This window comes from Antechinus flavipes, chromosome 4 (genome assembly GCF_016432865.1).
Source record: "Antechinus flavipes isolate AdamAnt ecotype Samford, QLD, Australia chromosome 4, AdamAnt_v2, whole genome shotgun sequence".
Lineage (NCBI taxonomy): Eukaryota > Metazoa > Chordata > Mammalia > Dasyuromorphia > Dasyuridae > Antechinus > Antechinus flavipes.
Genome location: NC_067401.1, coordinates 130,905,048 through 131,193,405, shown reverse-complemented (window position 1 = coordinate 131,193,405; position 288,358 = coordinate 130,905,048). Strand labels below are relative to the sequence as shown.

General features: G+C 39.1%; 12 protein-coding genes and 1 long non-coding RNA gene across 27 annotated transcripts in view; 8 read left to right on the top strand and 5 right to left on the bottom strand.

Annotated features, from left to right (window-relative positions):
* The window catches only part of LOC127560121 (signal transducer and activator of transcription 5A), a 19,452-nt gene extending 8,818 nt beyond the window's left edge, over positions 1-10,634 (top strand). For both annotated transcript variants that reach the window (XM_051994431.1, XM_051994432.1), the window contains exons 10-19: positions 1-41; positions 148-270; positions 3,751-3,843; positions 4,040-4,246; positions 4,711-4,805; positions 4,967-5,097; positions 5,805-5,960; positions 7,084-7,135; positions 7,698-7,805; positions 8,475-10,634. The exon at positions 1-41 is cut by the window's left edge and continues 47 nt beyond it. In XM_051994431.1, coding sequence (XP_051850391.1) covers positions 1-41; positions 148-270; positions 3,751-3,843; positions 4,040-4,246; positions 4,711-4,805; positions 4,967-5,097; positions 5,805-5,960; positions 7,084-7,135; positions 7,698-7,805; positions 8,475-8,601 — 1,133 coding nt within the window. In that variant the 3' untranslated portion in view covers positions 8,602-10,634. The remainder of the gene's footprint in view (positions 42-147; positions 271-3,750; positions 3,844-4,039; positions 4,247-4,710; positions 4,806-4,966; positions 5,098-5,804; positions 5,961-7,083; positions 7,136-7,697; positions 7,806-8,474) is intronic.
* A 1,165-nt stretch (positions 10,635-11,799) lies between these two features.
* STAT3 (signal transducer and activator of transcription 3) lies at positions 11,800-70,828 on the bottom strand. Of its 3 annotated transcripts, none has more exons than XM_051994429.1 (24): positions 70,471-70,828; positions 37,354-37,505; positions 34,656-34,800; positions 33,838-33,936; positions 32,660-32,755; positions 32,388-32,469; positions 32,072-32,166; positions 31,753-31,904; positions 30,016-30,174; positions 29,799-29,891; positions 28,741-28,800; positions 26,937-26,966; positions 26,748-26,841; positions 26,612-26,659; positions 25,016-25,099; positions 24,166-24,264; positions 23,899-24,034; positions 23,108-23,160; positions 22,695-22,789; positions 22,402-22,541; positions 21,574-21,786; positions 16,194-16,236; positions 15,800-15,915; positions 11,800-14,062 (listed from the first exon to the last, which is right to left on the bottom strand). In XM_051994429.1, exons 2-24 carry the CDS (start codon positions 37,479-37,481, stop codon positions 14,007-14,009), a joined length of 2,316 nt encoding a protein of 771 aa, XP_051850389.1. In that variant the 5' UTR covers positions 37,482-37,505; positions 70,471-70,828; the 3' UTR covers positions 11,800-14,006. The 3 variants fall into 3 exon arrangements, with proteins under 3 accessions (XP_051850389.1, XP_051850388.1, XP_051850387.1); XM_051994428.1 differs by lacking the exon at positions 70,471-70,828 and adding an exon at positions 44,249-45,819 and having other exon boundaries at positions 21,577-21,786; XM_051994427.1 differs by lacking the exon at positions 70,471-70,828 and adding an exon at positions 44,249-45,807.
* Positions 70,829-74,729: 3,901 nt separating this feature from the next.
* On the bottom strand, positions 74,730-82,103 carry LOC127560122 (alpha-N-acetylglucosaminidase-like). Its single transcript, XM_051994433.1, has 6 exons — positions 81,712-82,103; positions 81,493-81,640; positions 80,584-80,730; positions 80,408-80,493; positions 78,319-78,575; positions 74,730-76,308 (listed from the first exon to the last, which is right to left on the bottom strand). Exons 1-6 carry the CDS (start codon positions 82,101-82,103, stop codon positions 75,098-75,100), a joined length of 2,241 nt encoding a protein of 746 aa, XP_051850393.1. The 3' UTR covers positions 74,730-75,097.
* A 222-nt stretch (positions 82,104-82,325) lies between these two features.
* LOC127560123 (uncharacterized) lies at positions 82,326-83,106 on the top strand. The gene is made up of 2 exons (XR_007953276.1): positions 82,326-82,419; positions 82,823-83,106. It is a non-coding gene; the product is annotated as an uncharacterized LOC127560123 (long non-coding RNA).
* A 5,219-nt stretch (positions 83,107-88,325) lies between these two features.
* On the bottom strand, positions 88,326-104,108 carry CAVIN1 (caveolae associated protein 1). Its single transcript, XM_051994426.1, has 2 exons — positions 103,436-104,108; positions 88,326-91,017 (listed from the first exon to the last, which is right to left on the bottom strand). Exons 1-2 carry the CDS (start codon positions 103,898-103,900, stop codon positions 90,319-90,321), a joined length of 1,164 nt encoding a protein of 387 aa, XP_051850386.1. The 5' UTR covers positions 103,901-104,108; the 3' UTR covers positions 88,326-90,318.
* Positions 104,109-146,628: 42,520 nt separating this feature from the next.
* ATP6V0A1 (ATPase H+ transporting V0 subunit a1) lies at positions 146,629-209,430 on the top strand. Of its 8 annotated transcripts, none has more exons than XM_051994402.1 (23): positions 146,629-146,741; positions 149,488-149,649; positions 157,495-157,573; positions 158,798-158,895; positions 159,664-159,792; positions 164,875-164,978; positions 165,346-165,472; positions 167,237-167,319; positions 168,308-168,401; positions 172,056-172,268; positions 179,922-180,072; positions 180,973-181,112; positions 181,468-181,622; positions 182,795-182,885; positions 189,572-189,690; positions 190,208-190,424; positions 191,563-191,670; positions 192,505-192,579; positions 195,438-195,545; positions 196,593-196,610; positions 199,953-200,070; positions 200,401-200,572; positions 207,569-209,430. In XM_051994402.1, exons 2-23 carry the CDS (start codon positions 149,533-149,535, stop codon positions 207,660-207,662), a joined length of 2,610 nt encoding a protein of 869 aa, XP_051850362.1. In that variant the 5' UTR covers positions 146,629-146,741; positions 149,488-149,532; the 3' UTR covers positions 207,663-209,430. The 8 variants fall into 8 exon arrangements, with proteins under 8 accessions (XP_051850362.1, XP_051850364.1, XP_051850361.1 ...); XM_051994404.1 differs by having other exon boundaries at positions 146,635-146,778; positions 164,896-164,978; XM_051994401.1 differs by having other exon boundaries at positions 146,635-146,778.
* An 87-nt stretch (positions 209,431-209,517) lies between these two features.
* LOC127560115 (alpha-N-acetylglucosaminidase-like) lies at positions 209,518-220,140 on the top strand. The gene is given in 5 exon segments (XM_051994423.1): positions 209,518-216,594; positions 216,666-216,813; positions 218,050-218,123; positions 218,125-218,188; positions 218,279-220,140. Coding segments are annotated over 5 exon segments (768 nt in total). The 5' UTR covers positions 209,518-216,202; the 3' UTR covers positions 218,369-220,140.
* A 10,106-nt stretch (positions 220,141-230,246) lies between these two features.
* Positions 230,247-234,119, top strand: HSD17B1 (hydroxysteroid 17-beta dehydrogenase 1). The gene is made up of 6 exons (XM_051994421.1): positions 230,247-231,928; positions 232,063-232,230; positions 232,630-232,809; positions 232,938-233,031; positions 233,463-233,640; positions 233,800-234,119. The coding sequence occupies exons 1-6, from the start codon at positions 231,832-231,834 to the stop codon at positions 233,992-233,994; spliced, it is 912 nt and encodes a 303-aa protein (XP_051850381.1). The 5' UTR covers positions 230,247-231,831; the 3' UTR covers positions 233,995-234,119.
* Positions 234,120-237,654: 3,535 nt separating this feature from the next.
* COASY (Coenzyme A synthase) lies at positions 237,655-242,085 on the top strand. 4 transcript variants are annotated; one of them, XM_051994414.1, is made up of 10 exons: positions 237,655-237,789; positions 238,270-239,014; positions 239,513-239,727; positions 240,028-240,159; positions 240,367-240,553; positions 240,665-240,729; positions 240,978-241,062; positions 241,256-241,353; positions 241,482-241,628; positions 241,713-242,085. In XM_051994414.1, the coding sequence occupies exons 2-10, from the start codon at positions 238,318-238,320 to the stop codon at positions 241,758-241,760; spliced, it is 1,674 nt and encodes a 557-aa protein (XP_051850374.1). In that variant the 5' UTR covers positions 237,655-237,789; positions 238,270-238,317; the 3' UTR covers positions 241,761-242,085. The 4 variants fall into 4 exon arrangements, with proteins under 4 accessions (XP_051850374.1, XP_051850375.1, XP_051850372.1 ...); XM_051994415.1 differs by having other exon boundaries at positions 237,656-237,789; positions 239,513-239,670; positions 240,364-240,553; XM_051994412.1 differs by having other exon boundaries at positions 237,657-237,789; positions 240,364-240,553.
* A 532-nt stretch (positions 242,086-242,617) lies between these two features.
* MLX (MAX dimerization protein MLX) lies at positions 242,618-247,177 on the top strand. Its single transcript, XM_051994422.1, has 8 exons — positions 242,618-242,719; positions 243,016-243,052; positions 243,393-243,482; positions 243,699-243,805; positions 244,042-244,141; positions 244,274-244,373; positions 245,303-245,504; positions 246,063-247,177. The coding sequence occupies exons 1-8, from the start codon at positions 242,678-242,680 to the stop codon at positions 246,117-246,119; spliced, it is 735 nt and encodes a 244-aa protein (XP_051850382.1). The 5' UTR covers positions 242,618-242,677; the 3' UTR covers positions 246,120-247,177.
* Positions 246,579-253,564, bottom strand: PSMC3IP (PSMC3 interacting protein). Of its 2 annotated transcripts, none has more exons than XM_051994424.1 (8): positions 252,808-253,564; positions 252,625-252,725; positions 252,309-252,398; positions 250,718-250,829; positions 247,584-247,729; positions 247,423-247,476; positions 247,258-247,317; positions 246,579-247,177 (listed from the first exon to the last, which is right to left on the bottom strand). In XM_051994424.1, exons 1-8 carry the CDS (start codon positions 252,836-252,838, stop codon positions 247,121-247,123), a joined length of 651 nt encoding a protein of 216 aa, XP_051850384.1. In that variant the 5' UTR covers positions 252,839-253,564; the 3' UTR covers positions 246,579-247,120. The 2 variants fall into 2 exon arrangements, with proteins under 2 accessions (XP_051850384.1, XP_051850385.1); XM_051994425.1 differs by having other exon boundaries at positions 247,275-247,317.
* Positions 253,565-253,661: 97 nt separating this feature from the next.
* RETREG3 (reticulophagy regulator family member 3) lies at positions 253,662-278,011 on the bottom strand. The gene is made up of 9 exons (XM_051994416.1): positions 277,704-278,011; positions 268,960-269,066; positions 261,727-261,757; positions 260,625-260,751; positions 259,906-259,990; positions 258,782-258,919; positions 258,128-258,213; positions 257,036-257,168; positions 253,662-255,933 (listed from the first exon to the last, which is right to left on the bottom strand). Exons 1-9 carry the CDS (start codon positions 277,961-277,963, stop codon positions 255,479-255,481), a joined length of 1,422 nt encoding a protein of 473 aa, XP_051850376.1. The 5' UTR covers positions 277,964-278,011; the 3' UTR covers positions 253,662-255,478.
* A 249-nt stretch (positions 278,012-278,260) lies between these two features.
* Positions 278,261-284,787, top strand: LOC127560110 (tubulin gamma-1 chain). Its single transcript, XM_051994417.1, has 11 exons — positions 278,261-278,434; positions 278,883-278,995; positions 279,219-279,386; positions 279,965-280,033; positions 280,312-280,391; positions 280,845-280,971; positions 282,723-282,809; positions 282,929-283,078; positions 283,725-283,877; positions 283,961-284,122; positions 284,334-284,787. The coding sequence occupies exons 1-11, from the start codon at positions 278,386-278,388 to the stop codon at positions 284,529-284,531; spliced, it is 1,356 nt and encodes a 451-aa protein (XP_051850377.1). The 5' UTR covers positions 278,261-278,385; the 3' UTR covers positions 284,532-284,787.
* The last annotated feature ends 3,571 nt before the right edge of the window (positions 284,788-288,358 follow it).

Here is a 288,358-nt window from a genome sequence, read left to right as displayed (position 1 = left end):
ACCAGGCAACGGGCACCCTCAGCGCCCACTTCCGGAATATGGTGAGGACGCGGCTGGGATCCGGCTGGGCTTCGGGCGCTGGGGCAAAGTGGCTGGAGGCTGGGCAGGGAAGGGCCCCTCTCTTCACTCGTCCTTCTGCCTCCGTAGTCCCTGAAGAGGATTAAGAGGGCGGACAGACGGGGTGCAGAGTCGGTGACAGAGGAGAAATTCACAGTCCTGTTCGAATCTCAGTTCAGCATTGGGGGCAATGAGCTCGTGTTTCAAGTTAAGGTAAAAAATGGGGCACTCCTCATATCAGAAGGGGAGGGACCCTTGTCCCTAGGCTGTTGGTGGAGATGAAATCCCTGTCCTGAGTGAAGGGCAGGGCAGAGTTGATGAGAGGCAGCAGAGCTTCAAGTCCCTTTGGGTGAGATCAAGGACTCCCTTTTTTCTGAGTTTTTTTCTTTTAATAGTATTTTATTTTTCCAAATATCTACAAAGATAGTTTTCAGCATTCACCTTTGCAAAACCTTGTGTTCCAAATTTTTCTGCCTCTCTCCCTCTCCCTGAAACAGTAAGTAATCCAATATAGGCTAAATATGTCCATATTTGTCATGCTGCACAAGAAAAATCAGATCAAAAAAGAAAAAACACAAAGAAAAAAATCAACAAAATAAAACAACAATAAAAAGGTGAAAATACTATGTTTTGATTCACACTCTAAAATCTCTCTGGATGTAGAAGTCCATCACAGTTGATCATCACATAATCTTGTTACTGTGTAAAGTGTTCTCTTGGTTCTGCTCATTTCACTTAGCATCAGTTCATGTAAATCTTCCTAGGCCTTTCTGCCACAAACATTTCTGTACATGTGGGTCCTTTTCCCTCCTTTAAGATCTCTTTGGGTTATAAGCCCAGTAGAAACATTATGTAGCAGCCCTTTTTGTGGTGACAAGGAACTGGAAATTGAATGGATGCCCATCAGTTGGAGAATGGCTGAATAAGTTATGGTATATGAATGCTATGGAATATCATTGTTCTGTAAGGAATGACCAGCAGGATGAATACAGAGAAAACTGGCGAGACTTACATGAACTGATGCTGAGTGAAATGAGCAGAACTAGGAGATCATTGTACACAGCAATGGCAAGATTACATGAAGATCAAGTCTGGGAGGTGGCTCTTTTCAACAATGAGATGACTAATTCCAGTTCCAATGATCTTGTGATGGAGAGAGTCATCTGCACCCAGAGAGAAGACTGTGGGAGCTGAGTGTGAATCACAACACAATATCCTCACTCTCTTCTTTGTTGTTGTTCACTTGCATTTTGTTTTCTTACTCACTTACTTTCCTTTTTAATCTGATCTTTCTTGTATAGCAAGATAATTGTACAAATATGTTTACATATATTGGATTTAACATATTTTAACATGTATAACATATATTGGATTACTTGCCATCTAGGAAAGGGGGTAGAGGGAAGGAGGGGAAAACTTGGAACCCAACGCTATGCAAGGATCAATGTTGAAAAATTATCCATGCATATGTTTTGAAAATAAAAAGCTTTAATAATTTTAAAAAGGGCTGTTACAAGCCCACGTGGGAAGGACTCTCTCTCTCTTGTTTGAACTGAATTATCTCACTCCCAGCAGGAGAACTCTTTCACTCTATATTATCTGGTATATAATCTCCTATATATACCACACTGCAAGGCATTACTCCTCACCAATAAGGGCCTTGGGACAGTAGTACATATGTAGAAAGATGATTTATCAGCCAGAAGTCACACAGGTAGCCAGAGCAATTTGTTTAGTCATTTTTCAGTAGGATCTTACTCTTTGTGACCCCATTTGGAGTTTTCTTGGCAAAGATATTAGAGTGGTTTGCTTTCTCATTTTACAGAGAAGGAAACTGAGGCAAACAGGATTACGTGACTTCCCCAGGGTCACACAGCTAAGTGTCTGAGGCCAGATTTGAACTCAAGTTGAGTCTTCCTACCTCTAGATCCAGTACTCTATACACTGTGTCACCTAGCTGCCCTTCCAGAGAAATGCTGTTATGAGTATGTCAGGAGACCATTATCATCATCATCATAACAACAATGCAACCTTGTCAAACTTTCAACCTTTAGTTTATATTATAAGGAGCAAGGAAACCAAGAAAGAAAAAGACAGCCAAAAGGGTGAATTCTTTTTTTTAAATTCTTTTTTTTGGTGACAGATTCTTAATAATCAATAAGCATTTTGGAAGGGCCTTCACACTGTGCGAAGTTATGCGAATACAAAGAAAAAAATTAAAATGTCTCTGCCCTCAAGGAGTACATATTTCACTTGAGAAATGAGTAAATATATACAAAGGCATTCGTGGCTATGGGGTGGAGGAAGACTTTGTGTAGAAAGTAGAACTTGAGCTGAGATTTTTAAAGGAATAAGGGATTCTAAGAAGCAGAAATAGGGTTGAAGAGAGTACATTTCAGGTGTAGGGTGCATGGCCAATGTAAAGTGCAGAGAGGAGAAATAGCGGGTTATGTGTAAGGAACAGTAAGAAGGTCATTTTGGCTGGATCAAAGTGTAGGAATAAATGAAAAAAAAATTTATTAAACCCTAGTTATATGATAAGCACTGAGGACACAGAAAAACAAAAAAATTACTTTCGATGGGCTTCTGTTCAAATCAGGGGAGAGTGCCATGGCAAGTTAGAGGGAAGGGAAATAGCATTTAAGTTTTTAATAAGTTGGGGTCAGCTTGTGAAAGCCTGTACAAGTTAAAAATAGAGTAATTTCTACTTCATGCTAGAAACAATAGGAAGCCAATCAAATTTTTTGAATAAAAGGGTGACACGGTTAGGCTTAGACTTCAGAAAAATTGCTTTGATGTTTATGTGAAGAGTGGATTGGAGAGAAGAGAAATTTGAGGTAAGGAGGTTAATTAGGAGGTTCTTGCAATAGTAATAGGAAGATAATGAGGATATGACCAAGGTGGTGGCTTGTGGGAATAGAGAGAAAAGGGAGAGATATGAGACACTGTAGAAATAGAAAAGACAAGATCTGGCAACTGGTTATAAAGGCTAAGGGGGACTGGGAATCAAGCCCAACATCAAGATTTCAAACCCGGGTAATTGGAAGAATGGTGGTACCTTCAACAGAAATAGTGACAATCAGAAGGCAGGTGAATTTTTTGGGGGAAGGTAATGAGTTTAATTTTGGGTATGTTATATTTGAGTTGCCTAAGTTTCATCCATTTTGAAATATACGATAGGCTCATTTAGATCTCAGGACAGAGGCTATGGTTTATACTAAGACTATATGGATATATAAATTTGGTAATCATCCTCAGATAGTTAGTCACTGAACCCAGAACATAGTTAAAAGTTAACATTTATATATTGTATTAAGGTTTGCAAAGTATCAAGTACAATATTTCATTTGATTGTTACAAAAACGCAACACAAAAATAGCACAGATGCTGTTATTAGCTCCATTTTGCAGATGAGAAAACAAAGACTTAGGGAGTGACTCATTCTGGGTAAGAGCCAGCAAGTATCAGTGGTAAAATCTGAACATTGTCCAGGCCTCTGGTCAATTGGTTGTGATGTACGAGAAAAACTTGGTTTCCACTTTGTGCTAGAAATCCATCAGATAGGAGCTTAGAAGAGACATTTCTGTGTGAGATTTGGGACCCTCTTTGTGATTTGGGGCCCCTTGAATTTGAGATGCAGAGTGGATCCTCTACTCCCTCCCCCCCCAACTTTTTCTTTTCTCACCCCTGTAGACCCTGTCTCTTCCAGTGGTGGTCATTGTTCATGGAAGCCAGGATCACAATGCAACAGCCACGGTGCTATGGGACAATGCATTTGCTGAGCCCGTGAGTGACTTGTTATTCTTCCTGGAAGACCAGGGCTCAGGACCCCTCAGAAGACTGTTCATTATTGCTTTCACCCAGGGCCAGTGCTAGGAAGTGGGGAGCTTGGGGAGCCAGCAATGGGAGCTCCCAAGTCTGTTTCCCCTTTGCGGGGCTGGTGACTCTCTCTGACTTGATCTCCCATCATCTCCCCCCTCAGGGCCGAGTGCCATTTGCTGTGCCTGATAAAGTGCTGTGGCCCCAACTGTGCGAGGCTCTTAACATGAAGTTCAAGGCAGAAGTCCAGAGCAACCGGGGCCTGACAAAGGAAAACCTAGTGTTCCTAGCTCAGAAGCTGTTCAACAGCAGCAGCAACAACATGGAGGATTACAACAGCATGGCCATCTCCTGGTCCCAGTTCAACAGGGTGAGGGGAATGGGATCAGCATTCCTGGGGGTTAGGGGTCCCACTCCACTGCCTTTGACCTCACAGGCAGCTTTCTTGTGCCCTCAGCCAACCCATTCTGTGACATGTGCCCCAGAACAAGTCTTCTAGGAGTGGGGATGGGGATATGAGCAGAGGGAAGGGAGCATGTAACAGCCACCTAAGGGGCCTAAATCTGGCATCTGAAAGAATGTAAAATGAAGGAAGGGAGCATGATCTTCAAAGAACCTGGGCAAAAGAAGGCTGAAAGAAATGTGCTTATCTGTACTCTCTCTCAATTGGAGAGAGAGAGAGACAGAGAGAGAGACAGAGAGAGAGAGAAAGAGAGAGAAGGAAACATTCACTGGGAAACTTGCTACCTTTTGCCTGATCTGAGGGAAAGTGTTCCAAGTAAAAATCTTAACTCAGGTCTTTTTGGTTTTTTTTTGGGGGGGGGATTGTTCTAGGAGAACCTCCCAGGCTGGAATTACACATTCTGGCAGTGGTTTGATGGCGTGATGGACGTGCTGAGGAAGCATCACAAGCCCCATTGGAATGATGGGTGAGGAGCAGTGACACAGGGCAGCCTGAGAGGAATGGGGGTGGTAGGGATGGGGCTGGGCTGGCGCCTCACTATGGAATTTGGGGATTAAGCAGAAAAGGTAAACATCACAGGCTCTGAGCAGGGATAAGAAGGCCCCCATCATGCTGCTCATCCCTTAGGGCCATCCTGGGTTTCGTGAACAAGCAGCAGGCTCATGACCTGCTTATCAACAAACCTGATGGAACTTTCCTACTGCGATTCAGTGACTCTGAAATTGGGGGAATCACCATTGCCTGGAAGTTTGACTCCCGTGAGTTGCCAGCTCCCAGCATGACGAGCTCTCCATTTCCTCCTCCTTTCTTTTACCAATGCCCTTACTCTCCTTCTTCCTCTTTCTTCCACTCTTCACCTTGCTTGCTCTTCAATATTCCTTTTCAAGATCTTGAATTGACAAAAGAATTGACCAAAAGGACTTCATACTTAGGGAAGGAAGTTCATCAAAAATAGATTTTCTTCTTACCATTTCACCAAGAACTGAGTTCAGCTAATTTCTGCAACCTAGTAGACACCTAGGTACCTGGGGAAATTAGACTATCCATTTTGGAACAGTACTCATATGGCTTCTTGAACTACACTGACAAGAGTGGATGGTGGTAAAAGTCTCAGTTTCTTGGAAAGGGTAATAAATATACTTTGGAAATACACCTTCCAAATACCTTGGGAAAGGTAATAATAATAGCATTTATGTAGTTCCTTAAGGTTTGCAGAGCACTTCACAGACACTGGCTCATTTGATCCTCTCAACAAGCCGGTGAAGTAGGTAGGTTAACCTCATTTTACAGATGAGGAAATTGAGGTTAGGTGACTTCTCTAGAATCACAGTATCAGAGGCAGGAATCAGCACAGGTCTTCCTCACTCCAGGTCCAGTGCTTTGCCTTCTGGGCCACCTAAATCTTTCCCTTTCCCTTCCCAGCCCTTACAGTATCCTGATAAACATGTTTGGTCTTTTCCCATAGCGGATCGGAACCTGTGGAACCTGAAGCCATTCACAACGAAGGATTTTTCCATCCGATCCCTGGCTGATCGCCTGGGAGACCTGAATTATCTCAACTATGTGTTCCCAGATCGACCCAAGGATGAAGTTTTCTCCAAGTATTACACTCCCGTGCTTGGTGAGTCCTATCTCAGATGTGGGGCTTTGTCTCTTAGCAGACAGAGGCTCTGAGTTGTCCAGGCATAGGAGGAAAATTGGTCTTGCAGGGAGATGGTAAGGTGTACATAATTCAATTACACGCATGTTAACTCACTACCCTCATTTGAATCGATTTTTCCTTCTTGAGAACTTTCCCTAAGACTGATGCTTGCAAGTAGCAGAATAAACTGATGAATGTCTGTCTCCAAATCAATCCGTGGGACAAGAGGGCAAATATGAAAGGAAAATGGTAGGGAGAAAATAGAATTATAAAAATAGGGCTCTCATTAACTTTGATTTATAAACAAGCAATAACAACTAAACTTTTGAAGTACCCAAGAAGACAGGGAGGAAAGATGCACAGAACCAAGGCTTCTGTGTTCACTTTATTAACAATTCTAATTTTGTTCTTATTAAAATGCAAGTAGCTTGTAACTTAAAAGTTTATTTGGAAGTTCTTATTTAGTTTGCAGATTCATATTTGTTGAGATCATCAAGTTTAGAATTCTTTAAAAATTCTTTTTTTCTTTTAAAAATAAAGAAGCGCAGAAAAGGAATTGACAAGAATCATAAATTTAGATTCAGAATGGACCTTAGAGATCATCTGGTATAACTGTCCTTAGTCTCAGCTTCCTGATTGATTAAAATGGTGGTAATAATAGCACATAATTGGCCAACTAGGTGGACCAGTGGTTAGAGTGCCAGGAAGACCTGAATTCAAATCCAGCCTCAGACACTTATTAGCTGCATGACCCTGGACAGATCACTTAACCCTCAGTCTCCTCATCTGTAAAATGAGTTAGAAAAGGAAATGACAAACAATCCCAGTATCTTTGCCAAGAAACCCCAAAGGGAGGCACAGAGTCAAGCATGACTGAAAATGGCTAAGCAGCAACACACAACAGTAGTACCTAGTGTTTACAAGGGTTGCTTTGCGATCAATTGAAATCATATATGTAAAGTGCTGTGCACATGCTAGCTATTATTCATATTCATATTATCTCCATTCCCCTTCTTCCCCCTGTCCTTTTCCCCCCTCTTCCCCCCCCTCTCCCGGGAGCTGCCAGTGATTTCAGTTTCTTTCTTCTTTCTCTACTTGGTAGGTAAAGCTGTGGATGGATATGTGAAACCACAGATCAAGCAAGTCGTTCCAGAGTAAGTGTCCAACTCCTATCACTATTCACATTTGGATTTTCTTTATTTCCATTTGTCTTCCCCTCCCTACAACCCCCTTTCCCCACCCCCATCCAAATCCATAATCCACGAATTCACCCATCCCTAGACTCAGACCCTGCGGAGTAATGTTGGGTAAGAGCTTGCATCTTGTCCTGCGCCAGTGTTCTTGGTTCATAGCATCCCTTTCCCGAGCCCCCAGAACAGAGGGATACCTCAAATTCCTCTCCACCCCCAAAACAGCTTTCTCAAAATGGCTCACTCATTAGCAGCCTGTTCAAGAACTCGGCTTCAGCACGCTGCAGTGCCGAGCCAGAGGAGCGTCCCAAAGGTGCCGGAGCCAGGGAAGAAGGGGCCGGCCAGCCTTCCTCCTGGGGAGCTCCCGCCCAGCAGCCTCCGTGGGCAGCTGGGCCAGTGCCACGGGCTTAGCAGAATTTCCTTCCAGGGCTGAGGCCCAGGACCGTAGAATAGGCAGGGACCCCAGTGGGCCCTGAGGCCCTCCTCCAGAGGATGGGCTCTACAAGTGTTTCCACTCCTTCCCCAGGTTTGCCAGTGCATCTGCAGACTCTTCGGGGGCCGGCGCCACCTTCATGGATCAGGCCCCATCCCCAGCCGTGTGCTCCCAGTCTCACTATAACGTGTACCCCCAGAAGTAGGTTGCACTTGCATAGAAAGGGGAGGAAGGAACCGGTCTCAGCTGGCTCCCCAGTTGGGTTGGGTTGGACTGGCTTTAAGCAAGGGTTGGTGGGTTGGGTCCAGAATCACTGTTATCAGATTTGACCAAGAGTCCCTGCTCTATCTGCCTGGTCCAGTGGCCACTCAGCTCTGTTGAAGGACGTCTCCCTAGCACAGGAGCACTCTCCAGCTCCAGATCGGGGATCGCTCCAATCGTTCGGCCTTGCCCGATTTTTAGGACCCCTAGACCAGGGCTCTTCACCCCTTTGGGGTGACAGACCACTTGGCAGTCTGGGGAAGCCTTGGGATCCCTCCTCAGAATGTTTGTGAATGCTTAAAATAAAATGCAGGGACACCATTGGTTAGTGAAAAAGGTGTAAACATTTGCCCCCTCCCGGTGTACAGACTGCCCAGATTTGTAGCTGCAGACTCCCAGGGGGCCAGGGGGAGGCCGTGGACTCCAGGTTTTACAGCCCAGTCCTGGGCTCCCACTTCTGTCTGCTAAGTGTGAGAGTGAGAGGAAGAGCTGGTGGTCACTGGGAGTGAGGCAGGAACGCCTGGCCATCCCCAGCCGCCCGGAGGGGGTCTGGACAGGGAAGCCATTTGTTCTCTCTGGACTCTCAAGGCTTCCCTTTTATTCCACCAGCCCTGACTCTGTCCTTGACCCTGATGCGGAGTTTGACCTGGATGAAACCATGGACGTAGCAAGACACGTTGAGGAGCTTTTAAGCCGACCAATCGACAGTCAGTGGATCCCCCACAACCAGTCGTGACTCCTCACCCCTCCATCACTGTCTTGTCGCCTTCTCCCCTCTCCTCATTGGTGGGCACTGAGTCCATGCATCCTAGAGACAATATTCATAATGCGGAGTGTGAATAGAGGCTGGGACCTTGGGTGTCTGTCCGTGGGTTGGTGTGGACCCAAGGGGCTTCTTCCCCCACTGCCTGGTGCTTGCCAGCACCTTCAGGGCCTTAGGCCTGGGGCTGTTTTCTCTTGTCCATAACTCAGTCTGTAAGCTCTGATTGTTAGAGGGGAGAAGGAAAGCGGAGAGGGAAGCATTCTCTTTTTCTCCTTTGCCTAGTTTGTTAGCAGCCATGGTGGGGCAAGATCACCTGAGGAGGGGGAGGCCGGGACATAATTTGCCCATGAGCTAGCCCTATGAGTGGCTTCCCAATACACCTGTATGTATGTGTGCACCCTTGTATGCTCTCATACACACAAATGTCTGTGTACCTGCAGAGATCAGTCAGTCTGTGTGTATTTGGAGCCTGAGGGCCTGGATCTTAATTATGGCTCCTTTTCTATGTTACAATCCACTTAATCTCTTCAATTTCCCCAAATCTGTAAGGGGTTGGACCAGAGGAGCTTCAGGACCTGTTCAGCTCAAAATCTACGACCCTACAATCCCAAGCACCAAGGGGTTTGGGCTAAAACTCATGGGAAATGCTGTCCAGACTGACCCAGAGTGTGAACTCCCAGACATTCTTGGATTTCTCAGGGAGGTTACTCTGTAGCAGCCCACTCCTAGGCTGGTCTGAGAGCTGCCTCATTCCTGTAAGTGGTCTGGAGACCCCTTCCTCTCTCTTGGGTCTGGGGTCCAACTGCCCTCTGGCAAGGCTCTTTTTTTCCGCTGACATCTCCTTTCCCAACACACACACACACACACACACACACACACACACACACTCACCCTGACCTTGGCAATGACCAGAAAACAGGATGGCTTGAGGGGGGGGGAGGGAGGGGGAGTGTCTGGAACACAGTGAGGAGGACTCCAGATCTTTAAAAAACAAAAACAAAAGCACAATCTCTCCGAGAGGGAGAAACTGTAACTATGTATGGGCCGGATGTCAGAGCCAGTCTTTCTTGGAGGCTTTGGGAATCTTGTGGCAGATGGCCTGGGTACGAGAGGAGCCTTGCTGACCTTGCCTTTGTCTGCTGCCCGCTCCCTCTCTCAGCTCGTCTAGCAGGCTGGGGGACTGGAGAGTTAGGTTTACAGAGTGGGAGCATGTCTTCTAAAGGCTCATGAAGGTTAGACTGAGAGGCTGGAAAGCTTTTAAGGTCAGGGTAAGCAGGGGCCAGACGATGACAACACATATTTTTTGTACTTTGTATGGAGTATTTGAATAAAGGGAAGAAATGCTGTTTTTGAATAAAATGCTTTTTAAAAAATGGTCCTGTTTCTTAGCTGGGAGGAGCTGGGACACAGAACTGGGAGGGGGGAGAATGATGAATGCAGTGTGACCTGAACGTTTCACAATTCTTTCGCTCCTTTATGTTCCAACACTGGAATTTTGCACCTTGTGCCCACAGACACATCACCTATCTTCAGACTTGTGATAGAGCTGAATGCCAAATCTTTCTAAACAGCATCTGGAAGGAGATCCATGACTTCCGGGAAACCAGTGGGTCAAGGAGACAGGGTGCGTGCAGAGGGCGGGAGAGGCCCGATGGACTATTCCAGTTTTGTAACTACAAGCAGAGGAGAGTTCTGCGCTTGGGTCTGTCTCGGGGAAGAACTCCACATCCTTTTCCGGGCTAGCCCCTGGCTGGGATCTTAGCTGCCTCCTTCTCCCCCTCCTCCAGATGACCAGTAGGTGGCAACGTTGTCCCATATCTGCTGGTCCCGGCGATGTTCGGGTGTAGGCCGGTGGCCCAGAAAAAGCACCTTCTTCCTCCATCTTACCTAACCTGGCTCACTCTGAACTGCAGGCTCTACCACACAGGGCCCTGGGAAGTCACCCCGCCAGACATTAAGCACCCCTTAGTGCGGCTGGGGAGAAGTCTGGGGCTGCAGTTGCCAAATGCTTGGCTTAGAGCCGCTCAGATCCCCTGGGGGTAGGGTCCTGAATGCAGCGGCAGGAAAGGGAGGAGGACAGGTGCTGGGGCTGTGGATGCCGTGACATGGGGAGGGAAGCTAGGATCCGAGTTGGGCTGCGTTTAGGAGTCATGGCAACGGCCCGCAGCCCTGCCCGTGGCTCTGGATGCGAGGGAGAAAGTGGTTTCAGTTCAGCAGAAGCCGCCGTGAGGCGTCTTCCCTTTTGTCTCAGCAGGGGAGGCAGCTAGTTATCAGTCTCTGTCTCCATGGAGCTTGGAGAAGGGAGGAGGGAAACAGGGCGGCTAAGTAGGCTCAGTGAGGAGGGAGCCAGGGCAAACAGCACCACTGAGCACCTCCCTGAATCACAGACCGGGCGGCCGAGCCCCTGCGCATGCAGCAGCTCTAGTTCATATGTTGCAATACCCAATAACAGACCTGGACCGAGCGCAGGAGATGCAGACAGGGAAGAGGGAGAAGAAATTTGGGGTTGGCCTTTTTCCTTAGTGGGAGGGGCGGGAAATCCTGGCTCTTTCAGAGTAGAAAAGCCTTTCTTTGGAGCCATCGCTTGTCTGCAGCTTACAGCAGAATGTGAGGTTTAGGGCTTCAAGAGAATGGAGAACTTCAGACAAAGCTGAAGCCATGTAAGGCGGCAGTGCGGACAACAGCCCGAGGGGGGTTTGCAAGAGGTATCATGGTTCCACCCACCGCTTTCCTCCTGGGGCTCAGGCTGCTCCCCAAGCCTGGAACGTTCTGTCCTTCCCATCCCTGTCACTTTGGAAACCATCGCTTCCTCTGAGGCTCGGTTCCCGCTGCACCCTAAGGGGCCTTTCCTCATCACTCCAGTAACAGTACTAGAATGCTATTCTGTGTATGCACTGGTTCCTCGTGATAGAATTTAAAGTGAGAGCAAGGATTTGATTTTATGTTGGTTTTCGCCTGGTAGGTTCATGATAAAAACTTCCTGAAGACAGCCGTTCTTAATACATAAGCCTGGCCCTGAGAGCAAGTCTTTCTGCAAGACTGGGGGGTGGGGAGGATGGAGGGGAGATCTCTCTAGCTCTAATTACAATAGAATGACAACAGCAGAGGGGTTAGGAAGAGGATTGGGCAGAAATTAAAAGAGGACAAGAAGAATGCAACATGGTCAGATAATTGCTTTAAAATGTTTATTTCTAGAAGTTAAAAGCAGATAGATACAGCAATAAAATATACAAAAACCAACTTTTTTTTTTTTTACAGTATGAAGTATACATTGGAGTCAGAATGCAAGGAGTAGGACAGCAGCTCATAAGTTGTTTTACAAATAGAACCAATGTACAAGTTGGTAACAGGTAACATGCCCTTTGGAGGCATGAGGAAGGAGAAGGGGAGTCTGAAAGGGTTTAGGCAGCAGACTTACCCAAGACACTGTTGTGGAAGGGAAAGAATTAAATGGAGGAAAAGGTAAATCAAGTTTCAATTCCTTTCACTGCTTTTGTCATCACAAAAATTAGAAACAGAAAAACACATGCCACCTAAAATCACCAATTCTAAATGCCCCCTCCCCAGGGCACCGTGTCAACAACCTCTGCTCTAGCCCCACCTGGCAAGACAGCAACAGTGAGTTCTCTGGAGTGCAGCTCTCAGTTTTCCAGCCTGCCCAGCAGAGGTGCCCCAAAGGGCCTGCACTGAGTGCCAACTCCATCCCATCGCGAAGATGAACCACCCCAAGGGGACATCTAGAGTGCCCTTGGGGAGATCATTCTCCCCATTCAGCTCAAAGACTGCTGTGGGGATGGATGGAGAGCAGCGAACAAGTCTTCTTCCAGGTCCTCCCATCCCAAGTGTTAGCTCTGGAGAAGAATGGACTTAAATCGTCTTTAGGAAAGCCCATGGAACAATACTACAAAGGTGCTCTATCATTTGGCTGGCTAATACTAGGAAGGCAAAAAGGGAAGCACCAGAAGAGGCCTGAGGACAATTCAAGGACGGGGAGGGGGGAAGTATCATCCTGCTCTCTCCCAAAGTGGGACCCCCCCCCCCCCCAGCACTTGGAGAAAGCCAAGGGACAGGCCCAGCCCAAGCATAAGCTCTTGGCAGAAAAGCTTCTTAGAATTCTTTTGCACTGGGACTTATGTTAAAGATGAAATAAGGACTGAAAACTTTGAGGACCTGAGAGAGCCGGGTCCTCTGAGACCAGGAGGGCACTTTGTGAGGCTCGAGGCCCAACACCACAGTACTATTATGGGTCTGTCTCAGAAGTAGGATCCCTAAAGTAATGGGACTTGGACACTGAGAAACCAGAAGGGATGAGAAGGGTCATATGGGCCCGTGGAGGGAAGACTCCCTCTGACCCAAATAAGGCACCCTAACAACCAAGCTCAGAACCAGAAACAAAGGCTTTGGGGCTAAGAAGCTAGCAAAGGGAATAAAAAGGTTTACCAAAGAAACTTTCAATATTTATTTATAGATATCTCATTTTAGGTTCTTCCTATGCATGTCTGTTTTAAAGGCCAAGGGATAGTTTCAGAGCTTCAGCTACCATTTGAGGCAATCAATAATAAGCTCCTTGAGGGCAGGGATCATGTCAGATTTTATCTTTGTGTCCCAATACCTTGAGCATGTTTATTGGATGGATGAATGGATGAATAAATTTGATAAAGTCATTCCAGGAGTCTAAGGAAAGATTGTCATCTGGGATTGCTGATTACCTGGAAGAAGTCTCTGAGGAATCTTAAATACATTTTTTAAAAGCTCTGATATAGGAGAGAATGGGGTTTCTTTTCTTTTTTGATTTTAACTTTTCCAAGTTTAAAAAGAAACTCAGGATTAAAAAATCCTTGCTTCTATTTGGATGTTAGCAAGATAATAGGTGCAGCAGGTGCTGGCAGCATTCAGTCAGATGCAGCCTGGAACATTAATTTACAGAACAGGCACTGGATGCAGCTGGCACCAGTAGGCACTTGTCAAGCAAAACAAAAAACCAAACAGAAAAATCCAGAACACACACACAAATCCCCAAATAATTACTGAGGAAGAATGCTGTGGGGAAGAACCAAAGAACATTTCTTTCTTCTCCCTCCTACCTCTCTTACCCCCACACTCCTAAACAATCACAGTTTCAAAGGATGAACCATTTTGACTTCCGTTTGGTCAATAGCATATAACCTAGAAGCATTCATTTCTCTAGGAGAAAGGTACCCTAATTACTTAAGGATAAATGAGAAGCAGGAGATCCAAGAAAATCATCTGGCGTCACAAAGATACAAGTTTCAGTTGATCTGGGGTTTGGTTGTTGGGTTTGGGAGTTTTTGTGGAAGGGGTGGGGTGGAGTTTAGGTGTCTCAGTTACATCATTCTGTAGCTTCCATACTTAGCCCATCACATGGGAGATGAAGCACATTCAGAAGTCAATTCCATGTCAAACGTGAGGGTCTCTGGAGGGAGAGAGGGAGGAGAGAGAGAGAGAGAGAGAGAGAAGGAAGGACAAAGAGAGAGATACAGCTCAGTGACCTGATTTCCTTAAAGTTAAAAAGGCAAAACCCACCCATCCAGCCTGTCTAGTATCTTAGGTACTTAGGCAGAGTAACTCAGGTCATCGCTATTTCTACCCATTTTTCTATATATCTCTCCTTCAAAAATGGCAACAATGTAGGCTAAATTCTAAGGAAATATGTCCCAATACCCTGTGGGAACCACACCTTGATCTCAAAAAAGGAATTCACACAAAAATCCTGCAAATAGAGATGAAAAGAAGTATTTTGAAACTCAAGAATTTTAAAGTCATCTTAGAAAATGACATTATACACTAGATGAGGTGATTAGTGGGAAAACAAGAAAAACAGTCTTGGAAGCTTGGATGACTACTTGCTCAGCAATATTGGAAAGCAGGTTCTTGTTCAGGTACAGGTTGTCCTCTGAGCTCCCTTCCATTTCTGAGATTCTGTAGCATGACACAATTTTACATCTGATTTTGAACTTTAGATGCAAAGGATAACCTCAAGGTTTAGCTGAAGTGAATATTATATGTAAACAGAGAAGTATCTGATATTTAAACTCTGCAGGCTTAGCAAAACCACAGTCCCACAACTCCCCATAATGCTTGTGACTTCCTGGTAGGTTTGAGGAGTGTTTGCTACTTGATAAGGGTTTCCAAGTCTTTTATTTTGTGTAAAAGTGAGTAGTATATGTAAATGAGATATTTAAAGGAGCCTAGAAAGCTGCCTTCCAAGCTGTTGTGGGGCAGGGTGTCTCTTAAATTGAACCACTGAATATGGCTGAGTGATTTAGGGGTCTGAGTATACAAACTCAAAGGCCATCTAGTTTGCTTCTTGTGTCATGAAGTAATTTTGGTCAAACAATAACGAGGTTAACAAACTGGACTGAAATGAAGTTTGAGAATGTGAAATCCAGTCCACACTCCAAGGGACACAGACTACTTGGAATTGACTCTTCTAAGTCATCTCTTCCCTTCATTCCCATCGATTCTCCTCTTTATTCAGAATCTTCAGCTCAGGCTTTAAGATTTTCCCCCTTTGCCCTTCTTCACTGTCTCTTCACACAGCTACAAAGCCTTAGCCAGACTAGTTTATAGATGCCAATGGTCATTATTTGTACCATTATTGCTTTCAATAACTCCATGGGCTCCCAACCTTTGTGTTCAGACACTCTTTTGCTTACAGAAACCTTCTGGACAATCAAAACTCTTCTTCAGTAAGTAAGCACACCTGGCTGCTCCATTCCTTTATTTCACATGCTTTCAGTACATAATCCAATCAATTCAACCTCTAGCAACCTATTTTCACTAGATGATTCTTCATTTACTTATATGCTATTTTATAAGCACTCTTTCTTATGTTTCCTATATGTCTCTGCCTCCTTGAAGGCCCAAAGCTAATTTTTTCCACTATACCAGAAGGCCCCAAACCAGTGATCAGAAATCAACTGAAAAATCAGATCTGGTTACTTGAGGCACTGAAGTCTTGGTGTCTACCTCTCTGTTTGCAGGTTGTTCAGAGAGTTCCTCAACAGAACTCCTTACTACATAATGGTCAGAGTTTTCCAGTTTTTACCCTCCTACTCCTCCAGTCTAGTGATCTCTGCATATGGTTACTAACTGACTGACTTCATCTGACAAGGAAGATGCCTGGGGGTCTTTATAACTATGCACTCACCAAACTGTCCCCCTCCTGTTGAGGGCTCAGCTCCTTCACCATTATTTCCAAACTGCATCAATGAATCTAAAGTGCGGGGGGACATCGGCAGGTCAATGGTATTGCTGCAGGTCGTTCTGTAGGAAATGGGGAATGGGGGGAATGGGCGGGGTTGACACGACATAATAGAGAAAAAAAGAAAAACAACACACACACAACAAGCCATCAAACTCTGGTTTCCAACATAAAAAAAACAAAAGCTCAGGCTTCTAACACAGAGCAGTCATTTTTGGAAATGACTTTGGTCTCTGGGGACCCCTCCCTAGCCCCTTAATGTTCTATTTTACCCAATTTTCTACTCTCAGGGATAACTTAGGATGCAAGGAATGGAAGCACACCAGAGGAAAACACTTACGGGGTCACACAGATAAACTTGGTCTTCAGGTATGGAGCAGCACCTGTGAAATGCAAGGAAACATAGTTCTGTTAAGTGCAACCTGAATTTACAAATACATAAGAGAATATCCATGACCCAGGGAGACTTCATCATGTCAACACATTCTAAGCAATAGTATGAGATGGAGGTGTTGAACTCTCTACCTTTCTTTTCCCCTTGACTAACCAATGCTGTCTCTGATAGAGTGGCATGAAGCAGTTATCTCTTTGCTCCAAATGGACTTAGAGAGCTCCACAATTCCTCCTCAATCTATCCCAACTGTTTTCTTATTTACCCAGGATCTTCAGGATTTCTGAGCTTACATTTAATTTACACAATGGCTTACCATTTTTGCTTCTGTTCTTTTACTTATCTGTCTTTGTTAGTGTCTACAATCTAAAAGGTCTCAGGGAATGAGGACCAAATCCACAGAATTCACTTTGTAAGATAGCCAGAACCACAAACAATTAGGAACTTATTAAAATCATACTATAGGTAATGGTCTGGGGATTTGTTAAAACAAATTTTCCTTGCATTGTTGTTTTTTGAAACTTGACAGGCTTATACTAATTTTCATGAATGAAAAGTATCAGTCCAATACAGCACTCAGCAAAAATCTCAACCCACAAACTAGATTTTAGAAAATGTACTTAATGGAATTCTAGTACTAGCTCTATCCTGGCTAGCTAGATGACCCTAAAGAAATTGTCTAATATCATAGAGAATCAGTTTCTTAATTTGTAAAATGAAAGTATTGAATTAAATTATATTTAAGTTCCCTTTCACTCCTAACATTTTAATTCATGATTGGGACAGTATGTTCAACTTAGGAAGAACTGATATAATTGAGTTTTAGATATATTTAGATAGTTATATTTCTATATTCATAGATAGACAGATAAATAAATACCTATGATGATGGTAATTTAAACCCTGGAATTCTGATGTGAGCTTTGTGTCCCTTAGGCAAATAACTTGAAGGTAGGAGGAATAACAAGACAGGCATGTAAAGATTGGGGCTAAAAAAGAAAATGGACAAGTCAGAAAAGAAAAAGAGGGAATGAATTAAGAGCCTTCAGAGGACTTCTCAAAGATATGAGGCCCAGGATGTCTAAGAAAGACTCATTCTAGGAGAAGAGTCCAGCAGGATCTGCTGAGCTAGGGTTCTAATGGCTGTATGAAGAATTTAAAAACTTAGATCAACTTTTACAGGTAAATCTGAGGTCTAGACAGAAAAGATATTTAGTGAGTAAGGGTGTAGAAAGAAAATTGGTTTCTGGGGAGTGGATAATGACATCAAGCCTGGTATAGCTATGAACCTGAATCTATAAGAAGTTTATATGCTGAAGTTTCCATTAACTGTGGCAAATAGTTTGTTATTTTTAAATAGATATGTTTGTTTGAATGGGGGAAGGGGCCAAGGAGGAAGATCTTTGGAGGAGACAATTCTGCCACTGTAGGACCCGGCAGTAGAAGCAAAGAGTAAGGATAGTTAGAGAGCTTTTTGTTGGGGGACTGCCCTCATGTCCCTTTTCTTCATGCCAGCAACCTGCACCCCCCTCTGTTTTTCTATCCCCTTCATGTTTTAACTGTCTCATCATGTTCAAAAGAGCCCCTAGGTATACGATCTGTGACTCACCCACCTTCCTCCTAACAAAAGCAAATCAAGTTATTGCATGCCACTTTCTTTCTTGTGACCCACATCCTTCCCCCAGGAGACACAGAAGGCCGATCCCTCCCACTCCCAAACATGATAGGAAGAGGAAAATGTTAATCAAGGATGTAGCCTCTGATTGAGATCTTGTGTCTTAAAGCATAAATAGCCAGACTACCAGCCCAGGCCTGAATGGTCTCCACAAAACAAGAAGGCAGAAGTGACAGTGGCTGATTAATAGATCTCCAACTGAAGGACAAGGTGGAGAGAGAGAGATAAGAAGCAATCAGGAAGTCACATCATAAACTGCATCATGAACAAACTGAATAGGCAGAACAAAGACAAAGAGAAACCTAATTAATTCAGGTAGGTATCTCCTTTTCCACTTCCCCACTCCATAGATACAATTGTTAGTTATCCTTTTAATTTATAAAAAGTTTATACTTTGAAATGCCCTTAAAATTATGGCAAAACAAAGAGAAAATGGGGCTAGGTCAGGGAAAAAGAGAGCCAAGTGAAGCAGACTTCAATTGAGAACATTCTGCTCTTCATCTTTAAAAACACAATGGCGGTATAATTTCCATTTTGTATTTTGTAAACTTTATTTAAATCATCATAGAATTTCTATCATGACTTTGATGAGTCCTCAAGGAAGTATGGGAAATTATAGCAGAAAAAAGATTCAGAAAGGTACAAATGAAATCCCTGGACTCTCTTTTAGCAGGGAACTGAATGATGTAGTCATTGCTTTCAAGTATAAAAATATACACACACATATAGAATATACATATTTACTAATGTATACATGATATGTTTATATACATTATGCTTTTGGCTGGGTGGGAAATCTCAGCAGAGAATGAAGTACAATCTGTCTATAATTTAGATTCTTACTAATGGATAAATAATCCAAGGATATGAACAAAAAATCCTCAAAAGATAAAATGAAAATTATTAACAACCATAGAAAAGACTGCTTCAAATTGCTAATGATAAAAAAATTACAAATCAAAACAATGAGGTTTCACCAAATACCAATAAATAAAGATAACAAAAGCTAGAAATATTCAAAGTTGATTAGGCTGTGAAGTCAGGTACACTAATACAATGATGGTAGAGCTATGAATTAGTTCAGTCATTTTGGAAAGCAATTTGGAATTATGTTGAAGAAGTATGAAAATATCCACACCCGAAGATCCCTCACCTAAATATTTCCCCTAAGGAGGTCAAATAGAAAGAAACAAAGAAAGTCCCATAAACACCAAAGTACTCATACTATTTTTTGTGGTAGCTTTAAAAACTGGAAACAAAGACATATTCTCCTTAGCAGGAGAATGGCTGAACTGTGTAACATATATATACATATACATATATATAGATATTTATATATAATTAAATAATGGGGTTTTTAAAGAGAAAAATATGAGGAAATCAGAGAAACATGGAAGGTTTACATAAACTGCTACAGAATGAAGTAAGCAGAACCAAGTAAACAATATACACAATAGCTTTAGCAGTTTTAACAAAAAAGAAAGGAAGAAAGAAAAGAAGAAGAAGCCGAATAATTTGAAATTATACTGACCAAACTTAGTTTCAGAGAACAAATGAGAAAATGTACCTCCCTCCCTTCCCTGAATACGTGGATGACCATGCAGATAGAGTACATAAATGCATAAACTTTCAAATGTGGTCAATATGTTGGACACATTGGTTTGGATCAGGTTGAATTTGCTAAACTTTTTTTTTCCACTTAAAAAAATCTTTGTTACATGGGCTTAGATCACAGAGAGGGAGGGGAAGATGTTTTAAAATTAAAGAGATACAAATGAGAGGCTCCAATTTAAAAAAAACTTTATGGTCTTAAAAGGCTGCCTGTAGAAGAGTGAGACACTAATAAATTTGGCTATCAAACTGTGTATACTTTTTGATCCAGGAGTGTCTCTATTGGGTCTATATTCCAAAGAGATCATGAAAAAGACTCACATGTGCAAAAATGTTTGTAGTAGCCCTTTTTGCAGTGGCAAAGAACTGGAAACTGAATGGATGCCCATCAGTTGAGGAATGGCTGAATAAGTTATGGTATATGAACATAACGGAATATTACTGTTCTAAAAGAAATAATCAGCAGGCTGATTTCAGAGAGGCCCAGAGAGACCTACATAAACTGATGCAAAGTGAAATGAGAAGAACCAAGAGAACCATTGTACATGGCAATAGCAAGATTATGTGATGATCAACTGTGATGGATTTGGCTCTTTTTAACAATGAAGTGATTCATCTGCATCCAGTAGGAGGACTATGGAGACTGAATATAGATCACAACATAGTATTTTCACCTTTTTTTGTGGTTGTTGTTTGCTTGTTTTTTTCTTTCTCCCTTTTGAACTGATTTTTCTTATGCACATGATAAATGTGGAAATATGTTTAGAAGAATTGCACAGGTTTAGCCTATATTGGATTACTTGCTATCTAGGGGAGGGTGGAGAATGGAAAGGAAGGAAAAAATATGGAACGCTTAAGTTTTGCAAGGGTAAATGTCGAAAACTATCTTTGCATGTATTTTAAATACTTTATGGTCTTAAAAGGCTGCCTGTAGAAGAGTGAGACACTAATAAATTTGGCTATCAAACTGTGTATACACAGTATAAACAGAACTACTTATTTTTTAAAAAAGGATCTTCCCATGGTACCAAGCAGTTAAGTGACTAGTCACTTCCCTCATAAGTGTCAAAAGTAGGGCTTGAACCCAGGTCTTTTGGACTTTAAGTAACTTTGCTTTGGCCTCTATTCTTTCCTATGTATGCATATATGAGAATCCAGGAATAATCTTTGATTTTGTCTGCATCATGGCGGAAAATTCTTGGCAAGAGGACTCTGTCCACCAAAGTAGATCAAAACCAGCAATGCCCTAGAATCTTTCCTGGAGCTGGAGAGGTTAAATGGCTTGCTAGTGATTGTCTAGCTTTTAAGTGCCAGGGCAGAACCTAAATTCAGGTCACCTCACCTCCCAATCTAGGACTATGTCCACTATTCTACATGCCTTCTGCAATTCACTGCCCTAACTTGCCAAGCAAGAGACCAGAAGAGTAAAGTTGATAGGAATGGAGTTTGGAAGAGCAGGGTTCAAATTAGACCAGAGATATCCACTATCTATGACAAGTAACTGACAATCTGGGTTTTAGTATCCTCCTTAGTAAAACGAAAGGGTCAAACTCATTGAGCTCTCTGCCTTTTTCTAGCTCTACGTCCATGATCCTATGATCTTAAACTTACTTCCTTCAGTAGTTACTGCTATGTTCCCCATGTCCAGGAAATCTGTGATTAACTTCAATGGACTATTATCCACCCTCTGCTTCAGCATCTTTCCCTCACCTAATATTGCCATCTACAACTCAAAAAACTTTAGGAAACACAAAGCACAGTTGTATATATCCAGTTGCTGCCACCAGCTCTATTCTCAATTATGTGTCCCTCATTAATCTAGGAATTCCTGGAATGAACGAACCATTTCCTCCTTTCTCTACATTCCTTCCAAGAGGCTCTAATCCATGATGGTGACTGCAGTGAACATCACCTTCTCACTGAACGTCTGCAGGAAGGCTGTATCATTTTCACATTACCTTTCTATCCTCCAGGGACCCAGTGACTTTCCACCTCTCCAAGGGGACTCAGAATTCAATGCCAGGTACAGGGAAAATCAACGACTACCTGGGTCAGCTTCTGGATGCTCCTGACTCTCTGGCCGGCAATACTTTCCAAATGCCTCTTCCTTAGGAATGTCAGGGTAGAGATAGACCAGAGGAGATACCAGGATGTTGGTGGCATCCATGATTTTATAGCCCATGATGATTTCAGCAAACGACATATTGTTTAGCTGCTGCTTTGTATATGGTTCTACGGACTGGATCTGCGTCTTGCCTGTGGTAGAATGATAGAATGTGAGAAAGAAGAGCACTGGCGACATGACCAGGGGTGTGAGGAAAATCCGCTCCCTCCATCCTGGGGAGAAATGACCCCACCAATAGTAACACCTCACATTTTTATAGAAAAGCACTTAATACCAGAGATGCGCCCGAGGCCCTGAGTCCAGTGCCCAGAGGCCCGGTGCTGAGAATCAGCAGCAGCCTTAGCAACAAAGAGGGTGGGTTCAGAAACCTGGAAGGTCAGTTATGGCTATGAAGGAATCATGGAGCCCCCTCTGGTGGAAAGATTTTACAAGAAAAACCTGAAGGACTGAGCAGCAGAGAAACTGGATCTCAAGGAAATTACAAAAGCATAAATGGACAAACAAGTAAATGAAGGAATGACTGAAGAGAATCTGTGGGCTGGAAGGGAGGCAAGCCCTTCTCTCTCAACTGACAGCGCCGGGGGGAGGAGATTTGCTTTATTTCAGCACTCCTGATATCCCGGTAAAAGAAAACAAAGCACTAAATGTCCCTTTGTAACTCTGAGGAAACACAGGAAGGTCACAAGGGGCGGCTGCGGACGGTCACGGCGGCCCACAGCAGGACGAGGGAGGGAAGGCCAGCTTACCACTGATATCCTTCTCCACCCAGGTGAAGGTGATGCCTCCCTCTTTGCTGCTCTCACTGAACCTCAGCAGAAAAGTCCCAGGGGGTTTCGTGCTCAGGATGGCTCTTTCTCGTTCCTTGCTAATGAATCCCATTATGTACCTGTGGTCAAATGGGGCAGAAGGAGGGTTAAGATTCAACGCCCCTCTGCTCCGGTGCCACCGAGCCACGGAGCCTCTTCAGAAACTAGAATGATCTAGCTGTTTCCCATTGGAGCGCTCTCTCTTCCTCCTCCAACCAGAAATGCTGGCTTACCCTTCATTCCACAGTGCCAAAATGTACTTCTTCACAAGGTCAATAATGTTGTCCAACCAAACCCAGAAGGAGAAACCTTTGCCAGCCATGTTTTCCTGGAGAGAAATATGTGTTACATCTAACATAGGCAGTGGCTATGACAGTTCCTCACTCCACAGAGTATCAAATTTTCCCAAAGAGAACATAGCACAGGTACTGGGAATCTATAGCTAACTTCCCTTTCTCTCTTAAGTCTAAGTTAAAATGTCCTCTCACCCCACAAAATCTCCACTCAAAAACATACCCCTCCCCCACTGTCCTAAGAGAGAACCCATTTCTACTCTCAGAAAAATGCCAAGTTCCCAAGGATAAACACTTCTCCCCATCCCCATCTGAAGACAGGCCAACAGGGATTCAGTAACTGGAATGCTTACTTTGCAAAATTTGGCCCATGTGATCTGGCATCCTGAATAATTCACCCCAGGTCCTAAAAGGAAAAAGAATTAGGTGATGAGATTTTCAACCTTGTATCAAGGTCTGATTTCCTAAGAAATTTTGTCCTATAAATAGGTGGCTTTGGAAAGACCCAGATTAATACTACTAGCGTTCTACAATTAGCAAGATCTATTTTTTGAGCTACCTTTCCAAAACTATGGACAAGCTTCACTGTGTGAGTTACGCTCTTTCACATGGTCTTCCTTATCAAAAGTGTATGCTGGAAAGATGGCAGACATGTTCAGTCTTTAGTTCTGGTATAGAATAAAGCTGTTGTATACATACAAATCCCATTTATGATCTATTTCTTTGTAAAGCTAGAAAAAAATGGGTTATAAATGGATACTGTAAAGCATCTCACTACTGAGATTCTTCTTACAAGAAGAAGCTATATATATAATTTACAGGAAGATTGGGTATGTGATCCTGCAACTTTTCGCTTCCTCACTTAATGTGGACACATAACATTCTAGAGAGAGGAGATTGGGGGAAGAAAGAAGGGCAATCCTGAGAAGAATTTTGGCCCCATAGCCCATAGAAAGGCCTCCCTCAAATGCAGCTGCTGCTCCTTCTACTCCCTAGTTCTATGAAGCATAAGTTTGCTAACCCCCATTTGTCTTATACATTTGCAGTCAGATTTTCTGAATGAATAACATATCATTAATTTTATGTTTTCTATGGGAACATCACTTTTCTAATGAGGCCGAGAGAAGAGAAGATAGCTACCTACCTAAAAGCTTCTCTGCTAGTGTGGTCAACTGCTCAATGCTCAAGCCCCTCTTCGTGGTGGAGGAAAACTGCCAGCTTAGCACCTCAGCAACTTGATCCCATGTTCCAATAGGAGGCTTGGTGAAGAAGTTAACATTCTGCTCAAGAAACATATCACATTCATCAGTGAATGGCAAGAAGGCTGGGGTTAAAGATATACAGAAAAGAACAGCAGGCTGCTCCTAACCACAGATAAAAGTCATATGGTTCCCCAGATGGATATACTAACCTTGGGGTTATTGGTCAACAGATTATACCAAAGGATTGAAGCCCAGGCATTTGGCATCTGACAAATATTAGAGATCACCACCACTGGTAAAGAATGTGTCTGCGGAATTAAGGGAAGCAGAATTGTTAGTGTATCCTCAAATTTCTCAAGTCTCCATTTTGCAACTATATAATACTAATTCTTAACCAAATGTTCTAGAACACAGATCTGTATCTTTGATAGGATAGCCTAAAATCCAAATATAGGACAGAAGATATCTAAAATCAGGAGAGCAAAGTGCTAGTCCCAGCTTTGCCATAACTCCTAAGGTGACTGACCAAGTCACTGAAAGGTGTTGGACTTCAATTTCCCATCTGTAAAACTGGGGGGTGGGGACAGCATGTACAAGCAAAGCTTCTCTCCTTCCACTAGACCCATGCTCCCAAAGAGAGTTTAATTTTATATCATGGAAGTTTTCCTAAAAGTTGTATGTATGAATAAAATTGCTTCAAAGTATATTTATAATATATAAAGAGTTTTTAAAAAGTGATTTAAGGAATCCTGTGGTGAAACCTTCTATAAAACAAACCAGTACCCTCTAGTTTATCCAATTTATAAATCCCAAATTTCATGTTTGAATTAAAGAAGCAAACTCTTCTATCTTCTTCAAAGTGCCTAATTCGGACCCCTACCTACAGAAGGTTCAAAGAAAGGGGATAAGGCCAGTTGAAGATGAGGGAACAGAGAGGTGAACAAGAAGCACCAAACAATTGATAGAATGTCCAAGTAACTTTCAAATTGTCTTGTCTCTAAACAAACTTGTCTACCCTAAACATGCCCCTCCCTGTCCAGATTCTCCTGCAGGACAAACCTCCAAGTCAATCTTTAGGCCTTGATGATAAACTTCTGTCTCAAAGGTGATGAGATGAAGTTCTTCAGTCACTATCAGAGAGGCCTATAAAAGGAAACAGAGAATTAGCTTTAGAGATCAGAGAAAACAGTATTATCCATCAACTCCAGAAGAGGAAAGGAAATTCATTCAATAACTTGGACTTCTCCATCCCCAATTCTCCATCTCTCCAGCTGAAATAACAACCAATCTTTATGAATGCACCCAAGTGCCACCTTTTCTAACAAGGTAGTCCTTGATTGCTTTCCTTCAATGATTGCTTCCCTCCCATTCTTAACCTTAACCTTTTTTAAAAATTGAATATTTTTCCCCCAGTTACATATAAAACATTTTTTACATTTGTTTTTACAATTTTTGAATTCCAGATTTTCCCTCTTTCTTTTAACCCTCCTCATTGAGAAGACCCATGTGAAGTTGTGTAAAACATTTCCATAAGAGTCATGTTACATAAAAAACCATAGATCTCCACCCCCTTGCTAAAAAAAAAAAATAAAAAACAAACCCTCAAGAAAAAAAAATGAAAGTTAAAAAGAAAGTATGCTTCAGTCCAGACAATCAGTTCTTTCTCTGGATATGGATAGCATTCAAGAAAATATTTTTTTCTCCTCATGATTTCACTTGACACTCAGATTGTTTCCCTTGTGTCCTAATGGTCTACTTTGTACTTCAGTCATTAATACATGTTTTGTGTACCTCCACTTAATTGTGAGCAGCATGACAGGGATCATGTCTTGTCTATTTCTCTACTACCTTCAGTAAATATACAGTACGGTATATATGGTCAGGTAATGTCTGTTAAGATGAACTAAATTAATGTCCTGAGATCAAACAGTCATACAAAGAGGCCAAAAACAGACCTGGATACATGATCAGAACTAAACAAATATGTAAAAGAAATGATGCCTGTCCTCAAAGAGCTTAAAAAGCATAATTCCAAAAGGATTCACTACAGTCCTTAACAAGTGGAGAACTTTTTCCCAGCAAAATGAGATGAACTAAGGAGCTAATCACTCAAAACTGAAGGATGACTGGGTGCATTAAGAAGACAGAGAGAATGAAAAAGATATCAGATTCTCATGAAAATCTCTATTATGGCACTTTCTCTCCCCCATCTTTACCATAATGATTCTAGGGAAAATAGGAGACAAAAAACCACCCTTAAATGCTATGCAATGGAAATTGTTGTTGTTGCTGTTTGTCGTGTCTGAAGATAACCATGCTTTCAGGGAGGTGATGCCATGACATGCAAGTGAACTGGATTTGAGGGAGGGAGGGCTGGTGGCAATAAAACTGTCAAGCTAATGAAATCTTTTAAATCTCAGGCAAGATGGGAAGTTTCTAGGGGTAGTGTATAATAGCTGAGGAAAAGTTGGAAAGTCCCCCGTCTGATAAAGAGTGACTTCCCAGAACAATCCAGGACTGACTATTAACCCATGAAATGGAACACCAGAGGGATTTCTGACAATGGCCCATGGCTTACAACTTTTCTTTTTTATTTTGCTGGCTAAAATTAAGCCCTCCTGGGTCAGTTCCCCCTGACCCATTCTACCAACTTACATCACAGTTGGCCCGACCACCATTGCCGCATCTCTGCTCCCTCAGGGTCTATGGGAAGAAACAGAACACGTTTCACCCAATTGTTCACTTCTTGCCTTATCTCTGACAGTAAGAAGGTAGGCTGTTTCCTGCATACCAAGTGTTTGAACTCTGCAGAGAGACTGCCGTTGTTGGACTCCTCCATGTTCATCACTTTCGTGTTTGTTCCCAGAATGTTGAATTTCCGGGACCTGAATCACAAAAGAAAAGCAACTGAGTGGTTAGAGAGTAGAGATGTGGAAAATGAAATCAAAAGAATTAAAGGAATCTTCAAGAAAAGACTCACCCTCTTAATGCCGCAACATCACCAGAGTCTCTGTTGAGAATATGAAAACATTTTCAATAAAACATTCCTGAAGAATTCCTTCAACAGCCCAATTTGATTCCTCCTTTGGGAAAACCACTATACAGCTCTTTTTGAAAGCTGTTCTATTAGAATGTTCTTTTAACTATAGAGGGAGGCCCCAAAAGTCTTTAAACTGCATTAAGACTTTAGGGACAACCTATATATGTAGTAAAGGGCTACTCTCTATATAGGAGAAATAAAGAGGGGAAAGGAGGCTCTGGTCCCTTAAAAACAAAATTGGAAACAGGCTTCTAAAGAGCTAGATGCCTATTTAGAATAGAGATAATTTCTATTGTTTTACTCAAATTAACTTCAGCATTAATTTGTCTTCAAAAGCAGTAGAAATGGATCAGATAGGGTGGGAGGATAAGGGAATTTTAGGTCAGGCTAGGGAGAAGTACTAAAAAAAAATTTCTAATGCTTTTTCTACAAGAGAAGAAAGCAAGAATTAAAAGAGCCAAAAAGAACTTTTTCCTTGAGGAGTAAAATTTGAGTAATAACTCCCAGAATAAGAGGAAACTCATTATAAAGGCTAAACTAAAGAAAACACAGTCAATAATTTGATGAAAGTAAAACTATTTTACCTAAATTCCAAGATAGGGTTGAAAATAAATTAAGCAGTAACTTAATAGTTGAAGATTGATGACAAATACTAGTTTATATCTAGAAACTGTCTAATTTTTTTCTAATTGCATAATGTGTATGGATATATGTGTGTATATAAATATATATGTGTACACATATACATTTTTGTATGTAATTACCTTGAATAATTATTATTAAAATTAACAAAGCACTATGAAGGCTGCAATTTTAACAGAAAAGGTTGCTAATAAGTTTGAGGAAGCACGTGCTATATATACTTTAAATCAGTGGTGTCACATTCAAATAGAAACAGATTCTTGTGGGTCACATATTGACTTAAAAAACCACACATTAACATTATTTATCTTGTATTTTCATATATTTTTGTTAAGCATTTCCCAATAACATTTTAATATGGTTCATCCTTTTGTGGGCAATGAGTTTGATATTTTTGCTCTAAATCATCCATGCTTATGGAAACAGAGCATGATATAATGGATGGAGGATTCCTTTGACAGGTCAAAGTTCTCTCTTGACACAAACTAGTTGCATAATCATGGCAAGTAATTTCTCTCAGTGCCATAGGCAACTCTCTGACAATAAATTAAAAAAGAATTGCCAGTTGGCATCAGTGGAAAGCATTTCTACACCTGGATTTTCCCACACTGATGAATCATGGAACTGGACAAAAATAGATGGAAAAAAAAAGAAACCTAGCCAGTTAGACAATGTAGCCATAATTAGAAAAATAGTGGCAGTTTTCCAAAGTACAGGCATAAAGCTTAGGAAATGTGGCAAAGTCCATTACAGCAAATCTCAACTCAAATCTTCAGAGACAGTAGGGGTTATATGGGCATATAGCATCATTATTTTATATAACCCAAGATGCAATGTCTGGGTCAGAAATTTTCTGGAAAGAGATTTTGGATTTTCCTTTTCTTTTTTGATTTCACTTCTCTGTCTCAGAATCTGTGTACAAGGGTAAACTCAACAATGAAAAGGATTATCAATTACAAACTTTCTAAATAAAAGTCTTTTCTTTACAAATGGTAAGAAATCTGAATGAAGACTGAATCTTCACCTTTAAGCCAAATTTTTTGAAAGTCCTTTCCTCTATCCCCTCATTCAAAAACAACAACAGGGTTAAAAGTTTACTTACTTGTCAATGCACACTTTAATTTTAAGTTGATAGTTTAATTCAGGAAATTTGACCAATAACCTATTAAAAAATCGATATAGTTTCTTAATACTCACATAAAAAACATTACATTAGAGGGCAACATAAGTCAAAGTCCCAAGATAAAGAAAAGTCTAATTATATCATAAAATCCTTATTTCAATGAATAAAATTTAACAAATTCTGTCCTCAAAAATCAAGATTTTTCCAGCATCTTAATGCTGGGTGTTTATGGTGTTTTTAGAGAAGTCAAGAACTAAGGATTAGGATAACCTTGTACAGGGGGCAATGAAAATGTTTGTAAAAAAAACTTTGTGAAAAGTTGCTATAGAAACATATGTACCACAGTTGAAATACTGCTTATTAAATCTGAAACCCAAAGCCACATTAGCTGCATTTCTGCAGAGGGAAATTTTGAGAGTAGCAAGGTAAAACCCTAGCCCACCTGCTGAGGACAAAAGTGTGAAATTAACACTCCCACTTATAAGCCCAAATGGTATCTGCTGCACGTCTGCAAGGTGATATTTTCTCCAACTTTCAATAGATTCTAAGGTCACGAGACTAACAATCAAAAGAAGGATAGGGGTTCCTTGGGTAGTTAAAAGAAGACAACTCCAGTGGCCTTCAGGTTTCTCAACAACTAAGCACACATCCTGAATCTAAAAGTCAAAAGAGATCACTGGCTACCTCTCTAGTAGAAAACCTCCTCACTCTCAAAGGAATAAATAATATGAACAGAAGGCTAGGAAATAATCTGCACCATTTACTGATCTTTTGGAAACGGTGAATCTGCACCATTTACTATTGTTTGGGAAGAGTGAAGATATTTCCGGAGACACTGGGAATCTTGTCAACTGGCCTAGAATCAGAAGTATATACCTGCATGGATTTGAGGGAGGCCCATCCTTGCTCTTGTCACTGATGTTAAATGGAAAGCCACATTCCAAAAGTTGTGGGTTGGACCTACTCATCTAGAAATATAGAATTCCTTCTAGATAACACTTCTGTCCCCACCCCAAGAGTAGAAAGACATGACCCACCTGACTTTGGTAGTGAATTGAACACCTGTCTTGATGACCAAGGGCCGATCAGGGTGCATAGGCATGCAGGGCTGCCGCTCTACAACAAAGGCACTGAAAGGAGAAAGGGCAAGAGGAGAAAGAAGCATCTTAGACAATGGCCAAATTTTAAGTCCTTCTTTACTTCAGGTTGAATGAACTGGAAATAACTATTCCCAGGAGATGAAGTCTACATTACCTTTTCATTAAATTTCTAAAAAGCTCCACAATTCTCTCTTCCAGCATAGGTCGGTGTTGGACGATAGGGTCACCTTTGTAGGAGACTTTCTGCTGTAATTCCTCCAGTTTCTTTATCTGCTGACGGGTCTGGAGCTGAGATTCAGCTAAGGAAGTTATCCTGCAGACAATACCAATGACTCTAAGTTACACTCTGTGTATATATGTGTGTGTCACTCATGTGTGTAGAAAATAAAGGAAGATGAATTTTCAGGGAGGGAGAAAGGAAATGGCTAAGGAGTAATCCCAGAATAAATACTATCAAAACACTCGCTGCACTGACTGCTAAGAACCCCCTACTATTGAAGGGACTCTACTAATTTTGCAATTTAAAAAATGTAAAAAGAAATCTTTGGAAATCTTTTATTTTGAAATCAAAGCTTGTATTAATAGGAAGCATTATGAAACTTAAAAATAATTTACAAAATTGAATAATAGGGTCCAGGGACAAAGGATTTGAGATTTCAGGCTGGATTTCTCCCTTATTAAATATATTCATGACAGACGAAATGGGACAGTGGCAGGGGACAAGACCTGGGTTCATACCCTGCCTCTGATCTATGCTAGTGAATGATCACAGGCAAGTGGTCTTAGTCTCCCAGTGTCCCCAAATTGTTAGAGGCAGCTGGATGGGACAGTGAGGAATATGCTGGGTTTCAAGTCAGGAAAGCCTAAGTACAAATGTGACCTCACACAATCACTAGGTGGGTGACCCTGGACAAGCCACGTCATCTATCTAACTCAGTTTCCTCATCTGTAAAATAGGAGTAATAACAGCACCCCCCTCCCAGGGTAGTTGTGAGGATCAAATGAGGTAATAATTATAAGTCACTGAAAATTTAAAATACTTTATCAACACAGGCTGTTATTATTATTATAAATGACAAGGAGGTTTCCACATCAGTAGTTCCTTAGAGATATGAAGCCATACATCCAAACAACAAATTCACTTTTCTGAGAAAGTGCAAATATATGCAAACACATGAGGGAAAAAGTCAGTACAGCTGAGTTCAATTTGATGTCAGCAAATTAGTGGATAAAACAAAGAACACAAGCTGCTAATAGCATTCATTTCAGTGTTTTCTTTCAAATAAAAAGGTCTTAAAACAACCAAAGACCCAGAGGAGGAAGGCAAGGCAACCCTAAGAATTACTGAGTTTCCCACAAGACACTTAGCTCTCCATCTCCAGTGTTTGTTCCTTCTATTCCTAATACTTTGCCTCTTTCTGATAAAAGAATTTTTAAAAACTTTAATTGATCACAAGGTTAAATCCTTGTGTGTATTTATTTTTCTGAAAATGGGCATGCTTGTCTAGCCCAGGCTGGAAGTGCAATAGCCATTCAAGGGTCTGACCCCTCTGATGACAGCACAAAGCTTGTTCCTGTTCCACTTCTAACCCTTTCCGATGGCCCTCCTGCTGCTGGAGGTTCACCACATTGATGACAGACTTAGTAAAGACTCCTGATGATTGCTGTTCAAAACTTCTGATCTTAATTAATCCATCAGCCTCAGCATTAGCCTCCTCAGTAGCAGGAACTATCTAGGCCCACCACTATACTCAGCATAAATTTGTGTATTTAAAAATTCTCAGGTTGAGTATCTAATGTTAATCCATGGCCTGGGCCTACAGCTCTGACTATGTTCACAGTCATACATGCTCTAGGGAAAAGAGCAAAAAAGTTCTTCTTTATCCTTTACCAGTTTTCTAGGCGATCCAGGCAGATGTTGGGAGGGCCTCCAATACAAGCAATTTGTTGTCTCCTCTTCCAGTCAGCCAGTTCTTCATCTGTAAGAGTCTTCTGCACATACTCCATGGCTGAAAGAAGGCCTGCTAATTCACTCACAATTCCCTGTTTGGAAACCAGAAGAAAAATGAGAGAAGTTCTAATGCAAATTTTAACTATCCTTTACAGTCAGGTCAAAATAAGGAAATTTTGAAAAATGGGAAGAGAGGCCATGCTGTAACAAAGGAGTGTAAATGTGACAAGGATTAGGGGAAAGTGTCTAGTTCTCCTACCCTTCGCATCTGGTCAAGGGCAGTCAGCATCTGTTCCAGTTGCTGCATCTTTTGCCTAGTCACTGATTGGTTGTTTCCATTTAGATCTTGCATGTCTGTTAAGGAAAGGTAAACCACTAATTTACCAGGAGACAGACTCTAAAGAGCCCTTAGTACTCAAGCACCAATATTTTCTGATAGACCCCAGAGCTTAGGAATAGTTTATCCTCTCCTCAGCACAGACTCCTCTTCTCTACTTCCCCTCACCTCTGTAAGTGAACTGTCACTTTTTACAGAGGATTTTCCCTTCTAATACATTACTCTAATATCTACGTGCCTCCTTGACTTTTCAGGGTCTTGTAGTTGAAATCAAAGTCATCCTGGAGATTCTCCACCACTTTCATCTTCTGTTCCAGATCCTGTAAAACATCCCATATGAGAATCCTTTTTTCTGAGGAGAAGGAAGGGAAGGATGGAGGAGAAAGAAAGAAATTTGTTCCTAGAGGAAACTAAAATGAACATATACCCTTCAGGTAAGGCATACAGAGACTGAAGTGTCATGCTCAAAATTCTGATGGAATAGCACCTTCGAAGGCCAGCCTCATTTACCTGTACTCGTTTCCTCACATCCTGCAAGTGTTGTTCTAGCATCTGTTGTTTTTCTGTCACCACAGCAGCTGTGGGGTGGTTGGCTTGCCCTCCTTGCTGCCATAAAAATAACAAACATGTGAGTATGGGCACAAAACAGAAAATCACACAATCCAATTTTGGCATCCCCCTGAAATGCTTCCACCAGCAGAAAATTGAAGCACAGAAGCCTGGAATTGCAGCCAGCAGCCAGGAAGTTCCCAATGCTCCTGGGTGCTATCAGACCGTGTGTCAGCAATGATGACATCCAACAAAATCAACAATAAACTTCAGGAAAACTTTGTCAAAAGCATCCTTTCTGAATAAGGGGATTTATTTCTTCATTTGTATCTTTGTAATTCCATACCCAGCAGGGTGCTTAGCCTATACAAGATACTTAATAAATATTTGTTGAAGGAATAAACAGATGTTTACACATGAAAAAGAAAGAAACAAAGGGAGCTTACCAGGAGAACTGAAGAATGCAGGAATTAAATATCTACTAAGTACAAGTTGCCAAAAGAAGATAAATATAAACTATCTTGTCATAATGGTAGAACCAACACCTAGGGGAGGTTGGCAAATTGAAAAGACTAAAGGCTAAATTAAATGTTGCCTTTTTTTTTTTTTAAATCAGGAAAAGAAACATGACACTTCTGGGAAATACAAATTAAGATAGTTATCCATAAAGCTGAAAATGAGCCACAGATTTTCTCTATTTCAATAAAGACACAACTGGATACACAAGGAACATTGCTATTTTCTTATACTTGATATTCCTATCATAAACTAAAAGTTTCAAAAAATATCTTTATATTATGGAATAATCCAATACCAGAACAGGGAGCACACTAGTGTCTTAGACAATTGGCACTATATTCCAACTAAACGGACTATGCAGGCTTAAAGTTTCATTCTTCATCTGGGCCAATTTAGATCACACTATTCCAAGATAAAATCGAGACTGCATCCTTAGCTCCATTTATCTATTTCACAAACTTATGAAGAGTGGCTACATGAGCGTTGATACCTCAGTGTAAACCATTTCAACTACCAGAAAATACCCAGAATACACAATCAACAATGTATAAGCATTATTAAATTAGTACAAGAAAGAGAGCACATGATCAAACATTTTTCTGCTCTTGTCCATGTCTCACCTGGGCAGCTGTGGCTGCTGTCTGAAGGAGTCGAGACTCCTCCCACAAGCACCGAGCCACAATCCTGGCAATTTCCATTGGCTTTTCAAGATATCTGCTCTATAATGAGGGATAGGGGAAACAGAAGAGAAGGAAAAAGATGCAATCAGATTAAAAAAAACCCAAACAGTATAGACTATTCACTTTTTTCTTTTTTAAATTCCACAGTAGGAATACTCCTACTATCTCATTTTCACAAATTACTTTCTATTTTTATCTTTGCATACTGAGTCTAGCATGGTGTTTTGCACATAATAAGTACATAATATTTGTGGAATTGAACGATGAAAGTCACAGATCCATAAGGTCATACAAACCCCTCAATCATGACAGGACACATGCCTCAGAATGGGGCTAGAGGGAAGGGAGAAAGATTGAGACATGAGTTGTGGTTGTGTTCTATTTTTTCAAAAGAAAAGGAGCACAGCTTAAGTTAATGGACATAATCTGCTAACTTGGCTTCATTAGGAGATTGTTCATGTTAACACCACACTTCTCAGTGGCACAGGAAAAACTATGCCCCTGTGACAGAGATTGCCATTCAAAGTGCAACATGAGGTGGCCTAAGAGTTCCAAGTAACATAACACTAATGCAGCAAGAACTCAGATTTCAAAGATCATATCTCCTCTTGTTATTTATATAGACAACCCTCCTTTCTAGTTGTATTCTGGTTATTTTGACAAAAAGCAAGTGGAGTAGTATTCTCAAAGATAAGGGGAAAGCTGTTGGCCCTCTCCTAAAGGTCAAATTTCTTTTCATCTTAGATTTCCTGCCCTACCTGCAGGAACTGCTTGATTCTTCGCAGGTTGTGCTGATAAAGCACGTTTGATTCCTGAAGGAAGCGACTGTACTGCTGATCAATCTCACCCAAGAGGTTGTGGAAGACCAAGGTGGCGTGTGATTCTTTACTGGCAGCATATGCCCTAGAAGGAAGAATGGAATAAGCGAATTATCCAAAAAAACACAGAACTTTCCAGGGATTTACTTTAAAAGAAAATCACCGCCAGGAAGAGAAAATAAACAAAGAGCTACTACTATAATCCCAAAGTGGTTTTTATAAATTCCATCTCATGTTCACACTGAAAACAAGTGTTTGCATGCCACTGACCACTTTCACCTACTAAGGGTCTCTTTAGTTTGTTTTAAACATATAATCAATTCTGCACAGAATTATCTATAACAAAGGTTTTATTTAGTTCTTGGCTGATTTTCTCTTCTTCCAATAAAGTCTTGAGTTATTTTTCTTTATTCCATCCTATCTTGTCAGTGAGAAAACAAGCTTATGGTAACATAAATTTAAGCCAAAAAATATGCTGTAAAAAATGTTCCTGTATAACATTTTACAGTTAATTAAAAAAGACTTATTTCTCTGCCATTGACCTTTCTATGAAGCCTATTGAACTCACCCCATAAACCCACTATATATCCCTTATCCACTTTTTTTTAATAAGGTATTTAAATTAAAGTTTTCTGTTTCTCAGTTGACATATGACAAATAATGGGATTTTTCTTTTCTTTTCTTTTTTTTTTAAAGAGTACAAACAACTGATATATTAACAAAGTCTAAGAACAGCAAGGTATAACCTGTGGATCTCCCACTTTCATGAAAGGGGAAGTTGGTGGTGTTTCCTCATGTCTTTTCACAAAAGTCCCAGTAGTTCTATATAATTTTGTTTCATTTATGTTGATTTTTTGGTGTGTCCCTGTTTTTTCCAATTACAATAACATTGTTGAAGCTACCGAGTATATATTTTCTTATTTCACTTTCATTGGTTCAAATAGATCTTTCTAGGCTTCTCTGTATTCATCACACATAACACTTTTTATAGCACAATAATATTGTATTACATTCATATACCACAATCTATTTAGTTATTCCCCAATCAATGTGCAGCTACTTTGTTTCTAATTCTCAGTCATAACAAAAAAATGGTGCTATAAATATTTTAAAGCATGTGAGGAATTATTTCTAATCGACAGTTTCATTGTAGTATAACCCCAGTAATGGAGTTTCTGGTTCAAAGGATTCGTGTATGAACTAAAATGTCCATTTGCATAACACCAAATTTGTTTTCTAAAATAACAGTACTATTTCACGGTGCCACCAACAATGGATTAATGTGCCTATCTTTTCACTTACCCACCAATATTAACTGTTGTCTTTCTTGCCAATGTGCAGAATTAAAAGTGAAATCTCAGAGTTATTTTGATTTACATGGCATTTTCTCATATGGTTGTCAGTACTTTGTAGTTCTTTTGGGAATTATATGTTCATATTCTTTGATCATTTATCTACTAAGGAATGGCTGAGTCTTATATATATTTATTGTTTCTATATCTTTATCAGAGAAATTCTACTCAGAGATTTTTTTTCCATTTGAACCCTTCTTATCTTAGATGCATTAACATTGTGCGTGCAGAAGTTTTTCAGTTTCAAGAAATCAAAATTATCTATTTTATCTTTTATGACTGTCTCTCTCATTTTGTTAAGAATACATCTCTTAGAGCACTATGGATTATAACATAGTATTTTCACTCTTTGTTGTTATTTGCTTGCATTTTGTTTTCTTTCTCATTTTTTTTCCTTTTTGATTTGATTTTTCTTGTGAAGCATGATATTTGTGGAAATTATAAAAAAATTGCACATGTTTAACATATATTGGATTACTTGCTGTTTAAGGGAAGGAAAAAATTTGGAACACAAGGTTTTGCAGGGGTGAATGCTGAAAATTATCCATGCATATATTTTGAAAATAAAAAACTTTAATTAAATTTTTTTTAAAAAAAGAATACATCTCTTACCCACAGCTGTGAGAGGTACATGATCTGTTTTCTCTTCTAATTTTTTAATAGTATAATTTTTAATATTATGGTCATATATTCACTGAAAAGATACAGTGGATTGTGGTGTAAAGTACTAGTCTAATCTTAATTTCTGTAAGACCTCTTTCCATTCAAATAGGGAGTTTTCCCCTAACTTCTCTGATCTGTTTTAAAGGAATCCTTTAAATAAAACAAAAAACAAAAAATTAATACCAGAGGGTTTTGATTGTTGTCATTTTATAATGTGATTTAAAGTCTGGAATTGCTATTCTCCCTTCATCCTTACTTATTTCCATCATTTCTTTTCATAGTCTAGATCTTTTGTTTTTTTAAATTAATTTTACTATTATTCTGTAAAGTATTTTCTTGGTAATTTAACTAGGATAGCATTAAAAATGTAAATTAATTTTGGTAATATTGTAATTTTTATTATATTAGTACAGCCAACTCATGATCACTGACTATCCCTCCAGTTATTTAGCTTATTGTTTAATTCTTTAAATGCTTTGTAATTGAATCTATAAAAGTCTTTAGTGTGCCCCTTTTTCTTTCAAACACTTTTTATTTAAAACATTCTCTCAATATTTCTTTCAATTCAATACAATACCCAACTTTTTAGGAGGGAGCCACCCAACTCTGTAAAAAAGACTTACCAATCCTGGCTCTCTATCCAGGGAGCCAGGAATTGCCGAAGTTCCATGGGAAAGCTGTCACTGTACAACTGGTGAAGCTGCTCCAAGTACCGTGTGTCAAGCTGCTGCAGCTGATTCCATTGTGCCATCTTGCTGGACTCTAGGGAAGTCAGCTACAAATCAAGAGGCACATATACTTGATATGAATACCGAGACAACTACTATACGGAACTACAGGACCATTTTTCAGAAGTAGCCAGCTTACCTATTCTGTACATAACTCAAGAACATAATAAGGAAAGAGAGCATACTTTTTTTTTTTTTTTTGCTGAGGCAATTGGGGTTAAGTGACTTGCCCAGGGTCACACAGCCAGGAAGCATTAAGAGTCTTAGGTCACATTTGAATTCAGGTCCTCCTGACTTCAGGGCTGGTGCTCTATCCACTACACCAACTAGCTGACCTTGATAAATATACTTTTGAAAGAGAAGTCCATTCATTACTTGGCTCCAACTAAGTGATACAGACAATAATCATGAGAGTCCTTGCTTTGTAAAATAATTGGGTTTCCACTTAATTGCAAGATAAGCAATGTACACATTATATAAATTTCTCTGATCATTTAGGATAAACAAAATCAAGATTGTGCAAATGTTGTGATGGAATAAATACAGAATAAAGATGGAAGTAGGAAGCTAATTCTTTTAAAAATTTAATTGTTCAAAAAAATTTTTTAATTTAAATTTTTTTCAATTATCAAGCATGTACTTTAATTTTCTCCCTCAAATCTCTCCTCCGGGGGAAAGAAAAGTCAAGAAAAAACTCTTTATAACAAATATGCATACTCAAGCAAAACAAATTCTCATATTGGCTACATCCATAAATCTATGTCTTGTTTTGCATATTTAGGTTGAATTCAATTTAAATCTTATCTATTGATGGAGTATTTAAATATATGGAATAAGATTTTCAGAAAACCAATCCTATCCCAGATTCCAGAAAACCCGAATGAAATCTTTAGGTCTGAGAGGCCAATTTGGCATATCATAACTTGTTTTAAACCTCTGTTAGACTAATTTGGATTATGAAAATGGAAATCCAGATGAAACCTTTTCAAGCAGCTGCATAAGAGTAATGACTAATAGTGCCTCCTAGTTATTCGTCAGTTTAACAATCTGTGATTGTGTTGGTGTGGGTGTTTCCCTACCAACGCAGTTCTCAACCTTGTTAATCTTCAACAGATGGTCTTCATGATTTGCTACAGCTACAATATGTATCACTCTAAGCCAAACTGGTAATGAACCTTCTGAAATTAGACAGGTTCAGACTAAAGAAATGTAATATGCTTGGATCACTTGCTGTCTAAGCGAGGGGGAGATAAGGAAGGAAGGAGAAAAATTTGGAACACAAGATTTTGCAAGGGTGGATGGTGAAAATTATCTTTACACATATTTTGAAAAATAAAAAGTTATTAATTTAAAAAAAAGAATTTAGATGCTCTCTCTATATGTTAAAAATAAATTTAAATTATGGATAAGGTGCTGTTTATCCTGCATAGAAAGAGCTGGCTCATTTTTGTGATCCACTTAATTTTTTTCCCCTACCAGTAGAAATAAACTTTTTATTTATAATGGAAAAAAAAAAAGCAATATGTAGTCTGTTACTAGGCTTGTTTTCAAAAACCCAAGCCCTAAAAGAAGCCTTTCATGGAGAGACATATAAAAAGGTCGCAGGGTCATCAGAGCACTGACAGACCAATGAATGCCAGAGGATATCTCAAGATGTTGAGGATCTTCAATAAATAATGCAACTCAAAAGGCATAAAGTTACTTTAAGTCCCAGATTATGACTTCTTTTTTTGATGGAATGATGGCACTATACATTTTATCTCTCTAAATATATGTAAAATCATTATATTCAAATAGTTCTAAGATTTTATTAATCTGAGAGTTCCTTCCAATGATAGAGATCACAATCCATCCTCACCTGCCCTTCCAGTGCAAAGTTTGTCCATGTTCTCTAAAATTCACAAGGGGTTCACCAAACATGCTGAACTTCTGCACTCTTTTCCAATATCTCAAAGTACTAAAGGAGCCCTCCAGTTATTTACTAATCTTTGCTCTTGAATCTTGAACAGTTCATTTTTTTTTTCCTGTTATTCAACTCCTTCTACCTACTTTTCAAAATTTCACACATCCACCTCCACTGCATTTTGTATCATTCAGTTAGCAAGCACTTATTAAGTGCCAGGTACTGTGTTAAGCAATGGGGATATAAAGAAAGATAAAAGCAAAGGGGATACAAAGTTTAAAAAAAAAAAAAAAAAAAAAGGAGGACACTATCACTGTCCTCCAGGAAGGAGATAACTTGCAATTGTGTCCATACAAGATATACATATACAGGGTAAATGAAAAGTAATTTAAGTGGGGAGGCACTAGCAATGCAAGGGAGAAAGGAAAGCCTCTTGCAAAAAGTAGAACTTCAAAAGAGTCTTAAAGGAAGCCTAGGAAGCCAAAAGGTAGAGCTAAAGAGTTAACACTAGGCATAAGGAACAGTCAGTAAAAAGGTAGGGAGCTAGTAGATGGAATGTTATGTGCCAGGAACAGCAAGTAAGGCAGTGGGGTGTAGAAAGGATTGAAGTCTAAGACTGGAAAGGGAGGAAGAGGATGAACTGTGAAGGATTTTAGCTGCCAAATAGGGCATTTTTCATTTGAATCTGGAGGGAACCACTAGAACTGGTAGGGGAATGGCTAGATATGTGCTCTGGGAAAATCACTCTGGCAGCTGAATTGAGGATTTCTTGAGTGACTAGTGGATAGAATGGAGTGAAGAGAGAGACAAGGGAGACCACAGAAGGCTTCTGCAATAATACAGGCATGCTGTGAGAAGGGCATATGCCACCTAAGTGAATGGAAAACAGGGCACACATATCAGATTGACAAAAATGACAGGACTTAAAAAGAGCCTAGATACTTGGATGAGTTCAAATGAGGAGTCATGAACACCATGAAGGTTTCAAGCCTGTGAGGCTGAGAGAATGTTGATGCCTTTGCTGGTAATAGGAAAGTTGAGAAGAGTTAAAGTTTTGGAAAGAAAAATCACAAGTTCTGGTCTGAAGATACTGAATTTGAGATACCTTTAGAACATCCAATTTGGGATGTCTAAAACACAAGTTAGTGAGTCCTGGAGTTTGGGAAAGAGAATAGGGCTGGACATATAGATCTTAAATCTCTGCATTGGGATGATAACCAAACCCATGGGATATGATAAGATCACAAGTATGACAATTTACAGCAGAAATTCTTAACTCTTTCTTTCTTTTTTGGTGTTATGGATCCTTCTGATCATCCAGTGAAGCCTTTGGATTTCAAAAATAAAGTACAAATTCCAAAGGAAACTAATTATATTGACACACTAAAAAACAAAACAAACAAAACTAGTCAGGTTAATAATCCTTGGTATACAGGAAGAAAAGAAAAGAACGTAGGGTATACTGTCATGAAAACATATAGAAAAGAAAATAAATCCAGGAGAAAGATTTACACTGTCAAAGGCTACAGAGAAGTCAAGAAAGATGAGGACTGAAAAAAAGGCCTTTAGATTTGTAAATTAAAAGATTATTAATAAGAGAGTAGTTTCAGTTAAACGATGAGATTGGAAGACAAATTGCACAGCATTTTGACTTAAGTGAAAAGAGACGAAATGGTGGCACTTAATGGGTGAGTAGCTAGTACAGTAAATGTAGATTTCTGGGTTTGCAGTAAAGAAGATCTGAGTTCAAATCCTGTCAAATCAGACACATGTTAGATAAGTGGTCAAACACTTGACTGCTGTCTGCTTTAGTTTTCTCAACTATAAAATAAGGATCATTTTAGCATTTACCTTACAAGGTTGTAGTGAGGATCAAATGAGAAAGAATTATTTAGCACAGTGCTAGCACACAGTTGGCACTATATGAAATGCTTATTTTCTTCCTTTCCCTTCCCACCTGAGGACAGCTTTCTCAAGGAGTTTGATCATAAAGAAGAGAGATGGGGCAGCTAGTTGGTGCAGTGGATAGAATACCAGCCCTAAAATCAGGAGGACCTGAGTTCAAATCTGAACTTAGACACTTAATGCTTCCTGGCTATGTGACCCTGGACAATCACTTAACACCAATTGCCTTAGCAATAAATAAATAAATAAAGGTAAAGAAGAGAGATATGAGAAAAGAGTTACAAGGATAGATGGATCAAGGGAAGTTTTGGGTTTTTTCCTTATTCCCTTATTGTTAATTTTGTTTTTTTTTATAGTATTTTATTTTTCCAAATTCATGTAAAAATAGTTTTCAACAATCATTTTTGCAAATATTTGTATTCCAAATTTTCTCCCTCCCCAAGAATGCAAGTAATTTGATAAATGTGTGCGATTCTTTTAAACATAGTTTCATATTTGTCACGTTGTGCAAGAAAAATCAGATCAAAAAAGGAAAAAGATCATAAGAAGGAAAGAAAAAACAAACAAACAAGACTTATCTATTCTCTACCACCCTGGCTGTGCGCACCCCACCCCACCCCCTTCCCCCAGTCCACTCTCTATAGTTCTCTCTCTAAATAAGGATGGTATTTTTCATCTCAAGCCTATTGGAATTGCCTTGAATCACTGCATTATTGAAAAAGAACTAAGTCCATCACAGTTGATCATCACATAATCCTGTTGTATAATGTTTTCTTGATTCTACTTCAAGTGAGGGTTTTTAAAGAATGGGGAAATCATGAGAATGTTTGAGGGCAGAGGTTAGGAGGCAATAAATAAGGAATGGCTGAAGATGAGAGAGGATGGGAATGCTGGAAAAGACAATCTGCTGAAGAAGACTGGAGAGAATGGGATCAAAGGTTCAAGTGATCTACCTTGGCAATAAAAAGGGGGAACTCTCCCTGTGAGACAAAGGTGAAGAAGGAGACAGAGGGGGTAAGATGTTTAAGAGATTGAGTTGTGGAGGATAGTAAAAAGGAGAATTTTAGAGGAATGGCCTCAATTTTTCCACTTAAATGAGGGAAGGTTCTTAGCTAGGTGGTTGTGGGGAGATATGTCTTGGATCTTGACTGGATGATATATTTGAACAGCATGAAACTCAAAAGAGAAATTTGTAGTGAAATGATTGGAGGAGTCTGGAAGTAACAATGAGAAAACCAAAACATATTCTGACTCCCTCATTATAACCCATAAGTATAACAAGTTTTGGAAAGGATAAATAGTGAGGCAGCTCCATGAAGAGGGAAGCCAACATATCCAGCAATGAGATGAACCAAATCAGTTCCAATAAAGCAGTAATGAATTGAACCAGCTACATCCAGAGAAAGAACTCTGGGAGATGACTATGAACCACTACATAGAATTCCCAATCTCTATATTTTTGTCCGCCTGCATTTTTGATTTCCTTCACAGGCTATTGTACACTATTTCAAAGTCTGATTCTTTTTGTACAACAAAATAACTGTTTGGACATGTATATTTATATTTATTTAATTTTTAATTAATTAATTCAATTAATTAATTTAATGTAGTATTTAATTTATACTTTAACATATTTAACATGTATTGGTCAACCTGCCATCTGGGGAAGGGGCTGAGGGGAAAAATTGGAACAAAAGGTTTGGCAATTGTCAATGCTGTAAAATTATCCTTGCATATAACTTGTAAATAAAAAGCTATTTTAAAAAGAGAGAGAGAGAGAGAGAGAGAGAGAAAGACAACACCAAAGAGAGAGAGAGAGAAAAAGAGAGAGAGAGAAAGAGAGAGAGAAGCCAAGACTCAGTGAGTATAAGAAGGGGGAAGAAGGGAGAAGAATCTAAACAACTGAAATGATATTTATGGTTCATGGGTAGGTAAAGTCAATGTAATTTTTTAAAGATAATTTTACCTAACTAGTCTATTTATCCAATGTCTTCCCCATCAAATTACTAAAAAATTATCTTATTGAGTTAGAAAAAATAATAACGTTTATCTGGAAGAACATAAGGTCAGTAACTTCAAAGAAACCAGAGGAACAAAGATGTAAAGAAAGGAGATTTAGCAGTATCAGACTTTATACCATATTATTAGATAAGAGCATTGCTGAAGAATAAAAAGGATTATTTTAAATTAAAATTTTCTTTTATAAATAAAACATACACAGCCAAGAACAGAGAAAATCCAGAATATTGGGGGGGGGGGGGGGAATCCACAATCTCTTAGAATGGTTGTGATTAGATTGAAACATTGTTGTGTAGGAAATAGTAAGCTGGTTGATTTAGAAAAACATGGGAAGAATTGGATTTATGAAGGAAGATGCTATTCACTTTTAGACAAACAGATGAGGAGGGAATAAGCATAGTACAGTCTTAACATATATTTGCACGAGGACATACATCTAAACACACACGCACACACATGCTTAATTGTAGCTTTCTTTAATATGGAAAAAGAGGAAGGGGAAAAATAAAGTAAAAAGTGCATAGCAGAGAACAAAAAAAAAACAGAAGAAAGCAAAGCTAAGCAGCTTTGAAAACAATATTATATAGGTCTTCTTGAAATGGAAATTTATTGTTTGTATTGATTCCTCTCATGATCCACTGTAATTTTTTTTTCTCATTTTGTTTTTAAGTTTAAAATTTTTTTAAATAAACAAAAAAAGAAGTGTTCCCTTTATTTTTAGCTCTTCTTTTTTTTAAAATAATTTTTAATAATTATAACTTTTTATTGACAGAACCCATGCCAGGGTAATTTTTTACAACATTATCCCTTGCACTCATTTCTGTTCCAATTTTTCCCCTCCTTCCCTCCACCCCTTCCCTAAGATGGTAAGCAGTCCTATACATGTTAAATATGCCACAGTATACCCTAGATACAGAAGGTAGAAATAACCCAGGAAGAAAAACAAAAATGCAAATGGTTTACATTCATTTCCCAGTGTTCTTTCTTTGGGTATAGCTGCTTCTGTCCATCATTTATCAACTGAAACTGAGTTAGATCTCTTTGTCGAAGAAATCCACTTCCAGCAGAATACATCCTCATACAGTATCGTTGTTGAAGTATACAATGATCTCCTGGTTCTGCTCATTTCACTTAGCATCAGTTCATGTAAGTCTCTCCAAGCCTCTCTGTATTCATCCTGGTCATCATTTCTTTTTTTTTTTTTCTTTTTTAAAAATTTATTTAATAATAACTTTATATTGACAGAATCCATGCCAGGATAATTTTTTTTACAACATTATCCCTTGCACTCGTTTCTGTTCCGATTTTTCCCTTCCCTCCCTCCACCACCTCCCCTAGATGGCAAGCAGTCCTATATATGTTAGATATGTTGCAGTATATCCTAAATACAATATATGTTTGCAGAACCAAACAGTTGTCTTGATGCACAGGGAGAATTGGATTCAGAAGGTAAAAATAACCTGGGGAAAAAAACAAAGATGCAAATATTTCACATTCGTTTCCCAGTGTTTTTTCTTTGGGTATAACTGCTTCTGTCCATCATTTATCAATTGAAACGCAGGTCTCTTTGTCAAAGAAGTCCACTTCCATCAGAATACATCCTCATACAATATCGTTGTCGAAGTGTATAATGATCTCCTGGTTCTGCTCATTTCACTTAGCATCAGTTCATGTAAGTCTCTCCAAGCCTCTCTGTATTCATCCTGATGGTCATTTCTTACAGAACAATAATATTCCATAACATTCATATACCACAATTTACCCAGCCATTCTCTAATTGATGGGCATCCATTCAATTTCCAGTTTCTAGCCACTACAAAAAGGGCTGCCACAAACATTTTGGAACATACAGGTCCCTTTCCCTTCTTTAGTATCTCTTTGGGGTATAAGCCTAACAGTAACACTGCTGGATCAAAGGTATGCACAGTTTGATAACTTTTTGGGCATAATTCCAGATTGTACTCCAGAACGGTTGGATTCGTTCACAACTCCACCAACAATGCATGAGTGTCCCAGTTTTCCCGCATCCCCTCCAACATTCATCATTACTTTTTCCTGTCATCTTAGCCAATCTGACAGGTGTGTAGTAGTATCTCAGAGTTGTCTTAATTTGCATTTCTCTGATCAATAATGATTTGGAACACTTTCATATGAGTGGAAATAGTTTCAATTTCATCATTCTGAAAATTGTCTGTTCATATCCTTTGACCATTTATCAACTGGAGAATGGCTTGATTTCTTATAAATTAGAATCAGTTCTCTATATATTTTGGAAATGAGGCCTTTATCAGGGTATTCTACATCTTCAATACCATATAACAACTATAGAGCCAGTGAAAGAGCTCTGCAATTCCCTGAAACCAATCTAAGCTCCTTTTCCAACTCACGGTTACTTTGAGATACAGCTCACTGTCTGTACTGTTGTACTGTCTGGCCCAGACATACAAATTTCTAGACAAGTTTTAGAGAGTGTTCATTCAATGTCAAAAGACATTAAATTTAGACAACAAATGTTCTTCATTCACTTGCTCTTTATTCCATTTTGTAATTGTTTATATTCTATACCATTACCGCCATTTTGTATAACACCTAAATTCAAATTCCTTTATGTTTAAATTCATAAAGTTAAAAAATTCAGCTTTCCTATAATGACTAGTTATTCATGCATTTTATAAAGCACTTTTAATGGAAAAAACTCATTATCTTTATATCATTAGCTGTCCTTGACCAGTTAAGAGGAAATTATTTTCCCCAACTACTGCTGCCTTCTAATGTGTATAAAAATGATCTGTCAGGCCTCATTGAAGGTTTTTTGGCTGAGAAGACTGAAAAGCTAAAAGACTCCTTTTGCTGATTATTGTTAGCTTTACCAGTAAACTAATTGTTTTGTGCCTCAATTTACCTTGTTGTCAATTGTGATAGGTCAAATAACTTTGAATGATTCTAGATCTTTTTCAGGAGGCTCTGCAATATTCTGGAGCTTAATGGGATCTACACAATGTCATTTGCAAACAAGTGTTTCTGGAGGACTTCATCATGTGTAGACTCAGCAGTGTTTCTATTAGGCTTATATTCCAAAGAGATCTTAAAGGAGAGAAAGGAACCCACATGTGCAAAAATGTTTGTGACAATCCTTTTTGCAGTGGCAAGAAACTGGAAACTGAGTGGATGCCCATCAGTTGGAGAATGGCTGAATAAATTATGGTATATGAATGTTATAGATTAGTAAGAAACGATCCGCAGGAAGATTTCAGAGAGGCTTGGAGAGACTTACATGAATTGATGGTAAGTGAAATGAGCAGAGCCAGGAGATCATCATACATGGCAAAGAAAAGATTATACAATGATCAATTCTGATGGACATGGCTCTTCTCAACAATGAGACAATTCAGACCAGTTCCAATGATCTTATGATGAAGAGAGCCATCTACACCCACAGAGAAAACTGTGGGGACTGAGTGTGGATCACAACATAATATTCTCACTCTTTTTCTTGTCTTCCTGTTTTATGTCTCACATAGTATTTATCATCAGATGATGAATGGAATTATTAAGTTGTTACACCTTCCAAAGAATCTCAAATGATTTAAGTGAATAGATGGAAGATACTTTGTTTTATGAAGACCTTAGTTAAGTATTTTATCAGATCAAATGATTTTCATAATTAACAAAAAATAGGCACCATTTTCTCTGTATGTTTTAATTAATTGTGAGATAGTTAAAAAAAAAGAGGCCTATTGTTGAATATTGCTTATGAAAGCCTGCTTTTTGCCTATTAACACCCTCTTCAGTGATATCCTTGATACCTGTATAGATGACTCTTCAGAAAGATTTTGTCCATATTTTCCATTTTTCTTCTGACTGTAGTCTGTTTTTATCCTTTGATATCCTTAAGATGATGATGCTTAACTGGATATCTTTCCAAGCTTTCTTTATATTGATTTTACATTCTACTGCTTCTCTCTGTAGCATGAGATATTACTATTCATAATCAGCTATCATTGATCTTCATAATATTTTGTAAATGAGATTATATCGTAATTCAGTGTTGCCTTTGGCAATCATCTCTTCTCTATTTGGCAAATCCAATATAAGACATTTTCTGGATTCTTTTGGTTAATAATATTTGTTATGTACAATAAGGAATGGAGCAGCTAGGTGGCATAGTGGGGGGGGGGGAAGAGGCCTATTATTGAATATTGCTTATGAAAGCCTGATTGCTGTTTATTAATATCCTCATCAATGATGCCTTTGATATCTGTATAGATTGACTGAAGTTAGACAGATATGAATTCAAATTCAGTCTCAGAAATTAACTAGCTGTGTGACCTTAAGGTCACTTAACAGTTTGTCTCAGTTTCCTCATCTGTAAAGTGATCTGGAGAAAGAAATGAGAAGCCATTCCAGTATCTTTGTCAAGAAAATCCCAAATGGGGTCACAAAGAGTCAGATATGATTGAAATGACTGATCAATAAAATATGGAGTATCCCAAAATTCTTAGTGCATTTTTAAGCTCTTAGATCATGTATGTATCCATCTATCTATCAGACTGGTACTCTTGTTTTTAAGAGCAGGAAGCTTATTCAGTATTAAGAGTAAGTGGTTTAATTTTTACAGTCAAAGGTTCTGATAAAGGCCTCATTTCCAAAATATATAAAGAATTGACTCTAATTTATAAGAAATCAAGCCATTTTCCAACTGATAAATGGTCAAAGGATATAAACAGACAATTCTCAGATGAAGAAATTGAAACGATTTGGAGTCATATGAAATGATACTCCAAGTCATTATTAATCAGAGAAATGCAAATTAAGACAACTCTGAGATACCACTACATACCTCTCAGATTGGCTAGAATTACAGGGAAAGATAATGCAGAATGTTGGAGGGAATGTGGGAAAACTGGGACACTGATACATTGTTGGTGGAATTGTGAATACATTCAGCCATTCTGGAGAACGATCTGGATCTATGCTCAAAAAGTTATCAAACTGTGCGTACTCTTCGATCCAGCAGTGCTACTACTGGGCTTATATACCAAAAAGATCTTAAAGAAGGGGCCTGTGTGTGCAAGAATGTTTGTGGCAGCCCTCTTTTTAGTGGCCAGAAACTGGAATCTGAGTGGATGCCCATCAACTGGAGAATGGTTGGGTAAATTGTGGTATATGAATGTTATGGAATATTATTGTTCTGTAAGAAATGACCAGCAGGACAATTTCAGAAAGACCTGGAGAGAGTTATATGAACTGATGTTGAGTGAAATGAGCAGGACCAGGAGATCATTATACACTTCAACAACAATATTATATGATGATCAATTCTGATGGATGTGGCTCTCTTCAACAATGAAATGAACTAATTCAATTCCAATAGAGCAGTAATGAATTGAACCAGCTACACCCAGCAAAAGAACTCTGGGAGATGACTATGAACCATTATATAGAATTCCCAATCCCTCTATTTTTGTTAGCCTGCATTTTTGATTTCCTTCACAGGCTAATTACATACTATTTCAAAATCCGATTCTTTTTGTGCAGCAAAATAACTGTATGGACATGTATACATATATTGTATTTAACATATACTTTAACATATTTAACATGTATTGGTCTACCTGCCATCTGGGGAAGGGGGTAGGGAGAAGGAGGGGAAAAGCTGGAACAAAAGGTTTTGCAATTGTCAATGCTGAAAAATTACCCATGCATATATCTTGTAAATAAAAAGCTATAATAATAATAAAAAAAGAGTAAGTAGTTTAAAGGATCATCTATCTGACAGGTTAGACTACTGGTAGTGCTCTGAACCTCCTTTTTCAAGGAAGCATATATGAAATATACTTAGAGGCAGCTATAAGCTTATCAAAGTCTAAATTGGATCTTATGGAGAAGTACAGTAAAAACACCATTAAAGTTGCAGCTGCACTGAACAGGGGTTATGGCGGGGGAGGAGGGGGAAGGTAGCTTTCTTAACTATTTGGCTATGAAGGACCCTAGTATAATCTTTTTTCTTGAAAGCTAGACGTTAAATTTAATACCAATGGTGAGAGGGCTCAGAGTAGGAAAGGCCTAAGGAATGAAATAAGTATTGTCAGTATGTATCCTGCTGCTGTGAGAGTTCCACAAATATAATTTTTGAAATTTTATTTTTTGAAATATAATGCCATGTAGTTTAAAGAGTAAAAATAGCACTGAGGTTGGTATCAAAAGACCCAAGTTCTGACTAAATTTCATCTCAGACTCTACCTCTATGACCTTTGGACAAGTCACCTACAAAATAAAAGGGTTGTTCCAGTCAAAAAGGTTGGTCTCTAGGATTCTTTCCAGCTCTAATCCTATGACAATGTAAGTTAGAATTCCAGATCCTCAAGTAAAATTTAGTAGTCACCTTTCCCCCATAACTTAGCACTTTCTCCATATAATACTTTGGGAAAGTTGTGCCCTTCCTCTTCTGTAAGGACCTTGAACCATATAAATTCTGCTTGCACAATAATTATACCTAGAATTTAAATGGACTGACATGTCTGCAGGAACAGTCAAAGAGAATGTCCTCAGCTTCAAGGCATTTATATTGAACTTAATTTAAAAAAAAGTCAAAATTCCATGGAGTCCTTGGTAATGGACAGGACTGTGTAGTGGATTAAACTGTATCTATATGTCAGTGTTTTGGGAGACAGTATCAACAAATTTGTGTAGCAAGCTATGAATCAATTCAGTAGTTATAATAATAATAATAAAAATATTTATTAAGTACTTACTACAAAGTACTAGGAATATAAAAAATTGAAAAGGCAACAATGTCTGACGTCAAATAACTTATAGTATACTGAAATCTTACTCTAGCTGTCAATTCAATTCACTGAAGATGCAAACTGAAAGCTGAGGTTTCCCATGAGTTCCCCCTTCTTTATAAAAGGCACAGCAATTATAACAACAACTCTTTTCAAAAGGAATTTCAGTTTCCAAAATTAAAGTAGGTTAATTATCTGACTGCTCCAATGAATCATAAAGCACTTTAAAAAAATAAGCCTAATGTTGTTCGATATGCAACATTAAAAATAATAACTTTAGAAGATTTTGCTAGACTGGATTCTGCCAAAATGGTGTTTAAATTGAAGACTTCTATTATTATAAAAATATTGAGAACCAGTGCTCTACAAAGTCCAAGTAGAGAACTTTTCAAATGTTCAGTTTGCTGTTGAATAAGACCTAACTAAAGCTTCCCTCTCTGATTGAAAGCTTGATAATCTCAGGTTGACCCACTGCCTTTTTCTAGGTAAGCACCCATTCTCCACATTCATCACAGCCACATACAAGCATCTTAGAACCATTTTGTTCTAAATTACAGCCTCTTCTACACTCTTCACATTAATGAATCAGGGTGGGAGAAATGGGAAACAAGGGTCTACAATAATCCAAAATACTAAATGACTCACAAAGATCATTTCTAATTGGCCTCAATTTATAGGGATTTCTCATCAGGAATCAGCCATACAGTGATTAGGAATACCTATATTTTAAAACAGAGCAGAGCAGTCAATTTTCCAGTATATATACTGAATTCCTTTCTATATATGAGGAAAGCCTAGTTGCAGAATACAGAGAAGTCAGATGCTAGTTCTAGAATACAATCTGGACTCCCACACATTCACAACTTTATCCTTTAGAGTAGTCATTTGTAATTAGACTTGAAGGTAACTGATAGGGCAAATAAAAGTGAAAAGACTAGATCTTTTAAAAAAAACCAAACCAACAACTGTTTTGTTTGTACTGATATTTAGAACTGCTGAGCTTTGTTAGACTGAAAGCCTCATTTAACAGCTAAAAATTTGAAAATAATGCTTAATAAAAAAAAAAAAAAAAGCCCTTTCCTAGGGTGATAAATGTGAGAAAAATGGACTGACAGGGGTGAGAAAGTAGGCCCAACTTTAATATATGCTGTTATAGCATCTGAAAACACAAACATCAAAACACCTTGGAAATCAACATTTCTAAAATATCCTGGATTTTTGGAAATAGAATATATAATACAAAATACAAGAACAATAATGATACCAGCAGTTAGATAACACAGTGGATAGAGAGCAGAAACTAGGAAGACTCCTTTTCCTGAATTCAAATCTGGCCTCAGACCTTACTAGCTGGGTGGTTCTGGGCAAGTCACTTTACCTCAATTTCCTCATTCTCATAACTCAATGTTCCTCTGGAGAAGAAAATGGCAAACCACTGTAAGTATCTTTGCCAAAACATTGCTAAATGAGACCACACAGAGTCAGACACAACTGAAATGTATCTGTATAAAGGATCAATAAGGTCAAAGGTTGTAAAGGCCATGCCATCACTCAGAATTTTTTCAATTTGTAGGAAAACAATTTTTTTATACAGCAATTCATAAAAATCTATTACCATTTACAAAAGTAAAGATTTTTGAGTCTAAATATTTAGGATAAAAATTAAAGATGTGTTGATGTAAATACAGTAATTGAAGTATATTAACACATACATATAAGATGAATAATATGATTTAAAGTCAGAAAACAATTCTGTTTGGTTAGAAAGATGGCTCAGATATCTAAGGGAACTTCCATTTCAGTTAACTGCTATTTTCCCAAGTTTTTATTACATCCTGATAAAGTGTGCTAACTTGTTAGAAGATTTGAATTCAGAGGAAGAGGGAAAGGAAGTATAGTTTTTGACAACACATTCAAGTTCTCTCTGAATCCAACTCTTAAAAACCCTTCCTCTCCCAGAACTGGGGGAAGAGGGTAGTACTTAAAGGGGTGGGTTGAAAAGGAGAGATAGTCTTGATGTGTGTGGTAGGCACAATCCTTCCCCGACTTTGTCTAATGACAAGGTTGTGAGGTCTTATCAAGACCCTACAGATTCTACCTTTATGTTGCTGTCTGGTTTCTATCCAGAAATAGAGAATGAATTACTCTCAACTTACAGTAATTACAGGAGGCGGAGACTACCAGGAATTTGAACAGCAAGGAGGAAGGAAAACCCACTGTTCTACTTTACAAGTGACAATCAGGATCAAAAACCTACCAGAAGAAACAATATCTAGCCCCTCCCTTGTATATCTGCTATGTTTGAGGGGCTTTAAGCTCATTTTCTTTGTAATACTTAAGTTGCCAAGCAAGGGAAAAGACTTCTAATCTGCCCTTTATTTTTACTTCAACAGCCCAGAAGATCCAAAGGCAACCTGTCTAATTCCCTTCAGGATGAGTTCCAAAGGTAACAATGCAAGACAATTTGAGCAAGAGAGAAAAGATGAGCCAATAGTTTTTACCCAATGCTATCAACTAAAAAAGCAGATGTACCACTTTCCACAGACATAGAACTTAGCAAAACTTTAAGGCAGAGATCCTTTGCTACTTATTAGAATAATTAGTACCACTGCTTAGAAGGGCAAAAGTGTCTTAATCATGGGATAGGTTCCAGGTAAATTTTCTCCAACTTTGACTACAAGTGTTTAGTTTTCTTCATGTTTTTCCATTGCTTCTTCTCTAGGCAAGGATTCACCCTCCACACCCCTTCCTATTTTCCATCTAAATTTGCTTGCCAAAAGTTCCACTCCTTCAACACCCTGAGTTTCTGAAACAGAAACTAGATGGTCAGAGTACTTGGATTAAAATTGTCCTGGCCAACTTTTTGACTCTGAACAAGTTACTTCACCTCAATAAACCCTAAGTTCCTCATCTGTCATATGAAGAGGTTGAACCAGGTATTTCTATAGTCCCTCTAAATCTATATTCCCTGTGATTAGCTAAGGTATTGAGTTATCTCGTGTGCTGCTCCTCTCACAACTACAATATAATGGAAAATTCTGAGAACTTCTACTACTAATGGAAGAGATATGAGGGTGAGGGTTTAATTGAGAAAGCCCTCCCTTAAAAAGTTGAAGAATATTCAAAGTGAGAAACCCAACTAGGTGAAATTTAATAGGATTAAGTGTAGTGTCTTATGTTTTTTCTCTATAAAAATTAGTTCTGCACCTACAGGTAGACTGACCTGAAAAGCAGTTTAGAGGCAGAAACCTGAGAGTTTTCACTGATCACAAGTTTAATACAAGTCAACTCCTTTTCTCTCTCTGGCTCCCCTCAATCTTTTACTATATTGAAATCAACACGTAGTTGCTGACTTCATTAAAAGAAATACAAGGTATCCCAGGTCTCAGTGTAATTTCAAGCTATTAAATGATGTTGTCCAAATTGATGGAGGTTTCATTTATTTTGCTATCAGACAGGATTTAGACTAATCTCTTTAGTTCTGTTTTGTCTTAATTAAGATGAACACTGACAAATTAATGTATGCCACAGAGGGAAACCAAAGCAGCAAGATCTCTAGAAATCATTTCATGTGGGACAGTTGAAGAAATTAGTGATGTTTAGCTTATAAGAAAAAAACTTAAATGGAAGGAGAAGAAGAGAATGTCAGAACTGAAGACTAGGAACTATTTTCATATAACTAAAGATTGACCATGGGAAACGAAAAGATTTTTTCCTAAGTTGCTTGAAGAGTAAAAGCAAGACAAATAAGTGGGCAAACATTACATAAAAGCAGACTCTAGCTTAATATAGCCCTCCTAAGTGGAATGGGTTATCTTCCAAAAAAGATCCAAACAAGCAAATTCTAGGGAGCCATTTCTCAGAGATACCATGGAGGTGGTTCCAGCACTATATAAGGATTTGTTTATAGGATCAAAGACAGATCCAGATCAAAGAGCTGGAAAAGCCTTTGAGTCACCTAGAGCCTAACTTAATTACTTTATAAATGAGGAATATGTGGCCAGGGAGATTTAGGAATTGCCCTAATTCATAGAGAACTAAAACTTGTAATCTATTTACAAAACTATGAGGTCTCAGATGCACCAAAATGACACTTTGTGGTCCCTTCTAATTCTAAGATCTCGAGTTATGGATGAAATTTAATTCCTTGAAAGAAAACCAGATTAAAAATTTGAGAACTATGATAAATCAAAATAAAACACAGCAAACAGTATATTCTTTGTCTGATGAGAGAAGAGCTATCTCATTCTGGATAATTTTAAAAATTACTATAAGGAAGTTAGGTAGGGAAACCAGGTCACTTCCCTAACACCAAGAAAATTGCTATTCTGATTTGAAAAGGAATGACATTTCATTCACATGACAGAATGTGGATTTGGAACTGAAAGAGATCTTAAAGATGAGGTCCAATTGTTACTAGAAGTATCTGGTTCCTGTGTTAATTGCTTTAAAGGACAGAGTTCACAGATTCATAAAATGTTCCAGATAGAAGGTACCTCTGAGATTACTTAATCCAGTCATATCATTTTAGAAGAAGGAAACCAAGATCCTGAGAGGGAGAGTCACTCAGTAAGATTACTCAAATCACCTGACTCCATTTATAGTCCCTGCTTTTTTTTTGACCACACCAAAACTATTCCAGGTTAAGAACTGATGTTGGAATGCGAAAGTAGTATTTGTCTAATTTCAAAGCCACACACAAATTCAAGTTCCCAGATTCTACAACTTATTTTCCCAGAAAGACTATTTGTCTGAGTCACTGTGTTAATGATAAACAATAAGTGTAAGACAATTGGTTAAGTTTTGCTATGCAACTCATCATTTGGTTTGAAACTAAGTAATACTCAAGCATCTTAAGTAGTCTGACATTAACAATGACAATAATACAAACATATGGCAAATTTTCATCCAAAAGTATTCCTACTCTTGTTATAGTGAGGAAAGAATCATTTCTTGAATTGCTAATGATCAAATATTAACTTAATTTGTAGTCTTTTAAAAAAATTCATTTTTGGAAACTTCCAGATATTGCATTAATTTCCTTCCACTGGATGATTTAGGAACCTAAAAATTAGTTCTGTGGTAAGTGATTACATGATGACATTGTGAAAATAAGACGTGAAAGAACTCAGAGGACTAAATTTTTTTTGGAAGGGTGGTAATGTATATGGTACTCAATGGCTAAGCTGCGTACTCAAAGTAAAGCTTTTATGTTTTCTGTGAGAGAATAAAGTCAACCCTATTGCATGTTCCTCAATGCCCAGACTAAGCATAACTAAGATTCCAACTAGACAACCAATCCTAGTGGAGCCCTGGAATTTTTAAGAGCTCAAACAACTAGCCCAACCTCTTTATTTAACAAATGAAGAAACTGAGGACCTGAGAAGTTAACATGTTCAATATCACATAAGTTAATATTGAAAAAATCAGAACTCATATGTCCTCAAATGTAATACCTTCAGGACAGCCATTTTTGCATATTTGTCTAATCCCTAGCTCCTAGCATAATGTCTGGCATATAGTAGGCACTAAATCAATGCTTATTGATTCACTGCCTCTTTTCACTGTGTCAAGCTTCCTTAGAGTGAAGAAAAAGATTTAGTTTTTAGGTTTAGATTTCGACTTGAAGACAAACAACATGTGATAATAAAAACCAAACAAAATTCTTTATCCCTTCCGAGTCCAAGCACAAAGGTAAAAATTACATATCTGGACAAGGGACAAGGACACTAGTTATAATGATTTTTCTCCCAAAGTGATCCCTACATGTTCAAAACTTGTCTCTGGTCTGACTATTAAAATGCAATGCATAAATATCACTGGGAATTTGTGGCATTTCAAAATAGAGAGTTAATTACACTAATTAAAGTACCACAAACATTTAATAAATGCCTACTGAATGCAGAACACTGTGCTAGACCCCAGAAGAGATACAAAGTTATGATATACCCCCAACCCCCAAGACAGGAGCTATCATTTTGCTCTTGGTACTTCTTAAAAGCTTTTAAAACCACTGACTGAGGCAATAATCAGATCACTTTTATTCAAGTAACAAAAAATTAGTAGACTAAAGAGCAAGTGTGTGTTTGTAAAAGTATATAATGGTTTACAGGAAACCAACAAGTATATTAACCACAACGTATTGTGAAGCAATCCATGTTAAAAGGTCTATAGTTTATAGCTTGTGAGCCCTGGCTCCCTTTCTCAACCTAATTCCTACTCACAACATCTTTCCTTTCATTACTACTGCCTTCCTAAAACAACCTTTTAGGAAGTCAGGTCATCTACTTTCCCCTTTTCATTATGCAGGAATTTTTAGGTAGCAAAAAAGTCTTGTAGTCCATAATCAAAACTCTGTAAAACATCAGAAGAGGAAAAAAACAAAAATTATGGGTAAAAGGAAATAGGTCAAAATCAAGGTGAGAGGAGCCAAAAAGATGTGGCAGAGACCAAAATGATGCCTATGTAGGTGGCATCAGTTCTCATACACATGGTGTGATTCAAGGGCACAAAGAAATAGAAGGATAGTCTCAGAAGACAAGAGTGTTCTGCCTCCCAAGAGATCTTGAAGCAAAGGTCATGTGATTTTGTGGGGAAATGTTTGTAGAAGTTATTTCTTATTCTGCTATGGATTGGACTTGAGAGCCTCAGAGGCCCCTTCCAGCTCTGAGATTCTGTGAAGGACCTATTTTGGCACAGTAAAAACAAATAAGGAAAAATCTCTCTCCATCCATCAATAATGACCAAAATTGCTTGTTTTGTTTTGTTTTTTTGACCATCCAGGTAAAGTGACAGGGAGGCCAATGTTAATGTTTAGGAATTTAGAGTCACTGGTCCCTTGCTGGCTCTAAGTCATGAATCATTTAAGGGAATAGAGAAAATGGAGTGGAGAAAGAAGAGAGATCCAGACAGAAATACAGCACTAGATAAATCAAGGATACATTTACTTTCCATTTCTCCAAAACTGAATTAAATAAGGCAGTGTGAACTATTAATTGCCCTCAAAGTCTAAGGGTTCTGGATAGAGTCAGTACAAGCCTACATAATTTACAAATGAAATAATGAAAACTTATTTGGAAACAAAAAAAATGAGAATATTTCATTTTTTGTATGCCTCCTAATACACTAATCACCACAAGTAATATTTCCCTACTCCAAAAGATGATTTATTTCTATATAATTGATATTACAATAGGAGAAAAAATTATGAAAGATTTCATTTCATCTTGATGTCAAATTATACACTTTTATTTAAAACCAAAAGCCAACAAGAGAAAGGTTACTTGTTTCTAAGACGTTGGGCATCTTGCCAATTAGTAAAGTGTTTCTTTAAAATATTACTGAGATCATGTTTAGCTAAAAGTGACCTCGGTATATATGTCTATATAGCTGATCTCATCTACTGCCTTCCATAAAAGATAAGACTAATTGATCAGAAAGTCAGAAGTCCAGGCAGTGTGAGTGGAGTGATTATTATGAGCAAATTCTTGGAAAGATAGGGTAATTAACTTATTGGAAAGAAGCATTAGATCATGAGCAATTCCAGCAGAGCAGAAGAAAGAGTTCTCAGATAAGCCTACTTATGAATCAAACTGGAACTGCAAAAAGTCACCTCACCAAATATTGAAACTCAAAATTGGTACAGGGTTTTATTATAGATCTTCCAATAAGTCCCTTGGACCAAATTGAGAACAGAGGCTCATGATAAATGAATATAGAAAAGCATGATTGCTATGGGCTCTTTGTTAATCCCATTTATTTGCGTGAGTTTACTATATCCTTCACATAGTGCTGGCCACCCAGAATTCCCAAGGCAATGTGATCACAGGAATTAACCACTAAGAAATCAAAAAGATTTATTATATTCTTGGGATTAGGGGACCCCACATACAACATACCTCAAAAGAGTTATTCCCAGAATACTACAGCCAAAGGCTTTTTTCTCTCTTTAGATGGTTACTATCCAACTCAACTTTTGAGTTTCCTATTAATATTTACCTCTTAGTAATAAAAGTTGGTTTCTTCCTTTTACATTTTGCATGTGTTACACAAATCATTGTAAGATTAAGAAAACAAAGAATATATAAATATACTGTCAAAAGGTGATATGGGAGGTGACCAAAACACATGTTTAAGTGATGAAGCAATACTTCATTTACGCAATTTGGGAAAGAATAGCTACAGAATCAACACAGGCACTGTATATAATCAATAAAATCAAACATCAATACTTCCTAAAACTTTATATATTACTGTCAGATTCTTTAGGAAACATTTATTCTCATAAAAAACAAGTAGGAAATAGGAGATGAACAACACAGAACAGATAGCATAAAAAATATTTTCCATAACTAAAAGGAAGAAGGGCATTTAGTGAAAAGTCATAGGTATATCATTGTCTATATATAGCCTAAATCAGATTGTTTGTGGTCTTGAAGAGGAGGAAGGTAAAGGAGGAAGAAAAAAATTGGAACTCAAAATTTCACAAAAATGAATGTTAAAAACTATATGTAATTGAAAAAAATACTATTAAGTGATTTTTAAAAAGTCATGGGTACAATAACACTAAGGGATGTCAGTCAACTGGAGAAAGGCTTAAAAAAGCCATATGAATGTAACAGAATATTATTATATCATAAGAAATGACCATAGGGATGGTTCAGAGAAATTTGGAAAGAGTTGTATGAATTAAATGGAACCAAGAGAACAATTTGTATAATTATAACAACAAAGTGAAGAACTCTGAATGATTTAATTCTGACTAATTTAGTGATTACAGAAGACTGATGATGATATGTTACCCACTTCTTGGGAGAAATGATGGATTTAGAATGCAGAATAATTGTTTTTGTTGTGGTGGTTCAACTGTTTCTAGTCGTGTCCAATTTTTTGTGATCCTTTTGGGGGTTTTCTTGGCAAAGATATAGGAATGGTTTGTGATTTCCTTCTCCAGCACATTTTACAAATGAGAAAACCGAGACAAATAAGGTTAAGTGATTTACCCACATTCATTCACCTAGTAAGTGTCTGAGGACAGATTTGAAATCAGAAAGTTGCATCTTCCTGACTTTAGGCCTGGCATTCCATCCATTTTGCCACGTACCCAATTTAGGAATTTGTTTAGTTTGACTATGCCAAGTTGTTACAAGTGTTTTATTTTCTTTAAAAAAAAAAATTTAACAGAAGTGAATGCAAGGGATAATGCTGTAAAAAGTAACCCTGGCATGCATTCTATCAATAAAGTTATTTTTAAAATTAAATTAAATTAATTAATTAATTAATGAAAATAAATAAATAAATGAATGAAAATTTACAGGTAGGAGGGAACAACAGAGAATCTATCTCTGTTGTCAATCTCTTGGCCCTGAAGGCTGTTTTTTCTATTCATCACACAATGCTTCCTCTTGTCCTATACATAGGAGGCGCTTAATAAATGCTTAAAGTTATCATCACTTAGAAAATACCATCTGCATCCAGAAAGAGAACTATGGATACTGAAAGTGGATCAAAGCATAGAGTTTTCACCTTTTTCGTTTGGTTTTTCTATATAGTTTTTTCCCCTTTTGGTCTGATTTTTCTCACACATGACAAATATGGAAATACATTTTAAAGGACTGCTCATATTTAACCTATATCAAATTGTCTGCTATGTTGAGGAAGGGGGGAGGTAAAGATAGGAGGGAGGAAAATTTGGAACAAAATTTTATAAAAATGAATGTTGAAAACCACCCTTTTGTGTATTTGGAAATATAAAATATTATTGAGAATAAAAAAGTTGTTCAAGTTGAATGGATGGACATCTACTTATTTTCTGATTCTTTGCCTCCACAAAAAGGGTTACCACAAACATTTTTGCACATGTGGGTCCTTTTCCCTCCTTTATGATTTCCTTGGGATATAGAACCAGTAATGGTACTGTTGGGTCAAAGGGTATGCATAGTTTTATAGTCTTTTAGGCATAGTTTCAGATTGCTCTCCAGAATGGTTGGATAAGTTCACAATTCCACCAATAATGCATTCATGTCCCAATTTTCCCACATCCCTTCCAAAATTTATCATTACCTTTTCCTGTCATCTTAGCCAATCTGAGAAGTATGAGATAGTATCTCAGAGTTGTTTTAATTTGTATTTCTCTAATCAATAGTGACTTAGAGCATTTTTTAATGCCTATAGAAGGCTTTAATTTCATCACCTGAAAATTATCTGTTCATATCCTTTTATCATTTATCAGTTGGGGAATGACTTATATTCTTATAAATTTGACACAGTTCTTCATATATTTTCGAAATGAGACATTTATCAGAAATACTGGCTGTAAAGATTTTTTCCTCAGCTTTGTACTTCTCTTTTAATCTTTGATTCTGTTGGTTTTGTTTGTGCAAAAACTTTTTAGTTTAATCAAAGTTGTCCATTTTATCTTTCATAATATTCTCTAGTTCTTTGGTCATAAATTCCTCCCTTCTAAAAAAAATCTGATAGACAAATTATCTCTTGTTATCCTAATTTGTTTATGGTATCATCCTTTATGCTCAAATCATGTATCCATTTTGACCTTATTTTGGTAAGAGATGTGAGATATAGGACTACGCCGAGTTTCTGACATTATTTTCTAGTTTTCCCAGCAATTTTTGTTAAATACTAAGTTCTTAGTCTGGAAGCTGGATAGGGTAACGACTTTTCCTGACCAGATCCCACAGGATACTTTCAACTCAACCTCTCTGTTTTAGCATATCTCATATATGAGAGTTTTGTATTATAGTTATGCCAGGCCTACCTCTCCCTCTACTAAATTGTAACCGGCAATCAACCAGCATTTATTAAATGGAAACTATGTGGCAGATACTGTGCTTGGGAACCATCTAGTAAAACTTTAAGCACTATGTATAAAAGTCATTATCCTTGCTATCTAAAATTGACTTTAATAAGCTAAATAAAGTTACTGACAAATTCACAAAGAATTCAGTTTTTAAAATTGTGTTAAGTACCTATGATTTGTAGAAATGCACACACATCCAACATTTTAGGAAGATTCTCTCCAGCAGTTGTGGTCTTAAATTCAGACTCTCACAACCTCACTCAGATTATTACAACACTGAGGGGAGGGGAGAGTATTCTATAAACAAGTGAAATTATCAACAGAGTAGGACATCAGGTGGTTAGCCTTAGATAAGGGCAGGATTTCCCCACCCTATTCCCCTTGCTGGCCTCCCCTTCACCAATCCAAGTCAATTTTCAGAAATTGCAATTTTTAAAACTACCCAAACCCCACTTCCCACCATTGCTTGAAGGGCCTCCTGTGAAAGGACATTGTTTATTTACTAGGTTTACTTTCTGTTTCACTGTTCAGCCACTGATTGCCACCCCAAAGAGAACTAAGAAGCCCAAAAAAAAAAAAAAAAAAAAAAAAAAAGCTTCTTGTTTTGGCAGTACCTAGTACACAGTAAGCACTCAATAGATATTTGTTCCTCACTCCCCACCTCCCTGTCTTTCAAGTAATATAATGGATAACGTACTTGTTATCAGAACACTTTGGTTCAAATCTTATTAACACTGGTTATGACCATGAGCAAGTCACTTAACTGCTCTGAGCCCACTTCCCTATCTGTAAAATCTAGGTAATATTACCTATAATTTCTACTTTTTAAGGTTGCAAAGCTGAAATATGAATATATGTAAAAGTGCTATAGCTGTGAATCATCACCATCATCATTATATTTATCATCTAAGACCTCAGAGCTAGAGAGAAACCAGTTCTGACTTCTTAACTATAAAACTCAGCATAAAGATTACCCAGCAAATTAAAATAATGGGTCAGTCTGTAAACAGCATTTGCCAGAACAATGGAGGCAAGGAAAGCTTAGCTAGACTTAACCTGAAGTTGTGAAGTAATAATGGCTTTACTGGAACAGCAAAAGACAAAGTGATACACTTTCTAAGATTCATGACAAGTTCCATCCACCTGAAGCACCCTCTTCTTCCTGTCTATATTCCTTTTCTGCACTAACTAGTGTTACTACTACTCCCTTTCTGGTTTATCTTGCCTCAGAACCAAATTTATAAGACTACAAGTGATCCCTCAACTGATAAATGGTCAAAATATATGAATAGACAATTTTCAGATGAGGAAATTAAAGCCATCTATAGTAATATGAAAAAAAAATACTCGAAATCACTATTGATCAGAGAACTGCAAATTAAAACAACTCTAAGATTGGCTAAGATGATAGGAAAAAATAATGATAAATGTTGGAAGGGATGTGGAAAAATTAGAACACTAATACATTGTTGGTGGAATTGTATACCAATTTAGCCATTTTGGAGAGCAATTTGTAACTCTGCCCAAAGAATTGTAAAAATATGCATACCTTTTGATCCAGCAAGGTCACTACTGGGACTATACCCCAAAGAGATCATAAAAAAGAGAAAAGAATTCACATGTGCAAAAATGTTTGTAGCAGCTCTTTTTGTAATGGTAAGAACTGGAAACTGAGTGGATATCCATCATCTGGGGAATGACTGAACAAATGATGGTATATGAATGTAAGGGAATATTCTTGTTCTATAAGAAATGATGAGCAGGCTCATTTCAAAAAACTCTGGAAAGACTTACCTGAACTTATGCTGAGTGAATAGAGCCAAGAAAACACTGTACACAGTAACAGCAAGATTATGTGGTAATCAACTATGATAGAATTAGCTATTCCTAGGAATACAATGATCAAGACAATTCCAATAAACTTAGTATGGAAACATCTACATCCAGAGAGAGCACTGTGGATATTTGAATGAGGATCAAAGCATACCATTTTCAAATTAAAAAAAAAATCTTTCTCATGGTTTTTCTATGGAAATATGTTTAAAAGGGCTGTACATGTATAACCTTTAAAAAAAAAAAAAAAGACCTTAAAGAGACCTCTAAGTTATATCTAACATTCAACTCATAACTGAAGAAGAACTGAGGCTCATTTGTATAATGCCATTAAGACATAATTTAGCAAATGGAGAAGATGTTTAAATTGTTTCATTGTTGTCTGGGCTACAACATGGAAGCAGTGTGGAATGGTAAAAAGAAGATGGGATTGTATTCAAGGAAGATTTGAGTTAAAAATCTCTCCGTGATTAATTGTCAAGTCAATCAATCAAACATTTATGAAAACCTAGTATATTCCAGGCAATGTGATAGGACTGAATTTCTGCCCCCAAATAGGTTACAATCTAGTGAGGAATAAAATACATTACTATGTGTAAGTAAACACAAAACAGGAGGGTAGAGACTCTAGCACCTGAAGGGAATCAGAAAGGACTTCATGTATAAATTAGGCCTCCAGCTGAATCTTGAAAGAAATCTAGGAGAGAAAAGAGTTGGAGGTAAGGAGAGGGGACACTCCATGCATAGGTCCAAGAGCTATGTGTGAAGGACAGGAAAGAAGAAAATTTGACTGGGCTGGTATGTGTATGAATGGGAAAGCCAAAAAAATAAGAGAAGCCTGGATTGTGATGGGCTTTAAGACCAGGCAAAGAGTTTAAATTTGAGTCACTGGAGTTTAATAGGGAATGAATAGGATGGTAATAAAGTAATCAGATCAGAGCTGGGACTTAAGATTGGGGTCGGGGGAGAAAAGAAACCAATAAGACAAATGATGATAAAGAGCTAGATTAAAGGGATGGTTCTGTGGACAGAGAGGGGAACAAAGCAAAGAAATGTTGTAGAGAAAGAAAAAATGTTTGGTAACTGCAAAAAAGGAATTAAATGAAAATAATGTCGCCAAATTGTATCATCCCTTATAAGGCTGTCTCTTCAACTGACAACTGAGTAAGCTCACTGAGGACAATTTTGCTAAAGAAACTAACACCCTTGGACAACTGATCAACTGGTTTGTCCTTGTATTTCACTTATTCAAAATTAATCACATTGTTCTTTTTCACTGAAAGTCTATAAAATAGGTGATATAAATTGATCTATGATATCCCAAATTCACACTATAATAAGATCTTGGATATCGTGACAATAGCTGGCTACTACAGGAAGTAATGTTAAAACTGAAAGGAACCTTAAGAGATCATGGAGCTCCGAAGTCAAGATTTTGAAGAGGCAACAACTGAGGCCAAGAAAGGTTAAGGGACTTGCTCAAATTTACTTAGGAACAGAGAAGAGACTAACTCTCAGTTCTCCTGACATCCAATCCAAAACATCATTCCATTAGCCCACACCAAAGACTTGAAACACAAGTTCTTTTGGCCAATTTATCCAAAAAAAAAACAAAAAAGATAGGGGATGAGGAAGGAGATAAGAGATACAAGCAGTCAATTCCACTGAGGAAAGGGAAGGGAATGACAGAGGAAGGCTAAGCTGTGATAAAAAGTTTGCTGTGTCTAGTTTATAAGCAAAATGAGAATTAATAAAAGTAAATTGATTCTTCCAAAAACTTTAGAATTATGCCATCAAAGCAATCACATTGGATGGCCCTATAGGCCAAAGTTCATGATATTAGGCTCTGGTTTCTACCAACAAGTACATAACCACAACATTTCTTGTTTTCACTATTACTTTAAAAAAAACTCAGAGAGCTGGGTGATTTTTGCACTCTAGTTCTCATGATTTCCAAGGGCTGCTGTCTGGGGACCCTGAAGGTCCTTCAGAATGTGCTAACTCTTTTTGGAGCTAAGAAATGGCGTAAAGGTCATAATCAGGGTTTTCAAATACAGACCAAAGCTAAAAATGCTCTTCACAAACAAGCCCAATGTGCCTTTTCAATGAAAAGAGTCATCCAGTGATGTTGGTACATGCGTTCTCAAAACCATATTCAATCCCGGAGGTAAAAGGGATCTGGAGATCACTGTCCCCCCTCTTTGGACTCTATCCATCCTTTATGAACATTCCCTCTTCCCTCAAATTCCCTCTTCTTTTATGAAGCTTCCAATATCATTCTAGCCTGCCATTCTAGCTCTCTCCCCATGTTCTATCCTAGATCTTTAGGCACTTCACTACACAGTGATAAAAGCATGAACCTTGATGTCAGGTCAAATCCTGCCCCTAACAATTACTAGATATATGTTTCATTTTAATTCTCTAAATTTTAAGAATTGGGAAAGGATTGGCTGCCCATCAACTGGGGAATAGATGAACAAGTTGTGGTACATGAAGGTAATGAAATACTATTATTCTATAAAAAATGATGAACAAGCAGATTGTAGAAAGGCCTGGAAAGATTTACACAAACTGATGCTGAGCGAAACAAGCAATGCATTTATTGTACATAATAACAGCAAGAATGTACGATGATCAACTATGAAAGGCTTGGTTCTTCTCAGTGGTTCAGTGATCCAAGGCAATCCCAATAGACCTTGGCCAGAAAATGCCATCTGCATCCAGAAGAAGAACTAAGGAGACTGAATGTAAATCAGTACATGCTATGTTCACTTCTTTTTTCCATTTTTCCATCTCTCCTGTGGTTTTTCCCTTTTGCTTTGATTTTTCTCTCCCAACATAATTAATAAAACAATTAAACAATATTTATTAAATATTAATTTAATTAAATTTAATTAATTACATATTAAATTTAATTAATTAAATGTTAAATTTAATTAATTAAATAATATTTATTAAAAACAAACAAACAAAATTCTCTGAGCTTCAATTCTCCCAATTGTAATATGGGGAAATAACATTTATTGTGCCCAATAGACTGTTTGGAGGGACAAATAAGATGGTAAATGTAAAGCATTTTGAAAACCTTAAAACACTAACCAAATTTTTATCAACTATTATAATTTTATCACTGCTTTGAAACATTTATTTTGCTATATCAAACTTATTTCTCTCTTAATTTTATTTTATGTTTTTTGCTGAGGCAATTGGGGTTAAGTGACTTGCCCAGGATCACACAGCTAAGAAGTGTTAAGTGTCTGAGATCAGATTTGAACTCAGGTCCTCCTGACTTCAGGGCTGACATTCTATCCACTGTGCCACCTAGTTGCCCCATCTTATCTAAATTTTCATACTATCATATATCAACTTATTTTTATCTCTCCATCCCAGTTAAAATCTTGAATCCTCTGTATTCTGATAGAAGTGGATTTCTCTGACAAAGAGACTTAACTGAGTTTCATTGGATAAATGATGGACAGAAACAGCTACACCCAAAAAAGGAATACTGGGAAATGAATGTGAACTATTTGATTTTTGATTTTCTTCCCGAGTTATTTTTACCTTCTGAATCCAATTCTCCCTGTGCAGCAGGAGAACTGTTCGGTTCTGCAAATATATATTGTATCTAGGATATACTGCAACATATTTAACATATATAGGACTGCTTGCCATCTTGGGGGGGGGGGAAGAGGGAGGGAGGGGAAAAAACGAAACATAAGTGATTGCAAGGGATAATGCTGTGTAAAAATTATCCTGGCATGGATTCTGTCAATACAAAGTTATTATTAAATAAAATTAAATTTAAAAAATAAAATAAAATCTTGAATCCTCAAATCCTCTATAAAGATCTTGCCTTGCACATGGTCATTGTTTAATAAATATTTGTTGAATTGAATTGGTTGACTATGAAGTGCCATGAATAAAAGGATGTTGCATAAAAGCTTTTGGAAGTCAACCTGATGTTCTATATTTCATAGCTAGGAAAACAAGCAGACACATAAATGACTTGCAAGAAAGGAAAGAGAAAAGAAGTTATAAGAGAAATTGTGCCCCTAAAAGTGTGCTAACTCTCAGCACTTAGACCACAACTGACCCTGACACAGTGACATTTAGGTCATGACTTAAATGAATCTGCAGAATCTTTTGAATAAACAGTCCTTCCTATTAGCCAAATATTTGTTCATTGTGAAGAACAACTCTACTAAGGTTTTAAGATAAACTGTTACTTAAACAATCTTTAGCAACCTGAAAGTCACCCAAACTAGATTCTATTTATACTTCTACTATCAATTCTCAATATTGAATCACATGAAGAAAAGAAAGTAGCCTAATACAACAGAAAATGCAAAAGGTCACTAGCTAGCTAGTGGCATTGTCTTAGGCAAACCATCCCCTTTCTCCAACCTCAGTCCCTTCATTTGTAAAATGATAAGCCTAGCTAAAATGCTCCAGGGTCCATATAGCTCTGAAATATTATCATTCCTGAGAATGTCATTATATCCCTTTTGTTTCTCAACAGGGACTCAGGTCCAGTCAATATATTCACTCTCAGAACCATTTAAGTTAATCAGGCCAGAACTAGGACAATAGAAAGAGCATTGGATAAGGAGTTAAGACCTGAATTTTTTCTATGACCTGTTCCACTTCCTGGTAATTGTATAACTTGGGGCAAATCATCCTTTTTTTTCTGAGCCTCTACTTTCTCATTTGCAAAATGAGGATAATATCATTGGTCAGTTTTGAGGATCGAAAGAGATCAAATATGATTACCAAAGAACAAGATTGTATTCTAATCAAATGATAGCTGAAAATGGGCTCTTTGGCCACATCAGCTCTTTCCCTTATTAAGTGCTGTACTTCCAGTTTCCAATAAGTGGCAAGGCACTTTTGACTTGGCCTTGTTGCCAGACAGTGAATCTGCAAACAGTGTTACTGAGTCGCAGTGCCCCTGAGAAGGTAACCTACTATAATGGAATAGAGTACTGGGTGGAGAGGGAGAAGACCCAGGTTCCAATTCCAGTTACTAAGCAGACTATGAGAAGACCCCCAAAGCTCAGACCACAACTCATCACAGCACAATGACATTTAGGTCATCATAATTACCCTATGTGACCTTGGTTAAGCCATTTAATCTTTCTGAATCTCAGCTTCCTCATCTATAAAATAAGCAAATTGATCTAAAGCTTCTCTAAACCCTATGATTTCATGATTATTTTGTCTTCTTGTCTCCCCTGTTTTGAAATTCTGCATTATTATACTTAAGATATAGCTGCATGCTAGCTCTTAGAGGATCTTAATAAAATGAGAAGTAACTTTAATGCTGACGAGGTTAAACATTTACAGAAAAAGTCTTTATGTTCATCCAGTTTTAAACTGTCTGCATGATAATGGTCAGTCATGAACTGTGTATATTCTTTAGAGATAAGACAACTGATTACTTTTAAGGCCACATGTAGGATAAAAAGTACTCTAAATATATAACATGTAAATGGGGAAGAGGTGGGCAGGAGAAATGACAGCCTAAATTTATAGCCACACATCTACTTAACAGAAACAATAGAAAGCAACACGTACCAGACGTGAAAAAGGCAACTTTTTGAGTGAGGCTTTGTGGAAGAGCCAATGATGGGAATATTGTGGCCCCATGATCCAGGAACATCATACCTTATGGATCCACAATAAGGCTTAGTTTTGCAAAATATCCCAATATTAAGTCTTACACAGCAAATATCACTTTAATTTGTGCACAAGGCCTCATCAAGAGATGCCTTGCTAGTCTTTGTTTCCCTTTTCTTCTGCATTTACCCACGATCTTGGCCCAGAGACAGAATACTCCCATTTGTTATTACTTCACTCTGACCTGTACAATTAAGCAACACCACAATCCAATAAGTGCAATGGTTCAATTATTTATCTTCTGTCCTCCTTTGTCGGGTGTATTTTTTTTTTTTTTAATGAACAACAAATAGCAGGGGGAAAGCACCCAAGGGAAGTATTACATTTCTCTGAAGCTGAGGTATTTGTTTGGATGTGAAATCTAGCTAATATCCCAGTCAGAAAGAGTGGGGAGGAATAAAAGAACAGTCTCTGAAAAGCCATTTATGTCTACCTAATTGCACTGAGATGGGAAAGGGTGAGGGAGTACAACAAGAAAACTGATATCCAAGCAACTCAATGGTTTCATACATTCTTGCCAAGAATTAAGACCATAAGATTTAGAGCCTTAGAGATAATGAAATGACAGAGCAACATTTATATGATGCTTTAAGATTTTCAAAGAATTGTTCTCACTACACACTGAGGTATGTAGTGAGAGTATCTCCATTTTAAAGATAAGGAAATTGAGATTCAGAAATTAAGACTAGTCACACAAATACTAACTATCAAAACCAGGATTTGAACCTGTCTTTCCTAATTCCAAATCTGGCTCTTTTTGATATATCATACCAGTTTCTCACTTAATCTGATCCTTTTATTCTATAGACAAGAAAACTAAGGTACCTAAAGTCAAATGCTGATTCTAGCCTTTTTTACCTTATGATTTTAGAGTAAGATATTTAACCTCTTTGCTCCTCACCATCCTGGAGACAGACAATTTATAAGGACCTTTTCAGTTTTATTCCCATAAAACCTATCTAACAGTCTGATTGTAAATGCAGCACTCTTTCCACTATCCTAGGCTATCAATCCTTAACTCCACCTGGATTCTAAGCAATGTGGCTATTTATACAGAATAGATACAAGGAGTATAATCATGGGAGTCACCTCTCAACTCTAGATTCCCAGACATTTCCCTGATAACTCCCTTGAAGAAGGTTAAGGGAGACAGAATGCCCTTGAAGAAGAATTATCTTCACTTAAAGAATGATAACAGAGAGAAAAGGAAGAATGGATAGGAAAAAAACCCAACAAATTATTTTTCCTTGAAGGGGAGGAAATAGGATTGATTTCCAATGAAGAATGAGAGAAAGAAAACAGGAATTAGAGGAATGAGAATGAGAGAATATTGAGAGTCTTTTCTTGGAAGGAGAAAATCGCTTAGCACAGTGTCTGGCAAATAGTAGGTGCTTAATAAATGTTCCTGATTGGTGAAGGGAGAAGGAGTGATAAGGAAACTTATTTTTCCTAGGAGAGATGGGGAAGCTTTCTCCCCTTAGAGAATGAGAGGAGAGAAAATAATGGATGAGCCTGATTCTCCTTAGAGGAAAAGAAACCAGGATCTCTCCCCGGGGGAAATTTAAGGAGAAAATTATGGGGAAGCCTGTCCTTACATAAAAGGGAGCAGGAAAGAGTCTTTTCCCGAAGCAGATGGTAAGGAGACTCGGGGAAGGGAAGATTCTCTACCCAGGGATGATGTGAGGAGAATTGGAGGAGGGAGGATGCTTTAAGAAGGACAGGTAAAGGGGCAGGGAAGGTGGGAGGGCTATCTCCCCAAAAGGAGGGAGAGGAGGGAGATTAAAGAGGGAAGAAAAGAGAATTCCCTCTAGGAGAAACAGAAGTGGGAAAGGAAAAGGGAAAGAGAAGGGGAGAAGAGGGAGGAAGAACTCTCCCCAGAGATGATGTAGGGAAGAAATGGAGGAGGGAGAACTATCTCCCCAAGGAGTAGTGGGAGGAGGGAGCCGAAAAGAGGGGAGGAGGAGAAAGGATTGCGGCCCCCCCCCCCCCCAGGAGAGGAGGGAGAGGGAAGGAAGGAGAAAGAGGAGGGAGGAGGGAGGACCCTCTCCCTTCCCGGGAGCCCCGCCCCTCACCTGGTCCTGGAGCTGCGGCCCGTGAGAGGCCCCGCGGCCCCGCTACTGGAGTGGCCCAAGGCGCAGGCCAAGCGGGTAGTCCCTTCAGGCCGTGCAGGCGGCGGAGTGGCTCCGAAGCTGCCTCAGCTCAGTCACAAACTGAGCCCCTGAGCTGGAGGCGGCGGCACCCGAGTGAAGGAGGTATTACGTCTCTTAATCGGGGTTCGACTCCCGGGGTCCTTTCTCAGTTTAACGCCGAATCCCACTCCTCAGCCACCGCTACCGCCGCTGCTCCGGAAACGGCTGAGTAACAGCCCACTCAGCCAATCGCCACCAGGATCCCGGCCAGCCAAGACCCACCCCTAATGCATAATTCATGAAGCCCCAGCCTGCTCTGCCATTGACCGGCCTGGATCGACTAATTATGCCTCAGGAACCCCGCCCCGAAAGCCAATGAGCAAAGGCCGTCCGGATAAATTATGTAGAATAAATGACGTATTAAGGGACGCCCCCGTGCGGGCTGTTCCCTAGGTGGCGCTGCTCCTCCCGCCGGAGCTCCGGAACAGCCAAGGCTAAGGCCACGGAAGCCCCGGAGGGAGGGAGGGAAGATGACGGGAATGTACTGCTGAAAACTCAGCTGAGTTCCTGGCAAGGAGTGACGTCAAAGGCATTTTAAATGCCCCTGGTGCGGCTCCCTCCTCCCTTCACCTCCATCCCCCATGCCCACGCCGGACCCCCTGGCCCTCCCGGGTGCTAGGAGAGAGTAGAAAAGATAGAGGAGCCACGTGGGAATGGGCCCATCTGGCAGACCCCTTCACACGCCACTGTTCCCGAAGTCCCCGGATGCCAGCTGGAAGGGACAAGGCCCAGGGCTGGGGACAACGAGAAAGAAATGGCACGGCCCTTGTCCACCTACAGGCTGATATTGCGACACTGAGCATTGCACGCAAGCAACACCCTCACCCTCACTCACGGAAATGAGGAAAGACGTGGCACGTAAATAAAAATGAGGACTAAAACAAGTAGAGAGGGAAATTCGGTAGTCATAAATTTTCCCGTTCTTCTTCCGATGCACTCCAGACTGTTTTACACTTGACCTTGGATAGTTAAAACTACACAGTAATCAGAGCTCTATTTTGCATACTAGAATAACATCGTTTAATATCTTTTTAAATCATCAGACTAATCCTTTGCTCTCGGCAAAAAGTTTCATACATAGAAGAATCTGCACCTATCTTAAGAGACTTGTTAAAGTGCTCAAAGGTACAGACAATTTTCAGTGAAAACAATCCAAGATTCTGGATTGGAGTGTAACCTCAACCTCTTTTAGGCTCAAGTTAACTACTAAACCAAACAGAAGTAATATGTTTTACCTATTTCACCTATAATTAATGTTTTTAAGACAAAAGATTGTGTACAATGTCCCAAGAGTTTTAGGATTAAGACTGGCCTGAGACTTGTAGGGGCAGCCTGACTTTTTTTTTTTTTTTAAATTTTTATTTAATGATTACTTTATATTGACAACATTATCCCTTGCACTCGTTTCTTTTCCGATTTTTTTTTCCCCTCCCTCCCTCCACCCCCTCCTCTAGATGGCAAGCCATCCTTTATATGTTGGATATGTTGCAGTATATCCTAGATACAATATATGTTTGCAGAACTGAACAGTTCTCTTGTTGCATAGGGAGAATTGGATTCAGAAGGTATAAATAACCCGGGAAGAAAAACAAAAATGCAGATAGTTCACATTCGTTTCCCAGTGTTCATTCTTTGGGATGCTTTTGTCCGTCATTTATCAATTGAAACTTAGTTAGGTCTCTTTGTCAAAGAAATCCACTTCCATCAAAATATGTCCTCATACAGTATCGTTGTCGAAGTGTATAATGATCTCCTGGTTCTGCTCATTTCACTTAGCATCAGTTCATGTAAGTCTTGCCAGCCTCTCTGTATTCATCCTGCTGGTCATTTCTTACAGAACAATAATATTCCATAACATTCATATACCACAATTTACCCAGCCATTTTCCAATTGATGGGCATCCATTCATTTTCCAGTTTCTAGCCACTACAAATAGGGCAGCCTGACTTCTTAAATATGTTACAATCTCCAACCATACCTCATTCTATGCAATTTCTGTACCTGGCCTCTTATATATCTTTCATATGAAATCTGCGAACCACGTCAAGTTCAAGATATCTTGAAACAGATGCTATTCAATACAAAGGTTAATAAGAATCCAGAAGACTGATGATTAAAAATGTGCTGGACCCATCTGACAAGTGATATGATTAATACATACCTTATTAGACATCATCACTAATTTAGCCAGTAAATTGTAGCTCCTTGAGTGCAGAAACTGTTACTTTCCATTTGTATTCAAATGGATACAAAAGAAAGCATCATGCTTTCTTTGCCCATCCCCACCTCCTCATTCATTTGAGAATAGATTCTTTATATCATTGGGATATCACACAGGAATACTCAGTTAAAGACATAGGTCTCTCTAACTACAATGTAAGAATATTGGCAACTGATTTAGGAAGAGCCATCCTCTGCTTGATATTCCAACACACCAAAAACACAATAGTAAGGGTTCAGGTTTCCTTAGATGAGTCTTGAGACTAACCTTCAAATTCCCTGGTAGCCTCTTCTGTTTTGTCAGTCACCTGAGCATGGGTGATTGAAAAGAAATCCTGAAAATACAGCTGCTTCACAAGTTCAAGGGAGGAATTCCTGAGTCATTTCTGGCTACCCACTGGTAGATATTTCCTACATCTTTTAACACTCATAGAGAAGATATCCCATGACCAGGAAAAAATTCCAGGAGAATGTGGCAGTTGAAAGGACTAACCCAGGATAGACAGAAATCCAGACTTGTAAATTATAAAGACAGCACAGATCAGGGGAGAGGGTAAAATATCTGCTCAGCAATCCCATAAAGTATATTTGAAGAGAATAAGTAGATCATGGGTTGTTTCACAGTTTAAGTATTTAATATGGGATTATAAGTTTTGTTATCAAGGTTTTTGTTTTTTTAGTAGTAGAGAGGGAAAAAAAAAAACCACATACATGAGTAATCAACATAGAAATTTGCTCTTCCTTTTGCCCTTGAGAATTAAGTGAAGTCAAAGCCAAATCCACAAATCATAAAAATTCATAGAATCATCTCTTCTAGAAGAGAGCTTAGAGATCCAACTTTCTTGTTTTGAATGAGAAAATTTGAGAATCTAAGTTTTTACCTAGTTAGGAAGTAGCAGCATCTATTTGATCCCTAAATCAACTCTGACTCCAGATACAAAGTTCTTTCTACCCTCTGGCTATAGCAAAGGGGAAAGGGAAAGAGGCACATATTTCTAAATAAGAGAGCTGGGGTAAAATTCCCAGGATTATCCCTGAGGGGTGATGAGGATGTCCAGGGGTATCCTGATTATTCACTGGACCCGGTGAGTAGCAACAACACAGCTAGATACTTTCACATATCCTCTAAGAAAACCTACTAGCTAGTAAACTGCATTAAAGAACAAGCCTCTGGGAGCCAAGAAGAGAGCAAGAGCAAAGAGAGAGGCTGAGATAAAGGCTAGATATCCTTATGCAGGCCGGATCAGTGATCACATCTGCAAGATATCTGGTGGGGTAGATGTCCTGGCATTAATAGGAAACAAATTTTAACACTCCTCATCTCCAACCAGGGACTCATGTCCCCCACCTCCACAGTTGCTCTTTGGCTCCACTCTCCACCCACTGCTTAAAGAATCAGCCTACAAGACATCACAAAATGCAGACTGATTCCAGAAGAACAGAATGTGATAAAAACTACCTTTACTCCATAGAAAGAGACAGGGCGGAGACACAAGAAAGATAAAGTTTGAAACAGGAAAGGGTGACTAGAAGGAATTAAGAGAGGCAAAAAACTAAAGCCAGAGAGAGGTTTTAGAAGCTGGTCAAACCTTGTGCCCCAAAGCCCTTTCTTTTTCTGAAGCCCTCAATCTCCTTTGTTGTGTCTACTTCATTATCTCAAGGCCAGTGAGCTTTCACTGCCCCATTCTTCACTCCTCCTTTCTTCCCAAATTTAATCTGCTGGCAAACATCACAGAGGTCTTACCACCTCTGAAGGCTGAGTGGGGGAAACTGAGGCAAAGGGCAGCAGCCTAGAGCCAAACGCAGCTACTTTCAAAGCTAAGGGGAGAGGAGGGAGAGGATGGACTTAGTCATCTCCATTTGACTATTCTAAGTATACGCATTGCTGCTTGGCCCCTCTGAGGATAGACCTAGACAGACATGCTGAAATACTGATTTATTGATTGAATGAGAAAACAATGGTTTGATTTCCATTTCTGGAGTAGAGGAGAGAATGGCATGGAGAATCCCCTCCATACTCTCAATTCACAGGATCTATTTCCTATCCTATACCTTTCCTCTTCTTCCCTCCTTTCCCCCCTCTTCAGAGAGCTCAGTCCAGATCCTGAATCTAGGAACCAGACACAGCAAGGGAGAGAGACCATCTGCTAGAACAGTCCATGATTTATAAACTGATCCCCTCTCAAGGGTCCCAAGTTAGGCCACTGATAGGATTCAGGGTCCCAAGAGGAAACTGAAGAGTGCCAGGAACTATGGAGAATCCAGGTGGCACAGGTGAGAGAGGGTGGGTCACACAGCTCCTGCTTGACACCTTGGGTAATATCTGAGGAAAAATTTCTTGACAAGGTCAACAGTGTCACCCTGAGGTTGAATGGGGAACTTCTCCCTCCCCAGTACAAAGTTCTGTCCCAATAGCAAGGCTTCACTCTCAAACTGGCTCTGGTGGAAGGGGGTGCCCTCAGCCAGGCTCTTTACCAGCATCTCCACAAAGAGCTTCCATCGAGGGGTATAGTAGCCGGCCACCAATCCTGCAAGTTGCTTGTTGGCATAGTCCAGGATATTCCCTGTGGGCCCCCACAAGGTCAGCTGGTAGAGGGCATTCTGCTTATACTGCCAGGCCTCAGCTTCACTGACTGCCATCTCCCGGGCCTGCTCCAGCCAGGCACCTAAAAGGAACCGCTCATCACTGGCCAGCAGCTCATCCAAGGAGGGCAGCAGGTCAAAGACCAGCAGGCCACCAGCAATGAGCAAGGCCGGCATTGCTCTCGCCTCAAAGGCTGTCCTGAGCTCCTCATAGTACAGGCTCACCAACTCCTGGGCAACCTGCCTTGTGACATCCAGCAGGTCATAGCGAAAGGCAGGGCTGGAGGCCAGCACTGGAGCTGCTTCCAGCAGCAACCTCCAGGCCTCAAATACATCGCTGCGGTTGTACCAGACAGAAATGTCCAGATGAAGGGACGGTCGCTTCACCAGTGGGCTGCGGTTGTGGCCAGTGCACAAATCACCAGAACAGTTGTAGACACTCTGGAGCAGCAGCCTCCAGGCAGCTTCTGCATGGGAGTGGGGAGTCCCATACCGCTGGGCTGCAAAGCCCGCTACCCAAGCCCCTAGGTCAGGCAAGGGACCCTTCTGCCAGCCTAGCTCAGCCATCAGGGCATAGACTACTTCATTCTGGTTGATGCCTTCTGGGACAATGCCAGTACCCACAAAGGTAGAATTGGGAAAGAGCCAGGCATCTGAGGGTCCCCTGTTCACAGCGTCCAAAGCTCCAAAAAGCCCATGGTTTCCCCCGAAATTGTGCAACATGCACCAGATGAATGGCTGACCATAGAAGGAGTCAGTTCGGGAGTAGACAGGCCTGGATTCAGCATAAAGATCAAGGACAAGAAGGCGACCAAGGGGCACAGCCTTCAGCACAGCCTTCACCTGAGGGGGTTTCCAGAAATCAGGCTGGTGTTGAAAAAGCCAGCCCTGGAGAAGCCACACAGCATCAACATCCACTGTAGGAAGAAGAGACAGCTGGTAAGAGGAGGAAAACACCTGGGTCTCTCCCACAGGGAACTCAAGCCTAGATCTCAACCCTTGACACCCATTCTACATTGGACCAACACACAGACATAGCCCTGCTTCATTACCTTAGGCTCTCTGGCCCTAGTGAGTCAGGTACTGCCTACTATGTGCTAAGTACTAGAACTACAAATAAAGGGGAGCATAGTCCTTGCTTTCAAGGAGCTCATATTCTATCAGAAGGGACAACATACAAATGACTGTAAAAACAAGATACAGCCAGGATACGCTAAAGACAATCAGAAGAGGAAAAGCACTAGTGTGAAGGGAATTCAGGAAAGCTTCCTGGAGGAGGTGGCTTGTTAGATGGAAAGCTAAGGAAAGGCAGAGATGATGAAAACAATTTTCGACATGGAGGATAGGAAAAAGTCAGCAGAGTGAGAGTCTTGTTCTAGAAATAACAGGAATATTAGTGTCACAGAGTAATCGGGCTAGATGGAGGTGGAACTAGGCTTGAAAGGAGTCCGAGGTGGGGGAAGATGTATAAGTCAGAGAGAATTGCTAAGTCAATACAGTATATTTCATTTTGGAGGTGATGAGTACCATTGACATTAACTGAATGAGAAGTTAACATGGTCATATTTGGACATTATTAAAATAGTCCAAGTATGAAGTGAGGATCAGGGGATGGTTGTGATAAAAAGACTCATTTGTGAGAGATGCTACAAAGTGACAGGATTTCTAAATATGGGATGGTAATATCCTTGAAAGTAATGGGAAAGTTAACAAGATGGGAAGGATGAGGAAGGAAAGACTAATTGTATTTAAGACATTTATGAGTTATTCAGCTAGAGACATCCAATAGGCAGTTGGACAGATGAGACTGAAGATCAGCAGAGAAGTTAGGGCACGATTCAGAGATCCAAGAAAAATCACTAAGGTGCAGATGATAGTCGAATGCAGGAAGATGGATGAGATCACCAAATGAAATTAATATAGAGGGAGAAGAAAAGAGGGCCCAGGACCCAGGCCTGTGGGATTCCTAGGGTTAGTGGGAGTGACTCAAAGTTCCAGTAAAGGAGACTGAGGAATGATCAAGAAGAACCAAAGAACAGCCCAGAGAGAGAAGAAAAGGAATTAAAGTGTAAAAGATTGCAGGGGGGCCGGGAAGGACAAGGATGGAGAAGAGACCCTCAGATCTGGCAATTAAGAGATCTCTGGGGCCCTGAGAGAACAGTTTCAGGGAGGAAAACTGAGGAGGAAAGCTCCTGCAGGGAACTTTTCAAGGTGAGAGGTAAGAGAGAAGAGGAGGAAGGTCATAGGCTGGGGATGAGTGAGGGCTTCTGGGGATGGCCTGTGATGAAGCAGCCATTTGCTGGAGAGGCCCGTGCTTCCTGAGGGAATGGGAAGGAGGGAGGATAAAAAAAATCCCAAGGGAAGGCCTAAGACAGGAGTCAGGAGGCCCAGGTTACAGCTTGAGCCTTGGCACTCAGCAGCCATGGGATCTCAGAATTCACCTACCCATACACAAAATGGAAAGGAATCAGAACAAGAGGGACCCCAGAGGCTGCTTATCCAACCCCTATACTTGGGACCTGAGGAGACTGTGTTTCCTCCTGAAGAACATTTTGTAATGAAGCTGTGAACACCGGGCCAGGCTTTGATCAGGGATCATGTGAGGAGCTCACATTTATAGAGAACTTCAAGCTTTACAAAGCATGTAACACAAAGCAGTGAGTACTATTATCCCCATTTTACAGATGAAGAAACTGAGGCTCAGAGAGATTTACAAGGTTTCCCCAGGGTCCCTCAGGCAGTGAGACAGGCTCACAGTCACTAACAGCCAGCTTATCCTCAGCATCAGCCTCCTGACACTCCCCCACTTTCCCCAAACCTCTCCTTTCCTTGTTGACATCCCATCCCCTTCTTTCCCCATCTGTCTGATCCCTCCAGGGTATCCTTGCCCTTTGTGTCCATCTCCCTCAGCACCTTGCCCTCCTCACCTGCAATCATGGCCTCATAGACTGCAGCTGTGGCAGCAGCCAGGTAGGCTGGCTCAGAGGAAGGGGGCTCCATTTCATTGAAGGTATCAGCACTATAGATGTGGTCAGTACCAAACTCCTGAATCAGCTCCCTCAGGAAGAGGCTTCCAACCATGGGAAACAAGGGATCTTCTGGGGCTAAGAGGTAGGAGCAGGAGTAAGTACAGTTGAAGTGGCCCCACATGCCCAGACGGGTGACATTGGCCTGAGGGAACACCCTAGAAGAGAAGGGAGACATATGATGGAGGAAGAATGAGGGAGGAGACAGGGGATGGGAGAGACAAAGGGCAGGATTATATTGATGGAGGGAAAATTTGACCAGAGCGCCTCCCTCTCCAATCTCCTTACAGAGGCCCCACAAAGGAGCTCTTTCTTTGTTTCAAAGTGTCTCCTCCTTCAGGGATTAACCAGCAGAATCAAGTTAGGGCTTATATGTAACATTTTAGGGACATGGACCTCCTTTGGCAGTCTGGTATAGTTATCCTCAGAATAAAATCTTCACATGCATAAGGTTACAAAGGAAACCAATTCTATGAAAACACGGTGATCAAAATGCTAAAACAAAACAACCAATCAAAAAACCTCAACTCAACTTCATAGAACTTTTGGCCAGAACCCCCAAATAAAGTGAGCATTATTTTTTGGAACAATGTCAATGAAATAACTTTCTATTGTGACCACTAATTTATAGTCAGAATTATATGGTATTTAGTGGAAGGCTGGTGGGAAAGAACAAAGGCAAGGAAGCTGGGGAGAGGCTCAAGACATATGGTCCCAGGAGTATCTTCTGTAATAGGAGTTTCCTTCAAGAGTTCATGGATATAAGAGGAAAGATGGCTGGACCTGGAGTCAGGATTCAAGTCTTGCTGCAGACACTTATATCCATAACATCTCCCACAAAAGACTTATATGTTGTTGGCATCCACTTTGGATCATAAGCTAATTTCCTGAAGGGATTATCTCATTCTTTGCATTTGCATCCTCACCACCTAATCCAGCACATGGTATATGCTTAATTGCTTAAGAAATATTTGATTGGAAAAAAAAGAAAAAGAAAAAGAAAGGAATATTTGATTGACTGATTGAGTGAAGGGGCCCAAAATAGGGAAGTGCTTTTTTTCATGGTCACACTATTTGTCAGGAGCAGAGTCAAGACCGGAATCCAAGTGTTCCAGCCCACAGAACAAGGTTCTTTCTGCTTCTTCCCCTAAGGTGAATTCTCCCATTTATAAAGGGTTTTTAGAATAACTTTCCTGTGGAACAGTGGAATGAGGGCTGAGTTTACAGACAAGGGAATCAAGTTCAAATCCCAACTTTGTTGTTTCCTCTTCTGTGACTAAGACACCACTTCTCCAGGCTTCAGTTTAATCAGGCATCCCATACTTCTCAAGCTTAAGCTATGTGACAAATGGCGAGATACAGACAAATGAAATATTGCCCTGGAGGAACTGACATTCTAAGACAGGGAACACAAGTTGAGGAGGCATAAAGCACTTCCATTTAGGTACAAACACACAAGGCAGATTCCAGGCCACCTAGTTGGGAGGAAAATGGTAGCTGGAGGGCAGAGAAGGTCTCACATCACAGGAGATGGCCTCTGAAGTCCTTCCCAATTCCAGATCTATGACCACTGCTGGAAACAAAACAGGTCTCACTTTTCTGCCATTTGACAGAGGAAGTGATTTGTTCCTTACCCAAGGTGACTAACAAATGTTTGATCTGAGAACCAAATGGAGATTTCCTCTTTTTTCTATCACACTGCAATTTTCCTAGAGAAAGGCAGTGGAATGTCTCATCCTCTAGATGGGGGATTGTAAGAACATGAATTGAGCACTAGGATGGTCAGTACAGACTGTCCAATCTGACCTCCTGATCGTAGAGAAAAGGAAATCAGGGCTGGAAAGATTAAGGTTCTGGCCCAAGGTCACACAGATAAGCAGGATTCAAACCCAGATCCTCTGACACGAGATATATCATGCTTATTACTGCCTCTTCTGCACAGATCTTTGAATTTTGGTTCCTGCCTTGCTCTTTCTCTTAGTAAACTCACCTGGTAAATGCCTTGGGGACATGTCCAGCAAATGCAGGAAGTACTGGTTTCATCCCAAAAGATCTCATTCTCTCCAGAATCTGGTACTGGGCAGGAAAAAGGAAGGACAGCAGGGTCAGGCTCACCAGGAACCTCTTCTCTCAGTCCAGGAAGCCTCCTCTCCACTGCCCCATTACCTGCAGGGAAGATTGCTTACGGTGCCAGGAGGAGGATAGGGGGCCACCCCAGCTATGCAGATTGCCCATACGCTCCCATGCCAGGAAGGCTGGCCCTGTGAAGTACTCATCAATCTCTGTCTCATTCAGGCCCAGGATCAAGTACACCTGGAGAAAAGAGAGATAACTATGATAACAAGCCTTCCTTTGATTGAAGCAGTCATCTTCATACAGATTTCATTTTATCCTCATAGTTCCATGTGGTATGACAGAGCAAGTATCCCCATTTGACTGAGAAGAAAACTGATGTCCCAGTCTGGGTGGGGAGCAGAAAGGAGGGGAAATTATCTGCCTCCTAGTCTAGTACTTCTCTAAATATACCAGAATGCCTCTTCCTTGGCCCCTCCCAACATATTTAGATAATCAAGGCAGCTACCAGGCCAAATTAGAATTAGACTCAAGTGGGATGGCAGGATGGAAGGGGACCCAATCTTTCCTATTACAGAGAAATAAGCTGACACGCAGGGAAGGGACGTAATTTGCTTTTCTCCAAACAGAGAAGGGAAAAAAGAAAGGGGGAAAAGGAAAAGGAAGAGAGAAAAAAGAAAGGAGGGAGTGAGAATGGAGAAAGTGAGAGGAGAATGGAGAGAAGGGAGGAGCCTGAAAGAGGTAAGAGGAGGAAAGCAGTGAAAGGAGTAAAAGGAAGGAGGAGAGTTTGAGAGGAACGGGAAAAGGGAGTGAGGAATAAGAGGGGAGAGGCCAGAAGACAACAAGGAGGAGGAGGAGGAAGGACCCTAGAAGGGAGGCAGTGAGAGGAGCACAGACAGAGGGGGGAGGAGGAGGGAGAGGAGGCTGCGGGAGGAGCCCCGGAAGAGGCTCCCAGGGCAGCCGAGACCTAAGCTCCCCAGTCTCGGCCCAGGCCGGACCCACCCTCCGCCACACCGCCTCCTGCCCGACGGCAGCCAGCGCCAGGTTGATGCCGTTCAGGGCCATCCAGTCGATCTCTCGCTCCCAGCGCTCCCAGCCCCACCACACGAAGGAGTAGCTCTGCGTGCAGACGTTCTGGTAATAGCGGTACCTGCACGGAGGGCGGGATGAGTCTCGGCCCGGGGATCTCCCTGCGGCCCCGCTGCCCCCGCGCCCCGTTACCTGTTGGGCGTGCTCTCGGTCCGCGGCTTGGGCACTGCGGGCAGAGGATCGGGCAGGCGAAGCTGGGCACCTGACCAAGCCACGTGACAGCCGCAGAAGTCGCGCAGGTAGCGGTGTAGTCCGGCCGCGGCCGCCACGCCACTGGAGCCGGCCACCTGCACGGGGTTCTCGCCACCGCCGCCGCTCAGGCGAAACGTATCGGCGCCCGGGGTCGGCGCCAGGGAGCGATTCACGGACACCGAGAAGCCGGCAGCCGCCCGAGCGCCTAGCAGTCGCGACAGCAAGTCCCGCACGGCCTCCGCTTCGCGGGCCTCGTCCCCAACCATGTCGGCCCCTGTCCGGCTCAGGAGCAGGCAGGTGAGAAGGGCCGCGGTAGCCACTGCAGCCGCCATCACTCTCTCCTCCCGCGCCCAGGAGCCCAACTTTTAAGTTCCTCGACCAATCGCCTGAGGTTCTGGAGGGGGCGGTGCCGCTGCTGCCCAATCAACGGCCTCCATCTTGTGCGCGTGATTTTGGAGTTTAAAAGGACCTGGCGTAGTTTCCTTCCGGTTTGGTTTTTGAAAGTCTGGTCCAACTTCTAGATCTGCCCATGATTCGACCACTTTGAAGTACGAGTCACTGAGAGTTACTTCCCCTTTGCACTTAAATGTCTTTCTTCCTCTTACGGAACTAGGGCTGGGTGCTCTGAAAACTGGAGTTCTTCCCTAAGTGAGTCACTTAATTTCGTTCACCATATTTTCCTCATCTGCAAAACGATTCTAATAACAGCACTTCTCTTACAGGGTTGTTATTGATATAAAATGTAAAGATTTTGCAAATTTGAAAGCTACAAACGCTATCTGCTGCCACTACCACCATCACCACCCCACTATTATTACTATTCTTGTCTTAATTCTTTCTGTAATCAGTCATCAAAAATTCATTAAGCCCTGGCTATGTGCCTACCGTTCTAGCTGCTGAGAATGCAAAGGCAAAAATGAAATAATGCCCGTACTTTTATCCCCCATAAATTCTTTGAAGCTAGAACAGAGATTACATCTTTATCACCATGTAGCATCGTGCCTTGCACAAAAGGAGATCTTTAACAAATGTATGTCATGTTTTATTGCAGTGCCCTCTGCTGTGTTAGGCATTATGAAGAAAATTTGTACTGAGGGAAGAACACTGGACTGGAAGTTGGCTGAACATCTTCAAGTTCCAGCAATGTCACCGATTTTGTTTATGTGAACCTGAATAAGTCCAAATCTCTTTTGAGCTTCAGTTATAAAATTGGGACTAACAATAAAATTTAGATTTGGAAGAGACTTCAGAGATCATCCAGATTGGTGATGTCAAATTAAAATAGAAAGGGAACACTTTGGGCTGTATATTAATAAATTAACATTATTTTTCTGGGTTTTTTGGTTGGGGTTTTTTTGTTAAATATTTCCCAATTATATTTTAATCTGGGTTAGGCCACAGGAGTTTTAAGACCAACTTCCTAGATTCTCTAAATTACAGAGGAGGAAATTGAGACCCTGATAAGTTAAGGGACTTGCTCAAAGTCAGGCAGGGAATAACTGGTGGAGCTAGAATTGAAACACACACACATACACACACACACACACACACACACACACACACACAATTTCATAATTGGAACATGTATTGGAATAAGGTTCCCTTCTATGACATATCTAATAAGCAGATCTTAACCAGTCCTTCTTCTACAATCCATCAAGATTAGCCCCATAATTATTAGAAAATACCCAAGTCTGCCTTTGCATGTATTGGTCCTATTTCTGCCCTCTGAAGTCTAACCAAACAACTTTAGGAAGAAAGAAGCCTACTGGTCATCTTTCTAGCCCAATACTGTCATATTATATTTGAGGAAATTTGTTGTGAGATGTTGAATGATTTATCCAGAGTCTCATAGGCTAGTTAATGACAACTGAGATTTGCACCCAGGTACTGTGATGATGAAGAAAATTTATACTGAGGGAAGAACACTGGACTTGAAGTTGGCTGAACATCTTCAAGTTCCAGTAATGTCACTGATTTTGTTTATGTGAACCTGAATAAGTCCAAATCTCTTTTGAGCTTCAATTATAAAATTGGAACTAACAATAAAATTTAGATTTGGAAGAGACTTCAGAGATCATCCAGATTGGTGATGTCAAATTAAAATAGAAAGGGAACACTTTGGGCTGTATATTAATAAATTCAGAAATTCAACAGAGAATCCCTTTTTTATGTTTACCTTAAACATTTGAAAACAGCTGTTATGTTTTTCTTCTCTTCCTTTCCTCAGGCTAAATCTCTGCAACCAGTTTCTCTTTCCCTATAACTGCTCCCTTCTCATCCTTTAAACCTCCACCCCCAAAACACAGACTTTTTTTTCCCCATGTAGTAAGTAAAATGGGACCAGTCACTAGATTTTATTTGGATTCTTAACCAACCAATCTTCACTGAGCCACTACCACAACTAATGCCTTCCCTCAAGGCATGATATGACTGTGAGTTAAGTAGTAGTGGCTGATTTATTTTTTTAAGGACATGTGACTTCAGTGATAAAGGGAATACTCATTGAGGGTGAAGAAACTCCCTATATCCATATAGGTCAGCTTTTGGGCTATCATTTACAATATGAGAATTGCTTTGACTCCATTGAGAGGTTAAATGATTTGCCTAGGGTCATGGCAGAATTCTGTTATTGGACTTGAACCCAAGTTGTCTAATCTTAATAGGCTAGTAAGCAGTCACTAAACTAGGCTGCTTCTTGATTAACATAAAGAAATAATAGCACATCTGTATCATTATTTCTCTAATGAAGGAACTAAAATTTAGAGAAGCCTTGCTCACAGCTGCAGGACTATTAAGTATGAGAGGAACCAAATTCATTTAATTCAAAAGACCCATTTTCTGTTATATCATCCTCTATAGGGTCCTCAAACTTTTTAAATAGGGTTGTTGGACTGTTGGAGGGTCGGACTACAGTAAAAACAAAAACTTTATTTTGTGGGCCTTTAAATAAAGAAACTTCATAGCCTTGGGTGAAAGGGGATAATCATCTTCAGCTGCCACATCTGGCCAGCAGGCCATAGTTTGAGGACCCTTGCTCTATGGTCTATGTCATCATCTTCATAGGCTCCTAGGTCTTCAGAGCCAGAAAAGATCTTGAACCATATCTATCCAAACCTTTTATTTTACAGAGGAAGAAAATGAAGCTTCTTTTTGATGATGTCTGCACTCCAGAATTAGCTCTACCTCCCCTGCCTTGTCCCCATTGCTTTAGGCTTACATCCCAATTAACAATAACAAAATAACAAAATTTATGGTAGCTCCCATTATTCCTTTAGGGTCTAACTCTAAACACTCTGGAGATTCAGCTAGTGAATCTGACTAATGTGTGCCAAAGTGCTGGAAAGAGTGAAAAGTTCAGCCGTCTAATTCCAATTTATAGACACAGTTTAACAATTTGTTTGCTGTTGTTAAAGCTAGAACTAGAAGGAACTTTTAAGGATCATCTAATGATTAGATTGTAATCCAGCTCCCTCATTTTATAGATGAAGAAACTAAGGCCCAGAAAGGTTAAGACTTCTTCAAAGTCATAGAGATTAGGTTGTTTGGTATAATGGAGAGTTCTGCATTTGAAGAGGGACATTCAACCTGCATTCATATCTCAGCTTTATCACTATATCTTTAGGTAAACCATTCATTCCTTATTGATCTGTTACTTCTTTCTAAAATTAGAGTTGAACTAAATGATGTTGAAAGTTCTTCTCAGTTCTAAACTCTAGGAGACTATGATATATACATATAAGATTTATGTATATGTGTATGTGTGTGTACACACCTTTGTTGTCTAACATGGACAGGTAAGTTGGTGGCAATGATGGAAATTTCTTACTTAGTAGGAAGAAAGGGCAGTGACATGACAAAATGGCAGAGAAAATGTTAGAGCCGTAGAGACTTGAAGTAAATACCCTCATATTCTATCATCTAGTCAATCGTCTTATCTTATTTATACACAAAGACAGCTCTGCCTCCATCTGTTACAGTTGAGAATTAGAATCTGGATCTAAGAGACACATGAAAGCACTTTATGGAATGATGTGGACAATAGATAACAGGCTATCTTGAACTTCTTTGGATCATTGTTTTAGGACTGGGAAGACCCTCTGAGATCATTTGATACAAACTAGATCAATCTAGTTTATCAGATGAGGAAACCTTAGTCCTGGAAGATAAACAGTCATTTTCCTAAGGTCACATAACAGGCCAGCTGAGTTGGTCCCTGAACCTTGGTCCTTAGACTCCAAAGACAGCATTCTTTCTATTGTACCATATATCTTTTAGGGGAAAGTCTTGATGAAGACTTTGGGCAAGAGAAAAACTAGGTGGGAGGGATACAGAAGGCCAGTTTGCTTGGAATAGAAGACACAGCCTAGAAAGTTGGTACTGAACTTGATCAGGGAAAGGCTTAGGTGACAAAAATGATGTAGATTAGGAAGAATAAGAAGTCTAATTCTCATGGATAATGAAGCATGGCACTTGGAACATATTGTGTGGGAAGAATGAATACAGCTTCATACAATCATGTGTCAAGATCTCTCAGTTGTCCCTACCTATTTTCCTTCCTCAGTTGGGGGATGGAGTGGGGTATGCTTTGCTGCTTTGCTTTGCTCTCTCTCTTCCTGTAGCTGTAGATCTGGCTCTTAGTTAAGAAATAAGCAGAATTCTTAGGACAGTCAGCTTGCTGGGTCAAATGGTTTCAGATCAGGCTCATTTCCCAATCCTCCCAGGGGATTGGGAAGCTGACTTAAGTTCTAAATTTCTCTATCCAACATTGTTTTTCTATTTTTGTACCTCCTCATATGTGGCCATTTGTGTTGGGAGGTGGAGATGGGGGTGAGGGAAGGGGGTAGGGAGTAGCAAACAAGGAGGAGAAAGGGGGGATGGGCTTGGGTGTCTAACTGGGGGAAAAAAAGAGTTCAACCTATAGGGAGCAAGGAATAGGTTGCTTGTTAGTATTAAAAAACTCCTGGACCCTTTCCCAGCTATATTCAATTTCACAGGGGAATTATAAGGGACTTTAGAGGCCATCTAGTCTGACCTCCTGATTTTATAGATGAGGAAACATGTCCTGGAGAAATGATTTGCCCAAGAGCCAGGACTGAAATCCAGGTCTTTTCCCTACAGATTCAGTACTATCCTTTTCCTTAAAAACCTGTCCTTCAAGCAATAAACTGGGAAAACATTTTTACATTCAAAGGTTCTGATAAAGGCCTCATTTACAAAATATATAGAGAATTGACTCAAATTGATAAGAAATCAAGCCATTCTCCAATTGATAAATAATCAAAGGATATGAATAGATAATTTTTAGATGAAGAAATTGAAGCTATTTCTAATCATATGAAAAGATGCTCCAAATCATTATTGAGCAGAGAAATGCAAATTAAGACAACTCTGAGATACCACTACACACCTGTCAGAATGGCTAAGATGACAGGAAAAGATAATGACCAGTGTTGGAGGGGATGTGAGAAAACTGGGACACTGAGACATTGTTGGTAGAACTGTGAACTGATCCAATCATTCTGGAAAGCAAGTCGGAACTATGCTCAAAGAGTTATCAAACTGCGCATATCCTTTGACCCAGCAGTGTTTCTACTGGGCTTATATCCCAAAGAGATCTTAAAGGAGGAAGGGACCCCCATGTGCAAAAATGTTTGTGGCAGCCCCCTTTTTTAGTGACAAGAAACTGGAAAATGAATAGATGCCCATCAGTTGGTGAATGGCTGAATAAGTTATGGTATATGAATGCTATGGATTATTATTGTTCTTTAAGAAATGACCAGCAGGATAAATACAGAGAGCCTTGGAGAGACCTACATGAATTGATGCTAAGTGAAATGAGCAGAACCAGGAGATCATTATACACGGCAATATCGATATTATACAATGATCAACTCTGATGGATGTGGCTCTCTTCAACAATGAGATGATTCAAACTAGTTCCACTTGTTCAGTGATGAAGAGAGCCATATATACCCAGAGAGAGGACTATGGGAACTGAGTATGGACCACAACATATCACTTTCACTCTTTCTGTTATTTTTTGCTTACATGTTTGTTTTTTTTCTCCTCAGGTTATTTTTATCTTCTTTCTAAATCTGATCTTTCTTGTGCAGCAAGATAACGGTCAAATGTATACATACATACATAAATATATATACGTATATTGGATTTAACATATACTTTAACATATTTAACATGTATGGGACTACCTGCCATCTAGGGGAGGGGGTTGGGGAAAGAGGGGAAAAGTTGGAACAGAAGGTTTTGCAAGGGTCAATGTTGAAAAATTACCCATGCATATGTCTTGTAAATAAAAAGCTATAATAATAATGATGATGATTAAAGAAATCTGTTCCTCTCCCTTTGTCCCTATCACATTTTCCCTAATTCTTAGGGAAATTCTCAGACTAAGCAGGGTATACCTCCTTGGGCTCAGGGTGCTAGCTACAGTGAACTGAATCCAAGTGTATAATTTCTGGGACATGCAGAAAGGGTGGAAAAATATGGCCAGTCCTAAAGTTCCTCTGGAGAAGCACAATCCAACACAAGTCTTTTTAGAAAAGCAGTTTTATTGGTCAGGCTGATTACCAGGATGCAGTCACTAGAGACCACGAGCCCTGGAGCCCAAAAGAAATGGCCTCATAGCTCTGCATCTCCCTCCCTTCTCCCACTCCTCTGAAAGCCTGGCCCCCACCAGCCCATCAGCACCAAGGGACCCTGGGCCCCACCCACACCCCATCCTCCATCAGCTATTTCTTCATCTCTCCAGAGGAGGAAGGGAATAAAAGGGGGAAAAAAAGTGAAGCGTGTATAAAAGAGGTTTGTGTCCCTAAGCTCCCTTCTCAGAAACAGCCCCAAGCCCACCCCCACCCCGACCCTTGGCTGAAAATAGCTGAATGCAATTCTACAGTATAAAATAATCATAATTCAAGGCAGCTTCTGAAAGAAGAGAAGGGGCAGGGAGCAAGAAAGGAAGAAGTGGGTATTAGGCTTAGAAAGACAAAGCCCCCACTTGTAGGCTTTGATTAAAGATGCCATCCTTGGGGCTAAGCTGCCTCTGCAATTTATAACCCTAGAGGGTTACTGGACTAAAGGGGTGGGATTGGCACTGGGGGATCCTGAAGGGAATATGGTCAAAAGTCAGCAAATAGTATGTCCTGCCAGCTGCAGACATTTTCCCACCCCACGCCCAAAGCTAGAGGAAGCCCGTGGAGCAGGGAAAACAAAGCTAAAGTAAGGGCAGAGTTGTGTCTAATCTGGGGGGAGGGAGGAGGAGCACTAATAAGCTTGGGCTGTGGCACAAGTACAAACAGGGCACAATCCCCTCTCCTGGTTTCCTCTCTTTGTCCTTTTCCGCTACACACGTACACTTCATCTGTCTCCTTCTGTCAGAGGCACTTGTGTCCCTAACTACTTTCAAAACCCTCCCTAGTCATGGTTTTCCATCCCTACCACTTTCCATTTCACTGATCCAGAGGCAGCTGGGCAGCAAGCAATGGGCCAGGCTTTAGGTCACACTACCCAGCAGAAGGGGAAGGTTTGGCGGAGCCCTGCTGCCACTTGAGGTGGCCAAGACTGTCACAGTGGGTCAACCAAGACAGAGCCTGCCCCACATCTTGTGGCCAAGCTGGGCTTTTAGCTGGGACCTGCTCCTTCTCAGCCTTTCCTCCTGCAGCTGGCAGTGGATTTGCGGCACTCTTGGGAGCACTGGCTCCATGCCTAGTCTTTCTCTAGGCTACTAGGGAGGGGCTTCTCTGCTCTCCCCTCCCCCCAGGCCCCACCTTCAGCTCTCCACCCTCCCACACAGCCATGTGTGTACGTGCCTGCATGGGTGTGTACATGCAGATGGAGATGTTCCTTCAGGCTAGAGCCCTTTCATGCCAGAGCCTAGAATGTGACCTTCCTGGACATCTGCTCCCCCTCCTCAAACCCTATCCCTAGACAATTATCATGGCCCTCCTTGCTCCATACTCCACTGCCCCAAACTGCCTTTGTATTCTTTCAGGAAAAGGCTCTATTTCCTCTAGACATGGCTTAAACCCCCAAAAGACAGGGGAGGAGCCATGTTTACAGAATAACTTGGGTGGGACGAGACTAAAAAGACAGGAATGAGAGCTGGGAGGGGGTAAAGAAAGAGGGCCATAGCATCTCCAAAGGCTTTGGATGACTTAGTAATGGGAATGGCAGCAACTTCTTGCGGACCCCAAATTGGATAATTAATTGGAAAATGAATGGTGCCTTTTTTCATCTTTCAATCTCTAAAAATATCATAGTGGCAGGTTCTGCCAAGTCTCCTTTCCCCCTAAAAGATAGGGAAATCGAGGGGAAAGGGGCAAATTCTTAATGATATATTTTCAATTTATAAAACTCTCGGCCAGTACCCCAGCTTGGGGCCGAGAGACAGACAGACAGACAGAATGAAAGAGAGACAGAGTTCAAAATATGAAAAGCTCTGGGGATGGGAGAGTGGGGAAGGCTTCCTCCCACTCCTCCATCCCCCAAGCCTCGGGGGAGCATAGCTCTTCCTTTTCCTCTCTGTCTGGCTCAGTCGCTGTCACTCTTGTCAACTAGCACCGCATCTGATTCCTCGGTGATTTCCAGCAGGGTATGCATGTCAGGACTGCTCCCTCTCAGGAGGTCGGTACTCTCACCGCCATTATCTTCGACCCCATCCTCCTCACCGCCCACCTCCACCATTTCCGTGGCCTTGACAACTTCCACTTCCCCTTCTCGGATCTTCTTGACATGGAAGGTGAAGGGGGGCACCTTGTAGACAGTGACCTTGGAGCGGGCATAGACCACGTGGTCAGGGGTGAAGGACTTGCGTAACTTGTCGCGGGATGTCTTCATCTTTTCACGGCGCTCGGCCGTCACGATTCTTGTGCCCAGCTCGTTCATTCTCTTCTCCAGGTTATGCCTTGTCTTCTCCAGGTTTTCTTTGGTCTTCAATCGGGTCTTTTCCAGGTTCTCCCTAGTGCGCACCTTCGTCTTCTCCATTTTCTCCTTGGAGAAGGCTTTCTTTATGTCATCCACTCGCCGAAGGCCACTCTTCTTGATGCGCTTAGCTCTGGATTCCTCAATGATTTCCTCAATTTCTACTGCCTCATCAGAGGACAGCTCCACGGTAGCATCATCAGGCTTCTCTCCCCCTTCAACTAGCTCATCACTTTCCTTCTCTGGTTGCAGCCCAGACTCCTTCAGGGACTTGCTGATGCTCAGTTTGGATGGCAGTTCCACTTCATCCTGGTGGGAAAGCACAAAAAATAGTTTTGGGGGATGGGAGAGAAAATAAATCAAAGTTCAGTGGCCACAGGCAAAATGTGTTTCTGAGATAACTGAGGACCATGAATTCAAGAACCTGGAGAATAGCGGTGGCTCATCCTTAAGGGGACTATTGCTGTAGACAAGAGGCCCACCTTCCTTACCAATGACCCGCTGACCAGGTGCCATTAATGGGCACGTAGGTCCAAGAGCCCTGGGAGTGACAGCACAAACCACTGGATAGTTATCAACTCACAAGGCTTCCAGGCCCATCCCTGAAGCCATCACTCTGGGAAGCAAGTCTTTGTCTGGACCTGTCCATTTCTGTGGGTGCCCTCTACGGCAGCCACAGGTACTGGGGATCAGAAAAGAAAGGTCCTTAATCCAAAGTCCTTGGTACTGACAGATGGTTCAACATCAGAAAAGGATATCTTATCAGTAGAAAAGATAGGAAAGTAGACTATCTTTGTCCCCTTAGGGATAACTGGACCGTTACCATCTGATGTGCAGTTGGAACCTTTTATGTTAGAACATGAACTCCTTAAAAGTAGGGATTGTCTTGCTTTTTTCTTTTTGTATCCCCATTGTTTAGTACACAGTAAGCACTTCATACATGTATGTATTCATTCCTTCATTCTGGGTGTAGTTTCTATATTGAGATTGGGGGAAAGGCTATACTCTGGGGAATATGGAAAGGAATGGAAGAAAATGATTAAAGAAATACCATAGCAAGAGTAGTGTGATTGTAGAGGGAGAAGGAAACAGAGCCCAGAGAAGAAGGCTCCAGCAGAAAAAGCTTCAGGAAATTGGGATAAGTTATTTTGTAAGCAGCTGGGGAAGGGTGAAAACCAGCATGGTAACAGATCCCAGAGCACGATCCAATCCTGCCCTCCTTCCCCTTCCTCCCCAGGGTCTACTCTGCCACGGACATAACTAGCCCTGCAAAGGAGGCAGAGCGCCCTCTCGTGGTCACAGAAGCACACAGATTTGAACAGCGGGTTTGAGTAAGGAGTGGTAATAACAATACTGTTTCTATCCTTTTAAAGTTTGCAGAGTGTTTTACTTACAACATCTCATTTGGGTTTCATAACTGCTTCTACCGCGCGACACCATGATGTAGGACAAGATGAGGACCGAGTCCCATTCATCTCTCCAAAATCTCCCAGGCTCCCTATAACTTCAGAGCCAGCTCCCAGAAATAAGGGGTAAAGACATGAGCAGGGTGTTCATTCCCCAGGCAATATGAATGCTAGAATGAAGCTGGAGGCTAGGGCTAATCCCCTTTCTCAAGTTACAGAGAAATAGCAAGGACTATTTCTATAGAGAAGGGACTATAGAAGGGAGGCTGCGAGACAAATACATGTTTCTTTTCCCATTTTTCTCTTACCCCCCTCCCTTCACGGAAATCAGAGAATTATTTAACTTTACAGTACTGTTTTGTTTTTCAAGTCCATTTGGACTAAATCTAAAAATTGCCTTTCCCTTCTCTCCACCTCAATGGATTCAAAGCACCCTCTTTCCACTTCCCCAGGACCAAAGTCATATTTGTGAGTAGATGGGCAGTCAGTCATCGCTTCTCTGGCTCCAAAATACCCCCTCCCACACTCCAGAAGAAAGGGTATGGAGAGAGGCAGAGACTGAGCTAAGAGCAAATCAGGGAAGTATGGAATCCACTGATGCTCTTCTCTCCATCCCTCCCTCTCTTGGTCTAGGCACGCCAGAGTTTAGGAGTGAGAGGAAGTTGGTTTTTACAGAGGGACTCCCCTTGCCCTCTGATCTTGGCCTGCAACATTCTCCAGGATAAAAAGCAGAAAGTATCCATTGTGACAAAACAATTGGGAAGTCAGCCAGCCTGGGAATCAACCTTTTCCAAGGGAAGGCCTGGTGATGAAAGAAAGAGAAAAACATTGGCCCCCGTGGGATCATGCATGAGAACATGGATACACACACAGAAGTTGGATGTCTCCACAACGCCCACCACCTGCAACAAAAATTCTCTTCCTTTTTCTTTTTCCCACCCTAGCATATCCTCCAGTTTCCTGGTTTATATAAAAAGCTAGGAACACCCTAACTTCCTTCCTTCCCAGTCAACATCATTAGCAAGGACAAAGGGGGGGGCACACCTCTTCTTCCAACCGAGGCAATCTCCCCCACCCCCAAGTTCCCGGAACTCCCAGGCACCCATAGCTCTCTTTTGCTCAACTACAATTCCCAGGGGACAAAGTGACCAGTGCACAAGGGATGCTGGGACTTGTAGTCCCCCAGCCACCAGAGCTCGCTTCCTGGGTAATTCTCTTCATTCCTCTGCCTCTTCCTCCTCATTTGTGGCTGAGAAGCAGTAGTTTCTCCAGGGCTGAGGTACTTTCTCTCCTACCAGCCTTATCTCTTCCTTTTTCTTTTCTTTTTTTTTTTTTTTTTTGGCTTTTTTCATGTTCTAGCCCTTTTGCATAGGATATCTGGGAATGGGGATTCACTTGTTCTCTGCCTCTTTCAGTCCTACTCAAGTTCCAACTTCCACCACATTGCCTTCCATTCCCTCACCATTAGCACATTCATATTTCCATTCCTGGGCAAGATGGGGTGAGAGGAGCCATCTTAGAGAGAGCTTTTCCCTGCACTGAGTTCTGGAGCTAGGGAGGAGTAAGGCAGGGAATGCCAGGGAAAGACAAAGGGCTGCTGGAAGAATTAGAAAATTTGCACTGGCAGCTGGGAAACAGACCAGCATTGTGTCTCCCTGCCCTGCCCCCCACCCCTTCAGCATCACTGGCCCTCCCCTCTGCTCCACCCCAACCCCAAAGCTGAGTTGGCTCATTTTCCAGGACTAAGAATTTCCAGGCAGAATTCCGGGGTAGTGAGCTGGGCTAGAGAGTGGGAGAGTTCCTGCATTGCATCTTCCCTATTCACAATCCCTGGCAGCCTGCTCTCTGGGGAATCTCTCAAACCAGAGTAAAAGATGATGCACATTTGGGGAATCTGTACCTACCAGTGAAGGGTAGGAGAAGGGAGTTGGAAGGTGGACGAGAGAAGTGGAAGAGGGAAAGGACAAAATATTGTTTGATTTGGGCAAAGGGATTTGGCTCTCCCAATCTGAAGAGATACCTGGTATCTGTAAAACCCTAAGGTGGAGGTTCACTCTTTGGAAGCAAAGCGACAGATGCCAAGGGATCTAAGAAAAAAATATCTGCCCTTTCCTAGTTGGAGTGAGAAGTGGGGGAGAACATCTATGGTCTGAGTTCCTAGGTCACCTTCCTCATGTCCTGGCATTGGAGAGACCAGACTTGTACTGGAGAACACACCTATTAGCAGACTCTCTTTGCAGAGTACCCCAATGAGACTCCAAACTCTCCCTCACTGAATTGATTCTTTTTGTGGAATCATAAAATGCTTAAGAAATTCACAGCTGGAAGTCCCTTAAAGTCTAATTGCCTCATTTTTCCCCCTCACTTTTTAGTTCTGATTCCCTGTGACTCAGCCCTGGAGCCTCCTCTAAAGCTACTACAGTTTGTTACAATAGTAGCCATACAGTTTAACAGACTCTTCCCCCACCCTGGGCACACAGGGTTTACCACTTTTTACCCCATTTTCCCTGGCAAGGTTCAGGAGTAAAACTGTTTCTTGCTTGGTTTTAACATATTTAATTAAAAAAAAAACCACTGGCATCAAACTTGGTTTCCAGAATTACTTTTAATGTCCAAAGTCTGAGCATATGCACACAGAGTTCTCCCCCTTGATCCCCATCAACATCCCCAAGGGCTCCCATGTTAGAGAGAGGTGAAGGGCGCCTCTGTTAATTCCACCGGAAAGTCAGAACCCGATGGCATCCTATAATCCCCAGGTCCCTTCCTTTAAGAACTCCCATTTCTATATGACAATTCTTGTTGTGAAATGAAGAAATTTCAGGGGGAAAAAGTACAATCATCATGAAGTCCTAAATGGGAATTTCCTGTGAGTCTAAGCCTCCACCCACTTTCTTCCTAGTAATGTCCAGAGACTGCTTTGGGAAGTTTATCCAGTCTGTGAGAAAGCTGTTACAGTATAAAATGAAGGAAAATATAAAGATTGGGAGGCTGAAGGTATGTGTGTGGAAGAGTTAGGGAAAGGGTGACTTAAACAAAACAAAATCTCTAGAACTTTAGTTCTTGATGGATAAATCTCAGATGTTAGAAACATTAACCAGAGAAGAATTTTTCCCTCCCTACCCTCAAGAGAAAATGAGGCTAAAACCCTATTGGACCACTGCATTATCCTCCTTCTCCTGCCTTCTCTGGGGTTGGCAGCTCTTGGGCACCCCACCCAGGGGAGGAGCTGGCAAACACAAAGAATCTCTTTGCAAAAATATTTTATTTTTTAAGTGGAAAAAATTAAATGCAAATATTTCCCCTCAGTTGGAAAATGAGGTGGGGAGCCTTTTGGGGGGGCCTCCAGATAATGCTCCTCCTCCTCTCCTCAGGCACTCTTGGCTGCCTTTGGCCCCAATATTCCCTAAGAAGGAAGGGCAGGGAAGGAGCTACAGGAGACATATTCTGGGCAGAACACCTAGGATCCATAGGCTCTTTTTTTTAAAGTTAAGTTCCATGAACTGGGGATAAGGAGTGGGGGTTGGAGAGGTTATATAGTTTGCTTGGAGGGTTGCCTTAAAATTGGAAGAGGGAAAAGGCCCTTCTTCCTTTCAATCACAAAGCAGGAAGGGAGAACGCTTCAGCTCCATACATATACCCTCCCCTTTTCTGCTCTTAACTGGCTATACTACAAATTTTCACTGCACACATCACTTGTTACGGGTCTTAGTCAAGGCCCATGTTGTTCCTTTCTATCTTGAAACACTGCTGAGCATGTAAAGGTAAGATCCCAGACACTTCAAATACCCCTTGTTTCTGTCAGCTCCTCAGGGCTAGTCGGGGACTCAGACTGTGGGTAATAGGGCACTGTCCTGGGTGCCAGGTCAAAGGATGGATTTTCAGGCACTGTTTCAGGCAACAGGTCAAAGGGCACAGTCTCAGGCAGAAGGTCAAAGGGCACGATCTTGTGTGTGAGGTGCTCAGAGGGCGTTTTCGGTTTCTTCTCAGGCTAAGGTAAGGAAAAGGGGTTTAAAAGGGATGTTGGCTAGGTGAAGAATGTGCTGAAAGAAAGAAATCCTGGGAGACATGCAGGGATGAAGCTGGTAAGTAGGGAGAAGAAACAAAAGCAGAACAGAGTTAGATTCTAATTAGGGGAGTTGGAATAGAAGGAAACCAAATTTAAAAGAAGTCTCTTGGGCCAGGATAGGTTGGGACACACAGTGCTGAAGCTAGACTGCAAAAGGTACTTGTGAACTGGGGACTCAGAAATAGATTCTACTTCGCACGTATACAAACACACACAACACATCCTCCCCTACCACCCCCTTCACAGATTCCTTCTACCAGCACTTCCCTCTGTCCCTGTCATTCTTCCTCTTAGCAGGAATCTCAGACTCTTTATTCTGCCCAAAACACATATAGCCATCGGAGACCAAGATGCAACTGCAGCTTTTGCAGTGACTTAGGGGCAAAAGGCAAGTTAGGTGAGGGCGAAGATGAGGCAGAATGAATGGCTTGGGGGTGGGGAGGCGATAGAAGGGTCAAAGAGTAGTGGGATGCCAGCCCCCAAACCCCTTCTCTTAGAACTCCATTTATGGTCTATCCTTGCTGAACCATGAATTGGGCCAGTTGAGCCAGCCAAAAAAGCACTGGGAAGAGACGGTAAAAAGAGTAAGTAAACAACTTTGCCATCCTCTCAGCCTGGATGCCCAGCCCTACACAGCTGCTGATCCAGACTCTGATTATACTCTCAGGCAGAGAGAACTTAGGGTAAGGTCTAGGATGGGAGAGGGAAAAGGGTCAGGAAGAGGAACATCCTGCCCCTCCCCATCAGATCAATTTCCCTTCGGCCACATCACTTCTTCCGAAGCCTTCTCTCCACCCCCTGCCTATCCCACTGTGAACAATGGTCTCCGAGAAAGGCCTAAGAGATTAGAAGTTTAAAAAACAGGTCAGCTTTAAACCCAGCACTGCACTGAGCTGGACTTAACACTAGACACTTAGGGGTGAAGCTGGATCAAGCATCATACCAAAATGGCCTGAGAGAAGAGAGATTGGAAGACAGAGGCCCACGAAAGTCAGAACTGCTCCCAAATCCTCTTTCAAACTCCCAAGCCCTGAGAGAAAACAGAATCAATCCATATCATCTCACTTTCCAGTCACTCAATCCTTCTAGTCTTCCACAGTAATTTTGCACAGCTCATATCTATTTCCAGAGGAATTTGAGGGGAAAGGGGGTGGGAGGAGGAGGAGAGTGTAACTCTTGATGAATATCATTAAGAGCAAAGAAGTTGGGAGGAATGTTAGAGTTTGGAGACAAAGAACTATCCCTGGAGAAAGATTGAGAAGCGAAGTACCCACTCTGTCAACAGCTGCTACATCATAATGCCTGGAGCCATTTAAAAAAGAAAAATAAAACAGGTTTTAGCCTGTCCTGAAAGTTAAAAGGGAGAGTCTAGGAGTGGGAGTAGCAATGGGAATAGGTCAAACAGATTTTGGGTTAGACCAGGGAAAACAAGAACTAATACAACTTTCTTCTTCTCAACAGTAAATTTCACATCTCAGATTGAGTTGTGGATGAATTCAGAAGGTTCCTTTCCTTAACCTCACTTCTAAAGTCAATAGCTCTGGTTGTAAACCCCAGGACTCTATTCCCTCTCAAGTACAATGAGAGGGAGAGGGATATCTGAGGAAGTTCCACAGGCTAGGTCTCTCAAAATCCCTGAAGCAGTCAACAACCTTGGTGAATTTATTTGAAAACAATGATGGCCCTAAGCAGACAATAGCTATCCACTCCTGCCATTTGCTCAGCTTGCTGCCTGCTCTAGGTTTCTGTTGCCTAAAAGTCAAGAGCGTCTCTAGTTCCTCCAGGATGCATACATACCATACAGGGAATGGCTGTGTACAGCCTTCAAAGAGATCCACCCCTCCCAACTTCCTTTCCATTGTTGATGGCACTACCAGTCACTCAGGTTCAAAATCTTAGAATCATCTCTCCTTCCTTCTTTACCCCACAAAGAGCTGTTTAGTTTTGCAGACTCCACCTCCACAACACCCTTTATATTTGTCCTTTTTTCTCTTCTTACAAAGCCACTACTCTTTAAGTCGTCACCATCTCTCTTCAAGGTTATTAAAATAACTTCCTAGCTTGTCTCCCTATTTGTCTAATCTATCCCTTCAAGAGCTACCAAAATAATCTTCCTAAAGTACAGGTCTGTCCTACCCATTTCCTTGCATCAATGGTTTTCTATTATCTATTATAGTAAAATACAAACTTCTTAGCTTAGAATACTAGGTGCTTCATCATTTGTCTTCAAACTATCTTTCTAGCCTAATTTCATACCATTCCCAAAGTCCTTTTAACAAGAAAACTGGATTATTAGCTGTTCAAATCTCTCTTTCCTCATATAAATACATATACATATATACACAAACATATGTATAAATGTATGTTATTTTCGATGATTGAAATGTACTTTCTCCTCATTTCTGATTTCAGGAATCTTAATCTTTCTTCAAGGCCTTCTTAATTTTCTATCCTTTCCCTTCTCAGATTTTCCTGAAGCACTTTTTGCCCCTACCAAATTCTATTTGAATCATACTTCTACATCCTATTTCTTCCAATAAAACATAAGCTCCTTGAGGGCATAAACTATTTTTTTCTAATCTTCATATCTTCAGTTGCATATCACAATGCCTTACACAGAGTAGGTACTGAATATTTGGTGAATGAATTTATATCTAGCAGCAGTTACCACTGACATACAAAAAAAAAAAAAAAAGCAGGATAATAAGTTCTGAACTTTAGGGAACCCTGGGATTTTGGTATGACCAAAGCAGAGGAAGAAGACCCTGCTGTTTGTGAAAGGTATCTGAATACATATGGTCAGTACATCAAAAAGTCACTAGGGCATGATGCCTAAAAACACTAACTCTTCCTTTCTATGTCATGCTATTTTGTGACATCTTAAATCCAAATCTTAGCTCTGCTACTTACTAGCTGTATGATTTTGGCCAAGGCTCTTAACTTCTTATGGCCTTAGTTTCTTGCTTAATAAACTGAATAAGATTAGACTAACTGATCAGTAAGGTCCCTTTGAACTTGAAAGCCTAAGATCTCTGAAGTCCCTTCTGACCCTTGCAATTCTGTATCTTTTACCCTTACAGCATTTCTCTGACATTAATTTCAACCAGAGTTTTCTAGGGTGGTGATTGTAAACATATTTCTATATTTGGCCCCCAGGATTAACAGGGGAAAGAAACAAAATAAGCGAACATTTCTCAAAAACAGCATGAAGAGTGGGAGATAATTTGAACCAATGTTTGGGGCTTATCTAAGTCTATACTCCAGTCAGATTTTGGGTCGTTGTCTGACTCATCCCAAATAGCTGGGGAGTCACCAATAGTTTGGGTTATAGTTTTAGGGAGGAGAATCCCTCCAGTCTCTCAGGTCTATCAAGATCTCCTCCTCTTTAATCCCCATGAGCCATAATCCCATAAATGCCTTCCAGTATTTATTTTTTAAATAAGGAAAATATGGGTCAAGACCAATTCTATATATGGAAAACAAGGGATAGTTTGAGAGGTGTTGGGAAAAGGCCTTCTTAAAAATTTCTCCCTTCTCCCCAGGATACTAGATATTCCCACCATTTAAGTCCCATTTAAGTTCTGAGAAGGACTTGTAAATAGTCTAAATAGTTGCCTAGAAGTTAGCTCATTAGCAATCAGCAATATTAGTTTATCAAATTAATTATCATTCTCCTATCCAATTGTTACCTGATAGAATTGGATACCAAGTAGTTAACTTTTGATTTGAGGACTAGGACTTCCAGGGGAAAAGTGCAATACTTTGAGGCTTACAAAGGAATTACCTTTGGAGCATGAATCTGGAAGGAACATTGAATTAGAAAGGGCCACCTCAGTAAGGTATTTTCCTCCATTTTCAGATGCCTGCTCTCCAAAGGAACTGGGAGAAGGAGTGAGTGGTCATTAGTGACATCAGTTCCCTGTAACCTTATTCTATCAGTTTGGGGCCTTTCCTATCCCTATCCTGGACATATATATATTTTTTAATTAAATCATAGAATGCCATGATGTAACTTCTACAAAAGATCAATGTCATGATCACAAAGCCCATTTTTGGAATGATGACCACAGACTGAACACCCCATTTCCCCAAACTCCTCTAACACAAACACAATGGGAGACTATGTTAGTCATGAATCCTTCCTCTAACCTGGCACTTACATGTTTTGCCCAACATTTTAGTCCTTAGAATCGGAGTTCTGCAATACAAAGTAACCACCTTATTCACCTCTTCTGAAAGTTTTGGCACTACTTTTTCCTCATTCTTTTCCTGGACTTAAAGCCAAGCTACATGGGGTACTCTTACTGTCTCACTGTCTCTATACCCCCAATCTTTTCCTCCTCTATTCCCTTCAACTAGAATGTATGAAATATGTTCTAAAACAAAATAAACTCCTCTAATCCCTATGTAGAAGAGGAGAAAGAAACAAATGACAAATTTTGGTGACTTTTTTTCCTCTCCACTCAGTTACCAAGTTGCAGTTTTCTTCAAGATGCCAGTTTGGTATTGTTCCCATTATTTTTTAAGTCTGAGAATAGGCCCAACTTTGGCCTATTTGCTATGCTTTCCCCATCATTTTATGCAACCAAAGTTCTAGTTCCTGCAACCTTCCATCCTTGTCAGAGAATGACCTGGGTCACTTGGGCCAGAGGGCCCGTTATACATACCTACTGTGTGAGACAGAAAAAGAAGAGTGCATGGAGGTACAGGGAAACAGACAGACACTGCAGCCTCACCTACTTCATAATGTTCCCTGCTCCTGCAACCTTCTTTATAGAAATTGCTAGTTTTGTAGTGGATGGGTCTGAAGTTAGGAATACCTAAATTGAAATCTGGCCTGTGTGACCCTGGGCAAATCATTTAATTTCTGCCTCAGTTTCTCTTAGTGTAAGATGTCAAAAATAATAGCACCTACCTCATAAGGTTATTGTGAGAATCAAATGAGATATTTGTTTTAAAAAAATTCTTAGCACAGTGTCTAATATATAGTAGGTACTAAATATATGCTTATTCATTTCTCCTTCCCCTTCCACCAGCATCTTCATTTGAAAAATAGTCCAGTTTATCTTGGGGTCTAGGTTTCTATCACATCTTTGAGACTCAAAGCATTATATATGGCTAATGATTTGTTATATTCATGAGTAAGGTGGCCCAATGAATAGAGCAATGAACCTGGAGTCTGGAAGACCTGAGATTAAATCCAGCCTAAAATACTTACTAGCTGTGTGACCCTGAGCAAGTCACTTAATCCTGTTGGTCTCATTCTGTAAAATGAACTGGGAAAGGAAATGGCAAAGTGTTCAAGTATCTTTGCCAAGAAAACTCCAAATTGGATCATGAAGAGTCAGACATCACTGAACAACGACAATACCTTATGGATTTATTCAACTGATATGGCCAAATACTTAAAACATAATATGTCACCTTATGTGGGATTGATTTGGAAGAAAAAGGAAGATTCAGCTGGTGTAGGCTGGAAAAGCAAAATTCTCCCTTTATTTTATATTTTCTTCCCTTTTTTATCTATCTAAAGTACCTCAATTTTTAGAGTTTAATAGAAATGGAAATTCCTTTCCCCAAAGTCTTCTTTCTTCTATCTTTGCCTCAGCCTATGCCCTATCCCACCCTAAAGCCATCAGAACTTTAATTGGAGATAATCACAGGAAAACATTCTCCACTAGCTGGGTACTAAGAGACAAGGAAACCAGATCACTTTTTTGTTAAGTGGGAGCCTATAGGGAGGGGAAATCCCTGGCAAGTCAAGTAACTGGGGCCCAGAAATTGGGTGGGGCAGAGCCATTGCTTCTTTCTCCTCCCTCCATCTCCCTCCTCAACCTGGAGAAAGATTTCAGGCCTTCTCTTTTCTCAGGACCACTCCCTACCCCAACACTCCAATTCGGGGATTAAATGTAGATTAAGGCTGGATCATTTTGGTAACTACAGGGTCACCAAGAGGCCAATGTAACCAGGGACTGGAGAACGCCTAGCAGTTATAACTCCACTGAAACTGGCTTCCTCAGCCAGAATGAATAGAAAATTTAATACTAAAGTTCAGTATCTTCTGTTCTCTCTACTCTCTTTAGTATGGAGAAAACGAGGCAGGGATCCTGACTGGAACATTAAAGACCTCCCCCCCAATCTAAAAGCTTGTCCAGCTGCCTCTATTATGCCTTCCACCCAAACCCCTTGCTTTAATACAGGTAAAATTCACTAGAAACTGCATGGATGCCAGTTATTTTCCCTTTCCCTAATGCTCTGAGCCTTGTAATCACTTTTTCTGACCCTGCCAGTCAACTCCAGGAGTCTCATCCACATCATCTAATCAAATGGGTGGAGTAAGTAAGCTACCAAGTTTTTCTAAATCCTCACAATCTGACACACCAGACGAAGGATTCCCAGATTCCCAGAGTTCTTTATCCTTCTCCCCTGAGAGCTGACCCATTTGAGAAATTTTAAGGGAGGGTTAATTCTGGGGGACTCCATTCTATCAAATCAGGGAGCAAAATAACGGCATGGGAGTTAGGAAGACCAGCCTCGCTGGCAAGAGCCCCACGGGTGCATGCCTTAGCTCTGAATCACCAAACTATATCTGGCCAGGCCTGTTGGAGGCCCAGTCTCAGGGAATGGCCAACCAGTATCTGCTTACAGGCACTGCCAGCCCCTGCCCAAGACCCCTTCAGCCTAAGCAGGGCAGCTTTCACTCTGCCCCCCCCCTCCCGTTTGCTTTGCTGAAAAGTTTTCTAACTTCACATTAGACAGAAATTGGGAATTTCCTAGGGCAAGGAATAGAGTCTCCCTATATCCAATAGGAAGGCAAAAGTTAGAGAGTGGTGTGGTGACCCTCCACCCCCTTTGCCGATCCCAACAACATACAGGCGATTGATTCATCTACCACCTGTGGACCTGAGGGGCGGAGAGGAGGAGTTCAAAGGGTTTCTAGTGGGTCGTGCAGGAAGAACACTGAGATCGAGTCCCTGAGTGAGCCGAGAACAAACGCGGCTCCCCAGGCTGAATGCACCCGGAAGAAGTGACGATCCTTAGCTCGGGGGCAGATGGGCATGGGGACAGGGACATCTCCTCAGGTGGGATGGCCAGAGAGGAGCGCCTAGGGCTGCCCCTTCCCTCCCCCAGCCTCAGGGCTACGGCGATGGGGTCTCAGAATTACGTTGAGCGGTCTGGGCTGGCGGGGACCAGGCGCGGGGCGGAAGCAGGCATGGGGAAGAGGAGGTGGAAGGGTCTGCAAGCTCGCGCTCACCTGATAGATCATGACTTTAAAGTTCCGGCGCCGCAGCAGCTTCGCTTCGTTGACCTCGAGCTTCTTGATCTGGCCGGCCTGACGCTCCAGGCTGCCCCTCACGGTCTTCACGTTGACGCTGACCTTGCGCACCTTATTCAGGAGCTGGCTCACAGTGTTGCTCGTGGTGCCGTGCTCCTTGCTTAGTTTGCTTAGCTCGCCCTGGATGCTCTGCACGGCCCCCTCCATCTCCGCCTGCCTCTCCTCCAGCTGGGTCTGGGTATTCTGGATCTGGTCGACGGCGCCAATGATCTTGTCCAGCAGGCTCAGGACCAGCACTCCATTCACTTGATCTGACTTAATCAGGTCCTCAGAACCCCCTGACAGCTCCTCCGCGGGCGCCTCAGGCTGGGACGACTCCGGGACCCCCGCCTCGGGGTATCCCGCTAGGGGCTGCTCGATGATATGAAGCGGTGTGTTTTCCATGGCTACCAGGAGCCGCGCAGGGCCCTGAGGAGTGGAGGTGGAAAGTTGCGGGGAGGAAGAGGAAGAACAGGCAGAAAGGGAGAGGAAAAGGAGAGGAGAGGAAAGGAGAGGAAACCTGAGCCGAGTTCGTGTGCAATCCTCCAGCCAGCAGGACAGTGGGGCGGGGGCCCGCTAAACTCCCAGGCCAAAGCCCGGAGACTCGCCGCCCATTGGTTGGCCCTACCCCAGAAAAGGTGGGGACCGCGCGAAAAAAGGGGGGGCAGCGACTGTGGTGGGCTGTTGGGGGGGCGGGCGCACAGCGCCCCACCCTCCCTGGGATAGTTGGAATATTTGGAGCAGGAGGAGAGGGCCTCCTCAGCGGGCAGCAGGGGCGGCCGGGAGTGGGGTTGGTACGGGGGCGGAGGAATGTAGACTGGGTGGGGAGGTAGATGAGTATACTCTTCTTTACTTGTCTTTCTCACCTCTCCCTCAAACTCTGTACCGGTCACCATCACCCCTTCGCGCCACGACCACACCCCTTTCAAAAAATATGAAAAGCAATAACTTTAGGTCCTGAAGGTTGAGTATTTGGTTTGGGGGAAAGGTAAGAGAATTCGATCTAGGTTGCAGGGCTGGGGAGATCCAGTGGGAGAGCTCCCTGCCAAACTTCTTCCCCAAAGAAGGGAAGGGTTGGTTATACACCGTATATACATCTCTTCCAATCACAATTCATGCCCGAGCCCCTCCGCTCCAATGTGGTCTATGAGGTTCTAGTTAGCACCTATTTCACAGGATGGTTCCCAAGATCAAATGAGGTGTGCAAACCTTAAAGGGCTATAAACATGGTGGTTGCTGTTCTTTCTGGTATAGCGCTCTTTGACGCTTATGGACCATAGTTATCTTGAGACCAGACACTCGGGTCTTCCTGACTCCAAGGCCGCTAGAAGTCTAAGGAATGTCACTTAAGCTTGCTTGCCTCCGTTTTCTCATTTGTAAAAATGGCAAATCATTCTAGTAGCTTTGCCAAGAAAACCCCAAACGGGGTCAGGAAGGGTCCAGAGCACAACTGAACAGCAATTTTCTGACCACCTGGCTTCCTCCTCTATAAATGGTTTTGTTGTACATATTTTGTAGGTAAATGGTAGCTATTATTAATAATTTATCACTTGTAAAGGTGAGTTCTAGGGAACTTAGTCAACTTCCTGTCCCTCCCCGCCTCCAAAAAAAAAAAATCCATACTTACACAAACCCAGTCTTGCAGATCTTTCTCTTGGTTAGGAAATCAAATCTAGAGAACCTCGGTTGGATTGGATTATGGTGTTTTAAAAGGTCACTTCTACTCTGTATATCCAGCCTGGCATTTTCTGTCAATGAGTCTTAGATAAAACTGTTCTACTTAGTCCCCCAAAACAAACAGAAGAACCCAGAACCTACCAATTCTGCCCTTCCCCAACATTCCAGTAAACCCAAAATGACCACTGAAGCCTACCGTGATTAGAATTTCACTTTCACTAGGTGTTTGTCTGGGGTAGAGAAGCTTTTTATTTATTTTTTTTGTGCCATGTACCCCTTGGACAATGAACCCTAGGGACACTTTCTCAGAATAATGTTTTAAATTAATTGAAGGAAATGCTGGATTTCTTTTCCTTTTTTTTCCTCAATAGTATTTTGTTTTTCAGAATACACATATAGTTTTCAACATTCATTTTGGTAAGACTATGTGTTCCATAATTTTCTCTTTCCCTTCCTTACCTCCTACCTCAAGACAGCAAGCAATCTGATACAGATTAAGTATGTGCAATCCCTTTAAATATATTTCCATATTTGTCATCTTGTGCAAGAAAAATCATAACAAAAGGGGGAAAATCAGGAGAAAGAAAAAGCAAATAAAGCAAAAAAAAAAAAAAAAAGTGAAAGTACTATGCTTCGACCCACATTCAGCCTCCATAATTCTCTTTCTGGATGTGGAAGGCATCTCAAGTCTATTGGAATTGTCTTGAAAGTTTGCATTGCTGAGAAGAATCAAGTCCATCACAGTGGATCACATAATCTTGCTATTAACTGTGTATGATATTCTCCTGAATCTGTTCACTTTATTCAGCATCAGTACATGTAAATATTATAAGCTTTTCTGAAATCAGCCTGCTCATCATTTCTTATAGTACAATAATACTCCATGACTTTCATATCCTGTTACTTAGTTAGCTATTTCTTAGCTGATGTGCTTCCACTCAGTTTTCAGTTCTTTGCTACTACAAAAAGAACTGCTTCAAATATTTTGCACCGGGTATTCTTTCCCCCTCTTTTATGATCTCTTTGGGATACAGACCCACTAGTGACACTGCTGAATCAAAAAGTATGCAGTTTTATAATGCTTTGGGCATAGTTCCGAATTGCTCTCTAGAATGTTTGGATCAGTTCGTTACTCCACCAACAATGCATCAATGTCCCAGTTTTCCCACATCCCCTCCATTTATCATTATCTTTTCCTGTCATCTTAGACAATCTGAGAAGTGTGAGGTGGTACCTCAGAGATGTCTTAATTTACATTTCTCTAATCAAATAATTTAGAGTATTTTTCCATATGACTACAGATGGCTTTAATTTCTTCATCTGAAAATTTTCTGTTCATATTCTTTGACCATTTGTCAATTGTGGAATAACTTTTATTCATTCTTATAAATTTTGATTCAGTTCTCTATATTATAAATAAGGTCTTCATCAGAAACAGTCTGTAAAAATTGTTTCCCAGCTTTCTGCCTCTCTTCTAATCTTAGCTGCATTGATTTTATTTGTGTAGTTTTAAATCTAATATAATCAAAATTATCCATTTTGCATTTCATAATGTTCTCTAGTTTTTTTGTGACCATAAATTTCTTCCTGCTCTACAGATCTGGCAGGTAGACTATCCCTTCTAGTATCATTTGTTATGTCTATATCACAAATCCATTCTAACCTTATCTTGGTATAGAATGTAAAATGTTTGTCCATGCTTAATTTCTGCCATACTGTTTTCCAATTTTCCCAGAATTTTTTGTTAAATAGTGAGTTCTTATCCCAGAAGCTTGAATCTTTGGGTTTATCTAACACTAGATTACTATAATCATTGATTATTGTGTCTTGTGTACCTATTCCACTGATCCACCACTCTTTTTTCTTTTTTGCTGAAGCAGTTGGGGTTAAGTGACTTGACCAGGGTCACACAGGTAGACTGTGTTAAGTGTCTGAGGTCAGGTTTGAACTCAGGTCCTCCTGATTTCAAGGCTGGTACTCTATCCGTTGTACCACCCAGCTGCCCCCACCACTTTTTCTTAAGTCAGTACCAAATGGTTTTGATGACTGCTGCTTTATAATACAGTTTTAGATCTAGTACTGCTAGACCTTTCCTTTGCATTTTTAAAAAATTAATTTCCTTGATATTCTTGACCTTCTGTTCTTCTAGATGAATTTTGTTGTTTTTTCTATCTCTGTATATTTTTGGCAATTTGATATGGCACTGAATAAGTCCATTAATTTAGATAGAATTGTCATTTTTGTTATATTAACTTGGCCTGCCCATGAGTAATTGATATTTTTCCAACTTTATTTGTATGAGGAGTGTTTTATAAATGTGTTCATACAATTCCTGGCTTTGTTTTGGCAAGAAGACTCCCAGATATACTGTTTATAGTTATTTTAAATGGGATTTCTCTTTCTATCTCTTGCTGCTGGGCTTTGTTGCTAACATATAGAAATGTCAGTGACATGTATTGGTTAACCTGCCATTTGGGGGAGGGGATGGGGGAAAGGAGGGGAAAAATTGGAACAAAAGGTTTGGCAATTGTCAATGCTGTAAAATTACCCATGCTTATAACTTGTAAATAAAAAGCTATAATAAAAAAACAAAATAAAAATTAAAAAGGAATGTTAGTGATTTGTGTGTATTTATTTTGTATCTGTCAATTTTGCTAAAGTTGCTAATTGTTTCTAACAGTTTTAGTTGATTCTCTAAGATTCTCTACATTTACCATTATATCATCTGCAGAGTGATGATTTTGTTTCCTCATTGCTAACTCTTAATTCCTTCAATTTATTTTTCTTTTCTTATGGCTAAAGCTAATATTTTTCTAGTACAATACTGAATAATAATGGTGGTAATGGACATTCTTGTTTCCCCCTGAAAAAAGAAAAAGCAAGCAAACAAAAAAATAAAAAAAAGATGAAAATGCTATGTGATGATCCACATTCAGTCCCCATAAACCTCTTTCTTTGGATGTAGATGGTTCTCTCCATCACAAGTCTATTGGAATTGGTTTGAATCACCTCATTGTTGAAAAGAGCCACGTCCATCACAGTTGGTCATCACATAATCTTGTTGCTGTGTATAATGTTCTCTTGGTTCTACTCACTTCACTTTTGCTCATGGTTTTAGAATAGTTGCTACTTATTTTAAGGAAAACTCCATTTATTCCTATCCTCTCTAGTATTTTTATTAGGAATTATTTTGTCAAATGCTTTTTCTGCATCTATTGAGATAATCACATGATTTGTTAGCTGTTATTAAAATGGCCAATTATTCTGATAGTTTTCCTTATATTGAACCATCCCTGTGAAATGGTGAATTTCTGTTAGGCATTAGAGAAAAGAAGATGTAATCCTTCTCTCTCCCCAACCCCATACAAGTTCATGGATCAACTGGGCTATGGTCATTTAGATTGCTGTTCTTAATAGTGTGAATTCATTTAAAAAATGAATCGTATGAGCAGCTGTGTGGTACAGTTGATAAGAGCACTGACCCTGGAGTCAAAAGCACCCAAGTTCAAATTCAGCCTCAGACACTTAATGTTTATTAGCTGTGTGACCCTGGACAAGTCACTTAATCCCAATTGCTTCTGAGAGAGAAAGAGACAGAAAGAGAAGAAATGAGTTTTATGAGAAGTTGAGTTGATCAAGTGCCAAGAATGAGGAATAATAATTATATTATTGGTGTTCAAACAATAATTAGGAAGGCTTTCAGTAGGATGACCCCTTGTGGTGACCTTTTGGGTCACATGGACAAAATTGGCATAGGATGGTTGGGCATGGATGAGTTTTGTTTGAATCATTATAGCAAACTCTAAAATTAATGGGGTCCTATAGATATATAATAAGAGTAGGTATAGATAATTATATGTGTGTATCCTTCACTAAAATCCTATGATGATGATTAACTTTGTCTGGTTTTCCCCAAGGATTAAGAGGTTTGTCACCAAATATTGTTTTGTTTTAGTATGGAATTTTGATTCGTGTTAGTTGAGGGAGTATTCTGCTGATGAAATGGATCTTGGAGACACAGTCAAGATATAATGGAAAGTGTATTGATCTTGGAATCAGAAGATCTAGATTTAAGTTCTGGCTTCTATTCTTGCTAGTTTATGTGATCCTGGTTAAGTTTCTTATCCTCTATGAACCCTAAGTTCCTCTGAGAAATTGGGATAATAACATGTGCATAAACAATCTTATAGGGTTCCTTTGAAGAAAGTGCGTTATAAATCTTAAAATTTTATATAAATGGGGGCAGCTAGTTGGTGTAGTGGAGAGAGAGCACCAGCCCTGAAGTCAGGACCTAAGTTCAAATCTGGCCTCAAACACTTAGCTGTGTGACCCTGGGCAAGTTACTTAACCCCAATTGCCTCAGCAAAAAAAAAAAAAAATAATAATAATAATATCTTTTAATATTTATATGGCACTTTGAGATTTGCAAAGTATGTTTTCTCAACATCTTTGTGAAATATTACAAATGTTATTGTTTTCATTTTATAAATAAAGTTGAGACAAAGGCTAAGAGTATTCAAAGAGATTAACTCAAGCTCACAAAACTAACAAACATAAGATCCAGAATTTGAACTCTGGACTTTCCTCAACTTTAAGCCTACCATTCTACTTTGCAAGTTAATTTTTTTTTTTTTTTATGGTAGGAAATTTTGAGTCGGGAGGTAATTGGACGTGATGACTTCTGAGGCCCTACCTAATTCTAAATTTATTAATTCTGTAGATGATCTTTGAGAACTGCTATGACCAAAGAATTTGTCATCCTGTAGCCAATCTAGCCAAGAGTCTCCAGATTAAGCTAGGTTGAGCCTTAGGCAACAATCATAACTCCCAGATCATGTTTAAAGCAATTTGGTAAAATCTGATAGAGCTTGTGCTCCCCTGGCATATCCTTTGAGAATCCAGGATCTTCATGCATTGGAGCAAGAATTCTATAAAGGACAGGAACGTTGGAAAAATACACTTAAGGCTCAGTATGATTAATTTAAACAAAGTGTTAACTCAGTGGAATTGATAAGACAATGGTTATCTAATTTAGCATGTGAGTTCTCTAGTTCAGTATGATTACCTTAGTAATATAATGATTGGTTTATACTCAGTATACTGTAATGATGTAATTGTAATAGAGTACATACATTGGGACAAACTCTGCCAGAGACTGACAGAGAATTGGAGGCTGGAGCTCAAGCTCTCCGACTTGGAGAGACATTCCCTCTAGTAGTGGTAGTAGTAGTAATAGCAGCAGCAGCAGCAAACACTTTTTGTAAAAAAGTGTTACAAAAGTGTTTATAAAGTGCTTTGCACATATTTTATTTGATCCTCACAAAAATCTTGTGAGGTAAGAGTATTATGATCATTTTACAGATAAGTAAAACTGAGGCTGAAAGAGGCTTAGTGACTTTCAGGTAATTCTTTTTCAAGTGCTTAAAAAAGTCAATTCCAGTTTTTATGGATGAACCAAAGACATGTCCCAGAGCTGTTCCAGTGGCTAATCCTTGACTCATTCTATGTTTCCTAAGCCTAGAGTTTAACAGAACAGACATAAGGACATATTCCAGGCCTCCAAAGGGCCCTGCCCTTCCTTACACACCTAAGCTTGAGAAATATCTTCCAGAATGTTTAAATTGATTGTAATCATATAACCTATATCAGATTGCTTGCTTTCTTGGGGAGGGAGGAGATAAGAGAGAAAAAAAATTGAAATTTAAAATCTTATAAAAATGAATGTTAAACTATTTTTACATGTAACTAGAAAAATAAAATGCTATTAAAAAATATCTTGATAAAGTTTTTGTCTCCTTCTCCTGTGTTGCATATACAGGTAGAGACCAACAGGGGGAGTACTGAACCATAGCTCATTAGGCTTGTTAAGGTTGAAAACCTAAGATGGCAGCAGCAGACCCTTCTCTCAAAGCAAAAACAAATGGTTTTTGGTAGGTTATTTTAAGTATGTGTTGTTTTCCAGTCAATTTTCACTCTGCATTCTTCATCGTGAACTCCTTTCGAGAATGCACACTGTTCAATGTCCAACTTGTTTGTTTTTTTCTCAGCATGTCAGATTGCTTAAATTTGATTAAAGCTAAAATAAACCTAACCCATCCCTTCATCCTCTCCAGTACCTTACCCCTCTGCAAGGGAGAAATAAGTTCCTTAATAGTTCTGAATTTAAAAATTGTGCAGTGTGTTATTGCTTCCTTCAGCAGCAGACATAAGACATTCATTCCCTTTTTTCTTCTCTCACATTTCCTGGTATAGAGATTTTGGAATACATCATTCAGTATGTTTCTGGACCAACAGGATGAGGAGTTGTGTGTGTAACTTCTGGATCTTTTATTAGCAAGATCCGGTGGAAACTGTGCCTTTTTAGTAAATGATTAGTCTAAGTGCTTGATTTTCATACCCTGGGAAACTATCCAGGGTGAAAACCAAAGAGCAGCAGCTGAGTACCATCTGTTATTATCTATGGCTATCCCAAACTTCATATACAGTACTTATTTTTTTTTTTTTATCTATTCTGCTATGTATGTAGTATGTATACTATATATCTGCTGAATTAAACTAATATTAAAAGTTTCTCTATTAATACATTTCTGATAAAGACCTCTCCCTTTTTTCCTAAGCCAAAGGTGGGGAACCTCTGGCCTTCAGGTAGTATAAGGCCCACAAAATCATTTGCATAATCAACCACAGGCCAAGATGAATTGAGCAGTAAGTACAACAGCCTCCCACTGCTGGAGTTCCATATATAAGTTGACAATTTTGAATGGCCTGCAAATGATGTTATAAATATCTAGATGGTCTTTGGTTAAAAAAAAAAAAAAAAAGGTTTCCCATTCCTGTAATCTAAGCAATAATATACAAAGCCTAAATATTAATCACTCATATTAATTTAAATTAAATCAATCATTAAATGTATTGAATTGCACACAGAGCTATCCCCATCATCTCTACCTCAGTCTCATTCCAATGCCTTATTGCCAAGAAGATGACCCTGTTTCCAGCAGGTCCAACCAAGCTGGAAAGACTTTGAATACCGGGCCCAGTGAAAAATTATATATTGGTTGTCCAAGGACTAGTTAGCTGGCGAGATTTAAAGAGACTCATCATTAAGTTAGTCATAAGATCATAAATGTTTTTGACCACAGAAGCTTTCAAAAATCATATGCCAAGATGTAGAGATGTTGTGTCAGTGGAGAGAGTACCTATGATGGCAAAATCACACATCCTTGAAATACTGAGGTGAAGAAAATCTAAAATTGTAATGATAGTGGGTAACATTCAGAAAGCATAAAGTAATGAATACTCAAAATCTTTCTTTGGGTCCTTTTAGTTTACACATTCAATGAGTAGTGAGGTCTTTATGGGGGAGCAAAAAAATCTTAAATTTCATCTTTTCTTGATCCTGTTGCTCTGTCAAACCAAACATTTCAGACATGTAGGCTATTCCTGCTACCTCCATTTTCCACCACCCAATCAATCCTTAATCCCTCATAATCTTGATTCCCCACATTACTGTCCTTCAAATCCTCTCTCAAAAATTACAGCTGATCAAAATCCAATGGCGTTTTCCTCAGTTCTCCTTCTCCTTGACCTCTATAACATTTAACCCCTCTGACCATCTTGTTTGAAAGTCGTTCCTCATTGATTCTAGTTAGTCAATATAAACATTCATTAAGTGCCTACTATGTGCCAGTGGCAAGACCTTAATGTCTTCAGTGTCTGACCAAGCTATAAGTGCTCCATAGCACCTGCTTCACCTGCCTTCAGGGCCACTGGAACAAATTGTTCCTATCCACCCATTCCACCAGGGGAAGTCTTCACATGCTTGGGTTAGAACGCCCCCCTAACTCACCATAGGATTTAAGATTCCTTGGTTACTCTCAACCTGATTTTGAGTGTGGCCACTGTGCATACACATAACAGTCTCTTGGAGCCACAGATGAGGATTAAGCAGATCACCAAAGATGGAAAACAGCCTTGTAAAGGGCTTGGCAGCCCTCATCCCAGAGGTTCTACTAGTTTTTCCTGAATACCTTGTGATTCAGATTTGTTTTGATTGCAAAACCTACCCTAGCTTCATGATGCTCCCCTTCACTGAGGAAAATGGGTATCTAGTTCCAACTTCAGTAGGATGGACTTCATTTACCAACCTTGTTTCACTCAGGGCTATTATTTGGATGTGATACCTGTTGAGTTCTCTTGCAACAAGAACTGTTTGGCTCCCAGGTCTACTAGATTTTGTGTTGTTTATAAGTGTGCACACACATATGCTGATGGTGAGCAGAATCAACTTTGCAGAAGTTTCTGTACGTTTTTTGATTGTTTTGACTGCAGGGTGGGATCCCTGCCTGCCATGATCATCAGGACAGGGTTGGGTAAGCAAACAATTTTTAGGGCACCTTTTCTAGCCCCTTCCTCACACCTGGAGGTGAGCAGTATGATACTTTTTTTTTTATTATATAGCTTTTTATTTACAAGATATATGCATGAGTAATTTTTCACCATTGACAGTTGCAAAACCTTTTGTTCCAACTTTTCCCCTCCTTCCCCCCACTCCCTCCCCCAGATGGCAGGTTGACCAATACATGTTAAATATGTTAAAGTATAAGTTAAATACAATATATGTATATATGTCCATATAGTTATTTTGCTGTACAAAAAGAATCGGACTTTGAAATAGCGTACACTTAGCCTGTGAAGGAAATAAAAAATGCAGGCGGACAAAAATAGAGGGATTGGGAATTCTATGTAGTGGTTCATAGTCATCTCCTAGAGTTCTTTTGCTGGGTGTAGAGCAGTATGATCCTTCAAAAGCTGCTCAAACACCCAGGGGGCTGCTGAATTCCACTGCTGCTTCCATTTAGATGACCCTGTGGCCTGGGCTGCCTATGTGCAAAGTTATGACTACAGTTTCCAGTGTATTTACATTGCTACTTCATTACTCATCAGCACAGGACTTTGAGATAGGTAGAAATAGTAAAAATGGTATGGTAATGTCTTTTGATTCATTTGTAAATTAGATTTGAGTAAGGCAGAGTTGTATGAAGTCATTGGCCTGGCTCTCTTGTCCAGTCATCCCAGTAATTAGTGATCAAGAACATGATCCTGGAGGGACAGGCTGAGTACTTCCATAGTTTTATCAACATTATCAATCTCATCCATCATTAATCAATGTTGACGTCATTGGTTATTTACCTCAGATTGAAATCAATCATTCCCTAGCTAAAGTTCCAACTAAAGAAGAGGTTTTGAATGCCATTAGGCTACTTTCATGTGGCAAAGCATTTGGTGCTGATTCTATTCCAGCTAAGATTTACAAGGTGGAGGGGTCCATTGTTCATTCAAAAGCGACTACAATTTTCCAGATTACATGGCCAGAGATTATGCCCCAGCAGAAAGTCTTTGCTGTCCATCTCTATAAAGGTAAAGAGAATAGATTATATTGTGACTACCACAGGGGGATCTCTCTCTCTCAGTCACTGCTGGCAAGATTCTTGCCAGAGTCCTTCTTAACCTGGAAGATCTACCTGAGATCCAGTATAGTTTCAGAAAGAACCAAAGTATAGTTAATAGGATATTTGCTGCTATGCGACAACTCCGGGAAAAATGTCAGGAGTAGAACAGATGTCTGCATACATACCGTGTTTCCCCGATAATAAGACCTATCCCAAAAATAAGCCCTCCCCTTACTATGTAAGATTCCTCTAAAATAAGCCCTCCCCCCAAAATAAGCCCTATTGAGATTGCTACTGTAGTGAAGGTGATCCCCTGCGCTACACGCTACATTACGGTACTCTCTGTATGCACCGTCCACCCCCTTTCCCTCTTCCCCCCCTCCCCAGTGAAACGCACGCTGCGCTCCGAGCTACATCCAATCAGAGCTGCAGCAGTGAGCTCATCATCCTGTTCTTCCCCAGTGATTTGCTTGTTGGCGCCACTGAGAGCAGTGCCGCGGAGGAGAGCTGAGGTAGGACAACATAAAAACCCGGTAAGTAAGCGGGAGTGAGGGGGCATGATGGAGGATAAAAGGGGCATGATGGAGGATAAAAGAAGAACTCAGGGGGCATGATGGAGGATAAAAGAACTCAGCCAGCACTCACCGCGCTAAAGAAATGAAGAACTTCCTTGCTGAGAGAAGAATAGATCAAGTAATGATTCCTGCAGGAATGACTGCCTATCTCCAGACTCTTGATATTGCAATAAACAAGCCATTCAAGGACCATTTGTGCATGGAAGTCAATGACTACATTGAAAATAGAATGGAAAGAAATCAGCGTGGAAATTTCGTGAAGCCCTGTCTGCAAGAAGTCGTGACTTGGGTGAAGAAGTCATGGGATAAAATTACTGACAGCTGTGTCGCCAAGGCACTACGAGCAGGTTCCCTGAACAAGACATGTTCATTTAAAGAGAGCTATATTGCTGGACATGACAGATTGGGTCCACTTCTTCTGAAGGAAATAGAGACGCAAGACATCCAGGACAGAATTCAGGGTATGGACACTTATGATGATGTTGTTGAAGAAGATGACATGATCATTATTGAATAAAGATATTTTTTTTGGTTCACATTTACTGTTTATTAAAATTGCTGTCAATGTTCATTAAAATAAGCCCTTCCCTGAAAATAAGCCCTTTGGTGTTTTTCTGTCCAAAAAAAAATAATAAGACAGTGTCTTATTATTGGGGAAACATGGTATAATAACTGTCAGCCACAAAGGTTTATGGGAAATTGTCGAAATTTGGTTGCCCAAAGAAGTTCATCAGTATAGTATATCAATTCCATGATGGCATGTTCTGCCCAATGGACAATGCTCTCAAGTTTTCCCATTCACCAGTGGAGTGGAATAAGGATGTATGCATGCTCCCATGCTTTTTAGCAGGTTTTCAACCATGATGTCAAACGCCTTCAGTGAGTTCAAACATGGCATCAAAGTCAGCTATGGCACTGAAGGTAAATTATTTAACATGAAAAGGCTACAAGCCAAAACTAAAGTGAAGGGAATGTTGGTGCATGAACTTTTTTTTACTGATAATTATCACTCAATGCAGCCTCCAATGCTGAGCTACAACCAAATATGGATCAGTTTTATGCTGCTTGTGCTAATTTAATGGCCTAACAAATCAACATCAAAAAAACACAGATATTTTATCAGTCAGCACCACACCACTCATATGTAGAATCATCAGTCACAACAAATGAAGTTTTGAATGCTGTGGATAAGTTCACTTACCTTGGCAGTACTTTCCAGGGATCTCTATATTGATAATGAGGTTGACACTTGCATTGCCAGAGCTGGCTCAATGTTTGGGAGATTTTGAAGAAAAGTAAAGAAAAAGAGAGTAATTTATTAGACTGACTAGCAAACTGAAGGTCTACAGAGCTATTATGCTGACCTCATTGTTATATATCTGTGAAACCTGGTCAGTATACCAATACCATACCAGGAAATCGAATCACTTCCATTTGAATTGTCTTAGAAAGATTCTGAAGATCACTTGACAGGATGATACCAGATACTGAGGTTCTTTCTTAAACTAAACTGCCAAGCATTCAAACTCTACTATAAGGAGTAAAACTCTGTTGGGCTGGCTACACTGCTTGCATGCCAAATGTACTTTTGCCAAAAATACTATTTTTGGAGAACTCACACAGGGCATGCGCTTACCAGGTAGTCAGAAAAAAGTGATACAAGGACACTCTTAATGTCTCTCTTAAAAAACTTTAGAATTGATTGTGTGACATATATGTCTGGCACAGGAGGCATGCTTCTATCAATGCTATAAACAAAGAAAAAGTAAATTAGCTCAAAAGAAATGCAAAATGCACCAAGTGAGAAAATCCACCCCAAATGTTCATAGGGACTGTTTGTGTCTGACCTATGGCACATTATTGCCACTTCCCAATGATTCCTTACACTCTTTCCACTTGTGAACCATTCTTTAACCTCCTACCCTTTCCTCCCCTAGTTTGGCCTTTCTTCTGTAGGATAAATATCCTGAGTTCAGCAACAAGTCCCCAAAATACCATGACCTCGTTGCCCTATTCTGGTTTCCCTGCTTTGGATGCTGAATAGAGCAAACAAGATCCTCTTAAAACAATGACTTCTAGAACTTAATACAATATTCAAGATGTAGTCTGCCAAGTACAGTAGTATATCACCTTCTTACTTATGCAACCCAAGACTGCATGAATCTTTTTGATTCTTAATCAAAAGTTATATTGTTAATTCATATGGAGTTTGAAGTTTTCTAAAACTTTCTTATTTTTGCCCAGAAAAACTGCTGATGATACATCCCTTATCTTGTAAATGTGAAGTCAGTATTTTAAACCTAAGGGTAAGACTTTCCATTTATACCTGTGAAGGGAGGAAGGAAGGAAGGAAATAAGGAACCTATGTTACAACCTAAGTGACAGGCACTGTGCTTAGTGCTTTACAAATATCTCATTTGATCGTTACAAGAAGCCAGGAAGTAGTGCTATTATTATCATCCCCATTTTACAGTTGAAGAAACAGATACAGACAACAATTGTTTGGCCAGGGTGACACAGCTAAGAAGTGTTTGAGATCAAATTTGAACTTGGGTCTTCCTGACTCTAGGCCCGGTATTTTTTTTACTGAACCATCTAGCTGCCTCTGAAATTTCACCTTATACAGTTTAGCCCAGTATTCTAGCCTAACAACATCTTTCTGAAATTTGATTATCATCCATAGTGTTGGCTATGAATGAATGAATTAAAAGCCATTTATTAAATGCTCAGTATATACAAAGTATATTAAGTAAAGGTATACAACAAGAAGAAAAGCAAGTCAGTCTATCTTATCAAGGAGCTCACATAGAGGAGATTTGTGTCATATGGCTAATAGAAAGGTCCAGTGGTTTTTAGGATATAATGGTAAGGCAGGGAGCAACATATCTTCTTTATTTTCATTTCTGTTAATTAAATTATATACATTTCTGATGTTGAACCATTTAATGGTGCTAGGACTTTGCACTTTATTTTCTGAGTGGGAACTTTATTTTCTGAGTCTTCAGTGGCTGTGGCTGCTAAGAATGCAGGTGGTGCAGTACTTGCTTAGGCAGTTGCTGGGTTGCTAGTAAATGGGGGTTCCTTTCTTAGAAGTGGTATTAGTATGTATGCTGCTATTCTTCAGGCTTGGACATGGGGTCCTGGGCTGCTTCCTCTGGAATCTAAGGGAGAGTGATGGTAGGTGGCAAGGGTTTGTGTCATATGTGATTTTGATAAGCATGACATATATGACTATCTAAGTCATTGATAAAAATGTTAAATAGCAGAGGGCCATACCATACCCAGATTCCTGGGGCACTCTACTGGAGATCTTTTCCCAAGCTGACATCATTAATGATAATTCTGAATCTGGTCAGTCAAACCAGTTCTGAATGATCAGGTATGACAAGTCTTTGAAAAGTTATCTGGCAAGTCCAGGGAAGACAGCTGATCTCTCTGTTGTTAGAGTCAAATCTCAAATAGCCGGTCATCCGCTATATAGGGGAATAAGATACAAACACAGATAATTAATGCACAATATTATGTTAAGCAAGTTAGACAGTTGAAAGAGTGCTGTGTAAGGTCAGAGGGAAAAAAAGATACTTATTATCAAGGCCGAGGGTAGATAGGGAAATCAGGGGAGGTGTCATGGAAGAGGTGGCATTTGAGTGGGTTTTAAGAGATGGCTAGGATAGCTAGGTGGCACCATAGTGGTCTGCAGTCAGGAAGATTTAATCTGAGTTCAAATCTGTTTTTAGATATTTCCTCCCTGTGTGACCTGACCAAATTACTTCAGTTCTTTTTGTCTTAGTTCCTCATCTGTAAAATGAGCTAGAGAAGGATATGGCAAATCACTCCAGTATCTTTGCCAAGAAAACCCTAAATATTGGACATGATTGAACAACAGAATTATTTTTATTAGACCCATGATCCTCAGAAATATTCTTTGATTAATCAGCACTCAACAATCACTTTACTATTTTGTGTCCCCTTAATACTTATGTATATATTTTATAATTGTTTTCTTTTTCTTGTGTTCATTTTCAATTCTCCAATCTTTCTTGGTAAGTTCCAAGAAAGTACTCTTTTTAAAAATCCCCATCAACCGAGGAATTACATAACACTATGAATCATTCAGTCAATGATTGTGAACAAAGAAACATTTTGGGGCTTGAATTTCTGAATAATTCAAAAGACCATTTCATTTTATCTATAGAAGCAAAGAGTAATCTTCCTTGTTTGGTTTATTTGAATACAGGAGCCAAACCTATACTGATTGATCAATTAATGGTCCCAGCAATTCAGAGAAATGTCTTATAGAAAGCTGAAAAAGTCCACTATTGTGCACACATAAACTCCCACATAGCCAGAGCTTTAATATTCAGTGGGAATCTGGACAGAGCAAAAGGAATCTCCATCAGAACAAAAGTTCATACTTTTCCCCTGATGCTGCATTATGAAATGGCAACATGGTTTCCTGGGGAAAAAGCCAAACTCCACAAGTGAAACTAATTTAGCCAAAACACATGCAGCTGCTAAATACTTAATTCTTGAAGTCAAGTATCAGGGATCTTGGTTTTAGAATGTTGAAATGAGAGGTTTCTTTTAGGTGCAGCAAAATATATTCCACATAAAAAGTATTCTCTCTTTGTCATTCCCTCAAAATACCATTTCTTGACCTGTGATTTCTGGCATAACAAGAGGTTTCTGCCATGGGGATTGTTGTTCAAGTGAGAAGAAATCTACCTTCCCTGTGTTAAGTCTTTTCAGTTTTCGAATCAAAAGGAGACTGATAACTTTCCACAAATCCACTATTTCTACATATGAGACTATTTTAGCTCTTCCTTACAAGCCTTTCACAACTAATCACTCAGCCCCTATTTCAATAGTATGTTTAATTTCAATTTATTTTTAAAAAAATTTTTATATAATAATAAAAGATCATTTAATTTGAAGTTTATGATACAGTAATAGCTGTTTATCCAGAATGCAATCAGAAGATCAAATAGGATTTCTTTTTCTTTACACATTCTTCCATCCTATTTGTATGAGAATACGTTTATTTATATGATAACAAGACAAACAATTATCAGGAATTGATTTAAAAAAAAACCAAGTTCCACTGTTTATTATAGGATTAGTACAGTGAGTCTAGTAGATTGTATTTCTACATTGTGACCGACTACAATTCCAAAGAACTAATTCCAAATACAATTCCAAAAGTCTAAACATGCTACCCACTTTCAGAAGAAGGGAGACAGGCATATGCTTTGTTTTGGTATAGACCCAGAATTTGTTTTGCTTGACTATACATATTTTTTTGTTATAGCTTTTTATTTACAAGTTATATGCATGGGTAATTTTACAGCATTGACATTTGCCAAACCTTTTGTTCCAATTTTTCCCCTCCTTCCCCCCACCCCCTCCCCCAAATGGCAGGTTGACCAATACATGTTAAATATATTAAAGTATAAATTAAATACAATATTAGTATACATGTCCAAACAGTTATTTTGCTGTTCAAAAAGAATTGGACTTTGAAATATGTACCATTAGCCTATGAAGGAAATAAAAAATGCAAATGGACAAAGGTAGAGGGATTGGGAATTCTATGTAGTGGTTCATAGTCATCTCCCAGAGTTCTTTCGCTGGGTGTAGCTGGTTCAATTCATTACTGCTCTATTGGAACTGATTTGGTTTATCTCATTGTTGAAGAGGGCCAGATCCATCAGAATTGATCCTCATATAGTATTGTTGTTGAAGTGTATAATGATCATCTGGTCCTGTTCATTACACTCAGCATCAGTTCATGTAAGTCTCTCCAGGCCTTTCTGAAATCATCCTGTTGGTCATTTCTTAACAATATATTCCATATTATTCATATACCACAATTTATTCAGCCATTCTCCAGTTGATGGGCATCCACTCAGTTTCCAGTTTCTGGCCACTACAAAGAGGGCTGCCACAAACATTCTTGCACATACAAGTCTCTTTCCCTTCTTTAAAAACTCTTTGGGATATAAGCCCAGTAGTAACACTGCTGGGTCAAAGGGTATGCAGAGTTTGATAACTTTTTGAGCATAGTTCCAAATTGCTCTCCAGAATGGCTGGATGTGTTCACAATTCCACCAACAATGTATCAGTGTCCCTGTTTTCCCACATCCCCTCCAACATTCTGCATTATCTTTCCCTGTCATTCTAGCCAATCTGACAGGTTTGTGGTGGTATTTCAGAATTGTCTTAATTTGCATTTATCTGATTAACAATGACTTGGAGCATTTTTTCATATGGCTAGAAATAGTTTCAATTTCTTCGTCTGAGAATTGTCTGTTCATATCCTTTGACCATTTATCAATTAGAGAATGGCTTGAGAGTCAATTCTCTATATATTTTGGAAATGAGGCCTTTATCAAAATCTTTGATTGTAAAAATGTTTTCCCAGTTTATTGCTTCCCTTCTAATCTTGTCTGCATTAGACAAAAACTTTTCAATTTGATATAATCAAAATTTTCTATTTTGTGATCAGTAATGATCTCTAGTTCTTCTTTGGTCATAAATTCCTTCCTCTTCCACAGGTCTGGGAGGTAAACTCTGCTATTTTCTTCTAATTTGTTTATAATCTCATTCTTTATGCCTAGGTCATGAACTCATTTTGACCTTATCTTGGTGTATGGTGTAAAGTGTGGGTCAATGCCTAGTTTCTGCCATACTAATTTCCAATTTTCCCAGCAATTTTTGTCAAATAGTGAGTTCTTATCCCAAAAGCTGGGGTCTTTGTGTTTGTCAAACACTAGATTATTAAAGTTATTGGCTGTTTTGTCCTTTGAACCTAACCTGTTCCACTGATCAACTAGTCTATTTCTTAGCCAATACCAAGTGGTTTTGGTAACTGCTGCTTTATAATATAATTTTAGATCTGGTACAGCTATGCCACCTTAATTTGATTTTTTTCCATTAATTCCCTTGAAATTCTTGACCTTTTGTTTTTCCATATGAACTTTGTTGTTATTTTTTCTAGGTCATTAAAATAGTTTTTTGGGGGTCTGATTGGTATAGCGCTAAACAAATAGTTTAGGTAGTATTGTCATCTTTATTATATTTGCTCGCCCTATCCAAGAGCATTTAATATTTTTCCAATTGGTTAAGTCAGATTTAATTTGTGTGGAAAGTATTTTGTAGTTTTGCTCATATAGTTTCTGATTTTCCCTCGGCAAATAGATTCCTAAATATTTTATACTATCGGTATTTACTTTAAATGGAATTTCTCTTTGTAATTCAAACTGTTGGATTTTGTTAGTAATGTATAAGAATGCTGATGTGGGTTTATTTTATATTCTGCAGACGATATATATTTGTTATAAGGGCTTTTAAAAATTTTCTTCCAATGGGAAGTTGGACTATAAGAGGGAGTGAGGTAGGGTAGTTTAAAAAAGAGAGAGGGAGAAAGAAAAAAAAGATCTACTTTTATGGTATCCTGTTTTACAGAAAACTCCCAAATCTAGAGATCTACTCCTGAGTGCCAATCTGAGGCCCAAACAAGCACTACCTTTTAAGGAAGGAGAAGGAGGATCAATATTTAACCAGCTAAGCAGTAGGCTGCTGGATCTGAGTTATGGATTCATTACATCTGTAAATTTAGCTAATTTAGTGGTACACCAAATGATGACAGTACTGCAAAGGGAATAAAAAATACATACAATGCACAATCATCCTGTCCTCTGGCTATCTTCCCAGAAGGTTAGTGCTCCAGTGGAGCACACACTTTATATGGGCAAAAAAACTTCAACCAGGTCACTAGGACAACTACAATCATATTTCTTTGCTACAAATCAGAATCACCTTTTTTTTTTTTTTTTAATTTCCCGAAGGCAGAAAAAAGCGCACTAGCTTCAGTGTCAGATGGCCCAAAGTTCAAATCCCAGTTCTGATACTTGCAAGTATTTAAATACTTTTAGCTTTTGTTTTCTCCTCTGTAAAATGGCATAATATATGACACTTAGTTCACAGGTTGTTATGAGGATCAAATGAAATAACATATGTACAGTTCTTTGCAAACCTTAAAGCACTATATAAATGCTAATTCTTATTTTAAAAGTTTCTATGACCAGTCTCATAATACAGCAGCAAGTATAAGTATACTTTCTCCTTAAATAATTGGTGGAATCCCATCTCATGCATTGAAAATACTAGTATATTCTTTCCTAAAAAAGGCCCTCCTTGATCCAGTCCACCCCTGCAGCTTGGCCATATTGTACAAATTCCTGTGTTAACAGCATCTTCTTGCAAGGGTTCCTTCATCCCTCTATACTCTGAAAAGTTTGGTTAAGGCTGCTCTTAGTAACTTTTGTGATATATCATACTATCATGGCCAATAAGTAAAACACAATGTTTACAAAAGTCTTTTTATGTATAGTATATCATTTGATCCATACAACAACCCATGAGATATGTGCTATTATCTCCATTTTATAGATGAGGAAATTGAATTGGATAGGCTTAAATGACTTGCCTAGGGACACATAATTAGTAAGTGCTTATAGCAGAATTTGAATTTAGATCCTAAATTATGATTTATTATCAATAAATGTTTTATTTTTTATATATCTATTTTATAAACCTATATATCTGGGTCCATGTAAAAATTTCTTGGACAAAATGGGATCAGGAGTGGAAAAAGTTTAAGAACCTCTGCTCTATATAACATTATAAGAATTGATTGCTTTTTCATTACTATGCTTCATAGGTATGTTAATCTGTGGGTAGTAGGCTGTAATGAACGAAAACTTTTCCCATCATTTCTTTTGGGAACTCTTTCAGAATTTGGTTATGTCCAAAGCTGACCCAATCTGAAATTTAATAAAAAACAAATGCATCTCTCTCTCTCTTTCTCCCTCCTTTCTTCCCCCTTTATCTTTTCCTTCCTTTCTTTCTCTGCAAAGTACACAATTTAGAACATGGAAGGAAATAATAAATCCTGTAAAAATAGTCTATAGAGACTTCCAGGAGCCAAGATGGCAGAGTAAATAATAAATTGTTGTAATTCACTCATATTCATTTACAAAGAACCATAAAATAGTCCCCCAAAACAAATCCTGGAATAGCAAAGAGATGGGGTGAAACAATTTTTTATCTAAGAAACTTGGAACATCAGCCTAAAAGGTCTTTCTCATTTGGTTAGAGGGGAGTACAATTAAGGACTGGAAATATCCCAGTAAGTTAGCAGCAAGCCCCACCTCTGCAAACCAGGGAAGGATCCTGAGCTTCAGTCTGATGAGCAGGCAAACACAAACACCAGGACCTCCCACATCCCTCAGCAAAATTAGAATGGGTAGACTCTAGTTCTAAGAACCACTACTCGCTTCAGCATAGCCCTGAGCAAACAGACAGTAGCCAGTAGCCAGACCACTATATGCTTCGGGCAGGAACATCACATGAAACTCAGCACATACCAGACACCAGCCCTAGGACTTCAACTCAGCACCATGTAAGCTACAAGATCCTTACAGCCTCTAGCATCACTAGTCATTTCTCCCTCCCCTTCCTCAGTACAGCAACCACAAAGGTTCCTTATGGGCCTCAGTGTAACATCAGTGCAGCACCAAGTAAACAGCCAGAGCCTGCACAAGAAGCTTGAGAGTGCCTCTTCCACCCTAGGTGCAGAAAGGAAAAGCCCAAAAATGATGAGCAAAAAATAACAAAGAATCCCATAGAAAGTTATTACAGTGACAGGGAAATCAAGACACAAACTCAGAAGAGGACAACAATGTCAAAATACCTGTGGGCAAAACCCCAAAGAAAAATGGGAAGTAGTCTCAAGCCCAGAAAGAACTCATGGAATAGAGGTAGAAGAAAAATTGGGAAAAGAAAGTAAGAGTGATGCAAGATAATTATGAGAAGAGTCAATAGCCCAGAAAAAGAAAACAAATGCTAAAAAATAAAATTGAACAAATAGAAAAGGAGATAAAAAAAAACCCACTGAAAAAAATTTCTTAAAAAGTGCAACTAGCCAATTGGAAAAAGAAATACAAAAGTAACTAAGGAAAATGATTTCTTAAAAGTTAGAATGGGACAAGTAGAAGCTGAAACATTAAGAATTAACCAAATTTTATTTTTTTAATTTACAATTTAAACAAATTTAAATTTTAATAGTTTTAAACAAATTTAAAAGAATAAAAAAGAAAAGAAAATGTAAAATATTTCATTGGAAAAACAACTGACCTGGAAAATAGACCCAAGAGGACAATATCAGAATCTCAATAAATTTCAATCTCTCTCTCTCTCTCTCTCTCTCTCTCTCTCTCTCTCTCTCTCTCTCTCTCTGTCTCTCTCTCTCTTTCTTTCTCTTTCTCCTTCCTTCCCCCTTTATCTTTTCCTGAAAGCCATATCAAAAAGAGGTCCCAAGCAGCATGTTTCAAGAAATTATCAAGGAAAACTGTCCTGATACTCTGAAATCAAAGGACAAAATAGGCAAAAAATCCTGATCACCCCAGGAAAGAAATTCCAAAATAAATACTCAAGGAACATTATAGCCAAATTTCAGAACTAACAAATCAAGGAAAAAATACATGTGGCCAGAAAGAAACAATTCAAATATTGGGGAACCACAATCAGGATTACATAAGATTTAACAGTTTTTACATTACAGGACAGGACGTAATGGAACATGATATTCCAGAAGGCAAAGGAGCTAGGACTACAACCAAGAATCATTTGCTCAGGAAAATTAAGTATAATGCTCAAGGGGGAAAAAATGATCATACAATGAAATAGATGATGACCAGAACTGAACAAAAAACTTGATTTCCAATATCAAGAGCCAAGAGAAGCCAAAAAAGGGAAAAAGGAAAAGAAAACATAAGGGATTCAATGGAACTGGAATGTTTATATTTGTAAATGGGAAGATGATAATTGTAATTCCTAAAAATTGTAGCATTAATAGTCAGAAAAAAAATACATGGAGGGCACAAGTATAAGATAAATTTGAGGGAATGACATTTAAAAAATAGACAAGAAACAAGAGTACAATAGGTGAAGAAGGAAGGAAGAGATAGAATAGGTAAATTATTTCACATGAAGAGGTATGAAAAACCTATTATAGTGGAGAGAAAGATAAGACAGTGGGCAGTGGCCATTACTTGACCTTTACTCTCATCAGTATTTGCTTCAAAGAGGGAATAATATACACAAGCAATTGAATACAGAAACCTATCTTATTCAAAAGTAAGAGAGGAGGAAATTAAGTAAAGCAGGATGTAGGTAAGGCAGAGAAAGAGGGGGACTAACAGAAGAGAGGGCAGACCAGGGCAGACAACAGACAGAAGCAAAAACACTGTCAAGGAGGGAAAAGGTGAAAGGAGAAAGAAGACTAATAGGAGGGAAAAAAAAGATGGAGGAAAATACAAGCACTATATATGTGAATGGAATGAACTCTCCCAGAAATGTTCATCAGTGTGGATCAAAATCCAGAACCCTCCTCATTTCTCAAATATATTAAGAGTTGAGTCAATATAAGAATGCAAGCCATTTCCTAATCAATAAATGGTCAAAAGATATGAATAGGCAGTTTTCAGATGAAGAAATCAAAGCTATCAATAAGCATATGAAGAAATGCTCTAAATCACTATTGATTAGAGAAATGAAAATTAAAACAAGTCTGAGGTATCACCTTCCATCTATCAGATTGGCTAATATAACAATAAAGAAAAATGACAAATATTGGAGATGATGTGGAAAAATTGGGACACTAATGCATTGTTGATGGAATTGTGAACTGATCCAACTACTCTGGAGAGCAATTTGGAACTATATACTCAAAGGGTAACCAAAGTGCACACAAACTGCAATACCAGTACTAGGTCTGGATCCCAAAGAGAGCATAAAAAGGGGAAAAGGACCTACATGTGCAAGGATATTAAATATTCACCAGCCCTGAAGTCAGAGGACCTGAGTTCAAATTTGGCCTCAGACACTTAACACTTCCTAGCTGTGTGACCCCACTTAACCCCAATTGCCTCAGAAGGAAAAGTGTGTGTGTGTGTGTGTGTGTGTGTGTGTGTGTTTGTGTATGTATTAAATGTTGAGGAAACAAATAATGAAACAACTCTCTGCTTGCAAAGATTAAAAGGGTCTCAAATAACTGTTGATGAGTTGAAAAAATATATATATAGGAGGCATGATATAATGACTCAGCAAAGGTGAATAAAAATAAGAAGGAATTGTCAGACAAGTTGAAGGAGAACCAGGAAAGAATAGGATTATGAAAACCCCCCAAAAGAGCATGCAGGACAGCTGAACTTATTGGTAGAATTGAAAAACTTCAATCCACAGTGGCAAGATTCACAACAACAAAAAATAAATTAAAAAAAAAAAAGATAGCAGATTGGAAATTAAATACAGAAACAATCTGGAAGAAAAAAAATCAATTACATTAAAAGAAAGTATGATCTCCATACAAGCAAAATTTATTGATTTTGAAGTCAGCATGCATAGACACACAATAAGAATTATAGGGATTCCAGAAAAATGTGACAAAACAAAACAAAAAAAGAACCTGAACACTATAATGTATGAAATAATATACAATAACTACCCAGATCTTCTGAACACAGAAAATAAAGCATCAATCAAAGTAACCTATAGGTTGCTTCAAGGAAAAAAAATACCTAGTTGCAAATTTCAAAACATATAGTGTTTAAATTTTCAATTTTTAAAAGATTATTTATATACATGCATTTGTTTTTCACATATTTCCATGAGTCATGTTGGGAGATAAAATTAGAATAAAAGGGAAAAACCACAAAGAAAGCTTCAAAGCACATTTAGTTTCCATAATTCTTTCTCCCTATGCAGATGGCATTTTCCATCCAAAGTTTATTGGAATGGCCTTAGATCACTGAACTGCTGAGAAGAGCTAAGTCTATCATAATTGATCATCCCATAATCTTGCTGTTTGATTCTGCTCACTTCATTTAACATCAGTTCATGTAAATCTTTCTAAGCTTTTCTGAAATCAGCCTGTTCATCATTTCTTATAGAACAATATTACATTATTTTCATATGCCATAATTTATTCAGCCATTCCCCAGTTGACAGGCATCTACTCATTTTGCAATTGTTTGCCACAATAAAAAGAGCTGCTACAAACACTTATGCACATGTGGGTCCTTTCCCCATTTTTTATTCTGTTTGTGGTACAGACCGAATTTTGGCCCTGCTGGAACAAAAAGTATGCAGTTTTATAATCCTTTGGGCATAGTTCCAAATTGCTCTCCAGAATGTCTCGATCAGTTCACAATTCCACCAACAATGAATTAGCATTCTAGTTTTTCTACATCCCCTCTAATATTTAACATTATCTTTTCCTGTCACCTTAGCCAATCTCAGAAATGTAAGGTGATATTCAGAGTTGTTTTAATTTGCATTTTGCTTATCAATAGTGATTTAGAGCATTTTTTTTACATGACTATAAATTGCTTTTTTCATCTGCAAGTTGTCTGTTCATATCCTTTGACCATTTATCAATTGGGGAATCACTTGTATTCTTATAAATTTGACTCAGTTTCCTACATATTTTAGAAAGGAGGCCTTTTCTGAAATATACTGGCTATAAAAATTTTATCCTAGTTTTCTGCTTCATTTGGCTGCATTGGTTTTATTTGTGCAAAATTATTTAAATTTAATGTAATCAAAATTATCCATTTTGGATTTTATAATGTTCCACAGATCTGACAGGTAGACAATCCTTTGCTCTCCTAATTTACCTATAGTTTATATAATAATCTTCTGAGTTGTCTTGGATCATTATATTCCTGAGAATAGCTAAATTATTCACAGCTGATCATCTTACAATATTGTTGTTACTAAGCAGACAGCACATTTCCCTTTGTATCAGCTCATGTGAATCCTTCCAGGTTTTTCTGAGAGCATCTTGCTCATTATTTATGATAGCACAATAGTGTTCCATCATAATCACAGTTTGTTTAGTCATTCCCCAATTGATGGGCATTCCCTCAATTTCCAATTCTTTACTATCAGAAAAAAACTGCTATAAATATTTTTGTTTAAATTTGCACAAATATTAGTACAAATAGCTCCTTTTCCTTTTAAAAAAAATCTCTATGGATACAGACATAATAGTGGTATCGCTAGGTTAAAGGGTATGCATGGATTCATAGCCCTTTGGGTATACTTCCAAATGCTCTAAAGGATGATCAGTTTATAATTACACCAACAATGCATTCATTAATGTCTCATTTTCCACACATCTCCTCCAACATTGGTCATTTTCCTTTTCTACCCTATTAGCCAATCTAATAGGTTTGAGATAGTAACTCAGAAATACAAATTAAAACAAATCAATAGTGATTAAGAGCTTTTTTCCCCAAATAGCTATAGATAGCTACAATACTTCATCTGAAAACTATTCATATATTTTGATTTTTTATCAGTTTAGAATTGGCTCTTATTTTTAGAAATTTCTCAATTATCTATATATTTGAGAAATAAGGCTTTTATCAGAGAAGCTTAAATAAATTTTTTGCACAGTTACAATTACTAAATGTACTTGTTTCCCTCCATTCTATTTCTCCTTCCCCTATTTATTCTATTATCTCTCTCCTTTCACCCTATCCCTTCTCAAAAGTGTTTTGTTTCTGACTACTTCTTCCCCAGTCTGTCCTTCCTTCTATCACTCCCTCCACTTCCCTTCGCTTATATCTTTCTCCTCCTACTTTCTTGTAGGATAAGACAGATTTCTATATCCAATTGAATGTGTATGTTATTCTTTTTGAACCAATTCTGATGAAAGTAAAGTGCATTTACTCCTCCCCATCTTCCTTTCTATTGTAAAAGCTTTTTCTTTTCTTTTTTATGGGAGATAATTTACCCTACTCTATCCCTCCCTTTCCCTTTCTTCCAATGAACTCTTCTTTCTCATCCCTTAATTTTATTTTCAAAAATATTATCCCTTCATATTCAGCTCACACCTATGCTCTTTATTTATATATACGTTAACTGCCCTAATAATGAGAAATAATAATGAGAATAATGAGAAAGTTACAAGTATCATCTTCCCATGTAGTTTAACTTTATTAAGTCATTTATGATCTCCTTTCCTGTTTTACCTTTTTATGCTATTCTTTGAGTCTAGCATTTACAGGTCAAATCTTCTATGTAGCTCTGCTCTTTTCATCAAGAATGCTTGAAATCCTCAATTTCATTGAATATCCATTTTTCCCCTGAAGGATTATACTCAGTTTTGCTGGGTAGGTGATTCTTGATTTTAATCCTATCTCTTTGCTCTCCAAAATATCATATTTCAGCTTTCCAATTCCTAATATGGAAGTTGCTAAATCTTGTATTATCCTGATTGTGGCTCCATGTTGAATTGTTTCTTTCTGGCTACTTGCAATATCCTCTTCTCAACCTAGGAGTTCTGGAATTTGACTATGATATTCTTCGGAGTTTTCATTTTGGGATCTCTTTTAGGAGGTGATTGGTAGATTCTTTCAATTTCTATTTTACCCTCTGGTTCTAGAATAGTAGGGCAGTTTTTCTTGATAATTTCTTGAAAGATGATGTTTAGGCTCTTTTTTTGGTCATGGCAAATAGGTAGTCCAATAAGTTTTAAATGATCTCTCCTGGATCTAATCTCCAGGTCAGTTGTTTTTCCAATAAGATATTTCATACTGCCTTCTATTTTTTTCCATTCTTTTGGCTTTGTTTTATTGTTTCTTAATTTGTCAAAGAGTCACTAATTTCCATGTGCTCAATTCTAATTTTTAAGTAGTTATTTTCTTCTGTGAGCTTTTGTACCTCCTTTTTTATTTGGTCAATTCTACTTTTTTAAGGAATTTTTTATTCAGTGAATTTTTTTTCTTTTTCTTTTTCCATTTGGCCTATGCTGCTTTTCGAGGCATTATTCTCCTCACTGACTTTCTGCAACTTTTACCAGTTAGCCTCGTCTTTTTTAAGGTGCTATTATCTCCAGTACTTTTTAGCAAGTTATTGTTTTTTTCAGATTTTCTTACATTACTTTCATTTCTCTTTCCAATTTTTCTTCTACTTCTCTTACTTGATTTTAAAAATACCTTTTGAGCTTTTCCATGACCCGAAACAAATTCATATTTTTTTGGGAGGCTTTGGATTTTGGAGCTTTGACTTTGTTTTCTTCTACTGAGTGTGCATTTTGATCATCCTTGCCACCGTAATACTTTCTATGGTTAAAATTATTTTTCTATTTTCAGTATATCTATAAGTTGTGTGGAATCTGTTTCTTTGTTTTGTTTTTACTCTAAAAAATATTATTTGTCATATAGATGACCTCTCTAGTAGGGAAAGGAAGATAGATACTTAGGAAATAGTGATGTGAGAAACAAAATATAAAAAACATTTTAAAAAAAATCACAAAATATATAACAAGAAAAAATAAAGGAGCTAGAGGAATACAAAGGCAACAATAAATATTTCTTGGGAAAACTTGAGCATCTCATATTGCAATATTCATAATAAAGTAAAAAAATGAATTGAAACTATATAAATAACTTTCTAAGATTCTCCAAATTAAATCGACACATTTAATACTTGATGATTTTCATGCAAAGATGAACACAGAGGACAGCAAAAAAAGTGTTAGAAAACATGGCTCAGGTCTAAGAAACAACAGAGACCAAAAGCCTATTGACTAATATAGAAACTTTACACTAACATTCTTCAGGAAGAAGGTTGGGAGGTGCTGGACACAGAAGGCATATAGTAGTATCATAGAAAATGAAATTGATTATACTTTTAACATGAAAACAACTGGCTACTAATGTGAGAGTAACTATCAAATCAGTACTGTAGAGTCAAACAATAAGTTTATTAGTATAAAGATAAAAATAAACTAAAAAAATAAAAATGAGAAGTTGTAATATGACTCTTTGAAAATTAGAAGTGGGCAAGGAGGGAAAGCAAATGATACTATATCAAGAAATAATAAAATAAAATAAAAATAAAAAAATAGAAGAGAATGTGAAATATATCAAAAGAAGAAGAATAGACCAAGAAGAGAATCACAAGAATAATTGGACTACCTGAAAACTTTGATCAAAAAAAGAATCGTGAAATAATTAAAGAAAATTGTCCTGAAGTTTTGGAACAAGAGAGGAAAGCAGAAATAGAAAAACACCACCAATCACCACCTGAAAGAAGTCCCAGGATGAAAACCTACAGGAATATTATAAATTCCCAAACTCCCAGATTAAGGAGAAAATATTATGAGCAACAACAACATAAAAAAAAATTTAGATACTACAGAGCCACAATTAAAATTCCACAAGACCTAACAGCTGCTACACTAAAAGAGCGCAGGTCTTGTAACACTATGTATTGAAAAGCAAAAGAACTGGGATTGTGGCCAAAAATAACCTATCTGACAAAGTTAAGTATAATCCTGAACAGAAAAAAAAATTGATTTTCAATGAATTGACAGACTTTCAAGATTTTGTTGCAAAAAACCCCAGAACTTAATAGAAAATTTCACATATAAGATCCAGGAGAAATATGAGGTAACATCAAAGCCTGATTACAAGGGATTCAATAAGTACAAATTGTTTATCTTTTACACAGGAAATGTAAACTGTATGCTGAAGGTTATCATTATTAATTGGGTGGTCTGAAAGAAAAATGGGGATGAGTTGAATATGATGTGGTGATTCTAAAAAGCAAAGCTGTGTAGGAAAAAGTAGAAAGAGCTATTACACAAATGAGTTCCCAGAGGAAGAACCAATACAGAGGAATCAGGTGGAGGTTGAGGGTTGGTAGTATTGGAATCCTACTTTCATCAGATTTTTTTATAAAGATAGAACAACATATATATCTAGAAGGGTATAAAAGTCTTCTAAATTAAAAAAGAAATAAGAGGGTGAGGGAATAGGATAAGGGGTAGAAGAAGAAATAATAAAAACAATCAATAATTTTATTAAAAATGAGAATAATGAAATGTATCAAAACTGATGGATATAACAAAAACAATAATCAGAGGAAAATTTCTCTCTCATAAGTTCTGATATCAATAAAAAGAGAAAGAGCAGACCAATGAACTAGGTATGCAATTTAAAAAAATAGAAAAAGAACAAATTAAAAATCCCCCATTTATACTAAATTGATAAATCTTAAAGACTAAAAATGAAATTAAGAAAATTGAATGTAAGAAAATCGTGGACTTAATAAATAAAACTATTAGTATTTAAAAATCAATAAAATAGATAAACTATTAATATGATTTTTAAAAGGAAAGAAAAACTAATTTTTAATAATGCAAAGGTGAATATATTACTAGAAAATATGAAATAAGAGCAATTACAAGGAGTTATTTTGTCCAATTATATGCCAATGAAACTAACAATTTAAGTGAAATATGGAAGATTATTTACAAAAATACAACTGCTCAAATTAATAAAAGAGAAAATAGAATATCCAGATAGACCAATTTTAGAAAAAGAAATTGAACAGACCATAAGTCAGCTTCCTAAATAAAAATCACCAGAACCAGATGAATTTACAAGTGAATTTTATTAAACATTTATTATCACACATTTAAAGATTCAAGTAATTCTAATATTAAATAAATTATTTAGAATAATAGACAAAGAAGGGGTCCTACCAAACTCCTTTCATGAAACAAATATGATACTGATACCTAGAACAGGAAAAATTAAAAACAAGGAAAGAGAATTATAGACCAATTTCATTATTGAATATGGATGCAAAAATTCTAAATAAAATAATAGAAAAAAGATTACAACAATATATTACAAAGATTATACATTACAACCAGAATTCATACCAGGAATGCAGAGATTATTTAATATAAGGAAAACTATTGGCATAATTGATTATGACTATAATAAAAATAACAAAAATAATACGATAATATCTGTAGATGTAGAAAAATGTTTTTGATAAAGTACAATACTCACTTCTATTAAAAAATACTTGAAAGTATAGCTAAAACCATTACAAAACATCATTTGTAATGGGGATAAGCTAGAAGCTTTCTTAGTAAGATCAGGCTTGAGACAAGAATGACTACTATCATCAATATTATTCAGTATTTTATTGGAAACCCTAGCAATAGCAGTAAAAGAAAAAAAAAAATCCAGAAAGAATCAAATAGAGAATGAGGCAATAAAACTAAAACTTTTGTAGACAATATGATGATATACTTGGAAAATCCTAAATACTCAATTAAAAAGTTAATTAAACTAACTAATAATTTCAATAAAGATGCAGGATGCAAAATAAACCCACATAAATCTTTAGCATTCCTTAAATATTACCAATAGGATCCTTCAAAAAGAGATAGCTAGAGATACCTCATTAAAAATAACTCTAGACAATATAAAATACATGGGAATACACCTACTAAAACAAATGATCTCTATCAAAGGTGTTCTGCTAAGAGCTATTTGGATATTTATAACATCATTTGTGGGTATACAAAATTATCAACTAAAAGAACTCAAGCATTGGGAGGTTGCTATTGCCTCCAGTTGCCTTGGCAAGGCCAGACCAAATGATTTTATGGACTATCTGAAATCTGAGGGCCAGATATTCCCACCCCTGATCTACATGAGCAAAATTATAAAAACAAAAACAAAAACAAACCTTGTACACAAATAAAATCATATTTAAATAATTGTAAAACAGTAATTGTTCATGATTAGGCAGACCAATATAATAACAATGACAACTTAACCTAAATTAATCTACATGTTTAATGCCATGCTGGTTAAATTACCAAAAAAATTATTTTATGTAATTAGAAAAAATAATAAAATTTATTTGGAAGAACAAAAGGTCAAGAATATCCAGTAAACCAATAGAAAAAAATATAAAGGAAGGAGGTTTAGCAGTACCAGATCTTAAACTATATTGTAACTTAGTACTTATAAAAACTATTTGGCATTGGCTAAGAAATAGAAAGGTAGATCAGTGGAAAAAAGTAGACAGGATCTAATGCAGGAAATAAATATAATTATCTAGTATGTAACAAATGTAAAGACTTAAGTTTTAGGGATAAGAATTTATTATATGGTTAAAAAAAATTGCTGGGAAAACTGGAAAGGAGACTGGAAGAATTTCAGTATGCACCAAGATCTTATACTATTTACCAAGATAAGGTCAATATTGTAGGCATGACCTAGAATTAAAGAGAGATATAAGAAAATTTGAAGAACATCAAACACATTACCTATCAGATTTATGGATAGTGAATTAAAAAGAATAAAAAAAGAGATGGTGTTGTAAGGTATAAAATGGAAAACTTCAATTAAATCTAAAAAGTTTTGTACAAATAAAACGAATATAGCCAAAATAAAAAAGAAAGCAGACTGCATTTTATTTTTTCTCATTTTTTTTCCTTTTCAATCAGATTTTTTTGTGCAGCATGATAACATAGATAGTAAGAACTACATGTTTAACATATATTGGATTATTTGCTTTTGGGGAAGGGGGTGTGGGAAGAGAGGGAGAAAAATTTGTAATACAAGGTTTTGCAAGATTGAATGTTGAAAACTATTTGCATATATTTTGAAAATAAAACGCTATTATTAAAAAAAGTAGAACATTGAGGTAAAAGTTTTATAGATAGCTCATAAGATAAAGATCTCTTATCTCAAACTGTGTCAAATCTATAAGAATGAGAGTTATTTTCCATTTGAAAAATGGTCAAAAGATATGAACAAGCAGTTTTCTGATGAAGAAAACAAAACATAGTCATATGAAAAAATGCTCTAAATTATTGCTGATTAGAGAGAATGCAAACAACCTTGAAATATTTTACACTTGTCAGATTAGCTAAAATGCTAGAAGGGGAAAGTGGCAAATTTTGGAGGAGATGTGGAAAAAACTGGAACCTCAGTTTACTGTTGGTAGATCTGTGAGCTGATCCAACCATTTTTTAAAAAAAAACTTTTTTCTTATTTTTCCCCAGTTATATTTAAAATAATTTTTTTACATTTGTTTTTATCCCTACTTCCAGCCCCCATTTAGAAAGCACATGTTAAGTTATGCAAAACATTTCCATAAAAGTCATGTTGTGAAATAAAACATAGATCTCCCTCCTAAAAAAAAGAAAAAAACCCTCAAGAAAAATAAAATTTAAAAAGAGAAGGAGAGATTATGCTTCAATCTCTATTCAGACACAATCAGTTCTTTCTTTGGATATGGATAGTAGTTTTCATTATAAATCCTTTAGAGTAGTTGTGTAATCCAATCATTTTGGAGATTTTGAATTATGTACAAAGAGTTGTAAAACTGTATGACCTAGAAATACCACTATTAGGTTTGTTTCCCAAGATGATTAGGGAAATGGAAAATAATTTACATGTTCTAAAACACTTATAGTAGCTCTCCTTAGTGGCAAAGAACTGAAAATTACGGGGATTATTCTGATATAAGAAATGAAGAGTGATGATTTTAGTTAAGCGAAAGACTTGCATGAAATAATGAAATATGAAAAGCACAGAACCAAAAGAACATCATATACAATAAGAAAAGTATTATTGTAAGAACAACTTTAATTTTGATTATTATAAATACCCAAATTAATCTCAAAGATCCTATGAAGGAAATTGTTAGTTGAATCCAGAAAGGAATATTTCTGTGTTGTAGGAAATGATGAGCTGAATGATTTAGAAAAATATGGAAAGACTTGGGATTTATGAAGGAAGATGCTACCCACCTTCGAGAAACAAATGATATGAGGAAATAAGCATTATATGGTCTTACATACATATCTATGAGTATATATATGTATATGTGTATGTTTATAGTTGTCTATAAAAGTATAGACATGCATACTTAATTGTAGCTTTCTTTAAGAGTGGGGGAGGGGGAAAATTTAATTAAAAGTGCACAGCAGAGAACAAAAGAAAACCAACAAGGAAAAGAAAAGCAAGACAGCTTTGAAAATAATGTGTAGACATGTCTCAGATTAGCTAAAATGACAAGAAAAGATAATGACAAATGTTGGAGGGGATATGGGAAAACTGGGACACTGATACATTGTTGGACATATCCAGCCATTCTGGAGAACAGTTTGGAACTATGCTCAAAAAGTTATCAAATTGTATTTACCCTTTGATCCAGCAATGTTAGTACTGGGCTTATATCCTAAAGAGATATTAAAGAAGGGAAAGGGACCCACGTATGTAAAAGTGTTTGTGGCAGCCCTTTTTGTAGTGGCTAGAAACTGGAAACTGAATGGATGCCCATCAATTGGAGAATGGCTGGGTAAATTGTGGTATATGAATGTTATGGAATATTATTGTTTTGTAAGAAATGACCAGCAGGATGATTTTAGAGAGGCCTGGAGAGATTTACATGAACTGATGCTAAGTGAAGTGAACAGAATAAGGAGATCGTTATACCTGGCAACAAGAAGACTATATACAATGATCAATTCTGATGGATGTGGTTCTCTTCAACAATGAGATGATTCAGATCAGTTCCAATTATTCAGTAATGAAGAGAGCCATCTATACCTACAGAGAGGACTATGGGAACTGAGTGTGGACCACAATACGGCATTCTCATTCTTTCTGTTATTGTTTGCTTGCATTTTTGTTTTCCTTCTCAGGTTTTTTTTTCTTTCTATGTCCTATTTTTCTTGTGCAGCAAGATAACTGTATAAATATGTATGCATATATTGTATTTAACATATATTTTAACATATTTAACATGTATTGGACTACCTGCCATCTAGAGGAGGGGTAGAGAAAAGGAGGGGGAAAATTTGGAACAGAACATTTTGCAAGGGTCAGTGTTGAAAATTTACCTATGCATATGTTTTGTAAATAAAAAGTTATAACTAAAAAAGAAAGAAAACAATATGTAGAAAACAAAGTGTAGGTTTTAATTTGAAATGGAAATTTATTGTTTTATATGAATCTTGTCATAATCTGCTGTGTACATAGCAATATTTTTTTTCTTTCCTCATTTTGTATTTAAGGATAAAATAAAAAAAATTAACAATTAAAAAATTACTTAGCTGAAACACTCAATAAGATCACAAAGATTGCAGAACTATGAAACCCCAAAGGGGTCTGAGATGCTCCTTGCAGATAAACACCAATAAAAGGAACCTAAGAAATTAGTCAAGAATAAAGTGCGTTCAATGCCTCTATGCAAGAATGCAAATTGGGGATAGAGTCTAGCCCTAAAACAAAGTTACAAATCAAGAACTGTGGCTGGAAATATGAGTAAACAGAAGAAGATACCATAAAAAATGAAGGAATGTTATAAACTGAGTGATGTTTAAGACACAGACCTAAAGGTGAGTTAATTCACATGCACTACCATAGCCTCAAGAAAAATGATCTTAGCCACAAGAACTATAGGACTATCTGAAAGAAATTAAGTAAAAGATAGAAAATAACATTAAAAATGAACTAAGAGCTCTGAAATAAAAAACTGAAAAGAGAATAAATAGTTTATAACAGATGATGAAAAAATTTACCTAAGTACAGGTCTCTTTGAAAATCTGAACTGAACCAACAGAAATCAGTAGCTCTAGGAAGCAATAAAAATTATTAGAGCAAAATTTAAAATTTGAAAATATACAATATAACTATAAAGTATCTATTATCAAAAACAATTGACCCAGAAAACAAATTAAGGAGAGATAATTTAGAAATTATTAGATTCTGTGACAGCCATGAACAAACACAAATATAAGCATATTGAAAGAAATCATAAATTCCCAGAAAACCATGGACAAAATCCAGAATTTTCAGGTCAAGAAAAAAATACCACAAGCAACTAGAATGGAAGAATTCAGATATGAGAGAATCAGTCAAAATCACATAAGACACAAGGATTTGAAATATCTGCTACTATAAATGAGAGAAAATGCTGAAATACAGTATTCCAAAAGGCAAAAGAAAGAGGCTTTCAACCATGAGTAACTTTTACTTTAAGAAACTAAGTATTCCACACCTCTCAGATTGGCTAAGATAACAAGAAATGATAATAATGAATATTGGAGGGGATGTGGGAAAACTGGGACATGGAGACATTATTGGTGGAACTGTGAATGAATCCAATCATTCTGGAGAACAGTTTGGAACTAGGCTCAAAAAGTTTTCAAACTATACATACCCTTTGATCTAGCAGTGTTTCTACTGGGCTTATATCCCAAAGAGATATTGAAGAAGGGAAAGTTATCTTGCTTGGACAGCAAGATAATTGTATAAATATGTATACATATATTGGATTTAACATATAATTTAATATATTTCACATGAATTGGACTACCTGCCATCTAGGAGAGGGAGTGGAGGGAAGGAGGGGAAAAATTGGAACAGAAAGTTTTGCAAGGGCCAATGCTGAAAAAATACCCATGCATATGTTTTGTATATAAAAAGATATAATAATAAAAAAACCAAATAAATAAATAAATAAAAAGAAATTAAATATTCTCCTGCAGTGGGGGGGAAAAGAAATTTTAATGGATGAAAAAGGTAGGAGAAAAAAAAAAAGAAAAAAGTATAAAAGGATATGATGGAGATAAATGCATATTTAATCAAAACTATGAATGTGATCAATTCATTAATACAAGGGGGAAAGGTATTGGATTAAAAAGCAGAGAAATTCAACAATATGGGTTGTTTTTTTAAAATCCCTGAAACTTAAAGATTTACACAAGATTAGAATGAAAACCTATTTCCCTCAATCAATCAGAATTGATTATGGTTCAGATGCACTCAAAAAAGTAGGGTAGTACATGATCACACAATAACAGTAATAATAAACATGGTTAGAAAAATAATGGGGGAACTACATAAACTATTTTTATATTTAAAGACACTATGGACAATGAAATAATAAAAATATTTATTCAAGCCAATGGCATAGCATTTTTTACAGCCAGTATTTCTAATAAAGGGCTCATTTCTAAAATATATAGAGAACTTAGTCAAATTTATAAGACTACAAGTCATTCCACAATTGCTAAATGATCAAAGGATATGAATAGTCAATTTTCAGATGAAGAAATTAAAGCCATTTATAGTTATATGAAAAATTCTATTTTTCTAAATCATTATTGATTAGAGAAATGCAAATTGAAACAACACTGAGGTACCACTTCACACCCCTCAAATTGGCTAAGATGACAGAAAAAGATAATGATAAATGTTGGAGGGGTTGAGGGAAAACTGGGATACTAATTGTTGGTGGAGTGGTGAACTGATCTAGCCATTCTGGAGAACAATTTGGAGCTATGACAAGGCTTATAAAATTTGCATATCATTTGATCCAGCAGTATCATGGCTGAGTCTGTTTCCTAAAGAGAACAAAAAAAGCTGGGGGCAGGGAGGACCTATAGTTATAGTATATGAATGTAATATAATATTTTTAATAAGAAATGATGAACAGGCTGATTTAAAAAATGCCTGGAAAGACTTACACGAACTGATGCTGAGTGAAGTGAGCAAAGCCAGGAGAACATTGTCCAAAAAACAACAAGATTATGTGATGATCAACTATGATAGACTTGGTTCTTGATCCAAGACAATTCCAATAGACTTGGGAAAAAAAATGCTATTCAATTCAGAGAGAGTACTATGAAACAATGGGGATCGAAACATTGTATTTTCACTTTTTTGTTGTTTGCATTTTCTTTCTTGTGGCTTTTCCCTTTTGCTCTCATTTTTCTTTCATAACATGACTAATATGGAAATATGTTTAAAATAATATTGTTTGAATACAGAAAGAAATATTTCTGTGTTGTAGGAAATGATAAGCTGGTTGATTTAGAAAAACATGGAAAGGCTAGGACATATGAAGGAAGATGCTATCCACCTTCAGAGAAATAGATGATGCTTATAATAAGCATAGTATGAGTGTATATATATATATATATACATGTGTATATTTTTGGTTATCGATAAAGGTGTAGGCAAAAGATATAGACCTCCATGCTTAATTGTAGTCTTCTTTAGGAGTGGGGGGGAGGGGGAAAATAAAGTTAAAAATGCACAAAGGAGAACAAAAGAAAACCAACAAGGAAAATATATATATAACCTATATCAGATTGTTTGCTGTCTTGGGGAGGAGGGAAGCAAGAGACTGATGGAGAAAATAATTTGGAATCTAAAATCATACAAAAATAAATGTTGAGGGGCATCTAGATGGTACATTACATAGAGCATCAGCCCTGAAGTCAGGAGGATCTGAGTTCAAATCTGGCCTCAGACACTTAACACTTCTGTGTGACCCTGGGCAAGTCACTTAACTCCAACTGTCTCAGCAAAAATAAATAAAATTTTTAAAAAATGTTGACAGCTATCTTTACATGTAATTAGACAAACAAAATACATAAAATTAGATAAATAAATTTACAAAACAAAACAAAAATCTGTGACAAAGAATTAATTATTAATATGAGATAATTTCATTTTAAATAAAAAGGAAACAAAAAATCAGAATTAGAAGGAAAAGTTAACCTGGGGATAGAGGAGAGAGGAATCTATGCAGCAAGTTTCTCTGATAAAGGTCTGATATGTAAGACATAAGAGCAGTTAGGTGATGTAGTAGGTAAGAGTGATGAACCTGGAATCAGGAAGATCTGAATTTACAGTCTCACCCCCTAATTAGCTGTGAGACCATGCACAAATATTTAACTTCTCTTGTCTCAGTTTCCTCTGCTGTAAAATGGGGAAAATGATAGTATGTTTCTTTCAGGGTTGTTGGAGGATAAAAAGAAGGCATATTTAGGAAACTCTCAGCACAATTCCTGACACAAATGTTAGTTATGATTATTACAGGGAAGTGCAAATAAAAACAAAAACTATTTCCAATAGCTAAATAGTCAAAAAATATGAAAAGACAATTCTCAAAGGAAAAAATCCAAGCTATCAGCAACCATATGAAAAAAAGCTTCAAATCATTAACAAGAAAAAAAAAAACAATTAAAACTTCATATCCATTAGACTAGTAAAGATCACCAAAACTGAATGATTACTATTAATAGAAGGCATATGGGAAGATAAGTGCATATTAATGCACTACTAGTAAAGTAGTGAATTAACTTAGCTATTTGGAACTATACCCAAAAAGTATACCAAAACTTGTCATTAAATTTTTTGAATCAACAATAACACGACTTCCCAAAGAGAGAAGATAATGTGTAATATATACAAGAAAATTTATAATAGCTTTTCGGTATATGATGGCAAAAATTGGAAATTAAAGAAATACTCACTAATTGGGAAAAGCTTAAGCAAATTTTGACATATGAATGTAATAGAATATTATTGTGCTAGAAGCAACGATTAAAAGGATGGGACCAGAAACATGGGAAGATGTGTATGAACTAATACAAATTTGAACAGGAACAGAATAATTTATACAATGACAGAACAGTAAAGAAAACTTATGATCTTATATACTTCAACAACAATACTATATGATAATTAATTCTGATGGACCTGGCCATCTTCAGCAATGAGATGAACCAAATCAATTCCAATAGAGCAGTAATGAATTGAACCAGCTACACCCATCAAAACAACTCTGGGAAATGACTAAGAACCATTACATTGAATTCCCAATCCCTATATTTTTGCCTACCTGCATTTTGGATTTCCTTCACAGGCTAATTGCACAATATTTCAGAGCCCGATTCTTTTTGTAAAGCAAAATAACGGTTTGGTCTTGTATACTTATTGTGTATCTAATTTATATTTTAATATATTTAACAGCTACTGGTCATCCTGCCATTTAGGGGAGGGCATAAAGGGAAGGAGGGGAAAAATTGGAACAAAAGGTTTGGCAATTGTCAATGCTGTAAAATTACCCATACATATAACTTGTAAATAAAAAGCTATTTAAAAAAAAGAAAATTTATGATCAATTCAACAATAATTATAGTTCTAGGGAACTGATGCTACTTCTGAAAGAGAGGAAGATATTTATAATTTTATTTTCAATTAGATATTTAGACATATTTGGGGAGAAAAAAGAAATGTCAGTTAAACTTTAATAAACTCTTGTCTCTAGCAATAACAATTAATCTATCATTTAGATTTAAAAAGGTACTAATACTAGTGAGTTAAATTTCTTCATGATTTTCAAAAGAACTTAAGAATGTTTTAGTTATAATTAAACAAAATTTGTTACTTTGTAAACCTTGTATTGACCCATCAATATTCTAATTCTCTTTCCTCTAAATTATTCCCATCCCACTCATTAACTGTATTTGTTAAGATGGGAAGATATGCTTTGCTTAGCTTGAATTCAACAACTTGAATTCATAAAAAGATAAAAAAAGGGGGGATGGGAGAGAAAATATATGAATTTTTGGCAAGTCATCATATTTTTATTAAATTTATGCCTGATTCAGGTTTCTTGGAAAGTGAATCAATACTTATTTCTGATGCTGTTTTGTAACAGTCAAACTATGTGATGATTTCAAACTTTGTGATAAACTAGCTGAGTCAGGATTGTTTTACAGAGAGAGGAAGGAAATGACATTTGTTTTGCAATAGAATTTTCTAAAACATTTAAAGCTCTAAATTGGGAGAGAGAGAGAAGACAGAGGATAGGGGATAGAGAAGGCAATGTTGCCTGAAAACAAAAGAAGACATATTTAAAAAAAAAATCTTATCAGGGAAAGAAAGAAAAACAGCCTCTATGGATAAAATATGAGAATGGAAACCATTCATTGAAGGGGAAACAATTACACTGAACTGGGCATTTGAAGTTAAGAAGTACTTGGGCTCCAATTTTACCTTAGGCAATATATATATATATTTTTGCACCTTAATCTGCAAAATGAGTGGGCTGGATTTAAAGGCTTCTAAAGTCCCTTCCACCTAGGAAGCTATTATCTTATTGCAAGTAACTGCGATTTGCATACTAGAAAGAGGAGAATTTAGATCTTGCCAATTTGAGGATGCTGACTCATTTCTCCTGTCTCTAATCTATCCTGCACAGAGTCTTTTCATTATTTCTAAAGCAAAAGTCTAATGAGATCACTTCTTTGCGCAAGACATTTCTGTGGCTCTTTATTGCCACCAGGATAAAATACAATTTTCTCTGTCATTTAAAGCATATCACATTAAAGCAAAACTGCCATGTGCAGGAACTAGTAAATGTGCAGTCAGCAGGGATCCCTTTTTAAGTTTGATACCACTGTTATATGTTAGAGCCAAACCAGCCTTTTCACTGTTCCCAGTACACAATATAACATTTCCCACCTCTGTACCTCAATGCACAAGCTATCCCTGCCTCGTGGCTAAATGTTTTCTTCACTTTTAAGAATTGTTCAAGTGACATCTCTTGATACCTTTCCTGATTCCATTGTTTGTTACTGTTCAAATTCCCATGTCAACTGCTACCAGCTATTACTTCTTATACAAGGTTCTTTTTTACTACATCATTCTCCACAGCATTCAGACAGTAAGCTTCCACTCAGGCAACAAATTCAGCAATTTTATATTTTATTTATTTGTGTACATGCTATTTCACCCCAATTTTATATAAGCTCCTTGAAAGTAGGGATGAAGCATAGGGTGTCTGTACCATAGTAGTTGGTTTGTTGAATTATTAAGGATACACACACACACACACACACACACACACACACACACACATATATATATATATAACTAAAAAAGGGTATAAACTGGTCATATAATAAGAACAAGAGATAATCAGTGGCCAAGCCAAGGGTTGCACTGGCATCTAAGAAATAGTAAAAGCAGAAAATGGCCTTTTACCGATTTATGGAATCCTCCTAGACAAAAATCACAGAGAACGAGAAAGTACATATGATTTGCCATCTACCTATAAGGATGGAGTGAATAATCATATCTGGGATATTAAGTTCCTACTCTATACAAGGCACTATGCTAGGGGAAACAAAAGCAAAAACAGTTCCTGCCTCTCATGTGTCTATATTTAACTGAGTAGACTCAAACATATACAAGTTAACAGCATTAACTATATAATAAATAATTCCAAGGAGAACTTGCTAATAACTGGTAGAAAAGGCTTCAGAGTAAGTGTTAATTAATTGAAGAATGCTAAGAGTTTTATCAGGAAGTTCCACTTGAATTCTAAAAGTACAGAAGGATAGAATGCCTATACGGGGAAAAGTTAGCCAGCCAGTTTGACTGGAATAAATTGCATATAAAGAGGGAATATAATGAAATATAATGAATATGATGAAATAAAACTAGAAAGCTGAGGAGAAATCCAGATTATAAATTTAGCTTGAAATGCCAGGTTGGAGATCTTTTATTTTATCCTAGAGGAAAAAGAGAGTCATTTTAGATTTTTGAGGAAACAGAGAGGCACATGACATGGATAAATCTTTTGAGCCAGGACAGCTAAAGTATGGCTATTCTGTGGGAGTAATTAAGAGAGTTATATCAGACACTTAACATTTCCTAGCAGTGTGACCCTGGGCAAGTCACTTAACCCCAATTGCCTCAGAGGGGAAAAAAGATTTCTAGCTCTAGCTTCCCAATTCCTCAACTGCATCCTGCTTTTACTTGGGGGAAAAAAACAAAATAAAACAAAACAATACCCTCACTACATCTAAATGTCATCAAGCTTTCAGCCACCCACTGAGATAGAAGAAACCAGTTCTGCTTGCTTTTCCACATGTGGTTCTAGTTTTCACAGACTACCCTTGAAGTCTCTCCAACATCAATGGTAAAATGGTCCCATTAAAAAAAAAAAAAAGCCACCTCAGAAGTGAAAAATGACTCAAACTGTGTGTGGCTTATAATTTTGTGGGTTTTCTTTTTTCATTTATCTATAATGAAAGGAAAATGGATTTTGCTCTGAAACAACTATCCAGAAGATAAATGAGAAGTGACCCCGATACCTGGAATAGGAACATCATAGCTTGTCATGGCGAGTTTATGAGATGGAGGGGAAGATCTGAGTTCTAGTTTCCTTCCTTCGTTTCCTGGTCCTCCTCTGTCTGGGCTGGACAGTCTCAAGTTGGGGCTCAAATGCTTTAAGTGACTTCTGCCATAACTGTGCAAAGAGCGACACCCCATTGGGAAGGTAACTTAGGGTCCACGAAAGGGCCTAGGAGCTTGATAGCTGGCCGCTTGACCCATGAGACTTTGGCCTGTCAACTGGAAGCCTCAGGACTAAGTACATAGATCGAGATGGTGCGCGCGAGGATAATCAGATAACTAGTCCCTTCAAAGCCCACCCTTGACTTTTCCCTTCAAGAATCCATCCTCCTCCTCCTCCTCCTCTCCCTCCTCCTCTTCAACTGAGCAAACAAAATGGTTTCAAGCCTCGAGGGGCTGCTGCAGAGCGCGGGCACGTGACCCCGCACTGCGGCACGCTTAGCCCAGCCGCTTCTCATTGGCCAGAGGGAGCGAGACAGCCTGGCCGGAGAGGAGGAGAGGGGCGGGTTTTGCTGTGGTGACGCACGCACGCCCACGCACGCACGCGGGAGAGGGCCGGGTTGCCTAGCCCGAGCTGCCGAATCTGCAAAGTGATTCTGCGGTAGCTGCGGCGACGGTGGCGGCGGCTGCGGCTGCGGCGACGGTAAGGAAGCGGCCACGGAGCAAAGCGGTGGCTACAGGTAAAATGGCGGTAGGAAAATAGCCACCGAGTTGGGCTGAGGGGGTTCTCGCCGATTCCGCCGCCTCTTCAGCTAAAAGGGATGGGGCTGACAGTCCTTGGGGTGGGGGAGGGGTTAGGATCAAGGGAGGAGGAGGTTCGAGGAAGTGAAGGCTAATTATCCCCTCCATCCGACCCTCCCGGGGCCTCCGAGGTCTAAGGCGAATGGGAAAGCGGAAGGGGCTTGGAGAGGCCGAGGGATAAAGGTGGGGTTCTTAAGCCCCTCGACTCCAACTGGGGAGAACCCCTCCTCATCCTGCCGTCCTACCCTGCCACCTTCTCCACTTAATTTCCTATTCTCTTCTTTGCTCTTTCACTCTTTATTCTCCTTTCTTTCCCTCTTTTCTTGTCTTCACCCCTCCCATACTTTGTCCTCAGCCTAAAGAACCGAGTTGGTTTCATAGGGAAAGTGTTTTTCCCCCCACCCTTGAAGACCTAAAAGGCAAGCAAATTAATTTCCGAACTACATTAGCACAAACACCCATGTTCTCTTCCTCCGACCTCCAGATAGCTGGGGTAAGGATCCATAGAAATGATGTCCTGTTGGCAGGTGCATATTAGATTCAGGAGACATCTCTCTAGCTCCTCCTTTCCTTCCCCACCCTTTCCCCACCCATGACTCTTCTTCGCGTCTGGTTGATTGACACTTCATTGGGAAAGGGCCCGTCTGGTGTTACTTGTCAAGATGGGAGAAAGGCTGCCAGACTCATTCTTCTGGTAAGCTCAACCCCTTCCAGGTAGACCCACTCCCCCTATACGGAGGCCCCTGAGGGGTAATTTTACTACTGTGTGTGTATGTGTTTTTAGAGGTGGAAGAATCCCAGGATCCTTTAGAGTGTATAGAAAGGGGAAGACGTGAAGAGTAGGCAAAATGACTAGTAGCCAGCTGTCCTTGGAAGGTTTGGGTGTTGACATGCTGAGAAACAAGACATTGGACCTTGAGGTCATTAAGGAGTACATGGAGATAGACTAAAGTTACAGAAGTGTGTGTTGGCATGACAGATGTGAAAACTTTCTTGGGAACTCTTGCAAAAATATATGTCCAGGGTATTTCAGGCTGTCTGCAACATCAAAACGACAAAAAGGTTCCTTCACCCAAAATACTAAAATATTTTTTTCTGAAAAGCTGTTCAGGTATATCCTTCATGGCTTCTTCAAGAGAGCATACATTTTTCCCTATTGCAAATTATATATTTGCAGTATAAAATGAGATTATAATCATGAAATTTTAAAATATAGCATAAGTGCCCCATATTCTGTGGTTATAGTCATTCTTAGGGGATTTAAAGATAGCCATTTCAGGACCACTGATAGCTCCAGTGTGATACTTCTTAATCCAAAGTCTGCAAAAAAAATGAAACCTTTATTGATCCATAAGGTACTTTGACTGATGGCAATATGTATTTTAGTTTAGTTTAGAATATATTTAGACTGCTTCATTTGGGCTGTAGGAGACTTGAACTATCTGGTCCAATAAAGATGCATTTTCATTAGTAAATCTGCTCCTGTTTAAATGTGGCTCTTCAAAGTGATTCTCCTTAACCTGTAAGTTGGTTCTTTTTTGTAATTAGTGGCTTAAGCACAAGGCCTCCTTTAAAAAAAAAAAAAAAAAAAAAAAAAAAAAAAAAAAAAAAAAGGTGCTTCTGAGGGTAGAAATGATCATTTTCTTTTTTTTTTTTAAAGGGTTATTAAAGTAGGAATTTTAACTTCTACTTTAACAAAACCAAAAACCTTTTTAGAAACACAAAGATCTCTGTTAATCAAGGTAATAGACATTATCAAAGCATAGAGAGGAAAACTACCAATTCCTTTTGGTCAGTGGAATGAAGTTGTCCTGTTTTGGTTACAATTTAATTGAAAAGAGATTTAGATACTGTGACATACATGACTGAGCATATATTTCCATCAGCCTTTTTAAAGAAAAGTTTGTAGAGGTATTATTCAATAGCTCTTAATTAGCATTCCTATGCTAGATGTATTCCTCCATCATTTTCTTATATTTGTTATTCTCTGGACACAACTAGATTGTGTCTAGATTTTAGAGACTTAATAAGATCTTAGAGATTTGATAACATTGAAGATTTGGTTTTTTGGTAGCATACAATGAATGGGAACTGCGTGATATTTAGGGTTTTTTTGGCTTAGCCTAAAGAGGAGATTCTTTGCCTCGATTGCTAGCTAACCTTAATAAATCAAATTGAGACCTGTTGGAGACCTTAGTTTAAAAAAGCTTAAATTTCATCCAGGGCCGTCTCCAGTTGTCTTGATCTATGTTTTGCCACTAGACCCAGGTGGCTCTGGAGTGGAAAATGAGACAGATGGCCTTGCACATCCTCCCTCATTTAAATTCAATTCACTTGCATCTCATGGCATCCCCTCCCTGTTGTCATGGCCCATGTCGAGATCAAAGGACAAACAACAATAATATTAATCACAAGACTTTGCCATTTTAACCTGATGTTAGCTACACAGGAAATGACATTCATACAGCACAGGTTTCTATAACTGTCTCTGTTCCTTCTTCTTTTCTGGCTTTCGAAACAAGATATAAAAACTGATGTTGTAACAGACTTGAGGAGAGAAGGGGACAAAGCAATAGTAATTGTGCCCAGCTAATTTGTGCTCCTTGTCTAAGTAATTTCCAGTACAACGTTCTATTTTTCTGTTTCAGGTTAACAAAATCCAGTAATTTAGTTGCTGGAACTTTCCTGCCAACATGGGGGAGCTTTTCCGCAGTGAAGAGATGACGTTGGCACAGCTTTTTTTACAATCTGAAGCTGCTTATTGTTGTGTCAGTGAATTGGGAGAACTTGGGAAGGTTCAGTTCCGGGATGTAAGTATCTCTGGGCCTTCTGTCTGTTTATTGAAGTCCTGGATTCACTGAATCAAATCTTGGAGCTAAAATGCGGGGATCACTTATTCCAACCCTGTTATTTTAAAGATGATGGTTGCTTAGTCCTTATATAATGAATATAAGATCTTTCAATGATTCAGCATGCTTTTTCATTAAATGCTTACTATGTTCAGTCAGTGTGCTAAATGTTGAGATTATAAAGACAAAAAAAGAAATAATAGCTACTCTCAAAGATACACACATATATACAGAGAATAACTATATACAATTAAGTACAGAATTAATAAAAGATAGGATAGAGAACACTAGTAGTTGAAATCAGAAGAGGCTTCGTGAAGAAGGTAATGCTTTAATTGTATCTTGAAGGAAATGAATTTTATAAGAACTACGTGAAGATAGACTGCATTTTAGGCAAGGGTACAGCGAGGGCAAAGTTATAGAGGTAGATAGATCATGGAATGCCACAGGTGAAGAACAGAGGAAGGCCTAGAATAGGGGAAGGAGAATCATATATTATGAAACTGGGGAAATAGGTTGGGTTCAGATTGTTATATTTAATCCTAGAGGATATAGGGAACATCTGGAATTTGTATAGGGAGAAATGGTCAGAACTGCATTTTAAAGAAAATCACTTTTGCATCTGTGTATCAGGAGGATGCATTGGAGAGAGGCCTGTCCTAAGAATTAAGGATACTATTTAGGAGATTTTTACAGTTGTCCACTGTTGGAGAGAATGATGACCTGAAATAGAATATTGGCTGTGTGAATTGTGAAACAGTATATGAACATAAAAGTTTTGGGTTATAATTAGGAGTTTTTAAATTTCCTTCAATTGAGTGGAATTTTTTTTCTTTAGAAGAAAAAAAAAGGGAATAGGAAGTAAATAGTTGTCTATATCTGTAGCATCAAGGAATGAGATTTAGTGTTTTATCCGTGACTTAGAATTCTAAAATTATGGCTTTCTTGAAAGCAAGAGGAGGATTTGGTATATTACCAAGACTAGAAGTAATGTTTAGCAGTAATTTTTTGGCAGATTGACTTTACCATGGGGGGTTTTAAACTGAAATTTGAGAAATTAGGAGGAAAATACTCTGAAACCCAGATAATACTGAGATAAAAATTGTAAAAGTATATGCTCGGTTGAACACTTGTGAAAGAACAGTAAGAATAGCAAAAGAAATGCTAGTAATTCTCGAGACAAAATGGGAGAAAGAGAGTCAGGAACAGTACTGATGGCTTCAGTTATCTATAAACAAGTACATCGAGGTTAGTTTGAAATTTTAACTCAAGGAAGTAGAAGTCTTAAAAATTTTCCCTGAGACTTGGCAAATTGGAATTCACAAATCTTCATCCTGAGAGTGATGATGTAGAGAAAATTTTTGATTTTAATGGTATGTTAAACCAAATGAGTTCTCAGGTTTTTACAAGATTCTGTAACCTCATAGGTGCACTGTCCTTTTGGCTTTGGTGTAGTGCTTAGGAGTATTGTCATGTCCAAACTTTTCAGAACTAAACCCCAACCAAGTAACTGACTTTTGCAGAATTGAAAGGGGGGTGGTGTTCAAAGAGTTTTAAAAAAAGATAATACTGCTATTTATAGAATCGGTTCTATCTATGTTTGTGAGGTCCGGGTTAGCACCCTGGATGCCTTAGAATCAGCCGGAATCATGATAAGCAAAAGTCCTTGGTCTTTAGAGGAGAAATAAAGGAGATGTACACAGCCAAAGTGCCCTGGCTTGCTTTACTCCACCCCTTAATCCCTCCTACAATTATCTTGTATACACCAAAAGATCAAGCCAGCACAGAATAGTGAGAAGGGCCATTTTCCAAGCATATGCTAATAGAGTATTGTCCAATTGGTAATTAGCTCTGTATTAAGTTTGTATTTTGTTATGGAACAGAATGAAGGAAACTAACCTATATAGGGTTGCTCTATTAGCTTCATTAAAACTAAGAATTAACTGTTTCTCCTACCTGACACACTCTCCAACAAGCTATAATTATTTTTCTTCTCAATTTTTCCATACAAGATGTTTTTCATTTCACTTTTATAGTTGAAGACATATATAAGTAAGTTGTTTTGAGCACCTTCTATGTTAGAAGCATTGTAAGAAGTGCCAGGAGAGGATATAAGAGAAACCAGATAATTTTGTACTCAAGAGCAAGAAATCATGCTCCAAAAATCTTGCAGCCTAGTCTCCCCAAAAAGGAAATACACATCTAAAATTAAGCAGTATAAAATAGTACAGACTTAATAGATAAGTGCTGTGGCTACATTAGCATACAAAAATTATCTTAATCATGATAGGCTTCATGCTGTGAGCAGTGTCCTATATTCTACGTAGGTCAAATAATCAATAAACCAGTAATTATTTTTTAATCTTTATTCTTTTTGACCTGCCAACAACATTTAATAAAATCTTTTTGACTTGTCAATAGCATTTGAAAATTCTATTTGGTTTTTACAACAAGAAGTTTTCTTTCCACTTCTCTATTATTTCTCTATATCCATGGCTAACTTTTCCTTTTTTTCCCAAACTAAATGGGGACTTTTCCCAGGTTCTGTCACTTTCTTATACATACTGTCAGTATTCTTAATCATTCCCAAGGCTTTACCTATTTCCTATTTATGGCTGACTCCCAACTTCTATTATTCAATTTTTGTTTGATTGGCAATAATACTTGGATATCCCAGTGCCACCTTCCCTCACTCAAATTCAGCCTATTTAAAACTGAATTCATTATCCCATTCTCAAACAGGATATCCTTACTTCCCTAATAGATGCTAACACTACCATTCTTCCATTTCAAGAATGGAAATGGTTCAAAAGGGCTGGGCTGTTTTCAGCTTCCTCCTCTCTTTAATTTCTACACTTGTCATCTTTCCTGGAACTGTGGAGTCTTCTTTCATATTTTTTCTTACTCTTACACCTTCTTTTCCATTCTCGCTATTTAACATCTTCTGGATAATTGCACTAGCTTCTTAACTGTTCTATCTTCTTTCAGTCTCTTCCTTTAATATTTCTACATTACTACTTTAATTGTGTTACTCCTTTGCACATAAATCTTGAGTGATTTTCCTTTATCAAAAGAGGTCCTGGCACTCAAAATCCTGACAGTTTTAATTTCAATCTATCTTCCAAGACATTATTTTCAACTATTTTGTTACATGTACCTTGTTGTCCAACTAAATTAGATTATCTGTTCTTCTCTGTCCAAAAAATCTTATTCTTTTCTATTCCCTCTACCAAAAATATTCTCATTTTTCTTCCACCACCCCATCTTTACCAATCAAATCCTACATATTCTTAAAGGCCTTAACCAACCTGCTAGTAATCTTTTACATGAAGATAACTACTATCAAGAAAATATCTTTTTCCTCTATATTTAGCATTTCCTTTTTATCATTCCTTTTTTAAAAAAAAGATAATTTTATGAATGTCTTTTGTTTTTATCAGATTTCCTTCTCTGTACCTTGTTTTTCTTTCTTCCAGAGAACTATTCTTTGCAAAAGATTTAAAAAAAAAATCAGGTAAAATTGATCCATGCATCAAAAAAAAAAAAAAAAATCTGATATCATATACAGTGTTCCACGTCTATGAAATCCCTCCACCTTTGCAAAGGATATCTTCTCATATCTTGTCCTTGAATCCTAACTTGTACTTTATACTTTCACAACATTGAATTGTTTTGCAGTGACTGTTCTTTCCATGGGTATTGTGTATGTTATTTTCCTGGCTCTAAATGTTTCATTTGCATCAATTCATATAAGTCTTCCCATACTTCTTTGTATTTATCATGTTATTTCTTATAGCACAATAACATTCCATTATATCCATCTACCACAATTTGTTCAGTCATTCTCCAAAGATGGCCATCCACTTTGTTTTAGTTCTTTGCTACCATCAAAAGTGCTGTTACAATTATTTTGATGCATGTATCTTTTTGTCATTGAATTCTTTGGGGTATATGCTTGGCAGTAAGATATTTGGGTCAAAAGGTATGAACATTTTAATTACTTTATTTGTATAATTTCAAATTGATTTCAGTATGATTATTCCAATTTGCAGCTTCACCAATAATGCATTTAATTAGCATGCTTCCCTTTTTATAACCCCTCCAACTTTGATTTTTTTTTTTTTTTCATTTTGACCAATTTCCTGAGTCTGAGATAGAACCTTAGAGTTGTTCTGATTTGCATTTCTCCTGTTAGTGATTTGGTACATCCTTTGTATCATTCTTATTGAGCCCTTATTCTCTTGCCTTTTATTGTTGTTAATTTTTTTTATGTATTTCCTTTTATTATAGTAAACTCAAAGGAAGGCAATGTTTTATTTATGTTTTCATACCTGATTATCTTACTTTACACAGAATATAGTATGTATAATAGGTACTCAATTATTCAATTATCTTTTTTTTTTAAGTTCTCATTTGAATTCAGTAAGCAATTTGTTGAATCTATATTAAAGTCACTTTGTATACAAATATAAAAAAGTAACAGTCTTTGTCCTTGAGAAAATTACAACCTCCCAGGGGACAACTCATAAGTTTTTTCCTCTCTACAACATTTGACACTGTTGACCATGACCTCATCTGGGATTCTTTCTTCCCTTGGCTATGATATCATTGTACTTATAATTTCTCCTACATCTCTGCTTCTTTCTTCTTTTCTAGTTCTTCATCTCACCCCTTAAAACATGGATGGTCTTCCAGTGTTCTGTCCTTAGCTTTCTTTTGTAGCACTCTTCCTTCTTATTTCCTCCACTTCCACATCTCCAATCTTATCCTGAAGATTCCCAGTTTCACAAATCCAGCTTGAACCTTTCCCCAGATCTCCAAGTCCCATATATTTATCTGCCTTCAAGATATACATCTAGTATCTTAAACTTACTCTTTCTAAAACTGAACTTATTTTCCCTCCTAGAACCTGTCTCTATCTCAACGTCTTAACCCTGGTATCCTATTAGTGTTGACTTGAATCAGTTCTACAGTGAGTTCCCAGTGACCATGTCTTGAAACTTCAAGGCATCTTTGATTCTTCCTCTTCTTTATTTCCTATAGCTAATCAGTTGCCAAGTTCTTTCCAAAGGGTTCTGATATTCCTGTCCTCACAGATTATATTACCCCATGTCATATAGTCCATTTTGTAGTGAAATTATCATCCTCCATTCTTATCCTCTTCTTCTTTTCTACTGACATGCCTTGCTAAAAAAATAAAAAAATCCCTTCCTTTCCAAAAGACAAACTTAGGTGCTAACTTTTTTCTTTTTCTTATTTTTTCTTTTTTTTTGGTTTATTTTTTAAATAGCTTTTTATTTACAAAATATATACATAGGTAATTTTTCAGCATTGACAGTTACAAATCCTTTTGTTCCAACTTTTTCCCTCCTTCCCCCACCCCTTCCCCCAGATGGCAGGTTGACCAATACATGTTAAATATGTTAAAGTATAAGTTAAATACAATATATGTATACATGTCTAAGCAGTTAATTTGCTGTATAAAAAGAGTCAGACTTTGAAATATTATACAATTAGTCTGTGAAGGAAATAAAAAATGCAGGTGGACAAAAATAGAGGGATTGGGAATTCTATGAAGTGGTTCATAGTCATCTCCCAGAGTTCTTTCCCTGGGTGTAGCTGGTTCAGTTCATTACTGCTGACTTGGAACTGATTTGGTTCATCTTCATTGTTGAAGAGGGTCACGTTCATCAGAATTGATCATCATATAGTATTGTTGTTGAAGTATATGATGTTCTCCTGGTCCTGCTCGTTTCACTCAGCATCAGTTCTTGTAAATCTCTCCAGGCCTTTCTGAAATCATCCTGCTGGTCATTTCTTACAGAGCAATACTATTCCATAATATTCATATACCACAATTTATTCAGCCATTCTCCAATTGATGGCCATTCACTCAGTTTCCAGTTTCTGGCCACTACAAACAGGGCTGCCACAAACATGCTTGCACACACAGTCCCCTTTCCCTCCTTTAAAATCTCTTTGGGATATAAGCCCAGTAGTAACACTCCTGGATCAAAGGTTATGCACAATTTGATAACTTTTTGAGCATAGTTCCAGATTGGTGCTAACTTTTCCATGAAGCCTTCTCTGATCATTTCCCATATAGATTTTCCTCTCTTATTTTTTATAGCACATTATTTACAGCTATCCTTTTCAGTAATCATATTCTACATTTTTAAGAGTTATTTGAATACGTCTTATCCTCTCTTCATCCTTTTAGACTGCGAGTTCCTTTGTATCTCCAGTACCTAGCACATAGTTAGGATTTACATATTTATTGAATTGACTTTTTCTAACACTTAAATGTTTGTGAAATGAACTAACTTCTCAGCTCAATTAACTTACAGAAGTGTAAGCCACTGGGATAGGATAACAGGCCTTGCAAGTCTGGTCCTCCATTGTTTAAAGTTTTATTTCCTCCCCAGCTGCCATTTCCAGCACTGGCTTCACTTTTACTCATATCTTTCCTTCTCCTTTGGTTGAGGTGGGGGAGTTAGAATAATCTTTGCTACTCATTGCTAATCCCAGGTTCTCCTGACGTAATATCTCATGGTCACTGTTGTCTAATGACCTCCAGGATGCTTTCCTTCTTTCCTTCATGAGTTCAATACTTGACTCATTATTTTCTTCTTACCAACTTCTTCCCTCATACCAGAAATTTTCAACATAGATATTGATATTTCCTCAAGTAATGTAGATCCCCATGATCTACTCTTCCATACCATGTCAGCCAAGATCATACCCTTGATCTTGCCATTACCCACATGTACCATTTCCATGTTCATTGACTCTGAAATTCTCTTATTTGATTACAGTCTATTGGCATACCACCTCTCCTTTTGCTTTCTAAAACCAGTCTGTTCTTTGTCCATAGCATGACCCCTGATTCCTCTATTCCTTAGTTTTCTTCTGGCACATCACCTTGCACTAATTATACTCTTCTCTCTTTCCCATCTTGACCCATTATTGAACCAATTCAACTCTACACTGTCCTTTTCTCTTGGTAAACTTCTTATCTCCTTATTCTATTTCCAATCTTAATCTCCTAAATTTTAATCTTAGCTCACTCTATTCTTCTATTACCTTCATTCCTATACACATTAGCAGCAGCATGTAGGAGAGAGGAGAAAATTATGAAATTATGCTGTGAGACCTCTTTAATTAATTCACTCTTCCACTCACAATAACAACTTTTTTATCCCTCCTTAAATTGCTCATGGTACTTCCTGGTTTTTTGCTACCACAAAAAGTGAAATGATATTTATATTTTTGTGATTTTTCTCAAATAATTTTAAATCATTTGCCAGAGTAATTAGACCAATTCACGCCTCCACTAATAATATGTGAGTAAGCCTGTCTTCCCACTTCACCCAACCCTGACACCTTCTATCTTTTATCATCTTGCCAATTTAATAAATGTGAAATAAAACCTGACTTGAATTTCACCTTATCCCCCACACTTTCTGCTTATGGGGTAATGAAGGAAAGGAAAAGAAACCTAATTTAAAATAGTGGCCTGCATTTTTGTGCTCATTGTGGTCATCTGAATTGAGAGATGGTAGGCTGTTTTTTTTCTTTTTAGTGACATTGCTGCAGTGAGAAAAGATGCTTTTTACTTTTAATTGTTATGGTTGTTATGACTGGCCACAGTATTTCATGTTTTAGAAGAATATAAAGTGTATTATATTATGTAGCCCAAGGTGGAGTTTTTGATATTCCAGGATATGTATCACTTGAGAAGTTGGATTGAGGGGGAACCTTTGCAACATTTGACTATTTCTCTTTTTTTGTGTTGTTGAATTTCAGTTAAATCCAGATGTGAATGTATTTCAACGAAAATTTGTCAATGAAGTTCGGCGATGTGAAGAAATGGATCGGAAACTCCGTATGTGATGTCTTGTTTCAATAATTCTTTAATTATTGAAGTTTTAAAAAATAGTCTGGTGTAACCAAAAAAAAATCAAACCAACAAACACATTAGCCCCTCCTCACCTCAAAAAAAAATCTTATCTGTTTTCTTGAGTTTAATGTTTGGAATATATTTGTATTCTATTATATATGAGAAGTATGTATATTCCTTAAATAACACTCAACTTAAATACTGATTAATTGCTTTATCATTGTGCAGAGGACAGTATAGCAGTCTGAGGTAAGTCTTAAGATATACAAGAATTCTGTAAATCGAATTCCATGTCCTGCAGTCATTTCATAGACAAAGTTTGCCATGAATTTTAGGCAAGTATTTTTTTTAATATTTTAATTAGTTTATTGCTCTTCCTGTCTGATATTCTCTTTATGCTGCACTCTTAAATTTCAGTAGTTATCTCTGAGCACTGAACAAACCATGCTTTTATTTGATTTTTTTAGTTTGGTGTTTAATAGCATTTCCCCCCAGTTTGATCTGCTGTTTAAATGCATAGTACTCAACAATTTTTCAAATTAATTAATATTTTTTCCATAGGGATATGTTTTACTATCACATGTACTAAAGGCTTTATTCCATAAACAACTTTTTTCTCTGAATCTGATTTTCTATGCAAAATTGGCAAGCCAGAATAATCTTAGATTTAAGTGAGATTCACACAGATCATTAATAGTTTCCATTTACCACTTGATGGTTTAGAAAGCTCTTTCCTCACATTAGCCAATAGAATTAGTTAGTGAAAGTGTTACTATTTTCATTTATAAGTGAAGAAACTGAGATTTAGAGGCTTTAACTTGTCCATAGACACACAACTCGTAAGGTCAGGATTTGATGAGGTCTTCTGACACTATTCAGTTTTCTTTTTCTTCTACTTATAGTGTCAATCTTATTGATTCTTTTGATGGTTCTGGTATTTTGTATTCTATATGAATTCTATTCACAAAAGGTAGCAAATGCATCTGAAACTATAAGTCTGGACTAAATACCTGTTATGGTTAAAGAGAATTTAACAGCAGCTGTGCTGCAGTGGAGTTTTTGTAGCAGGAGAAGAATTTTTTTTTTTAAATTGATTTTCATTTTCCACTTTTCTTTTATCAAAGAAACTTCTTTTTGGTTTGTGCTTAAATATTATCTATTCCACGCATATACCAATGGATCATAAGGGTTATGTTTCTGTCCTTTTAGGGTTTGTTGAGAAGGAGATAAGAAAAGCTAATATACCTATCATGGACACAGGTGAAAACCCAGAAGTTCCTTTCCCCCGGGATATGATTGACCTTGAGGTAAACATCCTTATGGAAAGTTTCTTTTGGCTGTCCACAGATATTATTGGGGAAGGGGCAAAGGAAATCTTAGTCTTTCCTTGTCTGTGTGGTATTTAGATAGTAAGCTCCTTGAGGCCAAAGTCTGAACTGTTTAATTTGATCTATTTGGTGTCTAATGCAGAATTCATGTTTATAGCTAAATAAATAAATAAGCAAATATGTGTGTATGTGTATAAATAAATGATGTATAAAATATAAAATGCTCATCCTGTTAAATAACTTACCTCCTTTGAACAGAACAGTCACAGAATCAGTGTTAATGATGTTCATGTGTAGTCTGTTGAGCTTATTTAGTAGATACACACAATTCTTGCTTTATATCAATTCATATTATGCAAATCCAATTCCCCAGCAGGAGCACAGTGGAAGTGGTTTCAGTGCAGCCCCAGGTCAGGGGTCTTCTGCTGCAGGAAAGAGGGAGAAGAGGTAAAGAGCTTTGGAGAGAGCAGAGTCACATGAAACCCAGAGAGGAGATGGAAAAGTCTATGGAAAGGTTTACTTATGTTAATTGAGAACTGACTATAGTAAGGCTGAACAAAAGGATTTTAAACATTAGTCTTCAGTTAGACAGAATTACTTTAGTGAAATGTTAATATTTTGAGAATAGAGGCAGAATAAATTTGAATTTACATTGGAGACAGTAATTATACAGGACTGAATCCCATTGAACACACAGGACAAATATACTGACTTTATGGTGAGTTAACATGTCCCTTTTCTTCCCAGGCAAACTTTGAGAAGATTGAAAATGAACTGAAAGAAATCAACACAAATCAGGAAGCTTTGAAGAAAAACTTCCTGGAACTGACGGAATTAAAATTTATACTACGCAAAACTCAGCAGTTTTTTGATGAGGTCAGACTATTGTTTGTTTCTTTGAGCAGCTGATGTTTTACTTGCCAAAAGTGGGCCATGTTTTATTCTAATGATTATTTTCAGTTGCTGTCTTGAAACAGTCATTTTTTTTACACCTCATTTTAGTTGGAGATACTTCAAATTATGTTCCATTTTTCATGCAGTACACAGCTAGCCATATTTTTGGATATTTTTATTATTTGCAGTTTTTCATATCAGATTATGAAGGGGATATTTAGAGTAGTAGTGTATGCATTCCCTGAAAAATGCACATACATATTTTTTAAGGTAAGTATTCAGTTAAAGCGAAAGTCCAGAAAATAGGGAATATTGGCAACAACATGTAGGTAAAAAAATGTTAATCATAATCCACATAACTTCTTACCCTTGCTTGTCTCTCTTTCAACAAACCTTCAGTTGTTTTATTCTCTGCTCCTTTCTCAACTTAGAAGGTTATAGTGATTGCACTTATATGTTAAATTTCACAAGTGTTTTTCTTTAGGGTGTGTGAGAATTCAAAATAGAAGTTTTGAAAAGGGTGTGTTTGTAGTTAGCATGACAACTTCATTTGATAATTTTCTGACCCCAATATCTCCCCCAAATTTTATATTTTTTAACTTAGAAAATTTCAGAGATGGAAAAAAACCCCTATGTTAAAAATGTAGGTAACTGGGTTACCAGGTAACAGCTTGCTGAAGAAAGAATTGGAAAGGATTCAAAATAAGAATTTTTGAAAAGAGTTTCCAGGCTCCTAATCTGCCTTTGGGTAGTCTTATCATGCAGTATGAATACTTTTCCTCTGGTAATTTAAAACTAATGATCTTGTCCTGCTGCAGGTATTCTTGACATCAGCTGAAGCAAAAAAAATATTTTATGAATTATTTTAGTCACACTTTTTATATCTTTTACCAAAGAATTTTTCTTGGGTGGTGGTTCTCTTTTGGACCACCTGTGCCCTGTAAGGAATTTAGCAAAATATTTAAATTTAGAACTTTAACATCAGCATGACATATTTTGAGCTCATATATTTTGAGTTCTGCTTTTCACTTCTCTCTTGGAGGGAGAAACTGACTTTTCAATTCTGTTTAGAGCACGAAAAGCATTTGCTCAAGATGTGATACATTTCTTAGTATAGCTGAGGACTTTGGCTCAAGTCAGGTCACCTTAATGTAATGAAAAGTCTCTGAAACTTAAGTGCCTCTTGTTTCTGTGAAGCAGAGCCTGGTTTTATATTAATAGAGGTTAGGTTGTGATCATTCAGTTTGCTTACTGATTTGTTAATTTTTAAGGTTGACAATAATTTCTCTCACCAATCTCACAAATCATTGCATTTTTAAAGGGTGAGGAACAGTGAGATAACCTCTCTCCTAGTGTTTTAAGTCCTTTTGCAACAGGTATGCTTAGTTCATTTAATCTGGCTTACCTAATACTTAGCAAAAAGTAAGCACATAATAAATGTTTTATTTGTTTACTTTTCCATTGTATAGTTGCTGCCTTATATTCTTATTCTTATAAAATAAGGCATAAAATATATGCCTTATAAAATAAAGGCAAAAGCTTTGAAAGATTGCAAAAAAATCTTAATGTCCCATCTGTACTAGTGTACCGATTTTTCATTTTAATTAAGTGATTTAAGACTTCTCAGTATTAAATATACATTATGAGAAAGAGGGGATTCTCAAGTCTTTTTAATACATTATCAAAAATGACATCTCCCTCTCCATTTTTTTTCCTTTAACCAACAGAAACACAAAAAATCCTGTCCATTATTTGTGGAAAGTACTATTCAGTATGTTGCCTTAGCTATGATAACAATTCCCATACACTTTCATATAAATTTCTTTTGGATTCTTCGTGTTTTCAAAGTAATGAAAGGAGTTCTTTTGCTGAGAGCTACACTAATTGAGGAGATAATACCTCACCTGTATGTATTACTAACTCTGTTGTGGTACTTGGTCCATAATGACTCATTCAAAGCTGTCAGTAAAATCCTTTACCTACTATTATCCCACAGTAATCTCAGATAGTGCTGCCATAATGAAAAAAAAGATCTGCTGAAGAGAAGACATTTTCCAATGCAGGGAGCACAGTTTAAAGAATGCAGTAGAAAAATGGGCTTTCTGGGTCCTTGAAAAGTTGATGGAATAAAGTGATCTTGAGATTTCTTCCATAACTGAAAATATAATATTTGCAAATGGGCTATAACACTAGCAGATTGGTTTTCCAATTATTTTTGGTATAAGAATGTTTTACATTAATAGGCTAAAGAGAAATGGCTAAATCAGGAAATGATTATTCTGCTTTAGGCTGCTATGGAAGAGGGAAAATGAGGGTATTTTAAATATTCTTTTGCTTTATGGTGATTACAAATTTGATTTAGCCATTTCTTATCCATGACATTTAAAATGATTTGTTAATGATAAATATCCTTTTCTCAGTCTTCTTGCTTATGAAAAAGAGTTAGAGCTGAAGAGATTTCTCTGAATCTTTTCCCATAAGCACTATAGCACATGAAAGCATAAAGAAGACTGGAAAAGTAATGGTTAATGGCATGCAGATCTCTGTCTTCTTTCCCTTCTCACTTTTCTTTTCATCTGCTTTCTTTATTTTTCTTTTTCATCTATCATCACATGGGGTGAATAAATTAGATGATGAAATGTAATTCATTCCTTTCTCAATGCTGGTGGTAAAGGAAGCAATACGCTGTTGGAAATTGAAGGGTCTTGAACTGAATGTGCTGTTTATATTATCAAGCGCTGCCATCCCATTGCTGCTAGGCTCTTGCTATCTCAGATGTCTGTGTTCTTTATCTGGCTCGAGGGTAGTGGCAAATCAGAGGATTCAGTCTTTGAATATGAGTATGACGTAAGAAATGTAATTAAAGGAACCAGATAGGTTCCAGATTAAGGATGACATTGTCTTAGATGTAGATGTAAAGACCCATGGTTAGTAGTATTGGTCAGCCAAATTTTCCAGTTAACATAGTGTTTTATTTTAACTTTTTAAAGTCAACTTAGAGACTTGTGATTATTAAGTGAGAGGTAGTGAAAACAATGACTAAAACATAATCAGATTTCTAGTTCATCCCAATTTAGATCCATGATAAGTTGTTCTTATTCCTCTTAGTGTATTGGAATAGTCCAATTGCTGAGTAATGTTTTCTGTTTCTTCAGCTGTTTTTTATATTCTTTTTCTTAGCCAGAATATCTTTGTATAGCTTGGGACAGGTCCTCTCCTGGAGAGAGCAGAGGAGGAAGGGATGGAGAAAGTGGTAGTATAAATAGTATGAGCAACATTCAGTTTGATTATGGGATGTTGCTGAGAATCTTTTGGAGACAAGATTGCAATGTTGAACTTTTAAATTTAAAATACAAGATACTTAAGCATAAATTAAAAAAAAATTTTTTTTCATTTTAAAATAGATTTTTTTAAAAAAAGTTTCTGCTTTATAATATTCAGTTAATAAGATTTTAAAACACAGGGTCCATATATGTATCATTTAAATACAAATGACAAAGTATGTAACTTTTATATTGCCCCAAGTCTCAAGACATTAATTTTGCCTGCCAATTAATTTTAACCAACAATAACATTAGTTTCTTAATGTAGTTCTCAAAAAATTTCCTTTGTTTTTAGTCCATCTAATATCTTCATGTACTCTCAAATTTTTTCTCCTTGGAATGTTAAATCCATTTACTTTGTTATAATCATAAGATTTTTTAAAATGAGACTTCCATCTGCTTATTTAGTAAATTTGAGTAGAAATCAACAAAACTTGTGGTAAACTAATTGTAAAAGGAAAAACCAAATCTCTTAAAAAAAAAAAAAAGAAACCACAAACTATTCTGACTTTCTTTTACTCATACTCCTCTCCTCCCCCCTTCTCTGCCAGCCTTTGGATCAAACAAGTTGATTGGCTATGTGTATTGGTATTTGGTATTACAAGCAATCAAAACAGATACATAATTTTATTTTAAGGTCAACTTCTTCTTTGTGATAGGATTTAAGAGGTGAGGTATAGGATTGACTATAGGAGAACTGAAACAAGATCATGTCTAGGTCTAGGAAGTCTTCTTCTGTTTTCCTATTTTGTTGTATAAATTATAATAAAAACTTATTTTGAGATTGATTATACCGATCTGTTAGCTGGATGTTGTGGTTCTTTCTATATTATTCTTAATTTAACTTTTACATACTTGATTTGAATCAGTGGTCCTCTCTCAAGTTGTGTGCCCAAGAATCTTCAAAGCTACAAAATCTCCATGAGCTTCTGAATGTGTCAAGGTTTCATAACATGATACTTTAGTATAAGGTAGGAAATTTCATTATGAGTTTTTAGTTCTTATTTCTCTCTTGGCAGATGTTCTAATAGTAAATGAGTCTTACTGTGTTTCAGGACTGCCTTGCTGTTTTGTATTCCATCTCTGTGTAAGGAAGAAAGATACTCTAAAAAGCATAAACATACTATTCATCCCCTCTTCCTAAAATTCTCCTTAACAAGTGCAAGGGACTTAAGTCCTGAAGCTCTTGGATTCTGTTTAGCTAACTAGTAATATTTCTTCTGTTAACAAAACAGTGTTTGAGAGAGTAATAGATGCTTCTAAAGACCAGTGCTTCCCCCTCTAACCCATGTTTGCCATATGTGAAACTGTAGGCATCAGAACAGCTTGAGAACATCTCCAGATTATTCCTTATCACTCCCTAGAAGTACCTTCACTGTTTCATATGACTGTAAAAGTATTCTTTGGTGCTTTCATAACTTATTTGGTGGAAATAGAAAAGGGGGAAAATAGTTTCTGCCAAATAAAATATTTATACATGTCACCATCATGTGATATTTTTTTTCCCTTCTTTCCTTATCTCTAAAATCATTTTCCCAGATATCTTGCTGGGACAGTTATGTGCTATCTCTTGTTTTTACCTTTGTTCTCTTCCCTTCTTTTCTGTATGTTGTATTTATCTTTTTTGTGTATGTATCTTCTCTTTTTTTCATATTTATTTTCACAAACTCATCTCCTGGTTCCTCGTTCCCTGCATGCCACTAACTATTTTCATTAGATATTAATTGATTTGTGAATTCAGGCTGAATTGCATCATCAGCAGATGGCGGATCCAGACCTGTTGGAGGAGTCTTCAACCCTTTTGGATCCAAGTGAAATTGGAAGAGGCACACCCTTAAGGCTTGGGTAATTATCATTCTTATATGCTTATTTTACATTTAAGGTGTGTTCTTCCCCTTCTATCTTAGAAAACTTATATAGTAAGGAGTCTACTTGTTGCAAGAATGGTGCTCCATTCTGAATCTGTGGAGAAACATTACTGAATCGTCTCTGGTTCATTTCATGTATTTGCTACATTGACGGCCCCTTTCTGGTTCCTGTAGTGGGTGATTCCAGAAATCAGACTTGGGCAGCTTTCTTACTTATATAAGTCTTGTCTGATCCCAGGGGTTTTCTTTTAGCTGCTGAATTATTTAAAAGCTACCCATCCTACAAGATGCAATAGTGTTCTTAATCTATTTGTTTGGGTTTGTTTCCTCCTTTTTTTCCATAGCTTTGTGGCTGGTGTGATTAACCGGGAGCGCCTCCCTACATTTGAGCGTATGCTGTGGAGAGTGTGCCGGGGAAACGTATTCCTCCGTCAAGCTGAAATTGAAAACCCCTTGGAGGATCCTGTGACTGTAAGACAAGGAAATTGTATCCTGTGGAGTAACATTCTATAAAGGGGGCCCAGAATGATAACAGAACACTTGGACCATCTCAAAGAAGAGATCTTTATTCTTTTATTTTCAATATGAACTACAAGACAGCCTATCTCCCTGTAATTTCCATCACACATATGGTATTTAAAAGGTTTGAGGCTTGGATATGACTACAGAGGTATTTCAATTGGAAATAAATTTTTTAAATTATTTATAATTTCAGATGTAGCTCCATACATTTTCTGTTACTGATCTGGGACCTGAAGCAATTTGCCTTTTTGCAAAAAAATCAACAAAAAGAAGAATTTTAATTTGGTAGCATGTTATTATTATACACTAATGCAAATTTATTGATAATTGTGCTTCTGTTTCTATTAAATTGATTTTTATAAGAAACTCCAAAAGAAAGGGAAGAGGACTATTATGACTCTAAGCTCATAAAGTTAATAGTTTCAGTTGTTTAGAGTTCAAATTTTTTGTTCAGTTAATGAAGACTTCTTTTTTGTCTCTCACTTTCTCAAATAAATTGGTTGGGAAATTGAATAATTTTCTTTAATGTATTTTGAGATAGTTTTTGTCTTGCATTTGATATAAGTTCAAAATACAAATCTCAACTAGGATGATAGAACTGTATTTCTGGTATTACAAGTGAAATAAGTTAAATGCATAAGGGGAAAAAATACATCAATGAATAGTCAATAATCAATAAGCTACTATTTAAAACACCTATGATTCTTTATTTTACTGATAAAATCTTTCTGCTCCTACTTAGTATGACATTTATTAAATCATTGATCTTTGTTCTTCTGAAGAAGACAAATTTTGATTTTGTTGAAGTTTCAGACTTGTAACATTTAAGCTGAAAATGACTCAAATGCTTATGCAACTTATTTTCTGTACCATGCTTATGGTTATGGTGACAGAGATGGTTCATAAAGGCTATATGCCACCACACTGAAGACCATTAGTGAGTTTTAGAAACATTTCATGCTGAGTTTAAGGTCACACCTAGTATTTAACTATTCTCAGGAACATTAAGCCAAGTTTCCTTTGGCAGGGAAGAAAAATATTTTATCAACAAATACAGGAAAGGGTTCTGGATATTTGTACCAGAGCAGCTGTCCAAAGAATGTAGTCTTAATATATCCTTGGGGAACTCAAAAGAGTTAAAGCACTCTTGGGCTTTCCTCAGTTTCTGCTTACCTTATTTCTGGATTTTCTCTAGTCTTCATACTTAGAGTGTAACCTGATTATTTAAGACCTTTATGTCTTATTTGTGAATTCAGGTTTCGTTGATTTACAGTCACACATTTCATAACTTCTCAGTGGCTTTATACAATATAGTTCTTCAGTGTCTCTCATCTGAAACTAAACTATGAGCAGAAATTAATTTCTCTCTTTTTCTTTTTCAACACACAGACAGGTAAAGTGTTTGAGTTGAATTGGCAAATGATCTGATTAGTAATTCTCCCTGCCTATCCTAGACTAACTTAAAGACCTACATTCTTCTGCAATATAAAGATAAATGAAAAGGATTCACTAAAATAAAAATTAAAGGGAATGATGTTTCTTCACTAAAGTTGTTAAGGGTGCAAGAGATGATTAACAAACATAGTTGCTACCCTTCTTGAGTAAATGAAGGAGCTAGGAAGCTTATTGTTTCTTACTTACCAAAGAAACTTATTTATCTAGAAGCTTATATTAGCAATTAAAGCTTTGAAATCTTGATTTGTTTTATTCTAGGGAGACTACGTGCACAAGTCTGTATTTATCATTTTCTTCCAAGGTGATCAGTTGAAAAACAGAGTCAAGAAAATCTGTGAAGGGTAAGAGAAATTACTCAGAGGAAGTATTAAAACTTCTTTAGTGTCAGCTTGAAAATTAATGAAATAGTAATTCTTTTGACTTGCCTGTACCTGGGAGTTTTCCTTTGGTTAAGACTATGTAATGCTATATCCAACATATAAAGGACTGCTTGCCATCTAGGGGAAGGGGTGGAGGGAGGGAGGGAAAAAAAAAATTGGAACAGAAACGAGTGTCAATATAAAGTAATTATTAAATAAAAATTAAAAAAAAAAAAAAGACTATGTAATGCTGTAGGGATGTTTTAAGTAGGGATGTATCATTTCTTTGAGTTTTCTGAAATAGCATTCCTGCTTCAGTTACTCCAATGACTCTTCACTTAAATCATAACTTGGATTTTTATAGTACTTTAAAATGTGTATCTTAACTTTCTTCTTAAGTTTCCTATGAAATTAAATAAAATTTCAATTTTAAAAATAAGGAAATTGAGGTTATAAAATGTTAAATGACTTGTCCAGGTTCACATTAATAAGTATTGGCATTGAGATTTGAACCCAGATCATCTTTCTGACTCCAAGACCAAGACTCTTCCAATCTATCAAACTCTGTCATTTTTAAAAAATCTTTTTCCTTTATTTTTCTTTTTTTAGACCAAAAGAATTTTATAGCTGCAAAAGCAGAATAGTGGTAATAATTCAAGCTAAAATCTAGACTTTCTTATAATTTTGCTACTATTAAATTCCTTTTTGCTCACCAAATAAAAATTGACAGTAAGAAATAATTAGAGAAAGATTACATTAGAATAGGAGGCCTGCCTTGAAGTCAAAGATCTTGATTTGAATCCCATACTATATTTATTAGCTCTGTCTGGGACTCCAGAGTCATCGAGCTGAATCCATCACTTGCATCTAAGCTGAGGCTTTTTCAGTCCTTTGGGTAGCTTAATTCATTTTCTCAGATGACTTAGTTTGATTATATCTCTATTATTCAGCTAGTCCCTATGCATTCCAGGTTTCGAGCTTCACTCTATCCCTGCCCTGAGACACCACAGGAGAGGAAGGAAATGGCTTCTGGAGTTAACACCAGGATTGATGACCTCCAAATGGTATAACACAGATAAAGTCTTTATAACTATTCTTCTTCCTTGTAATACTAATCATTTATTGAGTGCATTGCATGTCCAAAGTTCCCACAAGTAAATGCTCATGAATGAACTGTCTCTTGTCAATTGATCTTGTTGGGAAACAATAAACATAACAGAGATAATTATATTTATTGTTTCCCAGCAAGATTAATTTAGGAAAGGGTTTCATGGTTGGAACCAAAAATATATACATATATTAACCACTGTTGAAAGAGATAGCATTGGCTAGATGTCTAGGGTTTTTTTTTTTTTTTTTTTTTTTGCCTAAAACTATGTGCATGAACTTCCAATGCATGAACAAACTGAGTTTTTATCCCCCTATTAATACACAATCAAAAAGCAGCTGCTACAGACAAATGGTATAAGCATTGAATTTTGAATGTTTAATAGAATGAATTTGCAGTTATTTTAGTTTCTCAGAAGAGAATTATGATTGTGTACATAGACAATGGAGGAATAAAGAGTAAGCTTGTGGTTTTGTACAGTGCTGAAAGGAGTTAGATAATAAACATTCTTACCTTGATATCTGCAATTTGTTTTTTTAAATATTGTGATTATTGTATTTCATTATAATTGATTTCTCTTGGTAATCCTATATAATTTTTGTTTTGAAAAACATTATTCTGAGACCAAGGGCTATTTTTTGGCTTTCTATCTATCATTTACCAGTATCTCCACACGTTAGGCACTTGGTAAGTGCTTGTGGATTGATAAAGGAAAGTCTAAAGGCTTTACCACTCAGCCATGATACAAAAAAGATTAAGAATGCTTTATTTTCTTGGCTTCATTGTTAAATCATAACAAAAATATTCAAAAAATATATTCTCAAAAATTATTCATATTCCTAGCAATGATAAGAACTGCTAAGAGTGATGTTCACTTTGATCTCAGATCCTCTCTTCTCTCTCTCTCCTCAATTCCTTTCTTCCCTGAATTTGATTTCTCCTATCAACTCCTATCCACCATGCCATCAAGGCTGGGGAAAACAAGTTGAGTTTTTTTGGTTGGTGATTAATTGATTTGTTGATACATCTAGTTTTGGGGCCTGTACTATTTCATCTGAAACTTTCATTCATAGGGCAGGAATTTGATGCAGACATGCTGATGATAGAAATAAAATTTAAGAATAGAGATGAATGCTTATGTCATGTTTAGGAAGGCAAGCCTGGATATTGCCATTTAAGTTTATTTAGCATCATTTCAGGTGCTACTCTAAATAGTAATTGTGAACTAAGCAAGAATCAAATGGTTAGAGAATAATTTTGATCAAATTCTAGTTTGAGAGCATAAAACTCTCCTGAGTTCTAAGGGTTCGTTAAGCTTTGGTTTTCTCTAAAACTTACTAACCCTACTCCAAGACAGTCTTTAAAAAAAAACATTTTTAAGAATTTTATGTTGATATCTTTTATCTTAACTCCACCTATGTTTCCCAATATATTCCGCCCCCCAGCCATCCCTTTTAATAAAGAATCGAAAAAAGAAAAACAAAAATAACTCAGCATAATTAATCACAGCCAAGTACAAATTCATAAGATTTTTGTATCCATAGTGTTGCCTACATTGGGATACATTCTCTGTTGTCTTTCTGGCCATGCCTGGTCATTATAATTTCACAGCATTTAGTTTCACATATTTTGTTGTTATTTTAATTTATATTGTTGTAAATGATGTGTGTATTGGTTTTCTAGTTCTGTTATTACATTTTGCATTGCTTTGTATAAGTTCCTTCTTTGTAGTCATTGTATTCATTATTTCTTATAATATTCTGTTATATTTATGTTCCACAGTTTAATTAACCATTCCTCAAATAATAGTATCTTGCTATAAAACAAAAAGTGTTGCTATAAATATTTGGGTATATGTGGGACCTTTTTTATCTTTGGCTTCCTTGGAGAATAATTTTGCTTCCTTGAGGAGGGGAAGAGAGACTGCAAGTCTGTGTCTCTCCATGTAGCATTTTATCTCATTCCCTACTTCAGAAATACAGAAATACTTTAAGATTTACCATAGAAATATGGTAATCATCCAGTCATAGATCCAGAGATAGAAGCAACTTAAAGGCTACCTTGTCCTTAGGTGGCCCAGGGACGTTAAACTGACAGGTCTAAGGTCATATAAGTGGTATCAGGGCTTTGATGATCCTGTTTGAGACTTTCATTTATTTTCATGATAGCTTTTTATTTTTCAAAATACATGCAGAGATGGTTTTCAACATATATACCCTTGCAAAACTTTATGTTCTATATTTTTCTCCCTCCCTCTACTCTCCTTACCCCTCTCCTAGACAGCAGGTAATCCAAGTTAGATTAAACATGTGCAGTTCTTCTAAAAATATTTCCACATTTGTCATGCTGCACAAGAAAAATAAGATCAAAAAGGGAAAAAATGAGAAAGAAAACAATATGCAAGCAAACAACAAAAAAGGTGGAAATACTATGTTGTGATTCACAGTCAATTCCCACAATCCTCTCTCTGGGTGCAGATGGCTCTCTCCATCACAAGACCATTGGAACTGGCCTGAATCGTCTCATTGTTGAAAAGGGCCATGTCCGTCAGAATTGATTGTTGCATAATCTTGTTCTTGTTGCTGTATCACACTTTTTTTTTTTTAAATCTTTGTAGTGGAATCTCTTAAAGAGAAATCTGCACTGGCTCACAAAGGGTAACAGTTGGAACTTTTTTCAATGATACTGGACAAAAGGGCAAACAGATGACTATAAACTCATGATTATAGGGGCATGGGATATTCCAGACACATATCTTATATAGTCCCTCTGAGTATTACTTAGGTCTTATAATGGAGAATAGTCAAAATAGATCTTGTTTCTTCTAATCAGAAGGATAATTTTATGAATATAAACTGCTTGCATTTTTGTTTTTCTTCCCGGGTTATTCATACCTTCTGAATCCAATTCTCCCTGTGCAACAAGAAAACTGTTCGGTTCTGCACACATATATTGTATCTAGGATATACTGTAATCTATTCAACATGTATAGGACTACTTGCCATCTGGGGGAGGGGGTGGAGGGAGGGGAAAAATCGGAACAGAAGTGAGTGCAAGGGATAATGCTGTAAAAAATTACCCTGGCATGGGTTCTATCAATAAAAAGTTATTATAAAGCCAAAAAAAAAAAAAAAGGATAATTTTAGAAAGAGCTGGGGAGACGTGTTCTGATACATAGGTAGATAAGTAGGTTTTCCCAAAGAATTCTTCAACTCCCTACTCAGAAGTATGGTTTTAATTGTTTTTCAGTTTTTCAAATTATTGTCCCTGTGTCATAAAACTTTTTATGGCATTTTGTAATCCTGAGTTACAAATCTCAGATAACAAATGAAAAATCAATTTTTTTTTAACCAATCCCAAGAAATTACTATCTTTTTAACTTAATCACAGAGAAAAAAAATCCATTAAATGAAAATCAACAAACTGGTTCTTAATTGGGGAATAATTCTCTGCTGCTTTGACTAAGGAAAACCTATTTCAGCTAGAGAAAAAGATGGAAACTAGCCAACCATTAAGAAAATCCAGACCTGTGCTTATCTGTCAGTTACTTTATGAGATATAAATCATCATTTTGTCTTCAAACCTCACTTGTTCCTGCTTTTTATGCAAGGTTCTAAACCAAACAGAAGATCACAGGCAGAGGGTCCTCCAGGCAGCTGCTAAAAACATCCGTGTCTGGTTCATCAAAGTTCGGAAGATGAAGGCCATCTACCATACCCTTAACCTGTGCAACATTGATGTGACCCAGAAGTGTCTAATTGCTGAGGTCTGGTGCCCTGTCACTGACCTAGATTCCATCCAGTTTGCTCTGAGGAGAGGCACGGTGAGTAGTGTGGAGCCAAGACATTCCCACAAACTCCGCAAAAGTAGTGGTTTTGATTCTTTGTATTTTCATGATAGTCTTTCAGAATGTTTTAATATCTTTTATTTTATCTTTATCCCCTAAAGACTCTTCAAAGATAAAGCTAGAATCATAGAATCTTAGAGTTGAAGGGGCTTAGGAGGAGGCCCTCTCTCCTGAGAAGAAAGTTCTGGTCCTCTTACCTGAAATATCCCTGACAAGTGGCTATAACACCCTCTGGTTGAAAACACGTGGTTTTAAGAAACTCTTTCTCCAGAAAGAGAGAGAGAGTCTGGAGTGTGCCCCCTTTTACTTCAGTTCCTAGGAATTCCTAGCATTCTTCAAAGCATAGATGCCCTAAAAAAATCTGTCTTGATTTCCCACCCTTTGTCCCAAATTGTTTATTTTCTCTTCATTGATTATCATATGTTTATTTGTCTAATTACATGCCCACTAGTAGAATATAAACCCTTTGACAGGAGTAATTATTTTTCAGTTTTGTCTTTGTATGTCCAAGTATATATCACAGTACCATACATATAGTTTTTATTTACTAAATGCTTATTAGATTGAATTATTACCTCTGGCTGGTCCCATCATATTTTGGAACAATTCTAATTGTTAGGAAATTGTTTTCCCTTTTTATTGAGCTGACAGCTTTCACTTTGTAACTTTTCTTGCTTCTATCTAATTCTGCATTTTAGAGCCTTGCAGAATAAATAGCTTCTCTTTCATATGATAATTCATCACTTATTTGGAAACCTATGTTCTTTTTCACTTCCTCAATTCTTTTTCCCATTTTAAACATTCCCAATTTCTTTTACTAATTTTTGAGTTCTCTCAGCATCACAGAGGTTTGCTTCTGGACCCTGTTTCAGTTTGCCTATATTTTTCCTATAATACACTGTCAAGAATGGTCACAGTCCTCCAGATATGGCCAGTCAAGGAGTACAGTGAAACTGTCCTCCTTCTCTTCATTAGACTTCTATTAATGATATTAATTATAATCTTATCTTCATACCTCATTCTAGGGTGGAGGGGACCCTGGGTTCTCAATGATTATAGCAGTGAAGTATGTTATCTCTTGCATATGCAAAACTCTGAAGTATTTAAATACCAATGCATTCTGTGGTTTTGTATGTATGCATATATGCATGTATATTTCTTTTGTCTGAAGATCAGTTGAACTAAATTCATTACTAGAGTGTCTGTTGGTATGACAAATTGGAAGGAGGGAGGAAAGTGTATAAGAGGAGAGTAGTAATAACTAAACTAAAAAGACCTTCAAGGAATCATTAAAAAAGAAAGAGAACAGAATAGAATCAATTCAGAAGGAGACACAAATTAGCAACACAGTTTTAGGATTATTATATTAAATTTGAAATAGATAAAAAACAAGGTTTATGTAGTAGACATTCACTATTTCATCTTCAATTATCTTTTTCTTTTCTGCTTGGTATAGGAAATGTTCATTCATATTGATGTAAGTCAAGGGAATCATAATCAAAAGAAAAAAATTTTAGTATTTTTTTTTAATTGAAGCTTTTTATTTTCCAAACATATGCATGGATAATTTTTCAACATTAAACTTTGTAAAACCTTGTGTTCCAATTTTTCTCCCCTTCCTGTATCCCATCCTCTAGATAGCAAGTAATCTAATATATGTTAAACATGGTAAAAATATATGGTAAATCCAATATATGGTTTACACATTTATACAATTATCTTGCACAAGAAAAAATCAAATCAAAAAGGGAAAAAAATGAGAAAAAAATAAAAATGCAAGCAAACAATTACGAAAAGCATGAAAATGCTGTTTTGTGACCCATACTCAGTTTCCACGGTTCTTCTCTGGGTGTAGATGGCTCTCTTCATCTTAAGATCATAAGATCATTAGAATGGCCTGAATCATCTCATTGTTGTGAAGAGCCACATCCATCAGAATTGATCATTGTATAATCTTGTTGCCTTGTACAATGATCTTCTGGTTCTGTTTACTTCACATAGCATCAATTCATGTAAGTCTCCCCAGCCCTTTCTAAAATCATCCTGGTGATCTTATAGAACAATAATGTTCCATAACAATCATATACTATAACTTATTCCCATTCCCCAATTGATGGGCATCCATTCAGTTTCCAGTTTCTTGCCACTACAAAGAGGGCTGCCACAAACATTTTTGCACATGTGGGTCCCTTTCCCTCCTTTAAGATCTCTTTGGGAAATAATCCCAGTAGAAACACTACTGCAGGGGTACTCAAACTACGGCCCGTGGGCCAGATGAGGCAGCTGAGGACGTTTATCCCCCTCACCCAGGACTATGAAATTTCTTTATTTAAAGGCCCACAAAACAAAGTTTTTGTTTTTACTATAGCGGGACAGTGAACTGGCCCCCTATTTAAAAAGTTTGAGGACCCCTGCACTACTGGGTCAAAGGGTATGCACAGTTTGATAGCCCCTTGGACGTAGTTCCAAATTGTACAAGGGGCAGCTAGGTGGTGCAGTGGATAGAGCACCAGCCCTGAAGTCAGGAGGACCTGAGTTAAAATGAGTCAAACCTCAGACACTTAACACTTCCAAGCTGTGTGACCCTGGGCAAGTCACTTAACCCCAGTTGCTTCAGCAAAAAAACATACATTGTTCTCCTGAATATTTGAATCAATTCACAACTCCACCAACAATGTATGTGTCCCAGTTTCCCCACATCCCCTGCAACATTCGTTATATCTTTTCCTGTCATTTTTAAACAATCTGAGGTGTGTGTAGAGCTATCTCAGAGTTGTCTTAATTTTCATTTCTCTGATCAATAGTGATTTAGAGCACCTTTTCATATAACTAGAAATGGTTTCAATTTCTTCATCTGAAAATTGTCTGTTCATGTCTTTTGCCCATTTATCAATTGGAGAATGGCTTGAAATCTTGTAAATTTGAGTCAATTCTCTATATATTTTAGAAATGAGGCCTTTATCAAAACTTTTGAATGTAAAAATGTTTTCCCGGTTTATTGCTTCCCTTCTGTTTTTGGCTGCATTAGTTTTGTTTGTATTAAAACTTTTTAACTTAATATAATAAAAATTATCTATTTTGTGTTCAGTAACGAACTCCAGTTCTTCTTTGGCCACAAATTCCTTTCTTCTCCACAGATCTGAGAGATAGACTGTGTTTTTACTTTTAATTTGCTTATAATATCACTCTTTATGTCTAAATCATGAACCCATTTCGACCTTATCTTGGTATATGACATAAGGTGTGGGCCAATGCCTAGTTTCTGTCATAACTAGTTTCCAATTTTCCTAGTAGTTTTTCTCAAATAGTGAGTTTTTAATCTCAAAATCTGGGGGTTTTAGGTTTGTCAAACACTAGATTACTATAGTCATTGTCTATTTTGACCTGTGAACCTAACCTATTCCACTGATTGACTACTCTATTTCTTAGCCAATATCAAATGGTTTTGATGACCACTGCTTTATAATGTAGCTTTAGGTCTGGCACAGCTAGGCCATCTTCGTTGACATTTGAAAAAAAATTTTTTTTAAGTTAAAAAATGTGAAGTTTGGGGTAAGTTTAACCTGGCTTGTTCCTAATGGACCTATATTGGTTCCTTGTTCTCTTTACAAGTGCTTACATAGCAGTTTTATTTTTAGATAAAAGTGTTGTTACATTTTGTTTTTATATCATTTATATTTCACATTGTGTACCCTCCACCTCCCAGAGAGCTATCTCTCTTAATAAAGATGTAGAAAGAAAGTGGGAAGAATTTAACAAAACTAATATATTTTTAAAAATCTGGCATCAAATGCAGTGTTCCATATCCATAGTCTTATCACCTGTATAAAAAAGTAGTTTTATTGCTGTTTTTTCCATTTACATTGTTGTAATTATTATGTATATAGTTTTCCTGCTGCTTCTTACTTTGCTTGATTTCATTCCATCCAGATTTTAAACCTTTGAAGTTTCTTTTTATTCATCATAGTCATCATTTATTATAGCACAATAATATTTCATTGTGTTCACATGCCAGTTTGTTTAGCCATCCCACCATCAATGGGTATATATTTTCAAGTCATCCTTTTAATATTCTATTCTGTTGTTGTTTTGAAGAATTGAAGTCACTAACATGTGAAGAGTCCATCTTCTAGGTGGACTTCTAAAAAACATTTGAACATTGGTTTATCTCTAGTTTTGTGGCACCTCTCTAAATTCACCAGAATTTCTTAGGGATCATTGATGACAGATCATTCATAATGGAGTATTTTTTTCTAAGAGAAAGGTTGGCAAACTAAATTTGCTTTAGAGCTAAAAATGTCTTTATATTTTTGAATAAAATTTTGTTTTACTTAAGAAAGAAAAATCATTCTTAGCTCTGCAGATGGCAGTAGACTGGATTTGGCTCTGGACCATAGTTTGTTAACCCTGCCCTAGGATATTATTTACCTAGACCAGAAGGCTTAGACATATTGAGAACAGTTAAGTGCTTTTAACGTGTCATCACTTTCCTTAGGTCTCGGCTTCCTAGTAATAGTTTTTGTTTCCTCCAGAACACAAAAGGAAAGGAGAAGCGTTAAGTAATATTCTAACTCTGTCATCATCCTTTCCTTCAATCCAGAAGCAACGACCTTTTTTCACTGTTGTTCTTCCTCTTGCCCTCATTCTAATAAAAAAAAAAAAAGTCCTTTTGTGTTATATTCAGAATTTAACACTATCCTTATTTCATATTAAACTTTAACTTTTGTGACACTATTATAACCTTGTACTTCTTTTATATGTTCTCAGTTTTCTGTTATTGCCTTCATATCTTGTAAATGCCATTTTAAAATCTGAATGATGAACCCCATATTCAGCCATATCTTACTTTTTCTTTTTATTGAATTCAGAATTTCAATCTTAACAGCATCCACATCCCCCCTCCTGGACTGACTTCCCTTTCAGATTCTTTTGCCATTGATTCTAAGCTTATTTTATTTTATTATTTAAAATAATTATTAAAATAATTCCAAACTTCCTCTCTCACCACTCCTAATCTAAGATGTACCTCAGCTTAAGCCATTCTTATCTGCCATAAATGAAAAGTAATTTAATTATCCTAAACACAGTAGTCAGCTGATTCTTTGAGGAATACAGAGAGGGACAAAACAGTACTAATCCCCAAAGAGTTTACAGTTTATACATATGTAAATCGCAACACAGTGTGCTAAGTGATGAATGCAATGAGTATTCCAGACTAACTGTTCTAGCAAAGTGGGAAAAGAGCTAGCATTTCAGCAGGGTCTTGGAGGATGATAAGAGTCTAGTATATGGAGATTTCATTCCAGACAAAGGGAACAACATGAGCAAAACCAGGGAGGCAGGAAAGTTCAATAGGTATTCAGGAAATATCAGGTAATGTATATGGGAATAGGAAGTAAGTAGGGCAAGATAAGGCTGGAAAAGGGGGTTCAACTTAGATTGTAGAGGGTTTTGAATGTAAAGCTAGAATTTTAGACTGTTGTTCAATAAACAGTGGAGAGTTATTATTAGTTATTAATATAAATGTTATAAGAGTTATTTTTCTTTTTTCTCCTAGTTTTTAATCAGGAGAAGTAAGGAGACAAGGAGATTTATAATGCAAAAAAGAGGGCCTGAAAAACTGAAATAGTTTTTTTAAAATGCACAACTGAAAACAGAAGCAGGTACAGAAGGAAGCACAGACAAGAAAGGCAATTTTGAAAGCAATGTGCGGAATTTATTATATTTTTTTTTAAAGAGCAAGTGGTATGAAATGAAGGTACATAGTTTCATGTAGAATCATCTTTTTATATTTAGCTGTGTAGATGGGAATAGTCGTGTGTGTGTGTGTGTGTGTGTGTGTGTGTGTGTGTGTGTGTGTTTAAGCTCAAAATAAAAAAAAAATTACTGAGCAGAAGAGGATGCTTGAGGGAGAACGTGATCATATCATATCTAGAAGAGGATAGAGGATAGAGGAAAGGTCCAAAGGCAAGGAGAGAACTAAAAGTGATTGTAGTGATTCAAGCATGAGGTGATAAAATCCTGAAAAATAGTGTGGTGAAGGCAGGAAGAGAAAGGAAGGAAATAATAGATTGAGAAGGAAAAACCAATTACTTGGGGACTCATTATAGTTAATGGAAAAATCAAAGGCAATTATGAAATTTTGAGTCTTTTGTGATTGGGAGATTGAAGGATACTAGAAGTAGGGTTATTAGGAGATGATTTTGATAGGCATATTTAAGGTACTGGGGGATATTCAGTTAGAACTGTCTTGCTAATAATTGAAAATTGAGGACTCTTTAATATTTTGATTTTTGTTGAACTATTTTCTAAAAATCTTTTCATTCATTAGTATCGGAGATGTCTGTAATGGAAGGGGAGGAGGAAAAGATGTAGTCACAAATGTTGGTGAAATAAAAACGAAAGATATCAAAAATTTACTTTAAAAAAATAATCTGAGAGGCTTGGAGAGACCTACATGAACTGATGCAAAGTGAGAAATTCTTTTCTCAAGTTCTTTACCTCATAGCTCACCCCAGTCAGAGAGAGAGAAAGAGAAAGAGTTTCGAGGCTCCCCTCATTAATATGAAAATTGGTTGAAAGAAATTGATATGTTTCACCTGGAGAAGAGAAGATTTGGAGGGTGATAGAGGAAGAGAGAACATGATAACTGTGTTCAAGGATCTTATTTCTTTTATTTGGCTCCAGATGTCTGTGCCAGGAGGAAATTGTAGTCAAATTTAGGCTTAGTATCAGGAAAAATTTTCTAACAATTAAGTATTATTTAAAAGTAAAATGACCTGCTTTGACTGGTAATGGGGTTGCTTCTTCTTGAAAATCCTCAGAATCTAGATGATGACTTGTCAGGTATATTATAGTGGGGTTTTGTTTTGTTTATGTGTGAGACTAGTTCACCAGTATCTTGTCCAATTTTGAAATTCTATGATTCTACATTAAAAAATGAGAGGTTGGTGAAGAAGTGGAAACAGCAAATAAAAATTATTCATTTAATATATTTGATGGTGAAAGGAAATATAAAGTACAATAGCTCAAGTATATCTGAGGGATGGGGAAAAGAGAAAGTAGAAGGAGGAAAGCAAATGAAAAAGGAGTGATTGAAAATACCATGGGAAGGAAATCATTAATGGATTATGGTCTTAAAAGAAGTGAGTTGAGGGGTAGCTAAGTGGTGCAGTGGATAGAACACCTGCCCTGAAGTCAGGAGGACCTGAATTCAAATCTGGTCTCAGACACTTAACACTTCCTAACTGTGTGACCTTGGGCAAGTCACTTAACCCCAATTGGCTCAGCAAAAAAGGAGTAGAAAAGAGGGAAAAGTGGAAGATTTAGTTTTTGAAAGGAAAAACGTCATTCCTTCTGAGATGAAGAAAACGAAGATTCAGAAGAAAGTTTGATGGTGAAGATTGGTAACAAGTAGACAATAGAGAAGATAATCATACTTGAGTGCTTCCTGGGGACATCGGTTCCACAGCTTTCTTTAGTCATCAAAACTAGAGTTAAGTAACTTATTTTAAGGAAATTTTTTCTGATAACTAGTTTAAATATCTCCTTGAGAGTTTTGCATTTGGTCCCAATTTTTCCCAAAATGTTGGGAAGGTGGTCTAATATTGTATACCTTCTATTTCACAGGAGCACAGTGGCTCTACAGTCCCCTCCATTCTGAACAGGATGCAGACAAACCAGACTCCCCCAACTTATAACAAAACCAACAAGTTTACGTCTGGTTTTCAGAACTTGGTAGATGCTTATGGCATTGGGACTTATCGGGAGATCAATCCAGGTAATATCCTAGACATTTTTCCTGGAGAACAACTTCTAAACAAAAGTCTCACTCATTGTTGAGCAGCCAGGATAAACTGACAAAATCTCTTGATAATAGATAATATCTCTGTTAAAGTTGGATTTGTGTATGAAACCTTAAACTTCATACAACAGACTGCATTCTTATAAGGATATAAGAATGTCTCTATTGTATTGAACTGCTAACATGTTTCCTTATGTCTATAAAATACATAGCCTTCTTCTGGCAGAATACCAGCAAAGGCAGCTCCAAGTAAAATATAGATTTCTGGTTATGATTATTCTATAATATGAAGATAATCTTTCTGGCTCTTCTTTTTTCAGGTATGGCAACAAATTTTAATGAAATCAGATTGCAGAATATCAGCTGATAATACTTTAGGCAAGATGTGGCTTACTGTTCAATTAACTTGACATATTTTTAGTTCTTTGAGAAAACATTTCACAGCCTGAAAATAGAACCAGCTTTATTCTGGGTGTCACATCTCTCACTTTTAGCAGTATCATTTATTTAAAAATAATAACTGTACCATTAGGGGGAAATAATCAAACCTGTTTTAGGAAACATGGCACTGAAGTCAGAAAAAGGGAATTGGAAGTTAGACTGAGCTGTTATTTAATTTCCTTACTCTTCTTCACTTATAGCTGAAGTCAAAGCTGCTCTATGACTTTGTGATTGTAGACCCCACTAGGAAGGTTTTTTCCCAGTAATTACTGGTCTGACAATTGATCTCAGACTTCCTTAAGAGTAGAAAGTCCTTTTATATTTTTAATAAAATATAGAGAGCATCATGGTGGATTTAGCAGCAATATTTTTACTGATTTCTACATTTAGTCTTCTCTTCCCTTCTCCCCCTTCTGTCTTTTGGTTTCTGTCTAGCCCCCTATACCATCATCACTTTCCCTTTCCTGTTTGCTGTCATGTTTGGAGACTTTGGCCATGGGATTTTGATGACTCTCTTTGCCGTGTGGATGGTGATGCGAGAGAGCCGAATCCTCTCCCAGAAAAATGAGAATGAGGTAAAGCTAAGTCACACTATCAGGTAGACTAAGTATTGCACTGATATTTAAGAAGAGTAAGAGGTTGGGGAATCTTTTGCTTACATTTTTATCAGTAATATAACCATCTTGGTCACTTTGTAGACTTTGTCAGGGAAATAAAGAGAAAAGTTGATATTAACGCCAATCACGTTCTGGCTACTACTTGAGAAAGTAAATACATAGCTATCATTGGTCCTTTCTTTAGTAGTTGACCCAAAGTGCATCTAGAACACATGAGAGGAATGGAACACATTTTTAGAGATAATTGTCAACATTGTGCCGAGACTAGATCCTACAAATATGTGCTTGTGCTCTATTTCTTTCCTTTCTTCAGATGTTTAGCACTGTGTTTAATGGCCGGTACATCATTCTGCTGATGGGTGTGTTCTCCATCTACACTGGACTTATCTACAATGACTGCTTTTCCAAGGCAGTTAATATATTTGGGTCATCCTGGAGCGTCAGGCCAATGTTCATATCTAATTGGACGTAAGTTATTAAGAGAAGCCAAAGATTGAGGTTATTTCTTTTCCTATACTCAGCTTTGCTTTTCAAGACTGGAGGTGACATTGAGAACTTAAACTGTGGGTTGAGACCCCATATGGGGTCATGTAACTGAATGTAGGGATCATAAAATATTTGCCAACAATATAAAGTTATTGAATATGGTCACCAAAAATTAAAAATCAAATGTATAGTGAGTCCAAGGTGTTTCTGGCAGCACTTGCTCATGTTGCATTACCATTGAAGCCTTGGTTCTGAACATACAACATATGTACTTTGCACTGCACATATATGAATACTTCCAGAAATACCTTGATGGGTCATGTAAAAATTTCTTGAGCAAAAAGGTGTTGCAAATGGGAAAAGTTTAAGAAATCCTAAACTATCTTTTTTGGGAGGGGAGTGGGAGAGAAATTGGGATTAAGTGATTTGTCCAGTGTTACACATCTAGTAAGTGTTAAAGTGGCTGAGGCCATATTTGAACCCCAGATCCTCTCCATTTGGGGCCAGTGTCTATCCCAGTATGCCATCGAGCTGCCCCAAAAAACCTTAACCTAAAGAAGAGGTGTACATTCCCGAGTACAGGCAAACTAAATCAAAATATAATTGAGAAACATTTAGCAAAATAAAAATATAATAGAATGTCTATAATGTTAACATATGATTTTCTCAGTCAATATGTGGTCCACAAGGAATCCTTATATAGGGTTTAGTGAACCTTTTCTATTTTGACACTACTGATTGAATTCCACAAAAAGCCCAGAGTCATTTCTTTAGGGAATGACAAAGTTGGCAAAAAGCTTTTCCTATTTCAAAAAGAGTGGCAAACTGAATTATTTTGGTAGATCTCAAAAATATCAAGGAGCAGAAACATATTGGCTTTTTTTTTTCCATAAAGTAGTAAAACGTCAAGAAAGAACCCTTAAATTTTCCTCCCTTTTGAGGTATGTTTGATTCTTCATAGGTATCTTTGCTCTTTTTTTCCTGTCTCTCAGCTCATTTCATCTGTTTGCCTCTTCCTTTTCTCACCCCATCCATATTCATGCTCCCTCCTCTAATAAAAAAAGGTTTCTTTTTTGTTGTTGAAAGGCCAATTTCTAGCTCATTCTTAGTCAAATTAGTAAATGCGAATTTTTTTTTTTTTACCTACTTACTAGGGAAGAGACACTTCGAGGGAATCCTGTTCTCCAGTTAGACCCTGCCATCAAAGGGGTATTTGAGGGACCCTACCCTTTTGGCATTGACCCGGTGAGAACTCTTTTTTTCCTATATTATTTCCCCCTTTTTGTGTTTTACCTGATCCTTGGTTAAGGGAAAGTAAAGACATCTTAATTGTGGAATCTTCAGTGATCTGGAACTTTTCCAGGGAGGTTAGTGTTTAGTGGTCAAAGCCATAAATTAATATATATAGCAATAAGGCCTCAAATTTTCTTCCTAAAAATATCCCTTACCTTCAGTGGAGGTGGCTCAGTGGTAAACTAGGAAAACTGATATTGAAATCACAGCTTAGGTCTTAAAACTAATTTCTTAAACTATGATTAAGTTTGTTTTTGAACTGATTTCAGTAAGGTGAAAATGCTTTTCTAGAAGAATTTGGGATTTCCATTCTTACCTTTCAAATAATTCTGCACCTATAATTTTTACATTCATTCCCTTCTTGCTCCTGACATAGCTACTTCTGTAGTTTCTACATCTATACTTTCTAAGAGCACTGACAGTAATGTATCATTCTTATGATGGCATTGCTACTCTAGCAGAATTTTGAGTCACTTGTCAATAGACACAGAAGCCCAGATAACAATAGAAAATAATAATTTAATTAAGAATGTCCCAGAATAGAGCCTGAAGGATTCATCAATTAGAGGACATGGTATAGGTGATGACCCAGCAAAGGAGACTAACAAGGAACAGTTAGTTTGAAGAATCAAAAGAGAGAGAGAGCATTGTCATGAAAACTGAAAGAAAAGAGAGTATCCACAAGAAGAGGGTGATTAAATGCCAGATGCTACCAAAAGGTCAAGAAGGAAAAAATTAAGAAAAGGTCATCAGATATGGTGATAAAGAAATTTTGCAAATCAAAGTTTGATTTGAGCAGTTAAGATCAAATTTCATTGAACTGACTCAAATTTATAAGAAATCAAGCCATTCTCCAATTGATAAATGGTCAAAGGATATGAACAGACAATTTTCAGAGGATGAAATTGAAACTATTACCACTCATATGAAAGAGTGTTCCAAATCATTATTGATCAGAGAAATGCAAATTAAGACAACTCTGAGATACCACTACACACCTGTCAGATTGGCTAAGATGACAGGAAAAAATAATGATGAATGTTGGAGGGGATGCGGGAAAACTGGGACACTAATGCATTGTTGGTGGAGTTGTGAACGAATCCAACCATTCTGGAGAGCAATCTGGAATTATGCCCAAAAAATTATCAAATTGTGCATACCCTTTGATCCAGCAGTGTTTCTATTGGGCTTATACCCCAAAGAAATACTAAAGAAGGGAAAGGGACCTGTAAGTGCCAAAATGTTTGTAGCAGCCCTGTTTATAGTGGCCAGAAACTGGAAAATGAATGGATGCCCATCAATTGGAGAATGGCTGGGTAAATTGTGGTATATGAATGTTATGGAATATTATTGTTCTGTAAGAAATGACCAGCAGGATGAATACAGAGAGGACTGGCGAGACTTACATGAACTGATGCTAAGTGAAATGAGCAGAACCAGGAGATCATTATACACTTCGACAACGATATTGTATGAGGACATATTTTGATAGAAGAGGATTTCTTTGACAAAGAGACCTGAGTTTCAATTGATAAATGACGGACAAAAGCAGCTACACCCAAAGAAAGAACACTGGGAAACGAATGTGAACTATCTGCATTTTTGTTTTTCTTCCCGGGTTATTTCTACCTTCTGAATCCAATTCTCTCTATGCAACAAGAGAACTGTTCGGTTCTGCAAACATATATTGTATCTAGGATATACTGCAACATATCCAACATATAAAGAACTGCTTGCCATCTAGGGGAGGGGGTGGAGGGAGGGAGGGGAAAAAAAAATCGGAACAGAAACGAGTGTCAATATAAAGTAATTATTAAATAAAAAAATTAAAAAAAAAAGATCAAATTTCATTACAAAGAGCTGAGAATTTTGATAGGAAAGGATGTGGAGGCAGTAGATATAGGCAGCCTTTTTAAGAGTTTGACTAAGCACAGGAGGTAAGTATCTTTTTTTTTAAGCTTATTATTCTATTAATATTTATTTACTTTTTTTGTTACAAATCAGCTTCAAGCTGGTTCATAAATAACAGCAGTTACTGAAAAGGCTTGTGATCTCAGAGACAAGAAATTATTACTCAGCCTCACCCATATAACTCTTGGTAGGACTAGGATGTATCTCCTACTTTTCTTAGACTGAACTATTTCTTGAAACCCATCAATAGCCAATAATTTCCTATATAAATAGGAATAAAAAAACCAAAAAGGTCGGGGTGAGGTAAGAGACACAAAAGAATAAAAGGATACAGGGTATTGGATAAATAGCTTTTCTGCTTAGGTTCTTTCCCTTTTCATAACCGGAGACAGAACCTTCAGAGAAGTTATCTATTTGGGATGTGGGGCCAGGAGGAGTCACTTCCCTGACTTGGATGTAGGAGAGAGCAGGGAATCATCAAATATCATTCAATCCTCACCAATTCTCACTACTCTCTTAGCAGAACAATATGACCCCCAAATCCTAACAATTACTACCAATGGCTTCTTTTCTTTAGGAGCTATCAAGAAAATCTTGATTTTTTTTTTTCCAACAAAATCTTCACTTGCTACTCTACTTTGTAGTTGTTGTTGTTGTTTTTTAAATAGCTTTTTATTGACAGAACATATGCATGGGTAATTTTTCAACATTGTCCCTTGCAATTACTTCTGTTCCAACTTTTCCCTTCCTTCCCTCTATGTCCTCCCCTAGATGGCAGGCAATATCATATATGTTAAACTTGTTAAGGTATATCTTAAATACAATATATATGTACATAATTGTACAGTTCTCTTGTTGCACAAGAAAAATCAGATTCAGAAAGGTAAAAATAACCAGGGAAGAAAAACAAAAATGCAAGTAGCCCACATTCATTTCCCAGCGTTCTTTCTCTGGGTGTAGCTGATTCTGTCCATCATTGATCAGTTGGAACTGAATTGGAAGTTCTCATTGTCGAAGATAACCACTTGCATCAGAATTTATCCTCATATAGTATAGTTGTTGAAGTGTATAATGATCTCCTGGTTCTCTGCTCATTTAACTTAGCATCAGTTTCTGTAAATCTCTCCAGGCCTCTCTTTATTCATCCTGTTGGTCATTTCTTACAGAACAATAATATTCTATAACATTCATATACCATAATTTATTCAGCCATTCTCCAATTTATGGGTATCCATTCAATTTCCAGTTTCTGGCCACTACAGACAGGGTTGCCACAAACATTTTTGCACATACAGGTCCTTTTCCCTTCTTTAATATCTCTTTGGGATATAAGCTCAGTAGTAACACTGCTGGATGAAAGGATATGCACAGTTTGATAACTTTTTGAGCATAGTTCCAAACTTCTCTCCAGAATGGTTGGATTCGTTCACAATTCCACCAACAATGCATCAATGTCCCAGTTTTCCTGCATCCCCTCCAACATTCATCATTATCTTTTCCTGTCATTTTAGCCAATCTGAGAAGTGTATAATGGTATCTCAGAGTTGTCTTAATTTGCATTTCTCTGATCAATAGTGATTTGGAACACTCCTTCATATGAATAGATATATTCAATTTCATTATCTGAAAATTGTTCATATCCTTTGACCATTTATCAATTGGAGAATGGCTTGATTTCTTATAAATTAGAGTCAGTTCTCTATATATTTTGGAAATGAGGCCTTTATCAGATCCTTTAACTGTAAAAATGTTTTCCCAGTTTATTGCTTCCCTTCTAATCTTGTTTGCATTAGTTTTGTTTATACAAAAGCTTTTTAATCTTCCTAATAAAAAGGTTAGTGATCTTGTTCTTCTACTTAAAATCTTTTTAGTGGCTTCTCACTATGTGAATGATAAAAGTATAAATACCATAGCCTGACTGACATACAAGGCCTTTGACAATCTAGTTCCAAGCTACTTCTCTAATCTTAGTTTATAATCCTCTTCTTTAGGCCTTCCATGATCCAGGCAAATTGGACTACTTGCTGTTGCCAGACGTTAGTCTGTCCTTGCTTACCTCAGTGCATTCTTTTTTTTTTTTTTTTTTTTTTTAATTTTATTTTATTTAGTAATAACTTTGTATTGACAGAATCCATGCCAGGATAATTTTTACACGACATTATCCCTTGCAATCACTTATGTTTCGTTTTTTCCCCTCCCTCCCTCCTCCCCCCCCCCCCAAGATGGCAAGCAGTCCTATATATGTTAAATATGTTGCAGTATATCCTAGATACAATACATATTTGCAGAACCGAACAGTTCTCCCGCTGCACAGGGAGAATTGGATTCAGAAGGTAAAAATAACTTGGGAAGAAAATCAAAAATGCAAATAGTTCACATTCATTTCCCAGTATTCCTTCTTTGGGTGTAGCTGTTTCTGTCCATCATTTCTCCAGTGAAACTCAGTTAAGTCTCTTTGTCAGAGAAATCCACTTCCATCAGAATACATCCTCATACAATATCGTTGTCGAAGTGTATAATGATCTCCTGGTTCTGCTCATCTCACTTAGCATCAGTCCATGTAGGTCTCTCCAAGCCTCTCTGTATTCATCCTGCTGGTCATTCCTTACAGAGCAATAATATTCCATAACATTCATATACCACAATTTATCCAGCCATTCTCCAATTGATGGGCATCCATTCATTTTCCAGTTTCTAGCCACTACAAACAGGGCTGCTACAAACATTTTGGCACATACAGGTCCCCTTCCCTTTTTTAGTATCTCTTTGGGGTATAAGCCCAATAGAAACACTGCTGGATCAAAGGGTATGCACAGTTTGATAACTTTTTGGGCATAATTCCAGATCGCTCTCCAGAATGGCTGGATTCGTTCACAATTCCACCAACAATGCATCAGTGTCCCCGTTTTCCCGCATCCCCTCCAACATTCATCATTATTTTTTCCTGTCATCTTAGCCAATCTGACAGGTGTGTAGTGATATCTCAGAGTTGTCTTAATTTGCATTTCTCTGATCAAAAGTGATTTGGAACACTCTTTCATGTGAGTGGTAATAGTTTCAATTTCTTCATCTGAAAATTGTCTGTTCATATCCTTTGACCATTTATCAATTGGAGAATGGCTTGATTTTTTATAAATTTGAGTCAGTTCTCTATATATTTTGGAAATGAGGCCTTTATCAGAACCTTTAATTGTAAAGATGTTTTCCCAGTTTGTTACTTCCCTACTAATCTTGTTTGCATTCGTTCTGTTTGTACAAAGGCTTTTTAATTTGATATAATCAAAATTTTCTATTTTGTGATCGGTAATGGTCTCTAGTTCATCTTTGGTCACAAATTTCTTTCTCCTCCACAAGTCACCTCAGTGCATTCTTAATCTTCTCTCCTATACCTGAAATGGATTTTCCCTATCTGCCTGTTTGAAATTCTTCCCCTTCTTCAAGTCTCAGTTGTCATCTCCTTGCCATAGCCCATTCCCTACTAGAATTGAACTCCCCTTCTCTCTGCTGCTGTCCTATTCTAATATCTTCTAGGCATTTTTTTTTATTTGTTAAATTAAATTCTAAATTTTATTGTAGCACTACCTTAGGACTAAACAGATTGTTACATACACAAAGATATAACTGCTGTGTCCCCTAAGACATTTAAAAAAAAATCAAATCTGCTGCATAACTTACGTAAAATGCAAAGTGGCCCAAGATATATTGGTATCAAGAACACTTTGAAATCTTACTATTATCAGGTCAATTTTTTAAAGGAAAGAAGTAACACAGATAGTAAATCTATTAGAAATGTATACACAAAAGTACATACCTATAGAAAAACATACAATACAATAAATGTAAAGTATATACAGTAACAAGAAACCTGCTTTCAACTTTGCAAAATTAATACAATTGGGGGTCCCATTGTATAGTTTAAGTTTTACCATTCCACTGAAGGCACTTATATTTTAACTTATGTTATTTCTATATGTCTCTTACCCCTCTCACCATAATACTAGATTTTTTTGCTATTCGAGGGCAGAAATCATGCCATTTTGTACCTTTGTATTTCTAATACCAAGCAGAGTGCCTTTATGAAGAGGCATTTTTGTTTGTTTGTTTTAATTTGTAGATATTTACTGGATATCTACCTATTTGTTTTTACTCTGTGAGAAAAAGAAAGATTTGCTAGTTATAGCCTTATCTACTTTCAATGAGCTTATTGAAAAAAAAGATTAATACAATAGGTATCATTTTTAAAATATGGCTTTAGTTCTGTAAATTCATTATATAGGTAGAGGGGGAAAAAGAGATGACTTTGATATGGGTGATGAGAGAGGCTTCATAAGATAGGGGACATTTTTATCCAGATTTATCTTGATGAATGGGTAGACTTTAGCCAGATTTAGATGTAGATAGAACATTTCAGATAAAAGAAATGGCATAAACAGTCCAGAAAGCAATTTCCTTGAGCTATAGAATTCAGATGGATGAGTATAAGGTATTGTGAAAGGCTTGTGTTTTAGATAAAGTTTGAACTTAATTGTTATATCATGAAGAAACCATAAAAGATTTTTTGAGCAAGAGTGACATGAATCAGGGTTTAAGGGTGATGATGATGATGATGGGTGGTGTGTGTGTGAGAGAGAGAGAGAGAGATGATGATGATGATGATGATGATGATGAAACTTGTTGAATCTACCAATGGTTTTTTTTTTTTTTCCTAATTTTGCATTATGTGACAGATTTGGAACATTGCTACCAATAAATTGACCTTCCTCAACTCGTTTAAGATGAAAATGTCTATCATCCTTGGTATAATTCACATGATATTTGGCGTTACCCTCAGCCTTCTCAACCATATGTGAGTCACTTTTTCTAATACAGGGGCATACTTGGCTAATGTCAACATTTCAGGGAGTAGTCAGGCCTTTGTTCTTCTGACTTCCTATTCCTTTAATTTCATTTTTTCAGAAAGAGATTAGCCTACATTCCTCTAAGCATTTATAACTTTGTAGTACTTTTCAAATATATTTTTAAAATTAGTCTTTAAGTTTGCATAAATTCTGCAGAAGGTATGTATTTACACATAACTGTGTTATACAATCCTGAAATAAATTCTTTTCTCATTTGTATGATATGATTAAGGGAATGAGGAGAAAAGTATAATTTAGAATTCCTTTCAAGATTCTTTAAATTGAGTCCAAAGTTTGATTCTGGAATGTTTTTATAAGACCCAAGTTTCTTTTTGCTACTTCTAAAAGTAATTATGCCAGAATTGAGGAAGATCCAATGTTGTAGTTCATACATACTTTTCAGAAAAGGGTGACATTACTTTAAGATGATTTGTTCAGCTTGATCTTTTGTTTCTCCTTCTGCAGCTATTTCAAGAAGCCTCTGAATATCTACCTTGAATTTATTCCGGAAATTATCTTCATGATCTCTTTGTTTGGCTACTTAGTCATCCTCATTTTTTATAAATGGACAGCATATGATGTTCATACTTCTAAGGATGCACCAAGTCTTCTGATCCACTTCATAAACATGTTCCTTTTTTCCTACTCAGACTCCAGTAATAAGATGATTTATTCTGGGCAGGTGGGTCATCCTAAGAATGTATGTAGGTCAGTTTGACAAAATTATTCATTATGTAGAAGATTTGGTGGATGTAAACTTAAGTGCATTAATTAATACTCATTTAGAGCAAATGAGTTAGGTGATACAGTAGATAGAGTGGTAGGCATGGAATCAGGAATACCTGATTTTAGGTCCCACTTCAGATATTTAATGCTTATGTGACCTTCATAAGTCAGTTAACTGTTTGCATCAGTTTCCTCAACTGAAAAACAGCACCTGTTTCACAGGTTTGAAACAATATTTGTAAATGACATACTATTAGTAAAAGTGCTTAGCATATAGTAGGTGTTGTATAAATGCTTATTCTCTTCTCTTTTCTTTCCCTCTTCTTGTAGAGATCACATTTTATGTTTTACAAACATTTTTTCATTATGAAGATGGAACCTGCCTATATCACATGAAAAATTGAAGTGTAGCAAAAGAAAAATACGTTGTATCATCTCTTTCCACTGTAGTTGATTAGTTTTTAAAAAAGATATTAAAGAATTAAGTTTTGGGGGCATTTCAGAGTAGCTCCTCAGATTACAGTTACCCTCTTAGGGCCTTAGGTACTTACTGAAGCTCAAATTGCAACACAAGTTGAAAGGCTTTTGAACATTTCATAGCTTGCGAGTCTGGCCTATTGAGCAACTTGTAAAGGTTTAATGCTTCTAGAGTTTTTGTGGTTTGAGGCAAACAGGGTTAAGGTACTTGCCTAGGGTGTCTAAATGTCTGAGGTTAGATTTAAACTCAGAAAAATGAGTTTTCGTGACTTCAGGCCTGATATTTGGTGCACTATGGCATTACCTAGGTGTTGCCATATCAGTAGTAGTGCCTTCTGCCTGGGCTTGGATTGTTCATCTAGGTCTAGGTTCAGACATCTGTTCAATTTGTGGCACCAGATGCTGAAAAGCCCAGGATTTATTTATGGTTTTCCTAGAAAAAGGTCTGCGTTCTAAAAACACTTCCAGTTGTTCTAAGAGGTTAGACTGTTACCTGGGAATCTGAGAAAACATAGCATTTGTCTTAGAGAACTTTTCAGTTGTGATTAGAAACTTCATGTGTTTTCCCTTGTGGATTTACCTGTAATATGTGTTTTTCCTCCTATTTTCTCCTGCAGCAAGGAATTCAGTGCTTTCTGGTGGTGATTGCAATGCTGTGTGTTCCATGGATGCTGTTGTTTAAACCATTGATCCTTCGTCATCAGTATTTAAGAAGGAAGCATTTGGTGGGTGACTGATTTTAATGTACTTCTGCTCAAAGCTACTAGGTTTTAGTTTTTTAAAATCGGCAACTAAACAATTTAATTATATTCAATGATATTGCCTAGAATGCTTTCTGTATGTAATGTGTCAGGACATTAGACAAATATGTCTAATGATCCTGTTAAAGGGCATGTGTGACTACTTCTCAGAGCTCTATATTCAGCTTTAGTGGCTGGAATACAGAGACCAAATCTTCCCTCTATCCTCTCCCCTTCTTCCCACCCTCAAAAAAGTATTTGTTTTATATGTATATTATCAGTCTGTGGCCAATGAAAACTAAAAGCATCAGCTAGAATGGGGCTATAGGCATGGTGAATGGGTGAATTTAGTTTTGTGGTTTGCCTGAGAAACCACAGGGCTAATGCTGAGGCACTACTGTCTTGTTAAAATGAGTTAGTAATACTTTCACTGACCAGAACATCCGGGGAAAAAAGGTTTTATTTGAAGCAGAGATGATTTTTTTTTTTTAAGCAGCAAACATAACTTTGTATATTTATTGCTAATGTACATCTGATTGTTTTTTATTTCTGGCTATATAATGATGTTTAACTCAGGATTTGTGCCAGGGGAAACAGGAATGCTTTTATTGCATGACTCTCAAACAGCTTTTGGATTGTTTTGCTCTGTTGAAGAGCTGTGCAGTTACAAGACACTCCCTCTCCCTTTTCTGACCATCTTTCATCTTCTCATGTACCCTCCATTCGTCTCCCATCATTCCCTTCCTCACCACCAATTTATCCCTCTCCCTCCCCCCTTTTTTTTTCTTTCCCCTTCCTTTCTCTTCCATTCACTATCAGGAAGGGCAGCCTGTGGAGGCCCCAGTCAGCCCAATCCAGAGCGAGCAGGGACTAGAGGCAGCAGCGGCTGCAACAGTGAGTGGATTGGAAACCAACCAACAATCACTTTATGTATTTTTAAAGAGTTTCCTAGTCATGTACCAGAATCCAGAATAACTATACTGAGGGCGTGGGGCATGTATGACTTGGGAAATATATCCTGGTTGCTTATTGGGACGATGGCAGAAGAGATTTCTACTTCTTGAAAACAAATTTTGATGCCATCAGTATAGTTATGACATTACTAAGTTCATATGCCAGAATGCAAGGAAAGTAACTTCCATGAAACTAGTTATGTTCCAAACTTAACCTCATGATCCTAAACCAAGATAACAGCAGTGGGCTAATTCACTTTCATGTCCCTATATTTTGTTTTGTAATAGAGAATTTTCATCCTTTAGGCAAGCTCATCTGTATGACTTCTGAACTTACCTTTCCTATACTTCGCTGATGTTGTCATTCACTACCTCAAGGGATGATATAGCTTCTCCCCAGAGGAAAGTTTTATATGCTGCTTCTACTTTGTGAAAATCTAGGGAGCCCTTGCAACCTCCAACCTATCCTATGAAATTTCCAGTATCATATGTGCTATGTTGTGTGTACCACATATCTGGTAAAATAAATCACTTTACCATCTGTCTCCTTCCCACTGCCTTGCTATTCAGCAGTAGCTGAAATTAATTGAAATAAAAATGTTAAATATATGTTCATAACAAATTTCTCAATAGCATATTGTCCCATGGTAATATCCAGGTTGGCATGGTACATTTTGGGAAGAGCATCACACACACATTTATAGAGTATCTTAGCAAAAATGACTATAAACATACTTCCATACACCAGTATTGTCAAATGCCCTTAAAAGAAAAGGAAATGTTGTTTATGTCCTTGGTGTTATTTAAATAACATCAGGTGTTTCTGGTAACATGAAACTAAGTTTCTTCTAAATATTCTAGCACTAGGCTAAAAAGTGCTGATTATTTAGCTCAGGGACCATTTTGGTACTGATGCTGTAGCAGTACTGAACAGTGCCTGCCACATGGTGACTAATGCTTGTTGATGAAGGCATATAGACTCTTCTTCCCTCTGAGTAAAAAATATAAGGCCGGTTGCTTTGATGTATCTGCTCTTCCCATAAACTCTTCTTTCCCACTTTTCTTAATCCATTTAAGATGTACTTGTGAGACTTGATGCTTTTAGTCTGGCCTCTGTGACTTTCTACCATGTTGTTTTACCTCTGGCTCTATCAGCCTATTTACTGATTGGCTTTTCTCAACAAAAGCTTTTGACAAAGCATCCATGCCAGGAGGAAAGCAAGAGGTCTTTGGGATTATAATAATTTTTATACATTAGGAATCCTAGATTAAGAAAACAGATAGGCTGCAGATCCCAACACTGACATGATTTTGTTGTTTTTGTTTATCTTTATTATGTAATTTGTGTAACAAATTATTTTATCCTTACGAGTTGTATGTGTGTCCCCCATACCTTTCTCATAGTGTTTTTTCTCCTCTGTTCTAAAGAGGCTTGTCACTGTCTGTTCTGGAATGTCCCGTCTGAATGATTTTATTTTATCTGCAGGTTCATGAAAACCTTCAGAATCTGCATTCCTCTTTAATGAGTCCCACCCTTCCCATGTGTTCCTCTCCTCTGCTGCCCCTATCTTACCATCTTCCCCCCTTCCCCCTCTAGTCAGCAACTAAAGTTGTGTGCCAGATGAAATCACATTTTCTCCCTTCACCTTTGTTGCACTGCCATCCTCTGGGATATGTATCTTTTTGAGACCTTAGGCACCACATTCAGGAGTACATCCTAGAGCTTGAAACAATGCTAAAGCTGAGGATTACTCTTAAATACTGGTCAGAAAGTTGTGGTATGAGCTACATACTGAAAGGTACAGCCCAGAGAGAGAATCTGAGAAGAAATAACCCAGCCTGCCTGCATCATGCTTACTTAGTATAGCTGAAGTGTCTTCTGAACAGAGTGCAGCCCTTCTAACATGTACTGTGTACAAGAGATGGAAGGGTTTGCTGGAAAATAAATCTTAAGTTCGGCCACTTTAACTACAGCATATTGAAGCTAAATGTTGGGGGCCTGTAATCAGGTATAATTCTAATTCTGCCCCTGCTTTATTATCTTGCACATCTCCTGCCTCTCTAAATCTGAGTACTTTTTAATCAAATTGGTTTAAGAATTGTTAGCCTTGAGCTATTTCTGTGCTGTTGCTATATGTGGAGGAGCACAGAATCTGACCAGATGTCTATAAAAGGAATTGTTCTACCGCTCCAGAATCCTCCATTTAAGGAAAGAGGATCTTTTATTTATTTATTTATTTTTAAGCTGCTATATATTCTTCTAGCAAAAGATATGTGTGGAATGAGCATATCTTTTGCCCTGATAGGGGCTGACCTTTTCTCTTTGCTCTGTAATATCAATTCAGAGAATTGTTTAAAGCCACCTAACTTGTATGAGATATCATCTTCAGTGCTGCAAAAACAAAACTTCTTAAAGTTTAATTTGTGACTCTGATCTGTTTATATTAAGCATTTCATTCAAACAGGCTTCTTGATGAGTATTGATTGTGATGAGGTTTGTTTTTTTCAGATGCAGCAGGCAGAATTACACATTTCTTCAAGAACAGGATGAAGCTATAAATTTAAGTTGGATTGGAGATTGCAGAGGGGCATGGGGATCGGATGTTTTGTATTTTCACTTTTCTTTAAAAGAAAAAAGTGGCATTTATTTATTTATTTATTTGTTTGTTTAGTTTGGTGTGTGTTGTAAGAATGTGAAACTTTGCTGAGGTTTGTATGCACTAACCATCGCCCTTTCCCCACTCACTGAATGTCACATTAAAGTCCAGGCAATTCTACTCTTTCTGTTCATCTGTGTAGGGAACTCACAACTTTGGTGGGATCAGGGTGGGCAACGGACCGACTGAGGAGGATGCTGAGATTATTCAGCATGACCAACTCTCCACCCATTCAGAGGACGCAGATGAGGTAAGATCATAAATCTTGGCCTTTAGGCCCCGCAAGACAATGGTGTGAGATTCTTCTCACTCTACTTTGGATACCTAAGAGATCTTGTTCTCTCTTGGTCTTCTAAAAATTCAGCTTGCCTTCTGAACTCTTGAGTTACACAACATTTTCTGATGGGCTGCTGTTCCCAGACACCAAGTACTGCTTACAAAACCTCTGGCAGTCTGGGTTCTTATGTTCAACTTCTTGAGGCTTCATGTTATTGGTAGTCTACTCCATGCAAGCCCCATTGTTCTTTATACTGAAGGCAGAGCTTGGCCTGGCTCCTGAATTCTTGATATTAGTAGCACATGCTGCTGTTAGTCCAAGGACCATGCATTTCTTCCTGCCTCTGCCATCCTAAGGACTGTGCAAATTATTTGGTATCAGTAAAATCAAAGCTATTACTCTGTTTTATACTGTTCCTGTTGACTTTGATGATCCTGTTCCTTTACATTTGGGGGGAAGACCACCCACCCAGAAAATGGGGGCATTCTTTTAGACTTTGTCCTGGCCTCAGTGCTCTTATTTCAGATACTCTGGCTGCAAGCTGTTGTCGAAGTGATTTTTCTCCTTCCTGTAGGGAAACTGAAAAGTCATTTGATCAGGCCGGGAACTACCTACATAGTCATTGTCAGTCTCCAACACCTGACAGCAAAATTTGTCAGAATTGTTAATGGCAATGGCTCATCTATTCTTACTGTCCTTTTTAAAGTTGATAAGTGCTGAGAGTAACCACCACCTGGCTGAATCTCAGGTTTTTAACCTACCAGCCACTTTCATCATGTATCTGAGTATTGGATTAAAAAAAAATTTTTTTTTTGAAAAGGATCGAAGCACATTAAAAAAAAAACTATTATTTTAAAAATCTGCTACTTATACATTCCCTGTATTCTGAGGAGAGGCCTCTAGTACATTAATAGCATTTAGCATTGTCTAACCAAGAAAAGATTAATTAATCATGTGCTCAATACTTGTAATCATATATTTGGTATAGCCTCACACTAAGTGTAAATTTGTGTTTTCAAGCCTTCCGAGGATGAAGTGGTAAGACTAAAGCTGGCTTTGCATTCATGTCTATCTCTTCCCATCCTTGTGATCATTCTCCTGACCTTGTTGCATATACATAACCCTTGCAACCTGCATCTCATGACCATGTCTAACACTTCATAAAATGTGTTCTTAACAGTTAGCTCATCTGCATTAACTGCATCTCATGTCATTCACCTCTGTCTTTCTGTTTCCTTTGACTTTGCTGATCCAGTACCTCTACAGGTCAACTGAGAATGGCTTTTGAAAAAATTGCAAGTGATGTCTGAGTTGGCATTCTTGAGGTTATTGCATTGGGGGCTAAATCACATTGACTTCTGTCTTCCTCTCTTGTGATGTTATGGTTCCTATGTTACTAGGAATAACTGTGTTTTCTCCTTGCCACCAAGCGCTTATGAGCCATTTCTACCATTTCCCCCCCATCTTAGATATAGCCAGCCTTTTGTTGCTTTCATTCAACTTGGCAAAATCCCAATATGTTCTTAATTAATATTTCTGAATCTCAGTCCGGAGTAAGTTTTGTCCTCTGTGACACAAGCTGAAATACCAAAACTTGAGAGGAGGCTTCTCCCCTCAGATTGTCTGACTACATTCCTTGTAACTAGATTCTCTATGGAAGAGGGGTCCACTATTATACCAAAGATACTCAGATTTTTTTGGTAAAGACAAAAGAAAATTGGCAAAATTCTCAAATAGCCTATGGATCAGAAGGGCAATATAGCTTAACAGTAATTCACTTTAATGGTTCAGAAAAGTAAGTGTAAGAGTGTGTGTGTGTGTGTGTGTGTGTGTGTGTGTGTGTGTGTGTGTGTTTTAAGGACCTCAAATTTCTTCCATTTGCCTTTTCTCCAGAAATTTTCCTTAAAATAGCAAAATCCAAAAACTTTGATTTCCTATTTTTCCCACCCTCACTTCTCAGTTTTTCCTGGGTGGATAGTGGGTAAGAGCAAGACCAGGAAGTATTTTCTCTTCCTAAGGACTGCATGGTCTTATTTCTAGCTTCAAGCGGTCTATAACACATCTTTGGTCAATCTTCTCTGGGTTTTTCCTACTTGGGGTGTGTGTGTGTGTGTGTGTGTGTGTGTGTGTGTGTGTGTGTGTGTGTGTGTGTGTTTTGGTCATTCTTTTGCATGTAATACCAGCAACTTGGGTAACATTTTTCTGGGCTTCTTTCAATTTTGGTTGTAAATCCCCAACTCACTAAGCATAAAAATTCATGTGTAGATTTCTTTATTTGTTGTTGTTACATAGAATTTGCTATCTTAGGAGAACCAGTTACCTTTTATAAAATCTTTAACCTCCTAGTTTATATTCAGGGCCAGCTTCCTTGAGATGGTTAAGTAATTATAACATTTAATATTTATTAAGTACCCACAAAATTGGGTCTCTCCAACCAAATCGAGATAAATGAGAATTATCTGGCCAAGTCAAAAAAAAAAAAAACAACTTATTTCTGCGTGCATTTTCCCTATTTCACTTTGGCAAAAACCCAGTTACACTGTGTGGCACTGTTCAATATTCTACTGAGAATATTTTTGACAATTATATGTTTTAGGAATAGGTATGAATAATTAATTGAAGAAATATTTGAAGGTGTAGCCCACTGTCCTCTCAACCTATGAGCATTGCCCATCTAATCTATAGTAGAGGAGTTGGTGTTAGTACGTCCTCTTCCCTTTTCAGAGTAATTGTGAGAGAAGAGGCAGTTCCTAAAGGGCCAAGGCAGAGGAATTATCTTCATTAGTGAATCTTATTTTAAAATACTGAACTTCACAGAGGTGTAGGACATGTGACTTTGGAGGAGCTAGAAAACTGTTTTGGGTTCCTTACCATTCATTAGAGTTGTCAGTTTTTTTAAATTTTAGAATAGCTAAAACAATTTAAGAAAACTATTTTGGGGAAAAGCTCAGAAACACACCAATATGTATTATAGTCCAAGGGCAAAATAAAGTGTGTTTTCATCAGATGAACTTTGTCCTGGGATGTATCAGGGCAGGGCTTGCCCCCTTGGGACATAACAGAACTGAGTTTGCCTTCACAGAGTTAACTCACTGAGCCGGCCTCATATGCATGGACAGTCCTCATTTGTCATTCCACATGAATGTCTGATGCCCCTTGGGGTGGGGTCATACTCACATTGAAAGAAATAAATTGCAATAGAATATAGGCCGCACTTTTCCCACAACTCTTTTCTTAGGCTCTGACTTTGAGCAGGGGGTGGGGGAAATGGTAAGCGCGCTCTTGGAGGCCTATGTGGTCCTGCTTTTGCCCAGTGGTGCTGATCTGAGTGTTTGTTGTGTTTGTGAAATTTTATCCTATAAGCTATGGGAAGTTTTCTTTCCCAGTCTCTTGGTCTGGGAGAAAGTGGCTGTTTTAGGAGACTAGAGATCTCACACTCCAATAGTTCTTTACATGACTTACTTTGGCACTCCACCTGTGTTAGTGGGGAATGAGTAATGAGCGTGCTGGTCTTCTAAAGGCCATTATATACGTCTAACTTGGAGTGCCAACCTTATGATCTCTGGGAGCTTGTCCAAAGTCAATTTCTGATTCCTGACCCTCTTCCATTGTCTCGAAAATGACTTTGGGTGATTGCAAGGAAATTGGCTGGGAAAAAAATGACAGTGGAAGGGGTAAAAGGGAATGTCATGTTTGGCCCAAACTAGTACCCAGATAAAATTTTACAAAATAAATTCTCAATATTCATTCAGAAGTCACAAAGAATGAAGAGGTTGTCTTGCCCTAGAGGATATACAGGATTCCCTCCAGTTAAATTTTTTCTCCTCTGCCCTGAGCAGAAATAGCTGATAATTAATCACCTAAGTATAAAAACAGTCTCTTGGTGCCATCTCAAAATTAAAGCAAGCAAGAAATGTTAATACCTCAGACAAAAGGCTTCAGGTCTTTTTTCTGGAATCTTTGTGGCATGAAATGTTTATGGCAAAGTTGTCTATCAAGAGGGTTTTATTGAGCATCCCCAGAGCAGGGTCCTGTGCTTGGAATGAAAGCTAATACAATTCTTGCCTTCGAACTTATATTCTGTTAGGTTAAAAAGATGTATAATTAATGGAGTGTTGAAAGAATAAGATTCAGATTAAGTTAGAGAGAGAAACTAGGTTAATCTAGGTAACTTTTAGGGGAAACCATAATGGAAATTAAGAGGTAGGTTTAACATCACTTACTTATATCTGCTCCAGAGGTGAGTGTCCAGTTATGAGAACTGCAGCCAACACTTAGTGACTTTACTCAGGTCACATTGCCAAGGATTCCTTTAATGCCTACTGCTCTTTTGTGCTGTGATCTCATTGTGTTCTCCCTGCTTCCTTTTATCCCAAACAGTTCGACTTTGGTGACACCATGGTGCATCAAGCCATCCACACCATTGAATATTGCCTGGGCTGCATCTCTAACACAGCGTCCTACCTTCGGCTCTGGGCCCTCAGCCTTGCTCATGCACGTGAGTATCCTTCCACGATGAGATACTGCTAAACAACCCTGATCCCCCAGGCAGGCTATTATAAACATAATTCCCCAGTTGATCAGTTATAAAAAGCCTGAGGCTTTGGGTGAAGGAAAAAAAGTATCCCGGGCAAAATGCAGGGAGGGGTCAGCAACTCTTGTTTTCAACACAGTTTTGCTCTGTTAACATGCTCCAGATCCTATGGGAACTAGGATAGTGGGAAGCCTGCAAGAATAAATATAGGGCCCTAAGCAAAAAGAACTAGGCTGTTACCTCTTTGTGAGCCTCTTGATGCACTGACAACTCATTCTTTTTTTCCTCTTCCAGAGCTGTCTGAGGTACTCTGGACCATGGTCATCCATATTGGCCTAAAGGTGGAGAGTTTAGCAGGAGGCTTGGGCCTCTTCTTCGTCTTTGCAGGATTTGCCACGCTAACTGTTGCTATCCTCTTGGTGATGGAGGGCCTTTCTGCCTTCCTCCATGCACTGAGGCTGCATTGGTAAGAGATGGGGAAGGTTGCAGAGAAGGTGGGGAAAACCTCATTATTGCTGATAACATGAGATGAAAATTCATATCCATATAAAGAAGGAAAAACTTCTGAACTCTCAGTTATATACTTTCAAACATTTTTCTCCTTCCTTCAGGGTGGGGTCTTGGGCTATCTTGAGGAAACACTCATTTTCACCTCTTCATAGATGATTTAGAAATGCTTGGCAGAAAAACTACCAAAAATAAATCCTGAACCCACTTTGAAAAAGCATCTCAGTCTTCCTTTAGCCCAATGCAATTTCCTTGGAGATTAGCATGTTACCCATTCTTGTCAGTATTTTTCCAGTACCCCTAAATTCTTATTCGAAAGAATTTTGCCTGATTTTTGTCAGATGTTCACTATTGGCATCCTAAGGAAATACAAGTCATGGTATAAATGATTTTTTTGGTTTTGACAAGTAACTGGCTCTCTAAGTTTTACTCTATAGACTGGCTCTTTTTTCTTTTAATATATTCTTCTGCAGATATAAGAATTTCCCTTGCAAGGATTAGCTTTGGGTTAAATTGAGAGGAAACACTGCAGAAATATCTTGGTCTCTGCAGTTTTGCTTGTTGTGTATGCTTTAATGTGGTTTCAGGTTTTGGGAAGAAAGGGGGTTTTTGTGTTTGATTTTGTTTGGTTTTTGTAAAATGGAGCTTGTAACATTTTGACTCTTGGTAGATCTGGTTAGCCTTTGTGTGCATAAAGAACATTGTTCAGTAGAATGATCCAACTTCTACTGAAATATGGGAGCTCCTGTGCGTGCTTGTCCAAAGGCAAGAGTCATTCAAGAGATCTGCCACTATCTGGGTGATCTTAGACCTCTCATTTCCCTTCCTTAGGCCACAGCTTTCTTCTACATGAAATGAGAATGTGGGGATTAATGGCCTCTAAGCTCTCTTCTGACACTCACATTACATGGGGTCTCAGATCTGGGCTCTGACTCTCCCCAGAGAATTCCAGTTCTTTCTGTATTTGAATTAAAATTTAAAATCTTAGCCTGAGACCTTTTTGCTTCTATATAGGTGTGCTATCCTCTTAGCTTTGCCTTTCATGTGATTTGGCTGTAACTGAAATAGTTTTATAATAATTCAGCTATTTATGTCTGCCTTGAGAGAGAATTATGGGGTATGAATTTGCTGATTTGCTTTGTCCACTCATTCCTTTAAAAAAGTTTGATTTGCTGTCTTTTCAGCAATCCCATCCTTTTCTGCTTTGACTTCATTTTTTCTTTTCTCCTCCATCATACTCCTATCCTTCTGCAGTCCCCATCCCATCTCTCTTTCATTTGAAATAAAACTACAGCTTTCAAAAGTGGTGGATTATTTAATTTTATTATTTTTTTAAAGAATTTTTATTTTCAAAACATATTCAAAGATAATTTTTTTCAACAATGACCCTTGGAAAACTTTGTGTTGGTGGATTATTTTTTAAAGACATATCCCATTCTCAGCTTATCAGTTCTCTTCCCCATCATACTTCCTTAGGTACTTGATGTGAAAGGAACATCTGAGTAATCAGCATGTGGTGACTCACAGCAGCATGAGTCACATTTTCTCACCCTCCCTGGCTTCCTTCCTTTCCTATTCATTCCACTGTCTCTTTTGCCTCCTGATTCAAGGAGCAATCACCTCCTCTTGTCATACTCTAGCTTAAATGTCTGGCTAGCTGCTGCTTCCTTTGTTTCAATCATCACAGGGTCAGGAGCCAGAGCAGTGTGCCTCTGCCTAGTGAATCCAGGAGAAAGAGGAGTTCCTTTGCCCACTCTCCTTGGCTTTAGTAGCATTATTCTTACTTTTGTTTTAGTATAGTAGAATTGGTTCCGGGTAGAGTAGAGTTTTAGATGGTAGTCAACTCTTCCAGCCAGAACTGTGCTCATTCTGGGTCCAGCTAAGGGACTTGATTTCAAGTTTTCTTTAGAATACTCTTTTATGAACAAGCCTGAGAAAAGTTCCAAGCTTTGATAGATGTAATCAAATATTTTCAACTCATTGAGAAAATAAATCCCATTACTCAGAGCCAGGGCATGGTATTTTGTGAGCTTTAGGTTAATTTGAAAACTGTACCCTCTGTGTGTTTTTGTCTCATGGAAGTGTTGTACATTTTCTGTAATCAGTGTGGCTTGATTTATCTTAATGAACCCCTTATTTGATAATGAGGAGCAGAATTTTCTGACATTAAAGATAAGTATTTATAAATTTTTTAATAACTAAATTATTAAGCTAGTGATAGTTTGCCAGCCAGCTCTGAAATTGAATTCATCAGGGTTGAATTGACATGCACATGATTGGAAAGCTAGTGAGGATGTCAGTAGGTTTTCTAGATTAGAACTAGGATGAGCCAGAGAGATCATCTTTTACCTCATTTTACATTTGAGGAAACTTAAGACTCAAGTGCCATTATTCTGCTCAATGTGAACAGGATAGTAAGTGGCTGAAATTTGAACCCCAGGCCTTTAGAGGCACTCTTTCAACTATCTTTGTTGTTCTTCCTCTGTGCATTCCCTCCTCCTATCCTAAGCCCTGCTGTGGTGTTAAGGTCTAGATTTCCCCTAAATGCCTTTCATTTAGTGCTAGTAGATACATAAGGGGAAGAGAAAAGCAAAATCAAAAACTTCTCTTTGCAATAGTTCTTAAGAATCCAATTATCGCCTTTCTCTCACCTTGCCCAATCACTTACTATCTTCTCCAAAAAATTTCCAGTGCTTGGGTTGGAGAGTCCCCTTGTTATACTCCACATGAATGGGTGCACTCTACCCCTCAGCTTGGATGTGTTTCAGGATGAAATTTCAACTTCTTGGTATTCCTGGGAGTCTCCCAAATTGAGACAGGGTTGCTGGAAGAAATTGGACTTGTAAACATCTTGGAAGGGGCAAAGAACAGCTGTTTCTGCTGAATATGGCTGTAGAGGTATTCCTACTATGTCTCCTGACGTTCTACCGGGCAATATTGGTACCACTTGCTGTTCATATCCTGTGGCTCACAGGAGTACTCTTATTATGCAATTTCTGGGTCTGTTCAGTGACTGGAGGAAAAAAAGATAATTTTTGATTCCCTGTCCTATGAAGTTCACTATCTGGGATTATTTCTCAAGGGGTAGGAGCCAGGAATCTGAAGTTGCAGGAAAGCCTGTACTAGGCAATAGGGAGCTAGTACTGGTGTGGAACAATGTCTGAGACGCCCAAGAGGTTATTTCTGAGAGCCATCTTTTCTTATATTTCATGACTACTACTTTCCCTTGAACTTAAGTTTGGGGGGGGGGGGTTTCTTTCCCCTTGCCTCCCATGCCTGCTATCACATCTCTTAGCAAACATGTGACATTAACTTTCTAAGCTGCCAAAATTCAAAATGATTCTCTCCTGTGAAGTTGGTGTTTCATTGGAAAAAATTGGAATATTGAGAAATCTGAGTACTGAGGCTTAAACTGACTTTTTTCTCCAGAAAGATCATTAAATAACCTTTTTCATCTTGGGCATTTCTTTCACCCCCCTTTTCCTCTTCCATCTCTCTTAACCCTCCCACACACCCTCTGGCTGATGGATAAGAGGAATAGATTTGAGACTGATTTATTGTGAAGTAAGCAGGCCTGTGATGGCCTTGGGCTCTAAGAGACTATTGTATAGATGAGGAAACAATTTCCCAACATGATTTTTGGGGTACAGTAGAGTGAAGAAGAGGGAAACTATATTGCAGCTTAATCTGGGAAGGATATTTTCTATACATATGGGTTCTTGTGTTAAGCATCCAGAACGAGTAGTACAATGCTAGAGGACTTGCTAGAGCTAATACTCGCATCTACTTCACTTAGGGTCTCAAGTGGGATGAGTGAGAGTATTTGTTGGGTTCCCCATCATTCTGCTGCCCAAGACCAAACAATCTCTTGTGCTGTCCCAGATAGACCTCTGAGTAAGTGCAGTTCGTCCTTCTGAGTCACATTTATTGGCAAACACTGAGGATTGAAGCCTGGGAAGAGTCTTCAGGGAGACACATTGCACTTCCTCAGGTCCTCCTGCATTCGGAATCCCTGGTAACAATTTAGAGGGGTGGGAATGGTCAGGGTAGGCCCCCACAGAGCAATTTGTAGCATGTCCCTGGCTGGTGGAAAAACTGACTAGGCAGCAAGCCATGGCCCTGCTCCGCCCAGTCCCAGAGGACTTTGTGTTTGTTCTTTCTCAGGAAGTGCACGTTTCCCTCACAGGAGAGAAAGCTTTCCAGCTCTGTGCTGTGGGGCACAGGGTGGTGGGGCAGGGAGGTGACGGCAGGCTGGTCCCAGGTGCAGCTGGTTCCCTTTAAAATACTCATTGTGATTTCTGGGCTAAGGGAAATATCCTCCTAGCTTCTTGATGTTAGGATTTAGGCCCTAGTCAGGGAGGCTCCCTAATTCCAATGAAGCCCTAATGTATAAAAATAAAACTAGATATCCAGCCTCCTTTTTTTTCCTGGGATTGGACTGCAACACACAGACATAGCTGCCTTCAAGCTCATGCCCAGCATGGGGGTGAGCCGGTGTGGGGGTTAAGTGCTGGGGTTGGGGTTCTTCTGCACCACCAGCAGGACTACTGCTCCATCGCCTCTCAGCACAATGTACGGAGGAGGGCTTTATGTAGTCCAGCCCTTTTAGATTCTGGTTCTTTCCCTCTTATACTACAATTTCTAAATTATTATTTTTTTTCTCTTTGCTGATTTCCCAAATGAAAGATGGTACCTCTGTATAGGTAAGACGATAGCAAGAAGGCCTGTAGGGGAAGGGAAGACAGATTATGGCCAGCCCCTGCTTCACTCATGTGTTACAGCTAAGTCAGGGTTCATGTTCACCTTCTGAAGATCGGTGTTTGCCCTCAAGGGCAGTGATATGATTGGTCCAATGCCTAACCAAGCAAAGAGGAATTCAGTCCAAGGTGCTTGTAGGAAAGCTCTGGGATTTGCTGGGACCTTGGGACCCTGGCAGAGCTTTGTGGAATGTGGGGAAAGGTTGCGGGGGCCTCCCCCCCCTACGGTCACATGGACAATTGTACTCTATTACTTGGGAGGCCTATCCTAGGAGCTTAGTAACAGGGGTCTTGGGGCACAGAGAAGGTACAGCCAAGGAGACACCTTCCTCTGTCTCCTCACCCACCTTTATTTTCTCATCGATTTTCTGAGATTTCAGGGTGGGAATCCCTAGGTTAGGATTGGAGGTTGAAGAAGTCCTGTGTTTGATGGGCTTCAGATGAGCTTCTATCTCCTGAATGTTATTCCCCAAACCCAACCTGCGAGTTCCTGAAGGCCCCAGATGAAAAATATTCCTCAGAAGCTGCTCATGACTTTCTCCTTTTTTTCTCCCCACTCTGAATCACAGCTTTTCTCTCCATATTTGGATGATGTTTGGTGACTGGGCAGTTGTCCAGACTCATACTCTTAAGATAGAGTTTATAAGGAGCAGCAACAAACAACCTCCATATCACTCTGGTAACAGAAGAAAAGGCCTCCTTCTCCACCTCCCTTTGAGTTTCAAACTAGCCTCAGGGACACTGCCATGAACAGAGAGGCCAAGCAGCTTGAGAAGCAAGTTGAGGTTCTGTTTTTCCCCTCAGTCCCCAAGAAAAGAATTCCTGCTCACAAGATGTTTTTGTGGTCTGAGAATGTTTTTGCCATTGCTCTTAGAATACTTCCCCTTCTCACCTCCCCCATTTCCTGGGAATAGTCACATTTCAATAGAAAATCTCCTTGTAACTTTACCAAAAAAACCACTTCTCCAGCAGCATTTGTTGAGTGCTCCCCTGCGGTGGCTCAGATGTGTTATCGGTCAGTCCCTGCCTTTATTCCGGAAGGCGGAGGCCTCCCTCTTCCCCCAAACACAATTGTCCCAGGAAAGCTTCCATGAGGCTTCCAAGAGGCAATTAAATACATGTGGAGAGGCTCCTGGGTCCTGCCTACAGTGTTAGGCTTCAGGTGAAAGTGAGTTAGTTTGAGTCTAAAGGTAGGGAGGGGGGGAGTCAGAGAAACATGAATAGGGATTTTTTTTTTTTTAATCTCAGGAGAAACATTTCACCTTAAAAAAAGAACTTTTATTAAAGCATCTTTTACATATGGAACTATACAAAAAGAACTTTGTGGACACAAATCCAGCCTTTAAGGATTGTGTAGGCTAAATTAGGTGCACTGTAGCTGTCAGAAATGAACCTGACAATGCATCTAGGTCAGTAGTATCAGCTTTAGGGACTGCATCTTGACTTAGAAAACTGCTAACAAATTCACATTATCTGTGGTATTTCTTTTATTTTGTAAAACATCTCCCAATTACATTTTTATCTGGTTCAAGCCGCCCTGGAATTTGACAACTACTCTAGCTCAATCCTGCTCCTTCCCACCCCCTTGTTTTGTAGATAAGGAAACCAAGATCCAGATGGTTGACTCCAGTGGTAAGGCAAGAACACTCAGCAATATCAGACTAAGGTGTAAAATATTAACCACAAATGTTGGGATACAGACAAGTAACAGTGTGTCCCTGAGAAAGGTGAGAGAGAGGGGGTACAATCAAGGAAAAAGCAGCATAGTGTGGGATGACTGGACACAAGTCATGGTTTTAACCACATACGGCATTGGACAGGATGCTTTCTTCCTGGTAGGCCTTAGTTTTTTGCTCTCTGAATTCCTCAATTCCTCCACAAGAACTTAGAGGTCCTTGGGACTTTGGAAGTTCCAGGGCCAGTGAAGTTAGATGTGAGACCATGAAGCTGGGAAAGATTTCTTGGTGATAAGATTAAGGCTGATCCCCCTGGGGTGGGGTTTAATAAAAATCTGAGTTGTAAGGGGCCTTAACAGGCCTAACTCAACCCTTAACTGGAGCATCTTTGAGAGAAGGTTATCCAGCCTCTGCCTGAAAAGCTGCAGGGACGGGGGGCATGCTCCCTCCAAAGGCAAACCATTCCTCTCAAGCTGCGGGGTGCCAGGCTGTGATCAATTGTATTCTCTGTCCTCCTTTTAGGGTTGAGTTCCAGAATAAGTTCTACAGTGGTACTGGCTTCCAGTTCTTCCCTTTCTCCTTCGACAACATTCGTGAAGGAAAGTTTGAAGAGTGACCAGTGATCCAGGCTGTCCCAGAACTCCCTGTCCCCTACTGTGGTGATTAGCTCATCTCCAGTCTGTGTGTGTGTTGTGATCCCCAAGGCCTGGCTACCACCAGACCTCCCTCGCCATCTGTGGAAGTCGTGTAGACTGTGATTGCTCCCCTATTCTGTCCTTGATCCCTACTGCTTTATATTCCGTGAAGAGCTTGAGCAGCACAGCCACGATTCGGATGTAGCCACTGACCAGAGAGTGGTCACCTTCCCAACCCCCTACCCATTAGACATTATAGAGGTCAGGAGGAAGACCTCTCCCTCTCTTCCCCAGTCTTTGGTTCACTCATCCTTCTCACATTTGGAACCAACCAGGAACAAGTGGTTGGGGAATTGACACCATTTTTTCTCCTTGTTACACAAGGGGAACAATAACTCCCTACTTCTGATATGTGTGCCCTACAGCTCTAGCAGGAATTATTGGAGGAATTCCCAAATCTCCCACCTCAGGAAGGGAGAACTTAAGCTCAACAACAGATCTGGGAAGGTGAAATTTTGTACCTCCCTTTGACTGTGAACCTTTGGGGGTCTTGCTGAAATCTGGAGCTCAATTGGAGCAAAAAGAGGGAGGATGTGGTCTGGCCTTAGAATTAAGAACTCCTTGCTCTTTACCCAAAACCCATGCAGGGGGGGGTTATTTATTTGAGATTTATAACTCTTTAATTCCTCCCATATGTCCAAAGTGCAGAGGAGTTGCTCAGAGCAAGAGTTTCTTGTTTTCTTCTTAACGCATTGGGACTTCCCTCTCCTAGCTGATATCCTCCTCCTTCTCTCCTCCACCCCAGGCCTTTCACAACTCCTCTGTTCCCCATCTCTTTACTGATTTGGGGGGAATAAGGACAACAGAAAATAATTTTTCACTGAGACTTATCCTATATGGAACTGAACAGGAGACTCCCAAAGTTTCTGATCCCTCCCTCCACAATCATGCTGTTTTGGTATGGACTATGGCCACCCACGACGATTCTCTTTGTGAGGCTGGTGGATCTTGCTTGTTTTTCTAGCTCTTGTCCCTGCCCCTTCCCACCCTTGAACGTATTTTTCAAAAATAGCTAGAGTTGGGCATGGGAAGTGGTGCCAGGGAAGAGCAGCTTCACCTCCACCTAGGTTACTAACTGGAGATCAGTGAACTGCATTTCTGGAGGATGCGCTTCACCTTGACCCACATCGGGCTGTCAGGTTTGTGGCCCTTAATCATGTGTTGGCACGGTGGCCCCAATAGCCATGACAGCTATAGGTAAATTGGCATCTGTCCCCACACACCCCCTGAGTGGACCAGCCCTGTCCTTACTATGGATCGCTCCTGCTCTTTACAAATGAATCAATATAGGGAATTCCTCTGACTACTGCCCGCCCTCTGGCAGTGAGAGAGAGATTGTCTAAGTTTGTTTGGGACATGTGAGCACATGTCCTCTGAAGGAAGATGATTGGGAGAGAAGACGGGGGATGGTTCTCCTTCCCTGGGAAAAGAAATGCATGAGCTGAAGAGGCTGAAACTAGAGAATGAGGATCAGGGGAAGTTTGGTTCCTTGTGTTTTGGTTGCTGTGATTCTGCCTCGATTCCTTGTGCATGGTGTGCCCCTATTTATCCTGGACCTTGTTTACATGAGCTTTGCTGTGTGCTTACAGTAGAGTTTGTTTAAAATGGAGTCACCTTAGGGGAAGCCCTGTGCAAAAGGCCCTCTGCAAACATGTCTGTACTGAATAAAGTGTTTAGCTTCACTCAGAAGCCTGCTTCAGTCTCTGTCTTCTATCTCATCCCCTTGGGTCATGTCACCTTGGCTTCTACTCTCCTGCTTCTATCCATTTCTACCCATTCCCCTTATCATTGCTCTCATTCTGTCTGACCAAAAGCTGCAGCTGCAGCAACCCTGGCCAGAGCTTAGTTTATGAAATTCTCACCTTATTTCACATTTCTCTGGCACCTTTCCTCTCCAAGGAGCCAAGGGCAGTGTTGCAAACTCCACCCCTGGGGGCCCGCCAAGGACCAGCCAAACGGTTTGTGGGAAGAGAAGTATTTTGTCTGTGGACTTGGCCCTAACCCTTCCTTCCCCCTTCTCCGAGGCCCTATTCCCCGGAGGCCTGGCAGCCGGGCTATTTTGGGCTCTGTTGCCCCATTCTCCCTTAAGGGGTAAAAGTTCAGCCCCATCTCGGAAACTGTTAGGCAATATCAGGCGGAAGGGAGGGATTAGGGAGGTCATACTCTCCCTCTTACTCGGCTCCCTGCTCTCCTTGCCCTTGCATTTCTTTCTCCAGAAGGCAAAAGAGCAGCCAAGAGAAGGAACGCAGGGCCCGAGTGGCCCACACTCACGGATGGGGGAAAGACTGGGCCTTCATTTTGCCTGCTGCACCAAAGCCTCTCCCCACTCCCCCAGGAGTCCGAGGTGGAAGTCAAGTAAACTCCACTTGACAGCTGAAGCTCCAGGCACTCTTGGCTACGTTGCCTTTACTGTCCCAGTGGCTTTACCTTTTAGTACTGTGTTTGGTCAGTGGGTTCTCACCAGCACAATGAAGTGTGAACAGGGATGGAGACCTCTGGCTCAAATTCCTCTCTAAGGACTCTGTCTCAGGTCTCCATTCTCCTGTTGGCTTTCTCAACCCCTCTCAATTCTATCCCTCCCCTCCCAATTCCCTACTTATCCTGGACATAGTGTTCCTGTACACATTTGCTCTCCATCTCCCTTAGTAGAGGTAAGGTCAGGGGCTGTCTGGTCTCTTTTTGTACCCCACCCCCGCAGCACAGTGCATATAGCCCAAGGCCGCCCTCCTCAGTGCCACAGTAACCCAAGGCAGAATCCAGTCCCTTGCCCCGCAATCTGGGAAAAGCCCCCCGGGTCACATCGGGATACCCAGCGGCTCCTCAGCTACAACACTCTTCTCTAGGGCTTTTCCCACTCTCCCCAGGGCACACTTTGGGGGCTCCTGCTAGTTCTGGCTGTCCCGGAGCACGCCAGACAGCATTTCAGGCCCTGTGTCAGAGGAGGAAAGAATTGTACTGGCCATCTCGCACTGTATTACAGGCTGGAGGCTCCCCGAGCTCTCTGGGATCTGCCAGTTCCAGCTAATTGAATTTGTATGATAGAATTGCACTGCCCTCTTGTGGTCAAACTTAGAAATGTTATTTCCCCCAAGAAAGATGGAGCGATGGGAGCAGAATGAGAAGTTTTGAAGTGGGGATTGGGAAGGAGGCCCTTCAAAAGGAGCAGGGGGGTGGAATCTGTTTTCAGGGAGCAGAGCTGTGGGGGTTAGGATGTTGTTGATGTGAACAAAGCTCACAGTCAAAAAATGTGGGTTTAATACCCAACTTGGCCTTTTTATTTAATAGTGTTTTATTTCCCAAATATATGCAAAGATAGTTTTCATTATTCATCTTTGCAAAACCTTGTGTTCCAAATTTTTCTCCCTCCCCTCCTCTGGACAGCAAGCAAGCCTATATAGGTTAAACATGTGTAATGGGGCAGCTAGGGGGACGCAGTGGATAGAACACGGGTCTTGAAGTCAGGAGGACCTACTATGTTTAAATCTGGCCTCAGACACTTAACACTTCCTAGTTGTGTGACCCTGGGCAACCCCAATTGCCTCAGAGAAGGGAAAAAATAAAAGTGCAATTCTTCTAACATATGTCATGATGTGCAAAAAAAAAAAAAAAAACGATCAAAAGGAGAAAAAAACACAAGGAAATAAAAAGCTAATAACAAAAAAAGATGAAAGCACTACACTATGCTTTAATCTATATTTAATCTCCATAATTCTCTCTGTGGATGTGGAAGGCACTTTCCATCACAAGTCTATTAAAATTGCCTTGAATCACTTCATTGTTGAAAAAAGTCAAGTCCGTCACAGTTGATCATGTTGCTGTGAATAATGTTCTCTTGGTTCTGTTCACGTTCATATGTCATAACTGTGCCCAAAGGGCTATAAAACTATCACACACTCTTTGATCAAGCAAGTACCACTACTGGGCTTAAATCCCAAAGAGATCAGGAAAAAGGACCCATATGTACAAAGATGTTTGTGGCAGCCTTTTTTGTAGTAGAAAGGAACTGGAAACTGAGTGGATGCCCATCAACTGGAGAATGGCTGAATAAGTTATGGATATGAATGTAATGGAATATTATTGCTCTATAAGAAATGATGAGCAGGCAGCTAGTTGGTAGAGTGGAGAGCCCCAGCCCTGAAGTCAGCAGGACCTGAGTTCAAATCTGGTCTCAGACACTTAACACTTCCTAGCTCTGGGACCCTGGGCAAGTTATTTAACCGCAGTTGCCTCATCAAAAAAAAAAAAAAGAAAGAAAGAAAGAAAAAAGAAATGATGAGCAACCTGATTTCAGAAAAACCTGGAACTTATATGAACTTATATTGAGGGAAGTAGAAAGAGCCATCTGCATCCAAAGAGAGAACTATGGAGACTGAATGTGGATCAAAGCATATTATTTCCACTTTTTTCTTTCTTTTTTTTTCTTTTCTCTTTTGATCTAATTTTTCTTGCATGAAATGACAAATATGGAAATGTGTTTAGAAGAACTGTACATATGTAACCTATATTGGATTGTTTGCTATCTTGGGGGAGGGGCCTTGGAACACAATGTTTTGCAAAGGTGAATATTAAAAACTATCTTTGCATGTATTTGAAAAAATGAAAAGCTATTATTTTTTAAAAATCCATCTAGCATAAATTATTTAATCATTCCCCAAATGATAAACATTCACTCAATTTCCAATTCGTTGCCAGTACAAAAAGACATTTTTGTACATATGGGTTCTTTCCCCTCTTTTATGATCTTTAGGATAGAGACCCAGTAGAGACATTGCTGGATCAAAGTTTTGGGCATAGTTTCAAATTGCTCTCCAGAATGGTTGGACCAATTAACAATTCCACCGATAATGCATTACCAACTTTGCTTTTTAATAACAGAATGACCATGACTTCTTTGAATCCATTTCCTCATCTGTAGAATGGGGATAATGCTTGCATACTTTAGCTTGTAGGGCTAGGAGAATCAAATGGAATCATGTACTGTTGTACATAAAAGTATACCATTAAGATGGTTCTAAAGTGTCATCTCAGTGACCTCAGGGGAAAGCTAAGGACCCAGAGACTGGGGTATGGAAGGAAGGGGAGGAACCTGTGCAGACTCTATGTTTTTACTCTAGAGACACTGAAGTCCCTGTTTCCACTCCTGTCTCTTAAATCGGGCTAATACAAAGGAAGAGCAGATGTGACAGAGGGCTATTATGTGAGAGGCAGGTCAGGGGCCTATAAGATTATTGGCTAGGAGGAGGGGAAAGAGGGGGATTATAGAATTTGGGAAGCCTGGTCTAAAGAGTGTGGCTTACTCCAGTCATTCCAGAAGCATGTGGTTTGATCAAAGGGGCAAGATTTGCCCCTAATAAGACTGGGTAGAGTGATTTCCATCAAAATCCTCAGTCCTTAACCTGCATGAGAATTTCTTTACTCAGCAGACAGTAGGCTTGCACTGACACCTCCAGTTTGTTCCTCCTGGCCAGGACATATTGGGAAAATCCACCTCTGACCTCACCCACCCCATCCAAAAGATCTAAATTCTTTTTTTTTTTTTTTTTTTTTTTGATGAACCCATGGAAGTTAATGAGTCCACAGCCAAGTAAAGTCAACAAGCATTTATTATGCAACTACTATAAACAAGGCACAATATGAAAATCTGTTAGAAGAACTGCACATGTTTAATTTATATAGCATTGCTTGTTGACTAGGGGAAGGGAGGGGAAAAAATTGGAACACAAGGTTTTAGGAAGGTGAATGTTGAAACTATCTTTGCATATATTTTCAAAAAATAAAATACTAAGTCCTCAAGGAGATTACATTCTAAGAAGGGAGACAACATATAAACAAATATGTATCAATGAGATATATACAGGATAAATTGGAAGTAATCTCAGAGCTCTGCAAAGTGCTGGATGATGTTTATCAGATACATTGTAGAGGGGATCCACAATACTGATTGGATTAGATATTGCAAGGAAACTTTCAAATCTGTGTGTGTGTGTGAATTCTAGCTATACAATTTAATCCATGCCTGACTTTGGGCAATGCACCTTAATATCTCAGGACTTCAGTTTCTTTCTCTATATAATAAGGGGTTGGTCTACATAGTCTGTAAATTCTTCCATTTTAAATGTTATTGTTAGTCCCAATTTCAGAGACGAGGCCACTAAAGGATAAGGATTGTATCCAAGGCCACAAGAAAATCAGGGACAGAGCTGGTTTCCCTAGCTCACATGAAGTATTTTCTCCCTCAGTCAGTTGCTTCGATGTGCCTCACAAAGCCCCAAAGACGCTCTAATAGCATTTAACAAGCATTTATTGAAGGCCTTCTTATGGGCAAGGCACACTGTTAGACGCTGAGCATAACAAAAATAAGATGATTATTCTCTCCTCTTGTTCTAGGTTTTTGGACATCACTATCTATTTGACCACTTTCTTCTCTGTCTCCCTGAATAGATCCCTTTGCAAATTACCTGAATTGTCTTCTAACCATAGCTGTCCCTCAGAGTTCTGTCCTGGACCCTCTCCCTCTATACCATTTCATTTGATGATCTCATTGGTGATCTCCCATGGATTTAATCACCATCTCCATATGCTGATGATTCTCAGATCTACCTATTCTGCCCCTGCCTCTCTGCTGAACTCCAATCTTGCATCTCCAACTGCCCTTCAGTTAACTTTGTGTGTATGTGAAGCAGAGTAAGTGATTGCTCAAGGTCATACAATTAAATGCCTGAGATCAAATTTGAACTCAGGTCCTTCTGACTCCGGGACAGTGTTCTATCCCACTGCACTACTTATCTGCCTCACCCAAGATATCTTGACCTCTATGTCCAGTAAGCATTTTAAATTCAATGTGTCTAAATGAAAATTCATTTATCTTTCCCTCCTAAACCCCCCCTCCTCCACCTCCTACCTTCCCTATTACTGTAGAAGGTAATACCATCCTCCCAGCTCCTCAGGCTGAAAACCTAGGAGTCATCCTGTGCTCCTGTTTCCCTATATTCAAACTGGCTGTTGATTTCAACATCTTTGGAATATTATTCCCCTTCTCTCCTCTGACACTGCTCCCACTCGAATTCAGGCCTTCCTAACCTTATGCCTAGATTACCGTAATAGACACTGGTGGTTCTGCCAATCTCAAATCTCCCTACTCCAAATCATTCTCCATTCAACCACTAAAGGGATTTTCCTAAAAAACAGGTCCACATCTCCCCCCCTCAAGAAACCTCAGGTGTTCCCTATCCTCCAGAAGAAAATATAAAAATCTGTTTGGCATTCAAAGCCCTTCCTTCCTATCCAGTTTTCTTACATTTTCCCAACATATACTCAATCGTCCAGCAAGAAGCCTTTCCAGGAACAAGAAACTCCGGACAGTCTTTCACCCCATTGCTTCTTCTCCCTCTTCTGATGAGACTATGATCTATCTGACTTCCTTCAAGACCCTTTTCTACAGGAAGCCTCCTCCAAACCCTTTTAATTCCAAAGTATCTTCTCCTTCCTTCCTATTTATACAGTATGTAGCTTGTTTGTTGTCTCCTTCATACCTAATTAGATTGTGAGTTCCTTAAGGTCAAGGATTCTCTTATGCTTTTCTTTGTATCCTCAGTGCTTTACCCCAGTTCCTAGCACCCCGTAGGTATTTAATGTTTACTGATTTCTGACTTCTAGGATTTGACTTGAAAATTCATTTTGTCCTATGTTTGCCATTTTGCAGTGTTGACTTAGCTGAGGACCAGTTTTCACTGGACTGGTTTCCTGAAGTCTGCCTTCTGTTTCTAGTAGTTTTTGCATTGCTGGAGAGAGCTTGGAGAACTTTGATAGCCCAAAGGAGTCGGCCTTGTCTCTTTATCTTATCTTTAAAGGAAGAGGATTCTCTTTTAATCTAGAAAGTAAGGACACATTCCTTCCTTTGCAACTATGGAGTGATAAGTATCCCATTTTTCTGTATCCAAACAGCACCTCCTCTTTCTTAATAGCTTAATTATTGGGAACTGAATAATAACAGGATATGTAGCCATCAACTTCTGCTAACTTCTCATGATTGGAAGAATTATACCTCACTTCCCTCTCTCTGCACTGATCTCCGCGAGTATTGGAACAACCTAGTTCCTCGGGCCAATTTTGGGTTACAAGCAGCTTAGTTAAAGCCTCTGAGGCAGAATTTCAACTCAGGTATTTCTGATCCCAAATCCCCAGTTCTAACTAGTCATTGTGCTCCATAGAAGCTCCACCAGACAAAGCAAAATTTGTTAAACAGCAGCTCTCCTGCAGGCCGGCACCCACGTTTAAGTAGTGTTAAGACCCAGTAGCTGAAGGCACGTGCCTCACAAGCGGTTCATTTAACACCCTGGAAGGCACGTGCTCGGGAAAGGAGACTGTTGATTGGGCAGCAGTGGCACCGCCCCCTCCAGAACCTCAGGCGATTGGTCGAGGAACTTAAAAGTTGGGCTCCTGGGCGCGGGAGGAGAGAGTGATGGCGGCTGCAGTGGCTACCGCGGCCCTTCTCACCTGCCTGCTCCTGAGCCGGACAGGGGCCGACATGGTTGGGGACGAGGCCCGCGAAGCGGAGGCCGTGCGGGACTTGCTGTCGCGACTGCTAGGCGCTCGGGCGGCTGCCGGCTTCTCGGTGTCCGTGAATCGCTCCCTGGCGCCGACCCCGGGCGCCGATACGTTTCGCCTGAGCGGCGGCGGTGGCGAGAACCCCGTGCAGGTGGCCGGCTCCAGTGGCGTGGCGGCCGCGGCCGGACTACACCGCTACCTGCGCGACTTCTGCGGCTGTCACGTGGCTTGGTCAGGCGCCCAGCTTCGCCTGCCCGATCCTCTGCCCGCAGTGCCCAAGCCGCGGACCGAGAGCACGCCCAACAGGTAACGGGGCGCGGGGGCAGCGGGGCCGCAGGGAGATCCCCGGGCCGAGGCTCATCCCGCCCTCCGTGCAGGTACCGCTATTACCAGAACGTCTGCACGCAGAGCTACTCCTTCGTGTGGTGGGGCTGGGAGCGCTGGGAGCGAGAGATCGACTGGATGGCCCTGAACGGCATCAACCTGGCGCTGGCTGCCGTCGGGCAGGAGGCGGTGTGGCGGAGGGTGGGTCCGGCCTGGGCCGAGACAGGGGAGCTTAGATCTCGGCTGCCCTGGGAGCCTCTTCCGGGGCTCCTCCCGCAGCCTCCTCTCCCTCCTCCTCCCCCCTCTGTCTGTGCTCCTCTCACTGCCTCCCTTCTAGGGTCCTTCCTCCTCCTCCTCCTCCTCCTCTTCCTGCTTCTCTTCCTCCTCTTCCTCCTCCTCATCTTCTCCTTTTTCTCTTCCTCCTCCTCCTCCTCCTCCTCCTCCTCCTCCTCCTTTTCCTCCTCTTCTTCCTCATCTTCTGGCCTCTCCCCTCTTATTCCTTTCTCCCTTTTCCCTTTCCATTCATACTCTCCTCCTTCCTCTTACTCCTCTCACTGCTTTCCTCCTCTTACCTCTTTCAGGCTCCTCTCTTCTCTCCATCCTCCTCTCACTTTCCCCATCCTCCTCTCACTTTCTCCATTCTCACTCCCTCCTTTCTTTTTTCTCTCTTCTTTTCTTTCTCCCCCTTTCTTTTTTCCCTTCTCTGTTTGGAGAAAAGATAATTACGTCTCTTCCCTGGGTCTCAGTTTATTTCTCTGTAATAGGAAAGATTGGGAGATGTAATGTACTGAAGCTGGAGTTGATGCACTGAGGTCCCAAGCACTAGTGAGGCTAAATAGCAATTGGACAATACTCTATTAATATATCTTGGAAAAAGAATGGCCCCGCCCACTCTCTGTGCAAGTTTTGATGTGTTGTATAGGAAATGAGGTAGAGGGGATTTGGTGGGTGGAGTGAGAGAGGCAGAGGCACTGATGGCCAGAGTTGTCTCGACTGCTGTCACTTTGTATGGCCATTTCCCCTTCATCTCTGCAAAGAATAAAAATGAAGGATTTTTCCCTTAACCTGAATTCCTGATTCACAGCTGATTTTAAAATATGCGGTCATCACAGGGTCCCCTTCCATCCTGCCATCCTACTTGAGTCTAATTCTAATTTGGCCTGGTAGCTGTCTTCATTATCTAAATATGTTGGGAGGGGCCAAGGAAGAGGCATTCTGATATATTTAGAAAAATACTAGACTAGGAGGCAGATGATTTCCCCTCCTCTCCGCCCCCCACTCAGATTGGGACATCAGTTTTCTTCTCAGTCAAATGGGGATAATAATACCTGCCCTGTCTTATCACATGGAACTATGAGGATAAAATGAAATTTGTATGAAGATGACTGCTTCAATCAAAGGAAGGCTTGTTATCATAGTTATCTCTCTTTTATCCAGTTGTACTTGACCCTGGGCCTGAATGAGACAGAGATAGATGAGTACTTCACTGGGCCAGCCTTCCTGGCATGGGAGCCACCTGCATAACTGGGATGGCCCCCTATCCTCCTCCTGGCACCATAAGCAATCTTCCCTGCAGGTAATGGGGCAGTGGAGAGGAGGCTTCCTGGACTGAGAGAAGAGGTGCCTGGTGAAACTGACCCTGCTGTCCTTCCTTTTCCCTTCCCAGTACCAGATTCTGGAGAGAATGAGATCTTTTGGGATGAAACCAATGCTTCCTGCATTTGCTAGACATGTCCCCAAGGCATTTACCAGGTAAGTTTACTAAGAGAGAGACCAAGGCAGGACCATGGATGGCAAAATTCAAAGATCCTCTCCAGTACTTACGGCCAAGCTGGTGGAAAGGACACACACATCTACTTAATCACCATCTTTCCTCTCAGAATTTATTTCATAACAAGGCCTCAGAATTAATGCATGACTGAAAAAACCCACAAATAATCACCAACAGAAGATATCCTTGAAATTCACCAGAAAAGGTTTGTTTTTGCTTGCGAGTAGGGATGGTTAGATTGGGCGCAGACTGAAGGCAGGCAGCAAGGGTGCAACAGTGAGAGTATGGAGCTGACTGAGGGGGGTGAGGTGTGATCTCAGCTGTTTCTGTGGGGAGATCTTTACCATACTATGGATACTTTACCCTGGCAGCCAGGAGATCAGCAGAGGAGCTGTAAACACAGGGGGTAAAGACTATAACCCCCAAAAGCTAGGGTTTCTCGGGACCTGGCCACACTCACCCAGAGTGTCTAAGCACACTCTGAGTCTCAGAGTCTCAGAACATTGATGCAGCGCAACCATTGCTGTCCTGCTAGTGCCTCATTGTTGTAGTGCCCAAGTCTGTAGAGGAAACTCAGTAATACCATCCAGTCCCGCCCCCCCCCCCCCACCACCAAAAAAAAAAAAAAAAAAAAAAAGCAGACTGCATTTGTTTTTTTGCTATTTTGTTTTCTTTGATTCTTCTTTGACAAAATGAGCAAAAAATTAAAATGGACTCTATCTATTGATAGTTTCTATATGGATAGAGAGCAGACTTTAAACCCTGAGAAGACTAAAAACAGACTGTCTCCTGATGAATCCCCAAAAGGGGATAGATCTGGTCCTCAACACACAAGACTCCCATAGAAGAAATTTAAAAGGCTCTCACAAGAGAGCTAGAAGAAAAAGGGGAAAGGAAAAGGGTAGCTTGGCAAAAGAGTCTGGATAAGTCATCCCACTCATTTAAAGTTAGAGTGGATAAAGAAATCAAATCCCTGAAAAACAGAATTAGTGAATTGGACAAATAAAATAACTCTCTAAAAAATAAAATTGGCAAAATGGAAAAAAATTCCATAGAACAAAACAACTCACTTAAAAACCTAGTTGGACAATGAGAAAAAGATATAAAAATGTGAGTGAAGAAAATAATTCATTGAAAATCATAATTGAACAAATGGAATTGAATGACTTGAGGAGACACCAAGAATCTGTCAAGCAAAACCAAAAAAAAAAAAAAAAAAAATGAAACAGTGGAAAAATGTCACGTACCTTCTTGGGAAAACCTGGAAAATAGATCTAGGAGAGACAATCTGAGAATTATTGGACTCCCTGAAAAATATGATGAAAAAAAGAGCCTGGGCACTATTTTCCAGGAAATTATCAAAGAGAACTGCCCAGATGTTATAGAAACAGAGGGTAAAATAGACATTGAAAGAATTCATCGATCATCTACTGAATGGGACCCTAAAATCAAAACTTCATGAAATATAGTGGCTAAATTCCAGAACAACCAAACCAAGGAAAAAATATTACAAGCTGCTAGAAAAAAATCAATCAAATATAGAGGAGCCACAATAAGGATTATCCAGGATCTAGCAGTGTCCACATTAAAGGATCAAAGGGCCTGGAATCTGATATTCCAAAAGGCTAAGGAACTTGCAGCCAAAAATAACTTATCCAGCCAAAATGAGCATTTTTTTTTCAGGGAAGAAGATGGACATTCAACAAAATATGTGAATTTCATCTATTTCTGATTAAAAAACTGGAACTAAACAAAAAGTCTGATCTCCAAATATAGAACTCAAGAGAAACCTAAAAAGGTTAAAAGAAATCTTGGGAACTATAGTGATACTATAAAGATATATAAAGAACACATGTACGATTTGTTCTAGAAACTAGATGTGGAAAGGAAATTGTACCAGAAAAAGGGTAAAATGGGGGTGCTACATCTCATGAAGAGGCAAAGGAAACCTATTATATCTGAGAGAAAGAATGGAGGGGGATGAACATAATCTGTATTTTACTCTTATCAGAATTGGCTAAAAAAGGAAAATATTAGACATATTCTATTTATGGTGAAACTTCTCCTACCTCATTGAAAAGTGGGAAGGGAAAAGTGAAAAGGGAAGGAGTAAGCTAAATGGAAGGGAATATAGAAATTGTGAGGAAAAGGGGTAGGATAGGCGGGGGAACTCTAAAGTGGGGGAAGGGATACTAAAAAGGGAGGGCTGTGAGAAGCAAGTGGCACTCACAAGTTTAATACTGGGGAGGGACCACCGGGGAAGGAAAGGAGAAAAGCATAAGCAGAGGTTAAGAAGATGGCAAGTAATAGAGAATTGGTAATTTTAACCATAAATGTGAATGGGGTAAACTCCCTCATAAAGAGGAAGCGGTTAGCAGACTGGATTAAAAGCCAGAATCCTACAATATGTTGTTTACAGGAAACACACTTGAAGTAGGGTGATACATACAGAGTAAAGGTAAAAGGCTGGAGCAGAATCTACTATGCTTCAGGTGAACTCAAAAAAGCAGGGATAGCCATCCTGATCTCAGATCAAGCAAAAGCAAAAATTCATCTAATTAAAAGAGATAAGGATGAGCACTATATCTTGCTAAAGGGTAATATAGATAATGAAGCAATATCAATATTAAATATATATGCACCACGTGGTGTAGCATCTAAATTCTTAAAAAAGAAACTAAAAGAGCTGCAAGAAGAAATAGACAGCAAAACTATTATAGTGGGAGATCTCAACCTTGCACTCTCAAAATTAGATAAATCAAACCACAAAATAAATAAGAAGTCAAAGAGGCAAATAGAATACTAGAAAAGTTAGATATGATAGATCTTTGGAGAAAACTAAATGGAGACAGAAAGGAGTACACTTTCTTCTCAGCAGTTCATGGAACCTATACAAAAATTGACCACATATTAGGACATAAAAACCTCAAATTCAAATGCAGAAAGGCAGAAATAGTAAATGCATCCTTTTCAGACAACAATGCAATGAAAATTACATTCAATAAAAAGCCAGGGGAAAACAGACCAAAAAATAATTGGAAACTAAATAATCTCATACTAAAGAATGATTGGGTGAAACAGCAAACCATAGACATAATAACTTCACCCAAGAAAATGCCAATAATGAGATGTCATACCAATATGTGTGGGATGCATCCAACATGGTAATAAAGGGAAATTTTATATCTTTAGAGGCCTATTTGAATAAAATAGAGAAAGAGAAGGTCAATGAATTGGGCTTGCAACTAAAAATGCTGGAAAAGGAACAAATTAAAAACCAACCCTCAGTCAAACACTAAACTTGAAATTCTAAAAGTAAAAGGAGAGATTAATAAAATTGAAAATAAAAAACTATTTAATTAATTAATAAAACTAAGAGTTGGTTCTATGAAAAAACCAACAAAATAGATAAACCCTTAGTAAATCTGATTTAAAAAAAGAAAGAGGAAAATCAAATTGTTAGTCTTAAAAATGAAAAGGGAGAACTTGCCACTAATGGAAAGGAAATTAAAGCAATAATTAGGAGTTAATTTACCCCACTTTGTGCCAATAAATTCGATAACTTAAATGAAATGGGAGAATACTGTCAAAAAGATAACTTGCCCAGATTAACAGAGGAAGAAGTAAATTGGTTAAACAGTCCCATCTTAGAAAAAGAAATAGAATAAGCTATTAATCAATTCCCTAAGAAAAAATCCCCAGTACCAGATGGATTTACATGTGAATTCTACCAAACATGTAAAGAACAACTAACTCCAATGCTATATAAACTATTTGAAAAAATAGGGATTGAAGGAGTCCTACCAAATTCCTTTTATGACACAGACATGGTACTGATACCTAAACCAGGTAGGTTGAAAACAGAGAAAGAAAATTATAGACCAATCTCCCTAACAAATATTGATGCTAAAATCTTAAACAAAATATTAGCAAAAAGATTACAGAAAATCATCCCCAGGATAATACACTATGACCAACTAGGAGTTATACCAGGAATGCAGGGCTGGTTCAATATTAGGAAAACTATTAGCAGAATTGACTATATCAATAACCAAATTAACAAAAACCATATGATCATCTCAATAGATGCAGAAAAAGCATTTGATAAAATCCAACATCCATTCCTAATAAAAACACTTGAGAGTATAGAAATAAATGGACTTTTCCTTAAAATGGTCAGGAGCATATATTTAAAACCATCAGTAAGCATCATATGTAATGGGGATAAACTGTAACCATTCTCAATAAGACCAAGAGTGAAACAAGGTTACCCACTACACCATTATTATTCAATATTGTATTAGAAATGCTAGCCTCAGAAATAAGAGTCAAGAAATAGATTAAAGGAATTAGAATAAGTAATGAGGAAACCAAATTATCACTCTTTGCTGATGATATGATGGTATACTTAGAGAACCCCAGAGATTCTACTAAAAAGCTATTGGAAATAATTCACAACTTTAGCAAAGTTCCAGATTACAAAATAAATTCACATAAATCCTCAGCATTTTTATACATCACCAACAAAATCCAACAGCAAGAGATACAAAAAGAAATTCTATTCAAAATAACTGTTGATAGCATAAAATATTTGGGAATCTATCTACCAAAGGAAAGTGAGGAATTATATGAGCAAAAATACAAAACACTTTCCACACAAATAAAGTAAGATTTAAATAATTGGAAAAATATTAAGTGCCCTTGGATAGGCTGAGCAAATATAATAAAGATGACAATACTCCCTAAACTAATCTATTTATTTAGTACTATACCAATCAGACTTCCAAGAAAATATTTTAATGACCTAGAAAAAATAACAAAATTCATATGGAAGAACAAAAGGTCGAGAGTCTCAAGGGAATTAATGAAAAAAAAAAATCAAATGAAGGTGGCCTAGCTGTACCTGATATAAAACTATATTATAAAGCAGCAGTCACCAAAACCATTTGGTATTGGCTAAGAAATAGATTAGTTGATCAGTGAAATAGGCTAGGTTCACAAGACGAAATAGTCAACTATAGCAATCTAGTGTTTGACAAACTCAAAGATCCTAACTTTTGGGATAAGAATTCATTATTTGACAAAAACTGCTGGGATAACTGGAAATTAGTATGGCAGAAATTAGGCATGGACCTACACTTAATGCCGTATACCAAGATAAGATCAAAATGGGTCCATGATTTAGGCATAAAGAATGAGATTATAAATAAATTAGAGGAACACAGGGTAGTTTACCTCTCAGATTTGTGGAGGAGGAAGAAATTTGTGACCAAAGATGAACTAGAGACCAGTAGTGATCACAAAATAGAAAATTTTGATTACATCAAATTAAAAAGCCTTTGTACAAACAAAACTAATGCAAACAGGATTAGAAGGGAAGCAAAAAACTGAGAAAACATCTTCACAGTTAAAGGTTCTGATAAAGGCCTCATTTCCAAAATATAGAGAATTGACTCTATAAGAAATCAAGCCATTCTCCAATTGATAAATGGTCAAAGGATATGAACAGACAATTTTCAGATGATGATGAAATTGAAACTATTTCCACTCATATGAAAGAGTGTTCCAAATCATTATTGATCAGAGAAATGCAAATTAAGACAACTCTGAGATACCACTACATACCTGTCAGACTGGCTAAGATGACAGGAAAAAATAATGATGAATATTGGAGGGGATGTGGGAAAACTGGGACACTGATGCATTGTTGGTGGAGTTGTGAACGAATCCAACCATTCTGGCAAGCAATCTGGAATTATGCCCAAAAAGCTATCAAACTCTGCATACCCTTTGATCCAGCAGTGCTACTACTGGGCTTATACCCCAAAGAGATACAAAAGAAGGGACCTGGATGTGCCAAAATGTTTGTGGCAGCCCTTTTGTGGTGGCTAGAAACTGGAAAATGAATGGATGCCCATCAATTGGAGAATGGTTTGGTAAATTGTGGTATATGAATATCATGGAATATTATTGTTCTGTAAGAAATGACCAGCAGGATGAATACATAGAGGCTTGTAAAGACTTACATGAGTTGATGCTGAGTGAAGTGAGCAGAACCAGATCATTATACACTTCAACAACAAGACTGTATGAGCATGTATTCTGATGGAAGTGGGTATCTTTGACAAAGAGAAGATCTAATTCAGTTCCAATTGATCAGTGATGGACAGAATCAGCTACACCCAGAGAGGGAACACTGGGAAATAAGTGTAAACATTTGCATTTTTTTTCTTCCCAGGTTATTTTTACCTTCTGAATCCAATTCTTCCTGTGCAACAAAGAGAACTGTTTGGTTCTGCACACATATATTGTATCTAGGATATGCTATAACATATTTAACATGTATAAGACTGTCTGCCATCTAGGGGAGGGAGTGGAGGAATGGAAGGGAAAAATCGGAACAGAAGTGAGTGCAAGGGTTAATGTAAAAAATTACCCATGCATATGTACTGTCAATAAAAAGTTATAATTTAAAAAAAAAAAAAAGAAATGCCCATTCTCCCCTGCCCCCTCAAAAAAGATCCTGTCCAGGAGAGGCAGTAATAAGCATGGTATATCTGGTGTCAGAGGACCTGGTTTTGAATCCTGCTTATCTGTGTGACCTTGGACCAGAACCTTAATCTTTCCAGCCCTGATTTCCTCTTCTCTACTATCAGGAGGTCAGACTGGACAGTCTATACTGACCATCCTAGTGCTCAATTCATGTTCTTACAATCCCCCATCTAGAGGACAAGACATTCCACTGCCTTTCTCTAGGAAAATTGCAGTGTGATAGAAAAAAGAGGAAATCTCCATTTGGTTCACAGATCAAACACTTGTTAGTCACCTTGAGTAAGGAACAAGTCACTTCCTCTGTCAAATGGCAGAAAAGTGAGACCTATTTCGTTTCCAGCAGTGGTCATAGATCTGGAATTAGGAGGGACTTTATTTATTTATTTTTAATGGGGTTGTCATAAGTTTTTTTTATTATACCTTTTTATTTACAAGTTATATGCATGGGTAATTTTACAGCATTGACAATTTCCAAACCTTTTGTTCCAATTTTTCCCTCCTTCTCCCCATCCCCTCCCCCAGATGGCAGGTTGGCCAATACATGTTAAATATATTAAAGCATAAATTAAATACAATAAGTATACATGTAGGAGGGACTTTAGAGGCTATCTCCTGTGGTATGAGACCTTCTCTGTCCCCCAGCTGCCAGTATCCTCCCAACTAGGTAGCCTGGAATCTGCCTTATGGGTCTGTACCTGAATGGAAGTGTCTTATGCCTCCTCTGTTAGATCTCGGCTCCTCACCTTGTGTTCCCTCTCTTAGAATGTCACTTCCTCCAGGGCAAACATGTTTTATTTGTCTGTATCTCACCATCTGTCACATAGCTTAAGCTTGAGAAGTATTTGTTGTCTGATTAAACTGAAGCCTGGAGAAGTGGTGTCTTAGTCACAGAAGAGGAAATAGCAAAGTTGGGATTTGAACTTGATTCCCTTGTCTATAAACTCAACCGTCATTCCACTGCTCCACAGGAAGGTTATTCTAAAAGCCCTTAATAAATGGGAGAATTCACCTTATGGGAAGAAGCAGAAAGAACCTTGTTCTGTGGGCTGGAAGACTCGGATTCTGGTCTTGACTCTGCCCCTGACAAACTGTGACCATGAAAAAAAGCACTTCCCTACTTTGGGTCCCTTCATTCAATCAGTCAATCAAATATTCCTTTCTTTTTCTTTTTTCTTTTTTCAATCAAATATTTCTTAAGCAATTAAGCATATACTGTGCGCTGGATTATGTGTGTGGATGCAAATGCAAAGAATGAGATAATCCCTTCAGGAAATTAGTTTATGATCCCAGGTGGAGACCAACAACATATAAGTCTCTTGTGGGAGATGTTATGGGCATAAGTGTCTGCAGTAAGACTTGAATCCTGACTCCAGGTCCAGCCATCTTTCCCTCAAACCCATGAACCCTCGAAGGAAACTCCTATTACAAAAGATGCTCCTGGGACCATGTGCCTTGAGCCTCTCCCCAGCCTCCTTGCCTTTGTTCTTCCCCACCACCCTTCCACTAAATACCATATAATTCTGACTATAAATAAGTGATCACAATTGAAAGTTACTTCATTAACATTGTTCCAAAAAATAATGCTCACTTTATTTGGGAGTTCTTGCCAAGGGTTCTATAAAGTTGAGGTTTTTTGATTGGTTGTTTTGTTTTAGCATTTTGATCATTGTGTTTTCATAGAATTGGTTTCCTTTGTAACCTTATGTTTTATGACTTTATGCATTTGAAGATTTTATTCTGAGGATGACTACACCAGACTGCCAAAAGAGGTCCATGTTCCTAAAAAGTTACATATAAGCCCTTACTTGATTCTGCTGGTTAATCCCAAAGGAGGAGACTCTTTGATACAAAGAAAGAGCTCCTTTGTGAGGCCTCTGTAAGGAGATTGGAGGGGGGGTGCTCTGCTCAAATTTTCCCTCCATTCATATAATCCTGTCCCTTGCCTCTCCCATCCCCTGTCTCCTCCTTCATTCTCCCTCTACCATATGTCTCCCTTCCCTTTTAAGGTGTTCCCTCAGGCCAATCTCACCAATCTGGGCATATGAGACCACTTCAACTGTACTTACTCCTGCTCCTACCTCTTAGCCCCAGAAGACCCTTTGTTCCCCATGGTTGAGAGTCTCTTCCTGAGGGAGTTGATTCAGGAGTTTGGTACTGACCACATCTATAGTGCTGATACCTTCAATGAAACAGAGCCCCCTTCCTCTGAGCCAGCCTACCTGGCTGCCGCTGCAGCTGCAGTCTATGAGGCCATGATTGTAAGTGAGGAGGGCAAGGTGCTGAGGGAGATGGATACAAAGGGCAAGGACACCCTGGAGAGAGAGAGAAGGGGACGTCAACAAGGAAAGGAGAGATTTGGGGAAAGTGGGGGATGTCAGGAGGCTGATGCTGAGGATAATCTGGCTATTAGTGACTGTAAGCCTGTCTCACTGCCTGAGGGACCCTGGGGAAATTTCTTAAATCTCTCTGAACCTCAATTTCTTCATCTGTGAAATTGGGATAATAGTACACACTGCCCTGTGTTACATGCTTTGCAAAGCTTGAAGTTCTCCAAAAATGTGAGCTGCTCATATGAGCCCTGTTCAAAGCCTGGCCCAGTGTTCACAGCTTCATTACAAAATGTTCTCCAGGACAATTTGGAACTGTGCCCAAAGGGCTATCAAATTGTGCACTTTGATCCAGCAATGTCTCTCCTGGCCCTGTAACCCAAAGAAATCATAAAAAAGGGAAAGGAACCCACATGTGCAAAAATGTTTGTGGCAGCACTTTTTGTAGTGGCAATAAACTGAAAACTGAGTGGATGCCCATCAATTGGAGAATGGCTGAATAAATTATGGAATATGAATGTTATGGAATATTATTGTTCTATAAGGAACGATCAGCAGGATGATTTCATTAAGACTTGGAGAGACTTACATGAACTGATACTAAGTTAGAACCAAGAGAACACTGTACACAGCAACAAGATAATGTGATGATCAACTATGACCCACTTGACTGTTTTCACAATGAGGTGATTCAAGCCAATTACAATAGACGTGATGGAGAGAGCCATCTGCATCCAGAAAGAGTAGTGAATGTGTATCACAACATAGTATTTTCACCCTTATTATTGTTGTTTGCTTTTTTCCCTTTTTTCAGTTTTTTTTCCTTTTTGATCTAATTTTTCTTGTGCAGCATGATAAATGTGGAATATATTTACAAGAATTGCACTTGTTTAACCTATATTCGATTAATTGTTATCTTGGGGAGAGGGGTTGGGGGAAGGGTAGGAGAAACATTTGAAACAAGTTTTTTCAAGGGTGAATTTTAAAAACTATTTGCACAAGAATGTTTGTGTTAGCCCTCTTTGTAGTGTCCAGAAACTGGAAACTGAATAGATGCCCATCAGTTGGAAAAAGGCTGAATAAATTGTGGTATATGAATATTATAGAATATTATTGTTCGGTAAGAAATAACCAGCAGGATGATTTCAGAAAGGCCTGGAGAGACTTACACGAACTGAAATGAGCAGAACCAGGAGATCATTATATACTTAAACAACAATACTATATGATGATCAATTCTGATGAACCTGGCCATCTTCAGCAATGAAATGAACCAAATCAGTTCTAATGGAGCAGTAATGAACTGAACCAGCTACACCCATCAAAAGAACTCTGGGAGATGACTAAGAACCATTACATTACATTGAATTCCCAATCCCTATATTTTTGCCCACCTGCATTTTTGATTTCCTTCACAGACTAATTGTACAATATTTCAGAGTCCAATTCTTTTTTTTTTAAATAACTTTTTATTGATAGAACCCATGCCAGGGTAATTTTTTTTACAGCATTATCCCTTGCATTCACTTCTGTTCCAATTTTTCCCCTCCCTCCCTCCACCCCCTCCCCTAGATGGCAAGCAGTCCTTTACATGTTGAATAGGTTACAGTATATCCTAGATACAATATATGTGTGCAGAACCGAACAGTTTTCTTGTTGCACAGGGAGAAATGAATTCAGAAGGTAGAAATAACCCGGGAAGAAAAACAAAAATGCAAGCAGTTTATATTCATTTCTCAGTGTTCTTTCTTTGGGTGTGGCTGCTTCTGTCCATCTTTGATCTGAATTAACTCTCTTTATTGAAGAGATCCACTTCCATCAGAATATATCCTCAAACAGTATCGTTGTTGAGGTATATAATGATCTCCTGGTTCTGCTCGTTTCACTTAGCATCAGTTCATGTAAGTCTCGCCAGTCCTCTCTGTATTCATCCTGCTGGTCATTCCTTACAGAACAATAATATTCCATAACATTCATATACCACAATTTATTCAACCATTCTCCAATTGATGGGCATCCTTTCATTTTCCAGCTTCTAGCCACTACAAACAGGGCTGCCACAAACATTTTGGCACATACAGGTCCCTTTTCTTTCTTTAGTATCTCTTTGGGGTATAAGCCCAGTAGAAACACTGCTGAATCAAAGGGTATGCACAGTTTGATAACTTTTTGAGCATAGTTCCAAATTGCTCTCCAGAATGGCTGGATGTGTTCACAATTCCACCAACAATGTATCAGTGTCCCTGTTTTCCCACATCCCCTCCAACATTCCACATTATTTTTCCCTGTCATTCTAGCCAATCTGACAAGCGTGTAGTGGTATCTCAGAGTTGTCTTAATTTGCATTTCTCTGATTAATAATGATTTGGAGCATATTTTCATATGTCTATAAATAGTTTCAATTTCTTCGTCTGAGAATTGTCTGTTCATATCCTTTGACCATTTATCAGTTGGAGAATGGTTTGATTTCTTATAAATTAGAGTCAATTCTCTATATATTTTGGAGATGAGGCCTTTATCAGAACCTTTGATTGTAAAACTGTTTTCCCAGTTTATTGTTTCCCTTCTAATCTTGTCTGCATTTGTTTTGTTTGTACAAAAACTTTTCAATTTGATATAATCAAAATTTTCTATTTTGTGGTCAATAGTGATCTCTAGTTCTTCTTTGGTCCGATTCTTTTTCTACAGCAAAATATCAGTTTGGACATGTATACTTATTTTGTATTTAATTTATCCTTTAATATAGTTAACATGTATTGGCCATCTTGCCATCTAGGGGAGGGCGTGGGGGGAAGGAGGGAAAAATTGGAACAAAAGGTTTGGCAATTGTCAATGCTGTAAAATTACTCATGCATATAACTTGTAAATAAAAAAGCTATTAAAATAAAAAAAACTATTTGCATGTATTTTCAAAAATGAAAAACTATTATTAAAAATAAATAAAATTTAAAAAATGTCATCTGGGAGGAACCACAGTCTTTTCAAGTCCCAAATACAGGGGTTGGACTAAGCAGCCTCTGGGGTTCCTCTTGCTCTGATTCTCTTCCATTTTATGTATGGGGAGGTGAATTCTGAGATCCATGGTTGCTGAATGCCAAGACTCAGGCTGTAGCCTGGGCCTCCTGACTTCCCCTGCTCACTGTCTTAAGCCTTCCCTTGGGATTCTTTTATCCTCCCTCTTTCCTATTCCCTCAGGAAGTATGGGCCTCTCCAGCAAATGGCTGCTTCCCCACAGGCCATCCCCAGAAGCCCTCACTCATTCCCCAGCCTATGACCATCCTCCCTCTTTTCTCTCCACTGCTCCTCACCTTGAGAAGCTATTTGCAGGAACTGCCTCAGCTTTCCTCCCTGAAACTGCTCTATCTCTCAGGGCCCCAGGGATCTCTTAATTGCCAGATCTGAGAGTCTCTTCTCCAAAGTTGTCCTTCTGGGTACCCCTGCAATCTTTTACACTTTGATTCCTTTTCTTCTCCTTTCTCTGAGCTGTTCTTTGGTTCTCCTTGATTACTCCTCAGTCTCCTTTACCAGAACTTTGAGTCACCCCCACTAACCCTGAGAGAGTATGCCCCTCGATGGAAGCTCTTTGTGGAGATGCTGGTAAAGAGCCTGGCTGAGGGCACCCCCTTCCACCAGAGCCAGTTTGAGAGTGAAGCCTTGCTATTGGGACAGAACTTTGTACTGGGGAGGAAGAAGTTCCCCATTCAACCTCAGGGTGACACTGTTGACCTTGTCAAGAAACTTTTCTTCAGGTATTACCCAAGGTGTCAAGCAGGAGCTGTATGACCCACCCCCTCACCTGTGCCACCTGGATTCTCCAGTAGTTCCTTAGACTCTCTTGGGACCCTGAATCCTACCAGTGGCCTAACTTGGGATCCTTGGGAAGAGATCAGTTTATAAACCATGGACAGTTCTTGCAGATGGTCTCTCTCCTTTGTTGTGTCTGGTTCCTGGATTCAGGATTTGGACTGAGCTCTTTGAAGAGTGGGGAGGGAAGAAGAGGGAAGGTGTAGCATAGAAAGTAGATCCTGTGAATTGAGAGTATGGAGGAGATTCTCCATGCCATTCTCTCCTATTCCAGATATGTAAATCAAACCATTGTTTTCTCATTCAATCAATAAATCAGTATTTCAGCATGTCTCTCTAGGTTTATCCTCAGAGGGTCCAAGTAGCAGTGTGTATACTTAGAATAATAAAGTGGAGAAGACTAAGTCTATCCTCTCTCTCCTCTCTCCTTAGCTTTGAAAGCAGCTGTATTTGGCTCTAGGCTGCTGCCCTTTGCTTCAGTTTCCCCTACTCAGCCTTCAGAGGTGGTAAGATCTCTGTGATGCTTGCCAGCAGATTAAGCTTGGGGAGAAAGGAGGAGTGAAGAATGGGGCAGTGAAAGCTCACTGGCCTTGAGATAATGAAGTAGACACAACAAAGGAGATTGAGGGCTTCAGAAAAAGAAGGGGCCTTGGGGCTCAAGGGCTGAGCCAGTCTGCATCCTAGTCTTTTTTGCTTCTGATTCCTTCCAACCAATTCTTGGTCTGTCTCTAATCTGTCCCTTCCTGGTCTCTCTGTCCTTTCTCTATGGAGAGAAAGGTAGTTCTCATCACAGGCTGTTCCTCCGGAATTGGTCTGCATCTGGCTCTGCGCCTGGCCAGTGATCCTTCAGGCAGCTTCAAAGGTAGAAAGAGAGCAGGGGCTAAAAACCAGCTGTGGAGGTGGGGTCGGGGGGCCAGTGGCTTCAAGTGAGGAGAGAATGGAAGATTGTCTCTTGGAGTGAGGTCCTAATTCCTGGCAATCCACCCTCCTGCTCAGTGTATGCCACTCTCCGGGACCTCGAGTCTCAAGGTCCTTTGTGGGAAGGAGTAAGAGCTAGAGGCTGCCCTCCAGGCTCCTTGGAGATACTACAGCTCGATGTGACCGACTCCAGTTCTGTGGCAGCTGCCCGAGACCATGTGACTGAGGGCCACATGGACATCCTGGGTGAGATTATTGAGACCACTTGGGCTCCCTTCTTCAAAAAGGGACTTTGTCCTTAGACAGAGGAAGTGTGGGTTTCCCCTCCTAGGAACATTTCTTACCTTCTTTCCTAGTCAGTTAGAGGCTGAAGGTGCTTGGGGATCTGGGGGAGCTTTGGAGTTTCCAGTATCTTGTCTGCTTTCAACTTTGTTCTGTCCCATCCATAAAGACTTAGAAAAGGGTACTGAATACAGTTGTTAAATAGTGTTTTCTGCATGAATGAAAAACTGAGCTGGAACGCTTGGAAATTTGAGGATGCCAAAGCCTGGTTATATTGCGAGGTTTGACCTGGGATGTTCCTTCTACTTCTGGAGGGAAGAGGGAGCAGTAGGGTGGGGACCAAGTGTAGGCTCCTCTCTTCAGTGTGTAATGCTGGTCATGGCCTGCTCGGGCCACTGGAAGCCCACTCAATAGAGGCTGTGGGCTCTGTGCTGGACGTGAATGTGATGGGGACTATCCGAATGCTCCAAGCTTTCCTTCCCGACATGAAACGACGCCGAGCTGGCCGGGTGCTTGTCACTGGGAGCGTTGGCGGGCTGATGGGTGAGTAGGGAGAAGCCAGATGTTGATTACAGGTGTACATGAGTCCAGCGTGAGCACTGATCGGGCCTGGAGGTTGGAACATCCAGGATTTAGCTCAGTCTTCTTCCCTCCTCTCCTGACTCCCAAAGGCTTGCCCTTTAACGCAGTTTACTGTGCTAGCAAGTTTGCCCTGGAAGGTCTATGCGAGAGTCTGGCTATACTACTGCAGCCCTTCGGAGTCCAGTGAGTAAGCAGGATGATCTTGGACATCCCTATTCCCTTCCCGTCAGGGACAGACAGCCCTGGGAGTCCTGCCCCACTAGAAGCTGTGCCTCTTCTTCCACCTCCCCTTTCTACAAATTTAGTGAATGGAAGCTACTCTCGATCCCCCTTCCCACCAGTGTAGAGTGAGTGGAAGCTACTCCCGATCCTCTATCAGAAGCCTTGAACTGTTATAAAGCTTCCTAGCTAAGTAACATTTTCTGGGGGTTGTTTCCTCGATGCAAAACAAAAGTCCCATCTCTAAAGTCCGTTTCAGCACCAGCGTCCTATGATTCCCGGACTTAGATGCCTTCTCTCCTAATTCTGGAGATGGAGGATGCTGGGAGAAGGGAAGCCAGAGGGTGGATAAGGATAACGCCTCCGGCCCCAGCCTGTTCTTTCTGCGCTCTCAGCATCAGCCTCATAGAGTGCGGCCCTGTACGCACCGCTTTCCAAGAGAAGTTAGAGAGGGGTCCTGGCGGAGTACTGGGAAGCGCCGACTTGGAAACCCGGGCTCTCTTCTCCCGCTACCAGCGGCACTGTGAGCGGCTCTTCTGGGAGGCGGCACAGGACCCTGAAGACGTGGTGGAGGTGTGATATAGCGGGGACTCTCTCTCTCCCGGAGGTGGGACACAGGGAAGATCTGAGGAGGCCCACAAATAGATATCTGGGGCCTGGGGAGAAGGCGACCGGGGCTGAGGTCCTGTCCACCCTTCTGTCCCAAGTTCTTTTTTTTCCTCCTTACAACAGGTGTTCGTTCAAGCGCTCCGCGCCCCTTGCCCCGTCCTGCGCTATTTCAGCACTGAGCGATTTCTGCCATTAGCCAGACTCCGAATTTCTGATCCTGGAGGCTCTCAATACGTAGACGCCATGTACCGCACTGTTTTCTCCGAGCCGGAGGAGGAGGAGGCCAGTCGTGAATACGGTGGAACTGAAGGCCCCTGAGTTAGAATCGCCCGGTTTTTTGTTGTTGTTGTTGTTTTTGTTTTGTTTTGTTTGTTTGTTTGTTTTTTGTTTTTTTAAGCAGACACATGCTTAGTAAAGTAACTTGGTCTACATATACTAAATAATGACTTTTTTGCAAAACTTTTTCCAAAGGGAAGCAGAGGTGGGCGCTCCGATTAGGGGCTGGTTTACTGTATTGGAAAAACAACTTTTAATTGGGTAACAGATTAGATCAGCTCTTACTACTTACTGACTTTGTTAATATGTGACTTAAATTATTCTCCTCTCCCTCCCGCCCCCCACTCCCGTCTTTCCTGTGTAAAATTAATTCCTCAAACAAGCTTTGTTTTTTTTTGTTTTTTTTTAATTTCAAACGCTTATCGCGTGTAAGTCTCTGCAAATATTAGGAAATTGTTCTGGTAGCATAGATCAGCAGTATCAAATATTCGGCTGCACTGAGTTTGACCTGAACCAGATTAAAATGTAATTTGGAAACATTTAATAAAATAATAATACATGTTTGCCACCTGGGGGAGGGAGGGAGGGAGGAAGGAAGGAGAAAAGTTGGAACAGAAGTGAGTGCAAGGGATAATGTTGTAAAAAATTACCCAGGCATGAGCTCTGTCAATAAAAAGTTATAATTATGGGAAAAAATAATAAAATAATAATACAACAGAACATGAGTAATATTAATATGAGATTTTCTAAGTCAATATGCAACTGAAGGGATCCTTATGAATGATTTAATGGTTCCTTTTTGAGTGTGACACTATTAGAAAAGATGATTCTTCCCAGAACTAACAGTACTTGGTTTTAAATTACTTTAAACTTCAACTTTGGTTATTGGCCCAGTTTTCTCATCTGAAAGGCGGAGAAACCAGCTCTGCCTGTCTCACTGGCTATAGTGGCAAACTGATTGAGATAAGTGGTGTAAATGAAATTTTAAAAGTGCAGAGTTCCTGAAAATATGAGCAATCATTACCAGGAAATAAGTGGGGACAAGCACTGACTAGAGGCAATCTGTCCTGTTCTGATTCTCCCTTCTTCCACTACTATCTGCCCAGCTGCTAGAGGAGGTCCCTCTAATCCCCTCCCACAGCTTACTTCCTAGAAAAGCTATTGAGGCAAGCTAATTAATTCTAACAAGACATATTGTTCCAACTGGCTGTCTGCCTGTCTACTCTATAAAGCAAAATCAAAGGGAAGATCAGGGTTTTCCCTCAACATATACCCTTTTATTCAAGGCAGATGACTGAATAAGGGAGGGCTAGATTTTGACTCCTGGAACTACATTTTAGAGGGACTATAGTTAGTATACACTGCCACATAAGGGACTAAAGGGAAAAGAAAGGGTCACTAAAAAGGAGTAGGGGGCTGTGATCCTTGCCACAGGGAGAGAGGTGAGAAAACAATGTATAAAACCATGAACTCTGATGGTGGCAGAGAATTCAAGGAATTGATTTAAGGAGGAGAAAAGGAAAGGGGAAACAGATGAAGAAAGCAGGAAGTCAAGGTGAGCAGAAGATTAAGAAGTAGAGTGAAAAGAGGATATGGACAAAAGAGACAGAAAGGAGGCCTGTAATGGACTTGAGGACAGAGAAAAGAGCTTGATCCCTATGGGACTGATCTTGTTTTTTTTCTCAGAATTCTGCTACTGCTACTCCTTCAAACTCCTTTTTTCTTTACTCAGCCTGAAGCCTGCTCAGATCCAGACTTGTTCAAATAAACCAGTCCAAGACCATGAAATCCTATGAAAGGGTACAGACTGAATTTTATCTCTATGGCCTGGGATTTTTCAGATCCTTGACTTGGATTGTGTTCCAGTAGGCAATCACTCAAAAAGCATCTATTAAATAACTGGTAGGCAGTGAGAACAGAAATACAAAATGGTTCCTGGCCTCAAGGATCTTACATTCTATGAAGAAATGTACATATACAATATGTAATATGTGCATATTTGTATATATACACACTCCTTCCCCAAAATGTATCCTCTTTTTTTTTTTGCTAAGCTTTTATTTTTAATAATATTGTTTTCAAAATACATGCTAAGATAGCTTTCAACATTCACCCTTGCAAAACCTTGGGTTCCAAATTTTCTCCCTCCCTTACCCAGTAAGTAATATGTTAAACATTTGCAATTTTTCTATATATATTTCCAAATTTATCATGCTGCACAAGAAAAATCAGATCAAAAAAAGGAAAAAATGAGGGAAAAAAAGGTGAAAATACTATGTTGTGATCCACATTTAGTCCCTACAGACCTCTTTTTGGAAAAATGCATCCTCTTTTGGACACTTCCCCAAAAGGCAACAACTACCAACAAGATTAGAGGATACCTTGTGGATCCAGGATTTTCACCCAACCTCCTCTGGTTTTTCTCCCATTGACAGAAGGCCAGTACATATTTGCTCAAAGCAAAGACTTTCATTAAGATGGAATAGTAAATTTCAAAGTCCGACTCTTTTTATACAGCAAAATAACTGTTTGGACATGTATACATATATTGTATTTAACTTATACTTTAACATATTTAACATGTATTGGTCAAACTGCCATCTGGGGGAAGGGGTGAGGAGAAGGAGGGAAAAAGTTGGAACAAAAGGATTTGCAACTGGCAATGCTGAAAATTTCCTATGCATATATCTTGTAAATAAAAAGCTATTAAAAAAAAAAAAAAGATGGCATAGTAAGATCAGAAGCTACACAACAAGTTCCACAAATCCTGAGACATACTCTCCCATAAGTACACAGTACAGCCCTGGGGAAAATGGCCTTACACTCAAGAGTACAATGGTAGTAAGGCACACACGAGGCAAAACTCAGAACTCTGATACTGAAAGGCTTCAATATCACTCCTCTGTTTATTACAGAGGACTCAGAAATCTTACTCAAGTATGGCAGTAACTAAGGGGTGGGGGGTGAGGGTGGCAATTGCTTAAATGGGCTTATAGGTCTGCGGAGATCTGTTGAGGAATTTCTGAGTCTATTGGCAAGCTCTTTATGGCCTTAGGTCTCACTCCTTGAAGGTGTTTTCTCCCTCAGGTGACTGCTTCACTTTATATTTCTCTGGAAGGAAATTCTACTCCCCAAGAGTGTCTTAATTCTTTCAAAGCTACTCTACCAAGACATGGTGGATTGTGTTATCTCCTGGTTTAGTTATCAATAGGTATATTAATAATACACCTATTCTAAGTTATTTACTCGAGTTGCGTGACTTCAGGGAGAAGCTATTTAAAGACTCTCTGGCTTTATTAATAACTCGTTTAAGGATAATTTTCACCTCAACCAGTGGTTGACCAATGACTCATCTTTTGGTTTCAATAACATGTCTCCCTCAAGCGGGGGAAAAACAAAAATATTCCCATGTGCTCGTACTTAAACGGCTTAGGCCTCAATTTCCTCAAGTGCAAAAGATCGGATAGCACAAGACAGCCTCAGAAAGTCCTCTCTAGCTCTGCACCTAGGCTTCTGAGACTCACTTCTCTCAGAGATTCTTTTACCTTGGGGGTAAAATGACCGTCGAAATTAGCCGCCAAAATGGCCTCCAGTCCTGACAAAACACCTGACTCCACTCGCCTCCGCCCCTGGACGCCTTCACTTCCCACGTGATAGCCCCGCCCTCTCCCACAGCTCGCGAGATTTGGCTCTCGGGGTCCAGGATAGCCAGGATTTCTCCGAGCCCAGAATCTCGAGCTGCCTGATCCAGGACAGGAGCACTTCCGGGTGGAACCCGGGAAGCGGCAGAAGCTGCAGCGACGTCCGGAGAGGGAGCGGCCCGAGTCTGGGAGCTCCGTGAGTACCGGGGAATTAAACCCGGGCCCGGAACCACTGACAAACTCGACCCGTCGCTGCCAGCAGGCGGCTCCGCCCCTTGGAGACAAATCCCGCCCCTTGGAGACAGCTAGCCCTTCCCAAGTTTCCCTCTCCTCCTGGAAAACTAGGGAAGACGAGGGTCCTTATTCTCGGATTCCCTGCGCCGCGGTTCGGCCCCAGAGCCAATCCCTTCTGTTTCATCTCTGCGACGTTATTTCTCCAAGATCTCTCCTTTCCCAATTAAAAATCTGATCGCGCATGCGCGAATCACCCACCGGGGGTCAGTATTCTAGGTCGCTCGTAGTCGAAATTTACGCATGCGCAAGCAATCCTAATGCAGTGTGGTGGGGGAGGTCTTGCCGGTTCCTCGGCAGAATCCTGCAATTTGCGCGGCCTTTTACATGACTACTAGTGCTGTGCACCCCCAACCCCATGCCTCTCATGTGTGCCCTCCCACAGGTGCCAGCTAGCGGAACCGTCGGTGACTTGGGCAGTGGTGGTGTCAGCATGTCTGCTTTCCGATCTGGCCTTTTGGTGCTGACATCCCCGCTGGCAGCCCTGACCCCACGCCTGGCACCCATTCTGACCTCTGCAGCCCGGCTGGTGGAGAAGACCCTGTATGTCCACCTGCAGCCTGGCCTCAGTCTGGGTGGACCGGCCCAGCCTCACTCCAGCCACGTGCAGGCCACCGTGGAGATCATCAACCTCATCACTGGTCTCTATGCTGGTGCTGATGCCTATCGGCACCTGGACATCCGAGTCCTGCTGACCAACATCCGTACAAAGAACCCAACCCCTCCACCTTCACTTGGCTCTGTGCAGAACCTAGCCCATCCCCCGGAAGTGGTGTTGACAGACTTCCAGACCCTTGATGGGGGCCAGTACAACCCAGTCAAGCAACAGCTAGAGAGATATGCCACCAGCTGTTACAGCTGCTGCCCCCAACTGGTCTCTGTGTTGCTCTATCCAGACTATGATCCAGGAGATTCTTCTACAGACCCATCAGTACCCTATTCCTCTCCTCTTTGGTCAGCCTCCCCTTTGCCTAAAGCTCCCAAACACCCCCTACAGGGCTATAACCATGTGGCAGTAGGGGGAACATTTGACCATCTGCACAATGCTCATAAGTTGTTGCTTACGGTTGCCTGCCTCTTAGCCCAAAAGAGGCTTGTGGTTGGAGTAGCAGACAAAGAATTGTTGGAAAGTGAGTAGATGAGTCTGGGGGGTTGATTTGGGGTGGGAGGGTTGGCAGAGCAGGGGAAGATAGATGCTAAAGTTCAATAGTCTTGGAGGTGACCTTTGGATATATGCACTTTATTCTCTTGCTTCCTTTGGATCTGAAGTGTGGGTAGTACGGTCCAAGGCCATGTTAAGCTAAGCCTCAAAGGCTTAACATCTGTGTCTTTCAAACGCCTTCAGGCTTCTCTATCATGATCTCCTTCTTCCTAGTTGACAGATATCCTAGTCGTTATAGCTTTTTCCATTAGTAACTATTGCTCCTTCTTCCACAGCCTGCTTGAATACTCCTTTTCTCAATCAGCCCCAACAAAACAGACATTTAGTAGCCATCTTTTCACAATCATAGCCATCTTCTTTCTGTTTTTAGTTTCCTTTAGACCCCACCACCCTCACTTCCTACCCCCAATCAGTGTACCTTTTGTACCTCCCTTCTTGCTCCATTTTCTCTCACTTCTTCCCTTAGATAAAGTGCTCCGGGAGTTACTCCAACCATATACAGATAGGGTGAAACATCTGAGTGAATTCCTGGTGGACATGAAGCCATCCTTGGTCTTTGACATAGTCCCCCTCCTAGATCCCTACGGTCCAGCCGGCACTGATCCTTCCTTGGAGTGCTTGGTGGTTAGCGAGGAGACTTATCGTGGGGGGTTGGCTGTCAACTGTCGACGCCTTGAGAATGTAACTCCCTTGGGGAAATGGGCAGAGGGAGTGGTTGGGGACAGGAAGGGTGGGTGTATATGTGTTGGAGTGGGCTCTCCAAAGATGGGAGGAATGATTCTTTAGAGAGATACTGGGAATGAAACAGAAAAGCTTGAAGCTTATATGCCAGTTCCTGGGTTGGCTATGGTTGGGTCCTTAATTTCACCCTCTGAGTGGTTTGTATGGGTTAAAAATGAGCCCTGGGGTTCAAGACAGAGCCCTGTTAACTTTCTCCATTTTAAAATATCACCCCCTTGTTACCCCTACATTTTGCCACAGGGTCTGGACAAGGTGGCTTTGTATCAGATTTTGTTGCTGAAGAACCCAGACCACAGAGAGAATGAAGAAGACAAAGTTAGCTCCTCCAGCTTCCGTCAGCGACTGCTGGGAACCCTCCTTCAACCCCCAAATGTAAATACCTTCCAGCACCAGGGGATAAAAATTCTAGCTGCCCCTAAGATGGGGAGTACTAGTTCTTAGTGGGAAAATACCCTTTATTACTCTGATATGGGCAATCTATATGCACACACAGGGGCCTAAATGGTTGTCTTGATTTCAGTCTTCTAATCCCCCATAGATGGCTACTCCATCCTTGGCTTTTTCTCCTTTTGGCAGAAGAGACCAGACCTCCCCTCCAATGTCTATGTTGTGGGGTTGACAGGGTCGAGTGGCTCTGGCAAAACTTCAGTGGCCCTGTTACTTCAAGACCTGGGGGCAAAGGTCATTGATAGTGACCAGCTGGGACATCTGGCCTATGCACCTGATGGCCCTGCCTACCAAACTGTGATAGAGGCCTTTGGAACTGGTAGGTCTTGTAGTGAAAAGTGAAATTGTGGGGGGGATGGGGAAGGACGGGAACCAAGAGTACAGAAACATAATACTTCTCTTGTTGAGATTCTTATTTTTGGCATCCTAGATATTATCCAAGAAGATGGAACCATCAACAGAAAGATTTTAAGTAGTCAAGTGTTTGGGAACAAGGTGAGTATCTCTATCTCTAAATCTCTAATGAGGTCTGTGGCCCACACCCATTCTCCTATTGAACCATGCATGCATCCTTAACTCAAACCCCTTTTCTTCCCTCCCCCCCCCCCCCCCAGTGTCTATCTTTTATTGGTAGGGAAGTCTTTTAGTTATCTTCTTACAGCTCTTTCCTCCCCCCACCCCGATCCCTGATTCCTTGCTTTGTTGGTGCAAATCTAATAGCAATTGATTTGTTCTGTCACTAGAAAAAGCTAAAGAACCTCACCGACATTATATGGCCAGTCATTGCCAAGATGTGTCAAGAGGAGATCAAAAAAGCTGCAGCTGAGGGTGAGTGTGAAGGACAAGAGCTTCAAAGGACTGGTAGGAAAGTTCTTCCCTTGTCCCCTTCCCCTACCTTCCCCTCCATTCCAGGGCCAGGGCATCCTGCCCAGCTGCCAGGCAAGCACATCCCAGGGAATCTCTAATCCAGGGCAAGTGGCTGGGATGAGAGATCAGTAGAATGACTGGGGTCCACCTGCAGGGAAGACCATATTCGTGATTGATGCGGCCTTGCTACTGGAAGCCGGCTGGAACAACATGGTCCACGAGGTGTGGACAGTCATTGTCCCAGAGACAGAGGTAACTGGACCCCTCCTATCTCACCATTCCCCTACCTCAGCCCCCACTCTGGGCTTCTGAATGGTTAATGTATTATACTATTGGGCCTCCTCCAAAGTATCCTGATGGACTATTTGGGTGTCTTCCAGGCAATACGGCGCATCATGGAGCGCGATGGTCTGACTGAAGCCGCCGCCCAGGCCCGCCTGCGGAACCAAATGAGTAATCAGCAACGGGTGGACCAGAGCCATGTGGTGTTGAGTACACTTTGGGAGCCCCATATCACCCGAAGACAGGTAAAGAGGTTGAATAAGAACAAGAGGGAGGAAGGAGGAGTCCTACTGAACCCTAAAACCTTTTCCCACAATTTTCTTCCGAAGGTGGAAAAAGCCTGGGCTCTCCTGCAGGAGCGTATCAAGAGCCAATAATGGACTCCTGGAGGCTTCTCCTTCTGATCCTTGATTGCGATGATTGATGTCTGTGGTGTGGGAAAGCCCTCGGGGCAGGTCCCGTCCTCCGCGGGGCTGGGCCCAGACTCACGCAGTGCTGAGCTGCTCAGGCTGCGCCGCGGTGGGGCAGCTTGGAGGCCAGGTTGGAGGCTCGGGCCGCAGGTCGAACCCCGGTACCCTCTGCCGGCCTAGAGGAAGGGCACACCGCCCCACTGCCCTCTCTGCTTGGTGTGTCTGGGACCCCACGGCTGGCTGGGACCAGGGGTGAGGGCACGGAACTAATTAAAGCCGAATTTTCCTGTAAGACTCTGGCTTACTGTGCTCCTTGCTTCTTGGGACGGTGGCTGGGTGAGCCACTCTTAGAGGCCCCAGACTAAATTGTGGCTGGCTCCGCTGCTGCCACCCTACGACCGTAACCAGGCCTACATTCTGGCACAGTAATCAGGCCCGGCTACATATCTGTGGCATTGTGGGAATTGTAGTCACTGAGCGGCCGAGAGAGAACGTTTCCTCCTTTACGTTACGTAAAGCAAACGCATGAACAAACGTGCTTTGTAGAAATCTTCAGACCCCGCCTCCCCCCCCTTTTTTTTTTTTCAAATGAGAACTACTCGACCCTCAGAAAATTTTGATTTAGGGGAGTGAGTGCATAAATAGAGGTGGAGATTGCCGTTATTGCTCCATACTGGAATTTAAATTCCAGTTTTTAAAACTATCCCATTTTTAAAATGGGATTAAAAAAATTATCCCATTTCAGCCTTCTCCTCTGCGCAGGCGTAGCGCGCCTTCATCTCACGCCTTGGGGTTGGTGAACTATGGACCATGTGGGCTTGGGTCCCGCCCATGGCGGGGGGGGGGCACCCGCACGCGGTACTTCCGGTTCGTTTGGTCTGACAATGACGGAGCGGGGCGCCTCTCCGGAGGACCCCTGGGTCAAGGCAAGCCCCGTGGGCGCGCACGCCGACAAGGGGAGGGCGGGTCGGGCACGTGCACGCAGGGGAAGCGGGAGAGCGGGGGTTTCCCCCACTTCTCAGTTCTCCCTGCCTTGCCCCCAGGGGCTCGGGGCTGGGGACTGCGGAGACAGCCCCGGCCCCCCGCGTGCCCACGTGGGGAGCCGAGAGAGCGGACCGTGTGTGAGTGTCTGCGGCGCGGGGGGCGGGGGGCAGGGCCAGGGGCTGCGCCCGCAGCCGGCTCTGGGAGGGTCGGAACCTGAGCGATCTCCCTACCCCCGCAGGTGGAGTATGCGTACAGTGACAACAGCCTGGACCCCGGTGAGTGGCCCAAGTCTGGGTGACGCGGCCTCCGCCCCCGCCCCCGCCCCCTTAAGGTGTCTGGAAGGGGGGTAGTGTCCGACCGGGAGTGGAGAGAATGGGGGCAGGGTGTGTCCTGACCTGGTATCCTGTCGGGGAGGGAAATAAGGGGGCCCCCTCTTTCCTACTGTGTAAGTAGGAGCCCTAAGGGTTTGGAGGGTCCTGAGTGACTAGCCCAGAGCTATTTGGGGAGAGGGAAGGAATGATCCGGGGGTCCTGGAGGCCAACCTCGGGTTCCAGCTGGTGCCTAAAGGTATGAAGGTATGAGGACGTCATTTTTTCTTGGGTACCTCTCTTCCAGGGCTCTTTGTAGAAAGCAACCGAAAGGGGAGTGTAGTGTCCAGAGCCAATAGTATCGGCTCCACCAGTGCTTCCTCCGTCCCCAACACGGGTAAGCAGCGATCGGCTTTTCCTCCTCATTCCCATCATCTTGGGCTCTTCCCGGGGGAGATTGCATGTTGGTAGACAAACATATAACATATGAAGCCTATGGGTCTCCAGTAGTGGGTTACCTCACCCTTGAAGCCCCCAATTCTTCCTTCCAGGGTTAGGGCTATCTTTTGTACTACCTAAATGATCAAGGCCTTGCCACTTTGTGACCCACCAGATGATGAAGACAGCGATTACCAACAAGAGCCCTACAAGGAGTCCTACAAGGACAGGAGACGGAGAGCCCACACACAAGCAGAACAGAAGCGCAGGGATGCCATCAAGGTGAGCAGGAACCCTAGCCCCAGCCTCCTCCAGTCCCGAGGTGAGGCGTTTGGCAGGTGTCAAGCCAATGGCAGTGCCATGCTCTGCACCTCTCCTATATACCACCTCTTCATGAAGTGGTCAGATGATTGCCAGTGTGGGGCCAAGTTTCCTGCAACAGCCTCCCTTTACTGTCTTTGTGCAAACTGATGGAAGGCATTAGTATAACTTAGATACTATCTTCTTTCTCCCCCCAGAGAGGCTACGATGACCTTCAGGCCATTGTCCCCACCTGTCAGCAACAGGATTTCTCCATTGGCTCCCAGAAGCTCAGCAAAGCCATTGTTCTTCAGAAGAGTATGGGAGAGAGGGAATGGGGGGTGGGCAGGAGTGAGGTACCCAGGAATCTCAGGCAGGAAGCGGGTAAGACAGAACAGTGTGGTGTTTTTAGTTGAACCACTCTTAATGCTTATATTATGTCTTCTCCAGCCATTGATTATATCCAATTCTTGCATAAAGAGAAGAAGAAACAGGAAGAGGAAGTATCTACACTACGCAAAGATGTCATGGCCCTGAAAATCATGAAAGTGTAAGTAAATGGAGGAAAGATAAGGCTCAGATGAAGAAAGGACTGGAAAGAGCAGCAGAGCCATTAGGAACAGGCATTCTGGTCTTCAATTTAGTGTTTAAGCAAATTAAACACTATTCAGGGCAGCTAAGCAATGCAATGTATAGAGCATTGGGCCTAGAATCAGAAAAATCCAAGTTTAGCCTCAGATATATTAGCTTTTTGACCTTGGTCATGTCACTTTACCTTTGCCTCAATTCCCATAACTATAAAATGGGAATATTGTCTATTTCCCAAGATTGTTGTGAGAATCAAATGAAATGTTTAAGCACTTTGCACTAGCACAGTGCCTAGCATATCATGCTTAATTAAATGTTATTTGCATTCTTCCTCAATGAATGGAATAACTTCAAAATTATGTTAGATCCAAAAGCTTCAGGGTAGAGACTGTGATTTTGAAAGACATAGTGTGTAACTCTGGAAAAGTTATTTCCATGATTATTTAGTACAATTCATTATTACAAAGGAGAAAATTGGTCCAGAAAGGGAATTGACCACTGTCTCACCAATGACAACAGTTGAGGAAAAGGACAATTTTTTCTGATCTTAATTGTACTTTATCTTGGTGTCTAGCTAAATATTTAACACACAAACACACACACACACACACACACAGAGGTGTTTAATACTAGTTTGAGTCACTGCAGAGAAAGAACAAGAACAGTGATAATCATAACTGCTTTCTGCAACTGAGCTTAGTAGCTAGTTGAAAGTGAATGTGCCTAGCCAATCCTCTAAGCTATTGTAACATCCTTATTTTCTCATGATCAACTGATATCAGTGCATTCCTAGCTCTACTTTTAAAGACTGGCAGGAGGCTCTGAAAGGGGGAGGGCAGAAAGAGAAAGGAAGATATTAACATACATCATTATGTTTTTTCTTGATTTCAGGAACTATGAGCAGATTGTGAAGGCACACCAGGACAACCCTCATGAAGGGGAGGACCAGGTCTCTGACCAGGTCAAGTTCAATGTGTTCCAGGGCATTATGGACTCTTTGTTCCAGTCCTTCAATGCCTCCATTTCTGTGGCCAGCTTCCAGGAGTTGTCAGCTTGTGTCTTCAGCTGGATTGAGGAGCATTGTAAGCCCCAGGTGTGCTGGCTGAAACCTTTGTAGGGTGGGATGGGAGCGCTTTGGTACCCTCTCAGCTGAAGACCCTTCAGGCTCTAGTTACTCATTGTAAGGCAAAGGTTAATGATGGCTTTTTCTTTCATTAGACCTATGATGGTCCCAGTTTAGGAAATTGCTTTAGCAATCTAGATTGGCACCTGCTGTGCCACTTTAGTCGTGGTTGGGGCTAGTGAAAGGCTAAGTGCCCTGCCCAGCTCCTATCACAGGTGGTATTAAATCCAGATTCTTGCCTGCCTCTACAATTCCTTTGCCTTCTTTCTCTTATGCTTTCATTTTTTTTTTTTTTTAACTCCCTGCAATCTAACCTGGATTTTGGTTGCAGTTTATAAATTACTCAGTAAAATTCTAATCACCTTCATGTCAAGCACTACACTAATCCCTTTTTCCCCTTTTAGAAAATATCCCACTTTATTGCCTTTGGGGCCCTATATGCCTTTTCTAACAAAGGCCTTTGGGTGTAGAGAAGATAATTGAGGTGTGAACTTGGCCTAGCCTCATCCTTCTTTTCTCTTTTCCTAGACTCTTCAGGAGATTGTTACTGGAGTACTTCATCAATTGAAAAATCAGCTCTACTGATTGCTTGCCTTTCAGCCAACACTACTGAAGTATAGAACCAGGAGGCTTGTCGTGGTTCTGACATCTCAAACAACATTTGCTTTGTTTGTTGGATTTTGGACAGCTTCTGACTAATTTATTTTGTCAATAGTAAACAAACCCATCTCATCTGTGAAATTTCTAGGGGCCATTGAACTTGTCCCCCTAAAAATCACTTCTGGCATTTTCCTTCATAAGCTTCCAATTTAAACTCAAATCAGGTATTTGGAAGTTACTAACTACAGCTGCCACTGTGATACGTCTTATAGGAGTGATAGTGAGACTGTATGTTCTGCAAGCAATCTGGTAGAGGCAGAAAAAATATTTACACAACCACAAAGTGCCACAGCTACTGGTCCCCAGTGATGCTGCCATGTTATGTCCATGGCACAGACAAAATTTTTAACACGTTATATAGGGATTTTATCCCTAATCAGAAACTTTGACAGATTTCTTAACTTTTATTTAAATGTGATCTTTACTTCAATGTAAATCTCACAATTTTACTAATTTTTTTTGTCAGTCAGGTCTTGTGGTAATCACGCTCACTTGCCATCATGCTCTTCATGTGAACAGTTCATTAGGGATAGATGTTGATTCTTCTGTCCCATTTCTTACTTGCTGCCACACTTTCTATCAGGAATGAACCAGGAGTGAGTGGAGAAACTTCTGTCTCAAATATATAGAAGCCTATTTCCTTTTTTTTTTTTTAAGCTTACAAAAGACTTTACCGTCTAATGGACATTAAATATTTTTATATCAAATTGTAATTGCAATAAAATTTACTAAATGCTTAAGCCAAAATTCATTGATTTTTATCAAGTCATATCCACTAAACTGATTTAATATAACACACAGCCACTTGTCTCCTTAGTACTAATTAGTCTAGTCACATTTAGACTCTAGTCACAAAGGGCAGGAAGTGTCAAAACAACTCCAATACAGGAAGTTTCTTCTGACTTCATTATTCAGAAAGAGGCTTCTCAAGGGTCTGGAAGGACAACGTTGTAGTCTTCATCTGTCTCGATTCCAACTTCTTCCTATAGAGCAAGGCAAGGAGAAAATTCAACTAGGTTCCTGGCCTGGAAACAAAGGGCAAGGAGGTTGGGAGATAACTTACAAAAAATTGCTTCTTACTCTTGGGGTAACCCTCAAGAATTGCATCAAACAGTTCAGTTGCCTAACAAGAAAAATAGAAATAGCTCTTAAGATTTTGAGTGCTTGTTTCCAGGCCCTCCCTGCCCATCTCCAAAGAGCTTTTCCAAGCTGATGTGCTGACACTTACCATCCTCTTCCGTTTCTTCCACTCTCTATGATACTTCTGCCTCTCCTGATAGACCTGAGCACAAACCCAAAAGATTCTTCAAACTCCTTAAGAATTCCCCACTCAGCTTGGGTTTAGCCAAGCTGTTAATAATCATTCCAAAATTCCTCCATCCCCTTTACCTTTTCTTTTTCTTCTGGAGTCACATGGTTGGTAGTTGTTTTGATTTTACTTAGCCTCTCTGTATAACTTGCACATTCTTTTTTTAACTCCTCAATCTCTTTACACATCTCTGGTGTAGTCAGGGAGCTGGTCAGTTCTTTCAGTTCTACAAGAAAGTCACACCAACTCCAGTAATTATTTTTGAGAGACTGAATTCCCCATTAACTTGGGAGTTCAAGAGATAAGGGAAATAGAAAGAATGGGAGAATTTGGAGTCATGAACATAACAGGTCACTAAAAGTATCCTAGAAAAAAAAGACTACAGAGTAAAGGCTGTGTTTTTCTTTTCTTTTTTATCATAGCTTTTTATTGACAGAACATATGCATGGGTAATTTTTCAATACTGATCCTTGCAAAAACTTCTGTTCCAACTTTCCCCTTCTCCCCACCCCCTCCCCAGATGGCAGGTAGTGCCATACATGTTAAATATGTTAAAGTATATGTTAAATACAATATGTGTGTACATATTTATACACCTATTATACATATTGTCTTGCTACACAAGAAAAATTGGATTTAGAAGGAAGGTAAAAATAACCTGGGAAGATAAACAAAAATGCAAGCAAGCAATAACAAAGAGTGTAAATGCTATGTTGTGGTTCACACTCATTTCAAAGGCTGTTTTTCAACAGTTCTAAAATCTGTCTCATGTTTTTTAAGCTGGCTCACTGACTTAAAAGTTCTAAATGCCTGTATGTAAATGATAGTAGGGATACCAAGAAAAATTAAACACTCCTTAAAGAACTTGACTTTTTAGAGGGAGGGAGGGAGGAAAAGAGGGAAGGAGAGAGAGAATTTTTACATGTAATTAAACCAAGATAATTCCTAGTAGTTCTTTCCTCTTTGCATTATCACAGACCTGGCACCTGAGCAGTTTTGAAGACCGATATTTGGAAAAGGGGAGATTAGAAGAAGATGCATTCCAGGCTAGTGGAAGAATGAATGTGAAGTTTAGAGAACATCTAACAATCTAGATTATATTAAAAGGAGCATAATGAGCTAGTGCTAGAAAGGTTGGAGTCAGATTGTGAAAAGCCTTTAATACCTAATTTTTCATCAAAGTGAAGGTTTTTTGAACTAGACACTGGCTTTTCCATTCTTGGGATTATTCTGGCAGGTGTATGAAAGATGAATGAGAGGGAAAACTGAAGTCCCCATTAAGAGCTGCAGTATAAGTAGCAGGTGATATGAAATTGTCCTTGTGAGGAGGTGCAAGCATTGTTATGGAGGTAGAATTAATTTGGCAACTGAGAGCATGAGATATAAAAAAAAAAGAAATTAAAGATGACTAAAAGTTACAAATTTGTATGACTGGAAAGATGACAGTGGCCTTAATAAAAGTAGGGAAGTTAGAAGAACAAGAGAAAAATAAAATGTTCTCATTTTGGGATATGTTCAGCTTAAGATGCAAATTAAGGCTGGATATATACACACCTGTGAGTCATCTACATAGTTACATAATTAGTTCCATGAAAGCTAATGGTATAGATCATTGAGGGGATAGAATTAAGAAGATGCAGGACACCTTTTGAGGGATAGTTATGTTTAAGGAATAAGGAAATAAATGACCAACTTGGAAAGGAGACTAAAAAGGACTAGTAAGATAATACAGGAAAGGAACTTGGAGAAAGTGTTACAGAAACCAGGAAAAGACTATTTGGGAAGAAGGGACTGTCAATATGAAAAGCTTCAAAGAAAACAATGAAAATGAATTTTTATCAATTAAAAGATTACTGAGAACTTTGGAAAGAACAGTTTCAGGAAAAAAACAGGTAAAAATAGTCGAGAAGGAAATGGGCATTGAGAATTGCAAGCAGTAAATTTGGCAGTAAAAAGGAAAACAGATAAAGGATAACAATTTAGAGGTGGCTGGCTATTAAATGACAGCATTTTAAGGAAGAGTTGAGACCTGGAAAAATTCACAGCAGGGCGGGAACTAGTGATAGAAGAGATAGAAAGAATTACCAGAAGAAGGTGCTAGAGAAGGAGATCAAATAATCAACTAGTATTGATTAAGTTTTGTGGCAAGCACTATGCTAAACTCTAAGGATTCAAGGAAAAAGCAAGAATAGGTGCTGTTTTCAAGAAGTTTATACTATAATGGGCAAGATAACATGAAGCAGTGAAAATAATAATGTAGTCTTAGAGGCAAGTCAGTAGTAGATAGTCCAGATAAAAGTCTCCTGTAAGGAGGCTGAACTAAATCAAGCTTTGATACAGGCCACCTCTTTTTCCTCAGAGGCTAAAGATAAAGATGGATAAGAAAGGTAAAGAGCTCAAGAGAGGCTTCAGTGTTCTCAGCAAAATAGTGAGAATAAGGCTCACTTCAGAGAGGTAAGGAGAGAGAGGCTTAAGGGATTGAAAGAAAGGTAGTGGAGTCCTTGAAAAGAGTGAGATAAAGTCAATCTGGGAAAAATAAGACTGTTATGTAGCAGGGAGGGCTCAGTTGAAACTAGAAACAAATCTTTAGTGGTGGAATGTTGTCTGACCAAGAGTTAAAGGTTTGCAGGTAATGTATGAACAGTAGTAGGAGAAAAAGGCAAGGTATTAAAGAGGCTGGTTCATGGCCACAAGGATGTGGACAGCGGAATGGAGATGAAGTTGCTGACTAATAATATAAGAAGGGTCTAGAAATAACAAAAGGAAGCAATCAAAAGGACAATTCCTGGACCAACATATTAAAAGGTACCACTGGAAATGGTCAAAAATCTATGTCTTTTGGAGAAAGAGAAGTTTCTATGGCGACCAGCGATAGGAAAGGGTAGGAAGACATGAACTACAGATATATGTAAGTATGGATAAGCATATAAACATTTGAGATAAGGTAAATGAAAGCCTGGAAAAAGGAGCAAAGAAACAATGTTTGACCCCAACCAATAGCAACTCTGAATCAAACTGGTGTAGTAGATAGTTTTCTAGTCATAGCATGGGGAAAGAACCAGTTGATTAAGACTGATAGTTTCTCTCTGTTGCATTTATGTCATTTTCAGGTCAAACATATGTATTTGAACCAAATCATCCAGAATTTTACAATTTTACAACTACTGAGTAAGCTCTGAATTAGTTCTATTTTTTGCAGCCACCTGAAACTTACCAGCTTCCATGTGACGGCAGCTCTGCTGGACACTTTGGACTTTGGAAGTGAGTGACAGAATTTCATCGTCAAGGTCTTTGAGATCTGTGTCACTAAGAGTATCAAATTCATTCTGCCAGAGACAAGGAAACAAGAAAGGGACCAAACTTAAACAGTGCTCACAGTAGAGAACTCGCTCTATTTAAGGATATGTATAATCTCCAGTAATTCTGCCTTATCCCCCAAATCTTAGTCCTGTCTTCAAGAGCAGTGCTGTCAAAATCAAATAAAAACAAGGACTATCACCATCTGTGGATCTCTGTGGGCCCCATATTGTCTTAGAAAACCACATATTAACATGTTCTACTATATTTTTATGTTAAACATTCCCAATTACATTTTAATCGGATTCAGGCAGCTTTCCTGTGTTTGTCATCTCTGCTCTAGAGAAAAGAACTCTTAGAAATATAGGTAGAATTAAATCACAAGGAGAATAGTGAGTAACAAAGGTCTCTAACAGCTCATTTAATTCAGCAAGTATTTTATGAACACCCAATATGCTGATAGCACCAAAGGGATGATACACACAAAACACTTAGTAAATGTTTGTTGAAAAGTAAACAATTATATATTGATATTTATGAGCTTAAATTACAAATAATAAACTACTAACATTTATAAAGCATTTATTCTGTGCCAGATGGCTTTATTTAATCCTCATAACAACCTTAGGAGTACCATTATTATCATCCTCACCATGTACCCCAATTATCATCCCCACCCCCAAATGTAAAAATATTTGAGAAAATCAAGGCAAGTAGATATTAAATGACTTCATCAGCATCCATCGTGCAGAACCATACTATAGTACAATCACACAAATATTGTAAGGATGAGCAAGTGAAAGTCTTTGCTATGAACAACAATGATCCTAGACAATTCCAAAGGATGCATGGAGAAAAATGTTATGCTGCACTAGAGAGAAACTGATGAACTCTGAATGCAGATTGAAGTATACGTATATATTTTTACTTTATTTTTCTGGGTTTGGTTTTGTTGTGGTGGTTTTTTTTTTTTTTTGGTATGGTTTATTTTGCAACATAAATGATATGGAAATGTTTTTCATGACTTCATAATTGATAACGGATTACTTCTCAAGGAGAGGGGCAAGGAGGGAGAGAATTTAGAATGCAACATTTTTAAAATGCTAAATTTTACATGCAAATGGGGTAATATTAACAAAATAAAACTATGTTTAAAAATGTTTCTCCACTGTGCCATGCAGCTAAGACAATGGCTCTGGGAACACTGAGGTGAAGCTGAACTAGCCCTTTCAAAGGGAGTGGATGAACAATATATAAGCAAAGCTCCAGCTAGAGTCTTCAGGGAATAGGGCACCATAGTAAAGAACAGTGGCAGGGGAACCAAGAGTTACTGAGGGTAACCGTGAGGGTCTTAGAGGACAGACTTCGGGAGGTCTGCAGGTAGGAATCGTCACTACAAAAGAAGTTTAGACATTGTTTTTGACGAAGCCACATAAAGGGGCGGAGGCCAGATAGCACCGGGGACGTGGGAGCCTGGGGGCTCGGGGTCCGGGAGCGGCTCCTCTCACCTGATCCGCAAAGTAGATTTTCTGCTTGCCGTACACCTTTTCCTTGACTTTGCCCTGCTGCGCCAGCTGCTCCAGGGCCTTCACCACGGCCTGGCAGAGATAAGCGAAGGGTTGGGAGGATCCGGCCGGGACGGGGATCCGGGAGACCCGTCTCGCGTGGGGAGGGGGGTGTGTGGGAGGAAGGACACCCTGGCCAATGGCCGTCTCATCCCAGGGCCGGTTGTTTCGGACCCACTGACACGCCGGATCCCGGCCGTCTTTCGGGGGTCGAAGCCCCCGAGGGTGGGGTGCCCTCGGCCGCTCGGGGGCGTCTCACCGCCTTGCCAAGCCCGTGATCCCGCTGCAGGTTCCCGAACACGTCCTGAGCACTGTAGGGTCGGTTCTGCTCCCGTAGGTAATTCAGGACAAGCCCGGGGGCTGTGGGGAAGGGACCGTAGTCACTGGCGCAGCCAGAGCCAGCCGGTCTCCACAGTCCCTAGGCACCCAACCGGGCACTCACCTGTCGCCGGATCCGCGCGGCCTTTACTCATCCCGCTCCCGCCACCAGTCAAACAGCCGGAAGCCAACGCCAGCTGGCGACTCCCTCCTTCCGGGAACTGGCAGGCTGAGACTGAGGGCGGTGGTTGGCCCACGTGACTGAAAGGCAGTACCAGACGACGGGTTTAGGCGCGGAGTCCTTCCCCACCAACGTGTGGCGCACGTTTCTCCCTCCCCACAAATTGTGGGTGTAGGAGGGGGCGAGGGATGGAGCGTTTGCTTCCTTCCCGGAGAGTCCGCCGGATAGACACGACGCAACTCCTCCGCCTCGAGAGAGGAGCCTCCGGTCCGTTTATTTATTGCACACACATAATAGCCGCCCCCAAAATCCTTCTTGCGCGGGGCTGTGGCTTGCAGTGGCAGAGGCCCGCCCCAAGGGGCGCTCGGTCCTGTGCCTACAGGGACGGGGTGAGGCTGGGGAAGAAAGGGCTACGATCCTGGAACGGAGGAGGCTCGTTTCCTGTCGGCCTAGATCAAGGCTGGCCACCTGACAGGTGCTTTCCATTTGCGCCCACACAGGTCTGTGGGACAGCCTGAAATAAATATTTCTAGTTTCTGAAATCATCGTGGGCCAGAGAACAGCTGTCCGTTCAAGCAAAAGCCAGTGAAAAAGGCGGGCAGCTTTCTGCACTTACCGTAGTCAGAATTCTTCCATAAGCCCTTAAAATAAGCCTTTAAGATGGGGTGAGGATGTTAGAAATATAGACTGGTTCCCCTTCAAATGTCATATTTTCTTTAAATTGCTTCCATTATTCAATAGCAATCTTACTTCCGGTTTCAAAGACACACTACTCAATTGGGAACATCAACAACAAATTTTTTTTCTCATACAAGATTTATTTTAGAATATCTGCCCTCCCACCCCACCCCCAATTCACAGTGGAAAAACAGATTCAGAGTAGGAGCCCCTAGCTAGAGGAAACATCCTAAGAAACTTTCTTCGAATTTCCCCTACCTTCCACCCTTCGGTTCCATTCCCAGGGTTTGCATCTGCACATATTCATGCAAATCCAGAAATCCCAGCTGTCTTTCCATAAATGTCTACTTTCAAACCTTGCCACCTGTTGTCTTTACAAATCACAGCTTTACCAAACAAGATGTGTGAGCTTTGAATTGTCCCAGGGGTGGTGTGAAGGAGGAACCTCTCTTCTGAAACCTTCCTATAAAGATAATATGGCAACTACTTTTTCTCCCTTCCCTTGTTCAAATTATTCACTGCCCCCTGAATTTCTTGGAACAACAGCAAAAACAGTAACACCCGAAATTGCAGCACATAGAAATGGGCTCTGTCCAACATCTGTCGTAGTCTGGGAGTGTAGGAGGAATGGTCCCTGAGGAGCAGCAAGGGGTTAGTGCAGATAAAAAGTGGATGGTTTGATCTGTCATGGGGAAGCAGAGGATTCTAGATGCAGCCCCAGGGGATATGGAAGTCTCTGAAGGATTTTCCCCCTGAGTTAGGAAAAAGGAAAAGTTGTGTGGCTTGTATCTGTCTTTTGAATGATTACAAAAAAGAATTATAGCATGGCAAAGATCCTGTCAAAGTGGCTGCATCTTGAAAAAATACTCATGCCAACTGCACTCATCCTTGGATGAAGTCCCTAGCAAAGCTAGGGACAAGTCAAAGTAAAAACAAGTAAGGTAGAGGCTGGCACATGGATCCAGAGAGCTGGTGCAAGAACCAAATGAATGCCACCGGGCCATTTAAAGTGCTACTTTGCCAAGCCCCATAGAGTTGTTCATATATGACTGGGGGGAGGGTGAAGAGGAAGGGTAGAAAAGAAATTCAGAAATGGCTATTGCTTTGCTCATTATTTAGGTTAGTGTTTAAATAAAGTGAAGGATTAGCAGGGAAACAGACAAGTAGGAAGCTCCAAGGGCTGACATAAACTGAGAAGACCTGGGGAGCAAACCTAGAACCCTTCTGAAACTCCAAAGCACAATCAGCAATTCTAGCAGAGATCTTGCTATCCACTCCCCCACCCCCACTGTTTCCTTCAGTCCCTCTTTCTTGAGAGCAGTCTTTTGGGGCACTGGAGGCAAGGCCATAAGTGGTAGCAGGGCAAGCCTGCTCTGCAGAATCAAAGACTAACTTACTTAGAAAAAACAAATCATGATTATGAGACAGAGAAATGAAACCTTCCCAGTCAATGCAGCTGCCCCCCGGAACTTCTAGCACCACCCCACTGCAGTAAGAGCCATTCCACACTTTGGCTTTAAGGAAAGGGATGGGATGAGGAAGTAAGAGGGGCAGTTGTTTTACAAAAGGGTCCCTGAGCACCCACACCTTGTAGCAAACATCATCCCATTAGAAAGAAACTGGGATAATGTGTCCCAGGGTCCAGTTCATCAAACTCTCTTGTTCCCAGCAAAAAAAAGTATTATCCGTATGTTAGAAACTTCATTTAAGAAGGAGTTTTGGCCTCCATCATCTATGATTCTTGAGCTCATAAATGGGTGTCCAGCTAGAGATAAAGTAGTATCCTCTCTAAGCAGGGGCCCAAATGGGTAGCCAACAATGTACACAGATAATCAAATTTGGGAGGTGGGACTTGGATCCTTTCATCATCCCCAGTGGGATGGGGGGGGGGGGAAAAACCAAAACCACAAAGCATTTTCCCAAAAGAGGATGTGTCTCAGTGGCTCCGAGAGCTTGAAGGATCTAGTTGATTAAGCTCTGATTGATCTAGCAGTTCAAAGTCATCCCCTTCAGCATCAGTGTCCAGATCAGAGCTGGGGGCCCTTAGGAAGCCTCGTGCAGCTCTCTGAGGGGCAGCAGGGGGTGCCTGTTGTTGGGCCCTTGACAGGGCCAGTTGGATCACACCCTGGGAGACCAGGTTGGCAAGGTTGCTGGTGAGGTTGGTTCCTGTGGGAAGACTGCTGAGTAAAAGCTCAGGCAGGGTAGCCTCATCTTGGTTGGTAGTTGCCCTTGAGGACTCCTCAGCTCCTGGAGGGGAACGATAGGCAAGGTTGGGAAGCCCTATGCTGGTGTCATCCTCATCATCCAGGCCTGCAGCATCCACATTAATGGAAGGGAAGTCAGGGAGGTCCCGGGCAAATGATTCCTCAGGGTCACTATGACCATCCAGGTCTAAGGAGAATAAGGAAGAATCAGAAAAATGGCTGCTCATGATAATTGTATAAATATGTGTACATATATTGGATTTAACATATATTTTTAACATGTTTAACCTATAGTGGATTACTTACCATCTAGGGGAGAGGGTAGGAAGGGAGGGAAAATTTAGAGCACAAAGTTTTGCAAGGATCAATGCTGAAAAATTATCCACGCATATATTTTGAAAATAAAAAGCAGTCATTGAAAAAAAGAAAAGTGGGGGTACCTAGGTAGTGCAGTGGATAGAGTACCAGCCCTGAAGTCAGGAGAACCTGAGTTCAAATCTGGTCTCAGACACTTAATACTTCTTAGCTGTGTGACCCTGGGCAAGTCACTTAACCCCAATTGCCAAAAAGAAAAGAAAAAGGGCTGCTGATCCCTGCTACTGTTTCCCATTTTCATGTTATCCCCACCTCTGAAGAGAACCATTAGATATAATCAGAAACCATTCCCACCCAAGAGTTTTGTAAATTCATACTCTTTTGACTGGTTACCTTTCTTCTACTTACAGATAAGATTTGAATAGGTTAAAGCTTCTTAAACTGTGAATGTGAGGGTTGCAAAATTAGGATTTATTATTAGTAAACTTTTGATGTATATATCTACTCTATATACTTATATACTCAGAGTTGCATAAAAATTTCTCCAGAAAAAAAAACTCCGGTGAAAAAGGAGTCATAAGTGAAAAAGTTTAGAAGCCCTAGGATAGAAGTAGTCTTTCTGTGTTCCCCCTGCCTACTCATACAAGATCTCCAAGAAAAAATACAATCACCTCCAAAATAGGAATTTAACAGGAGAACCATACTCAGGGGTTGCAGGCTAAAAGACCAAAAGTTTCTAAAAGATATTTAGCCTACTCCTTGACTTTGGTCACATCTAACTTTTGCCTGCTGTACTATAACCTGGAAACTGCCAAGTCACTTAGTCCTAAAATAAGAGGTCTGGTGATATTCCTTTTCTACTAGTTTGGGTGACAGTCCATTCCACTAGAGGAGCTAGTGGATCAAGCCATTGTCAGGATAAAGGGAGAGGGTGTGTGTGTGTGCAAGTGGGGAAGTATAGAGCGGTGCCTCACCTTCTGATCCCTCAGTTAGTGGTGTCTGACCTCTTGAGAGATTGAATGTGCCATTATCTGTACAGGAGACCTCAGCATCTGAGTGTTCTGAGTCTGTGATGGCCAATTCCCTAGCCACAGTGGAGTCATCCAACTTAAAAGGAAAAAAAACCAGATAAATCTTATTAATAAAACAATACTATATGATGATCAATTCTGATGGATGTGGCTCTCTTCAACAATGAAATGAACCAAATCCGTTCCATTTGTTCAATAATGAATAAAACCAGCTACACCCAGTGAAAGAACTCTGGAAATGAGTATGAACCACTACATAGCATTTCCAATCCCTCTGTTTTTGTCTGCTTGCATTTTTTATTTCCTTCACAGGTTAATTTTACATTATTTCAAAGTCTGATTCTTCTTGTACAGCAAAATAACTGTATGGATATGTATACACATATTGTATTTAACATATACCTTAACATATTTTAAAAAATAAAAACACTAAAGAGTACAAGAAAAAAAAAATTCACTTGTTAAGAGTAGGTATAGTTCTCAGAGATTGTTATACTTACTAGAAAGACTCATAATCATAAGACCAGAGAGTGAAGGCCAGACTTGAGATAACGAAATATAAGTAAAAATGGCAAATACCGCCCACATATCTGTAGCCAATAAATCTTAAAATCATCCTTTTTCAAGCACCTTAATTTTAGGCTAAGTTCTGGGGAAAGTGTTCTAACATCTCATTCCTGGAGAAGTCAATTGAAAGATAGAATTGAAGACACTGATCATGTGTTTCTGTAATAACATCTCTAGAGAGTATCAGTGTCCAGAGGTTGCCAGAAGCATACTGCTTGATCTGAAAGGCATTTGGGGAAAGAGTGAGGGAAGGAAGATGACCTATTTTCAGGTAAGGCTTCCACAGAGGCACTAGTCCAGGCTCAAATAGGAATCCAAGTACAAAGGCCTAAACACAACTGTAGCCTTCATTGTCCATTTTGGGCTTAAGTCAGACGGTGTCTAAAGCACATCAAAACTCTGAAGCAGAGTTGTTGCCTACACATTAAAGTGTCAGATGGTAAGGAAACAAAAAGTCTAACGTATTACCTGAGGACAGAAAGCAGCTAGCTCCTCCTCACTATCACTACTGTCCCTTTCAGCACCATCAGGGTGCAAGGCTCGAGCACGTCGAACTGTATGAAAACAGAAGAGAAAAGGCCATCATTTGAAGCTTTCTGGTGAGCATTTCTTACTGGGCTTTCAAGATGTGAAACCAGAGCAGGCCCAGGAGAGATCCCTTAATCTGAACAGTAGCCAGTAGTGAGCATAGCCCAGGGAGTAGCCACTGAGACAGTGGGGCAGGAGGAGCTGATGGGGCAAGAAAACAAGCTTATTCACCTCAGTTATACCCATTAAATACACAGCAACTAGGCCTCCCTGATGGCTTCTGGAGTAACCTGTTTCAGCAAAGAGGGGACCTCTACCCTATTGAACAACAATCCTGAAGGAAACTCATGCTTTCCAAGTAATCCAGAAAAGACTGCGGAGCACCATTTATAGCTGTTATTCAGGTCCTCACCAGGGTCAGATGATTTGTGCTGGGTAACAGCTGTAAGGTCTAACCTGGCATGGAATATCAACTTCACCTTTTCTATTATCCACCTCCAAGGTGATTACAGACATGTAAAACATACTCTTTATCACCTTGTTCTAACTCCTAAATTGTCCTAAACAGGAATCGAATCATCTCAGGATACTTACGCTGCCTTTCTCTATGCCTAGACATCATGTAACCATGGACACTGAAGTCCAGCCGCTGCAGGACTGGCTCTAGCTTCATGTACAAGCGATGTCCCAGTCTGTGGTACACAGCAAGGGGCCACAGCAGGAGAGAAAGAACTAGAAAAAAGCATAACAAATGGCAAGAAATTATAGAGGAAGCTACACAAACTGAATTTAATTTCTTTCCCATAATGTTGCAATCCTATATTGCTGAAGGTGCACTAGAGATGTTTTTATATTTTCTAGCACATTTTTTCTGGAAGTATCAAATGTACTTGAGATTGTTCATAACTGCATCTTGCCTTACCCCCAAAACTAACATCTTTTTGAGAGCAGGGAAATCTGTATCGTTTGCTGTTACAGGATTCCAATGGTGAAGGGGGGTCAGAGTAGTAATATTGAGGATTTATCACTAACAGAATTTAAAATCAGGTCACGGAATCAGCAATGTCTTTGAGCCAGAAGGCCAAATGGCTTGAAACTCTCACATACTACTAAATGAGGTCAGAACAGATCACTGTAGGGATTTAAGTTTCAGCCAATTTCTTTGACAAGCTAGTAATAAACAATTCAAACTATAAAATGCCAATGAAAGTATAATGGAATCTAGTTCAGGACACCTGAGGATCATGTGAAGGGCAAATATCTTAGGCATACACTCTAAAAACTCTCTCCATAGGTGAAACTACTAAAATCTTCTTGTAGGTGGGAACATATCTGAACCAAAATTTCAAAGACTAACTTGTTAGAACCAAATCCACCAACATGCTAGGGCTCCTCTCCACACCCCCTAAAATTGACCTGGTATTTATTCATATGTACTTTATGTGTGCATGATGTCTCCCCTGATACAATGTAAATGCTTTCATTTTTGTCTATCCCTAGCATCTACCATGGCCTAGCACATGATACATGCTTAACAAATGCTTGTTGGCTGAATGACTATGAGAAAAACTTTATTTGCATAGGGACTAATAGAGACAGTTCAGGTCACTTCCTTAAGGACATGAATTCATTAGAGCTTTCTCTCTGACTGAATGGTCAATTATGATCAGGGGAATCTGTGAATAGAGTTGTTTAGCAGGGCTATGTGTAAAACTTACGGAATAAGTAGGAAAGCAGGAGGCCAGGAATGTATCGGCCCATGACAGCCAGAAAGGTCAGGAAACCACAGCTTAACAGGCAGAACTGGGGATATCATTAAAAAAAGCATTAGGTTTCTGATATGGAGGGAAAGGTCAGGCTTGAGGTAATGCTGATCCATGAGTCAAGCAATGGACATGTCAGATCTGATGACGCTTGGATGTTACTGGTAGGGGAAGAAGGGCTTATAATTTCTATTCAAACTCTCTTTTTATGCTGCTAACTTCACAGGGCTACATTTCACATTAAGATATTTGTTTGAATAGGATTCAGCCAAAAAATTCTTTCTTAAAAGCACAAGGTTGTTTGTGTTTTTTTTGATCCAGGAAAAAAACAAACAAACAACCCCCTCCCACCATAGTAACCTAACACACAACACAGAATGCACACAGACATGCTTTCTTGCTTAGAAACAGGAAAATGGCACTACTGTGAGTTCAATCTAAGTGTCAAAAAACCAACCAGGAGTCTTGGCCCCTGGCCCCTCCACCTTTCTTTGCTTCCACTACTGCCACTGCCTTGACCTTCCTGGATGACAGTGTTCCTGTTAGGGTTTAATAAGCCCTTTAATAAATCTTCCTGACAGGATTTAATAGTAACAAGGCTATGTCAAATGGAGGGTTCTAACCCTGGGGTGGAGGTAGTGAAAGAAGGGAGAATAATGGAGGGAGGGTCTTACCTTGCCTGGGTTTTGCTTTTTGAAAAGCAAGAGATTCCTTATGAATGTGGTCCCACTAACCCAGCCTTCGGCTACATGGTGGCAGAGCTCAGGCATGCTAAGGAGCCGAGGGTGTACAAAGCCCCAGCTACAGAAGAAAGAAGGGGATCTGTGAATAGAGGGGGAAGGGGATTCCCCAGTTGTACTGAGGACTCGGTATAAATGCTAACTAATGTTTTCTAGGTTTTAAATTGGGCTTGGATAGTGGCCAACTCCCAGGTACCATGAAGATGAAGCATGACTACATGCTGAAAAGCTGGGCTTTTTTCTTAGCTCACAGGTTGAAACTTGAAGTTGAGAAGCAGGATAATGAACTTGTTCTAACAACCCTCTACCTGGTGAGCAAGAAGCCCAGGCTGCATATGTAAACCTTCCACCCTGCCCAGAGCTCTTCATACTTAACTATTTTCCTATTTGTATTCGAGCCTTTGCAAACCATTTTGACTGCAATACAAGAATAAAAATAACATACAATCTGATACCAACACTGCTGAAATGGAGGCAACTGGTGGTGTGTAAGGAAAATAAAATAAAATCAAAATAAATCACACCACAGAAATCTTCCTGGGATCAGATGGATGATGGGAATGAAATCAATAATGAAAGCAGACACTATAGACACAAGAGTTATCTTTGGCTTGTTGGTGCTAGAAAGCAATGTGTTCTCTGACAAACAACATTAAAAAGCCAGAGGTCACGTAATGTACTAAATGGCTTAGTATAAAAATGTCAGGAGACATAATATTGGTACCTTTCTACTGTCACCCTGTAACTGAGTAAAGCATCTACTATCTGCCCCCATTCCTCTGTCTATTCAACTGCTGATGTGCCACACACTAAAATGTTTCCTATTGAAAAACCTTTTTCAAAGATCAAAGGAGATTAGATATTTCTGAATATGTTTTGATTGAATTTCAGATATGCCAAAGATACTTATTTAGAACAAAACAGGTGGTCTGTATTCCTACAGTGTGTATCTGGAGAGCAAGATCATTAAAGAATCAAATACCATTTCTCAGAATGAATCAGAGCAATGAAAAGGGATTTAATTAGTTTTTCATACCTCTCATTGTCTAATGCGTCGGGTCTTGCCACTACAACATTAAAACAAACATCAGCATTAGTTGGTAGGAAAAACCGAACATGATAATGTTAGGCTGTTGTCAAGCTCTATTAGCTTGACAACTCAAGTTTTAATAGGTTTTGGGAAAATACAGCAGCAAATACAACAGAGTCACCAAGTTATAAAGTTAAGGAGCTACAGACAAGGGTATGTTAATCTAAGCCTATTTGCTTCTCCAGGAAACCCAAAAGGAAAAAAGAGTTTGTTACTCTGCAATTAAATTTGCAAGAGATGAAGACTAACATTAATAAAAAAGGAAAAGTGGTCCATTAGCACTAATTATTAATGTTCACACATCTCTTATTTGCCTGGCTAATAAGCTGTCAATACATAATCAAGTCAGATCAGCACTTTTAGGCATTATCTCACAAAATCTCTCTCTACCCCTGATTTCTTTCCTAACCTTTGGTCCCACAACTCCATATGTCTACCTGGACATTCTACTTTGATGTCTTGACAGTACTTCACAGCACATGTATTTAAATGGTCATTTTACCAACTACATTGAAATACATAAAACCAAATTCATCATCTTTCTCATCCCCCACTCTAGGCTTCCACCTGGTTCTTCCTCCTGACTTTTTCTAAAGATCACAACATTTTCTTTTCCATTCTCCATATCCAAGCTCTTCTTTTTCAATGTGTCTAGCATCCATCCTTTCCTATCTTCTCTCAGTACTTATTCCTTTACACCTAGACTACTGCAATGGCCTCTGGATAATGTTTATGAAAAGATTCTTGAGACAATTTCCCTCAATATGATCCTGTATATTATCACAAGATCATTTTTCTAAAACAATACTTTCAGCATATCCCCCTAATCAAAAGGCTTCAATAACTCTTCACTATTCATAAAATTAAAGTCCAAGCATCTCAGCATGGGATTCAAATCTTTTTACAATTTAATTCTCATCTTATTTTTCAACTTTATTACTCACTACTCTGCCAGAAAAAAGGCTACTCATCATCTCCCAAATACCTTGTATTTTCTGCTCAATGCTAAGGGACAATGTGAAGATTAAACAAAGATACTGTCCTCCACACTATGGAACTTTTTCTCTAGTGGGGGAGATAAAATACCTATACTTATTATTCTCTGCACCAAAACTATAATACATGAGAAGCAAATAAAAAGAGTAGTAGTCAAAATCCACAAAGGATCATATCTAACTTAAGGGAATTAAAGAAAATTTATGGAGTAAGTGGAATTTTAGCTAGGCCTTAAAGGATGGATAGGATTCTAAAATGGGAATAGGGTAGGGAGGAGATGTATATATAAAGGGAGAGCAGAGATAGTATGAGCAAAGGTATCCAGACAGGATAGAATACAACATGCCCTGGAGATCTGCAGTTATGATCGAGAGTTTTAAAATGAAAACAGAGAAGGACAAAGAAGAAAATTGCCTACATATATCTGCTAAAACAGATACACAGGTATAAAATGGGGAAAAGAGAATCAGCAAATATATCAGTAATTAATAGAGAACAGAATGTAAGAAAATAGACTGCATTAACACTAAGACAGCTATATGCAAATAAATGCATGAAATATACATAAAATAAGTTGAACTAACAAGTTAATTAATAGACATTCAATTCTAACTAGAGGTTTCACTAAGACATGGAAGGGTGGAACTCATGAATGAAATGTAGCAATAATAACTATCATTTATATAGCACATTCTGCAAAGCACTTTTTATATATAATCTCATTTGATTCTTAGAAGAACTCAGTGAGGTGATTAAGGCATATTTTTAAGACAGCACAATAGCATTATATATTAAAAAAATGTCATATACTAAGAGCAAATCTATTAACTGAGATGGGATAGAGATCAATGGAGGGGCATACACAATATTTCTCAAGAAATATAGACCATCTAGCCAGAAAAAGATAAAAGAGTTTGGTTGAGAAACATTTTTTAAAAATCTGGTATAAGTTCATGATAGAATCATGACAAGGGACTTCAGCTATTATCTGGACAACTATTGGAGTATACTAACAAAATTAGTACAGCTGATAAATTCTTGACTTGTTTTAATGATAACTTCATTCTTCAAATAACCAACAAAGGCAACTGCTACTATTAAAAGGATCCTAACCAATAAAGAGCCACTGGGATGGAACCTTAGGAAAAAATAGCTATTTCATCTTAAGAGTTCATAACAGAAAAGAGGAAAATGAGGAAGAGTTGGGCGCACACCAAAAACTGGAATTTCAAAGAATTCAAAGGAAGGAACAAAAAGCATCTTACTGCCTACAGCAGAACTGACCAAGGAAGGAAGGTCTGGAAACTTTTAAGAATGAAATTTTGAAACACAAATAAGTCCTATAAGAAAGAAAATAATATTAAATAGATTGATTGAACTGGATATATATGAAAAAACATAAATTTTATCTTAACTTTTGTTATATTCTTAAACTTTCCTTCCTCTATCAATATAGCTATCCTCTGAAACAATGATTTAAAAAGAGGAAAAAAAGCAATTCAGTAAAATCAGTACATCATTCCTTATCAGACAATGATATTGGACAACATATGCAATATTCAATCTTTATTTACTATTCCATCTCCCCAGTCCTGTAATTAAGGAAGGGATATGCATTTTTTCACCTCTCACCTTAGGCCAAGCCTGGGCAATATTACACGATGTTCCATTTCTTTTTTTTTTGTATTTTTCTATTTATACTGTTATAATCTTTGCGCATGTTGTTTTCCTGGTTTGCTTAACTTCACTCTATCAATTCATCAAAAAACAAAAACTTCCTTTGCTTCTGTGAATTCTCCACATTAGAGGTTTCTTATAGGACAATGATAGGTCTATAACATTCTCACAATTTGTTTAGCTGTTCCCTAGCTACGCTAACTTGTATTTTTATAAAGCACTCATAGAAGATATATAGAGAATAAATAAAACCCTATAAAAATAACACTAGGAGAGCTAACACTGAGAATTATTTGATAAATTAATGCTAAGGAGGTGATTCAGGCCAGTTCCAATTGTATTGTGATGGAAAGAGTCATCTGCACCTAGAGAGAGGACTGTGAGGACTGAGTGTAAATCACAACATAGAATTTTCACTTTTTTTGTTGTTGTTTGCTTATTTTTTGTTTTCTTTTTTTTTCCTTTTTTTGATCTGATTTTTTTTTTTTTTTGTGTAGCATGATAATTGTGGAACTATATACAGAAGAACTGCACATGTTTGGTATAAACTGTATTACTTGCTGTCTAGGGGAAAAGTGGGAGGAAGGAGAAAAAAATTGGAACATGGGGTTTGGGGGGCTGAATGTTGAAAATTATCTATGCATGTGTTTTGAAAATAAAAAACTATTGAAAAAAGAAAATTAATGCTAAGAATAACAGAAAAAGGCTCTTTCAGTCATGTTAGGAGAAAAAGAAGATCAAAGAAGTGATAGGACTATTGCTTGAAGTAGATGGAATGATTTTTAAAAAATGATAAGACAGGAGGAAGACCATTCAATTCATATTTTGTTTTTAATTTTATCTACTTAGGAGAATAATCATTGGACAGGGAAGGATAAAAGATAGTTAACAAGGGGCAGAAATTCAAGATAAATGAGCACCTAGAACTGAATTCACATCATCTGACTGAGATAAAATCTATCCTACTAGCATTCTGAAAACACCAGGAAATGATTGTGGAAAAAATGTGGCAATCAGGAGAAGTGACAAAGACCTGGAGATATGGGAGGATATTTTTCTGATTTTCAAAACTAGAAAGAGGATTGAGCTTCAAATCATCAGATAGTGAGTTTCACTTTGACTTCTGACAGAATTAATAAAGGTATGATTTGTGAGAATATGGAAAAAGACTCAGTTATTTCTAAGAGTAAAGTTCCATCAAGAAAAAGTCATTCTAAGAACTATTAGGAAAACTGGAAAGCACTTCAGAATAAAACAGGTTTAGTTTTCAAAACAAGAAATAAAACCATCAACAATCACAAGACAACCTGCTCTAAATCACTAATAAGAGAAATACGAATTAAACAATTCCAAAGTATTACTTCTTCCTACACATAAAACTGAAAATGATGACAAATGACAGAAACAGTATTAAAGGGGCTATAGAAAAAATAGGGACACTAATACACTATTAGTGGAGCTGTGAATTAGTTCAGCTATTTCAGAATACAATTTGGTCTTATTTGAGAAAAAGGCCTCGATTGTTCATACCCTCTGATTTCACTATTGGGAAAACCTCAAGGATGTCAAGGACACAAAAGATCCAATGCATACCATATTTAAAGTGAGTACTCATTGTTTGGGGGAATGGTTATGCAAACAAGTACATGAATGTAATGGAATATGATTGTGTCATAAGAAGACAAATGTGAAGAATTCAGAGAAACATGACAAGAAACATAAATGTATGCAGAGAAAAGAAACAGAAGAACAATGTATTCAATTATTGGAATAATGTAAATTAAAACAATACTAAAAGACATAAAAAGTTAGAAAATGAAATGACCAACTTTGGTTCTAAAAAAGAAATGATGAAACATTTTCCTACTCTTAGTGGAAAAATGAGGGACTATGGATGCAAAAAGTTGCTTACAGCTCAGATCTGGTCTCTATGTCATGTAGTTCTACTTCACTGTTTTTCTTTGTTATAAGAGCATTCTGTGAGGTGGGGTTATTGGGAAATGGCTGTAAAAAAAAAGGCTTCAATAAAACTTTTTGTTTTTTAAAAAGGACAAATCATGCCAAACATAACTTCGTTTTTTTTTTGTTTTTTTTTTTTTTAATACGGTACTGGAAACACAGTTTACCTGGATTATATAGCAAAACATCTAACAATGTAAAGTTATTTTTGTGGATGTATATAATATGGATTCAGAACTGTTTTAAGAGGACCCAAAAAGAAATCATAGATGGATTGATATCAGTTTAGAGATAGGTCTTTGGTAGAATACTTTAGTGATCTGTTCTTGGCTCTCTGCTATTTTAAATATTTTTCTCAATGATTTATGTGAAGAAATGGATGATTTGTTGTTTACTGAATTTGAAGAAGACATTAAATTGGGAGAAATGGCTAAAATACTGAACAACAGATTAAAACACTGAAAGATTTTGACAGGCCAGAATGATGAGCTGACACTAATGATTTAAAACTTAATAAATATAAAGTCTTGAATAAGCCCAATGAATAAATAATATATTAGGAATAAATATTCAGTCCTAGAGAACTGTGATCAATTGTAGGTGCCATATTTTAAGATCATTAATAAACTGCAGAAGATGACCAGGATAGTGAAGTAACTCGAGTCTTTTTCTACTTGGCCTCAGAGAAAACACAAAGAAGAATGAAGAGAAGGCTTGATTTAAGAGAAAACTTCCTAATAATCAGAGATATCCAAAAGCGCTGCCTTGAAAGATAGTTAAATCTCTATCCCTAGAGATTTTTAAGCATAGGCTACAGGACTTCTTGAACGTTTTTTGAGACCATTGTTCACCCAAGAAATTTTTATGACCATGGGTATATAGGTATATAAAATAAGCATTCAAATCAAAAATTAACTGATGATCATAATTTCACGACTCCCACATTCAGTTATGAGATCCTATATGGGGTCAGGACTCAACAGTTTAAGAAGCTGAGGACTAGATGATCATTCCTTAGGGATACTGAAGAAAGCAAAAATCAGGGCCTTGATTGCTAGGCTTAATTTGAGCTTTAATTGCTAGGCAATAAGGACCCACTAAAAGATTTTAAACATAAAAGTAACATGAATGAATTTGTATATAAGATAAATCTGATAGATAGCAGTGCGTGAACTTTGTATTGGAGAAAGATGAGAACAAAGGCATAAAAATCTATTAGGTTAAGAGTCAAGCAATCAAAACAGGTGGTAATGTAAGATCTGGAGCTGTCTGGTGGAGAAGAGAACAGAGAGAAGGGGATCAATGATAGTAAGATATATTCAAAAGATAGTAATGAGAAGAACAGCAAAATTAGATATAACACAATGTTTTAAACATGAAAGACTGAATGAATGAGGGTACCACTGACAAATATGCCATGAAAAGAGAGAGACTTAAGGGAAAAGATACTCTATAGTTCTAGTCATATTGAGTTTGAGGTGCTACTGGAACAACCATGTGAATAAGATACATTTGAAATGCAAGTTTGAAGCTCTGGAGAAAGGCCAGATTGGAAAATAACAAATTAGAAAGTTACCTCTGTAGATCTGATTACTAAAACTGTGGAAATAAATGATACCAACAAGGGAGAGAATACACAAGAAATAAAGATAGAACCGAGATAAGCCAAGATTAAGGCAATGGGAAAAGGAAGACATATGTCATCAAAGATAGAAGATAAATGGTGAGAAAGATAGGAAGTCTTAGTAGAGAAGTAATATCCAGAAAAAGGGGGTGGTGAGTGTAAAAAGCTGAAGTGGGAGAATGAGGACTGATAAAAGTCTCTTGGACTTAGTATTAAAGTAGTCAATGTTTCCATTTGAAAAAGTAATTTTTCAATAGTTTAGTGGGGATAGAATTCAGATCATAAGGTGCTAAAGACTGATGGAAGTGAGAGTAAAGTGAGGGAGTAGAGGTATTGTGTCTCTGTTCAAGATTTTTCCCAACTATCTTGCTTGTCCTCCTTTCTAACTATTTGAATCCTCCAAGACTCAACTTCTGTTCAACTTCCTCTATAAATCTTCTCCCCGTCAATTCTGCCCAGTCATTTCCATCTCTTCTGACTCACAGCATTTCCTATCCAATACTTTTACATTATCATTTAAATTTTGACTGGGAGACAAAGGATATTAATCTCCACAATTAAATTGTAAACTATTTTTAGAAAGGAACCAACTTGCATACTTTTTGGTATTCTCAGTAGCATTAAGTGTTGTAAGAGCTAAATTCATATTTCATGATACACCTTAATTAAGTAAGACTGATGTATCAAGTGAATGAATAAAACCACATAAATCTCAAAATTATCTCTCAGGTTAACAATGACAACAAAAGACTGCTTCCATGATAAAGAGACAGCTTTCTATAGCTTACTGTTCAAGAAAAGGGAGGGCCATCGATTTAATGTTTTAAATAGAACACAGATTCTATATAATTATCCTAAAGTAAAAATCACAAAACAGCTAAAAAATTTCTAGATTAGATTATTCCAAATGCTTCCAAACTTACCTCTCATTTCAGGCCAGATTTTGTTTTTCCACTGATCTATACATACAATTATCATCAAGCTGAATGCAAGTAAAAACACCAGACGAAGGGAGGTCAGTGCAAAGAACCTGCAAGCAAAGGAGGAGCAAAATAATGTATGTAACTAGTTCAAAACCAAGAAAAATGTTATGCACATTTAAGGCTGAATGACACAATGGAAAGAGCTACTAAGGTGGCTAATCTGGTTTCTAATTCCTTTTCTAACTATGTGACCTTAATTAAGCAAGTCACTGAAATCATCTGAGCCTCAGGTAAGTTTAGAGACTTTCCTCACAAGGCAGATTAGACCAGATAATATTCTGAGGTGCCTTTCAGCTTTAAAAAGATTAAAAAAATTTTTTCTAAAATCTACTTTGACAACAAGTAGTCTTAGTACAATATAGAAAAGTAAAATATATTTCTATCAATCTCTCTTAGATTACTGCAGAAATCCTGAATGAATATCCTTCAGGGAGTTGGGTAAATGTTAGAAATTAGAAGGAAGAAACCTTAATATTGTCTAAATATTGTCTAGTTTGGTGGTTCTCACTCTACAAAATCTATTAAAATGACTTTTGTTTAAACCACCCAAAACATAAAGATTAGTGCAATTTTGCAAATTTGTACTTTCAAACTGATTTTTATTCTGAATAAACTATTTCAAATAATATTTATTATATCTTTTTATTTACAAAACATATGCATGGGTAATTTTTTCCAACATTGATCCTTGCAAAACCTTCTGTTCCAAATTTTCCCCTCCTTCCCCTGTCCTCTCCCCTAGATGGCAGGTAGTCCAATACATGTTAAATATGTTAATCTTCTAACTAGAAATATGCAATTATTTGTTATATATGTTTTTTAACTGGGAACAATATCAGAGGCAATAACTCTTTTAAAAATGTTTCACAGCACTTTTTTTTTTTTGATCAACAAGCATTTCATAAAGACATCTTAAGTGGCAGGAACTATGCTTTTACCTGCATATGTTAAGCTCTTTGCGGGAAGGGGACCGTTGTACTTATTCCAGTTTTGCAGACAATATTCATTTTAATTTTTCTTTTGAATTGTTTTAAATGCAATATTGCTTCATTTGTAAATGTAAACTGTGTTTTGCCATCCCAGGAGGGAACTATTTCAAAAATGTTAGTAAGAGCATACTTGGTGCCTCAGGATCATTGGAAGTTAAAGGCTCATACTTTAGTGCTTGTGGGGATATAAGAAAGCATCTGGTCCAAATGTCTCCTTTTACAAATGAAAAAACTGAGAGAAATTGACTCTACCAAGGTTACACAGATAGTTCAACGTCAGTGGTGGAATTTGAACCTAGAGTCTGTAACTGAAGCTCTTACTCTTGGAATTGGGCCTGATGTTTCCACACTGGAGATAGGTTTTGTCCTACTGGTAATTAGAATCAGGATGTTTTCTGATCAATTTCAATTATTAACACTTGGCATTTCTTTTCTGCTTAAACTTAAAATCGGTAAAAATTTGTTTTAAAATTTACTTTATTTACTCAGGTTAAAATTACTTAAAATTAGTAAAGCTTATTTTTCTATTGTCCACAATGAACATTGCATTAAAAAATGTAAGACTCTAAACACATTTGTATGTTTTTAACAGATTGTGGATCTTTTCTCAATCCTAAATCGTGAGATGATTTTAACCATTTACTAATTCCTCACACCATAGTGAAACCATGGAGTCTGGAAATCTAAGTGACCAACTTGACCACTAGACTAAAAGGAATAGAAGCAGTCAGTGAGTTGTAAATAGTCTCACTTTACAAATCATTTACCCATTACAAAATTGAGGGTGAATAATCTATGAGAAGAGAAAGGAGAGGAGAAGGAATCAAATGGTAAAAAAGTCATTCTAACTGGTGACAATCCCATCCAAACCTTTTTTTTACCCCACCAAACTAAAAGAGCAATTATACATAACATTAAAATGAGGACAGGAGATAAGTTTCAGGAGCAGGTAAAAACCATTAATCTCTCTAAAAATGAGGTCATCAAATGTACAGATAAATTTACCAGAGGCCAACAAAAAGAGCTTCAAAGTTCTTTGACTGTCCTGATGCTAACACTTTCCCACCTCAGCAGCAGACATATAGCTCCAATCTCTATCTCTCGGGAACATTTGGAATAAGAGATACCTAGGGAGGGAATCCAGACTGTCTACAATTTCCCTTTACCAATTCATAATTGCAAATGCTATTTATAAACCCTATGTAGGCTCTAAGGAGGAGAAAGATGTTTGTTAATTTCTCTTGAGATGGGTTTGTTTTTACAAAGGCTGTGGCAAGGAGAATGCCTTGTGTTTCAGTGATCTAGGCCATTTTAAGACAACTGGTTTGTGGTGGGATTTGATGTGGGCCCACTCATCATTTTCACAAATTCTGTTTAATAGGAAACTAAACTTTTCTCAGGAGCAAGATTACCCTTGGTCTATGAGACAAACTTCTAGCCCTTTCTTATTAAATAGTTACCACAATCCTACATCATTCTGGGAAAAACAGGGACAGCACAATGCCAACAATCTTGAGTACACTGTCAACCTTTCAGAAAGATAAGTCATAAAAAGAGAAGACAAGTTTTGGTTTTTAGTTTGGCTCTCAGCATCAATTTAATACCATATTTTGGCAGGTATATTCGACCATTTTCAAAGAGTGCTTTACCTGCTTTTTGGTTTCATCTCTGCCCTACTATTTTTTCCCCTGGAGTAAATTCCTCAATTAAAAAGTTACTTATGTCACAGGATGGCATATTTTGGTTAAATCAAAAACACAACATGTTTCTTATTTCATTAGGTTAATCTGGAAATTTACTTGTTAAAGAATTTTATCATTGGATACAAGTAATGAATTACAATGAAAGATAAAATTTTTTTTGAGTTAAGAGTAACCAAGTTTTTTTGTTTTGTTTTGTTTTATTTTGTTTTTGTTTTTTGCTGAGGCAACTGTGATTAAGTGACTTGCCCAGGGTCACAAAGCTAGGAAATATTTTGAGGCCAGATTTGAACTCAGGTCCTCCTGATTTCAGGACTAGTGCTCTATCCTCTATACCAACTAGCTGCCCCTAATCAAGTGGTTTAAGGAAAAATGTGCAGGAGTCTGTGAGATTATCAACCAAACCATTACCATCTTTTAAAGAATTTAATCTAATTATAATATTGGACCAGGGATTCTTGTGTAGAGGACTCTTTAGGCAGTTTGGTTAAGGTAGAAGGAAATTTTTAAGCACATAATATTACAAAGGAAACAAATTATATTGGAAAAGGTATCAAGATTTTTTTTTTTTTAAAGAAGTTAACAAATCCCAGGTAAAGAATTTCTGATCTATGAGGGCAGCTAGATGATATAGTGGATGGAGCACAAGCCCTGGAGTGAAGAAAATGTGAGTTCAAATTTGACCTCAGTGTGATCCTGAGCAAGTCACTTAACCCCAATTACCTTAAAACAAGAACAATTACAACAAAGAATGTCTCATCTAGTAACTTCAAGTATTAGTTTATTGGCCAGAATAACAATAGTTCATTAGAAACCCAATGTTTTAGCTTCTGATTTTGTTTATTAGTGTGAGAAGAGTTAATCAAAAAGCATTTTTTTCTTTTAATTTGGACACTATGCTAATTAAGCCATGGGAATGCAAAGAAAAGTAACAATAACTACAATAAGAGGCTCACATTCTAATGGGAAAGACAACATACAAATGTATGTAAAATATATAAAAGGCAGATGGAAGGTAATCTCAGGTAGTGAGCACTAGCACTAATTGGGGATTAATGGCTTATTGCAGAAGATGTGATTTTAGTTGGGAATTTTTACCATAGACAGGAAATGATATAATCACTAACAGGTTTCTTCCAACAACAACAAAAAAAGACACTTGACAAGCTTCAGATTTTTGCATTAGTAATTTCAACATTATTTTGGAAAACAAGTCATAGTTAATCTAAAAGACAAGAAAAATATTACTCTGCCATACACGTGGCTAAGGTTTAAATAGTTTATAGAAAAAAATTTAAAAGGATGTCAGCTATGCAAATTGGTATTATTTCTACAGTAAAACCCTAAGTGAAACCATATTTTTAGGAATTAAATACTCATCCCAAGTTTTTAACAAATGGAGTTTAATGGTAGATTTAATTTTATAAAATTCAAGCCAAATCATTAAGAACCAAAACCATGTTACTGAGAGTTCAACATGGATCAATACTGATGGCATGAAGTAGAAATCTTCAAAAACAATTTCTAGTACAAAATGAAAATACAGGTAAAGTGCTGTCTTCTTTTTTCCACCTGTAGTCCTAAGCAGAGTTCATTTTCATTTTAAACTTGGGGGGGAGGGGAATGCTCTATCCAAAAGAATCTTTTTAATTGATGAAGCAAGTTTTTTCAGTTTTGCTCTAGCCTGAGTCACTTCTTTACTCATATTGCCTGTACAATCAACTAAAGGTTTTTCATGTTGCAAGTGCTTTAGATGCTACAGTAACTCCTTCAAGTATGGCATACAGACCTAGATTTATAAGAATATTCAAATAACTCAAGTGGAAAACACTTTGTGTACTGCTAATTCAGCCTCTGATGAATTCTTAATGCAGAGGCCTCCAGAATAGCTGCTTATCTCCACTTAGGAGTCCTACTTAGAAAAAGCATGGACCAGAAGACCACTTTGGTAAATCTGGAACTGTTTGCCTTTCCAGGGCTGTATTTCACTACTATACTTACTGACTTATAACATGATTCAAGTAAGTAGCTCTAATCTGGTCTACCCAGAAAACTCACTATCTGATTTATTTTGTCCTATTTGCTCTCACCACTAATTGCACTTAGGTTGGTGTAGGCACAACCCAAGAGAAGGGAGTGCCTCACAATCTTCAATGGTGAGTTTTCAAGATAATTACAGGTATGTATCTGAAGACCTACAAAGGCATGCACTGCTGGAAGGTTCCTGGCCATGACTATTACAAGATAGAAGACTTGGCAAGCCCTAGGGTTAAAAACCAAACTCTTAAAACCACCAGAAAGGCAAGAAATGTTTCCTAAGTATTTATCAGAGATTTATTAGTTAACCTCAGTGCCCAAAGAAACTTTCTAAGATTAAATTACAGAACAACGGTCCATCGGCTCTAATAGAATGAGCACATTCCCAAGGAATTGGTATAGTTAAATCTTTGTACCAACTAGGAGAAAGAAATCTAATACAATAAAGGTTCTTTCTCAGGTACAGGCAGATGATGATCCAAAAAAGAACGGAGCCTTATGACTACAAAGAGCATCCTATCCAAATTCTGAGCATGACATCTGCAATGAGAACAATTTGTATTCCTTGCTTAACAGCACTTTTAGTGGCTAGTCAACTATGTACTATTTCTGGGTATCTGAAAAAGAAGAAAAGATTTTAGATTCATTTTTCTCTGGTTTGAATTAAGACTTTGTTTTAGGCTAATTCCTTACCTCTCATTCTTCTTTAAATATCTTTCCCTCCTTTTATTGATACTTTTTGATTTTACTCCAGTTATTTTGAGAAGAGACATGGAATCCACCATGGAATCCTCCCTTGTAATACCCTCCCTACCATGGAATCCTTCCTTGTAATGAAGTACAACAGTCAATAAAGACTCTGAGTGACAAAGTAGATAATATTCTGCCCTAGGTTATGCTTCTTTATCTATTCTCCAAGACTCAGGGTCTCTACAAGATAAGAGACTGCTCTCCAATCATTCAGTTATTCTCAATTGGACTTCCTATTTGGATCCTTTCATTTACTTGACAGTGTATATATATTGCTATTTTGGGTCTGCTTATTTCATTCATAGGTTTATGCAAATCTTTTCACATTTGTCTGTTCCTCATATTACTACCTTCTTATTACACAATAATAGTCCATTACATTTGTGTAGTGTGGTTACTTTGGCCATTCTCCAATTAATGGCTAGCATATTGTTTCCATTTCTAAGCTTGAGTGCTGCTATATTTCATTATATATTGGACCTGTTTCTTTCCGACTTCCTCCTTATATATAAACTGTGCCTACCTTTCATTCTGTAACTTCTAATGTCAAGAAATAAACAGCATCCTATATATTTCTAAAGAAAAAGATGACTTACACCCATCCTGAATACTACTTCTTGAATTATGAATCCTAGCCTTCACATAAAACATTTGAAATACATGAAGTAAAAAATACTTCCCAAAGCAAGTAATTCTATCAAATTCTAATCACAAACTAATCTGGTCTTCAAGGAGTTACCAATGGGGAAATTCTAATTTTACACTTTATATACCTGAATCCTTTGTATAACTAGCTTCCTGATCCTAGGACATACCAGTTGATCTTCTTTTCAAGACCAGAATCACACCCATCTTTCTGCCATATCTCTTCTCCACCTGCTTACTGTATGCAGGAATGAAATGAGTAACTATATTTTGGGTACTCTTCAGATAAGTTACCAGGAAATGCCAGAAATAAAAATACTGTAAAAGGTTCACAGTACCCAAAGAAAGCTCAGAATGAAATCTTAGACAAAATATATTTTGTTATTTAAGGTAAATCTTACTAAAAGCAGCAAGTCAAAGTTAAAGATAACATTAAAATACACACATATCCTCTATTAAAGGAGTTCCATATGTTCATTCCATTACCACATCTACAGCTTCAAAATAATTTCCATAAGGGAGCTGCAGAAGTTGGATTCTAAGTCACTGTTGATCTTGCTATTATACTATTAATAGGAAAAGGAGGAAGTGCCGTGAGGAGGATCACACTGGTCAAAAACAGATATCTGGTTTAACCAGCTGCCGATTTATGATACAACAGTTCTCAAAGTGGGACATTTTATCCATCATTCACTTCAATAAAAACAAATTTATTTAAATAAAATGTATTTCCTACAGGAGGAGAAAAAATGGGTATTTCACATGAAAGGGACAGAGAAAGAGAAGAGAATATATTTTGGAGCAAAAGATATTTTGGAGGAGGGCAGGTCTAGGTGAGATGCTGCTACAAGGATAGTCTATACTCAAAAGGCCACATTTGAGCACTTACTATCAAAAGGCGTAGGACATCTCAGAAAACACTGAGAAGCTGTCTTCTTGTACAATTTCTAATTTTGTCTACAATCTTCCCAAATACTGCCAATGATTTATTGGCAATTTATATCAATTTATATCAATTCTGATTTATATCAATTCTACCAAACTAAACTGAAATTAGGAAGCTTTGATAACAGGACATAATCAGATTCCCCACCAAGATGGATCAGGTTAAAACTCAATATTATCAATGATACTTTTCCATCATGGAGTTTAGATTTAATTTAAGTTTACAAGCTACATTCTGAGATTGCATATGTAAAACTAAAAGCTATATGTAGCTTGTTTTTATATCAGGAGTTTGTGGAAGTTAAGTTTTAAAAAAAAATATCAAATAAATTTTGTCTTGGTTCTATATTCAGAATGACTTTACTCAATGTTCTGTAGAACCTAGTTTGCATTCCTTCTCTACTTGAAAAAGGTCAATAATGTGTTCTCAGTTATCAGCAGAAACCTAAGCTGCAAACAAATAAACAGAAGGACCCAAGTCCACTTTTATTGACACCATATTTCCCATGGCAGTAAGAGCTGCTCCATTGACTGCGCACTGTCAAAAGCCTTTAAATTGAATGGTAGTTTTTTCAAAGTATATATAGGAATATTTTTCAAGCTCAGCTGACTTCACAAACCTCAATTTCCTTTCTTATTAACAATAACTAAAGATGTTTACATAATTACCAAGAACATGGAAGAGTTGCAATCACAACAGCTTTTGAAAAAGGTAAAAAAGTAACTCACAAATTGTTAATAAAACACATTTAAGGATTAATACTAACTCTACAGATTCTACAACTTGAGGGAGAGTAGATTGTAGGGTCAAAGACAGAGGTCTAATATATGAGTTCAGATCCTTGAACCTTCTTTCAATAACTGGCTAACATATATGTGTGTGTACATATACATATATGTTAAATGCTTGCTGTGTTTCAAGTACCGTGCTAGAATTTGGAGATGCAAAGACCAAAAAGGTCCTTGAAGACCTTAACTTACATTCATTCTGCTATGGGGGTACAACATGTGGGCCTGGGGTGTGTGGGGGAGGAAGCACTAGATAGAGAACCAGAACTTCAGAACCCTGGTTCTGCTGTTTGCTATTTGTATGACTTCAGACAAGTCAGGTTCTCTGGGCCTCAGTTTCCTCACTTGTAAAATGAAAATGCGCTAAGAATTCATGAGATGAGAAGACCACGTATATTCTTCTCTATACCATCCTCAGACGCAACCCTATGGTCTCAGGACCCCTGCCTCGGCTGCAATAGCCAAACGGGGCAGCATGGAGGACAGTGATCAGGGAGACAAGACCTGGGTTCAAATTCCAGCCCCTTACCCAAAGCCTTATTTACTATGTGACCTTGGACAAGTCACTTTATCTCTCTGCCTCAACTTCCTTATCTGTAAAACAAAGAGTTCGGAACTCGATGGTCTCCACCCCTGCGCCTCCCCCCTGCCTCCCAGGTCTGAATCTATGACCCAAGAGAAGTCTCTGGATAAATACAAGGAAGGTCGAGATGAGAGTGGGAATGGGTGTGTGTATCTATGGGAGGAAAAGAAGGGGACGGAGCTCCGGGACTGGCCTGGCAGCGGAGAGTTGGGAGCAGATAGGGGAGGCCGGGCTGGGATCTCTCACCAAAAAGCCGCGTTCAGGGCCAGGCACCACAGAGCACTTCTCACTGGGCGCTCCCACACCAAGGCCGCCTGCAGCCGGCTCAGCAGCGGCTCATAGGGCCCCAGCACATCCAACAAGGCTCGCTGCACCGCCTCCACCTGCCGATCCCGTTCGCCGCCGCCCGACAACGCGCCGCGGCTCCTGAAGGCCGGCACCGGCCGCGGCTCTGATTCCGGGCCGGCCGCAGCAGCCCCAGCCGCCGATTCCTCAGCCTCCGCCATCTCCCTCCAGGAGCCACAACATCCGGGGCCGCAGCCCTTTAGGTGACAAAATACACAGTGCGCAAGCGCCGGGAACCTTGGGCCGCTTTTTGCCCAAGTGCGCTTGCGTCCCAACTCGGCTATGGATCGTCAGTGCCGAAATTATTGAAGCCTGCTATGGCCACGCCTTCAACGCAACTGGAAAAGAAAGGATCGAAGCCGGCGACGTACATGCGTAGAGCGCATCAGTGAAGCCCCGAGACAGGGGAAAGTGTTTATTTCCCTTTAGTCTTTTGAGCGCTCTGCTCTCGCCACCAATCAGGCGCTGCGGAGCATATGTTGCGCATGCTCAATGTGAGTAGCGCGTTGGCTGGCGGGCTAGCAGTAGCTGCAGCGGCTACGGACTGTAGGAGGAGGCTCCTGGGCCGCGGGAGAAGAGAGCCATGCCGAGGGAGATCATCACCCTGCAGCTGGGCCAATGCGGCAACCAAAGTGAGAGCCAGGTCCAGGATCCAGATGCTCCCTGTACCAGCCAGCTCCTAAAGTCCTGTGGGGATCCACCCATTCCTCCCTCAGATGCAGCATCTCCCCTCCCCCCCAGGCTCGGGTGGACATACCCCCCTCAGGTGTCCAGCCCCCTCCCTTCCCTTAGTGTGAATACACTCTCCCGAAATTTAGGTATTCCCCCTTTCCTGAGAGTAACCTTTCCTCCCTCAGACCAGGGATCATGTCTTCTAGCACCTGGTGGGCCTGGGAACCCAGGCTTGCTGTATCCTAGACCCATCTCTGACGGCGGCCTCCTTTTCACCCAGATCCCTGGGTCCAGTATCATAGGGACTCTTCCCTCCAGGATGTTGGTATTCTGTTCCCCTCTCTAACTTTCTGGGTTTAAGGCATCATACCCTTCAGACCCAGGCATTCTGTCCCCACCTCCATACAGTTGGGTTTGAATTCTGGAAACAGCTCTGCGCTGAGCATGGCATCAGCCCGGAGGGCATCGTGGAGGAGTTTGCCACTGAGGGCACAGACCGAAAGGACGTCTTTTTCTATCAGGTGCCCTTTATATTACTGGACCGGGAACTAAGCAGTGAATGGGAATAGAAGGACATAGTTTGGGCAGGGGAAAAGAAAGTCCCGTTCAGGTGGGCTGGAGGGTCCAAATAGCCCGATCTAGAATAGAAGGGAACTGGAGTCAGTGGGAGAGGGGCATAAAAGAACAAGGACTTTGGAACTTGGGTATGTCCTGGATAACAGTTATTTCTCTTCACTATGTTAGGCAGATGATGAACACTATATCCCAAGGGCTGTGCTGCTGGACCTGGAGCCCCGAGTCATCCACTCCATTCTCAACTCTCCTTATGCCAAACTCTACAATCCTGAAAATATCTACCTGTCTGAACATGGTGGAGGGGCTGGTAACAACTGGGCCAGTGGCTTCTCACAGGTGCCCATGCTGGCATAAGACCATGCTTTCCGGGAATGTATGAAATCCCTAAGCTAGGAAGATTCTCATTGTATTTTTGAATAAAGGGAGAATCATGTCACTTCCTAGAAAGAAAAATTCAATGGTAGTGTATTATGGAAAGCATCTTAGATTTGTAGACGCAAAATGTGTGTCCAAATCTTGAATCTTCCACTTACTCCTTTTGTATCTTGGGCAAGTCACCTTCTTTAGGTTTGGTGAGTGGGTCAGACAAGGTGATTTTTAAGGACTATAATAGTTTCTAACCTATCACCCAAAGCAATAATTATTTTCCTCTGTCATAGCAAAGGGAAATAAGTGGTGGATATGAAAAGAAGATTGGTGGCTATGGAAAGTTCTGTATCTTAAATGAGTTATATACAAATTGCATGCAAGCTAGCTTCATTTTGGGTCAGTAGTGAAAGCTTTTGTTGGAATTAAGCCATAGCTTCCAAGGAGGATATTAGTGTCTGAGGAAATGGTTCTGTGCTGTTTGTAGAAACAAACTGGGGATGAACACTCTGTGGATAAGTTCTTTGACCTTCCTCATTTTTATACAGGGGGAAAAGATTCATGAGGACATCTTTGACATCATAGACCGGGAAGCAGACGGCAGTGACAGCTTAGAGGTAGGAGTCTGTGATAGGGGAAAAAAGGGAATGGGAAGAAAGGTGGTAGGTTTGAAAGGGAGTGCACAGTTCTTTATGTATAAAGTATTTGCTCTGGGTTATAAACTTTATCCAAAGAAACTTGTAGTTGAATGGAGATAGAAAATGGGCTATGTTCTTCATCTGCTGAGACCACTGAGTTGTCCTGATTGTAGATAAGAGGTGGGGCCTTGGCAGATATGAGAAGTGAAGTTTCACTCTATAGAAGCTAATTATGGATTCTCTTCTCTACCCACTAGGGTTTTGTCCTGTGTCATTCTATTGCTGGGGGAACAGGCTCTGGCCTAGGCTCTTACCTTCTGGAGCGACTAAATGACAGGTAAGAATGTGCGTATGCGTGATAGGGAATGGACAAGATCCTAGGCTAATTTTTATCTACTTCTCAAAGGAAAAACACTGATCCCTTGGGTAACAATAGGCGCTAAGACCTGGTGATCATCTTAACTATACATATACATAATCTTTTGGGGAGGAGAAAAGAAATAGCCTTCCCCTTCCCTCTCCTCCCTTAGCAGAGAAAGTATACTTCTAACCAAGAGTTTGGCTATATCATATTAGGAATGGGAACTGTGCCAACAAGAGAGTTTAGGGAATAGAATCAAGAGGTCATTTTATTCCTTTTTCCTCAACTCTGTGGTTACCCAAATTCTCCAAAATCAATTATTAATCACACTACTATACCCAGACAGCTGGGGGATAGGTAGAGGATCGATTTTGTTCATGGTGATTTCCCTCCTAACTCTTTCTTTTTCCACTGGCCTTCTGCTCACAGATATCCCAAAAAGTTGGTGCAGACATACTCAGTATTTCCCAACCAAGATGAAATGAGTGATGTTGTTGTACAGCCATACAATTCACTGCTGACCCTTAAGCGTCTGACACAGAATGCAGATTGTGTGGTAAGCTCTGAGATTAGTCAACAAACATTCACCAACTACAGCCATACTAGGAGGTACTGGGACAAAAGTGTACAAACCTTGTCCTCAAGAGCATTCTATCAGGGGAGAGAATATACATAAATGAATATTTGTGAAGGAAATACAAGGTGAAACATAGGAGGAAGCTACTAACAATTGAGGAGGAAAAAGCCTAGAGTTTCAAGGAACACATGGGATTTTGATGAGTTAGAAGGAAGGTGGGAATATGTTCCAGGTATAAAGCACAGCCAATGCAAAGGTGCAGAGATCAGAGGTAAGAATATGGCGTGAAATTGTCTGAAGGCCAGTTTGGACTTTAAGTTAAGGGAGGGAACTAACATACAAAAAGTCTGGAAAGATAGATTGGGACCAGCTTGTGAAGGGATTTAAAAGCTCAAAGGTGGAGCTTATTATATTTGGTTTTAGAAGCAATAGAGAGCCATTGGGTTTTATTGAGTAGAAGAAGGATGTAGTTATGCTTTTTTTCCCCTTCAACCTGTCCTGTGTTTTCTTTAGTGTGGAAATTTCCAGGAAGGAATTTCCTCTACCAGAACATAAGTATTGAGTCATTTTGTATCAGAAGTAGAACTTTAATCCAGAGCTTTGATAGACACTGAGACCAGCCCTCAATTCCCTTTGTAGTACTGCCTCTTAGGGTCAGGCTTATGCTTCAGGAAAATGGAAGCTGTGCAGAAGATGGATTTAAAAGGGAGAAGGTTGAGGCAATGATATTAATTAGGAGGCATTGCCCTAATCCAGGCAAAAGGTGATAAGGGTCTGAACTAGGTTGTTGGCCATGTGAATAGAGAAAAGGGAACAGAATTGAGAGATCAGCTAGAAGTAGAAGTTATAAGACTTGGCAGCTTATTTGATATGTGGGGTGAAGGGGAGAAGAGAGGAATACAGTTAAAATGTGAATCTAGGTAACTGGAGGGATGATAGTACCCTTGACAGAAATAGGGAAGGTTGGAGGGGAAAGATAACAAATTTTGTTTTGAACATATAGAGTTTGAGATGCCTACAAGATACCAGTTTGAAGTATCTAATAGACAATTGAAGATGGCGACTGGAGCTTAGGAGAGAGACTGGAACTGGATATGAAGGGTGTCCCAAAAGTCATAGTACAGCTTTAAATGCTTAAGTTTAGAATGATCTCTGCAAAGAATGAGATAAACTGTCAAATAGGGAGGAATAAAAGAATTATCTTATTGAAGTCATAGATAAGAATCCAATTGAGTTTAGATGAAAAAAAATTTGTAGTGGATCCAGTCAGTTTGGTTCCATGATTTCCTTCATCTCCTTTCATCATTACATGTGGTAGGACTACAAAAAGGCAAATGATCCCATAGTTGGGATCTGGCAGGGTAGCAGCATCACTAGGAAAGGAGCCAAGGAACTCATGAAAAGAGAGCAATGTAAAGATTAGCTAATTGTAAGGTCAAGATTGGAAAGAAGTGAGAATGGGGGAGTAAAAGGTTAATAGATTGGGTCCTACTCCAGAATCAAGACATTTCCATCATCTGAGCCACATCTTCCCTTAAATTCCATGTATTCTCTGATAGGTCATTTTGTAAATACACATGGGTTTTGTAGCTTTGGGATTCATGGAGAATTGATCTCTGTATCCCCAGCCTCAGGCAGGGCTGTTTGACAAACTGGGTTCCATGATAATTTGGGGAAATTGAGCTCTTGGCCCATTCTCCAGGTAGGGGGACTTTGTTTTTAATCTTCAGGTGGTGCTAGACAACACAGCTCTGAATCGGATTGCTACTGACAGACTTCATATCCAGAACCCATCTTTTTCCCAGATCAACCAGCTGGTGAGCCCCCTAGTGCATCTCCTTTGTTTCAGTCCCTCCCTACCATGGAATGATACTAGGAAAAGGGGAGATGCTCTTTTGTGGACTGTGGCCAGTGGTATGGCTCTCCTCCTTCACAGGTATCCACCATCATGTCGGCCAGCACCACCACCCTGCGCTACCCTGGCTACATGAACAATGACCTCATCGGCCTCATCGCCTCCCTTATCCCGACACCCAGGCTCCACTTCCTCATGACTGGATACACCCCCCTCACCACTGACCAGTCTGTAAGCAGTTACCTTGTCCTCTGTCTCCCCTTCCTTCCCAACCCCACCCTCCGCAAGGCTCTGCCAGGTTATTGCCTGCTAGGCAGACTCTGGGCAGGTCTAATCCCTGCTTCTTTTTTTTTCCCCATGCTATCTCAGGACTCTGTCCCAGGGAGCAGACCCCAGAGGTTTGGGGCCCGAAGACTGGTAGAGAAGTGTGCCTCTCTCTTGCTGTGTCTCTGCAGGCTCTGGGCTTGCACTAGAGAATTTTCTGATTTCTTTCTCAGTTTTGAGCCTGAAATTTGGGTTTTTGCTGGCCTGAAGAGAATGAATCCCTAAAATCTCCCAGGCCTCCCCTTACCTTTTATTAAGGGCCACATAAGTTCAATTCTTTTCTTACCTATAATGTGTAGCCACTAGTTTGAAAACTAGACACCCTGAAGCCCATTAGACCATTCTCCCATTTTGGGGATGTGGATCCTGGGCAAGATACAAAGAAGTGTACCTGTTTTAGTCTCCAGCTAGGGATAAGGAGCCTTTTCAGAGTGACTGCACTACTCCTGGTCAGCTCTCTTAGTATGGGCCTCTGTCACTTTGTGTGTGGATCTTTGCGTGTACCTGGGAGTGCACTGCCACTGGCATGTCCCCTTATAATTAATCCCCCCAGGTGGCCAGCGTGAGGAAGACAACAGTATTGGACGTGATGCGTCGGCTGCTGCAGCCCAAGAACGTGATGGTGTCCACAGGCCGGGACCGCCAGACTAACCACTGCTACATTGCCATCCTCAACATTATCCAGGGAGAGGTGGATCCCACCCAGGTGGGCAGTTCCCCCACCTACTGCTAAGTGAGAGTCTCTTGTCCTTCCGGTCAGCAGTTGAGAATACATTTCCCATGCCCTAGGTCCACAAGAGCCTACAAAGGATCCGAGAACGAAAGCTGGCCAATTTCATCCCTTGGGGCCCAGCAAGCATCCAGGTGGCACTGTCTCGGAAGTCTCCATATCTGCCATCTGCCCATCGAGTCAGTGGACTCATGATGGCCAACCATACCAGTATCTCCTCTGTAAGTCTGATCCAAGTCTTTCTCATCCTTCCTTCACTGTTGCTACTGTTTTGTTTTGTTTTTTCCCCAGCTCTTCCTAGATTACCACGCTTCTGGCTTTTGTACATTGGGTAGGAATAGAAAGTCAGCTTTCCTTTCCTGCTTCCTTTAAGCCATGGTACCACTAAATTCTTTGTTTGTCTTTTTTCATTTCTGTCTTCCTAACTCATAGCTATTTGAGAGAACGTGTCGCCAGTATGATAAGCTGCGGAAGCGAGAGGCCTTCCTGGAGCAGTTCCGCAAGGAGGACATCTTCAAGGAGAACTTTGATGAGCTGGACACCTCGAGGGAGATTGTGCAGCAGCTCATTGACGAGTATCACGCTGCCACCAGGCCTGACTACATCTCCTGGGGTACTCAAGAGCAGTGACCTGCTGACTACTCCAAGGACAATAGTCTTTATTTACCTGCCTTACTTCTGTGCCTCTGTGATAGCCTACCTGGCCATCTTTCTGCCTCAAGGGCTCTAAGGATGAAGCATAGGAGAGGCATCCCTGATTTCATTCATTTGCTATAGTGTGTTTATACACACACACCCTCACCCAGGGCAACAGCCCACTGCTCAGGCTTACTACTATCCCTCTGATGAGACTTTATCTCTAATAAAGCACTGGATATAAAAGGTAGCAGGAGTCTATGGATTGTGGATGGTATACTCATATCTCTTCTTATTCCCAGTGGATGAGGTTGGGTGGGGTGGTTGAGAAACAAGATCCTCCCCATTCCCCAACTCTGGGTGTGCAGACTAAGAAGCCTTCCCTCTTCACCGTGAGTCCCCTGTCCCAGTTGCTGCCCCAGACCTAACAGAGGGCCGGCCCTGACAACACTTTTGTCTGCATCTGTGTTCTGGTTCCTCTTCACATTTCCAGCTGCCTTGCATCAATATGGGAAGTCAGTGCAGCCTCAGCTTTCTGTCCCTAAAGCCTTAAGGTCATATTGCTTCACTAATAGGAACCTAAGCAGGTGCTAGCCTCAGAGCAAGAATATTGAGCATCAAGAGTCAGGAGGTAGAGAACAGAAGGAAGTTAATAGTCAAGATAACTAGGTTAGAATATGCGAGAGTTTCCAGGAAGGGGATGGTAGCAAGAGATATAAACAGTGCTAGCAATCTGTCCTATGGTGATCCTACTCTGAGTAAGCTCTCTCTGCCCCCGTTGGGAATATGTGCAGATGGATCCCCAAGAAGGAGGATTCCACTTATCAATGAGTGTGTACAACCTCTTTCACTGTGTCTATAAGTGTATGAGAAAGGCTTTACAAGCTCCTTATGGTTCTGGGCCTCTTGTCTGAGAGAATGGGGAAGAAACAAAATAAGTTCTTGGAGCCTCAGGAATCTTTAGAAGCTCTGTCTACTCTGCTTGTAAATCAGTGTTTGAAGTGTTTTGTACTATTGAGCTGGGTCCATTGAATTATTTCTCAAGTAAGGTCCGTGACCTAAGTAGAAACTCCTATCAGCCAGGGATCTCACCTGGTATCAAATGTAGGAAGAACCCTGGGCATCTGACAGCCCCAGTGACTCAGTCAACCCCCAGCTAAAGTCTGTTTCATGTTACCTAAAGGAGGGGATTAGTGTGTTATTGTCCTTTGGGTTGCTTCGCCCACTATCTTTAGGGATGACAAAGGTTAAAGCTAGAATAAAGAGCAGGTGGAAGTCCTGGTGTCCTGGTTGGCAAAAGCTCAGAACATGGAGCTACAGCATTCACCCCATGGAAGGGTTCTAATTAATGTGTGACAGGCAGCCACATCCCATTGTCTTCCTGTTTGAAGAGTAAGGATCTCTTTTTCCAACTGTTCTAAAAGTTAAACTAGAAAACTATTCAGCTGCATTGTAGAAATAGGCTCTTGGGAGCTTTCTCTATGTAGGATTACAGGAGATGGGAAATCAGAGACATTAATCCTGAGATAATTGAAGGCTTTGGTGGAAAGAAAAAAGCTCTGACCACTGTGATCTTCAGTTTTCTACTTTCTCCTTCCCAAAATAGCAGGATTGTCTCTGATGCTCAACCATGAAGGGGAGCAGGAGAAAGGTGAAAAGGATTATGAAATCTCCAGAAGATGTTAAATAATAATCTTGGTCCAACTTGGGAAACAAAGTACAGTGATGGCAATGGACATCTGTGCCCTCTGTTAGTCACTTCTTTTCAACCTGATTTTTTTCTTTCTCTTAAAAAAAAAAAAGTTTGTTAGAGGAAAATCTAGGTGATTTTTTTTTAGAGGCAAGTGGGATTAAGTGACTTGCCTAGGGTCACACAAGTGCCTGAGACCAGATTTGAAAAATGGAAATTTTGAAAGATGAAAACTGAAAAAAGAAAATTGATAAAACTAGGAGCTATTTAAAAAATTAATAAATAATCTGCTTTTTTAAAAAGGGAAAAACATTGGCTCTGTCAAAAGTGAAAAGTATATAGCAAATGAAATAAAATTATTAGAAATATTTTATATGCTAACAAAACTAATAATGTGAAATCTGTATTTACAAAAATATAAACTATCCTGATAAACAGAGCAAAAAATAAAGAATTTAACTCAATATCAGTATCAGAAAGGGATCTCAAGGGAAAAAACTCCCAAGATTAAATGGATTTGTACATGAATTTATGAAATGTTCTAAGGAAAATGAATTTCATTTTTACATGAGCTTTGTAAAAATTGGCTAAGAAGAGAACCTGTATCAAATTCCTTTAATGAAATTATACCTATACTAGGGAGGTTTATAATTAACCAAAGTATTAAAAAAACTAATGCAATACCAACAATAAAACGTTGGTACAAAAATACTGAAAAAACATGAGCAAAGAGTATATACTATGACCCTTTGAGTTTATTCTAGGAATATAGGGTTGGCACAATACTAGTAAAACTACAAGTAACAGACTTTTAAATACAAAAAGATACAGAAAAAGCTTTTTGACAACATAAAGCACCTCTTTAATGTAGCACCTGATGTAGGCTGCTTCCCAAACACTTGAACTGGAAGGTTGTATCCCCAGAGATCAGATGACTATTTTTCTTCTAAAGCAGAACTTCTCAAACTTTTTCCACTCACAACCACTTTTTGCCTGAGAAATTTTTACATGACCCCAGTTTTATATATCTTTATATGTATGTATATGAACTCATAATTTTGCAATACCCACATTCACTATGGAGTTGTGATCCATAGTTTAAGAAGCTGGGTTCTAGAGCAGTAAGTAAGGAGGAGTTGACATTTTCTAGTATTCTAGATAGGGACTTGGGAACCCCAACTGGTTTTGTCCACGTTATCAGTCAGCCAAATTTAATTTTAATTAGGGATATTTATTAAAGTTATAAAAAAATAGTTGGTACAAAACCAGTCCCCCCCAAAATTCTGGGACACCCTCTCCTATACAGACTCCAGGGAAAAGCAGTCAGGAATTGTGATACCACGCATAGCAAAAAGTCCTCAATTATTTTTTTTTTAAATTAGGAAGTTTTTTTTTTATTATAGCTTTTTACTTACAAGATATATGCATGGGTAATTTTTCAGCATTGACAACCGCAAAACCTTTTATTCCAATTTTTCCCCTCCTTCCTCCCACCCCCTCCCTTAGATGGCAGGATGACCAACACATGTTAAATATGTTAAAGTATAAATTAAATACAATATATGTACACATGTCCAGTTGTTTTGCTGCAGACATTGAAAGAGTGTACAATTATCCTGTGAAGGAAATCGAAAATGCAAGTGGACAAAAATAGAGGGATTGGGAATTCTATGTAGTGGTTCATATTCATCTCCCAGAGTTCTTTCGCTGCATGTAGCTGGTTCAGTTCATTACTGCTGTCTTGGAACTCCTTTGGTTCATCTCATTGTTGAAGAGGGCCACATCCATCAGAATTGATCATCATATAGTATTGTAGTTGAAGTATATAATGATTCCTGGTCCTGCTCATTTCACTCAGCCTCAGTTCATGTAAGTCTCTCCAGGCCTTTCTGAAATCCTCCTGCTGTTCATTTCTTACAGAACAATAATATTCCATAACATTCATACACCACAATTTATTCAGCCATTCTCCAGTTGATAGGAATCCACTCAGTTTCCAGTTTCTGGCTACTACAAAGAGGGCTACCACAAACATTCTTGCATATACAGGTCCTTTTCCCTTTTTTAAAATCTCTTTGGGATATAACCCCAGTAGAAACACTGCTGGATCAAAGGGTATGCACAGTTTGAT

Excerpts from the sequence above, each read along its gene's own strand:
- LOC127560122 (XM_051994433.1), bottom strand. The coding sequence starts at position 82,103 with ATGGCGGCTGCAGTGGCTACCGCGGCCCTTCTCACCTGCCTGCTCCTG. Across the intron at positions 80,494-80,583 it reads GTAAGCAATCTTCCCTGCAG|TACCAGATTCTGGAGAGAAT; the intron begins GTAATGGGGCAG and ends TTTCCTGCCCAG. Across the intron at positions 78,576-80,407 it reads GTCCCCAAGGCATTTACCAG|GGTGTTCCCTCAGGCCAATG; the intron begins GTGAGTTTACTA and ends CTTCTCTTCTAG.
- PSMC3IP (XM_051994424.1), bottom strand. The coding sequence starts at position 252,838 with ATGAGTAAAGGCCGCGCGGATCCGGCGACAG. Across the intron at positions 247,730-250,717 it reads CTGCCGTCACATGGAAGCTG|AACTGAAAGAACTGACCAGC; the intron begins GTAAGTTTCAGG and ends ACTTTCTTGTAG. Across the intron at positions 247,178-247,257 it reads AGAGTAAGAAGCAATTTTTT|GAAGAAGTTGGAATCGAGAC; the intron begins GTAAGTTATCTC and ends CTTGCTCTATAG.
- RETREG3 (XM_051994416.1), bottom strand. The coding sequence starts at position 277,963 with ATGGCGGAGGCTGAGGAATCGGCGGCTGGGGCTGCTGCGGCCGGCCCG. Across the intron at positions 260,752-261,726 it reads GACGCATTAGACAATGAGAG|CTGGGGCTTTGTACACCCTC; the intron begins GTATGAAAAACT and ends TTTCTTCTGTAG. Across the intron at positions 255,934-257,035 it reads ACTAACTGAGGGATCAGAAG|ACCTGGATGGTCATAGTGAC; the intron begins GTGAGGCACCGC and ends TATTCTCCTTAG.
- ATP6V0A1 (XM_051994402.1), top strand. The coding sequence starts at position 149,533 with ATGGGGGAGCTTTTCCGCAGTGAAGAGATGACGTTGGCACAGCTTTTT. Across the intron at positions 164,979-165,345 it reads GGCACACCCTTAAGGCTTGG|CTTTGTGGCTGGTGTGATTA; the intron begins GTAATTATCATT and ends TTTTTTCCATAG. Across the intron at positions 165,473-167,236 it reads CCTTGGAGGATCCTGTGACT|GGAGACTACGTGCACAAGTC; the intron begins GTAAGACAAGGA and ends GTTTTATTCTAG.
- LOC127560110 (XM_051994417.1), top strand. The coding sequence starts at position 278,386 with ATGCCGAGGGAGATCATCACCCTGCAGCTGGGCCAATGCGGCAACCAA. Across the intron at positions 280,034-280,311 it reads ACGGCAGTGACAGCTTAGAG|GGTTTTGTCCTGTGTCATTC; the intron begins GTAGGAGTCTGT and ends TCTACCCACTAG. Across the intron at positions 284,123-284,333 it reads ACCATACCAGTATCTCCTCT|CTATTTGAGAGAACGTGTCG; the intron begins GTAAGTCTGATC and ends CCTAACTCATAG.
- MLX (XM_051994422.1), top strand. The coding sequence starts at position 242,678 with ATGACGGAGCGGGGCGCCTCTCCGGAGGACCCCTGGGTCAAG. Across the intron at positions 243,483-243,698 it reads TTCCTCCGTCCCCAACACGG|ATGATGAAGACAGCGATTAC; the intron begins GTAAGCAGCGAT and ends GTGACCCACCAG. Across the intron at positions 244,142-244,273 it reads AGCCATTGTTCTTCAGAAGA|CCATTGATTATATCCAATTC; the intron begins GTATGGGAGAGA and ends TGTCTTCTCCAG.
- HSD17B1 (XM_051994421.1), top strand. The coding sequence starts at position 231,832 with ATGGAGAGAAAGGTAGTTCTCATCACAGGCTGTTCCTCCGGAATTGGT. Across the intron at positions 232,231-232,629 it reads GGGCCACATGGACATCCTGG|TGTGTAATGCTGGTCATGGC; the intron begins GTGAGATTATTG and ends TCCTCTCTTCAG. Across the intron at positions 233,641-233,799 it reads ACCCTGAAGACGTGGTGGAG|GTGTTCGTTCAAGCGCTCCG; the intron begins GTGTGATATAGC and ends TCCTTACAACAG.
- CAVIN1 (XM_051994426.1), bottom strand. The coding sequence starts at position 103,900 with ATGGAAAACACACCGCTTCATATCATCGAGCAGCCCCTAGCGGGATAC. Across the intron at positions 91,018-103,435 it reads TTAAAGTCATGATCTATCAG|GATGAAGTGGAACTGCCATC; the intron begins GTGAGCGCGAGC and ends CTTTCCCACCAG.
- COASY (XM_051994412.1), top strand. The coding sequence starts at position 238,318 with ATGTCTGCTTTCCGATCTGGCCTTTTGGTGCTGACATCCCCGCTGGCA. Across the intron at positions 239,015-239,512 it reads AGACAAAGAATTGTTGGAAA|ATAAAGTGCTCCGGGAGTTA; the intron begins GTGAGTAGATGA and ends TTCTTCCCTTAG. Across the intron at positions 241,629-241,712 it reads CCCATATCACCCGAAGACAG|GTGGAAAAAGCCTGGGCTCT; the intron begins GTAAAGAGGTTG and ends TTTCTTCCGAAG.
- STAT3 (XM_051994427.1), bottom strand. The coding sequence starts at position 44,365 with ATGAGGATGTATTCTGCTGGAAGTGGATTTCTTCGACAAAGAGATCTA. Across the intron at positions 32,470-32,659 it reads ATGTGAGGAAACGAGTACAG|GATCTGGAACAGAAGATGAA; the intron begins GTAAATGAGGCT and ends GATGTTTTACAG. Across the intron at positions 24,265-25,015 it reads GCCTAAAGATTGACTTGGAG|ACACATTCTTTACCAGTGGT; the intron begins GTTTGTCCTGCA and ends TTAATTCCGCAG.